General features: G+C 41.0%; 3 protein-coding genes and 2 long non-coding RNA genes across 15 annotated transcripts; 3 read left to right on the forward strand and 2 right to left on the reverse strand.

Moving 5' to 3' along the window:
• The first annotated feature begins 22,661 nt into the window (after nt 1-22,661).
• Nucleotides 22,662-66,580, forward strand: cdhr5-rs (cadherin-related family member 5, related sequence). Of its 4 annotated transcripts, XM_048554478.2 has the most exons (16): nt 22,662-22,845; nt 25,767-25,923; nt 31,992-32,200; nt 33,059-33,121; nt 35,821-35,913; nt 37,353-37,439; nt 39,374-39,484; nt 41,065-41,235; nt 42,087-42,177; nt 42,627-42,733; nt 44,108-44,308; nt 47,235-47,366; nt 48,079-48,157; nt 49,567-49,754; nt 55,776-55,796; nt 59,985-66,580. In XM_048554478.2, exons 2-16 carry the CDS (start codon nt 25,842-25,844, stop codon nt 61,515-61,517), a joined length of 3,168 nt encoding a protein of 1,055 aa, XP_048410435.1. In that variant the 5' UTR covers nt 22,662-22,845; nt 25,767-25,841; the 3' UTR covers nt 61,518-66,580. The 4 variants fall into 4 exon arrangements, with proteins under 4 accessions (XP_048410435.1, XP_048410436.1, XP_048410437.1 ...); XM_048554479.2 differs by lacking the exon at nt 55,776-55,796; XM_048554480.2 differs by lacking the exon at nt 39,374-39,484.
• Nucleotides 66,581-71,176: 4,596 nt separating this feature from the next.
• On the reverse strand, nt 71,177-158,400 carry LOC125463318 (uncharacterized). 3 transcript variants are annotated; one of them, XM_048554484.2, is made up of 11 exons: nt 158,285-158,400; nt 155,001-155,129; nt 139,891-139,980; nt 135,282-135,361; nt 129,285-129,388; nt 123,205-123,345; nt 113,263-113,412; nt 94,283-94,458; nt 87,348-87,469; nt 74,375-74,464; nt 71,177-73,283 (listed from the first exon to the last, which is right to left on the reverse strand). In XM_048554484.2, exons 2-11 carry the CDS (start codon nt 155,070-155,072, stop codon nt 72,911-72,913), a joined length of 1,398 nt encoding a protein of 465 aa, XP_048410441.1. In that variant the 5' UTR covers nt 155,073-155,129; nt 158,285-158,400; the 3' UTR covers nt 71,177-72,910. The 3 variants fall into 3 exon arrangements, with proteins under 3 accessions (XP_048410441.1, XP_048410442.1, XP_059510512.1); XM_048554485.2 differs by lacking the exon at nt 139,891-139,980 and having other exon boundaries at nt 71,178-73,283; XM_059654529.1 differs by lacking the exons at nt 155,001-155,129; nt 158,285-158,400 and adding an exon at nt 142,225-142,436 and having other exon boundaries at nt 71,178-73,283.
• Nucleotides 158,401-158,465: 65 nt separating this feature from the next.
• Nucleotides 158,466-171,106, forward strand: LOC125463158 (uncharacterized). 3 transcript variants are annotated; one of them, XR_009447211.1, is made up of 4 exons: nt 158,466-158,577; nt 159,719-161,674; nt 169,449-169,575; nt 170,715-171,106. It is a non-coding gene; the product is annotated as an uncharacterized LOC125463158 (long non-coding RNA). The 3 variants fall into 3 exon arrangements; XR_007249769.2 differs by having other exon boundaries at nt 159,719-160,034; XR_007249770.2 differs by lacking the exon at nt 169,449-169,575 and having other exon boundaries at nt 159,719-160,034.
• Nucleotides 169,392-181,010, reverse strand: LOC125463159 (uncharacterized). The gene is made up of 3 exons (XR_007249771.2): nt 180,661-181,010; nt 170,694-170,831; nt 169,392-170,017 (listed from the first exon to the last, which is right to left on the reverse strand). It is a non-coding gene; the product is annotated as an uncharacterized LOC125463159 (long non-coding RNA).
• Nucleotides 180,740-219,355, forward strand: LOC125463157 (interferon regulatory factor 6-like). 4 transcript variants are annotated; one of them, XM_048553991.2, is made up of 10 exons: nt 180,745-181,129; nt 204,188-204,340; nt 206,609-206,815; nt 209,116-209,320; nt 211,786-211,820; nt 212,732-212,771; nt 213,439-213,729; nt 215,218-215,610; nt 217,809-217,927; nt 219,127-219,355. In XM_048553991.2, exons 3-10 carry the CDS (start codon nt 206,639-206,641, stop codon nt 219,322-219,324), a joined length of 1,458 nt encoding a protein of 485 aa, XP_048409948.1. In that variant the 5' UTR covers nt 180,745-181,129; nt 204,188-204,340; nt 206,609-206,638; the 3' UTR covers nt 219,325-219,355. The 4 variants fall into 4 exon arrangements, with proteins under 4 accessions (XP_048409949.1, XP_048409950.1, XP_048409948.1 ...); XM_048553992.2 differs by lacking the exon at nt 204,188-204,340 and having other exon boundaries at nt 180,740-181,129; nt 217,809-217,874; nt 219,127-219,343; XM_048553990.2 differs by lacking the exon at nt 204,188-204,340 and having other exon boundaries at nt 180,746-181,129.
• The last annotated feature ends 3,464 nt before the right edge of the window (nt 219,356-222,819 follow it).

The following is a 222,819-nucleotide window of genomic DNA, read 5'->3' on the forward strand; positions in this document are numbered from 1 at the left end:
GAATTGCATCCTGCTGTGATGCAAGGGATGAAGCCCTGTCCCTGAGTTTAAAGTGGCCTGGGGGCAACATTACCATGAAAGGTACCACTGAGCTTCAAAGGGGAGCGAAGTGACTTGTGTTTCGGCTCTTCATCTGTTTCAAGGAGAGGATCTTGGCCCTGGCTGATGAAGACTGAGATTGATCCTGTGGCGATGTCAAAATATCAATGCCCTGGCAACTAAGTATCCAGTGCTGAACCACCCTCCCATTACCATCAACATGAATGTACTGTTAACATGTCTGAATTTCTACTCTTTGTTCCTGACACTTTCTCTCTTTTGCCTTCTTAAGGTACTAATGGCCTCAGACATGACCCGCATGGTCTTGCTATTGAAGAACCCAGCCCTGTAAGACATCTCTCCTTTCACCTCAGAACACACAAATCCTTCACAGAATGCATCACCAAGGCTACATCCTCAATATTACTTTAATGGAGAGAGACTTGCAGAGAGCTGCAGCACAGAGGCATCTGGGGTTATGTGCATAAACCAGAAAAAACAGGTAATAAAGAAGGCAATTGGAATGTAGGCCTTTATTTCAAAGGGAATGAAGTATAAAGGTAAGAAGCAAACACAGAATGTTGGAGAAACTTGACAGGTCTGGCAGAATCTTGAAGAGTCATGTTAGGCATGAATTTGTTAACTCTGTTTCTCTCCATGAATCCTACCAGATTTGCTGAGTTTATCCATATTGTCTGTGTTAGTTTCAGGTTCTCAGCATCTAGGCTATTTTGCTTCAATTAAAGTAGGAAAATCTTGCTGAAGTGCACAAGGCTGTAGTTAGATCACAAATGGAAAACTGTAAACAGTTTTGGTCCATTTATCTAATGCTTGCTATACAGGTATTGGTGGTAGTTCAGAGATGATTCATTAGGTTGATTCTGGGTATGGAGGGATTTTCCCATGAGGAGAGTTTGAGTAGTTTGGCCATACTCATTAGAGTTTAGAAGAAAAAGTGGAAACCTTACTGAAACATAAAATTCTTAGGGGTCTTGATGGAGCAGATAAGGAATGGTTGCTCCCGTTATGGGAGAATCTAGGACAAGAGAGTTTTGCCTCAGAGTAAGGATTATCCATTTAAGACATAGATGAGGAGAAATTTCTTTACCCAGAGGTACAAGTCTGTGGAATTCTTTACTGCTAGTTCAGGTCAGTTTATTGTCAATGGTAATTCCCAGGATTTCAATACTAGGGAATTCAATAATGGTAATGCTATTGAGTGACAATACCTGATGATTAAATTCCCTCATATTGGAGATGGTCATTGCCTGACTGATGTGTCACACAAATGTTACATGGTGTTGTTGAGGTCTTGCTGCTTTTGGACATGAACTGCCTCAGTATCTGAGGAGTGGTGAATGGTGCTATATATTGTGCAATCGTCTGTGAAGTTCCCCAATTCTGACCTTATAAGGAAGGTAGGTCTTTGGTGAAGCTGAGCTGTTCTCTGATGTCACAAATCAGCCAACCTGGCTCAAACAAATGTCAGCAGCAGGATAAGAGCAAGATTTCACAGTGCTCTTGTGAGATGGTGAGTGGGCCTGACTTTGGCTGAGAAATGTCACCATCTTTGACCAATTCATGAGTGTGTGACATGTCTGAGAATTGTAGAATGATTGTAGAAATGACAAGGAATGCGTCATTTTGATTGGCTTTGTTAAAGAGCTGTTACAGATGTGGAAGGACAATGGCCTTCATCTGTGCTTACAATCCTTTAATACTATGATTCTGTCCCTTCAACTTGTGATCGTAATTCAGCTATCCTATCCAATCCCAAATGTTAACATAGCTGTTGCGCCAACCAGTAAACTAGAAGAGAATTCCCCAACTCCCAATGTAAACAAGTTTCTGCTGTGCTCTGTTCTAATTCTCTTAATTTGGTCTTGTACTGATGAGCTGTCAACCATAATTTTTAACATTTCCCCAAGCCTGCTCAATGAGAGCACAGGAATAGCACATAAATTAAGGCTTACATCAAAGTGTTGGACTTCAACATGTTGGTCACAAAAATATCAGTGATCAGTGATATTCTCTGAATGACAACCCTCAAAATGCCAATCACTGATATTTCAGGCCCCGGTGTGCCCAAAATTAAAATAGTTGGTCTTAATGTGGTAAATACCAGACCAACCATGCTAATCACATAAGGATCAAGCCTTGGCACGATCAGGGTTCATGAAGTGGAGATCATGTCAATCTAACCTTGTGGATTTCTTGAAAAGTAAAAAGGAACTTGCAGATGGAAAAAACAACTCAGCAAATTCCCATTTTTTAAATCAAGGCCAAAACTGGAAGAAAATTATGGTTTAGGAAAACAACTTCTTAAAAAACATTTTAAGGCAAATTACTGCAGTTGTGACAGCTAGTGGCCAAGACTTCTTTGGCAGGATCTCCCAAATCTGAGTCTCACATGTTAAGACCTAGAAGAGCAAGGGCGGAATGTGCATAGGGACACCAATTGTCTCCACATTCCCTTGCAGTGATACCTGACTTGGACATAGGCCCTGACTTAGTATTAGAATTAGCGGCATATCACTAGGGATGCCTCGTAAAGGAGCTGTGTTGGGGCCTCAATTATTCAACAAATTTATCAACAGCTTAGATAATGAAATAAAAGAGACATCCAAACATACTGATGACGCAAAGGTAGACGGCATCGTAAAGCAAAGTGAAGGCAGCCATAAAATTGCAAAGAGATATCGATATAGATTAATTGCATGGATAATACTGCGACAAATGGGTTTCAATGTGGGAAATGTGCGGACATTGACTTTGGGCTTAAAAAGAATTGAATAGGTACTTTCAAAAGGAAACTTAGTTATAAAAGGTGAACAGCCAAAAACCCATGTTACATGGATCATTAAAGTGTCGTGAACAGGCATGGAAAATAATCAAAAACATAGAATGGAATGCTTACCTTTATCTCTGGAGGAATAGAATATGCTGGTAGAAATCAAACTTTATTTATACAAAGCCCCTGTTTAGATCACACCTGAAATATTCTGAGTAATTCTAGGCAGCAGACTTAAGGGAGAACATTTTTGCAGAGAACTTTCTTCCACCAATGGCAGTTAATAAAAGATCAATTGCAAATTTTAGCTGAATTTGATTGTTATGTATTTAGCAATATGATATCAGGGAAAGACAGGGATGTGGGGTTGGGTTGTAAATCAGCCATGGTCTCACTAAATGGTGGAACAGGCTCGAGGGGCTAAGTGGCCTCCTCCTATTCCTAAACCTTAAGTTTCGACATTTTTATTGCTTCAGTATCACCAGATCAAAATCCTTGAACTGCCAGCTTAACAGCATGCCAGAAGGGCCATAACCATATGGATTACAGTAACTCAAGAAGGAAGCTGATCATCACCTCCTCAAGGACCAACTACAGGATGGACAATAATAACCATCCATACCCTAAGAAAGAATTAAAAATCATTTGCCTGTAACAGGATATATTTTAAATTCTTTCTGCCGCTGATATTGAACTTTAAACACAGTCTCTGACCCCTTTACAGTAGGAACAGGTCATATACATATAGGTTTAGCATTTGACTAAAAGCCTCTGACGTCCAGTTGAAATCTGTGAACAAATGAAAAAAAACCATAGAAAGTGCACATTTGACTCCCTGAGATACATTAAAACAAAAACAAAATCTAACAGCTCATTTTAAAAAATAGATTGGTGAAAACATTACTGCATAGTGAATGTTCATGAACTATTTGACTTCAGGATCATAAATCAAGCTCAGTGCTTTCTCAGGTGACCTCCATTAATCTTCCATCTCTCTTAGGGGCAATAAACCGAGTTGGTCATTTTGCCCCTACCATTGTCAAGAGGGACTGTGGGCAATTTAGATCCGTTTCACCACTCCCTTGTGACTTACACCCTGGCTTTGAATTCCTAGTACAAAAATCTTGCAGTCACTGGATATTTAATAAAACAGATTTGAAATGAGGATTAAAACCTTGGTACATTTCCTAGTTAACTGAATTCTTAGAATTAAATATAAAGTAAGTAGTCTTCAGATGTTTTTATAGAGGGATTTTTTTGTGTGTGAGAACTCCTTCTCTGCTGTCTTGCCTTCCATTTATAACTTGCTGCTGCTGTCTCCCGTCTCCCACACCAGCACCACTTGTTTTTTCCATCTCTCTTGGCTTGCTGCCCTAGTGACAGGTTTGTCATTGGGGGATGTTCTACAATAACTGCTGCTGGCTTATTAAACAGCTCCTTGATGGTTTCATCTGCAGGTGACTGATTGCTGCTGAGTATGGCAGGGGATTAACTGTAACAAGCTTCTTATTGATTGAAGTGCTCTATGTTTGTAAAGAGACAGAGTTGGAATATTTGAAAGCAGTCTCATGTGCACACGCATGTAAGTGCACATGTGCCCCTTGTGTACATTCACTAACATCTGTCTATTTAAGCATTTATCAATTAATGTGTGAATCTCTTTATGGGTGTGCATGTATGTTAATGAGTTTATGAATTCTTCTGCGGTTATTGAATATGAACATCTGTATATATGGATTAAATGGTGTGTGTATATCAGGTATTGGTGCTGTGTGTTTGTGTGTGTGTGTGTGTGTGTGTGTGTGTGTGTGTGTGTGTGTGTGTGTGTGTGTGTGTGTGTGTGAGAGAGAGAGAGAGAGACAGAGAGACAGAGAGAGACAGAGAGAGTCAGTGTAGACGTTCAATGTCCTTATGGATATATCAGTGTGTCCAGGGGTGTGCTGATGTGGCATGAGTTTATTTACTGATGTATGATTGTGTGTGGAATAGTGTGTACAGATCTGTTGGTGTGTTGTGAGTGTATTATGGATGTCTGGTACGCAAATCTTTAAAGACAAATTGCCAACCTCTGTTTTCTTTTTCATATGGGTTTCTGTAGGTATATGCATTATTATGGTCCAGTGCATCTGGTGTAAGAAGATCTATAATGTTGTTAGGGAGGGAGTTTCGGGGTTTTGACCCAGTGACACTGAAGGAAAAGCAATGTATTTGCGAGTAAGGGCTGAGACTGTGTTGGAGAGGAACCTGCTGGTAGTGGTGTTCCTAAGTATCTGCTATCCCTGTTCTTTTAGACAGTAGTGCTTGTGGGTTTGGAAGATGTCTAAGGAGCCTTTCTGCACTGCATCATGTAGATGATACACACTGCTGCTGCTGCTGCTAAATGCCGGTGATGGAGGGAGAGGACATGGTGCCAGTCAAGGGCTGGAAAGGACAGAGGTGATGGGACTCAGAGCAGGGCAGGATGCAGGTTTGGGTCACAGGGCAGAAGAGGTACATAGGGTGGGACAAAGGGCTGGGAGGGGTATAAGATATTGGACATAGCTGAGAGCGATACAGGGGTCAGGACACAGAGCTGTGAGAGTATCATGGGGTGAGACATAGCATTGAGCAGGTCCAGGGGCTGGGAAGGTTACTTAGGCAGAAAGGTTCACAGATCAAATAGTTAAACAGATAAACAGGAAATCAAATGAGTCATTGGCAGGTGATAATGTAAACATGATGAAAAGGCAAGTCAGAACACATATCCTCACCAACAAAGCCTTCTTTCTGTCCTCAGGGACTGCTGCTGTTTTTATCAAAATTATTTTTAAGGGTCCATTTACAATATACACCAGGTTAAGAACTGACTAGTCAACATGCCAAAGAAAATATGCTAATTCCGTTTAGAGGAGCTAAAAGGACAGCTAAATGGGATTCCAGGCATCAGAGAATTGCACTTCAGTGAATTAAAGTGGACTTAATTTTCTTTGAAAGAGATAAACCTATATGATGACCTAATGGAAGATTTTGGAATTCTAAAGGGAACTAACAAAATGGGTCCCTGCAAAATTGCTCCCTCTGAAAAAGGGTTCAAATCCAAGGGGACAGAAGAAAAAAGGAAAAATGTGGAGCAAAAGGTGACCGTGGGGGAAGCTTTCTCAATCAAAATAGAATCATGTTATGGTATTAGATCCACCAGAAATTGAAGGAACTGCCAATGTTGGAAAATCTGTGATAACAAGGTATAGAGCTGGGTAAACACAGCAGGCCAAGCAGCATCAGAGGAGCAGGAAAGCTAACGTTTCAGACCCGAAACATCAGCTTTCCTGCTCCTCTGATGCTGCTTGGCCTGCTGTGTTCATCCAGTTCTACACCTTGTTATCTCAGATATTGAAGCAGACTGTGTGAATGGGAGCAGGAATCAATTAGATCATACCGAAAGAAGTGCTGAGAGAGGCTGAGGAGACGGAGTTGTAAATTGTGAGATGGGGTAATTGGGGTTAAGTGATGGGAAAGAGGGGCTAGATGAAATTGTGTGTTGAGGAGGAGGGGGTAAGTGGTTTTAGTGATGGGGAGGAAGGGTAGATGGGGTTGAGCAATGGGGAGGAGGTAGGTAAATGGGGCTGAGTGATGGGGCAGGCAGGGTAGACGGGGTTGAGTGATGGGGAGGAGGTGGGTAAATAGGATTTAGTAATGGGGAGGAGAGAGTAAATGGGATTGAATAATGGGGACAAGTGGATAGATGAGATTGAGTACTGGGGAGGGAGTGGATGGGGTTGAGCAATCGATACAGAGGAAAGGATAGATAGGGTTGAATGATGAGGAGGACGGTGTAGATTGGATTGACATTCATCAATAAGTTGGAGGCCAAATAGATAAAATAGTCTTTCCTTCTGTTCCAAACTATATTGGACCTTTACCGTATATGATATCAGTTTCCCTTGTTCTGAAACATTTTTTTCAACTATTTACCATTTCCGATTGAAAATGATCAAGGAATGACACCACTACCTCTTTAAGAAAATAGCAACATTCAAAGCTAGGGTTTACATTAAATCTGAACAAAGAAGAATGCATCAAAAACAGGCTATCCTGGAATCATACAGCATGAAAGAAAGCCAGTGTTTTTTGATTATGTTTGTGCTAGCTCTCTGAAGACACCAATCATAGATTTTCCATTCAGCAAGTTCTCACAGTTCCCCTAATCTCCTCTGCCTGATATTCACTGAATAGAAAAACCCAAAGAATGCTGTAAATCAGAAACAAGGGCAGAAGTTGCTGGAAAAGCTCGGCAGGTCTGGCAGCATCTGTGAAGGAAAATCAGACCCTTTCTCAGAACTGATGGTAGCTAGGAAAATGTCAGTTTATATGCAGAAGATAGGGTAGGGGGGAGGGGGGGGTAAGCAATAAATGATAGGTCAGGATAGATTACACAGAGAGAGAACAGTTAGACAAAGGAATGGATAACAATCTCATGAGGAGGGTAAATTGCTGTTAATGGAGACTGTTAGTGGCTGACAATAGTAGCGTGAGACTTTTGAGGAAGGGTCACAGGACCCGAAACGTTAACTCTGTTTTCTCCTTCACAGATGCTGCCAAACCTGCTGAGCTTATCCAGCAACTTTGTTTTTGTTTTTGACTTACAACATCTTTTGGTTTTTAATCGATTGTGTGTAATGGCAGACAATGCGATAAAAAGGCCTGGTGTGTGGGGTAAGGAACTAGGACATGGGAGAGTTAAGGCCTTAAAATTATTGAAGTCAGCTCTGAGTCCAGAGGGCTGCGGGGTTCCCAAGTGGAAAATGAGATGTTGTTCTTCCAGCTTGCTCTGAGCTTCGCTGAAACACTGCCACTTACAGTCTCCATTAACAGCTATTCACCTTGCTGGCCAAATCATTATCTACACCTATGTCTGTCTAACTGTTCTCTCTCTTTGGGGTCTATCTCCACCTATCGTTTACTCCTGACCACCTACCCCCACCCAATTATCTGCATATAAGCCAACATTTTCCTAGCTACCATCAGTTCTGAGGAAAGGTCACTGGACCCAAAACGTTAACTGATTTCCCTTCACAGATGCTACTAGACCTGCCGATTCCCTGAATGTCCCTGGGTTCTGGTCATTTCAAAGACCAGCCACCTGCTTGAAACATGCCAACACCCAGCGGGGCTTTGCATCTGGAAGGAGGAGAAGAAAGCCAAGCATTACCATTGAAATAAAAACCAAAATAACTGCAGATGCTGTAAATTAGAAACAAACATAGAAATTCCTGGAAAAACTCAGTAGGTCTTGCAACATCTGCAAAGAGAAATCAGAATTAACATTTTGGGTCTAGTGACCCTTTCTCAGAACTGACAGTGTTTGTTTCTGATTTACAGCATCTGCAATTCTTTTGGTTTTTATTTAGTATTTACATCATTGCTGCATCTCTTCTAGCATGCCCACCCTTGAAGACGTTCTTCCACTTCTGTCTCGGACAGGATTTCCGTTCCAGTATTTTTCCTTGCCTACTGACTTTAATTTCACCGTCACTCATGGTGTTTGTCTAGTAATTGCTAAAATCCAGCTCCACAGCCACATCACATTCCTCAGTGACGGCCTCCAGCTCAGACTCACCCCACATGGATTCCAACTGAAGTTTCATTCATTGTGATTTGAATCCTCCCAGGATCACAGGTGTCCTTGCGATGTTCAAGATTCCACAGACAGCTGCTGTTGCCGCATCCTGAGATCCACACTCAGTGCCATATGTTGTCATAAGCACACTCTTGACCTCTCTCTGCAACAGCATTGCATCACACTGGTTCAGGGCTGCATCACTGTGCAGTTCCAGTTCATCCTCTGGCTCATTGCCTTGCTAACAATCTTTTTCTTTTCCTTTCAGGCATCAAGGTCCACAAGAAGCAACAACTCAGAGACACCCATGGTCCTCTGGAAATTCCTCCCCTTCCCTTCCCTCTGACTTCATCCCCTCCCCCACCTCCACCTCCTGTTGGGCATTCACCATCCCTCTTAACCTTCCACTCTCCAGCTGTGAGGAAGGGTCACCGGACCCAAAATGTTAACTCTGACTTCTTTTCGCAAATGCTGCCAGACCTGCTGAGCTTCTCCGGCAATTTCTGTGTTTGTTTCAAGCATTACCATAGGCCTGGGAAATGTTCTGTCCAAATCCAGATCTCAGCATGTTCAGTGCAGAACCTGAATAAGGGAGAATGCTGTTTAAGTCATCCAATGAAATGGAATAACAAAGTGTGGAGTTGGATGAACACAGTAGGCCAAAGAGCATTGTGCTCCTAAGATGCTGCTTGGCCTGCTGTGTTCATCCAGCTCCACACTTTGTTATCTTGGATTCTCCAGCATCTGCAGTTCCCACTATCACTGATCACAAGGAGGAAATGAAATGGCTGGTTCAGCTAAAGGCCTGGAACCAACTATTTTCAGGTAAACCATGCAATCCTGAGACAGGTAGAAGGCAAAGCTCTTGCACCAACACTTCCACTTAATTTTCATAACATTTCTATGCTTATATCTATCTAGAAACTTGGCAACAGAAAGGGAGGGAGATTGGCATTAGTTATGTCCAAGCATTTATGCTTCTGCTTTGCACTTTGGAAAGAAGTCATGCATTTCTGGAATGATCACATGCAGACAGCTGAGGAATGGCTCTCACTTGACTGTGCATCATGAAAGTCAAACCCTCAAAATTCTGAGCATGTGTGTCTTTTCAATTATGATGATTATTCAAATTAATTAATGATAGTGGCAGGAGGCAAGACTAAAGTCCAAGAAGGTATTTTGACAAGGTTTATATTTAGCTCCAAACTTGCATGAAAATGTCAACTAGGGACAACACACAGTTATGGAACAAGATAGTCACCCAATATATTCAATACAGCAAACACTGCTAATTTGATTGATTGATTGTCACTTGTTTTGGTGATTTTATTGATTAACAATCAAAAGTGTTTGATTAATCTCCGATATATAAATCATTTTATTGTGTCAGTTATTCTATAAATTAACCTGTGAATCTTCTGAGTGCAGGATTCCACCCTGTAATTATTCTTTTCTACATTTGTTATTCTGGATACATAAAGCCTCTGTAGCCCTTGATTAGATTCTATCTTGTAACTCCCATACAAGTATTTGATATTCTATATATAAAATTCATGGAATCCTCAGATAAATTCGAGCCCATAACTCACTTCCAAATATCTGCTATTTCTATACATAAATATTGGAAGCCTGTATTAGGTTCTGTCTTGTAAGTCATTCCTAAACATCTGTCATTATGTATATAAACCACTGAAGCGGATTGTAACATTCTCCTGGATATCTGCTGTTCTCTAATTCTCTGTTGGTTTCCTTCTGCCTCTCACACCTGGATGTTAGTTATTCTATATATAAACTCCACTAAATCTCTCAATTAGATTCCAGTCTGTACCTTACTCATGGATATTTATTATTCTGTCTATAAACACACCCAACCCCTCAATTAGATTTGATTTAAAGCCTGAACATGGACAGCAAGATTTCAATTATTTAGCACTTTTCGGAATTGTTAATTTGATTGGTTTGTCAGTAATAGATGACAATGAAATATTGACATTACATTTCTCCCCTATAAATTGTTCACATAGTCCGTTGTAACATATTCACAGATGAGTTCCCATCCTAGAAAAACTCAGATGATCAAATCAGTATATTCAAGAAGTTTGCATTAATGCAGGACATTTAGTCGTGTACATAGCAAAGGATATTGCACTGGACAAAGTAAGGCATTCCACTTAGAGGGATTGAATAATTTTTCATTTCAAATACTCCTGCTGCTAGCCTCAAGTACTCCCAAAGTCAAGTTAAACAGAGAAAGTCCACTCGCACTGCCCAAAAATGAGTTTGAACTCCAACATCTAAAGTATACTCCTGTCTACATGACTTTGCCAGTCAATCAATGACAAAACTATTGGACGTCCAGTTAGGACTTTATTTTGAATGCTCACAATTAACTCACAAAGGAAACCCTGGGCCATCAACCAAAGACAAGGTAATAATGATAAGTATGTGTAAGTGGGCCTGTTTCAGAACGGCAGGATGTGACAAGTACAGTCCTGCAGAGGTCTGTGCTGTGGCCTCAACTTATTACACATTTGTAATTTATGTTGTACTTTGATGAAGGGAGTGAGGGCATGGTAACTAATTGCAGATGACACAAAGATAGGTAGAACAGTATATTCTGAAGAGGATATAATGAGAATCCAGGCCAATACAGATAGGTTGAGTGAGTGGGAAAAATCTAGCAGATGGAGTACAATGTGAGAAAATGTTCAATTATTCATTTTGACAGAAAGTGTACTGTTACCTAGACAGAGATTGACTGTAAAATTCTAAGATGAAGAGGGATCTAAGTGTTCTAGTGCATAAATTACAAAAGGTTAGAATACAGGCACAGAAAAGAAATAAGAAGGTTAATGGAATGCTATCTTTATTTTGAGAGGAATTGAACATAAAAATTAAAAGTTCTATGCTTCTGTTGTAAAGGGATTGGTGAGACCATGAATACTGTGCGTAGTTTCAGTCTCCTCATTGTGATGGAGGCATTCAGAGAAGGTTTTGTAGATTACTTCCTGGAATCAATGGTTCATTCTTTGGGGAAAAGTTAGACCAAGCTTGTTTGCATGGAGTTTGAAAGAGTGAGGTGCGAGTTTATTGAAGCATATAAATGAATGATCTTGACAAGATAAATGTGGAAATGAGGTTTCTTCTTTTGGGTGAGCCCAGACCTAAGAGGCACTGTAACAATATTAGGTGTCACTCTTGTAGAACAAAAACAAGGTGTTCTATTTTCACTCAGGGAGTTATGTCATGTTGGACCTCTATGCCTCAGAAGTGGTTGGGAAGGTCATGAGATAGTAGGAACTGCAGATGCCGGAGAATCTGAGATAACAAAGTGTAGAGCTAGATGAACACAGCAGGCCAAGCAGTGTCAGAGGAGCAGGAAGGCTGACGTTTCAGGCCTGGACCCTTCTTCAGAAATTTACCAGGTTGTTTTCTGAAGAAGGGTCTAGGCTCGAAACGTCACCTTGTTATCAGGGAAGGTTGTGGTATTTTTACATTATAGGGAAATAGATTTTTATTAAGGAAGGAAATCGAAGGTTTTCGAGAAAAGACGGAATGTGGAATTTGAAACACAAGGAGTTCAGCCACAAGTTTATTGAATAACAATGCAGGCTCAAGGCACCAACTGGCCTATTTCTGCTTCTAATTCATATGTTCTAAGACACACGGTCCATTCAGCCTATTGTCTGCCAAGTGAGCTAGTTTAAATGTCAGGTCCCAAACATAAAAGGATAACATCTAATCTCTTTTGCATTACTCACTTCAACTATGGGCCTTCATTTACATTTAGTCTTGTTGAGTTGTTTTACAAATGGAGCTCCATGGCTTTTAAAAATAACAGGTGGAAATATCTGCTGTTTTTGGGAACAGGAAACTAGGATGCCAGTGGAACTTACTTGTGCTAGAGACCAAAAATCAGTTTCACAACATCAGGATGAATGTTAGCAGTGAAGTTTTTGAATTGTTAAAGGCAGGGCAAGTTTCCTGATGGAAAACACGTGGAAGTCCTTTTGCATATATTTGCATGTCACGTTTGCACACTATAAGGTTAACACTTCAGAATCAAGTTTCTCAATTAAGCTGTCCACAAGAAAGCCATACATACCTTCAGATTCCCAGTTGCATGTAAGTGGTGTGCAGCAGGCAAGATACTGTACTTGGTGGAGTGGGAGTGAGTAGCTGCTGATTTCTTTGGAATCTGTTTGTCTATGCCACATCACAACTGAGATTGGGCGGTGGTAGTCTAAGTTGCATAGGGTACATGGGTGAGGGGAGCTTGGACTGTAATGGTCACAAGCTAAGGATGCAGGTCTGTCTGACTAAGATTGAAAGTCTTTCCAGGGAAGGGTGGAAAGTCCAGCTTTCACTTTGAGAGACCAAATGATGATCCTGCTTGTAGGTAATGAATGCTTGTCCACCTGACCTTTAAACATGGCAGTAAGACCTTTGACTCCCAAAAGGTGGAAGTGGTCCAAAGCACCAATGTCCTGCCTAGCCCATCACAAGATGCGCTGTGTTTCTCATGCAGACATATGTAGTTGTGTAAGAAAAGCTGACCTACCTCTGATCAGAGGAGACAGTCACTTGCATACCAACTTCCAAACCTGCACTCTGGAATTAAAGATTCTGCCTCATCTCTCAAACACAATCAGGAAAACATAAATTTAGAACTTCAATGAGTGACCTGATCACAGTGTTTAAAATATTCAAAGAATTTAATATGGTAGATGCAGAGGAAATATTTCCTTTTGTAGAGAAGAAGAATTGGGCATAATCTTAAAATTCAAGTTAGGCAGATCAGGAGCAAAATCAGGAAGCATTTTTTCATACACGGATAGTGGAAATCTGGATCTCTCCTCCTCCAAAGACTGGAATGCTGGGCTTAATTAAAGATTAAGATTAAGATCACGAGCTTTTTATTAGGTGAAAATATCAAAGGAAATAGAGCAAAAGCAGCAACAGGCAGTTTAGTTACAGATCAGCCAGGATCTAATGAAATGGAGGAACCAACGCAAGGAGTTATTAGGCTTTCTCCTGTTCCTATATTAAAAATACAACATAATGGAGAACAAGGAGACAGTAAAGAATGCAGATGCTGGAAGCCAGAGTCAATAGATGTAAAGCTGGAAAAGCACAGCAGGTCAGACAGCATCCATGGAGCAGTAATGTCAATGTTTTGGGCTGAAACCCTTCATCAGGACTGGGAAGGGGGTGGGAGCCCAGAAGTAAATAAAAGGACGGGTTTGGCACAGGGGCTGGGGTTGATGGGATGGTGAAAGGGGGTGCAGGCAGGGGGTTTATTGTGATTGAATAGTGGGAAAGGTGGAGCAAATAGGTGAGTAGGAAGACGGACAGGTTAGGTCAGGTCAGGGAGGAATCCCATGTCCAGTCATCCCCCTACTCCTCGCTTCCCTGACCTGACTTATCCTGTCCATCTTCCTACTCACCTATATGCTCCACCCTGTAACTGAAAACAAATCTACCTTAAAAAGTCAATGCTTTTTGTATTTGTTAGTTGGATGAACACAGCCAAGGCCAGCATTTATTTTCCACCCCTAATAAGGCAGCCGCTTATGAAATGTGACCACAGTCCTCAAAGGGTTAGTGTTCACAGATGCATCAAGAGCTTGAAGCTGCAGGGTGTGCTCTGTAACACATTTTCTATGTCTGTTCAGCTCTCCTGAGTTCTGCTGTGATTATAATTCTAATAATTTCACAGTGACTGTCCCAGTTATTACTGGAACGCTGGTTAATATTATCCTCTTAGAAAGATGCTCATAAGCTGTCAAGGCAGATGGTCTCACACGAGAGACTGCTACAACTCTCATTTACAAAATAATTATGAGTCTCTTATTTCTGTTCCTTAAAATTTCCTCTATTTCGACATACACTGGTACAAGCCTCTCAGGTGTTAACAGTTGTTTGACACACTTCTACCCCCAAGTGGTGAAAATTGTAAACTGCGATTCAAACAAACTCAATCTGCCTCGGATTGTGTCATTGTGAATGTGTTGCGTGTGTCAGCATGCATGTGTATTTGTGCACAAATCTTTAATCCCCATTTTTCCTATGCTGCATGAAATTACCGTTTGATCTTTTTTAAGCACTTACAGTAAATGATTTGAAAGCAAAATTAAAACATTATATATTCAATCATTAATACCTCTAATTTTTAGATATTTATTCTTATAGAGCCATAGACTCATAAAGAATGGAAACTGACCCTTTGGTCCAATTTGTCTGCTCCAACCAGACCGCTCATTACGACCTACTGTCATTTTCCAGCATTTAGCCAATATCCTTATTGACCCTTCCTATTCATATACCCAGCCAGATGCCTTTCAAATGTAAGATAACAAAGTGTGGAGCTGGATGAACACAGCAGGCCAAGCAGCATCTTAGGAGCACAAAAGCTGACGTTTCAAGGGTCTAGGCCTGAAACATCAGCCTTTGTGCTCCTGAGATGCTGCTTGGCCTGCTGTGTTCATCCAACTCCACACTTTGTTATCTCAGATTTTCTAGCCTTTCAAATGTAATTGGACTAACCTCCACCACTTCCTCTGGCACCTCATTCCATTCATGCACCACCCTCTGCATGAAAAAGTTGCCCCTTAGATCTTTTTAAAATTTTACCCCCCTCACCTTAAACCAATACTCTCTGGTTTTGGATTCCCCCACCCAGGGGAAAAGACCTTTTCTATTTACCCTATCCATGCCCCTCATGATATTATAAACCTCCAGAAGGTCACCCCTTATGTTCTGAAGCTCCAAGGAAATTAGCTCCAGTCTATTCAGCCTTTCCCTATTGCTCAAACCATTCAACCTGGCAACATGCTTGTAAATCTTATCTGAACCCTTTCAAAGTTTCGTAACATCTTTCCTATAGCAGAGAGACCAGAATTGCATGGAGTATTTGAATACTGGTCTAACCAATGCCTGGTACAGTTGCAACATGACTTCCCAACTCCTATATTCAATGCACTGAACAATAAAGGCAAGCATACCAGACACCTTCTTCACTATCCTATCTACCTGTGACTCCACTTTCAAAGAACTATGAATCTGCAACCCAAGGTCTCTGTTCAGCGGCACTCCCCAGAGCCTTACCATTATGTGTATAAGTTCTGCCCTGATTTGCTGTACCAAAATGCGGCACTTCACATTTATCTAAATTAAACTCCATCTGCCACACCTCAGCCCACCAGCCCTTCTGATCAAGATCCTATTGTACTCTGAGGTAACCTTCCCTTTCCAAATCTTTCCACTCTCACCTTCATACTTTCTCGTCCAGATCTTCTGGTGTTCATTTTGCAATTCTTTAGTGTAACTGCGCTTCCTTTCCCAGAAAGGGGGTCAGTTTCTCAACTAGCTGGGTGGCGCGTCATCAATATCAACAGCATGGGTTCAATTCCTGCACTGGCTGAGATTACCATGACGGAACCTCCTTCTCAACCCCTCCTTATCTCGGAGGCATGATGACCATCAAGTTAATCCATCACCAGTTCTCGACCTCTCTCTCTCTCTCTCACACACACACAGAAAATAAAGAATTGTAAGTGAAGTTTCAAAGTGCAGGAATATTCACCACTTGCCTAGACTGGTGCAATGCAAACAACTGCCAGAGGCTCCAAACAATTAGGGAAAGAGAAGCACACTTGAGCTCCAAGCTGCAGGACTCAATATTCACCCCCTCCACATTGCAGTTTGCATGATCTACTTAACGCATTTCAGCAACACATGAAGATCATTTCAATAGGACATCCCTCTCCTGTCCTCCAGGGACCATGACGTGACCACCGGACATAAAGGCATTGTTTCCAGCCTGTCACTGGCTTCACCTCCTTGGGAGATTTTCCCTTCACAGTTTCCCATTCCTTGTTCCAGCCTGACTTAGGAACCTCTTCCACAACTCATTTTCTGTTACATCAGTTACTACATTGGTACCACTTCTCATTCCCATTTCTATCCAGAACCAGAGAAAACAATATCAAACCTTCACTCACCTTCAATTCTTCTCTCCCCTTCTGGGAATTTTCTGCCTCCATTTCTGGGGATAGGCTGTTTAAAGTATTCATTACAAACCACTATCTCCCACAGCTACCTCAAATGCACTTCTACAGACTCTGTTTCCTTTGAGAACTCCATTCCAGTGTCTGTGTTTCTCACTTTTCATCAAAACCAGATGTTTCTTCCCTCAACTCCCCACTATATGGAACAGGGCCCTCAACCATGTGCAACATACTTCTCACACTTCTGCCATCACTAATTCTCCTCTGGTAATGTTTTGAGTCTGCTATGACTTTTCTTCTTAACTGGAAAAATACAAATAGCCCTGTGGAAAGGTCACATCAGATTCAAAACACTAATGTGGTTTCTCTTTCCATAGATGGTACCAGACCTGCTGAGTTTCTCCAGCACATTGTTCTTAACTTCAATTTCCAGCATTCGCAGTATTTGCTTTTAATTGAGTTCAACAACTTCAGACCATGAACTCTGCCCTCCATTTTGGTATTTTCTTCTCCCACAATGCCTGGATCTTGTTTGTATATTGAGGTTGTTGGCATGCTCGCCGAGCTGGCTTGTTTTTGTTCAGACATTTCGTCACCATGCTAGGTGACATCATCAGTGGAGACTCTGATGAAGCGATGTTATTCTACTCCACTTGGAGTTTATACTGTCCGGTCTGTTATGGTGAGTACGGTCATGTCCGGTTTTGATCTGTATGTGTTTGTACATGGGGTCCAATTCTAGATGTTTGTTGATTGCATTACAGGTGGAGAACGATGCCTCTAGGAATTCCCGTGTGTGTCAATGTTTGTCTTGGGCTGCTATGGTTACCTTGTTCCAGTTAAACCAATGGCCTTCAATATCTGAGTGTACTGATATTAAGGAGAGCCCATCGTGCCATTTTGCTGCTAGCTGAAGTTAGTGTTTTCAGATGGCTAGCTTTCTTTCTGTCTGTCCAGTATGTTTCTGGCAGTCATTGCATGGTATTTTGTAAACCACGTTCATTTTGCATGTAGTGGGAACAGGGTCTTTAATGCTTGTGAATGTTTGTCATAGAGTGGCCTTGGGCTTGTGGGTTATCATGATTCCTAGTGTCTTAGGAGTCTTGTTGTCATTCCTGATATGCTCCTGATGTAGGAAAGTGTGGTAAGTGTGCTAAGGTGTACTGTGTCCTCCTGTTGTTGTCTGTTTGTTCAGCATCTGTGGATGAAGTTGCAGGGATATCCCTTTATGGTGTGGATCTTGTACAAGTGTTTTTCTTCTTCCCAGCGTAATTCTGAAGTGCCGCAGTGTGTCCTGGCCCATTTAAATAGTGTCCTAATGCAGCTTTGTTTGTGGACGTTAGGGTGGTTGCTGTAGAAGTTGAGGATTTAATCTGTATGGGTTGTTTTTCTGTATACTGAGGTTTGGAACTCCCCATTTGTCAGTTGTTCTACTTTAACATCCAGAAACAGAAGTTAATTGTTGGTTTCTTCCTCCCTTGTGAATTTAATCCCTGTGAATACACTGTTGATGAGGCGGTGGGTCTCTTCTAATTTGTTGCATTTAATAATGACAAATGTGTTTGCTACATACCAGATCCACAGTTTAGGTTTAATTTGGGGAGGGTAGTGTGTTCTAGTCTTTGTATGACTGCTGCTGCAATGAGTCCTGAGCTGGGTGACCCCATTGATGTACTGTTGATGTGTTTGTATACTTGACCATGAAAGACAAAGTGTGCGGTGAGACACAGGTCTAGTAATTTAAGTATATTGTCCTTGCTGATGGAGTAGCTGGTCTGCGTTGCTGCATCGTCTAGTAATGTGGCCAATGTTTCTTTGGCTAGTGGGATGTCAATTGATGTGAATAAAGCTGTGATGTTAGAGGATACCATAATCTCATTGTTGCTGATTTTTAATGTTCTTGGGGATATATTTGTATGTTTTGTATATTTTTGCGTTCAGTCAGAGCTAATTTTTATACTGCTATTAACCTACTAAGGGCCATGGTTTTTTTTATCCCTAGGACAATCACTGCTCATTAGTCTTCTGTTTCATGATATCTTTGGACTCATCTCCTTTGCCATCTCAGCCTTGTCTGCTCTTCACCGCTATTCTACTAGCTTTTCTCCCTTTTTAAACTGAATAAGCTCATCACATCTCCGCCTCTCCTCAGATCGGAAGAGAAATAAACTGGACTGTCCTCACACACCACCCCACCAACCTCCGGATACAATGCATCATCCTCCGACACTTCCGCCATCTACAATCCGACCCCACCACCCAAGACATTTTTCCATCCCCACCCTTGTCTGCCTTCCGGAGAGACCACTCTCTCCACAACTCCCTTGTTCGCTCCACACTCCCCTCCAACCCCACCACACCCAGCACCTTCCCCTGGAACCACAGGAAGTGCTACACCTGCCCCTACACCTCCTCCCTCACCCCTATCCCAGGCCCCAAGATGACTTTCCATATTAAGCAGATGTTCACCTGCACACCTGCCAATGTGGTATACTGCATCCACTGTACCTGGTGTGGCTTCCTCTACATTGGGGAAACCAAGCAGAGGCTTGGGGACCCCTTTGCAGAACACCTCCACTCAGTTCGCAATAAATAACTACACCTTCCAGTCGCGAACCATTTTAACTCCCCCTCCCATTCCTTAGACGACATGTCCATCATGGGCCTCCTGCATTGCCACAATGATGCCACCTGAAGTTTGCAGGAACAGCAACTCATATTCCGCTTGGAAGCCCTGCAGCCCAATGGTATCAATGTGGACTTCACCAGCTTCAAAATCTCCCCTCCCCCTACTGCCTCCCAAAACCAGCCCACCTCGGCCCCGCCTCCCTAACCTGTTCTTCCTCACACCAATCCCCTCCTCCCACCTCAAGCCGCACCTCCATTTCCTACCTGCTAACCTCATCCTGCCTCCTTGACCAGTCCATCCTCCCCGGACTGACCTATCCCCTCCCCACTTCCCCACCTATACTCTCCTCTCCAGCTATCTTCTCCTCTATCCATCTTCGGTCCGCCTCCCCCTCTCTCCCTATTTATTCTAGATCCCTCTCCCCATCCCCTTCTCTGATGAAGGGTCTAGGCCCGAAATGTCAGCTTTTGTGCTCCTAAGATGCTGCTTGGCCTGCTGTGTTCATCCAGTCCCACACTTTGTTATCTCGGATTCTCCAGCATCTGCAGTTCCCATTATCTCTGGAAATGTTAATTCTGCAGATGCTGCAAGACCTGCTGAGTTTCACCAGCACTTCTAATTTTAATTTTATACCTCCAGAGTTTCCACAGTTTTTTGCCTGTAGCCTTCCCCTATAAACTTCACTGTTGAGAAAGACAAGACTGATTTCTCTTCACAGTCACATACCATCCTGATCTGAACATACATTAACATTCTTTCGTCTTCACTGGAACAACATCCTGCAGTTCAATGTGAGACCATCATCAGCGCCAGGCCTAATCAATCCTTTTGCCTTTAGCTATCCTGTGGGTCTGCCCCAAGGTCCCGGACCACTCCTGTTGGCCTAGGCCTAGCCTGTGGGCATTGACATATCCTGTGAACTTCAATCATTTATCATTTCTTTTAAATTATAAGTTAGAAATCTATTCAGAGTAGAGCACTTTTCGTATTAATCACAAGCTTTCACTAGATGGCCCAAAATTCACATAGCAGAGGCATTCAAATACTTTTCTGAGAGAATCTTGGTTAACAGGATGTGGATATTTGCATTCAAGCTGATTTCATGTCTCGTCCATGTTCTTCAACGCATTTCCCCCTGCCCCTCAAACTACCACCCCCTGCCCCTCAACTCACCTGTCCCCTACACCTCAACCCAATTGTCCCCATCCTCAATTCACCACCCCCTACCCCTCAACCCACCTGTCCCTCCTCAACCCACCCTCCCCCGCCATATCCCTCAACTCATCTCTCCCCATATTCTTCAACTGATCACCCATCTTTTTCCCTAACACACTTAAAATAGCCTCAGTGCCTTTCAATTAATAGAGAGAGAAAGTCAGTCTAGCTTTCCATAAATGGGCACTAGATCTTGTCACCAGCTGTAAAGAGGATGTCAGGTGAGGACAAGGCTGAGATTTGATGTTGTGTACAGTTAGGCAATGGGGATTTAAAGAGAAGATAGAGTGAGAGAAACTGGATCACAAGACAAGCATCATGAGAAATCAGGGAGGGTGGAAGTTCAAAGAAAGGAGATAAAAATGTTTTTTTGTTGGAGACAAGGAAAATGTGGACCACCTGATGCAGGTTGTTAAAGCGTTGGGAGATTGGATAACCTTGGTGACAGATATGGTTTATAGTCCTAGATTAATCCTTGTGCTAAATGAAAATGTAAAAATGAGCAGGATACATATCATGTTCGTAAGCTAAGGGTATAGCACAGATGGAGGTGAACACTGCATGGAACTTGACAACGTCTGTCACCAAGAAAGAGAATGGAAACAATGATGGGTCAGAGGGCAGACCTGCATGTGGGTGTGAGCAAAAATAACCCAGAATCTTTTTTCATGAACATTTAAGACTCATTTCTTTACGTTTTTAACTCCACTGCCAAAAGGTTGCATATGATATTATTTGTGGGAGCAACTCAGCCTTGACTGCAATTCCTCTGCCTCCAAGCTACTCAGATTTCAATTCACACTTGAGTTGAGTGCGAATACAGTGAATGGTATCACCGATTTGGAAATCTATTACAACGACGACAAAGATTAACATCTCCACCACCAAATCCTCTTATGGCCACGTCAGCTGAGGTTAAAATTAGTCATGTTATTGAAGCAGGGTCAGTCTCAAACTCTTTCCTAAAACACAATTACATTATAAAATATTGGGCTGAATTTTGCCAGTCTTCCCTTGGTGGGAAGGGAGGTAGGAGGAGCCGGTAAAACAGTGACAAGACATTTCAGGGCAGTCCCCGTGGACTCAATCACAGCAGTTCCCTATCAGGTGCATTACCTGCTTACAGTATGGAGGTGGGCAGCTGATTTGCATAATTAAGGCCCCAATTAAAAGCCATTTCAGCAAGCTGCTGATTTTCATCTAGTCGTGGAGTGGCCCCTTGTTGTTTGAGGAAGCATCAACCTCCTGAGGGTGGCAACTCAGAGGGGACAGCGCAGCTGCAGAATCCATGAGAGAGAGAGAGAGACCATCGCCACAGACCCAGTGATGCCGTCAATCACCAATTTGTGTGGCCTACAGCCTTACCCATCTGAAATTGATGTTATACCTATCTGTCTCACCTCAGCTCACTTCCCGAGGTCAGCAGCGCTCACCTTGCCTGATGACACTGCAGAAACTTTAGACTTGCTAACTTTCTGTTTGGGCTAGTGCCCACCATCATTATATGAACATTGGCCAGCACACAGTCAATGCCAGAGGCTACCTGAAGTAAAATATTTGAGTTAGGCACATTGCTGGCAAATGCAGACTTTGGGCCTGCTTTTCAACCAAAGCCCATGTAAAATTCAGCCCATTGGAGTTGACCTTGTAAATCAATCCCAATTCTAAACATCAATCATTACAATCCTGTACGTGGCTCCCAGTGACTCTATACAGTACACAGAGTCATGTATAGGATTATTCTATCAGTCATGATGGTCCTAGACATGATTCCCAGTGACCCTATGAATCACACACAACAGTCCTATACATCATTCACAGTAAACCTAGAGATCATACAGTCACCCTACACATCACACAGTAATCCAATACACCCCTCCCAGTGAACCCATGCCCTCTCACTCCTTATTACCATATATCATTGCCAGCAAGTGTATCCACTACCCTCGAAAGACCCTTTACAAATAATGACCCACTTCTGGGACACTGTTACAAGTCCCAGGTGACATTGTGAAGATACTGTAACAAAGTAGATCTATTATTGCAGGGGCAGTTGTAAAAACATTCAGAATCTGCGGAGAGGACATTCCAGCAGTATAAACGCGGCGTAATCAACACTGCTAAACTCAAATCCAACCCCAGGCAGACACATGAGAACACACTTCCCCCAACAAGACCTTCTTGTAGAATCAGAGGATCCCCAGCCCTTCTGAGAAATACTTTGTTTCCAAAGTCTGCAGGTTTTTGGAGCTGAGCCTGTTTAAATCTCTCTGTACAGGCACTGACTCAATCCCTGCAATTTTATCCTTCATTAAATTCTCTCTAAGCCCTTTCCTTGGGTAGGATTTCTCCTCCGAGCTTCAGACACGTGATGGTCTTAATGCCATTGGTCAGGGAAATAACCTTAATCATTAAATACTCGCAGAAAGAATCAGCGCGAGAAAAACCATATACACTTTTAAATATAAACATGTTCATTAATTATTAAAACCTAGGACCATCATTTACTTCCACTGAATCTAATTGAAAACAAACGGATCAGGAATCCCGAGGTCAGAATGTGAGGGTAAGAGAATGTTTATATGCATGGGTTTAACATCACTGTATGAAGTTATTCGTTATTTTTGTTTGAAGATTAATGTGAAACCTATGGATATTATTAATTTAGCTTCGATATGTTGGTCTCTGTATCTCAGAAATTTCAAAATTTCTCAACTTACAATGGTGGCTCTGTCCTGATTATTTCTTGTTTATACTTGCCGAAGAATCCCACAAATGTGTCAGTATTTACAGGGGATCTCCAATGTATTTATGGTTGTTGGTGGGGTAGAGTCTCAGGAGCATGTCAGTATTTTGGGGGGTGAGGGGGGTCACGAGTCTGTCAATATTTTCAGGTGGTACCAGGAGTACATCAATGTTTTCAAGGGGTCTCAGGAGTATGGCTTATTTACAGAGACCCCAGCTTATGGCAGTATCTGCAAGGGGTCTCAGATGTATATAAATATTTATAGGGGCTCTCAAGACTGTTAGTATTCACATGGAGGTCCCAGGAGTATGTCAATGTTTACAGGAAATCCCAGGAGTATGTCAGTATTTACAAGGAGTCTCAAGACTTTACAGGGTGTGTCAGGAGTATGTCAGTATTTACAAGGGGTGTCATGAGCATTACTGTATGTACAAGTGGCTCTTGGTGTATGCCCTAGGTATGAGTATTCAGAGGTGTTCCCAGGATCATGTGAGTATTCACAGGGAATCCTCGGTATGTGTGTGTGAACACAGACAGGGGGTCCCGGGATTGTGTGAGTACAGGCAGGGAGCCTGTTACCTGATTGTATAAATTGTGCAATGTGTTGCTCTGCCCAGCAGAAGAAGGCATAGGTTTAGGTAATGCTGCTCAAGAGACAGTTTTGCAAACCACACTGGGAGTCTGCACTGAAACCCCATTATTTGGATTTCCTTTCTGTCTCTAATACAGAATTAGTAGCTGCTTTCCACTGAGCAGTAGAGCAGTGATATTTTAAAGGAACAGATTTGTGGCATATGGAGAAAATCTTTAGTACTCACTCCAGGTATGTGTCACATTGAGGGCTAATGTATGAAGTATATTCTTTCATGTAGATCATACAATGACCCATGTAGAAATGCATAGACATTACACAGAAACAGGTCATTCAACTCCTCCAGTCCATGTTGGCATTCTCCTCCATGTCTTGAAAATCTATGATCCAGCAACAACTGAAACACAGTTGCCCACCACTGTGACCATTTTCCTTACCATCCAGCCTACCTGCTCAGCCTGGACAGCCCACACTCACCGTCCATCTGACCATCCACAGTAACTGCTCTCCCAACTGCCCACACTTACTGAATATCGACTAACACTGCCCATTCTGCCTGGCTGCCCAATTGCTCATGCAATGTGGAACCAACTACCTATGAAATTGGTAGTATGGAGTTTTTGGTGTGAGACTTGCTTGTGCCAATATAGGGTCAGTCATTTTTAAACTCAATTGTCAGATGTGGACGTTGCTAACTGATCAGCATTTATTGCCCTTCCCCAATTGCCCTTGCCCTTGGGAAGATGAGCTGCATCCTTGAACTGCTGCAGTCCACCTGCTGTGAGTTGACCCACAATGCCATTAGGGGGAAATTCCAGGATTTGGACCCGGCAACAGTGAAAGAACAGTGATATATTTTTAAGTCAGAAAGGTGAGTGGATTGGAGGGAAGCTTAAAGATAGTGGTGTTCCCATATAGCTGCTGCCCTTGTCCTTCCAGCTGGGGAGGTGATGGCCTAGTGGTACTATCGCTGGACTGTTAATCCAGAGACCCAGTTAACATTCTGGGGAGCTGGGTTCAAATCCCACCATAGCATGTGCTAGAATTTGAATTAAATAAATATCTGAAATTAGGAATCTAATGATGATCATGAATCAATTGTCAAAAAAACACATCTGGTTCACTAATGTCCTTTAGGGTAGGAAACTGCCATCCTTATCTGGCCTGACCTACATGTGATCCAGATCCACAGCAATGTGGCTGACTCTTACTGCCATATGGGCAATAAATGATGCCTAGCCAGCAATGCTCTCATCTTTTGAATGAATTTTTAAAAAGTGGTTGTGGGTTTGGAAGATGCTGTCTAGGGCCTTTGGTGAATTTCTGCAATGCATCTTATAGATAATGCACACTGCTGCTACTGATCATCAGTGATGAAGGTAATGGATGCTTTGTCCTGGATGGCGTCCAGCTTCTTGAGCATCATTGGGCAAATGGGGAGTATTCCATGACACTCCTGACTTGTGTCTTGTAGATGGTGGACAGGCCCTGGGAGTCAGGAGGCAAGTCATTTGCTACAGTATTCCTAGTCTCTGACTTGCTCTTGGAGCCACTGTGTTTATGTAGTGAGTCCACTTGAGTTTCTGGTCACTGATAACTCCCAGGATGTTGATAATGGGGAATTCAGTAATGATAACACCATTGGATTGTTAAAGGGTGGTAGTTAGATTGTCTCATATTGTTAATGTTAATTGTTAATAGTCTGGCATTTGTGTGGAGCAAATTGTTTCTTATTGTTGGGAGGGGTAGAGATAGCACTTCTAAATATAGATCAAAAATATATAGGCTACATGGATTGGCCATGAGAAATTGCCCTTCAGTGTCAAGGAATGTGTGGGCTGGGTGCATAAGCCATGGGAAATGCAGGGTTATAGGAATAAGATGGGGGTCTGTGTCTGGATGGGATGCTCTTCAGATGGTTGGTGCAGGCCTGATGGGCTGAATGGCCTCTTTCCACAGTGTAGAAATTCTATCATTCTATATAACCTGTACAAAAGGGTATGCAATGCCAAAAAAATGTACACTAGTAAAGCACAAACAAACTTGCTGTTTAAACAAGGGATCAGAGGCAACATTCTGTTTGCAGGCCTGATAGCCACAGCAAAACCTCAGAGTTAAAAACAAATCATTTTGAATTGTTTCTTAACAGGTTAAAGTGTTCACACCCAACTTTGGCAACAATTCTGAGAAGCAAGTGAGGAGGGGTCACCCTAGCCACTGCGACATGGACACTAACACTACACTAAAGGCTCACAGGCTGATTGTAAGCTTGTTGCTCATCAAGTTTATACCAGTCCTCATGGAAGGTAAACAGCTACATTTTCGTTTCTGCAAGATTTCCCTTCGTAAGACCAGAAAGAAAGAACTAAAGAACTCACATGTATGTAACTGCCTTTCATAAATTCAGGACATCCCAAAGCATCTTATAGACAGTTAATTCCATTTTGAAGTTATTCATTTAAAGTGTAGAATATGCAGTTTGCAACTTGTGCACAGTAAGATTCCACAAACAGCAATGGGATAATAAGTGATCAAATTATTTGTTTTAAGTGATACTCTATTTCAAGTAATAACACACAGTCTTTCCTGGCAAGGTAGATCCATCTTTAGCTTAACATCTCATTTGAAGATCAGGTCCTCTGCTGTTTCAGCCACTGTCTTTGAACTGCACTGTATGGATTGTGTTAACATCTCCAGAGTATCTGTCTGCTCTCTCATGTGAACATAAAAGATCCAAAGACAAATTGGAGGATGAGCGAAGAGGTTTATGAAATCTGTGTACAAATTGGTAACTAGATTCATACATAACAACACATATTTCATTGCAAGTAAGTATCACACTGACTGTAAAACATTGCTGCAGTTCAGACGCTGTGAAAGATACCACATTGAGCTAATTAGCCTGGAGTCACCTGTGCTTTTTATATGCTTCCAGTTTCCTTTCCTGGTCACCCATTATTATTTCCTTTGTCTCATTCTGTAAAAGGGTCTAAGTTCACTTTGTCCTCTCTTCTGTTTTATATACTTTTAAAAGTTCTTGCTATCTGTTTTAATATTACTTGCTAGTTAACCCTCAAAATTTATTTTCTGTTTTTTAATGTTATCTTTTGTTGTTTTTTAAAACTTCGCAAATCCTCTGGACTAATATTTGGCAGATTATATGATTTTTCCTTCAATTTGATTCTATGTTTAATTTCCTTGGTTAATCATGTTTGGTTTTATCCCCTTCCTAGAATCCTTCTTCTTGATTGGGATTTATTTTTGTTGTGTGCCATGAACTATTTTCTTTAAAAAGCCTGCCAATGATCCTCAGACTTGTTTCACTAAATTCCTTTCCCAATCTGTTTCAGATGCTCACTCTTTCCTAGAGGATCTATTGCTCTGAGATTGAAGATCAAACCTGTCTTATTATCCCAAAATGCCTGTTCCCTGTATGACAATTAGTCCTAGGAAACTCTGCCAAATACACTCATGGCTACCTCAGCCGATCTGAATTTTCCAATCTTATGTTTGGATTAAAAATCACTCATACAAAAAAACCCCAAAAAAATCAGAAAGATAAACAGAAATTGCTGGGAAAATGCAACATGTATGGCAGAATCCATGGGGAGAAAGCATTTTGGGCCCAGTTCTGAAGAAGTGTCATTTAGACCCTTCATTTTCATACATTTTTCCTTCTTTGACACTATTGCTGTTGTTTTTCTACATTTGTAGACGCTGTCCCTATATGACCCATTCTGGGTCCAATTACCGAAATAACTGCCCAGCAATGCTGCTTTATGCTTTTGCTTTGTAAGTCCGTGTTTCTTTTCTGTCAAACCTTCTCTAACCTTGTAATTAGTTTAAGGCCCCAGTTATTCAATTAACCTGAACAGTGGTCCCAGAATGGTTCAAACGAAGCCTATTCCACAGCAACAGCTGCTTTCTACCCTAATACTGATGCCAGCGCCCATGGCCCAAAACCCATTTTGCATACACCAATCTTTGAGGTATGCATTTAAACCATGTTTTTTCATCTAGTTTCTTCTTCAGCAGGACCTTTTCTCTAGTCCTATCAATGTCATTGGTAACAACATAAACGACAACAACTGGATCTCTCCCTTCCCATTCTAAGTTCCTTTTCAGACCTTAACCCTGGCACCAGGCTGACAACACAGCCATCGGGACTCATGCTCATGGCTGCACAGGACATTATCTCAGCTCCTAATTATACTGTCCTCTACAGCTGCTACTTTCTTATTTTCTCCCACAACTTGAATGGCTCCCTGTAACCCGATGCGTTGGTCAGTCTGCTTGTTCTCCCTGCAGTTCCCACTCATCTTCATGCAGCTTGTAAGAACCTCATAATTGGTGAACAATTGCAGGGACTCGGGCTCCTGAAATGACTCCCTCCCACCCCCCCATCAACCAAATGAGGTCCCTAGATCTGTCTCAACTCCAATCAAACAGCTATGTCCCCGAGCTAGATCAAATTTGAATTTGAATGATTTAATATGAGGGGCGTGGCTCACTACAAATGTGTTCACCCTGGATCAAATTCATGTTCAGCAGCTCCCCCATCCTGCAGCAGCAATGCATTTCCTATCTCACCATTACTAAACTATTTTACTTAATTCAATTCATTAACCTTTGTAGAATTCCTGCTCCTTACAGTTTACTATAATTAATTTTCTTTTGTAGAAACACCAGAACCAATCTTACACTGGAAAAACTATTTCTAGGAAAAGAGAAGTAAAATAATTATACAGCCACTACAAACTGAATATCTTAATTTGACTTTAATGATTTAAAATATTCATCAATTCTACTCAACAGTCAGCTGCTTTCCCTACACCTACAACATGTTGTGCTTTGCAATGTCAATCCACTGTTAGTTTCACTGCAGGTCAGCCTTTCAATCTGTGTTTTATATCAACTCCCGTTTACATCTCAATCTTTATTTCTTGCAGTAATTCTTACTTCAAGCACATCTTTCCTACTCTGCATTGAGTTCCCACCTTGAACCAAATGCCCAATATATTCAATAAGACAAAGTCTCCAGTCTCACTGACCATGCACCCTTAATGACCATGCAGTGTAAAACAAATTCCCTTTTATATGGAGCAGTTCTGAGTCACTTCATAGCTAAAATCATCAGACCCTCATTTACACAAAGGACTTCAGCTGTCTGAATGTAATCTGCTACAATCAACTCCAAAAGAAGGAAGCATATGTCACGAGCAGTGCATTGAAAACAAAGGAAGATCAAAAATGTGGAGAGTGAAGGGGGTGCTAAAATAAACAAATTAGGAGGACAAAGAAGGACCACAAAATATCTTTGGCAAATAGGATTAAGGAAAACCCCATGACACTTTATAAGTATGCTAAGAGGATTACCATGGAAAGAGTGGAGCCTATTAGAGACCAAAGAGGGAATTTGTACATGGATCCAGAGCATGTGGGTGAGGTCTTAAATGAAAAGTTCTCATTTGTATTCACTGCGGAGAAAGACATTGTAGCTGGAGAGTTTACTATGAAGCCATTTTGGATGGTGGGGTTTTGGAGCATGTTAAGATTAATAAAGAGGATATTCTGGTGGGCACAAAAATGCATAAACCCCCAGGGACTGATGAGATATATCACAGGCTGCTACGAGAGGCAAGGGTAGAGTTTGCTGGGGCCCTAGTAGAGATATTTAACACTTGACTGGCCACCAGTGAAGTATCAGATGACTGAAGGATAGCTAATGTGGTTCTTTTGTTTGAGAAGGACAACAGGGATGGACCAAGTAATTATAGACCAATTAGCCTGATGCCAGGACAATTGTTGGAAAACATTCTGAGAGACAGGATTAATTACTAGGAAAGGCGGGGATTGATCAGGGATAGTCAGCAAGGGTTTGTGAGGGTGAGATTCCACCTGACTAATTAAATTGAGCTTTTTGAAAATGTGACTACACATATTGATGAGAGTAGTGCAGTTGATACAGTTTACACAGACTTTGATATGACCTTTGACAAGGCCCCATAAGGAAGGCTATTCCAAAAGGTAAGAGCCCATGGGATCCCAGGCAATTTAGCAAACTGGATCCAGAATTGGCTTGCAAACAGGAGGTGATGGTAGATTAGATTCCCTACAGTGTGGAAACAGGCCATTCGGCCCAACAAGTCCACACCGTCTGTTGAAGCATCCCACCCAGACCCATTCACCTATAATCCACACACCCCTGAACACAATGAGCGGACATTTTTGTGATTGGAAACCTGTGACCGGCTATGTATCACGGGGATCGGTGCAGGAGCCCTTGCTGCCTGTTATGTACATTAATGTCATGGGTACAATTAGTAAATGTGCAGGTGACACAAAAATTCTTAATGCCGAGGAGGATGGTCTCAGTTTACAGTCTGAGGTGTACAAAATTATGAGAGTGAATTGTGAGAATTTTTCTCCACTGCAGACATATCTAAGACCAAAGGGTACAAGTTTAAGGTGAGGAGTAAGTGATTTAGAGAATGTCTAAGGAAAAATATTTTTCACCCAAAGGGTAAAAGAAATATGGAATGTACTGCCTGAGAGAATGCTAGAGGTGGGTCCTCTTGTAAGATTTAAGAAGCATCTGATTGAGCACTGAAAATGACAGGACAGTGAATGGAGCAAGTACAGATATATGAGATTAGTGTAGTTTGATGTTTATTGGTTGGCATAAATGTGATAGGCTGAGGGGTTGCTTCAATGTTACGCGAATCTATCACTCTATGACATTCTTGTCAATTTACAATGCACCCCTTCCCATGGTCAAAGTACGGTGTATGTGGTGTAGTGTGTATGAAACTCTCTTCTCATTGCTGCTAGTATAAATATTTAGTAAAATGGCTTCAGACCAAAGTCTATCTCCCTCTGGATCACAAAGAAACCTCTAAAAAAGTTGAAGTCTACAAACATAGAGCTATACTTAACCTTGACCTGCTTTCCCAGATATTTGTTATAGGAATAACTGAACTCCATTACCTCAGAGGATTGCAGCATGCAGTTTATTACATCTCACTGGAATAGCACATGGAAACCCAGCCCCACTATTTCTAGAATCACTAAAACAGTTGAAGATTTTATAAAGCATGCAAAGTTTCCCAATTTTTCTGATTTTCAGACCCAACTTGGTAGAAAGCATAGGCCAGGTTTCTGTACTGAACAAGATTGATCAATATTACAAGTAATTAGAGTCTAGCTACAGGTAAACAGTTATAAACTGTCAGCATATGACACTATTAATTAAACTCTAATGCTCCCATACACTCTTCTTTACACATCCATGGACAGAAAGAAAGGAATAGAAGGATGTGTCAGAGGGAAAAATATTGGAAAGACAGTTCAATAGTGTTTGTTCTTAAGTTCTGCTGCTGAGACGATCTTTGTGATTTTATTCCTGGCCAGCAATAGTCTTTCTCCAGGTGCCTCCCCCGACCAGTGAGAGGCTCAAGGTGGTTTATTAAAAGCCTCTGACTTATCAGTTAAAAGTTATAGCTTACAACAACTGTTGCAAGATAAAACTGTTCTTCTTCAGGTTTAAAGTTAGTTTAGACTGCAGAGAACAGTGAGACTGCTCCTGGAGCGGGGAAGAACTGAACACTTCTCTCTTTCCCATTGAAACTTGTTCAAAGTTCCAGGTGGTTCAGTTACCTGAGAAGCAATCACACAGTTGATGGCAGGTGAAAGGTCTCTGTCATGGATAATTGGTCTGGAGCACATAGACCCATCAACTGAGGAAGGGTCACCAGACCCGAAACGTTAACTGTTTTCTCCTTCACAGATGCTGCCAGACCTGCTGAGCTTTACCAGCAACTTTGTTTTTGAGACCAATCAACTTCTCACTATCATCCAGAGCTGTGTCTGTCCACCCACCTCCCCCCGACCTGGCTCCAAATTGTCTGCAACTCAAATGTCATTTGTTGATTGTTCAATCAGTTGTTCACATGATGCTTGTCATGGGTATTAAGTTACTTGCTTTCAGAACATACAGCCACCTTTTCAAACACTAGTTTAAAAACAGCCCTTTCTCATTTCGATTCAGAGTCTTTAAAAAAATAAAAATACTTTATTTTACAAGCTAGGTGGTCTTTACAAGCTAGTAATATGCCTAATAGGTTTGATCTGTATGCACGGCCACATGTACTAGACTGGGTCTTCTACAGTTACAAAGCCAGTAATTAGCTGGTTGTCACATTTCCCAAAATACTGGCCAGTCATTAGCCAGCAGTCTCTTCAGAATCACTGCACAGATTGTGAGGCCGATCATGGTCTTTATATGGCCTCAGGGTCTGCTAACCAAATGGCTGAATCCCATACTGTGAATTATAACTCATTTAGCTCTGCATTATTTCCTGTTCATCTGCACCAGGTAACCGGTGTTCAGGAGGGCATGACCTGTATGTTGATATTAAAGAGAACAGTCCGAATGGCACAGTCATCGCAAAGCTCACTGTAAATGGCAACCTTTCCAGCCATGAAATCAACTTGAATCTGACAGGAACGGATATGAAGTGGTTTCAACTGGACGAGGAAGTTGTCAAGCTGAATGTGTTACCTTCCAGACAGTTGGATCGAGAGGTACAGAGATAAAGGAAAGTCCTACGGTAATAGAGTTAGACTTTGAATAAAAGAATACTCCCTTATGAGATGCTGCATTACCTCCAGGCTCCTCACCAAGTTGCACAGCACCTTGACATGGAATTGTATTGCTATTTCTTCATGTTCAGGATGCGAGAATTCCTATTTAACAGCACAGCCTTCACTACACAGAATACAGTGGCTCAAGGATGTAGCTCATAAGGTCAAGGTAGGGTAAGGCACTACATGCTCGCATCACCAGCAATGCTCACATTCCGTGAATGAATAAAAGTTTTTTAATACACAAACAGTGTTAATGAGTTCCAAAGCCCAATTTCTAGTCAGCCTTAGGCATTTTTCTTTATTCATTCATGGAATGAGGGCATCGCTGACTCGGCAGCATTTATCTCCCATCCCTAATTGCCTAGAGGGCAGTTAAGAGTCATCATATTGCTGTGGGTCTGGAGTCACTTGTCGGCCAGACGAGGTAAGGATGGCAGTTTCTTTTCCTAAAGGACATTAGTGAACCAGATGGGTTTTCCTGACAATTGACAATGGATTCATGGTGATCATTAGACTCTTAATTCCAGATACTTTTAAAAATTGAATTCAAATTCTATAGGATGCGAACCTGGGTCCCAGGAATAATATCTGGGTCTCTGGATTAACAGGCAATAATACCACTAGGTTATTGCCTCCCATAATCCCAATTAGGGCCATTCGTTATGGACTGAAAATATCTATGAACAATTTGAAATGACCCCCAGCCTTTAGAAGCAGAGATGAAAGCATAGTAACTTTTATGTGTGAATACTGTTCTTACTGTGTAACATTGTGTCTGTTGCATTTTATCAACAGCTACTGTCCATGCCCCTTCTTTTTGCCACGATAACCTGTACAGATGTTACATCTTCAGATCAGGTATGGATATCGTTTAAAGTGTCAGAAATGGTCTGGGTAAAAGCAATTGCATCAAGTTACCTCAATCCTCCAGCATAGAAAGGTGCTCTAGTCTAGCAGATTTATTACAATGTTTACGCTCTTAACTTGAGTTTTCCTTCAACGTACTTTATCTGATCTTTTCAGTTAAACTTTCTTTATGCGCAATTATGTTGATCTGGTATTCGCTTTAATTCATCTATGCTAATCAGCTCAATATCTTTGTCCATATTATAATCATGTTTTAGGTAAAGAAATTTCTCTATAAATTCCCTGTTAAATTTATTTGTGAATATTTGTATTTTTGACCTCTACCTTTGGCCATCCACTCATCACCCCCTCAACAGAAATATTTTTTCCATTATGCATGTTCTGAAAGTAATGTATCTGCTTGTTATTTTCTGCACTTAGCGTACCTGTCTCAAACTTGCCCTTCCCCACCATGAACTTATCTATGCTATCCATGACTGGGTCCTAGGTCTTAACAGGCAATAGATGAAGTGTGTTTCTCCCTCTGACCTACCTGAACTCTCTCCAAGTCAGCGGTCCTCTCTCTCTGATCATGAACTCAGTCAAGTGAAGGTTTGCACTATCAATCCAACATTTAGCAACTAACTAACTACTGCCTGCAATGACACCAGTATAACATGGTATTTGATGGTAGGGACTGTGTTCCAGAGGAATGAAGGTCAGTTTGTTCAAGAACTCAAACATACTCTTGATTGGATAGGGCAGAGAGTAATTGGCAAAATAGCCAAGGCAAAGATGAGAAACTGACAAAAGCAAATTGTTCAGCTCTGGAATTCACTGCCTATAAGCATGCTGAATGCAAATTCAATAGTAACTTTCAGGATAAGTGGGATAAACACTTGGAATGGAAAAAAATGGCAGGGATCAGTGGGAAGAGCAAGAGAGTAATGCTAATGGACCATGTCTGCCAAAGAGCATTTGCAGGCTTGGTGAGTCAAATAGCCTCATTCTTTACTCTCTGATTCTGTGATATCATCACAGTCAGTATTTCTCTGAACATTTTCCTTTTGTCACTGCCAAGTTATAAATATGCCAGTTTACAATCTTCCATCTCCATTTTGTTAAACTCACTACTCTCATCTGTCAAACTCCCCAATAATATGGCCATCTTCTGTTCCTCTGATCCTCAGGCTTTTAAAATCTAGGCTAACTGTTGGCTTCTGCTCTATCTCATCTTCTCCCAAATTTTAATCAACTTTGGTGCAGTTTGCCTTGTGACTAATAGGCCTTGTGATAACTACAGGTATTTTAGTTAAAATATAAACTGAAAAATAGAAGTTTGAAGCTGCTTTATAGCAGAGAATGAACAAGTTTTTTTTATTACAACTCAAAGGAAAAGTGTAACAATATGGTCATTTACTTATTTTACAGGGCATTTTTTTTTAAAGAAGCTGGATCTCAATTTTATGACAGTTCCAAGTGTTTTAGTGTTGAAGATAAATAAACTGCTCAGAAATAGCATTTGGATTGGTTCTATGTAGCAGTTGGTCACTGAGAATTGAGAAGGGAGACACCAGTTGGACTAAGACCTCCAAAAAGTCTGCAAGCGAGATCTTTTCTCTCTCTCTCTTTCTCTCCCTCTGTGTGAAAAGAAATAATAATCATAAACCTTGCCAAGAAAAAAAACCATTAACTTGAATCTCGACCTATCAAACTGACCAGCTATTGAATCGAGGACCATGTTGATTGAAAGCAATGCAATATCATTGCCAAAACCTGAAAAAGTTCTCTCATTCCACTCTTTTCAATTTGGACCTTTGGTTCACAGACTTTGATCCCTTTTCCTATATCATCCTCCATTACATTTGAGTTCCCACTTCTGAGGAAGGGTCACTTGACCCGAAATGTTAACTCTGATTTTTCCTTCACACATTCTGCCTGACCTGCTGAGCTTTTCCAGCAACTTCTGTTTTTATTCCTGATTTACAGCATCCACAGTTCTTTTGGTTTTTATTTTGCCTGGCCTCTCTTGTCCATCCCATTTATGAATGAATGCGTGCATGTTTGGATTTAAAGACGGAGTAGTTTAACTGTGCACGTTAATAATTAAGAATTAATTCTTGCCAAATGTTAGAGGATAGGTTTGTTAGAAAATAAGGTTTGTTTTCCTATTCATTGATGGAACTCAGTTAAAGTTTCTTTCATCTTAGATAGTGATCAAAGTTAGGCATTAACCATCATAGTGAGTAAACTGGTCACATTTCACATTTATGAACACTTGTAGAATAAGGCATCTTGATTTACTGTGCACTCTTCCATCAAGGTTGGGACAGTCTTAATTCATAGAAGAGAAAGTTCCAGCACAGAAAGATGCTATTCAGCCCATCAAATCTGTGTTAACTCTCTGGAGTTACTCTGCTTAATCCCATGTCCCTCACTTTGTCTATAACACTGTTAGTATCATCATCCTCAATTAGCTGTCCAAGTCGCTCTAAAACTATCTACAAAATCAAGTTCCACCATGTTTTCAAAGAGAACGTTTAGATCCCAATAACTCATGATGGCAGTTCCATAGGAAAGAAGTGAAACATTGGAGAAAGGTGGATAGAAAGTTAGATGTAGATTTGATTGTGTTGTTGACTTTCACTCAAATGTTTATGTTTCTCCACCTATAACTTCAACAGTAAGTATATGTTTTTGTCCGTTTGCAGATCCAGTACAGGCTAGTGGTGCAGGTACTTAATGAAAATGACAATCCACCAATGTTCCTTAAAGAAAATGTTCAGCAAGTCAACATCAGTGAGGTGAGAGACTGACTGATGTCTCATATATTAAAGAAGAAGGTCTTGCATTTATCAAGCACCCTTTGCAACCTCAGGAAAGTCCTCAGCCATTTATAACCAGTGTAGTAATTCCTTGAAGTGTAGTTACTGCAATAGCCAATTTGTGGACTGAAAGATCCCACAGGAAACTTTTACATTCACCTTAGAGACTAGACTTGTCCATGCTCAGATTTGAGCAGATAATCCAGTTTGGCCCTTTGTAAAGAACATGTCTATTTAATTTTCTGTATTTTTAGTTGTGGTCTGAAATGGAAAAAGAATTGTTTTAAAACAAGGATTAGGTTAGAATCCCTACAGTGTGGAAACAGGGCCTTCAGCCTGTCCACACCGCCCCTTGAAGCACCCCACCCAGACCCATCCCCCGATAACCCACACACCCCTCAACACTATGGGCAATTTAGCATGGCTGATCGACCTAGCCTGCACATCTTTGGACTGTGGGAGGAAACCGGAGCACCCGGAGGAAACCCACGCAGACATGGGGAGAATGTGCAAACTCTGCACAGACCTGTGCACCTGGAATTGAATCCAGGTTCCTGGTGCTGTGAGGCTGCAGTGCTAACCACTGAGCCACCGTGCTTATGGAAGGATTATTGCAGTTTTTAGAAGCAAGGAACCTGATACTTGTCATAGCTACTTGTTCAAACAATAACTGCAACAAAGTTTGCAGATGAGTTGGAGCTGAGGGGTATGTACAACTGGAGGTATGGCCTAGCAATGTTGGATTTTCCCGAATAAGTTAGAGAATATTTAGAAGTATGAAGCGGTTGTCCTGTATCTCCTGTAAATCAGTGAAGGGATCCAGAGGCAAATTGGGGAATCCTGTATTTTATAACAAAGCTTTAACCGTTATGACTTCACCAGAATTGCGAAATTTGATTTCCAGTGCTTATTGTGGTGGGGAGTAATTCTGAGGGAGGGCTGAAACAGTGCTGCACCTTTCAGAGTGCTGACTTTCAACTGAGAGTGTAATGTCAAGGCTCCATCTGAGCTCTTAGGTGGATGCTGAAAATCCCATGGCATCATTTAGATGTAGGGCAAGGAAATTCTCCTGGCCAATATTTTTCCTCATTCACCATGATTAAACAAGATAGCATTATGATTTCCTTACCATTTGTGAGAAAATGCAGTGCTCAATTTAGCTACTATATTGCAACAGAGCATACATTTTAATCTGAACTAAATTGAGTGCAAAGTGTCTTTGGTCATGAAATATAAATTCATACTATTCATTATATATAAATTCAAGTTTGTTGTTTTAATCTTCTTCAAGATTCCATAAGAAAGATTCCCTTCTAACCAAATACCATTTACTCTCTGACATTTTTTTGATTTTAAACCACCCAACTTTCAGGAGCATTTTTAAACTGTTTTTATTGTTCCTTCCCCCACATTTACAGTTCACGCCAGTCGGCAATGTTGTCTTCACACTACAAGCACATGACAGGGACGGGGATGACCTCATCTACATGATTGATGGCGCATCGGTAGGTGGAAGCGAAAGAGTTGCAATTGAAACAACCGTCCTGTGGAGAAGAGAAATAATGGGAACTGCAGATGCCGGAGAATCCGAGATGACAAAGTGTGAGGCTGGATGAACACAGCAGGCCAAGCAGCATCTCAGGAGCACAAAAGCTGACGTTTCGGGCCTAGACCCTTCAACAGTCTAGGCCTGAAACGTCAGCTTTTGTGCTCCTAAGATGCTGCTTGGCCTGCTGTGTTCATCCAGCTCCACACTTTTGTCCTGTTGAGGAGTAGGTTGATTATCTTTTTCAAACAGGTGATGGCATAGAATCTTTACCCTAATGAACAAAGTCACCCAGGCCATTGTGCAGGTGTGATTCACCCCAATCTCCCTCCTAAAGGGGTGTGAGCATGGGTAAAATGATTTTGAGTTTTCTTTCAGTTTCCAGCGAAGAAATGCAATAACACATAGACCCTTTGCACCTTCTGTGGGTCTTTAAATTGGTGCCTGTTGTTTAATTCCACAAGGTATGGCCTAGCAATGTTGGAAGATTATTTTATGTTAATAAAAATGGCATAACTGGCATAAATTTGGGCATCAGAAAATACTACATCATAACCCCTTTATTTAAATATGCCTACCTACATGTAGTCAGGCTAGTGCGTATGGTTTAGTTAGTATATTACACATTACGTTGCAATCTGTGGCAATCTGTTCCCTAAATTGTGTTTGGTTCTCAGTCTAGTTCAGCCACAGCTAAAAGGAGGCAGAAAGCTCTAAGAAGTTGGATTAGAGGGTTGGCACTGAGAACGATGGTCTAGTTGACTCTGGAGCATCTACCAATGAAAATGGAAGAGATGTAAGGACTGGCTATACTCCCTGCATATCATTCTTGTGCTATTAAAGTAGGGGCAGGAAACAATGTAAGAGTAGGGGTTGGAACACATTGGTTAGGAGCATAAAATGTGGGCATAAGGGGCAATTTTCAAGATCAGTGTCCTATGCCCAAAAGAAAGCTAAAAGATATTTTACCAGTTATCAAAGTAAACCCATCTTTCAAGCACCCTGAATAAGCAATACATCTGCTCTGAGAAATTGGACTTCATGCAGCAGGAGCTAAACCAGCTTCCTTTCGCATTTGACAGCATATGTCAATTGGAGGGATATCTTCAAGAAATAACACGATTCCGTAGTAGTACTCCAAATTGTCCCAACACTTTTGTTGCTCCACACCCGACCCTTACCGCCTCCAACTCTTATCACTCCCCTCAATCCCAGTGTCCATTGTCAAGCTACTGCTGACAAGTTGCCTGAAATTCATTTTTTGAAGATGGCTGAGGTGCCTGTGGAACTGTCAGCTGTTCACCTAATTCATGTCTACTTTCACCTCCCCTATCTCCCAGACCTGAAATCTCTAGCTGGTTATCGAAGTCATCATGGGGATTCTAGTTTAAATCATAGCCAAAGGGTAGTGAAGCCAGAAGGGGGAGACAGGTAGAGCATTAATTAGAGGAATCAATAAAAATAGTAAGGTGATCCCACTCCTAATATGATAGTTAGTGTGAAAGAATAGACTGGAAGAGGGAATGACTCCACTCTTTAAGATCTAGGAGAGCCCTGAAGGAATAGGAGATAGCGTATGGAGTTTTTGCTTCAAAATAAAAGAGAGAAGAAAATATACATTGGTAAGGGGTTGTGTGGCTGGCAAATGTAAGCAAGAGTTTGTAACAGTTCAAGAAGAGAAAGAGCAGAGACTGAAAGGATCAATGGTTATAGCAAAATCAAAGATGCAGAGGCTAAAATGTTGCAATAGATAGAGAAAGCAAGATAGAGAGAAAATAGAGGTGGGGGGAGGAAACAGTTGTGTATCAGATGAGAAGCTTCTTACTGTCTCCTCACCTGCTGATGGATGAGTGAAGCCTATTGTTCTTTTCAAACTCCGTCCTTTTGTTGTAGAGTGATGCAGAATTCTTCATAATCAACTTACCAAGCAGTGGAAAGGTCCATTTGGCCCAGCAACTAGACTTTGAGGTGAAAAAGGAATTGGAGCTGATAGTTTATGCCATGGTATGGAAACTCATTTTTACATTGTGCTTTTTCTTTTGATGACACTTTGCCTGCAGTATCTTAACAGACAGAAACTACAATTAAGGAGCCTCGGATGGTAGGGCTGACATTCAAAGTGACACTCTGATTCTGGAGATAAATTCTATGCTGAGGCTGAGATAGTTGGGTTATAGCCATAATGATACTAAGACAATGATTGTGATAGTGCCATGATTTTGCAGCAATGGTGGTGATATCTGTAATGAGTTTGAATTAATGGATGATATTGAGTATGAGATACCATATTTGCTATCTGCTATAATATTGAGATATTGAGGCTGGTATGTGCAGGACGATTTCAATATTGTGGGTAATATCCTTGTTGTTACTGAAACAGCAGAAGTGACATTTGCAGTGACAGTGAGGTAACAGCAGTGATATTCATGGTGATACTGAGATTGAGAGAGGTGATAGCTCTGATGAAATGTGTACCTTAGAAACAATAGAAAACTGCAGAGAAATCTGGCCTCCCCAAGCCCAGAGATAGTAGGAACAGCCCATACTGGAGAATCTGAGATAACACGGTGTGAAGCTGGATGAACACAGCGGGCCAAGCAGCATCAGAGGGGCAGGAAAGTTTGATGTTTCGGGTTGAGACCCTTCTGAAATTTCTGAAGAAGGGTCTCGACCCGAAACGTCAAACTTTCCTGCCCCTCTGATGCTGCTTGGCCTACTGTGCTCATCCAGCTTCACACCATGTTATCCCCAAGCCCAGTGGTCTGTTTATTTTTAAGATTAATTTTGGATCCAATTCTAATTGATTTGAGACCTTTCCACCTCTGGATGGTTTATGAGGGATTAGCTGATTTGAAGCAGATTAAAAGCTAAGATTCTACGGAAACCCATCATCAATCTGAAAGATAGACCAAGACTATTCAAATACCAGCATGTTTTGTAAAGGTTAGGAGAGTAGATAAATCAAAAATCCTATTAATACAAGAAGGAATGAATGAAGGAAATCTATAGCAAGGGTAGGCTAAGAGTGCATTGCAATAGGAGTTGATACAGGGAATCGAAATTCTCACACAGTAAAGATCCGAGTGGATTGAATACTTTAACTTGGAAATAGCAGATGCAGAGAATTGATAGAATAAAGGGCAGCAGTACTGTTTTTCAAAAAAAGACAGTGACAAGAAGAAAAGAGTGTGAAGGAAAGAAAAATGTGCAAGGGATGAGTGAAGTGACAGAAAAAGGAGAGAAGAAAGAGAGAGAGAACAGAACAAAAAGAGAAAAACTGAAGAGGAAGAGATGGGAGAATTGGAACTGGGGAAAGATCATTCACATTATCATCAGGGTTTTTAATTTCATCATTAATTATAACTTGCCTGGAATATTCTTGGAATGGTTCCAGCTTCACAATCATAACTTTACGAGATATACAGTGAAGAAACAAGAATCATTGTGAGGAAATCTCAGGCTCCTTTTTACTGTCCAGATCACTTTGTTGTTATGATGCTACTATCACATCCTTCCCTGATCAGCTGTGTCAACGTCAGTAATTTAGCATTTCCTGCACTAATCTAACAGTGCCTATTACACAGGAAGTGAATACTAAAGAGAAATACAACACAACAGCGAAAATTACCATCAATGTATTAGATGGGGATGACCAATACCCAAGATTCCTTCCCTGCAATTTCCTGTCACATGGAGCATCCAGGATTTGTGTCAATCCAATCTACACAGGAAATGTCACAGAGGCAAGGCTACCGGTAAGAGGCATTTTTCCTGGAAAGTATTTGCTGAGGTGCCACATAAAACATTATTGCACAGGATAGGAGTTCATTGTGTTGGGAATAATGTATTCACATGGATTGAGGATCGGTTAACACACAAGAAGACAGACAGCCAGCATTAGTAGGTCTTTTTCAGATTGGAAAGTTGTAACTAATGGAATGCCCCATGGATCAGTGCTTAGAGCCACAATTATTGATTAACAATATTAATGACCTGAAGCAGGTAGCAGAATATTATGTATCCAAACTTTTAGATGATACAAAAATAGAAGGGAGGGCATGTTGTGATGATAATGTTAGAAATCTGCACATGGCCATAGATAGGTTGAGTGAGTGGACAAAAGCTTGGCAGATAGAATTTGATGTTGGAAAGTGTGATATCAGATACTGTGGTGAGGAGAATCAAAATGGAGGCTGGTATTCAAATAGACAGAGACTCCAAAAAGGTCAGTGCAAAGGAATCTGGGTGTTCTTATGTAAGAAACACAAAACTTTAGCAAGCAGGTACAACAAGTAATTAATAAAGTAAATTGAATTTTGGGCCTTATTGCTTGGGGTTGGATTTTTAAAATAGGGAAATCTTGCTACAACTGAACAGTGTTGGTCCTGGAATACTGCATACAATTCTGGTGCTTGTATTTAGGAAAGGATGGAGCAGTTTAATAGTGATTCACTTTGCTGATTCCTGGGATGAAGGGGTTGACTTTTCAAGAATGGCTAAACAGGTTAGGCCCTTATTCATTACAATTCGTAAGAATGAGGGGTGGCCTTATTAAAACATACAAGATTCTCAAATTTTACTTATTTCAGTTTTTTTTCTATTACAGTTTCATGCTCTCCAACTCTCCCCAGGCTCCATATTAGCAGAGGATGGAGACAAAGGACTTCAGACACCAGTTTTATACTCGATCCTTGAAGGTCCAAACTCTAAAAGATTAACAAATCAATTCAAATAGCTAATCTCTAGCTTGAAGTAAAGCAACAAATAAAAATCTCACCATATGATACCATTGACGGTGGGGTGGATAAGAGAGGGTATGAAAGCCTTATACTGAGTATAGACAATGTGATAGAAAATCTAGTAACCTGAGAAGGGAGCTATTAGTGTGAGAGCTAGATGGGTGTTCGGGGTGGGGGGGTGTGGGGCGGGTAGCGGCTCTCAGTGGAATTGGGAGGTTAAAGAGAAAAATGGGGCTGGGACATTAGCTGGGGATCTGGCATGGAATTGGTAGGAGAGCAAAACAGGGGTCTGTGGAAAAGCACCCGTGTGGATATCACTGGGGTGTTCTGGTGAGGATTAGCAGGAGAGTTGGGATTGAGGTCAGCAGGAGAATGCCACTGTTGTTTCACTGTTATCTCTCCTGCAGGTGACGATAATGGCAGATTTGAAATCAGCAATATTACTGGAGCGATAATGATGAGGTGGCCAGTCCGGAGCTATGAACAAAATCCATCATTCTCTCTGACAATCATGGTAAAGAAAGTAGAGTCAGCCATAGTACACATCAAAATAAAATATATCACTGTGACAATGAATTAACTAGCCATTCTGCCCAATCCCTCCCTTAGGAGGATAGGAGGAGGCCAACTTCATATACTGGACACTATCTGTTGCAGAATAGCCCAGAAATAGCCCTCCCTCCTTCAACTGTGCAGTCAGAAATGGATCAAAGCAGTGGAAAATGGCTCTGGATAAATTAATAACCTCTTTCCATTCCTCCTTTCTACACAGTCCTGCTTGTCCTGAAGGTCTTGTTAGGTTTGCTTCCATGGGCAATAAAGACCCTTTTGTACATGAATCAATCAACTGTTCTTCAAGTGTGAGCTTTGACAATGATCATTGACAGATAACTCCACACTGCAATCAAGGCTGCTCAAACCTAAAATCCACGATTGACACTTAGAAGTCACTGGGCAGAATCACAAAAGGAACGTTGCCTTTTGTTTGTACTGGGTGCCTGCCATTACTTATCTACGAGTTCATACTTTGAAAAGCAAAGAAACCATGTTAAATCCACACTGGATCTTCTATTGATCCTATTTAAAGTGCTGCACACAGTTCTTTTCTGTAAAATTAAAAAGTGGTTTACATGGTTCAGACCAGAATTGCCTGGATATAATTATCAGAACAGTATGACCAGGCTGCGATTGCCTTCTCTAGAAAAGAGAAGCCTAGTTACCTGATAGACATAACTACATTTACAAAGTGGTTTGATAGGGTAGACATAGGGAGACATAAATAAAGGTAGACATCAATATATTTTGAATGGAGGCAGGGGCACTCAAAATACGAGTGCTCAGTGCACCTGGGTGGCACGGTGGCTCAGTGGTTAGCAGTGCAGCCTCACAGCGCCAGGGACCCAGGTTTGATTCCAGCCTTGGGTAACTGTCTGTGCGGAGTTTGTACATTCTCCCCGTGTCTGCACAGGTTTCCTCCGGGTGCTCTGGTTTCCTCCCACAGTCCAAAGATGTGCAGGCTAGGTGGATTGGCCATGCTAAATTGCCTGTAGTGTTCAGGGGTGAGTAGATTAGGTGGGTTATAGTGGGATGGCTCTGGGTGGGATGCTCCGAGGGCTGGTATGGATTTGTTGGGCCAAAAGGCCTGTTTCCACACTCTAGGGATTCTGTAGGATTCTGTGATCTCTTTCCCTTATCCCAGTCAGATTATCCAGGATTCTCAAGGATAGGTATTTCAGTACATAATGCTGTTTGGCTATTCGCTACCATATTATCGCTTCTTCTGGGACTGACTTCTATTGCAGGAGTAAGCAGAAAATAATAAAAGGAACAGTGTCGTTATGGCACTGGGGTGAGCACAGCTGGGATACTCTGATGTTTTTTTCTCCAGGCCTCTCAAGTGGATGACCCTAGCAAATACACAGTGACTAAGGTGTTGATTCACGTCCTGATCCAGAATCGTCATCGGCCACGGTTTAACAAGATCGAGTATAAAGGATTTGTTCAGGAGCAACCTACCCCTTTCGCCCTGGTAGTCACTTATGGAAATAAACCCTTATTAGTGAAAGCAGTGGATCAAGATTTCAAAAATGTGAGTTAAAAATCATGTTTGTTTTTCATCTATCCTCCCTCATTCCCTCATCTTTCCATTGCTGAAGGTAATGAAGAGAAATTAAACTAAGGTGCTCTCTACTTACTGAGGTGGATGCAAATGATCTGACACACTATTTGAAGAGAGCAGAGGCATTGTCCCAGTGTCTTACCTGATATTCATCTCAAAAATGCTGAAATATCAAAAGTGAACAAGTGATAAAGTGTATGCTTCAGTTGTACAGAGACTTGATCAGGCCTCATCTCTTATGGAGTCTTAGGATAGGAGGAGGCCATTTGGCCCTTAATTCCCACAGTAGTCCTTTGAAAGAGCTGTCCACCTAGTCACGTTCTCCCTTCTCCATAACCATACAAGCTTTTTCCTTGTTATGAAATGCAGTGCTGTGTTTTTGCCTTCATACCTCAGGAAAAATCACATTTGAGGGGAAGGGATAGAGGTACAGAGCAGAAAGACCAGAATGGTACCAGAGTTTAAAGGGATAACTAGCAATATATTTAGTGTATGTTCTCTTGAATTCAGATGTTTGGGTTCTCTGATCCAGTTGTGTTTTAAACAATGAAAGGATGGGAGGTGGTCAGGCGGGAACATGAGGTTTTACTCTGTTGGTGAAACAGCTAGCATGTTGTTTAGAATAACACTAATTTTGTGGAGTTCGATTGCCATTACAGCTGAGGTAAATCTGGGCCTGCCTCCTCACCCTGTCCTCTACCAACATCACAGAGTAAGCCATGATTCAGTGATCCTCAAATAATCAAGGGTGCCTTTTGAAGGAGAGGAAGACAACAAATACAGATAGACCTCTGATTATTTGCAAGAAGGGTTTGAATTATAAGGAGAGGCTGGAACATTTTTCACTAGAGCATGGGAGGTTGAGTGATGGCCTTATGGAGGTTTATAAAATTATGAGGGGTATGGATAAGATGAATGGCAAGCATCTTTTCCCCAGGGTGGGGAATTTCAAGACTGGCGACATATTTTTAAGGTGGGAGAAGAAAGATTGTAAAAAGACATGAGGCGCAAGTGTTTTACACAATGGTTCGCATCCGGAATGAACTTTCGGAGGAAGTGGTGGGTGTGGGTACAGTAACAACATTTAAAAGACATTTGGATAAGTGCACAAATAAGAAATGTTGGAGATATATGGGCCAAGCACAGGCAGGTGGGACAGTTTAATTTGGGATTGTGGTTGGCATGGATTGGCTGGACCAAAGTGTCTGTTTCTACGCTGTATAACTCTTTGAGACCAAAGATGAGAGGGTTCAGATATGAAGGGATACTAGAGATTCTGAGGCTGTTTTCTTTAGATCCAAGAAGGTTAGGAGATCCAAAGTCTGGATAAATAAAAGAGGTTTCATAAAGGAAATCAGGAAAACTATTTTCCTTGGTAGGTGATAGGTAAATTTAACAAGATTCAAAAGAGTGAAGGTGGAGTTTAGAATTTTATTTTATGCCATGGGCTATCTGAGAAAACAGTGGAAAAAGAATCAGCTTTGAAAGGCAAAGTAGATAAATATTTTCCTTCACCATGGATCTATTACCCAGATTTTATTGATATGAGATCTCCTGGGAGACTTGACAGGATGGAGGCTGAAAGGACATTTTCCCTAACAGGAGGGAACACCATATAGATCTTAATGGGTATCCTATTTAAAATGGAGACGTGAATTTATTTCTCTCAAAGGTTCGTACTCCTTGAATTCTCTTTCCCAGCAACCAGCTGAGGAAATGGCATCGATTATTTTTAAGGTTGAGTTAGACAGATCCTTAATTCATGAGCAAGTCCAAAATTTTTAGGCAGGTAAGTAGAATTTGTAAGTAGAAGAAAAATTTGAGATGGCAATCAAATCAGTCATGATCTTGCCAGGAGGATGAACAAGATCAAGGAGCTGAATGTCCTGTCCCAGCTTCTAATTCATATGTGCTTAACATATGAATTAGTCAACATAATTCATCTCATCAAGATAATGATCAAAGAAGTTCGCCGGTCAGGGTGTATTCCCTCTTAGGCTAAATGAGCTTGATAGTTGTACAAGACATTAGTGAGACCTCACCTGGAGTATTCTGTACAATTTTTGTCCCTTTACACAAGGACGCATGCGAAATAACTTCACGAAGGTCGGTATCCTGTCAACATGTCACCCTTTATCTACATGTGCATAGTAGATGACTCTGACCCAGCTGGCTCATAGCCGGCTGTGAGGGTGAACAGAACCCCTGACGCTCCTGTTTCTATCCTTCAGCCAGGAATCTCTGATTGGACCAGGTTAATAGCCCCCATTCAGGAAACTCAGAACTCCTATTCTATGAGGTCTACCCAGCAGTAACTCATTCTAGTCACAACAGAATATAGTTGTATTTCAGTTCAGAGGAGGTTCACTAGATTGATTCCAGAGATGAGGGGTTTATTTTGAGATTGAGCAGATCAGGCCTATATTGTCTGGAGTTTAAAAGAATCAGAGGACATCTAATTAAGGTATCCTCATGTAGGACAATCTAGAACAAGAGGTTATAGTTTTAGGGTAAGCTGGAGCAAATGTAAAATAGAACTGGGGAGAAATAACTTTTGTCAGTGGGTCCTGAATCTATGAAATTCACTACCACAGAGTTGGTGGATGCTGGGTTATTGAATAAATTAAATGAGGCGATAGATTTTTAACCCTTAGGCTGAAGGGTTATGGAGAGCAGGCAGGCAAGTGGAGTTAAGGCCAGGATGAAATCACCTATGATTATATTAAATGGCAGAGCAGGCTCAAGAGTTGCCTACTCCTGCTGCTAGCCCTTATGTTCTTATGTTGTAAGAATGGAATATAACTGAAATGTGTACATAGGGAGCAGTGGAAAAGATCAAATGTACAAGATTGATATAAATGCCTCCACCTGATTTTGTGCCCTTGTGTTACCCTAGGGCAGAAACCCAAAACTTATCTACACCCTGAAAAATCAGTCCAATCACACACAGCTATACCAGATCACACAGGAAGGTCTCCTACTTGCTCGAACTAATCGACTGCATGCGCATGAAAAGTACATGCTGCAGGTAAGGGTGAAGTTTGGCAGAATATTCAGACATGGGGGTAGCAAGACTTCGGAAAAAGTAAAACTTTATTCATTCTGTAGCAGAAGAACTGGCTGTCTCTGATTGGCCATCTGTTCTCAGTAGGCCTTCAGCATCTTGATTCCAAGGGAAGGTTCACCTATGACCTCACCACTGCCTTATTGGTTGTGACAGGGTAGGCCTTCCTGAAAACAGGTAATGTGGGTCTCTCATTGGGTCTCTATAGAGACTCCCAATGCCTCAATAAGATTCTATCCCATGTAATTACTGGGATTTGTCATAAAAATCTAGATAGTTTCCTGATGCCCTTCAGAGAAGGTAACCTGCCATCTGTTTATTGCCTGGTCCATATGTGACTATGTTGGCTCTAAACTGCTTTCTGAAGTGGCCTAGCAATCCATTTCAAACCTTTACTGGTGATCCTTTCCATTCCTAGTTTAACATTTTCTTCGAAGTGTCTCTCTAATTACCATCATTACTCTGACTGACTTGGCACTATCATCAGCCCCTTTTGTGTGCCAACAGACCTTGATGTGGAAAATTCCTTCTTTGCTCCTTCTTTATGTCTCAAGTACTGTCCTGAATTATTACAGCACTGATTCACTGTCAGCAGAATGAATTTTCACAATGTTTTCTCAAATGCTTTTCATTTTTCATTCCAAAAGAGGTACTAAAATTTGACCTATGTGCACAGATTGTTGGATCCGATAATGATTCAGGGGACACGGTCAGCACCAAGGTCAATGTTGAAGTTCTTCACTCAAGTCAGCCAGGTAAGCCTATCAACAAAACTATCAATCTCTCCTCAATGATTACACTAAAGCAGCATTAGCTTAGTAATCATCCCAAATCATTAACTGTGGAGAGTGTACGAAGCCTGGGAGAAACAGGCAACTCTGGAACTACAGTGCTCAAACCTCTCAATTACTGAAGTATTCCTCATCTCATATTAATTCTGTTACAGATTGTTTGATATATAAGTTTATCTTTTATGATTAGTCAACAACTCCATTACTGTTGTCACATGTGATGAGTAGGATGGTAGAATGCAAACTAGATAGACCTTGGTCATTTCTTTTCCAGGTGGCATTGTTCCCATGCATGTGCTGCTCTTGTCCTTCTATGATGTGAAGATGCCAGTGTTGGGCTGGGGAGGACAAAGTCAGAAGTCACATGATACTGGGTTATAGTCCAATAGGTTTATTTAAAGTCACAAAGTTTCAGAGCGCTGCTCGTTCATCAGGTGAAGTGTCACCTGATTAAGGAGCAGCACTCCGAAAGCCTGTGATTTTAAATAAATTTGTCCTTCCAGGTGGTAGAGGTTTGGAAGGTGCTATCAAAAAAAACTTTATGATTTAATGCAGTGCACCTTGCAGATGACAGACTGGTAGATGTCAACTTTTAGGCCATGCTGATAACTTCAAAGAAATGCATGGATTTAAACTGACTTGCAGCAATTTATTTGGTAGGAATACATAGCCATTATGATCCAGACCTCATGATGCCCAAACTTTGGCATGCAGTTCACTTTGGGAAGGCCTGCAGTATGGTGTGTAGCAGGCCTGAGACCCCCCACCTTGGTAATGTAGGTCCAAAGGACACAAAAGACCAGATATTTAAATCCAATCAGAGAGTTCTATCACAACCCATAGCAAATCCTGCAGTGTATTACCTCAGTTGGTTGCATGGCTGGTTTGTGATGCACAGTGATACTAACAGGGCAGGTGAAATTCCTGCATTGCCTGAAGTTACCATGAAGGTCATGCCTTCTTAACCTCACCCCTCACCTGAGGTGTGGTGACAGTCAGGGTAAGTTCAACACCAGTTGTCTTTCTCTAATAAAAGAGCAACTTATTGGGACTATGATGACTTTATTTTCTTTGATACTTATATTTATAAACTAAATCTTCATTGGATGGCTGAGAACTGAAGACCAACAATTACTTATTTCTCATCCTCCAACTGTGGATCTGGCTGTTCCACAGTGTTGTGGCTGAGCTCAAAATTGGGCTGAGTGATAAACGTACTCCCATGACAGTGAGGACTTTATGAAAATTAACCAAATCTTGCATAGAAATGAAAAAAACACAGATGTTTCCCCATGTAAGGTCCTTTGCACCCAGACCACTAAATTTTATCAAATTATGTGATCCAATGACATGTTTCTCCTGTTATTTTGTAGTTCCAACTGGACTCCCCAAAGGAAGCAGGAAGCACAGCTCTAAGGAAATGGGATTGTTGGGAGGAATCATTGGCGTATTACTCCTCCTCCTTATTGTCGCATTTATCCTACTTGTGTATAACCTGAGGCATCGACACAGGCAACATAGACAAAGGGGCAGTGTTGCAGCAGAACTAAATACCAATGTGGTAAGAAACCGTGGCTTTAACCTGCCTGTGTATGTGAAAAATATATAGACAAGGGCATCTAGCTCTGTAATTTGTTATGTTCTTAAAATGAGAAAACCATGGCAAAGTTAGTATGTAAATGAAGAAGTATTATTACAAGCTTACTAAAAGTTCATCAAGCCTGTCCTGCAATGTAAGGGTCAGAAAATGACTAGAGTCTCTCCTTACCCTAACACCTGAGGCAAAAACAAAAGATAAACCAAGCTCCAGGCAGGAAATGATACTCCCTAAAATTATTTTTCAAGCCACCCCAGCAATCAGAACAAGTGCAGGAAATCCATACACAAGCTCTTATCTAAGGAATGATGTTGACCCTTTAAGGGCCTGTGGAGTGTAAAATGGAGGATGATCAAGGATTCTCCAATCAACTCAACATCCCAGCACTGGGGAAACCTCTCGTACCAGGAAGAATAAATTTTAGCGAACATTTGTTATTCTGTCTCTAATGTTGGTAGAACCCTTTCATAGGCAGGAGACCAAAACATACACAGCACTCCAGGTGTGGCCTCACCAATGCCATGCACAATAGCAGAAACTTTTGTTACTTCTACACTTAAAAACCACTTGCAATATAATTTATTACAGCACTTGCATGTAAAATTGCTTGCAGTATTTGCAGATTAATTTTTTTTAAGATTTGTGTCCAAGAGCAACCAAATCCCTATGAATCTCACCTTTTCCTTTCTTCCTATCATTATTTCAAAGTTTCACTTCTGCATTTTGCTCTACTTAGCATCTTCGCAGTTTATTCATCCAATTCACATCCCTCTGTACAGTCTTCGTTGCATACCTTCTTTGCAGCTTTGAATCATTTGCAAAGTGGATATGGTTTTGTTTTTGTGAAAGAGGCCAGAACTGGAGGCTAAAGTAAAATGAGTCATCAATAAATCTAGGATGGATTCAGGGAGAAACGTGTTTATCCAGAGAGTGGTTAGATATTGGAAGGAGTATCGGAGGTGAGTCATAAGAAACTTTTCCGACTCAGCTGGAATGTTGTGCCCAATTTTGGGCACTGTACCTTAGAAAAGTGAAGACTTTGGAGAGGGTACAGAAAATAGAAAAAAATTATGACAATGGTTCCAGCCATAAGAGACTGCAGTTAATTGCATTTAATGTAGATGCTAAGGTTGTTCTCTTCAGGTCAAAAATCACACAACACAAGTTGTAGTCCAACAGGTACAAAAACAGAAATTGCTGTAAAAGCTCAGCAGGTGCAGCAGCATCTGTGAAGAAAAAATCAGAGTTAAAATTTTGGGTCCAGTGGCCCTTCCTCAGAACTGGTTTTTATAGTCCAACAGGTTTGTTTGAAAACGCTAGCTTTCAAAGCTCTCTGCTCCGTCCTCAGGTATGGTGTGGAACAGGAAGTACACTGACTCAAAATTTATAAGCAGAAAGGTAACAACCCTAAAAATGTGGTGTGTGTGTGTGTGTGTGTGTGGGTGTGTGAATGAAAGAGGGTCTGTGTGAGTGTGCGAGTATGTGTGTGTAAGTGTGTTTGTGCGACAGCATGTGTATGTGTACATGTGGGTGAGTGTGTGTGTTTTGAGAAAGAATGAGTGAATGTGAGGGAATGTATGTGTGTGTGAGAAAGGGTCTGTGTGAGTGTAAGCTTGTTTGTGTGAGAGGGACAGTGTGTGTGTGTATATGTATGTGCGCGTCCATGTATGTTGTGTATGAGAGAGAGTATATAGTATGATGGGGTTACCTGCAGCAAGACATGAACCCAAGATCACAGTTGAGGCTGCCCTCATGGCTGCCAAACTTGGGTCTCAGCCTCTGTGTTGTTATGTATTTCAAAATCTGCCTTGGAGGACATTTACTTAAAGATCCGAGGTCGCATGTCCTTGCCCGCTGAAGTGCTCCCCAATGGGAAGGAACACCCCTGCCTGGTGATTGTTGCACATTGTCCATTCATCCGTTGTCATAGCATCTGCATAGTCTCGCCAATGTACCACGCCTCGGGGCATTCTTGTCTGCAGCGTATGAGATGGATAACATTGGCCGAGTCACATCTGTCGTGTACATAGTGGGTAGTGTTCCCATATGTGATGGTGGTATCATTGTTGATGATCTGACATATCTTGCAGAGATTGCCATGGCAGGGTTGTGGTCAATGTTGTCCTGGAGGTTGAGTAGTTTGCTGTGAACAAAGTTTTGCTTAAGGTTTGGCAGTTATTTGAAGGTGAGAAGTGGAGTAGGGAAGATTTTGGTGAGGTGCTCGTTGTCATCGATAATGGGTTGAAGGCTGCAACACACTGGATGACTTAGGGTATGCTATTGGTCGTATTCTATTGTAATTATGGTTTTTTGCTGTGGCTTGCCCGAACAGGCGATTGATGAGTTGAGCGTCATATCCCATTCTTATGCAGATGTCCTTCAATGCTGACACAGTGAAAAACCGTAACGACCTCCTCAGAAGACAAACATGGGATATGACCAGTAAGGTACCCTTCATCATCCAGAACTTCCTGGGAATGGAGAAACTATGCCATGTTCTTTGATGATGATGAGCACCCCACCACGATCTTCCCCATGCCAAACCTTAAATATACCATTGCTTGCAGTGAACTACCCAGACTTCAGCACAACATCAACCACAACCTTGTCACGGCAACATCTGCAAGACATATCAGATCTTCGACATGGATAATACCATCACACGTGGGAACATCACCCACCACATGCACAATAGATACTCATGTGACTCAGCCTATGTTGTCTATCCCATACACTGCAGGCAAGGATGCCCCAAGGCATGGTAAACTGGTGAAACCACGCAGACACTATGACAGCAGATGAATGGACACCGCGCAACAATAGTCAGACAGGAGTATTTCCTCCTAGTCGGGGAACACTTCAGAAGTCAAGGACATTCAGCCTTCGATCTTTGGGTAAACGTCCTCCAAGGTGCACTTTGAGATACGCAACAATGCAGAATCGCTGAGCAGAGGCTGATAGCCAAGTTTGGTTTTCATGAGTGTCGCCTCCATTGTGATCTTGGGTTCGTGTCATGCTACAGCTGATCCCATCACACTATAAACTCTCACACACTCACATACACACAAACGCACACACACATTCTGTCACACAAACACACTTGCATGTACATTCACACAGACCCTCTCTCTCTCACACACACACACATGTACTCCCTCACACTCTATCTCTCACACACACACACACACACACACACACACACACGCGTGCGCATATGAATCTATGAGGTGAATTATTCCATGTCTGTGTATTTGCAGATACATTCTATCTTGTTTAAAAAAACAACCTGGCTCCAAGTTAAAGCACAGACAGATTCTAACCAAGGCTTCACACCTAAAATGCATTGTCTGACCTGAGATGTCACCTGTTGTACACATTGATAAAACCTTTAATTAGCTCAGGGCAATGGCTGAAAGAAATCCCGGGATTTGCATTTTAATCAACAGAAACCTGCATTTCCTTTCCAACTAATTAAGGATTCAACTGGAGGCTGTCAGCGAGCCATTTGTTACCTTTCTGCTTTTAAATTCAGTGTCAATGTACTTCCTCTTCTAAACTACACCTGAAGGAGCAGAGTTTGGAAAGCTAGTGTTTTCAAATAAACCTGTTGGACTATAACCTGGTGTCGTGTGATTTTTGACCTTGTCCACTCCAGTCCAACACCGGCACCTCCATATCATATTATCTTAAAGGAGGAGAAGTTTGAGACATATGATAAAGGTGTTCAAACACACAAAGCATCTGGGCAGAGTAGCTAGAAAGAAACTGTTATTTTCAATGGATGGATCAAAAAGATGTCAATTTGAGGTTATTGGCAAGAGAAGCAAAGGTGATTTAACAAGCTTTTTGTTTTACAGAGTGAGAAATTAGAATTTGGAAAGTATTGCTTAAGTACAGTGGAACCATTCTGAGTTGTGGCATTCAAAAGGAAATTGGTTGAGCACCTGAAGAGAGAAGATTTTCAGGGTTATGGGGAAAGGGCAGAGGAGTGGGACTGTCTGAGTTATTCCTGGAGAGAGCCAGCTTAGACTTGATAAACTGAATGGTCTTCTGAGTGCTACCCATTTTAGGATTTTATCCTGTTAGTGGCATTTATACATATAAAGATAAGCTACATAAGTTCATGAATGGCAACCTAAATGTTGACAAATCTAATGTGTCAGTATAATTCATCACACACTCAGGAATATTGCTCTAGCTGCTGAATCACATCTAATTTTGAACAGTGTTGTACATTTTGCAAGCAGGCTGGATCAGTATATTGCTTATTCGAAAACATTGATGGGATATGTTGTTTCATGGCCAATTTAGGATCGTCAGTCAAACTCAACAGTGTGGCACACTTATATGTATGAGAAGCTATGAATAGGGTTTACACAGAAATGTTTGCAAACAGAAAGAACATGCACTCACACAGCAATTGTATTAACTTGGCAAAATAGGTGACAGTCATTGCCTAGCTCAGTTCTAAGGACAATGCCTTTACCAATCAATTTCAACCTTCCTGGTGTAGACTCTGGGGGGAACGGGCAGGCATAATTGACTGGCGCATTCTCCATGGCAACACCTCAACCAATCATATTTTTTTCAAAGCAACTGCCCTCCCCTTCATACAGTATAAATGTTGTTTTCCCTTTACTTAGATATTATCCTGAAGAATGCAAGACTAAAAGCTTTGACTGTGTCTTTTTTCATCAATATTCAAATTCTGTACTACTAAAGGACTATTTGAATGTCTTTTGATAAATAGACAATGGCTTTTCAGACATAAGCCTGACACTTTATACCTTTGCCAACATACATAATCAGAATCATAGAATCCCTACAGTGTGAAGCGGGCCATTCAGCCCATCAAGTCCATAATGACCGTCCAAAAAGCATCCTACCCTGCCCTGATTGTCATTTGGGATCTTTATGTGCCCAAAGAGTCATGGCCCCATTGAATTTCTAGGTCAAGTTTTTGAAAAAAATGTAATTCATGGGTTTTTCTAATTTTCCTTCAGTTACATTTCCAGGTCTATTAATGGCTTTATTTATTTAGAAATCCAATATGCAAGGGAACTTGCATGAATTTGACTTATTTGGAAACAACAATGAAAAAACACTTGCACATTTGTGTAAGAATGGATTAAAGCTTTGGGTGTCACTTCACTACATGGTAACAGAATATAATATTACTAATTCACAACAGGCCACTTGGTATTGAAGTGCAGATAAGTATCACTAATCCAGAAGAACATGGTGACTGAGTTAAAATGTGTATTCTTGATCCATAGCTTCCCCAGGAGCTGAAAATGCTTTCTCTTGCTTCTTTTGAAGGAACTAGTTCACCTCAAATCCATGTGTGATATTTTACTAACTCACTAGCACAGTAAAATTAAGGAGATTCTTAAAGTAGTGTCCAATAACTTGACACAAAACTTTCAAGTTAACCAAGACTAGGTGGAACAAAAACAAAGTTGCTGGAAAAGCAGCACCTGTGAAGGAAAAAAGAGTTAACGCTTCATGTTTGGTGACCCTTCTTCACAGATGCTGCCAGATCTGCTGAGCTTTCCAGCAACTTTGTTTTTGTTCCTGATTTATAGCATCTATAGTTCTTTTGGTTTTTATTAAGACTAGATGGGTATCACTAAGTCCACGTCATAAGAATGGACAAATACATCTGACTGAAAACCAATTTGCATTGGAAATTGTTGAATTATACTTCCACTGACACCAACTGTGTGCTGGCAATATGCAGCACAGAGCTTTGTAGAGTACAGTAACCTGAAGGGAGCCTAGAGGCCTGTAAAGGAGACAGGTCACTTATTCTAACTTGTTCCAGGCGTGTTGGGAAAACACATTTAATGTCTACATGTGACCATTAAGTCTTTGTCGAAAATGTATTTAAAGTGCTGAACTGTCTGTGACTGAGGGGAAAAAACTGACTCATTTTCTCTCTCTCCTTGCCTCATTTTTCTTTTATTCACCACTTGCTGTTCTCAGAAGTTAAAGTGGTTCCAGCTGGTGAGTGTGTGGGATCGTCCCGCATTCTTCTTTCTGTCTTTCCAGTGGGTTCAAATTTAGAACAGCTGGAGCAATTGAGGGGCTGTAACAAGTGAGGTGACTGTGTGCTTAACTCACTAAATCCAGTGGGGCTATGAATTTGAACCTGAAGCCTGCCCTGTAATTCAGGCTTCACTGTCTTTGTTGGATTTCAGCTGTTCATTTCTTGGTTGAGTCAACGGATAGACACAATAGTACACAACTTGGGATCCAATCCATTTATGTTGTAAAAGAATTTTGAATTGCTTTCTGTGAAAAAGTGAACCTAATTAAGAGAAAAAGACAACTTCACAAAGTGGTGAATGTTTGGAAAGGATTACAAATGGAAGTGCCTGAGTTCGATTATTGTCAATAATTTTAAGGGGAATTGCACAGGCATTTGATGAGAAATTCAATGGATAATTATGTACTGTTTATGGCACAAGGGTTAATCTGAAGGATCAGAATGATTTTTTTCTGGTTCTGTATGGTTTGAAATATGAAAAGTCCATTTGTTCTTTTGTTTTGCTCTGTCCATTTATTTGAATGTTAAACTGATACCACTTCTCAAGACTAGTTATCTAAAATTGCCTCATTTAAGGGTTAAAATAGTCCCTGTGGCCTCAACTATTTACAATCTATATCAACGACTTGGATGAAGGGATTGAATATATGTTTGCTGACAATACAAAGCAAGTTGTGAAGAGGACATAACCTATCTATCTCCCTTTGTGTAAATCAACAAAAAAAAATCAGACAATGAAGTAAAATGTGGGAAAATGTGAACTTGCCTATTTTGGCAGCCACATGTTATTTGAAATAGTCTGAGGCTGCAGAACTGTACAGAGGGATCAAGGTGTCCTAGTGCACACATTACAAATACTATGAAGGTACAGCAAGTGATTAAGACAAATACAATGTTGTTAATTGCAAGGGGAAATCAGTATAAAATAGTAGGTTTTGCTAGAATTATGTAAGCCTTTGGTGACTACACCTGAAGTGTTGTGCACAGGTTTAGTCCCTGTATTTAAGAAATGATATGAGTGTATTAGAAACAGTGCATAGAACATTCACTTAACTGATTTCTAGGATGAAGGACCATGTCATGGGGAAAAATAGACAGTTTTGGCCTGCATGTATTGAAATTTAGAAGATTGAGATGTGATCTTATTGACACATATATATTCCTGAGGTGAAAAATAGGTAGATGCCGAAGGGACGTTTCCTTTATAAAATGAGATTAGAACTGGTTTAATCATTAGGGGCCTGTCATTTGAGGTAGAAATGAGGAGATTATTTTTCTCTCAGAATGTTGTATTTAATGGAAGAATCTTAGCCCGAAAGTAGTGGAAGTAGGATGATTGAATATTTTTAAGCCTAAATTAGATAGACTCTTGATCAACAAGGAGGTCAGAGGGTAAGCAGGCTGACAGGAAAGTAGAGTTGAGACCAATGGTAGAGAAGACCGAAGGGACATACTCCTGCTTTTAATTCATATGTTTATAATTTCCTATTTTGATTGCTATTTGATTTCTGCCAAAGCAAACAATTTGCCTGGTACAATTTGGTAAATTAATAGATTTTTCCTTCAAGACCGCATGGATATTTCCAATAATGGGATGGAAAATCAAGCATTGCATAAATGATTGTTTGATGCATGGTCCTGACAAATAGGGCTCAATGCAATAAGATATTTTAAAAAAATAAAGAATTCTAAAAACTTTTGTGACACTGTAATGTCACTACCTCTGAGTCAAGAGGCCTGGGTTCACATTCCACCTGCTCTAGCAGTGTGCAACACTATCTTTGAGTCAGTGAATAGATTGATTAAAAATATTTAAAACATCAACGTATATTAATATTAGCACTTTTAATGTAATAAAACAACCCAGGGACTTCACCGGAGCATCGAGTCAGGATCTGATACCTAGCACATACAATAATGTTTCAGCTGTCACATCATGAATGTTCTCCGAGTGGTCCATGAATTACAAATTTGTGTGTTCAAATTTAAAAATAACCAACATCGCAACTTCTTGCATGAGATAAATGCTATTTATTACATAATTGCTTCAAATTACTAAGTAAAAAGTAATAAAGTTGTTATCTAGAATACAGATACAAAGATCTCAAGTGAGCAGGGATAAAAGTTACTTATAAAGATGGAAGTAAGATCAGTCTCTAAGATCATTACAGGCACATTACTTAGTTGAAGATTCTCTTTTTTTAAGTGAAGGATTGAAAACTTGGAGATCAGAATTCAGGAGCCGTGATGGCTTCTCTGGTTGAATAGTTGGAGCGGGTGGACTTTGCAGAAAGGGTGTGGGACCGAGTGAAAACTCCTTTGTTTTGCTTTTTTGTTAATCGGATGCAGACATTGCTGTGAAGACCATCATTTGCTGTCCATCTTCATTTGCCCTTCTATTGGATATCTTGTTTGAGCCATTTCAGGGGGCAGTTAAACAAGCCATGTTATTGTGGGTCTCGAATCCCATTTAGACAAGACGAGATAAAGACAGCAGATCTCCTTCCCCAAAGGGCATTCGACAATCAGTTGGATTTGTACAACAATCAACAATGCCTACATGGTTGCCATTAGACTGGCTTTTAAAGGCAGATTTTATTGAATTCAAATTTTGCCATTTTCTATGATTGAATTCTAACGCTTGACCTAAGAACATTAGCCTGGGTCACTGGATTACTAGTCCAGTGACATTACCATTCTGCCTACTGCCTCCCTCGAATGGCACAGCATGTTGTGGGCTTCGTTCAGTATAGCAGTCGTTTAGCGCAACAAAACAGAGATTTCTGGAAAACCTCAGCAGGTTTGGCAGCATCTGCAGAGAGAAATCAGAGTTAATGTTTCAGGTCCAGTGATCCTTCCTCAGAACTGGCCTCAAAATCAGCCTTTCAAGTGATTTTTATTTTTGTTTCTGATTACCAGCATCCACAGTTCTTTTGGTTTTTACTTAGCCCTTTAGCCAATTTGTCTTCCTCTGCCACCCAGCTAAGAAGCAATGAATGCCTCAAGGTCTATCAAACAAAAATGGTTGCTTTCAGCCTGTCTTACACAGTTCAAAATCTAAATAGACTGCTATCTCAAAAATTGCAAATTGTGCTTCCACATTAAGCATTGGCTTGCCTAAGTCTGGGCCAATCTATATCCACTCTATTTTAGTCAAAGTCATTATTCAATTACCTTAGCCATGAGCTTGGATGGTGCCATAGTCAGGTTGTGATGAGCAAGGAAGTGATATTTACAATTCAGGGAGCCATTGTCAAGTTGCTTCTGTTTACCCTTGAAAATATTCATTGCATTTTGAAAAACTGCATGATTTCTTCCTGAGATAAGTACAGCCTAGTCCCAGAACCAGCTGAAGTGTACAAAAGTAGTCATATGATTTCTGGGAGCTTGTAAGTTTGTGTACATCTATTTTATGGACAGATTGGCTTTCTTTACAAAATACATAAACTGTCATGACAGGGAGATAGCTAAAACCCTGGTAGAAGAGACTTTAAAGAGCATTTTGAAGGAAGAAAGAGGGATAAAGTTCTGGAGAGGTTGAGGAAAGGAATTCTAGAGATTAGGGCAGAGGTGGGTGAACACATGGTCAACAATGGTGAGACAAATTTAAATGGGAAATATCCAAGGTGCCAGAATAGACAATTGTAGATGTCATAAAGAGTGATGGACTGGAACAAGCACAGAGAATATCAAGGATCAAGTCCATGAAGATATTTCAAAACAAGTAAATATTAAAATGACGGTCTTGCTGAACTAGCTGTCGAGTTGATCGGAGAACAGCATATGAAAAAGTAGGGACGTAAGGAAGAGTGTTTGGAGATGTCAAGTTTCTTGTTTTGAAGGTAAAGGAATATTACAGTGAAATGTTGGAGCAGCAGTACTAGTCAGCTTGCCATTGCTATATCTACCCTGGGAGGTTTGGATGTGGGCAGCATACAGGAAGCTTTACTCTGTATCAAATCTGGTGGAGGAATCACGGGGGTGCAATTTGAATGAGTTGTTTTGGGAGCTTTATTCCAAGTAGAACTTGCATCTCAGTGAAATTAAAATAAATCCACAAGCACAAAAAAGCTGCAGAAAAATAAAACTTTCTCAGATGATTTACTTTACTAACATTTCTTCTTTGTTATCTCTATATAATTCAGGTTAACACCAGCAAGCCAGAACAACCCTGCAGGAATCTAGCCTATATAAATGAGGCCTTCAGTAATTGGAATGAAGAAGTGAACAATGGTGGTACCACGTACAATCAGGGGGAAATCTCAAATGAACTGCTTGATGCTGCACCAGTTCAAGAACAAGAGTGTCCCATCAAACCCATCTTGACGAATGGAAAATTTGCTTCCTGCGAGTCCATTTGTGTCAAAGCTGATGTAATGGGAGAGGAAATTAGTACTGACACTGGACACCAATATAAAGAATGTAACAATGAGGAGCACAGAGTAAATAGCAATTGCCCATTAGGAGTAAACTTGCAATTACCAGATAAGTCTGGCTTGGAGGAAAGGCCACTATGGGAAAATAAGAAGGAGCAAATTGAAGTTGTAAAGAAAACTGTACAAGAAGCAACAGGGCAAGCAAGAACTGTGCCAGAAGAAATGAAAAGCTCTGTTTTTACAGAAAGACAAGAGCTTACAGCAAATATGACAGACGGGCAAGAGTATTCAATATCTGCAGCAGGTCTTGCAGCCCTCATGACTGCTGCAGGGATAAAGCACTTGGTACCTGAAATAGAACAAGGACACCCAGTGAACATGTTAAGACAACAAGAGCACATAATATGTTCCAAGAAAACAGCAGGTGCAGTGGACACAATGGTAGGAGATGCAATGGAAGAAGGTACAGTGGGTACAAAAAGCCCAGTAGCCCCACAGCAGCCAGCAGCAACAAAAGAGCATCCATTAGTTGAAAAGCAACCTGTGATAGAAGTAATAATGGAGCATCCAATGGCAGTACTATATCCAACATTCACAGACCATCCAGTGAAAGTAGAAAATGCAGTGGCAACAGTATCTCCAGCATCAACAGAGTATGCAGTGGTAGTACAACATCAAGTGGAAGCCAAGAATCCAGTAGAAATGGAGGATCCAGGGGTTACAATGCAGCAAGCGACAATGAAAATGACAGCAGACTATCCAGCTGCCACAGAGAATTCAGTATCAGAAGACATGCTTATACACTGTCCAACCACAGGACTAACTACAGAGGTATTGGAAGGAGCAGAGGAAACTGAAGACACAGCAACAATAAAGCCATCTATAGAAACTTCAGTGGTGGTCACAAAGTGTCCAGTGGCAGAAGATGGTATAGAACGGCTAGTTACAGAAGGACTGGCCATTGAGGTTCAGTCAATCACACAGCTGGATGCGGAAGATTCATCAGCAGAAGAATCAACCATAAAGGAGCCAGAGGGAGAAACACCTACAGAGGGTCAAATGGAAGCCAAAAGAAGCCCATCAGTAGCAGGAGTGGATTTAGAGCTCTTAGGGGCAGTTAGGATTGACTCAGCAGCAGGAGAAATAAGCCTAGAATCTATAAGGCATCCAGCACCTGGTATGGTCAGAGAATGTTCAGTGGTTCCAGTGGGTTCACCAGATACAGATTACTCAGCAGCTCTTGAAAGAGGAGACAGTTCTGTAACTTTCAGGAAAAGCACCACAAATATGGTGATGCTTTAGGAAACATAAGATGAAAGAACTGTAACTATCCACACTTCCACCCAGCCCTGCTGCTCAACTTGCTGATATTTTGAGTAAAGTATGCAAAGTCCTAACCATTTGCGGTGTGAAGATCCCTTGCCTTCACCTCTGCAGATTAAATACCTATTTCAAGACCCTCTGTTATTCCTCTGACTTGTATTTTTACAGTTTTAGTGCTGTTAAAAGATCTGCTTTCTCCAACATTATGGAAAGATTTGGTTTTCTACAGGATAAAAAGTTAAAGAAAAATATTTAATAAAATGTCAGGATATGATTAGAACCCATATAACCTAAGTCAGCTTCTGAAACAGAATGTGTGTAATGTGTTTTCTGAAGAAGGGTCTAGGCCAGAAATGTCAGCCTTCCTGCTCCGATGATGCTGCTTGGCCTGCTGTGTTCATCCAGCTCTATACCTTGTTATCTCGGATTCTCCAGCATCTGCAGTTCCTATTATCTCTGTGTAATTCGCTCCTGGGTGATGGACACTGCTGGAAGGTCAGCATTTATTGCACATTCATGATAGCCACTTTCTCAAGGGCAATCATTCTGAATTCTAGTTTGTGGAGGGAAGTTACTCCTACAATGTCATCTTGCAATGAGTCCCACAATTAAAAGCCAATAACAAAGACAGTGATGTAACTTAGAAATAAGTCTGGGTTTGATGCTGTTGCCATGCATCTGCTGCCCTTATTCTTCCAAATGGCAGTAGGTTCTGCCAAAGAAGCCTTGCAGATGATGCATTGCATCCAGTAGATCCTCCAAACTATAGTCAGTGATGGAGTTCTGATAAAAAAAGGTTTGTTTTTTTCTGGGCTGTGGCAATCATCTTGGTTGCTGCAGTTGGATCAATATTTCCGATTTGACCTTATGATTCGTGCGGTGCAACTTAAACAGAGTTCCAGGAGTTGTGAGTTGAGAGTTAGGTGAAGAGTCAAAGGATGACGAGTGGTGTCCCGCAGGGTTCAGTGTTGGGGCCACAGCTGTTCACCTTATATATTAATGATCTGGATGAAGGGACTGGGGGCATTCTGGTGAAGTTTGCCGATGATACGAAGATAGGTGGACAGGCAGGTAGTACTGAGTATGGGGAAGCTGCAGAAAGATTTAGACAGTTTAGGAGAATGGTCCAGGAAATGGCTGATGAAATTCAATGTGGGTAAATATGAGGTTTTGCACTTTGGAAAAAAGAATACAGGCATGGACTATTTTCTAAACTGTGAGAAAATTCGCAAATCAGAAGTGCAAAGGGATCTGGGAGTGTTGGTCCAGGATTCTCTAAAGGTTAACTTGCAGGTAGAGTCTGTAATTAAGAAAGCGAATGTAATGTTGTCGTTTATCTCAAGAGGGTTGGAATATAAAAGCAGTGATGTGCTTCTGAGGCTTTTCAGGCTCTAGTTAGGCCCCATTTAGAATACTGTGTCCAATTTTGGGCCCCACACCTCAGGAAGGACATACTAGCCCTGGAGCGTGTCCAGCAGAGATTCACACGGATGATCCCTGGAACGGTAGGTTTAACGTATGATGAATGGCTAAGGATCCTGGGATTGTACTCATTAGAGTTTAGAAGGTTGACGGGAGATCTAAGAGAAACTTACAAGATAATGTATGGTTTAGAAGAGGTGGACGCTAGGAAGTTGTTTCCATTAGGTGGGGAGACTAGGACCCGTGGGCACAGCCTTAAAATTAGAGGGGGTAAATTTAAAACTGAAATGAGACGACATTTCTTCAGCCAGAGTGTGGTGGGCTTGTGGAATTCATTGCCACAGAGTGCAGTGGAGGCCAGGACGTTGGATGCCTTCAAAGCAGAGATCGACAAATTATTGATCTCAGAAGGAATCAAGGGCTATGGGGAGAGTGCAGGGAAGCGGTGTTGAAATGCCCATCAGCCATGATTTAAATGGCGGAGTGGACTTGATGGGCCGAATGGCCTTACTTCCAATCCTATGTCTTATGGTCTTATGGATGTGTTCCTTTGTATTTCTCACTTCATCCTGTTGGAATTAATTTTTACTCTTAGCTTTAAATTTCCAATTTATAGACACAGAAAAAGGAGGCGGATTGATTAGTGAGGTGAATAGTTATATTTTCTTCTCTCTAATCTCCAAACCAAAAGTAAACTCAAGGTTAAAAGCATCTTGGTCACACAGAATGTCAATCCTACGGTATGTTGGGATTCATTGATGGACATTTGCATGGAATTGAGATTACCACAGAGACTTGAGTTCCAGGTTTCAGAGCTCAAGCTGTGGCTGGAGTCACTCTCATGCATCAATAGAGCAGAGGACTATGTGGATAGTACATTTCAAGAGGATGTCACACCACAGGATAGTGGTATGCAGGCATTTTATAAATTAATTCAGGAATGTGCAATAAATACTGGCCTAGCCAGCAAAGCCCACATCCTCTATAATTGCCCAGGGGGCAGTCAAGAATCAATGGCATTCAATGGGTCTGAGTTACATGTAGGCCAAACCAGTTAAAGATAGCAAATTCCTTGTCTAAAGGACACTACTGAACCGGATGGGTTTTTACAAAAGTCAACAATGTTCCATGGTTGCTGTTAACTAATTAGGGAAGGGGAGACCACCAGACAATCCAAGACAACCAGGCAGGTAATGCTGGAGTCTGAGACAATTTTGTCTGCTATTTGGTTTTTCTGTTCTGGTAGCAATCAGAATTGAGAATAGTTAATGGGAGGAGTCAGAATAAAATGCAAATTAAAATATTCTCAATCAAGCTTCCAGTGCAAATATGTGAGTGCATGGAGTGTAGTAAATAGGGTAGTTGAGCTACAAGTACAGATAATCATTTGGAATCATGTTGTGGCTATTTCAGAGGGTTAGCTCAAGGAAGCACAGATGTTAAATATTCCTGAATACAAAGTGCTCAAGAAGAGTATGAAGAGAAGGGAAGGAGAAGAGATAATGATATTGGTTGAGGAGAGCACTGCAATACTGGAGAAAGAGAATGTCCGAGAGGGTTCATGGACAGTATGAGTTTGGCGAGAGTTGTGGTATAAAAAAGGTGCAACTACATTGCTTGGTGAAGTTTACAGGCCATCAACTAATGGAAAAGATGTACATATTATAGGGCAGTTATATTGGGGGAGGTTAATTATCTGAATGCAGACTGAGGTAATGTCAGAGGGTAAAAGGAAGCAAAGTTCAACAACAGTATGTGTTTAGTCCAACAATAAAGCAAGCAATGCTAGACCAGGTTCTTGGGAATGAGGTGGGCCAAGCAGATCAAGTGTCAATGGAAAAACACTTAGAAGACAGTGATCTTTGTATCATAAGGTTTAGGATGACAGTGGAAAAGAATAACAAACAATCCAGAACAAGAACAATTAACTAGAAGAGAGGTCACTTCGTTGGGGCAAGAACAGAGTTGAGCTGAATAGACTGGAGTCAGAGATTGGTAGGAAAACTGTACTTAATGGGCTGCCTCTAAAGAAGACATATTTAGGCACAGTCAATATTTATTATCCCATTAGGGAAAGGTACAGCAAATAAAGCCATAGCTCCCTAGATGAAAAATGAGATAGAAACTAAAATAAAGAAGAAAGTGTGTTTACGAAAATTGTCAGTTGCAAAAATACAATCGTGAAACAAGCTGAATACAAAAGATTCAAAAGAAGGTGAAAAATCAAATGAGAGAAGCAAAGAAGAATTATGCAAAGCGATCAACAGCTAACATAAAAAGAATTCCCTGTGTCTTCTTTAGGCACAAATAAATAGTAAAAGGGTCCAATTAGGGACCAAAAAGGGAGTTTACACAATAAAGCAGTGTTATGGCTTAGGTATGAAATTAATACTTTGCATCTGTCTTTCCCAAGGAAGCAAATATTGCTCAGGCCATGGTAACACAGGAGAAAATTCAGTCAGTAGCAGCGTTCAAAACTGATAAGCAGAAGAAACTGTTGGTATTGTTGACAAGCACTGAACCAGATGATTTGCATCCAAGGATAATAAAGGAAGTGTGCAGAATTTAGAGACAGCTCAAGGTTATGAGAGACACTATATAGTTTTTGTTTCTTAATAGCACGGACCTCAGGCCGCTAATTGTTCCTACAGAGTCCATTGTTCTCCGTCAGTGACTCAACTTTATGGGCTCCTTTGCAGAGTTGCCATTCTTCTGTACAGGAGCACCACTAACTGAAGGAAAAAAAAAATAAATTGGGTCCTATTTATGACACAAACTCTTTTCAGATCAAACTTTACAATCAGCAGAAAACTGCAAGAATCAAAATAAGATCCATTGTCTAGAAATTACAAGATGTTTACCCATAAAGGCACAGAATGAAATCATCAGATTTCCTCGTATTACAACTTGAGCTGTAATGCAAGATCCTGGATGAAATGTTCACCTATCTCTTCCTTTTGCATGTTAACCGATTTGGTCTGAATTTTGAAGCACCTTACATTTTTACGATTTCAATTTTTTTTTGATTTTAACATTAATGGGTTTCAGCTTGAGATGAAACCTAGTGACTGATTCACAAAAGATTTACTATTTTGAGTGTAGTAAGATAGAAATAAAGAACCATTTATGTTCAGTGGGTGAAATATAATGTTGAAAGAAATAAGCAAAGGCCATTTCACAATATAGGAGAAAGGTCTCTGTCCATAAAAGTATACAAATCATCAGCTTGTTTATAAAGAAATGTAGAGCCTTGTTTACTTAGGAATTTTCCCCCACAATGATTTAAAACTCTAAGTTGGTTTTGCTGATATTAACAAATACTTAATGTATATCATTGATAATATTGGTTGAACTTGTTCAGATGTTAATTTATCCTCTGATAACAAATACATCAATAACACATTTATCTCAAATATATAAGCAATATTGTAAGAACATATTGCGTGTTCTGTTACAAGTAACACTAACAGGAATGTCTTAGCTTTAGTATGAAGCCATTCCTGGTATTACGGTCATCTTGCACTCTCTGTGAAATCCTAAATTTATATGTAGATCGTGGATAGGTACAATGTTGACAAATCATGAATCCCTTTCAGTTAATTAAGTTTAATTAGTCCAATAATGACAATGTTATTTACAATTGAATTAAAAATGTTGAATAAATAATTGTTATAAAAATACATTACAGGACTGGTCTATTTTAATGTGATAAAACTCCACTGTAATAATGGGTCTCACTGTACAGTTATGTATTTGGTGAAGATAATGATGAACACAGTCCCTTAAATGCCATCACAAATTTATAATATTCAGACATCAAAATTCAGGTTCAAGACAATTTGCAGCGTGCTTTTAAAAGCTAGTATGGGGCATGGCTATTATCCTTTGTGAGAATGTGTTCCATGGCAGAGATGTATTTTCATGGGTCCATGTATTTTCCTATTCTAGATTAGTGCCCCACAAATAGAAGACTGTTCATTTAGCAACTCCAACAACTCGTTTGGGAAACCAATTCTCTAAGAAAAGTGCCTGCTGTTCTCCAATTGGGTATTCTGTACACTTTTGTAAGAGTTGAATGAGGCCACATCTGAAGAACTGTTTGCGGGATTAAGGGGTTATTGTGCGATGATGAGAAACTGAATATATTGCGAATATATTCTGTCAAGTTTAGAAGAACAGGAGATGCTGATGCCATTTAAGATGTTGAAAGGTCCTGACAAAACACTGAGGAGTTGTTTTTTCTGGTTGGGGAATTTAGAATATGGGAGCAATGCCTCAGACTAAGTGGCTGATCTTTCAAATTGATAGATTTTTGATATGTCAGGAGTCAAGGGTTATGGGCAGTAGGCAAGAAAATGGAATTGAGATAGAAAATTGCACAAACTTTTAAAAACATTTATTCATTAACAAGATGAGGACAACATTTATTGTCTATCCCTAAATTGCCAAAAAAGGGAATTAAGAGTCATCATTAGGCTCTTAATTCCAGATTTTTAAAAAAAAAGTGAATTCAAATTACACCATCTGCTGCAGCAGCATTTGAACCCAGGTCCTCAGAACATTAACTGAGTCTCTGGATTAACAGTCTAGTAATAATACCACTAGGGCATCACCTCCCATGTATTCATAACTTCATTGGAAGTTCAGTGCACCATTGATTTATGAATCAGTAGCCATGCCTTTGTTAATACCCTGAATGACAGACATGAGTTCTACTGACCCCTTGAATGTAAGAACAAATGAAATAGGATAAAGTGCAGATGATTTAGCTTTTTGGCTCCTCTCAGGTATTTAACATAATCATGACTGATTTTCTACCTCAATTCGATTTTCTTGTCTACTGCCCATAACCCTTGACTCCTGAAATATCAAAAATCTATCAATTTGAAAGAGCAGCCACTTAGTCTGAGGCATTACTCCCATATTCTAAATTCCCCAACCAGAAAAAAACAACTCCTCAGTGTTAATGTCAGGACCCTTCAGCATTTTAAATGGCATCAGCATCTTCCTGTTCTTCTAAACTTGACAGAATATATTCCCAATATATTCAGCTTCTCATCATCGCACAGTAATCCCCTCATCCCACAGACAGTTCTTCAGATGTGGCCTCATTCAACTCTCACATAAGGGTATCAAGACTTTCTTAGTTTTATACTTCAATTCCCTTTCTTTTGATGTACATCCACTTGTGGGACATGATGTTGCTTGTTGGCCAGCAATTTTTTGCCCATCCTTAGCTGTCCTTGAGAAGGTGGTGGTGATCTGCCTTCTTGAACTGCTACAGTCCATGTACTGTAAGTTGATCCACAATGCCCTTATGATGGGAATCCCAGGATTTTGACCTAGTGATAGTGAAAGAACAGCTGTACGTTTCCAAATCACAACGGTACATGTCTTATAGAGGAACTTGTAGGTGGTAGTGTTCCATGTATATGCTGCCTTTGTTCTTCTAGATAGCAGTGGTCATGGGTTTGGAAGATGTTGTCTAAGGATCTTTGGTAAATTTCTGCAGTGCTTCTAATGTGTGGTAGAAATTGCTTCTACTAAGCGGCGATGGTGGAAGAAGCAGATGTTTGTGGATGTGGTGCCAATGAAGGGGGCTGCTTTATTCTAGATGGTGTCAAGCTTCTTTGATGTTGGTAAAGCTGGGAGGTATTCCATCACACTCCTGACTTGTACCTTGTAGATAGTGAACAGAATTTGGAGAGTCAGGAGATAAGTTACTCATTGCAGTGTTCCTGGCCCTTGAATTGCTCTTGTAGCCACTGTGTTTATGCAGTGAGTTCAGTTGAGTTTCTGGTCAATGGTAACCCCAAGATGTTGGTAGTGAGGGATTTATTGATGGTAATACCATTAAATGTAAAGGGGAGGTGGTTAGATCATTTGTTATTGGCGCTGGTCATTGCCTGGCATTTGTGTGGTATACATGTTACTTGCCACTTGTCAGCCTAAGTTTAGATTTTGTCCAGATCTTGTTGCATCAGTATTTGTGGAGTCGCAAATGGTGCTGAACATTGTGCAATCACTGATAAACATCCTCACTTCTGACCTTGTGACAGAGGGAAGCAGCTTTGATGAAGCAGCTGAACATGTTGGATCTAGGACACTAACCGGAGGGACTTCTACAGAAATGTCCTGAAGCTGAGATGACTAACCTCCAGCAACCACAACCATCTTCCTAGGTGTTCAGCATGATTTCAAGCAGTGGAGATTTTGCTCTCTGAAACCCATTTATTCCAGTTTTGCTAGGCCTCTTTAATGCCACACTCAGTCAAATGTGGCCTCAATGTCAAGGACCGTCATTCTCACAAAGTCTAGAATTCAGTCTTTTGTTCACGTTTGAAGCAAGGCTGTAATGAGGTCAGGAGCTCAGTGGCACTGGTGGAACTCAAACTGGGTGTCAGTAAGCAGGTTATTGCTAAGCATGTGCTGCTTGATATCACTGTTGATTACACCTTCCATCACTTTACTGATGATTGAGAGTTGACTCAGAGGGTGGTAACTGGCCAGGTTGGATTTGTCCTGCTTTGTGTATACAGGAAGAGCTTGGTTGCAGAAGTGACAAGTTCTAGAGCACAAGCCTTTATTGCTATTGTCAGCAAGTTGTCTGTAGCCTTTACAGTATCCACTGCATCTAACTGCTTGATATCACATGCAGTGAATCAAATTGGCTGAAGATTGGTAAGGGTGATGCTAGGGACAACCAGAGAAGACTGAGATGGTTCATCCACATTTCTAGCAGAAGATTGATGCAAATGCTTCAGCCTCATCTTTCGTTCTGCTGAATCCTTCAATGGGAGACTACTGTTCCATTGCTGCATCTATTACTCCACCAGCACTCTACAATAATGCTAAAATACCAAATGCCTTCCTAATTACTTGCTGTAGCTCTGTAAAACTGAAATAAAATGCTAACTTTATTCCTTATACAAGTACATTCAAATCTCTTGGGATATTAATATTTAAAATTTTCACGTGAACAAATATTTTGTTATTCTCTTCTTACGACGAACTTTTTGAGTAACCTCATACATCCCATATTATGCTCCCTTTGCCAACTGTTTGTTCACATATTCATCCTGTCTGTATTGCTTTGTAATCGTATATGTCCTCCTCACTGCTTACATTGCACAACTTTACGTTACATTGTCAACAAACTTAAATTGCAAGACTGACAGTAATCCACACCATTAAGTATGGGTTGCAACAAGCTGACAGCCCAACATTGATCCAGGCCATACACCACTCATTAGCCTCTCAACTTGAAAATTGTTTTGTTTAACCCCACCATGTTTGTGATCCTTCAACTCCATGAATGAATATGTTGATCTGTTGTGCAGAACTTATCTAATACCTTCTGGAAATCCAAATCTACTCAATCCACTAATTCCCCCTTCTTTACTCTACTCAAAAAACTGACAAATTTTTCAAACCCTATGTCCCTTTCATAAAACAATACTGGCACTGTCTGATCATATTATGATTGTCTAAATGGATTCTTAAGTCATTCTTATATAAATCCAGCAAGGAACCTTATGCTCTACTCATTCACTGAATGGCAGTTCAGTGTTCTGTTGGAATTCTTAAACAGGAGGCTAATATTCCAATGCTGTATCTCTACTCCTCTGAATGGGAATCTACACTGGAACTACCAAGACCTAAATGGGAGGTCAATGCATTACGAGTGGAACTACAGGTCTTCTGAAAGGCAGTTCAATACTCTACTCCTGGAACTACTAATCCTCTGAATGGAGTCCAGCTGTTAAATGGGAAGTGCTCAATTTTTGTTTTCCACCGGATATTTAAGCACAATCATATTGACATAGAACAAATATTGAATATCACACACACCTTGCATCATCTCAGCCGATCTTGGAGTTATGGTTTACAGGTACCAAGTCTAAAAGGTTTGCTGTGATGTTCTCATTGAAACTCTGGAATCCCTTTAATCTGAAATAAAAACAGAAAATGCTGGAAGTACTCCAGAGGCAAAAACACATCTGTGGAGTTAATGTTTCAGGTTGATAACCTTTCATTAGTTCTACTCTGCTCTCCACTGATGCCGCTGAACCTGCTGAATACTTCAGCACTTTCTGCTTTTATTTCTAATTGATCATTCTTCTGGAGTGCAATCTTTCAGTATACAAGTAAAGGCTTATTTGCATTATTGCAGTGACTGCATATCCACATAATTAATAGGTGACATTGTCTGACATGTTATTAAAATAACAGTTTCCCACAATCTTTAGACAATGCAACATGAAAAGAGTTAGCACAGCTTCAATTTTAATGGCACAATACATACATTTTTCTTAAAAATCACAACAGTAAAATTAGCTATGAAGTTCCAGTACACCACTTACTTGATCATTCTTCATGTGCACTAAGACTCTCAGACCCAAGCATTTTTGTATGTTGGAGAGATTAGAAAGCTAAATTTTCAGTCATGGGAGAAGACACCAGGAATTTAGCGTAGGGCCCAGTAATGCCGGGATTCCACACCATTTCATGTTCATACTTTGAATTTTCGTGTATGAAACTGTCAGCAGTTCTCCTCATGAAAGAACCATGTCTAGAGAAGATTCTGGAACAGAATGGAGTTTCAGCCTTTCAGTTTACTTTGGACACAACATCACGTGTATCCATTGAGATTATGAGGCCAACTGTAGTCTGCAAAAAGGCCAAAAATCTTTGCCATAGAAAGATAACCAAAACAATCTCTGATTTTCCTTGAGAAGCTAGCTCCTTCACATGGAGCAGAAGACAGGAATATCAAGTACTGATTTATTACATTGCCAGACCTTCTTTTTGCCATTAAAGTGTTACTGCACCAATGTGACATTACAGCTGCCAATTTGGAAAAAAGATGCATCAGTGTCATACCTTCATCCTGAATATGTAAATAACCTCCTTTTCTTGGTGTGGGGAGGATTGGGGTTTTTAACTGTACTGCACCTGTGATAGTGGAGTAGACCACCAGAAATCTCAGGACCTTGGCCTTTGCACGGGCAAACGTCACTAACATGTAGCACATCCCAGCTAAACTCAATCCTGTCCTTGTTAACTTTACACAAATGAATACACACACACATTTTCCATTTGATGGCAATCAAGACTGGGAATCCAGGATAAATTGATGATTGTTATACCCATTTGCATTCTGGCCAAGATCAGCTAATTCAACATCAAGTAGAAATCAAACATTTAACTTAACTGTTCTTAATGGTTCAGTACCAATTTAGAGGGTGAATTTATTATATGAATCAGCAGGAAACCCCCGATCTTGATTCCAGAGCTTAGTGGAACTAATCACATCCTTGAGGAATAACAGTAACAGTTCTACAGACAAAACATCAGATCACTTTCACTTAATTGCACTTGTAGTGTTTCATTTAAAGGACAATGTAAGCCTAAACGCTGGTCAACCCTTGTATTGTAGGATGATCGGGCACAAGATTTCAGAACACAGCACGAGCATAAATACTTGATAAATTGTATATAAGACAGTGCGAATACAGACACTCAATGAGTTGTACTGAAGGCAGCACAAGTGCAAGAAATGATCAAGACTCATTAGCATAACACTCAAAAGGCCTTGTAAAAGAAATAGTGGAAGCACACAGTTAGTACCTTATAGAAGAGAAAATAAGTGCACAGTGACAAAGCTTGAACAATGGAGACGTGAGCGTAAGCACTATTTACGTTTTATGTAACAACGGGGCAGATGAAATATCACTCACTTCAAGTGTAAAACTCCTGTTCGATGGAATGCATAATTTGTACTACTGGCTCTCAACCAATAGCTACTAAAAACTACTTATGACCTGACCAGAGTGGTAAAAACAGTTCCAGTTGCTGGTAACAATCCAGCACACGGATTTACTTTCAGCCATCCTTCATTCACATCTTCAATGCTTTTCAGATTCATCATGGGAAGATGACTTGTTTGGCTACACATCCTGATACTGGGATGGAGTTCTATTCAAGTTCACTTCCACAAGTCTGAAGGCATGCAACACAGCAGCTATTTGCATTAACAGTCTCCTGAGGATATCAATTGAAGGGTTCAAGAGGTTTCTTATTCCAATGAAAACGTTCAGCAGAAATATCATGATGGGTTGCAGCAGACTGTTGAACAAAGCTGCCAGGAATGGCTTCAGTAGATGATCTCCAATTACTGTCAAGAGTCCAACCAATAGGACTTGAAAGACTGACCGACATAAAAAATTTAACAGCTCAATCAAAAACAAACTGAACAAGTTCACCAGTATCCTTACTACTGCAAACAGGTTTCTCCAACACTGCCGAATTGCATCATCAGACCTGTAAACAGTAATACAGCAAGTTGTAAGCAGCTTATATATGTCCAAATATAATGATTGCATTAATACATCAAAAAGAATGGGGGAGAAGATCTGTGGGATTCTACCAGTCTCTCACTGTGCTTTAGGAGTAACCTTTCAGAGATGGTGTAAAAGTATAATTTTAGCAGTTTATGTTATTTATATAAGGGTTATAGCAATTCTCCATTGGAGAATTCCCAAGAAAATTCCAGGAGTAAGTGCAGGCTTGATATTGCATTACAGATGCACATCACTTGCTCTCAGCTTCTATTCTGCAATTTGAAACTGATGAATAGATTCCAATCAAACCAGAAAACAATCTGCAATTGTGAAGATTTAGTGCAAAAGAAAATGCTGCAATTAGACTTTCAAGAGGAAGGGAGAATTTATACAGATTAGTGAGGTAAACTGAATAGTATTTCACATATCATTTGCTAATAAAACCACAATAATTCAGCTTTAAATACATGCAGGGACATCAATTATGATCCAGTAGGTAAAACAGGTTGGCAAAAACCAAGTCAAATTGTAAGCCTTTGGGAGGGATAGTTAAAATTCCAGTTAAAAGCTAAGTTTTAAATGATGAAAACCCGATATTTGGGTGGAGGGACTTGGGAAATCCCAGAGCTGAGGACCTTCATGGCTGAAGTCATATTTGACAATAAGTAGGCAAGTGGAATTAAAAAACCAGAGGCTAGGGGAACACAAAGTTCCCAGTGAGTTACTGAGGTAAAGGTATTTATAGGGGATGAAGAGTTCAAGCCATGAAGGAAATTTGATCAAATGTTGAAATTTTTCAATGGGACGTTTTGGCCAACCGGGAGCAAATGCTAAAATACAAGTGACAGGAGATTGGAGTAACTCTATCTGTAGTTGTGTGGCAGAGACTGGATGCAGTAGATGTTAAGACTGGAAGTAAGCAGTTGTTTTGATTGGAATCAGTGACTAAAGTATGGAGTTTGTGAATGAGTTGAAAAATGATGGCCTTCGCATCTCCACTATTAACTGGGAAACATGCCTCACTGTGCCAGGATGCTATTACACCTAATAAAAACAAACATGTTCTCTTACCAGTCTGCCAAGTTATTAATGCAATTTTCAGTGTGTTCCTTCCTGGTCTCATAGAAGTATTGATGTCCAAAGTCAAAGTGATATACTTGCCTGAGCAATCAAAAATAGAAGAGGAGAAAGTTACATAAAGGAAAGATATAAACTAGGTTTGCCTGAACACGAATCTACACTAATAACAACATATCGTGGGGAGTTATAACTTTGAGTATCAATGGGTTACCATGAAGGCCCCAGAATGCTGAACTTCTGTCCTAGAGCCATGCAGAAGCGGTGGGACGCTGTGGGAGACAGGAGATACATTGGAATGATGCCCCTTTGCATTCTCATCTCTTTGGTAATTTTCCAGGGTGGTCTGAGTTCCACAATGGAATCTTCTATTTCTACTTTTATGACTTACTTGGAAAAATGCACTAATGCTCAAGCCTCACTACTCACAAGGTGGCCACAAAAGTTAATGATTCAAACAAATCATGCAAAGCCCCAATTTACCTACCTGCTGGATCAAGTTAACAGAGAACACTGGCCAGGTTCCAGTATGTAGCAAGAACTACTACTACAAATAGGTAAATTCTAATCTAAAGTAAACAGCTGTGAACGTTCAACACATAGCTCTATGAATGGATCTTGTAGTGCAGTAGTAGTATCCCAACCTCTAATTCAGGAGATCTGGGTTCAAGTTCTACTTACTCCAGAAACATGTTATAACATCTCTGAACAAGTTGACTGAAAAAAAATAGTTAAAATTCTACCTGCCCCCTTTTAAAAAACCTACACCCAACAACACCAGTCTGTAGGATTCATTGCATGTTCCTTTGGCTTGCCAGGATTTTCTAACCTTCGATCTCTTTATCTAGATTCTTTAACTTCTTCACTGGAAGCAAAGGGTGATTATTGCACTAATTACAAATCTGTTCTTTTTTATTCGTTCACAGGATGTGGATGTCACTGGCTAGGCCAGTATTTATTGCTCATCTCTAACTGCCCAGAGTGCAGTTAAGAGTGAACCAAATTGCTGTGGATATGGAGCCAGACCAGGTAAGGACACCAGATTTCCTTCCCTAAAGAACATGAGTGAACGAGATTGTTTTTTATGATAACCGACATTGCTTGCACGGCTGCCATTGGGTAGCTTTTTATTCCAAACTATGTCACCAGAACATGTGCCTGGGGTTCTGGATTACTAGTTTAGTAACATTACCACCATGCCACTGTGTCCCCTTTTAGTTATTTGTTATTGTTGGAGCTTTCACGGCCGACAATACTATTTTGTAATTATTGCAAAGAATTCTTAATGGAAACAAGATAAAAGAGGCACTTCAACATTAATTGCTGCAATTTCTGAGACAGTATATTTGGGACACAATGAAAATAATGAAATTTCTGGGCTCTCATACAAAAGTAGAGCATCATTCTCATGACTCAGTATTGCTGAAGGGCTTTCCTGCATATGCAGAGTTTGCTGTTCCCTATAAACTTGTACAATCTCATTAGATTCATTCTGACTTTTGCCTGTTGAAAGATTCTTGCAGACACTCGACAATGCTGGAAGTACAACAAACTTCCTATCACTATACAACAGCCGCATGTACTGCTTCTTTATGAATGATGCCAGTCACATAATCTAGCATCATCATAAGAGAAGGTGAAGAATTCTGCTAACAGTGCTCTGGAAGTGAAACAGAGGGATCTTGACGAACTATATCACAGATTTGTAATGATAAGCAATAAATACTGCCCTAGCCAGCAATGCCTGCCTCCTCTGAGCAAATAAACAAAAAGTTGAGTACCACCTAGATCATCTTTCTGAACTGACGAAACAGTGCCCAAAAACATGTGTCTCTTAGTTATAAATCTCTAAAGAAACAGACTCATCCTTGCCCAGTATAAATGAACGTGAAAAAGAAGAAAGCTGATCAATCTCTTGGCATAGCTGAAATACAAAACTCACAATAAAATCCTCCAATCTTCTTGACATGTAGTCTAAAGGGCCCCTAATAGTAGCTAGTTGGTGGAACAGAGAATAAATCAGGGGAAAATGGGGGCATGTAACAAAAGCAGTACATTAATCATGGACGGTTGCATAGATTGAGATAGACTGGCAGAGAAAGAATTCATAATGTGTTTTAGGACAGTTATTGAGAACAATATGTTGTGAATCCAACCAGTGATCCAACTATTTTCGATCTAGTGTTTTGTAACAAGGCAGGTTTAATAAATTATCTCAAAGTAAAGGATCCTCTTGGAAGCAATTACTACAACATGGTAAATTTAGCATTCAGTTCGACTGGAAAGAACTTCGACTTGGAAATAACTCTATTAGAGTTAAATAAGGGCAATTACAAAGGAATAAGGATGGAGTGGTCAAGGAAAGGAGTTTAGTAGTGAAGAAGGTTGAAGAACAACGAGGGGGTGACACAGTGGCTCAGTGGTTAGCACTGCAGCCTCACAGCACCAGGTACCCAGGTTCGATTCCAGCCTCTGGTAACTGTTTGTGTGGAGTTTGCACATTCTCCCCGTGTCTGCATGGGTTTCCTCCGGGTGCTCCAGTTTCCTCCCACGGTCCAAAGATGTGCAGGCTAGGTGGATCAGCCATGCTAAATTGCCCGTAGTGTTCAGGGGTGTGTGGGTTAGAGGGGGATGAGTCTGGGTGGGATGCTCCAAGGGACGGTGTGGACTTGTTGGGCCAAAGAGCCTGTTTCCACACTGTAGTGAATCTAATAAAAAAATAGGGCAGACATTTTAGAAAACAGTTCATGACTCACCTCAAAGATATAGCAAGGAAGAAGAATTCTAGGAAGCAGATAAATCAAACATGATTAACCAGGGAAGTTAAGGATGGCATAAGGTAGAAAGAAAAAACATACAATGTGGCAAAGATTAGTGATAAACAGGAGGACTGGCAAAGTTTTCAAAGCTAACAGAAGATTGACAAAAAAGGCAGAAAATAATTTTGATGGTAAACTTGCAGGTAATATCAAGAAGAGCAGCAAGATCTTCTTTAAATATCTAAAAAGGAAGGGAGAAGCCAAAATGAACAGAGACCCTTTAAAGAATGAGATTGAGAAAATAATAACTGGGAAGGAGGAAATGGTAAAAGATTTGAATAAACACTTTGCATCAATCTTTACAGTAGAAAGTCAGAAGTTTATGACACCAGGTTATAGTCCAACAAGTTTATTTGAAATTACAAGCTTTTAAAGTGCTGCTCCTTTGTCAGATCTCTTGATGAAGCAGCAGCGCTCAAAAAGGTTGTGATTTCAAATAAACCTGTTGGACTTAAACCTGATGTCATGCAACTTCTGACTTTATCCACCCCAATTCAACACCAGCACCTCCACATGTTCACAGTAGAAGACACTAGTTCCATTCCAAAATTACTGAATATTCAAGGGGTAAAAGGAAGAGAGGAAATTAATACAATGACTAAAGTTAGAAAAAGTATTTGGGAAACTAATGGAGCTAAAGACTTATCATTCCTCTGGATCTGATGGGATGCATCTAGTATAATAAAGGAAGAAGCTACAAAAATAGTGAATAGCTTGACATCTTCCAGAAATCCTTGGATTCTGGGCAAGTCTCAAAGGATTGGAAAAGTACCAATATAACACCTTTATTTGAAAAGAGAAGGTGATAAAAACCAGGTAACTATAGGGAGTTAGCTTAGCATTTGTTATTGGAAAACTGTTAGAATCGATCATAAAGGATGTAATAGTGGAATATTTAGAAATGTGTAACATGGTCAAGCAGAGTCAGCACTGATTCATGAAGGATAAATCATGCCTGACAAATTTATCAAAATTTTTTGAGGAGGTAAAAAGCAAGTTAGGTAAAAGCAAGGTAAAATGTAATATATTTGGATTTTCAAAGGGCGCTTGATAAGATAATACACATTTGGCTTCTTACTAAGAGGCCATAGTGTTTTTAGTAGTATATTAGCATGGGCTGCCTAACTAATAGAAGACAGTGAGTAGAGATAAGGGTGGCTTTTTCAGGATGGTACCCTGTAACTGGTTGTCCATCACAGGGATCAGTGTTGGGGCTACAATTATTTACAATGTTTGTTAGTAACTTGGATGTGGAAAATTAATGCACTATAGCCAAGTTCGTAGATGACACAAAAATAGGTCCAAAGACAAGTGGTGAGGATGACACAAAGCGTCTGCATGAGGGACACAGACAGTTTAAGTGAGTGGGCAAAATCTTGGTAAATGGAATGGGAAAATGTATGGTTATGCACTTTGGCAGGAAGAATAGAGGAGCTGAATATTATTTAAATGGAGAAAGACCGCAGAAAGCTACACCACAGGGTAATTTGGGAGTCCTTGTCCGTGAATGACCAAAAACCAGCATCCAAATTCAACTAGTACTAGGGAAGGCAGATGGAACATTGGCTTTTATTTCAAAGAAAAGGAGTATAAAATTAGAGAGGTTTGTTAAAGCTAAACAAGGCATTAGTCAGAATACTAGTGAACAGGTTTGGGCCCCTTATCTAAGGAAAGATATGCTGGCAGTGGAGGCAGTCCAGAGAATGTTCAGTAGGCTGATATCAGGTACAAGGGACTGTCTCATGAGGAGACACTGGGTACATTGGGACTTTACTGTTTGTAATACAGAGAATGAAAGGAGACCTTTTTGAAAAAGAAATCAAGATTCTGAAAGTATCTGACAGGGTAGGTGAAGAAAGGTTGTTTTCCCTTGTGGGAAAGTACAGGACTAGGGGCATCATCTCAGAATAGGAGGTGACCCATTATGACAAAATTGAGGAGGAATTTATATTCTCAGAATGTTATAAATCTGTGAAATTCTTTACTGCAGAGGTCTATTGAGGCGAAGACATTCAAAGAATGGCAGAACAGACTCAATGGGCTGAATGGTCCACTTTTGCTCCTTTGAGTTACAGTCACAATTCCAACATTTCAAAATGGTGTAGCAGAATCTTACTGGATTCCAAGTGACATGGACTATGGTGAGATGATTGGCAGAATTGGAATGATAAGTACAGCCAACTTAATTCAAAATTGGAAGCAACTCGTACTATCTTTTATGCTTTTCAAAAGCAATGTGGCAAGATACTTTCTAAGCAGTGCCGAGTTGTCATTTAACTGTTATTATCATTGGTTAAATGCCTTATAAACAGACCAACACACCTCAGCAATATTTAGTCTCCCACCTTATCAGCCTCTCAGAACTGTCATGACACATCTCTGATCCAGTACAGGACACTTCAGCACTTCTGATCCTTGGGTACTGACATATCAACTAGTGGAAACACAATATCCTTCCTTCCCTGTTTGATTAGTTTAGTTCAGTTGGCTGGACATTGGTTTGTGAAGCGGTGTGATGCTGACAGTTTGGGTTCAATTCCTGCATTGGCTGAGGTTACCACAAAGGACTCTCCTCCTCAACCTGTCCCCTCGCCTGAAGTGTGTTGGCCCTCAGGTTAAATCACCACCAGTTGTTCGCCTCTCCCTAATAAGACAGCAACACTATAATCTGGCAAGACTATAGCAACTTGAATGATTGTTGAACACCTCAGTAAGGTCACCTCTTAATCTTCTCTGCTGCAAGGAAAATAAGCCCAATCTTTCTCATCTCTCCTAGTATCTAAAATTCTTCATGCCTAGAACGGAGCACAATATTCCAAATGTGATCTAACCAATGATTTGTAGAAGTGTAGCATCACTTCCTTGCCTTTACACTTTATGCCTCTATTTAAAAAAGCCAAGGATCCTGTAAGCCTTAACAACTGTTTCAACTTGCCTGGCCACCTTCAGAGAATCATGTACCTGAACCCCTCTGCTCCTGTGCTTCTCTCAAAGTTGTGCCTTTGAGTCAGTATCGTCTCCTCAAGTTTCTTCTACCAAAGTGTATTACCTGATATTTCTCTGCTTTGAAATTAATTGCCAGGTGTCTGCCTATTGACTGACTTGTCAATGTCCATCTGAAGTCACTCAGCATCATCCTCACAATTCACAATTCTGCCTGGCTTAACATCATCTGCAAATTTAAAGAATATCCATCTCCAAATCATTTATGTAGATCAGAAAAAGCAAGGGTCCCAACACCAATTGCTAGGGAACACCAGTTTCAACTCCTTTGCAGTCTGAAAAATGCCCATATATACTTACCCTCTGTGTACTATCTTTTAGCCAATTTCACATCATCCTGCCAAGGAACCATCAACCCCAACATTCCTAATTTGCTAACCAACCCGCCATATTAACCCAGGTGACAAACTCAGACCAGGCTGGCATGGCCGAGTGTCATGATCTCCACTGCGCTTCCTCTTGGAGGAAAACTTCTCATGTCAGCATCAACTGTACCTTCAAGACCCTGCGGAGGACATTTCAAGATAGCACCGCACAAGGAATACCAGTGAATTCTATGATATTTGCTGAGCAGCGAGTTGTTCTTGGAATGATGCGTGCTAAGTTGGAGCTGAGATCGAATAGAGGAATGGTATAGTGTTATGGCAGATAATTTACAAGGTGAATTTTGTAGGATACTGAAACAGAATTAGTTAGGTCTCAGCCTTGAAGTTGTGGTGAATAACATTTCAGTTATGTGCAATTTGCTCATCCTGTCTGGTACACAGAATTGTCTGTTCGAACATCAGCCTTGTGCAGAATACAATTTGGCATTCAAATAATCTCATCCCTCAAGGCTGTATCATTGCATGAATTGATCACACTAAATATTTCTTAATGGTCAGCTGGGATCCACAGCTAGTCCTGTTTTATCCAATCATGAGGGTCATGGAACTAAAATAACATCAAAATCTGCTAGAATGGACTGAAAATCTGCCAAGATTTCATTGTGATCTTGCCTGATTAGGATTTTCTCAGCAATGGGGTCTCCTCTGTATAAAAATCGTACTGACTGCGAGTTATTGCTGCATTGGTTGGAGATCTGAGGCTGTTCCATTGCACCTTCCACAGTATCATTTGAACCTCCTGCATCAGTCATTCAACAGTATCAAATGACTTAGGAAAGAGAAAGGATTGTTCAGCAGGCACAGACTCGCTACCACTTTGGAGGATGCCTCATTTTACCTCACTTTGGATAAGTCTTCAATTACTGTTTTCAGTCAATTTCTTTCTTCCTCAATCTTGCCACATAGTTGTTCAATCTTGTCTCTCTTCAGTTTCCTTCATAAAACTCAATCTAACCTAGACTGATAACTCAAGTGCTGCTACCTTAATATTGATTTTTCTGTTCTTCAGACAACATATGACAGAATTCTAGTCTAGTTTTAGATATTTTCCTAATCAACCAGCACAGACAGTTCCACCCGGGCTTTTCGGCTCAGCGGTAGAGACACGAACCAATGCGCCACAAGTGCCCTTAATAGATATTTTCTAATCAACCTACTCAGAGCTGTAACTCCACATTTCTGGAGCAGGAGTACCTTAAACCTGGATATCCTGGCCCAGAGGCAGGGACTCTGCTACCATACCACAACAACCACTCTAAATTACTATTAGATATTTTAATCAAACTGTTCAGAACACACCGGGGGTAAGAGGAACTCGAAACTGGGCCTCCTGGCTCGGAAGTATAGACATTACCATTGCAGTCCAAGAGCGCCGTCTAGGTTACATTTAAAGAGTGTTCATTAACAATATGCACATGATGGTAAGGTACCAGAGTACTAGCAAACGATTGTTGATATCAGCTTATCATAGAAACTTATCTACATATTCATTAAGCCTTATCTCGAGGGACTGAGAACAAAGTAACCAATTAGTGCAATAAGGCCACCTAAGGGTGATTTTGCAATGGCCAGTGCTTTAAAGTCATTGGACTATCCTTCCTCCACCATCACTCTCCAGAAGCTCACTGGAGACAGCCTCCGAGTGGCACTATAGGAGATATTTTGAGCCAAAGGCTCCATGCCCCAATGGCTGATGGAATTATGGGGATTAACTTTACAGATTCCAATATATAGGTATATTCTAAGTTACAAAATTAGCACAAACAAAAATCTACTTTGTTACCATTCATTGATCACTTCAACTTCGATCCAATCCATATTTAGATGATGAAGTCTAAATTATTAATCCGTTATCTGTTCTTGTTTCTAAGGACATTAAATGTTACATTATATTGGCTCAATTAAATGCACTACTGCTTTCTCATCATAACTTTCAGGTTTGAGACGTGTTTCAAAAGTTGAAACCTGAGAGCAATGCGTTAGTGAAATGGCCATCTTTCTGAAGAGATGCTATGGCCCCATCTACCAATTCATGTATCCTGCAGGTGTTCAAAAATGCCTTGGAGTTGTCCCATGAACCAACCAACATTCATCCCTTAACAAACAAACAGTGAAAAAGTCATATTTATTGGATATATAAATCATCTGCTTCACAAACATGACTGCTTTGTTTGCTTGTAGAATAGTCATGAAAAACAAATGATTGTTTGGCATTGTTCCGTTTGAAATGTCTTTAGGAAAACTCCACTATGCTCCATGAAAAAGAATTTTCCATTATATTTCAGAAGTAAATTTGAATTGTTTAAGCATCACAGACTAATATCCATACTCTGTCAAGATTTTCTGGGTAGCATTGGTAAACATAGAACATAGAACAATACAGCATAGAACAGGCCCTTCGGCCCTCGATGTTGCGCCGACCTGTGAACTAATCTAAGCCCCTCCCTCTATACTATCCCATCATTATCCATATGCCATAACCAGGTACAATCTCATGAAGCAGCTGTTTCAATAATCAAAACATTTAAATTAAGATAATCTAAAAATGGCTCTTCAAGATTTCTAGAGGTGGAGCTGTCACTATTTTCTTTGGCAGCTTTTTGCTGTGTAGGATTGTCCTTGGGAAGAAAACGTATTGATATACCGCCTTGGAAACAAATAGTCTTTGTAGTTTCTATAGATAATTGCTTTGTGTTTTGTCATTGCTGGTGAGAACCACATACTTGTTAATGGCAAAACCCACCACAACCTTCCATTTTTATGGTACATGATCAGTCAATTAATTCTTCCTATTTTGCTGTCACGATTCACATTCTAAATTTTCGATCAAGGTTTGACACTGATCTACTTTCCACACTGATACATGTAGCACATCTTATTTGTATTTCTTTCAATTAAGAATCCTACACACAATGGGACTAGATGAAACCGTGTTTGGTAAGCTATGGCTCTGACATTTTTGTTGCAATACCAGAAGTTGTCCACAGAAACCCAAGAACCCTGTCTGCTTCGGATGTTATCTGCTGAAAGTGACATCTCACTGAAAATTGTTTATAAGTTGAACCCCTAGTTTAAATGACCTAGAATATCTTCGAAAGCTTTGCAAACAATTACAATTACAGTGCTGTTCTGATTTTAGTTCAGTAGGAAATTTGTACTAACTGATTTACAACTGGTATACAATGAAAATATCAGTGCATGCTAAATTTCTTAATTGTTCACATAGATTCCAAGATATATTTGCAGAAACTCCTTGCTCACTTATATAAGAACACAACATTGCAAAAGAACAGCATGTACATTTTTTCCTTATTTATGCAAATACTGCATCTGTTTAAACCACTTACAAATATATGGGCAACAAGGCCAAGGGTTACCTAATATAATGAAAAATTACATATCGAAATTTCTTAATGATTTTCTTCTATTAAAAAAAATTTACCAAGACTTTATGGCAAAATGTCAGGAAGCCCAGTTGGACAACAGAGAGATCAAAATCAAATTTAACTGAAATTCACTCTTTCTTTTTCTTCATTCTGCAGCCTTTGCTGGTTCTAGCTAGATGTGGTACTGATCAAGGAACTGGAGTATCATGTACAGTTCTAGGCAACACAATGTGAAGAATCTGAACACTTCAAACATAACAAGTAAATGTTTATGAGAATGGTTCCAAGAATGAGAAACTTCAGTTATGGATTTAGATTGGAGTATTTGGGACTGTTGTTCTTTGTGAGGGGAAAGCTAAGGGGAGGTCTGACTAGGTTTTCCAAATCATGGGGGATCTGGATAGTTTAGATAGGGAGAAATCATTCACATTTGATCAACAAACAGGGGATAAAGATTAAAAGAAAAATTGCAAAAGAAGCAAATGCTAGATGGTTAAAAAAAGCTTTATTACATACCGGGTGGTTAGGGTCTGGAACTCAGTGCCTGCAAGTGTGGTGGAGACAGATTCGATGCAGCCATTCAAAAGGGAATGAGATGATTATTTAAATAGAAACAATGTGCTGGGTTATGGGGCAGAGGTAGGTAATTGATACTAAGCCAAAATTCCAAATGGCCTCATCCTATACCATAATTATTCATGATTTTGAATTGCGCTCTGAACACATATGTTTTCTGATTGATGATGTAAATATTTAAGTAATTTCTGTATAAGTGTGATTAAGGAAATTTGCTGTAACAAAAAATAAACTCATGAAACTGTGGAAAATAAAAGATCAAGAAAAAGGGAAGATACTAGTTCGAGGTGATGACAAAAGAAGCACAGTGACATGAGGAAGAACTTCTCTACACAGCAAATGGTGAGGATAATTAAGGCTTTCAACATAGGAATGGATGACTATCTGAAGAAAAAAAAAGAATGTATAGGACTAAAAGAAAAAGGTGTCAAGTGTAGGACTAGGTGTCCTGCTTTTGCAGGGAGATGATATGAACAACCCACTTATGTGCTGTCATCATTTCATGATTCTATGGTAAAAATGACCACATAACTGGCTGTGATAACAAAGTGTGGAGCTGGATGAACAGAGCAGGCCAAGCAGCATCTTAGGAGCACAAAAGCTGATGTTTCGGGCCTAGAGGGGGATGGGGAGAGGGTTCTGAAATAAATAGGGAGAGAGGGGGAGGCGGACCGAAGATGAATAGAGGACAAGATAGGTGGAGAGGAGAGTATGGGTGGGGAAGTAGGGAGGGGATAGGTCAGTCTGGGGAGGAAGGACAGGTCAAGGGGAGATGGGATGAGGTTAGCAGGTAGGAAATGGAGGTGCGACTTGAGGTGGGAGGAGGGGATAGGTGAGAGGAAGAACAGGTTAGGCAGGCGGGGACGAGCTGGGCTGGTTTTGGGATGCAGTAGGGGGAAGGGAGATTTTAAAGCTGGTGAAATTCACATTGATACCATTAGGCTGCAGGGTTCCCAAGCGGAATATGGGTTGCTGTTCCTGCAACCCACGGGTGGCATCACTATGGCACTGCAGGAGGCCCCAGATGGACATGTCGTCTAAGGAATGGGAGGCGGAGTTGAAATGGTTCGCAACTGGGAGGTGCAGTAGTTTATTCCGAACTGAACGTAAGTGTTCTGCAAAGCGGTCCCGAAGCCTCCGCTTGGTTTCCCCAATGTAGAGGTAGCCACACTGTGTACAGCAGATGCAATATACCACATTGGCGGATGTACAGGTGAACATCTGCTTGATGTGGAAAGTCATCTTGGGGCCTGGGATGGGGGTGAGGGAGGAGGTGTAGGGGCAGGTGTAGCACTTCCTGCAGTTGCAGAGGAAAGTGCCGGATATGGTGGCGTTGGAGGTGAGTGTGGAGCGGACAAGGGAGTCGCGGAGAGGGTTGTCTCTCCAGAAAGCAGACAAGGGCGGGGTTGGAAAAATGTCTTTAGTGGTGGGGTCGGACTGTAGATGGCAGAAGTGTCAGAGGATGATGTGTTGTATCCAGAGGTTGGCGTGGTGGTATGTGAGGACGAGGGGGATTCTGTTTTTGCGGTTATTGTGGGGGGCGGGGTGTGAGGGATGAGGTGCGGGAAATGCGGGAGATACGGTCAAGGGTGCCTCGACCACTGTGGGGGGGATGTTGCGGTCGTTGAAGAACGAGGACATCTGGGATGTACGGGAGTGGAATGCCTCACCCTGGGAGCAGATGCGGCGGAGGCGAAGGAATTGGGAATAGGGGATGGAATTTTTGTAGGAAGGTGGGTGGGAGGAGGTGTATTCCAGGTAGCTGTGGGAGTTGATGGGCTTGAAATGGACATCAGTTTGCAGGTGGTAGCCTGAGATGGAGACAGAAAGGTCCAAGAAGGTGAGGGATGTGTTGGAGATGGTCCAGGTGAACTTGAGGTTGGGGTGGAAGGTGTTGGTGAAGTGGATGAACTGTCTGAACTCCTCTTGGGAGCATGAGGTGGTGCCAGTACAGTCATCAATGTTACAGAGGAAGAGGTGGGGTTTGGGGCCTGTGTAGATGCGAAAGAGGGACTGTTCCACATAACCTAAAAAGAGGCAGGCATAGCTTGGGCCCACGTGGGTACCCATGGCCACCCCTTTTGTCTGTAGGAAGTGGGAGAAATTGAAAGAGAAGTTGAGGTTGAGGACTAGTTCAGCTAGGCGGATGAGGGTGTCGGTGGAGGGGGACTGGTCAGGTTTGCAGGACAGGAAGAAGCGGAGGGCCTTTAGGCCATCTGCATGGGGAATGCAGGTGTATAGGGGCTGGACATCCATGGTGAAAATGAGGTGTTGGGGACCAGGAAATTGGAAGTTCTGGAGGAGGTGGAGGGCGTGGGTGGTGTCACAGATGTAGGTAGGGAGTTCCTGGACCGGGGGGGGGAGAAATGGAGTCCAGATTGGAGGAGATGAATTTGGTGCGGCAGGAGCAGGAGGAGGCAATAGGTCGGCCAAAAAGGGAGTCCCTATTTATTACAGAATCCTGTCCCCACCCCCTTTTCTGATGAAGGGTCTAGGCCCGAAACGTCAGCTTTTGTGCTCCTAAGCTGCTGCTTGGCCTGCTGTGTTCATCCAGCTCCACACTTCGTTATCTCGGATTCTCCAGCATCTGCAGTACCCATTATCTCAAATAACTGGCTATGGTTCAGTTCTATGAAAATGTTGTTTTGCATTTAGGATAGCATCACTGTGGAATCTTCATCTTTTTATCTCAATCAGTTGAGCATTAATAGTTATTTGGCTAAGCATGAGGTAGTTTGTACAGTACCTAGTTCCTTTCCTCAACACAAATACACAAAGTACAACAGTATTTACGCACCTGCTGTCTTTATAACCAGCAACATCTTTCAAAATTCGAACAATTATATTTTCCTCTGAGGTTACTCCTACATTTGTGGGATTGTTGGATTCCTCAGTAAAACCAGGGCTTGTTTGTCCAAGCTGTGAAAGACAGAAGAATGTCTTAAAACAAGTCCACAAATTTACAATCGAGATTCAATATTATGGGAAGGCGATATGTGACACTGCAATTTTCAACCCTGGCTACAGCAGTAACTAGGGTAATAATGCAGCGTTAGCCATTAAGGCTTTTACTTCCCAGTTTCTTTCATGGTTGACTTGATTAAGTTTTCGCCTAAAGTGAAAGTAGCTCAAGCTGAACAGGACAGCCAAAGATACAATTGATGGTTTGTAACTCATCTTGATGAAATTAGTGATAACGGTGTAACAATTGGTGATGATGTCTCAGGCGAAGTGTGGGAAAAAAAAACTGCAAGTACTAACATAGTGAATTGCACTGTAAAGTGTGTGACAGAAGATGGCTGAATTTTCAAGAGAAAGAAGAAGAGATTTGTTGTCGCAGGAGTCATATAGTGTCACAGCAATACTTGAGCCACATACTGTTGTTTGTCCATGGTACTGACAAAAGTCTAACGTTGAAAGAAATGAAGACATTATTATAATTAAAAAAAGCACAATGTGCTTTTCTAGTGAGCACATTTTATTCTTGTACTGCTTTCAATTAATATCAAAATGTTGTACGTTCTAATTCAGAAAAGAGATGTGCAAGCAAGGGAATTGTGTACATGTTGATTAACAGTCTTCAGAGAATGAAATTTGTCAGCAGGATCATTTTACACAATAATACAAATTTAAAAGTCAAAGTTGTAGATAACCTAGTAAAACTTAGTGTTATCACCATACATATCAATTTTGCGTATTACTAATTCATCACCTCAAAATAACTTTTTATTTCCCTTTCCACAATTAGCAATCCTTCAGCTCTACATGTCAACAGAGACAAAAATGTATTATTGTACTGCTGAATTCTTCTCATAGTTGCACTTCTCATGGAACCTGCTTTAGAACATAGAACATAGAACAGTACAGCACAGAACAGGCCCTTCAGCCCACAATGTTGTGCCGACCATTGATCCTCATGTATGCACCCTCAAATTTCTGTGACCATATGCATGTCCAGCAGTCTCTTAAATGACCCCAATGACCTTGCTTCCACAACTGCTGCTGGCAACGCATTCCATGCTCTCACAACTCTCTGCGTAAAGAACCTGCCTCTGACATCCCCTCTATACTTTCCACCAACCAGCTTAAAACTATGACCCCTCGTGCTAGCCATTTCTGCCCTGGGAAATAGTCTCTGGCTATCAACTCTATCCATGCCTCTCATTATCTTGTATACCTCAATTAGGTCACCTCTCCTCCTCCTTTTCTCCAATGAAAAGAGACCGAGCTCAGTCAACCTCTCTTCATAAGATAAGCCCTCCAGTCCAGGCAGCATCCTGGTAAACCTCCTCTGAACCCTCTCCAAAGCATCCACATCTTTCCTATAATAGGGCGCCCAGAACTGGACGCAGTATTCCAAGTGCGGTCTAACCAAAGTTTTATAGAGCTGCAACAAGATCTCACGACTCTTAAACTCAATCCCCCTGTTAATGAAAGCCAAAACACCATATGCTTTCTTAACAACCCTGTCCACTTGGGTGGCCATTTTAAGGGATCTATGTATCTGCACACCAAGATCCCTCTGTTCCTCCACGCTGCCAAGAATCCTATCCTTAATCCTGTACTCAGCTTTCAAATTCGACCTTCCAAAATGCATCACCTTGCATTTATCCAGGTTGAACTCCATCTGCCACCTCTCAGCCCATCTCTGCATCCTGTCAATGTCCCGCTGCAGCCTACAACAGCCCTCTACACTGTCAACGACACCTCCGACCTTTGTGTCGTCTGCAAACTTGCTGACCCATCCTTCAATTCCCTCGTCCAAGTCATTAATAAAAATTACAAACAGTAGAGGCCCAAGGACAGAGCCCTGTGGAACTCCACTCACCACTGACTTCCAGGCAGAATATTTTCCTTCTACTACCACTCGCTGTCTTCTGTTGGCCAGCCAATTCTGTATCCAAGCAGCTAAGTTCCCCTGTATCCCATTCCTCCTGACCTTCTGAATGAGCCTTCCATGGGGAACCTTATCAAATGCCTTACTGAAGTCCATATACACCACATCCACAGCTCGACCCTCATCAACCTTTCTAGTCACATCCTCAAAAAACTTTATGTGCTTATGGGATCTGGGATTAGCTGGTTAGGCTAGTATTTATTACCGATCCCTCATTGTCTTGGAGAAAGTAGGGGTGAGCTGCCTTCTTGAACTGCTGTTGTTCTTTAGGAATATTTCCAAGTCAGAATGATGAGAGGCTTGGAGGGGAACTTGCAAGTCATGGTGTTCTCCCCTAGATGGTACAAGTTCTAGGTTTCAAATGAGTCAGAGAAGTCTTGGTGAGTAACTGCAGTACATCTTATGGGTGGTACACATTGCTGCCACTGTGCATCAGTGGTGAATGGAGTGAATGCTGCAAGTTGGTAGATTGGGTGCCAATCAAGCAGCCTGCTTTGCCCTGGATGGTGTCAAGCTTCTCAAGTGTTGTTAGTGCTGCACTTTTTCAAGCAAGTGGAGATTATTCTGTCACACTTGTGATTGTGTCTTGACGACTGTGTACAGGCATTGACAAGATAGATGGGTGAGTTACCTGCTGAAGAGTTCTTAGGTTTATGACCTCCTCTTCAAGCCATAGGGTTCATTAGGCTTGGCCAAATCAGTTTGTGGTCAATAATAGTCCTAAGGATGTTGATAGTGGGAAATTCAGAGTTTGTAACGCTACTGAATGCCCTCTGACTGAAGACAGTTGTAAATCAATATTATCTTTTGCATTAAAATAACAAGGTGTAGAGATGGATGAACACAGCAGGCCAAGTAGCATCAGAGGAGCAGGAAGGCTGATGTTTCGGGCCTGGATCCTTCTTCAGAAATCTGAAACGTCAGCCTTCCTGCTCCTCTGATGCTGCTTGGCCTGCTGTGTTCATTCAGCACTACACCTTGTTATCTCAGATTCTCTAGCATCTGCAGATCCTATGTCTCCTTATCTTTTGCACTAATGTGATGGATTTTCCCAAGTGAGGATAGGATGTTTGTGGAACCTTTTTCTCCTGTTAATTGCTTACTTGCCCAACTTGTTGCCTGTGAAATATTCTATTCAGACACTTCAACCAGTTTATTACTCAAACAACATTTACCCAGGTGCTTTTATTGTATGGGACAAAGGACTGTGGTTCAAAGTTAATTTTATTAAAAGACTTACAAGTTGAAGGAACAACTCTTACATAACAAATTAAGTTGACTCTTCCCCAAATGAGACTGACTGTCTGAAAAATACATGCACTGCCTATTATGGTGAACTTGATTGAGCTGTTGGATTCAATTCACTGAGCTCCATTAACAGATGCATTCGGGGCTTTCTTAGTATGAAGGTGGGCCTCATATGGATGTCTGCTGAGCGAAAGGCTGTCAGGTGTCCCTTTTAAACCCCTTTTCTGAGCCCTTCTGGAATGTCCTTTGTCTTCAGGTGAAAAGGCCAGAAGGCAAGGGTCATAAAATAGGTCAGACCATCTCCTTTCTAAGATATTATTGCTTCATGGTAGCCAGGAATCTGGTCAAAGCTGGAGAATATAGAATCATAATGTCTCTCCGTATTGTTCTAGCTGAGTACCTCTGAATGGGTTTTCGATCATAACAACTCTCTTAATGTTATGGTTGAGCATGCCTCTTCAATATGCAAAACAGGTCTGGGATGGTCCTTGTTGGCTTTTGACCTGTGGCAACCTTGGTCTTTTTGATTTCATCATGTCTTCTTGCAGAAACTGTTTAGCCAATTTTATTTGGGCCTAGTTGCTTAGGCTGTTGATCACTTGGTCACAACCTCCATCCATGACTGGATTTAGCAGAACTGCAGAACTAATCCATTAGTTGTGGGATAATTTAGCCTGCATTCTGCTTCTGCTGTTTTTTTGCCCAAGTGATCCTGCGCTGTAACTTCAGCAGGATGGCATCTCATTTTTATAAATGCCTGGTGCTGTTCTTGGCATGCCCTCCTGCACTGTTCACTGAACCTAGGTTGATCCTCCACCTTGTTGTAATGTCAGAGCGGAAGGCATGCCGGTCCAAGATGTAGCACAGCATGATTGAATACAATTCTGCTGCTGCTAGAGATGCACAGCATCTCATGAATGTCTAGTCTTGAGTTGTTAGATCTGTTCAAAATCTATCCCATTTTACAAGATGACAGTGCTATATGACATAATGGAGGGTATCCTCCATGTGAAGCTAGTACTTCATCTTGTGCAATTCTCACTACCACCAATACTGTCATTGACAGGTGCATTTGAGACAGGTAAATTGTTGAGAAGGAAGTCAAGTATGATATACCTAACTACCTGCTGCAAACTGAATCTCGCAGCCATGTCTAGCTCAGTCCATAGTGGTACTGCTGAACAATTTGACAGTGCACATTGAAGTCTTCCACACTTAGTACATTCTGTGCTCTTACTTCTTCCAAATTAGTGGTCAACAGGTACTGATTCATTGGCCAAAGGAAAGACACAGTGTGTGGGTATCAATAACAAATTTCCTAGTCCATGTTTAGCCTGATGCCATGAGAATTCAGCATAACTGGGAAATGTTAGAAATGTGACAAGTTTTAAGCAACTGAAGTGGGCCGCGTAGTCAAATAATGAAAGAGAAGGTCTGCAAATGGATGACAAAAAGGGTGGGGTGCGGGGGTGGGGGTGGAATTTAAATGATAAAATTCTAGCTCTAATACTGAAAGTCTGTCCTCCAGAACTAGCCATGCCCTGATCCAAGCTTTTTCAGTATAAATACAAAATTGGCATTTATTTAGCAATGCAGATGATTGGTTAGATATGTATCATCTTCAAAAAAGCAAGTTTAATCCAACTCGACCAATTAATGCCCTACCAGTCTACATTTCAATCTGCAATCTAATGGAAGGGGTCATCAATAGTGATGCCAAGAAGTACTTGAAAAGAATAACCTCCTCACTGAAGTTCAGTCAGGTTCTGCCAAGGCCATTTAGCTCCTAACTTCATTACAGCTTTGGACCAAACATGGACATAAGAGCTAAATTCAAGAAGTGAGATAAAAGTGACTATCCTTAACATCAATACTGCATTTAAAAGATTATGGCACCAAAAAGTGCTAACATAATTGGAATCAAGAGAATCAGGGGGAAAACTCTCCACTGGTTAAAGTCATTCCAGCACCCCGTCAATCATCTTCAACATTCACTCTCTTCACCACTGATGCACGGTATGTACCACCCACAAAATTCACTCTGGTAACTCACTAAGCTCCTTTGACAGAACCTTCCAAACCTGTGATTTCTATAACCTAGGATATTAGGGCAGCAGTTGCATGGAAACACCAGCACCTACAATTTCCCCATCAAGCCACACACCTTATTCTCTTGGAATTTTATCACCAGTCCTTTAATGCCACTGGGTCAAAATCCTGGTACTTCCTTCTTGGCACTGTGGGTACCCCTACATCTCAAATTCTACATCAGTTCAAGAAAGCAGTTAACCACCACCTTCTCCAAGGCAAATGTGCTTTTTAAATACGAGCATATCTTGTTATTTGATTCCAAAGCACATCTGCTAATTCTTTTCAGGATGAAACGTGAATAGCACCTTTTAGGATAGTCACTAATCTTTCAAATATCTCAAAAATCTTGAGATGAAGCGTCAAATTTATCAGGCCCTCTAAATCATGTTTGGAAGTACAGGCATGGAATAATTAGGGAAAATGACTTTAGAGAGGAACGTTGATCTGTTCTCATCTCCTCCCACCTTTCCCAGAGACATCACCTCTGCGAATAATAGCAATCTGCCTGGCAGTGATAGAAAAACCATTGAGCTTGTTAGTGAAGTAATCATCTGGTACTTTCTGAGGGATGTGGAATATTACTGATGGCACAGTGTCTACAGTTCATCAACTCACAGGGGGTAAGGTAAATTGGGAGATTGGTGCACCATGACAAAGATGGCTGTGGTCATCTACAGGCAGAAATTTACAATATCATGGTTATCAGCTGGACATAGGTGTTACTGAAAGTGATAGTGGTGAGGACACAGCTGCCATTTCTTCCAACATGTAGACACAATAAAAGCTGCTGGCTTGGTAATCATGCACTTTGAATCCTCCTCTTCTGTCCTCAACGATCCACCAAACCTATTCAGATAATGATCCCACACTCAAACCAATACCTCTGAGAAGATCAGCAGTCCTGCTGCTTTGGCGATGCAATTTGCAATTCAATAATAGCTCCACTATCCATAAAAGAAAAAAAAATCTAAAATGGGAATACTTATTTCTTGAATTAAAATCCAGACAGATTGATGGAGTGACTATTTCTGTGATCAACTTACGAGTTCCATTGTAAAATATATTTGGGGCCATTTTAACCCAGTACTAAATGGGTTTTACTCTACAAATAAACCTACATTTAGCACTAAATGCACAATTTGGATCAAAAAAAGCACATGACGGTTGCTGTCAGAAATGGTAAACAAAAAATAGGTGCAATCTCAATTTTGTTACTAATGCACTCAGCATAAGAAGTATTTTTTGTTTGGCTTCACTTAGTATCACTAGGCAATGGCTAAAAATTACCAACAGGGACTTCTGACAGTGGATTGAAACAAATGGTAGTTTAGAGCAGAGGAAGTTTACTCTGCAATTTAACATACTTTGCTTAAAGTAGGAGTTTCTGATATTGGATACAGAGTCCTGAAGTGAGAAAAGTACTTCATTTTTCAACACTAACATCTATTAACTTGACAAGCATGATAAACGAGTTTCCACAAATGGTAGTGTAGTACCTCTGTCACATACTCTTCTCTCTCAGACTGAGTCTTATCTTTCGCCTTTCTTTCTTTCTCCCATTCCTCAACAAGCAGTTGGTTAGACACAGAGTTTTGCTGGTCTTGCATGTGGCTGGAAGTTTGGCTTGATTGGTGATGGATACTGACGCTATGCAGATTCTTCTTTAAAGTTTCTAAACATTTTGTTTTAAAATGAGAAACTAAGTCAAGAATCAGGTATCACAAAACATTCTTTAGTTCAATTAAATTAACTTTTGGGTTGACAGACATAACTTTTTTTTTAAAAAAGCAGTATCTTATGGTGACTGATACTTTCTGACTTATCCATTATCGAAACCCTTTCCCCACCTCCCACAGGAATTACCTTCTAATCAGGAAAGCACAAAAAACTACACATGTTCCTTCAAAATATGTAAAATGATCAGTTCTCCAATAGCTTTGTAAATAAACATGATATCTAAAATATCACTGAGTTTCACACTCTTGACGGCCCAGATAGAATAAGTTAATCACAGCTGAGACAAATGCTCCATTTGACCTCAGTTTCTCTGGTTAATTAAAGTCAAAAACAAATTCAAGTCCAAGGGTTCCTGCTTGATTGCTACTCATCCAGTCTTACAGGAAACATTCTTATGTGGGACCATCTGATGAGAACAGTTGGAAGCTCTCCATGCTCCTGCAGCATAGTGACACCTACAGTTCACACTCACACATGAAGGCTTCTTAGGTAATGAACTGGGGGGACGGCAGATGTTCATAGATCATGCCATAGTACAAGTTTATAAGAGGAGAGACAGAAAATTGGAAGGGAAATGAAAACTATACTTGTGTTAACTTTATATATCAGATCAAAATTAAAACATCCCTCAGTCCACAAATACAGGTGTTAATAGTGTTCATACAGGTGACCTTTTTGACATTTGAGCTGGATCCTGAGCTTAGTTCTTTACCACAGGCTTTGAGATCCTAAGAACAGGGAGTTATAGGGGACCCTTACCTGTATTTGGCAGGAGGTCAAAAGCTTTGGCAGGTGCATCAGGAGACATGGGTACTACTGATGCAGCTCAGGGATTGACAGGATGTCTTAACAAGGAGGAGAAAAGCAATAAGATTAAAAATCAGAACTGTCAAGCAGGCAAGTGCAGCTGGATGGTTAACTGAGGTCACAGGTAGACCCTCCGTTGCCTCCTTCTTGGAACTTGGAGTCTCTAGATCCACTGCACCTGCAGATTGTCACAAGAAAGTCACCTATGTCAAACAGTGGGGGGGGAGAGCCAAAGTGAAGTATCACATCACCAAGTCACCCTTTAGTTACACATGGAGAGCCCTTAACACTGATCTGGTTCCCTCAAAGCTAGTCTTTAGAGTGACAGGATGCCTGATACTGCTTATTTGTTCTTATCTGCCAGCCACAGCTGCCTGATTGTAACAGATTAACGGCCCCAGTCAGGGAACTTGGATTCTAAGAAGTCCACCTGGCTGACCTCATTACAATCACTACAAATTTATAGTTACTAATTGTGTTCATGTCATTAAGGATGGTAGGAAAATTGGCAGGAGGAGATGGAAAGTCTGCAAAGGGATATATGCAAAAAATGTGCCAAATGCAGTATAATGTGGGAAAATGCAAACTTGTCCAATTTAGCAGGAAGAATACAAATAAAGTATTCTACTTAAATGAAAAGAACTTGCAAGGTGTGGTGGCACAGAGGCATCCAGGAGTCCTGCTATATGAAGTACAAAGTTAGTATACGCGTACAGCAATTGATTTGGAAGGCAAATAGAATGTTGTTTTTTTTATAAGGGGAACACAATATAAAAAAGAAATTTTACTGCAGCTGTACAGACAATGATGAAACTTCACCTGGAGTACTGAGTACAACTTTAGTTTCCTCATTTGAAAAACATAAGAGGGTGGAGCTTTGCCATTCTCAATTGAAATTTACGTTGCGTGAGATTCATAATGACTAGTCCACAGTGGCTCGGAGTGCAATCTTCCACTCTTTAATCATGTTATTAATTATGTAGTTGGACCTTAAGAAAAATTTAATCATGGGACATGGACATCACTGGCTGGACTAGAATTTATTGCCCATCCCTAGATGCTCTTGAGAAGATGGTGGTGAACTGCCTGCTTGAACTGTTGCAGTCATGTGCTGTCGGGAGACCCACTGCACCATTAGGAAGGCGGTTTCAGCATTTTGACTGAGAAATAGAGAAGGAATGATAGTAAAATTCCAAATCAGGGATGGTGAGTGCTTCGGAGAGGATCTTGCAGGTGATGGTGTTTCCATGTATCTGCTGCCCTTGTCTTTCTAGATGGAAAGGTCATGGGTTTCAGAGGTACTATCCAAGAATCCTTGGTGAATTTCTGCAGTGCATCTTGTAGTTGGTACAGACTGCAGCTGTTGAGCATTGCTGGTGAGAGAGTTGTGTGGTGTCAATCAAGCAGACAGCTTTGTATTGTTGTTGGAGCTGCACTCATCTGCAGGTGTGTTCCATCCCATTCTGCACTTGTAATCTGTAAATGGTGGACAGGCTTCGGGAGTCAGGAGTATACTTGCTGCAATATTCCTCGCTTCTGCGCTGCTCTTGTAGCCATTATATTTATATGGCCAATCCAGTACAGTTTTTGGTCAATGGTAGGTCCCAGGACGTTGATGGTGGCAGATTCAATGATGGTAAGATCATTGAATGTTAAGAGGAGATGGCTAGATTGTCTCTTATTGGAGGTGGTCACGCTCCAGCATTTGCGTGGCATGCTTTTGGGCACTTTATAAGAACTGCACAGCCAAAAACGTGGAAGTGCTTGTCACTGCTGGGACCTTCTGCTTTTCACATCTTCGGAGGCATAGTTGAAGGCCTACTGCAAACCACTTCAGATGCATGCAAGCTAGTAACTGGGCCTCATGCTTTGCTGTTTTTGGCCAATACATAGCCTACAGGAAAGGAAAGCTCGTTTCCTTCTTCACAAACAGGGACCTTGAGATGCAGGTGGAGTGGTGGTACAGAGAACACCAGTCTTTTTTCCAAGTGACTGCCATAGGAGGTCACAGCAAAGCTCGTTTCCTTCTTCACAAACAGGGACCTTGAGAAGCAGGTGGAGTGGTGGTACAGAGAACGCCAGTCTTTTTTCCAAGTGACTGCCATAGGAGGTCACAGCATCAGACTCACAAAACCTGGACAAAGTTCAAAGCCCAGGTCAGGGCCGTACACCAAGTGAAAAGAGAATCCCAGCATTATAAAAAGAGCAAAAACAGGAATTGCTGAAGAAACTCAGCAGCTCTGGCAGCATCTGTGGAGAGAAAGCAGAGTGAACATTTTGAGTCTGGCAACTCTTCTTCAGACGAACGGGGTCTCTCATTCCAGAGGTAGGGACCCTACTATTGCACCACAAAAATGCTGCATCACTGACATTAATCTATTTTTCTAATCAACTTGTTCGCAGATATATATAACATACCTCTGGAGCACGTGGGACTTGAACCTGGACCTCTCGGGTCCAGGGGCAAGGACATGATCACTGCACCAAAAGAGAACCCATGTCTAATGTTAAACATATGTATTTAAAGTGGGACCACCTGAAGACATCGAACATGTAAGCAAAAGGTAAGAAGACATTTATTCAACAACACAAAGGTTGAAGAGTTCAAAAATAATAGGATTCACATGTTCTTTGCAGAAAGCATGAACTTCTTGCCATATAGCTAAGAAAATATGAAACAATTAAAATAAGTTAAACCCAGCTCATTCACCCTGAATAATAGATAATAAAGTGTGAAGCTGGATGAACACAGCAGGCCAAGCAGCATCTCAGGAGCACAAAAGCTGACGTTTCGGGCCTAGACCCTTCATCAGAGAGGGGGATGGGGTGAGGGTTCTGGAATAAGTAGGGAGGCGGACCGAAGATGGAGAGAAAAGAAGATAGGTGGAGAGGAGAGTATAGGTGGGGAGGTAGGGAGGGGATAGGTCAGTCCAGGGAAGGCGGACAGTCCAAGGAGGTGGGATGAGGTTAGTAGGTAGGAAATGGAGGTGCGGCTTGGGGTGGGAGGAAGGGATGGGTGAGAGGAAGAACAGGTTAGGGAGGCAGAGACAGGCTGGGCTGGTTTTGGGATGGAGTGGGTGGAGGGGAAGAGCTGGGCTGGTTGTGTGGTGCAGTGGGGGGAGGGGACGAACTGGGCTGGTTTTGGGATGCGGTGGAGGAAGGGGAGATGAAAACAGCTTTTAATTAGGTTAACCCTGGCCCCTCAGTCTCTGCTATGCATGCTGCCTTGGATGACCTTTCCGATCAATGTCCTGAACCTCAGTCTCATTTTCACCCTCAAATAATTTCTGCTGACCCACAATTCATTTGCATCCAAAACATTGCCACACTGTTCTAGTTGTGAAGGGTACAGCATGTAGGTCACCCTTTGTGGGCTATACTGTAAGGCACTGTAGGAACAGTCAAAGCATCAAAGCTTCACCTTGAGGAGATGTTCCAGTCCAGCCCTGGCAAAGTGTGAGTAATGATGTATCTTTGTTCTGTGTCAGTCTGAGTTTTATAAAATGCCATGCTTGAAGGAAGCATCCCTCGTTTTCCATTAGCCATCCCTTTATGACCTAGGAATCATAGAAGAATTTTGATTCTCCTTATAACAGGCATGGGGAGGGACAGAAAGGGGGTTTTCTTTGGAGAAAATGGTATCAATAAAATCTTGGATGTATTAATGTTTTGAAGATTGGAAGGCATCAAATAGATCCCTACTTGTTCCTTGAAACAAATTGCCAACATGAAAATTATGGGCAGCTATGACCTTGACAGCCACCGGGATGGCACTGCCACTCAGTTCTTGAGCGCAAGTCTTCCTCCAGTAGATTACTTAGTTCACAAATTATAGGGCAGGAGATAGCCTTCTGACAGTCGACAAAAATGACAGTGAGGCATGTAGATTTGGGGTATGATCATTCTCCTGTATCTCCTTTATGGACCTTTGCCTACTGTTTCTCCCTCTGGAAGCTGTACTTTCTGGGCTTGATGATGAAATTGTAATCACTGTTTCCTTTTATGTTGTCTTTGGAATAGCATCAAATCCATAGACTCTAACATTGGCATTCCCTACATGAGATTTGTCAGTAGATAATCTGTGGGAAATGTCAAGAAGGTAACTCCATTCTATTGAAGGAACAACTTCACACTCACATCCATAACAATGAAGCCTCATATCATGTCCTCACAAAGTGTGGTATGGAGGCTTTTCAAAGTCATTGTCGCGACTCCATAAGGACCTCTGAGGTAACAGACCTTCCAATAGTACGTCACACAACTAAAATTTTCATCTTATGGATGAAGTCTGCCAGTTAGCCATCATGATAGTCTCCTCTCCACATCACAAGCCAAGCCTACATACGTTTACATGAGAGAAGCTGGCAGCTAAGAAGCAAATCTTCTAGTGCTTGCTTTAGAATGTGATTATGAAATGGGAACTTTAGGTCCATTTTTCAGTGCCCTGTTTTCATTACACGTGCTTAGCTATCGTGGCAATTAGTGAAGGCAATGTAACGCTCATGCTTGCACAATACTGAGATACAGGCTACTAAACTAGGTGGGATTGAGGTTCACAAGGAAGAGGTATTAGAAATCCTACAGAGGGTGAAGATAGATAAGTCCCCTGGGTCAGATGGGATTTATCCTAGGATCCTCTGGGAAGCCAGGGAGGAGATTGCCGAGCCTTTGGCATTGATCTTTAACTTGTCATTGTCTACAGGAATAGTGCCAGATGACTGGAGGATAGCAAATGTGGTTCCCTTGTTCAAGAAGGGGAGTAGAGACTACCCCGGTAATTATAGACCAGTGAGCCTTACCTCAATTGTTGGTAAAGTGTTGGAAAAGGTTATAAGGGATAGGATTTATAATCATCCAGAAAAGAATAAATTGATTAGGGATAGTCAGCACGGTTTTGTGAAGGGAAGGTCGTGCCTCACAAACCTTATTGAGTTCTTTGAGAAGGTGACCAAACAGGTAGATGAGAGTAAACCGGTTGTTGTGGTGTATATGGATTTCAGCAAGGCGTTCGATAAGTTTCCCCACAGTAGGCTATTGTACAAAATGCAGAGGAATGGAATTGTGGGAGATATAGCAGTATGGATCGGAAATTGGCTTGCTGAAAGAAGACAGAGGGTGGTAGTTGATGGGAGATGTTCATCCTGGAGACCAGTTACTAGTGGTGTACCGCAAGGGTCGGTTTTGGGTCCACTGCTGTTTGTCATTTTTATAAATGACCTGAATGAGGGCATAGAAGGATGGGTTAGCAAATTTGCAGACAACACTAAGATCGGTGGAGTTGTGGATAGTGACAAAGGATGCTGTACGTTGCAGAGAGACATAGATAAGCTACAAAGCTGGGCTGAGAGGTGGCAAATGGAGTTTAATGCAGACAAGTGTGAGGTGATGCGCTTTGGTAGGAGTAACCAAAAGGCAAAGTACTAGGCTAATGGTAAAATTCTTGGTAGTGTAGATGAGCAGAGAGATCTCGGTGTCCATGTACACAGATCCTTGAAAAGTTGCCACCCAGGTTGACAGGGCTGTTAAGAAGGCTTACAGTGTTTTAGCTTTTATTAATAGAGGGATCGAGTTCCGGAACCAAGGGGTTATGCTGCAGCTGTACAAAACTCTGGTGCGGCCGCACTTGGAGTATTGTGTACAGTTCTGGTCACCGCATTAAATGAAGAATGTGGAAGCTTTGGAAAGGATGCAGAGGAGATTTACTAGGATGTTGCCTGGTATGGAGGGAAGGTCTTACGAAGAAAGGCTGAGGGACTTGAGGCTGTTTTCATTAGAGAGAAGAAGGTTGAGAGGTGACTTAATTGAAACATATAAAATAATAGAGGGTTAGATTGGGTGGACAGGGAGAGCCTTTTCCTAGGATGGTGACGGCGAGCACGAGGGGGCATCGCTTTAAATTGAGGGGTGAAAGATATAGGACAGATGTCAGAGGTAGTTTCTTTACTCAGAGAGTAGTAAGGGAATGGAACGCTTTGCCTGCAACGGTAGTAGATTCGCCAACTTTAGGTACATTTAAGTCGTCATTGGATAAGCATATGGATGTATATGGAATATTGTAGGTTAGATGGGCTTCAGATAGGTATGACAGGTTGGCACAACATCGAGGGCCGAAGGGCCTGTACTGTGCTGTAATGTTCTATGTTGTTTGTTCTAAGGCCATATGTTTAAATATGCATTCTTGGACAAAGCTGATAAAGTGTAAACTGAAGTCAAATGGGTGACTTTATTGAAGCAGAGGACGCATGATTGCTGCAATTGCTCCTAGGTGGCCCTCTGATTGCCAAAAGTTGTATACTTTCCACAAAGGTGAAAAAAATTGTGACTTATTCACCCACTTTGCACCAAGTGGCAGCAATTTTGTGCAGTTATGGCTCAGATGATTTTTAATTGAAATAGCAATGTTAAAACTTTATTTCAGCATAAATCACTTGTAAGTTCCAACAGTGATAGACTATTCTGACCCATACTTCATGTTCCCTTTTGTGTACCTGCCCCTGTGGTCCCTAGAACCGCTCAGTTTCCCTATTCATTGAGTCCCTTTAAGTATTAATATCCAAATTTAACCTCAGAGCACTAACTTTGAAAATTTCTATACCATTGGTACAACTATGCCCTCCCAATGTTACCATTACTCTTTCTTTATTCACTCATGGGATGTGGGTGTCATTGGCAGGACCAGCATTTATTACTAATTGACCAGAGGATGTTGCTGTGAGTCTGGAGCCACAAAGCAGGTAAGGATGACGGTGTCCTTCTTTAGAGGACATCAGTGAACCAGGTTCGTTTTTATGGCAATTTACAATGGTTTCATGTTCATCATTAGACTCTGAATTTCAGATTTTTACTGAATTCAAATTCCATGATCTATCACGGTGGGATTCAATTCTGGGTCCCTGGATTAACTGGCTTGCAATAATATCACTAGGCTATTGTCTTTCCTGTTCGAACCACTTCTTCTGGTGCTCCCAGTCTTTTCCTATTCATTATGGAGGTTCCACCCATGATCTACAATTGCCACCTGATCACCAACCCCTCAACAACACAGTAAAATAAAGTCCATCCCTGGCTTGAGTTGCTCCCATTTCCCAAGACTCTTAAGAATGCTCCTTGACCATTACTGACTAAATTGTTTGGCCTATATCCTCGACTGACTTGGCAGAAGCAACCCTGTTTGTAGCCCAGGCTCTGGTCTTTTTTCTCAATAGTACCTGGAGTAGCCTACCCGTAGTCTGCTTACGCAAGATCTATCAGATTGACAGCATCTCAATCCACAGAATGAAAGACGCAGATCATAGGAGAGGGGCCTTACTGACCACGACCAATCCACTGGAATGGAATAGGTTAGGCTTCTTGATTGACAGTAGTATCCCTGTCTGACGCAAACCCGTTTACCAAGTGAGGACCAATCTGCTTCACCTCCATGCATGGCCATTTGCTTGAGGTATTGATTGATTAATTTATTGTCACGTGTACCAAAATAGAGAAAAAAGCTTTGTTTATGAGTGGTACAGGCAGATCACAGCAAGCAAATGATCTACAGATCAAGAAGACTTGGGGGCATACAGGTTACTTCGTGGGTTATATTATTTGAGGCTAGAGTCCATTTAACAATCTGATGGAAAGTAGCTGTGCCTGAAACTGCTCATGCGTGTGTTCAGGCTTCTGTATCTTTTGTCTGATGGAACAGAATATAGGTGGTCATTACTGGGCTGTGATAGGTCTTTGATGATATTGGCTGCCTTTCCGCTGCAGCAAGCTGTGTAGATGGAGTTCATGGATGGAAGGTTGGCTTCCGTGATGGTTTGGGCTGCGCACGCCACCTTCTGTAGTTTAGAACATAGAACAGTACAGCATAGTACAGATCCTTCGGCCCACAATGTTGTTCCCACCTATTATCCTACTCTAAGATCAAACTACCCTGCATACCCCTACATTTTACTATCATCCATGTGCCTATCCAAGAGTCGCTTAAATGTCCCTAATGTATCTGACACCAATACAACCGCTGGCAGCGCATTCCACACATCCAATACTCTGTGTAAAGAAGCTACCTCTGACATCTCCCCTATACCTTCCTCCAATCACCTTAAAATTATGCTCCCTCGTAATAGTCACATTTGCCCTGGGAAAACATCTTTGGCTATCCACTCTATCTATGCATCTCATCATTTGTACACCTCTATCAAGTTACCTCTTATCCTTCTTTGCTCCAATGAAAAAAGTCCTAGCTCCCTCAACCTCTCCTCATAAGACCTGCCCTCCAGTCCAGGCAGCATCCTGGTAAATCTCCTTTGCACCCTCTCTAAAGCTTCCAAATCTTTCCTATAATGGCCAAAACTGAACACAATATTCCAAGTGTTGTCTAACCAGAGTTTTATAGAGCTGCAGCATAACCTCACAGCTCTTAAACTCAATTCCACTGCCAATGAAAGCCAACACATAGGGTTGTAAAGAAGGCACACAATCAACTTGGGTAGCAACTTTGAGGGCCCTATGGACGCGGACCCCAAGATCCTTCTGTTTCTCCACAATGCCAAGGGTCCTTCCACTAACCCTGTATTCTGCATTCAAATTTAATGTTTCAAAATGAATCACTTTACAATGTTCTGGGTTGAATTCCATCTGCCACTTCTTTGTCCAGCTCTGCATACTGTCAATGTCCGGTTGCAAGCTACAACAGCCCTCCGCGTTGTCCACAACTCCATCAACCTTTGTGTCATCAGCAAACTTACTAACCCACCCTTCCATTTCCTCATCAAAATCATTTATAACGATCACAAAGAGCAGAGGTCCCAGAACAGATCCCTGTGGAACACCACTGGTCACTGAGCTTCAGGCTGAACACTTTCCATCTACTACCACTGTGTCTTCCATTGCACAGCCAATTCTGTATCTAGGCAGCCAAATTTCCCTGAATTCTATGCCTCCTTACTTTCTGAGTGAGCTTACCATGGGGAACCTTATCAGATGCCTTGCTAAAATCCATGTACACCACATCCACTGCTCTACCTTCATCAACGTGTTTTGTCCCATCCTTGAAGAATTCAGTAAGGCTTCTGAGGCATGATCTGCCCCTCACTAACCCATGCTGACTACTTCTGCTCAAACTGTGCTTTTCCAGATAATCATAAATACTGTCAGTCAGAATCGTCTCCAATAATTTGCCCACCACAGAAGTAAGGCTGACTGGCCTGTAAATTCTTAGGATTATCCCTATTCTCTTTCTTGAACAAGGGAATATTTTCCACCCTGCAATCATCTGATACTATTCCAGTAGACAGTGAGTACCCAAAGATCATTGCCAAAGGTGCAGCAATCTCTTCCCTTGCTTCCCATAGCAACCTTGGGTGTATCCCATCTGGCTCAGGGGACTTATCTAACCTGATGTTTTTCAAAATTACTAGCACATCCTCCTTCCTAACATCAACCTGTTTGAGCGTATCAGCCTGTTTCCCGCAGTCCTCACAAACGTCAAGGCCCCTCTCACTGGTGAATTCTGAAGCAAAGTATTCATTAAGGACCTCCTCTACATCCTCTGACTCCGCACACAAGTTTCTTCCACTATCCCTGATCGGCCGTACCCTCACTCTGGTCATCCTTTTGTTCCTCACATAAGCATAGAACGCCTTGGGGTTTTCCTTAGTCCTACCCACCAAGGCTTTGTCATACCCCCTTCTATCTCTCCTAAGTCTATTCTTCAATTCCTTCCTGGCTACCTTATGGCCCTCTAAAGTCTTGTCTGATCCTTGCTTCCTCAACCTTAAGCAAGCTTCCTTCTTCCTCTTGCCTAGATGTCCCAAAGGTCTTGACATCCAAGGTTCCTTCACCTTACCATCTGCTCCTTGCCTCAGTGGGATAAACCTATCCAGTACTCGCAGCAAGTGCTCTTTAAACAACATCCACATTTCTGTTGTGTATTTCCCTGGGAACATCTGTTCCCAATTTATGCTCTATAGTTCTTGCCTAATAGCAGTGTAATTCCCCCTCCCCAAATTAAATACTTTCACATACCATCTGCTCCTATTCCTCTCCATGACTATAGTAAAGGTCAAGGAGTTGTGATCACTATCAGTGAAATGCTCTCCCACCAAGAGATCTGACACCTGGCCTGGTTCGTTGCCAAGCACCAAATCCAATACATCCTCCCCTCTAGTTGGCCTATCTACATATTGAGTCAGAAATCCTTCCTGGATACACTTGATTAAATCTGCTTCATCTAAATTATTTGCACTTAGGAGGTTCCAGTCCATAGTAAGGAAGTTGAAGTCACCCATGACAGCAACTCTATTACTTCTGCACCTTTCCAAACTCTGCCTCCCAATCTGATCCTCAGTATCTGTTGCTATTGGGGAGGTCTACAGAAAAATCCCAATAAAGTGACTGCTCCTTTCTTGTTTCTGACTTCCACCCATACTGACTCAATAGACAAAACCCTCCCGACAACCTCTCTTTCTACGGCTGTAATACCATCCCCGATTAGCAATGCTATTCCCTCTCCTGTTTTACCTCTCTCCCTATTTCTTTTGAAATATCTAAACCCCAGAACATGAACAACCATTCCTGTCCCCGTGTTATCCAAGTTTCTTACAGTCCGGGACAGAGCAGTTGCCATACCTGGCCGTTATGCACCTGGACAGTGTGATTTCAATGGTATATCTGTAGAAATTGGCGAGGGACGTTATGTACGTGCCAAATTTCCTGAGCTGCCCAAGGAAGAAGCAGCATTGCTGTGCCTTCTTGTTTGTCGCATTTATGTGGGAAGTGCAGGACAGGTCATCGGTTATCAACAGTACATAAGGTACATGCAAAATATTTAACTGCTGGCGCGTGCTGCAAGTCTAACACTGGAGTGCCATGGTACCCACCCCCTAACTGACAGGCAGACTGACTGCTCAGTGCTCCCCACCAACATAAGCTGTCTGCCTCACCCTCAACACTAAAAAGCAATGCAAGCCAAAGATGCTGGCAGCCTGTAACTGAACACAAAAGATCCTGTGCATTAAGAAATCAATGCAAGCCACACAGAGGCTGGTAGTCTGAAACCTTGCAATAAAGATCTTGTGCACTAAGAAACCAATGTCACTTACATATAGGGTGGTAACTTGTAAATTAGTACTGAGGTCAGTGAGTCCTAAGAAAGCAATGTGAAGTAGAAGCTGGTAGCCTTCAAATAAGCAGTAAAGTGAGTGCTAAGAAGCAAACTGTGAGCCTTAGGATGGACACGTCCATGCGAGTACAACAGCAAGCTGGGTAGGTTCATGAGATATGTGTATTCCCACACATAACATGAACAGCATACAAGAGTATCCCTAAGCTCTAAAGTAAAGTGTTGATGGGCTGAAGTGGTGTCTGAGTTGGTCCAAAAGCAGGCTTGATGATGTGGTTGACAAAATGTGGAGCTGGATGAACACAGCAAGCCAAGCAGCATCTTAGGAGCACAAAAGCTGATGTTTTGGGCCTAGACCCTTCATCAGAAAAGGGGGATGGGGACAGGATTCCGGAATAAATAGGGAGAGAGGGAGGCGGACCGAAGATGGATAGAGGAGAAGATAGGTGGAGAGGAGAGTATGGGTGGGCAAGTAGGGAGAGGATAGGTCAGTCCGGGGAGGATGGACAGTTCAAGGGGGCGGGATGTGGTTAGCAAGTAGGAAATGGAGGTGCAGCTTGAGGTGGGAGGAGGGGATAAGTGAGAGGAAGAACAGGTTAGGGAGGCGGGGACGAGCTGGGCTGGTTTTGGGATGCAGTGGTGAGAGGGAAGATTTACTAACCTCGTCCCACCCCCTTGACCTGTTCGTCCTCCCCGGACTGACCTATCCCCTTCCTACCTGCCCACCCATACTCTCCTCTCTACCTATCTTCTACTCTATCCATCTTCGGTCTGCCTCCCCCTAACTCCCTATTTATTTCAGAATCCTCTCCCCATTCTCTCCCTTTGCGGTGGCACGGTGGCTCAGTGGTTAGCACTGCAGCCTCACAGCGCCAGGGACCTGGGTTCAATTCCAGTCTCAGGTTACTGTCTGTGCGTAGTTTGCGCATTCTCCCAGTGTCTGCATGGGTTTCTTCTGGGTGGTCCAGTTTCCTTCCACAGTCCAAAGATGTGCAGGTTAGGTGGATCGGCCATGTTAAATTGCCCGTAGTGTTCAGGAGTGTGTGGGTTAAAGGGGGATGGGTCTGGGTGGGTTGCTCCAAGGGGCGGTGTGGACTTGTTGGGCCAAAAGGGCCTGTTTCCACACTGTAGGGAATCTGATCTAATCTAACCCCCTTTTCTGATGAAGGGTCTAGGCCCAAAACATCAGCTTTTGTGGTCCTAAGATGCTGCTTGGTCTGCTGTGTTTATCCAGCTCCACACTTTGTTATATCAGATTCTCCAGCATCTGCAGTTCCCATTACCATTGATTATGTGGTTAGGTTGGTGATTTGTCAAAACTGACTTGCATGGATAAGAGTGGAGCAGAATAGTGATAACGAAGAATGGAGGGGAAATTAATCTGACAGACCAGTTGTATGATGGCTGGGACAGGCATCCAGTGAGCTGCAGCCATAAAGGTCCCTTCTCCACATTACGAGTCTGGAATTTGTGCTACCTACTTTCTCGGTGGAGGAGAGGAGAACTGGAAAAGATGTAAAAATAAGGCAAGTTAGAATATTAACCCGCTGCAAACATAAAGATAGTTGTTGCTCAATGGCAAGATTCTGGAATTGCTAATTAAAGGTCAAGGGAAATATGTGGAAATTTTCTCATTGCCAAGAATCAGATTTTTTTTCATTTGCCACCTTATTTTTCCCACCTTTCATGTTATTGCTTATTCAACACCAGAATGGGGACATCCTGAAATGGGAGGGAAAACAGACAGAAATTATTGTACACATTGGCAAAAATGACATAGGTGGGAAGAAGGAAGAGGTCTTGCGAGGGCAATTCAGGGAATTCAGAAGGGAGCTAAAAAGCAGGACTACTAAGGTAGTAATCTCAGGATTACTGCCTGTGCAATGGCCTAGTGAGGCTAGGAACACAGAGAGAGAGTGCAGTTGAACATGTGTCTACAGAGCTGATGTAGAAGGGGGTGCTTTAGATATATGGATCATTGGGATGTCTTCTGGGGAAGATGGGTCCTGTACAAGAAGGATTGGTTGCACCTGAACTACAGGGGGCACCAACATTCTGGGCAGGAGGTTTGCTACAGCTCTTCACGAAGGTTTATATCGGTGTGACATGGCGTGGGAACTGGAACAACAGTGCAGGGACTGGCGTTAAAAGAGAGACCGAGATATGCATAGCAGAGTAAAAACAGGCAGAAGGGAGTCACAGGGCTCAGGGGGACTGGAGGTCTGGACTGTATTTACTTCAGTGCAATAAGTACAGCAGGTAACACAGATGAACTAGGAGCATGGATTACTTCATGGAATTATGAAATTATTGCCATTGCGGAGACATGGTTAGAGGAGGGAAAGGATTGGCAGCTTAACATTCCAGGATATTATTGTTTTACATGGGACAGAAAGGGAAACTAAAGGGGTGGGGGAGTTGCATTGCTGACTATGGATCACATCGCAGTTATGTTGACCCATAGGAAGGATCTTTGAGTGGGAAATTATGGGTGGAGCTCAGGAATAGGAGGGGTGAAATCACCATGTTACGAGTTTTCTGTAGACCTCCCAACATCCCACAGGAGAGAGAGCAGCAGATATGCAATCAGGTCCTGGAAAGGTGTGAAAAAAGCAGGGTAATTGTGGTGGGTGACTTCAACTTTCCTCTTACTGACTGGGATTCCAATAGAGCCAGGGGGTCAGATGGAGAGCAATTTGTTAGATGTGTCCAGCTTTTGAAACAGTATGTTGACAATTCAACCAGAGAGAAGGCCATACCAGACTTGGTATTAGGAAATGAGCCAGGACAGGTGATCAATGTTTCAGTAGAAGAGCATTTTGGGCTTAGTGACCATAACTTCATAAGATTTCGAGTAGTCATAGACAAGGATAAGAGTGGCCCTCAGGTAAAAGTGCTCAATTAAGCAAGGACCAATTACATCCAAATTAAACAGGAGCTATGGAAGGTGGATTGACAGCAGTTATTTAAGGGTAAATATACGTCTGGCATGAAGGAAGCTTTTAAAGACTAATTGATTAAAGGACATGCATGTCCTACAAAAGGATGGGAATGGCAGAATTCAGGAATCATGATGACAAGGGAAATTATAAGCTTTGTCAAACAGAAAAAGGAAGCATACGATAGATCCAGGCAACTACAAACTAACGAAGCCCTTGAGGAGTATAGAGAAATTAGGAAGGAACTCAAACACAGAATTAGGAAGGATAAAAGGGGCCATGAAATGTCTTCAGCAAAATGGGTCAAGGAGAATCCCAAGGATTTTTACGTATATATTAGAAGAAACAGGGTAGCAAGGGAAAGAATAGGCCCACTCAAGGAGAAAAGAGGGAAGTTATGTGTGGGAAAGATCCTTAACGAGCACTTTGTATCCGTATTCACCAAGGAGAAGGGCATGACTTATGTTGAGATTAGGCATGAGTATGTGAATATTCTAGGGGAATGTCAATGTATTGAAGGAGGAAGTTTTGGGAATCCTTAATTGCATTAAGGTAGACAAGTCCCCTGGCTAGGGTGGATCTATTCCTATCTGTACTGTGAGAGGCAAGGCAAGAAATAGCTAGTGCATTAGCAGCGATCTTCACATCCTCTTTGACCACAGGCGAGGTTCCAGAGATTAATCAATTGTTATTCCCTTCCTTAAGTAAGAAAGCAGGATACGCATAAAATTAGGGGCCGGTCAGCCTGATATCTTTGGCAGGGGTGGGGGAGATGTTCTTGGAGAAAATACTGAGAGACAAGATATAAATGCACTTGGAAGAAAACAAACTAGTTAGCACGGTTTTGTACAAGGAAGGTCATGTTTCACCAACCTGATTGAATTCTTTGAGAAGGTAACAAAGATAATTGTTGAGGGAAGGGCTGTGGATATAGTTTATATGGACTTTATTAAGGCATTTGACAGAATCCCACATGGCAGATTGGTACAAAAACTAAAATCACATGGGATTTGGGGTCACCCAGCTAGATGGTTACAAAACTGGCATGGTCATAGAAGTTAGAGGGCAGGGGTAGAAGGGTGTTTTTCAGAATGGAGACTGGTAACTAGTAGTGTTCCACAGGGATCAGTCTTAGGTCCTCTGTTATTTGTAGTATATATAAGCAATCTGGACGAAAATGTGGTAGTCTGATTAGTAAGTTTGCAGAAGACATGAAGATTGGTGGAGTTGCTGATTGTGGCAATGATTGTAAAAGCACATAACAGAATATAGATAAGTTGAAAACTTAAGCACAGAAATGACAGATGAAGTTCAATCCAGACAAATGCAAGGTCATCCATTTTGGAAGATCAAATTCTGATGTGAATTATACTGTAAAGGCAGAACCTTTAAGAACATTAACATACAGATGGATCTGGGCATGCAGGTTCACAGTTCCTTCAAAGTGGCAACGCAGGTAGCCAAAGTGATTAAGAAGGCAATGGCATGCTTGCCTTCATTGGCTGGGACATGGACTATAAGAGTTGGTAAACCATGCTGCAGCTATGGAAAACCCTTGTCAGGCTCATTTGGAGTATTGTGTGCAGTTTTGGTCACCACACTGCCAGAAGGACAAGGAAGCTTTGGAGAGAGAACAGAGAAGGTTCACCAGGATGCTGCCCGGTCTCGAGGACATTGCCTATGAGGAAAGGTTAAAAAGACTGGGATTGTTCTCACTGGAAAGAAGGTGGCTGAAAGGGGACCTGATGGAGGTATACAAAGTTATGAAAGACATAGATAGAGTGGATAGTCATAGGGTTTTTACCAGGGTTGAAGTTTCAATTACAAGGGGGCAGAGGTTTAACGTAAGAGGGGGAAAGTTTAAGGGAGGTGTGCAAGGTAAGTTTTTCATGCAGAGAATAGTAGGAGCCTGGAATGCACTGCCAGAAGAGGTGGTGGAAGCAGGCATGTTGGTGACATTTAAGAGGCATCAGGATGGATACATGAACAGGGAGGGAATAGAGGGATACAGCCTGAATCAGGGCAGGTTTGTTTTTTAGTTAAGTTAGCGCATGATGATCGGCACAGGCTCGGAGGCTGTACTTCTTTTTTGCTCTTTTGTTCTTCTTCCTTGAGAAGCAGTTCAGAGAAAGTTCACTCACCAGGGATAAAGGGCTTAAGAAGAGATTGGCCTCCACAGGCTAGGCCTATACCTACTGGGGTTTAAAAATGAAAATTGATCTTATTGAAACATACAAGATCTTGAGGGGGCTGGATAATGTGGATACAGAAGGAAGTTTCCTCTTGTGGGGACACTAAAGCTAGGGAATAAAATCTAAGAATAAGTGGTCTCTTTTAAAATTGAGACAAGAAAATTTTATTTGTCTCATAGGGCCAAGAGAATGTGGAATTTTCTTTCCCAGCAGTTAGTAGGGGCTAGATCAATAAACATTCAAAGCTTAGCGAGATAAATTTTTGGTGAACAAAAGAGTCAAAACTTTTGGGGTGTAGACAAGAAAGTAGAGCTAAGGCTTCAACCAGATCAGTCATGATCCTATTGAATATTGCAGCAAACTCAAAGGGATAAATGGTATACTCTTGTTCTTAACTTCCAATGGTAGCTTCCTTTGAGTGCAATAGGGCCAGGGCTGCTCTGCTGTTGGTGGAATCACTGCAGAGGAAACTTAATTACTTACAGTGGCTGCCCAACTCCATTTAGCAAGAAACCAATGCACATCCTGTTCCACTGCTGAGAAAAATTCCCAACTGTGAGCATGTGTCAGGGAACTATCCCAACCTAGCTCTCCAGTATTTTTCTGGCCTTTTCATTGCAAATCATGCCCTATATGTCAGTGGATTCTCATGCAAGGTCACTGTCCTCAGTGACTGTAGTTGCATGTATACTTCCTGTGGAAGTCACCACGTAGTAACAGAAGGCAGGACATGTCCTTCCCTAAACCAACAGCGCTAATGTCAGTTCTACTCATCATATCTATAGACATCAACTAAGTGAGATTAGATCGGAATCCGAATTCTTAGAATCCCTACAGTGTGGAAACAGGCCCTTCGGCCCAACAAGTCCAGGCTGGTATGAACTAGCTATGCCCTCGTTTAGCCCATTTAGCTTGACAGAGTGCATTTATAACAAACTAGAATTAGAATTAGAATATCCTTTATTGTCAAAGTACTCAAGTACTGAAGTACGGGAGTATAGTGTAAAGTTTGCAATGTTATTCCATGTGGCACCATCTTAGATACAAAATACCTAGGTACAGAACTTTGATACAAAGGACTACTTTGAGCATGTACTAGTGGTACCTAATTCTGTGTTGGTTAAAGATTATTTACTATAGTTACCAGTTCGCTGAGAAAAAAAAGTCACAATCAGGAGATAAGTATCAAGCATGCAAGAGTAGCCAATTTGTGATTTAAAGCTTTCAGGAATTTTCCAGCACCAGCCACTGAATTTTATCCAGGGACAGGAATCCTGGCTGCTTCTTTCATCTTACACTAAATGAACTGAGATCAATTGAAATGTCCATACTTTGAGACTGTGGCATATGCCAAATAGTTGTAACATCAATAACAGAAAGGCAACAACCTAGATGTGCTCAGTTAGCAATATACGCTCATGATAATTAGTCATTTTCTCAGCATATCCATGTGAACAAAACAAGGTTTCGAAACTCTTGATCCATTAAGTAAAACAACTGAATGGTCTAATATCTATTTTCTATCCTAAATATGACTACTAAATAAATAATTACAGCAGCGTGAAACAACAGATATAATGTCATTCTGAAGAGGCTAAATAGGGGTGATGGCAGAGTGAAACAAACAAGATACATCAAAATTTATGCCTGAAGACCTGATCCAAAGTACCTTTATCTTTGCTATGATATCTTACCTTTACTCCGGCCTTTCTTCTTTTTCTGTTCCTCCCTGCTGTCTCTTCTGCCTTCATCATTCTTCTTCTGATTGTCATTATTATTAACTCCTTCATAAATGGAGAATATTGGCTGTGTCTCACTGGATGAATCACTCCATCCAGAATAGCCTACAATTAGAAAGGATTCATTTTTTTAATGGTTCTGTGCTAAGGAAAGGCAAACAACAATTTGTATTTACATAGGACATTTAAAGCATCCCAAAGTACTTCACAGATGCCATTTCTTTGCAGACAAGTCAACACTGCCTGCTCAAAGATAAAGAGACAAAGAGACATTCTTAAAAATTAAGAAATTTGGTTTGGAAGTTGCGCATTTTCCCAATCATATATAGGTTGATAACTGTTTTACAAAGCTCACTAATAATTTATTTAATCTCTCACAGATCTATGCTCCTCACAGAACTATATTACTGCATCAGACTATGGTTTACAAAACAGTTTAAGAAACCTACTAGCTATCCATTGTGCATTCTGTCTTAACAAACAGAGGGTTATATTTACCAGTCTAAAATAACTCATTTGAAATATGTGAATTAAGGTGTCAACATCCTCAAATCAGTTCAAATATATTTTTGCTAATGCACCATTTTGCTAATTTATCTCTTCCCATAGTACGACAATGAGTTAATTGATGCCTTTTAGGGAAGGCAACCAAGCCAGTCTATCCGACATGTGATTCTAATTTTGTGTCCTATACTCTACACATAATTCCTGACTCCATCTGGGCAGCTAGGTAAGGGGAATAAATATTGACAAAAATAATTTAATCCTTATTATATAATGTATTTTTTGCCAGAATTTAATGTCATAAAGCAATGGATTCAAATTGCACAAACAAAGAAGATGGCAAATAAGTTCAGAAAGGAGTAATACTTCCAATTGTTTGCTTTTCAGTGACCAGTTAGTGGAAGCATTTGGTACTGTTAGTTCTTAAATAACGCTGGTGAATTTCCCTTAAATGATTTCATGTTTAACATTAGATATTACCAGGAGCGATATTTGTCATTACGCAAATTTCAAAATTGCAGGGAACGATCTTAACAAACATACAAAAATGCCAACATAAGTAACATGTAACATTTACAATAACAAGGCTTCAATGTCATTTTTAAATGAAATTGGTTACAATCTAGGCCGTCCTCTCAATGTTTTAAAGTCAGAATTTTCATCCTTGGTTTCAAATCAGTTTATAGTGCATTTGCCCCATTAGTGATGAGGAACCCACTTTCTGCTCCATTATTCCATGCTTTCTTCATTCAACCATTATTAGTTATACTTGTTCAACCCCCTGCAAGTTTCTCACCAGCTTCTTTCCATTTGTCCACTGGATCTGTGCCATCTCTTCAAAGAGCAAAATTGTCAGTCCCACCCCATGGCTCTTCACCAGATTCCTGCAAAAGATTTTCTTTCATTTCATCCAATTCTCTTTTTAAGGCTAGCACTCTGTTTGTACCCACTATTGCGTGCATTCTGAATCCTAGCCACATTGTGGAAAAATAATTTTTTCTCTAATTACCTCTGGTGCTCTGACAATCAACACCCTTAAAATATGTGCACTGGTCATCCAGACTCCTGTCACCAGAAATAGTTTCTCTTAATTTACTTCACCTCAACCTTTCATGATTCTAAATGTCCATTAAATCTCCTCTCCATCTTCTCTGCTGTAAGTAGGGGGTAACCTTAGAAAATAGCCGCAGCTCCTCCAGTTTAGCCATGTAATCACTCCTCCCTGGAATAATTCTCCTACTGCCAGCATTTAGCTTGTGGAAAGAGAGCCACACCACGTGACCAGCCCAAAAGATTCTCTTGATGGGTTAGTGATGGACAAGGGGTTCCATCCTAATGGGTCCAAGGCCCTAGTCTTTCCCCACAATATTCAACCTCCCAGGTGCCCTCACTCCACAGTCTCTCAAATCCTAGACACCATCACCCCACATTCTTAATGACCATTACTCCGCTTCCTTGCTACCTTCAAACACCTATAAAGTTCCAATCCATTGCAGTTCACTCCTCATCATCTGAGTACAGTGCATTTGTAGCCACCAATTCATCAAGCACAATCAGTGCATCTAGAGTTGAAGGTCTCTGATCAGTTAGCAGTTCTTGGAGCGGAAGATCTTCCTGTTCCTAGGGAGCAGAAGTCCTACCTCCAACCAATTGTTGGTAAATGACTGCAGGGCAGCTGTTCTTCCCCTGGACAGGCTACTGCCAGCCTAGCTTTTTACATTAAAGTCAGTAAGGGGCCTCTGTGTTTGTATAAATTACCCCAGGATGTTAGTCTGTGCCAAGGTCTCCGTAAACCACAAGCATTGCCTACATCTATCCTGTTAAAAGAATAAATGGGAGTCAGAATATGCAAATTACTGAGCTACAAAATAGTCAGTATGAACAAATACTGCTTTCCATTTAGTAGCTTTCAATTTCTTTTTATATATTTGTTCTTGGGATGTGGCCATCACCGGCTGTGCAAGCATTTATTGCCGATCCCTAGTTGCCACTGAGAAGGTGATTGTAAGCTACCTTCTTGAGCCACTGCAGTCCATTTACTATAGGTGGATCCACAATTCCAATTTTGCCGGGGGAGGAGGAGAAGATATAGGGATGGGGAGGGAGTTCCAGGATTTTGACCAAGCAATGTTGAAGGAATGGCAATATATTTCCAAATTAGGATGGTGGACGGCTTGAAGGAAAACTTGAAAGTGGTGGTTTTCCCATCTTTCTGCTACCCTTGTCCTTCTAGAATGCAGTATTCAAGGGTTTGGAAGATGTTATCTCAGAAGCCTGAGTAAATTTCTGCATTACATCTTGCAGATGGTATACAATGGTGCTTCTGCGCATTAGTGGTACAGGGACTGAATGTGGGACACATACAAATCAAGCAGCTGCTTTATCGTGGATGGTGTCAACAGTAAAGGTTAGAGTCTCCATATTTGGAGATGGTCAGTTGCTGGCATTTGTGTGGCATAAATGCCACTTGTCACATGTCAGCCCAAACCTGGATACTGTCCAGGCCTTGCTACATTTGGCCATGCACTGATTCAGTATTTGAGGTGTTGCGAATGGTTCTGCACATTGCCTCACAATCAATGAACATCCCTGCCTCTATCCTTATGATGGAGGGAAAGTTATTGATGAAACAACTGAAGCTGGTTGGGCCTATGACACCATGGTAGGACACCAATTCCAACAAACAATGCGAAAAAAGTTTTCAAAAATATTGTTCTAATTTGGGATTAAATGGACTGAATTTGCTAGACCTGCAGAGATAAAACAGGGATCAAAATCAAAAGTACAAGTACCTGATCATCTACCTTATACATTCCATCCTTTGAACACTATTGCTGGAACAGGGTGATAATAGCAAACTGCCCACCCAGGAGCTGCAGGTAGTCAACTGGTTCCATTATTAGGAAAGACTTCAGCATCATTGAAATTTTCCTGTCAGCAGGCAAGTATCTTGCCAAGGCTAGGGCTCATCATTTAACTGGAGTCCATTCAGGCCTCCTTGCCATCAACTCCATAAAAAAAAACCAGAATGCTTTAGGTATAGCCACACAGGATATCCTCATTCACGCTCAGTATCTGAGGATGTGCATTGAGGGATTATTGAATTTTATGATGCTGCAGTGCATCCCCATTTGAGGTACCCTCGCAGTCTTCTGCATATCTTAACAGTTGCTATTTCTCTCAGTTGAGCTGCTAGCCAGACATCCTCCTTCCAGGTCTGCTAATTGAATACTGCTCCTGCAGGGCAGCTTCATAATTGGCTGTTTCTGGGTAAATTGCAACCAGCATCCTCCCACGGTCTCTTCCTGTTTTCTGTCTGGAAGTAACACGGTTAAGTATTAAAACCCTACTGGAAACATTCAGTTCAATGTGCTTGTGTGGAGCTTGATTTTGCTTGTAGAGAAAATATAGCTCAGGATAAACTGCCATGTAATGTTTTTTAAAATTTTAAGCACTTCTGCATTCATGCTACCCTGCGAGGCATCTATTAAAAGATACATGGAAAGGAGACACTGCAAATAGATAAGGCAATGATAACCCATTTGCAGTTTGCAAAGCACGATATATATTTTAACCTCAAGGCAAGGACGTTTGATAATTTTAGACTATGTGCATAACAACCTGTGGATTTAATATTCTCTCAGGTTTTAATCACATTGTTTGACTTAGCCTTAGACTCCCTACAGTATGGAAACAAGCCAATTTGGCCCAACAAGTCCACACCGACTTTCACAGCATCCCACTCAGACCCATCCGCTATAACGCAACTAATCTACACATCCCTGAACACTACTGGTAATTTAGCATGACCAATCCATCCAGCCTGCACATCTTTGGACAGTGAGAGGAAACCGGATCACCAGTAGGAAACCCACACAGACACAGGGAGAATGTGCTAACTCCACACAGACAGTTGCCCGAGTGAGGAATTCAACCCAGGCTCCTGGTGCTGTGAGGCAGCAGTGCTAACCATTCCCTATATTAAATAGAAACACATCAGTGAAATCGCCCTTAGTTCATTGTTCCACATGGCCTCTTCTATAACTGTTCCAGACAACTTCATTTTCATTTTTTCTGACATTTTAAGATGAAGAAGTGTGCTGCTTAATCCAAGTAGCTGTACCAGAAATTAACAACACTTGAACTGGTGAAAAGGCAAATGCTCAGAATTTATTTAAATTGTATGAGATAGAGTCATACAACATGGAAACAGACCCCTCAGTCCGACCAGTTCATGCTGACCATATTCCCAAACTAAACTAGTCCCACCTGCCTGCACTTGGCCCATATCCCTCCAAACCTTTCCTATTCATGAACTCAATCAAATGGCTTTTAAATGTTATAACTGTACCTGCCACCACCATTTTCTCTGGCAGTTCATTCCACACATCTGTAAAAATGTTGTACTCAATGTGCTTTTTAAACCTTTATCATCTCACCTTAAAATATGCCCACTAGTTTTGAACTCCCCCACGCTAGGGAGAAAACTCTTGTTATTCACCTTATCTATGCCTCTCATGATTTTATAAACCACAATAAGGTCAGCCCTCAACCTGCTATGTTGCAGTGAAAGAAGTCCCAGTCTTTCCAGTTTATTTTCATAGCTCAAGCCTCCATTCTTGGCAACATCCTAATAAACCTTTTCTGAACCCTCTCAAGTTTGATAATATTCTTCCTATGACAGAGTAACCAGAACTGCACACAGTACTCCAGAAGAGGCCTAACCAATATCCTGTACGACACCAATACAACATCCCAACTTCTGTACTCAAAGGTCTCAGCAATGAAGGCAAGCATGCTAAACGACCTCTTAACCACCTGTCTCCGTGTGACGCAGATTTCAAAGAATTATGTACCTGAACCCCTAGGCCTCTCTGTTCTACAACACTGCCTAGAGACCTACCATTAATTGTATAAGTTCTGTCGTTGTTTGTATTACCAAAATGCAATGCCTCACATTTATCCAAATTAAACTCCATCTTCAATTCCTCAGCCCATTGATTGAATTGGTCAAGATTTCTTGGGATAGCCTTCTTCACTGTTCATTGTAGCACCAATTTTGGTGTCATCTGCAAACTCATTAACCATGCCTCCTATATTCTATCCTATATTCCACACTTCAGTCCTCTGATACTTCACCTATGTTTATGGATGATACAAATATTTCTGCTAGTGGCCTCGCAATTTCCTTCCTAACTTTCCACAATGTCCTAGAATACTATTGATTGGGTCATGGAGGTTTAGCTGGCTTCATGTTTTCTAAGACCTCCAGCACTTTCTCTTCAGTAATATGAGCTTTTTCAAAACATCAACATTTATTTCCCTGAGTTGTTTAGTCTCCATTTCTGTCTCAATAGTCAAAATGATGAGAAATATTCATTTAATATCTCTCCCATTTCTCTAGTTGCTCTTGTGCTCTTAATGTATTTGTAGAATCTTTTTGGATTATCTTTAACCTTATCTGTCAAGGCCATTTCATATACCCTCTTTGCCTTCCTGATCTCCTTCTTAACAATACCCCTACACACTTTATACTTTTCAAGAAATTCAGTTGATCCCAGTTGTCTATGTCTAATACGTAATTCTTTGATATTTTTGACTAGAACTTCAATTTCTTTATTCATTCATTGTTCCCTAATCATACCAGCCTTGCATTTCACTCTAACAGGAACACAATGCACTGAACTCTCGTTATCTTTTGAAGACCTCCCATTTGTTAGTTGTTCCTTTATCTGCACACAGTCCATTGCAATCAACTTTTGAAAGTTCTTGTTTCATGCTCTTAAAATTTGCCTTACTCCAATTAAGAACTTTTATGGAAGGTCTATCCTGTTCCATAATTATGTTAAAACTAATAGAATTATGTTCACTCGTCCCAAAGTCTGTCACTTGTCCTGCCTTATTTCCCAAAAGAAGATCAAGTTTTGATCCTTCTCTAGTAGGAGATATATATGTATTGATAAAGAAAATTTTCTTCAACACATTTAACAAATTCTTCACCATCCAAACACTATGGCAGTCCCAATCAATGTTTGGAAAATTAAAATCTCTTACCATTACAACCTTATTAATCTTACAAAAATTTGAGATCTCTGAACATATTTGCTTCTCAATTTCCCTCTGACTATTGGGCTTGGGGTGCTATAGTACAATACCATCAAGGTGATCATCCCTTACTTATGTCTAATTTCAAATCATATATTTTCACTAAATGATACCTCAGAAATATCTTCTCTCATTACAGTAGTAATATTTTCCTTAAACAAAAATGCCACTCCTACTCCTGTTCTGCCTCTCCTTCTAACCTTACTATAAAACCTAAAACCCAGAACATTGAGCTGCCAGTACTATCCTTCCCTCAGCTAACATAAAGATATCTCATTAAGGTTTTGGTTATTGTGATATTATTCCTGTACCTTTTTCTTTTACAGTCAAGTTCCAAGTGTATACTAATAACTTTAACTTCAACCTTACCATGATTGCCCAACCTGTCCACTACCTCTGTGTAGTCACACTGCTTGAGGGACATCCATTCCTGAAGCAGTTTAAACTTACTGAACTAAACATTAGGAAGACAAAGTCACTGTCTTCAGCATTTTACACAAAATCCACACTCTCCCTGACGATTCTCCTAGAGTGAACCAGATCATTCCCAATCTGTATTTCCTATCAACACCAATCTGAGCTCGGAGGCAAAATGTTCAGTATAGTGATGAGCTCAAAAAAAAAATCACAACACAAATTAAGCGTCAAGAAGAAGAAAGAAAGTGAGCCAAATGTCATTTCACAAATCATTGCCCTTTATATAGAAAAAGAACTTTACCAGGAAAAGCAGGAAGTAAATGATGTAACAAATCTCAAAGCAAACCACAGATTTTCACAGAAGGATAGAGAAGAGGTGAAGGAGTAATGAGAAGATTTGAGATGAATCAAAATCCAGATTTTTGAGATTTTCCAATGCTTAGTCTTTTGGGGATTGTTAACTCAGTTGGTTAGATGACTAGAGTGTACCGCAGAACAATGATGTGAAGGTGAAGGTGTTGGACCGGGGTGGGCAAGCTCAGTAATCACACAACACCAGGTTATAGTCCAACAGGTTTATTTGAAAAAAACACAAGTTTTTGGAGATAATAAAATGTGAGGCTGGATGAACACAGCAGGCCAAGCAGCATCTCAGGAGCACAAAAGCTGACGTTTCGGGCCTAGACCCTTCATCAGAGAGGGGGATGGGGGGAGGGAACTGGAATACGATCCGACCCCACCACCCAAGACATTTTTCCATCCCCTCCCCCGTCTGCTTTCCGGAGAGACCACTCTCTCCGTGACTCCCTTGTTCGCTCCACACTGCCCTCCAACCCCACCACACCCGGCACCTTCCCCTGCAACCGCAGGAAATGCTACACTTGTCCCCACACCTCCTCCCTCACCCCCATCCCAGGCCCCAAGATGACATTCCACATCAAGCAGAGGTTCACCTGCACATCTGCCAATGTGGTATACTGCATCCACTGTACCCGGTGCGGCTTCCTCTACATTGGGGAAACCAAGCGGAGGCTTGGGGACCGCTTTGCAGAACACCTCCGCTCAGTTCGCAAAAAACAACTGCACCTCCCAGTCGCAAACCATTTCCACTCCCCCTCCCATTCTCTAGATGACATGTCCATCATGGGCCTCCTGCACTGCCAGAATGATGCCACCCGAAGGTTGCAGGAACAGCAACTCATATTCCGCCTGGGAACCCTGCAGCCATATGGTATCAATGTGGACTTCACCAGTTTCAAAATCTCCCCTTCCCCCACTGCATCCCTCAACCAGCCCAGTTCGTCCCCTCCCTCCACTGCACCACACAACCAGCCCAGCTCTTCCCCCTCACCCACTGCATCCCAAAACCAGTCCAACCTGTCTCTGCCTCCCTAACCGGTTCTTCCTCTCACCCATCCCTTCCTCCCACCCCAAGCCGCACCCCCATCTACCTACTAACCTCATCCCACCTCCTTGACCTGTCCGTCTTCCCTGGACTGACCTATCCCCTCCCTACCTCCCCACCTACACTCTCTCCACCTATCTTCTTTACTCTCCATCTTCGGTCCGCCTCCCCCTCTCTCCCTATTCATTCCAGTTCCCTCCCCCCATCCCCCTCTCTGATGAAGGGTCTAGGCCCGAAACGTCAGCTTTTGTGCTCCTGAGATGCTGCTTGGCCTGCTGTGTTCATCCAGCCTCACATTTTATTATCTTGGAATCTCCAGCATCTGCAGTTCCCATTATCTCTGATACAAGTTTTTGGAGCCTTAGTCCTTTTTAAGGTGTTAGGAGAGAGATAGAATCAGACACAGAATTTATAAATAAAAGAGCAAAGGGTCACACAGACACACACAAATCTATGGGGTAAATTTGTTTTATATTTGCAGATACATTCTAGTTTGTTCAAAAAGCACACAATTTATAGATAGTCAGTCAATGTGGTGTTTCATAAATTCCTACTTTATAAATAAAACGAGTCTGACCCCAAAACAAAACATAAACAGACAGAAAGGCTTCATACCTAACATGCACTGTCTGACCTCAAGTGTCATCTCTTCTTTACACAATTAAAACATTTAGTTCTCTCTGGACGGTGACTTAAGGAAGTTGGGGATTTACATTTTCAAATTAATAAATTAAAACTGGCTAACTGATTCAAGATTTAACAGCATCTCACGTTTGTTTAATACATCCTAATCAGTGCTGTGGCCCTTTATCTTTTACTTATGAATTCTGTGTATGATATTATCTCTCTCACTAACACCTGAAGAAGGAGTGAGGTTCCAAAAGCTTGTGTTTTCAAATAAACCTGTTGGACTATAACCTGGTGTTGTGTGATTTATGACCTTGTGTAGAACAATGCCAAAAGTGCGGATTCATCACTGTAGCAGCTCCAGTAGATCTTGGGGGCTTTTCCACTTGCTTTATCCCTGTTTGATGCAGGAATGATGTCCCTCAAGCTATATAATCAATTATCTCTTTCCAATTAAGATCCCATGGTCATTTGTGAACTATGCCAACTTAGCAACTTATCCAAACAGTCTTGAGGTCAGTTAACACAGTTTGTGAGATCGCTAATGGGTAATTCAATGAAATGACAACAAATTGGATTTTCCTTTCAAACTGACGTAGACTTGGGATTTGCCTCCTTCCAGTGCTCTAAGAGTGGAAGGCAACGGCAAGCCAGCACTGACAAAAACTCCAAGAAAAAGACTCAAGATGAAGCATCAGCAGACTGCGACCAAAGGACCTGCCTTTGGACACAGCACGGACATCATAGTATGTACATACAAACAGTTACATGTTCCCTTTGACTAAGCAGCACCTACAGGAAGAGTTTGAAGCTGCCTGACTTTGCCACATTGTACTTACTTGGGTGAGTCACTTGATTCAATAGTGCAGTCTTTTTGTTGGAGGTTGAAAATTGATAAGGAACCTGCAAACTTACATCATAACGATTCTTCACCTTAGATTTACTGGCTAATGACAGATGTTTGTCTGGGGGTTCTGCATCTGGACAAGTGAAAATAATTAATCAGTTTACAATTATGAATAAACACAATAGTGCATACATTTTTTTTTCTAATGAGCAAACTTGAATTAACATAATGTAGAGCTGGATGAACACAGCAGGCCAAGCAGCATCAGAGGAGCAGGAAAGCTGACGTTTTGGGTCGAGACCCTTCTTCAGAAATGGGGGAGCAAAAGAGGATTCTGAAATAAATAGGAAGAGACGGGGAGATGGAGAGAAGATGGATAGAGGAAAAGATAGGTGGAGAGGAGACAGACAGGTCAGAGAGGCGGGGTTGGAGCCAGTAAAGGTGAATGTAGGTTGGGAATTAGGAAAGGGATAGGTCAGTTCAGGGAGGACGGACAGGTCAAGGAGGCGGGATGAGGTTAGTCGGTAGGAGATGGGGGTGGGCTTGAGGTGGGAGGAATGTTTAGGGAGATGGGGACGAGTTGGGCTGATTTTGGGATGTGGTCGGGTGAGGGGAGATTTTGAAACTTATGAAGTTCTGCATGGGCCCAAGCTATGCCTGCCTCTTCGTAGGATATGTGGAACGATCCCTCTTCCAAAGCTACACTGGCCCTATCCCCCACCTCTTCCTGCATTACATCGATGACTGTATCGGCGGCGCCTATGCTCCTAATAGGAGCTCGAACAGTTCATCCCTTCACTAACACCTGCCACCCCACCCTTAAGTTCACCTGGGCCATCTCGGATACCTCTTTCTCCTTCCTGGACCTCTCTGTCTCCATCTTTGGCATCCACCTGGAAACCAATATCCATTTCAAGCCTATCGACTCCCACAACTATCTAGAATACACCTCCTCTCACCCACCTTCCTGCAAAAAGGCCATCCCCTATTCCCAACTCCTTCGCCTCCATGTCATCTGCTCCTAAGATGAGGCATTCCACTCCTGGACATCCCAGATGTCCTTGTTTTTCAAGGACCACAACTTCCTTTCCACAGTGGTCGAAAATGCCCTCGACCGTGTCACTCGCAACTCATACCTCACACCCACTCCCCACAGTAACAACCAAAACAGAATACTCCTTGTCCTCATGTGCCGCCCCTCCAACCTCCGAATCCTCTGACACGTCCGCCATCTGCAATCTGACCCCACTACCAAAGACATTTTTCCATCCCCACACTTATCTGCTTTCCAGAGGGACCACTCTCTCCATGACTCCCTTGTCTGCTCCACTCCCCTCCAGCCCCATCACTCCCAGCACTTTTCCTTGCAACCGGAGCAAGTGTTACACCTGATCTGACACCTCCCTACTCACACCCATCCGAGGCCCTAGGAAGACTTTCCATATTAAACACACGATCACCTGCACATCTGCTAATGTGGTATACTGTATCCGCTGTTCCCGTGTGGCCTCTTCTACATCGGGGAAACCAAGCAGAGGCTTGGGTACCACTTTGCGGAACACCGATGCTCAGATCGCAACAAACAGCTACACCTCTCAGTCGTGAACCATTTCAACACCCCCTCCCACCCCTTGGATGACATGTCCATCCTGGGCCACCTGCATTGTCACAATGATGCCACCCGAATGCTGCAGGAACAGCATCTCATATTTCGCTTGGGAACCCTGCAGCCCAAGGGTATCATTGTGGACTTCACAAGCTTCAAAATCTCCCCTCCCCCAACCATACCCAAAACCAGGCCAGCTACTCCCTGACCCCCTAACCATTCCTCTCACCTCAAGCCCCATCTCCATCTCCTACCCACTAACCTCATCGCGCCTCCTTGACCTCTCCATCTTCCTTGTACCGACATATGCCCTCCCTAATTCCCCACCTACATTGACCTTGACTGGCTCCAACTCCACCTCTTTGACCTGTCTGTCTTCTCTCCACCTATCTTCTCCTTAATCCATCTTCTATCCGCCTCCCCCTCTCCCCCTATTTATTTCAGAATCCCCTTTCCCTCCCCCTTTCTGAAGAAAGGTCTCAACCTGAAACGTCAGCTTTCCTGCTCCTCTAATGCTGCTTGGCCTGCTGTGTTCAACCAGCTCTACACCGTGTTATCTTAGATTCTTCAGCATCGGCAGTTCTTACTATTTCTTGAATTAACATAACATTTTTTTTTCTGATGAACAAACTTGAATTTATGTAACATCTTTTACGGGACATTCCAATCATTTCACAACAATGAAATGCTGTTTTTCCTAACTGTTGTAGCATAAAGAGACTTGACAATCCATTAAGCACAGCTAGGTCCCACAGAAAGTAACAATATTAATGGTTAAATCATTGTTCTTTGGTTAGTAGGGATAAAAATTGGTGAAAACTTCAGCTCTTCTGCAAAATAGTGCTTTTGAATCTCTAATTTAGTGTACTATCCGAAAGGTGGTACTTCTCTTAACGCACCTCAGAGATCAGTTTTATGTTTCATTTGAAAGACGGCATTTCTGACAGCTCAGCACTTTCTCAGAACATTTAAAAAAATCCATTGAATGTGTATTCCTGGCTAGGCCAGCATCAACTACCCATCCATAGTTGCGTTTGTTAGGGTGGTGTTGATGAGGTGTCATCTTGAACTGCTGCACTGCATTGGGGTAGGTACACTCACAACATAGTCAGTAAATCCAAACCCTAACTACTCATTGTGTGAAAAAGTTTCTTGACTGGTGACTTTGAAGGCTGATATTAAATCCCTTCATAATCTTCTTTTCTCCAGGGAAAAAACTCCCAACTTCACCAAACTTCATCAATGAAGTTTCTCATTGCTGTAACTATTCTTTTAAACCTCTTCAGCACTCTCTCCAATGCATTCATATCTTTTCCTCAGGCCCAGAGCTGTATCTAATACTCCAGTTGATGTCTAGTCTCTCATACAAGTTCAACATAACCTTCTTGGTCTTGTACTCCATATTCCTATTTAACAATGCCTAAGATACTGTATGCTTTATCAACTGCTGTACATGTCCTGCCATGTTTTATGATGTATGCACATAGGACCCTCTGGTCCTGCAAATCCTTTAGACTTGTATCATCATCATGAAGGAGGAACAAATGGACATCTACAGGGTTGTGACCCACATAAAAATTAGGTAAGGCACTGACATCTGTGAAGGGTACGGTGATGCAGAATGAGTCAACACATTGTGGTGCTGGAGGAACACAGCAGGTCAGGCAGCATCAGAGGAGCAGGAAGGTTGACATTTCAGGTAGGGATCCTTCATCAGTTCTGATGTCGACTTTCCTGATCCTCTGATGCTGCCTGACGTGCTGCGTTCCTCCAGCTCCACACTGTGTTAACAGTACTGAAGATGTGTCCTCCAGAATTTACTGTTCCCCTAGCTAAACTGTTCCAGGTTAGTTTCGATGCTAGCATCTATCCGACAATGTGGAAATTGCCCTGGTATGTCCTATATAAAAAAAACACAGACCAACGTCAACCTGGCCAATTACCAGCCATTCAGTCTACTCTCAGTCAGCACTAAAGTGATAGAAGGAGTCACCATTAATGCTATCAAGCAGAATCTACTCAGCAATAACCTTCTCAGGGCCACACAGTTCCTGACCTCATTATAGCTTTGGTTTAAACATGGACAAAAAAACTGAATTCCAGAGGTGAGATGAGTGCCAGCCCTTGAAATCTGGGCCAAATTCAACAGAGTGTGGCATCAAGGAGCCCTAGTAAAACTGAAATCAACAAGTGTCGGGGGCAAACTCTCCACTGGTTGCAGTCATATCAGAGACACAGGAAGATGAGGTTGTAAACTTGCTCATCGAGCCAGTGTGCTTGATTGCAAATGTTTCTAAACTCTGATAGGTAACATCGTCAGTGCACGTCTGGTGATGCATTGGTATTCTGTCACATTTGTTATTTATATGTCTCAGTTTGCTGGGGAGGTTGGCGTCACTTCTGGTTCTGTTTTCAGTGGTTTGTATATCAGGGCCAGTTCTATGTGTTTGTTCATAGAGTTCTGTTTGGAATGCCAGGCCACCAGGCATTCCCTGGTATGTTTCTGTTTGGCTTGTCCTATTATCAATGTGTTGTCCCTGCCGAATTTGTTTCCTTCTTTGTCCATGTGTATTGAGGCACGTCTCTTGGTGGCTAATTGGTGTTTGTGTAACCTTATTGTCAGGTTTTTTCCAGCTTGGCCCAAATAACGTTTCTCACAGTCCTTGCATGGTATTTAGGACATTACATTAGTTTTATTGGTTGTCGGTATGGAATCCTGTACCTTCGTCAGTAGCTGTTACAGGGTGGTTGTTGATTTGTGGGCTATCCTGATACCTAGGAGTTTGAGCAGTCTTGTATTCATCTCTGTTATGTCTCTGATGTGTGGTAGGGTGACAAGTGTGTCTGGCTGTGTTGTGTTTTCTTGTTGCGCTCTGTCACCGAGATAACGGCAGATTGTGCTTTTTGGATATCCATTTCTTTTAAAAACTCTGTAAAAGTGCTTCTGTTCTGCTCCGCGCAATTCTGGGCTGCTGTTCTGATGCAGCTCTGTTTATGGGTGTTAGGGTGGTCACTGGTGTAATTAAATATCTGGTCCATATGTGTGGTCTTCCTGTTTACGTTGATCTGGAGCTCCCCATTGTTCTTACATTCCACTATTACGTCCACAAAGGGTAGTCGGTTATTGTTCTCTTCTTCTTTTGTGAATTTTATTCTCAAAAAATTTTGAACACAGAAAGATGTTTGGAGTTGCTTGAGGTCAGTCATCTCAGCTACAGGCCATCTCTGGGGGAGTTCCATAGGATAGTAGCTAAGGCCTAAACATCTTCATCTGCTTCAAGGGGAGACAGTTAGGTTCCTTCTTTTTTTGGAGATGGTTGTTCCCTGGCACTTACGGCACAAATGTTATTGTACAAGACCTTGCTGTTAATGAATTCCTACTGGGTGCCTTGATAGTGACCTGGATACACATTATTATGCACTGAATCTGGGATGTCAGTAAGGAAACAAAGTCCACTGTTTCCATCTCTGACAAATAGCATATCAGTGACCTGCAAGATGTAGTGATGTGTCCTGGCATCCTTGGAAGGAGCCAGAAGTAAAGATATTCAGGGACAAAGTGACTTTGGAGGGCTGCAGAGAGGGGATAGGGCAGAGATCGTAGTGCTCATCTCCTGGCCAATCACGATCTCCCTTAGCAGTGGATATCACTCTTGTTAAGGTTGATCCGTGTTCAGGAGTAGATTCTATGCTGATAATACGGACTTCATGTCGTCCTACCCCTTAGCACTCCCTTCTGCCTTTCTCATATCAGGGCGATGCCAGAACAATCCCCTGTACTACAAAGAACTTATCACCCTTTCTCCGTGCTCCAGTGCTCAGCTGTTGATACCTCTATGCCAATAGCTGAGTTCCCCTCATCCTCATTCAGCCTTTCATGGGGCCCGCTTAATTCCTTGGAATGTCCATGGCTAGCTCCTCATTCTTTGTTCACTTCCATTCACCTGACCTACCCCAGACAATGTATGCAGTCTATGTACCACCATCAAAATCAAAGTATGTTCCTCAAGAAGAACTAAAAAAGTTTTTTAACAGTGTTATTTGGCACCATGAATGGATCAATTGGAATCCTAAGCCCACCCTCCACTCACCCAGTGAAGCTGACCAGTGTTGGGTACGGTTTTGGGAAACCTGCATACTGACTGGCAGCAACATTTTCATTCTGGCCAGACTTAAAATTCAATCCATGACAGCAACATAATGTTAATTTATTTGAGGAAGCAGTGAAGACAAAAAGCCTGCAGTAAATCATAATAAAAGCCTCAAGACTATGTAATTGATGAATAGAGCATACTTGGATAAATAAGTAAATTACATATTTGTTTTCACATTTAACCAGTGTGTTAAATCTGAATGATAATTACTTTTGTCTTTGAGACTGTTTCATTTGCTGTAGTTTTTTCAAAGTTTTATATTTACTTCACCTTTCCAACATTCACAATTTATAAAAACAAAATCTCTCTTGCCTTTCAAAGTCTCTTTCAAATCTTTGTATGGAGGGACTGAATCTTTGGACAAAGGCTGCGACTTCAGTATCTGATGGCTCGATAAATTCACTGAGCAACATGGCCTAAGAGCAAGAGTAGTAAAGCAGAGAAGCAGTGAGCATTTTTTCTTATACTCAATGAATATTTATTTGCTGCAAGATGGAGAAGGATAGGAAATGAATAGTGATTTGGTAAATATAAATGAAGATAAGCAATATCTTTGACCCCAAAGGCAGAATGGAAAATCTGAGAGTGAGATTAATTATGAATGCAATACTGTCCCAAAACTCAAGTATTCTTACTATTAAATCTTGGTGAATATAACAACTGAATATGATAAAAAGGTTAATTTTTTTAGTGCCACGATGCATCAGTAGGTAAACAAACAATGTAACTGAGTTATACAGAGTCCTCACTCAATTTCTGGTCAATGTTAAATTAACTATCTCAGCAGGGTGGAAACTATTGTCCTCAAAAGTAGCCTCAGAACATGCAGTGATGATTTTACATTGATTGTCAGGGTTGGTGGGGGGGTGGTGCATGTTGGGGATTCAGCAAGATTCCTGGTCCTCTCAGTGACCCACGTTCACACATGAAAAGTTAGCATTCTGACAAAATAAAGAACAGCTGTCAGTTACTACAATCAACCCAGGGAGGCGACCAGCTTCTTCACAAATTGAAGAGGTAAAATACAGAACTTAAAAATTAACTGTCTTAACATTCCTGGATGCTCCAGTTCAATTTAGTGATATTATGGTACTAACTTCTGCAAGTTAGGGCATTTTTCTTGCAAGAAACCTATACTGATAATTAGTTGCCTCTGCCACAATTTTCCTTTATACTATAGTATTGCATTTTGGAAAAAAATGTTAGTTTTTAACTCTTTAGCTCTTCAAAATCCATCTACCAGCAGAATTAAAATTGGGTTCAATGTTACACACACTACCCCATAAGAGCAATTTAAGAACACTTTACCAGTGTTCTATATCATTACAATCTCAAACTTCTTTGAGGATTTGATATTTGATAAGAAACAGGGTCACCATGCGAATGGAGAGTTACCTTCAGCTTATAGCTGGAATGATCTAGGCAGGGATTAAATACAAATTAAAACCCACTGCACTGCAGTATCAATCAGTTTCAGGCCATGATTAGATGCAAAATATCACCTCTTCCACACTGCCTCAAAATACACACACGTAAGGGCACAGGAACAGGAATAGTTCAATCTCTCAAGCCTCTTCTGCCATTTAACTGGTTTGTGGCTGATCTGTATATTAATTCCATTAAGTTGCCTGGGTTGTAGCATGCGTTGGAAGCGGGGTAGAGCTGTAGTACCCATGAAGCCGGATCAGGAACAGAATAGATCAGACGAGAATAACATTTCTACTTGATTGACATGAGCCTTAATCTTAACCTCAGAAGAACACCTATTTGTTGCTTAAACATTTTTCACAACTGACATCAGATCTATTTCAGTTAAGACAGAAAAACAGAACATCCTATGAACCTGAACTGGATTCAAAAGTCCCCAAGGCTAAAGGACTGTAATGCAACCTATAGTCATCCAACTTGCAGCTTAAACTATTGAAGCCTTTACCAAGAAATCCATCCTTGAAGTTTGAGCAATGCAATGGGACATTCAGTTTGGTTTATGTGTTTGTTTGAACTGTTCTGTTGTGCTAGTTGTTTGGAAAGGGCCACAAATCTTGAATCAGCAGTCAGCATCAGCAACTAAAGCTATATGTATATTAGTGGGAACATGGATTTAGATTTGATTTATTCAATATCAAGGTTCCATGGTTTACTCCTGTAGCCCTCAAGGTGAAATGTTGGGCAACTTGTTCTAAGAAATTCCACCATTCCATTTTACTTGCACCACTGCCAATAGATACCACTTTATCCAAATGCTACGATGTGTCGCGTTATATAAATACAGTAATCACTAATCCAACCATACCATCAACAAAAACTATGTTTGTCCAGTTTCATAAGATGTGATGCATCAGGATAAAACAGAATATCATTTGCATTAAACTGTAATCTTCCATTACCATTACTACTTTCTCCTGTGTGATCCTTGCATTGTTTCACAAACATAGGTCCCAGAGTCAATGTTAATCCACAATGCAGAGTGAAAGTTTACTCGTTGCCCTAACAATGCTGGGATTTGCCTAATACTTTTCAGCTGTTGGGCTCAATAATTATTCAAATATGTTCAATGTGGTACACCACGCAGTCTGTGGTAAAGTTCCAGGTTCAAACCCACCATTTGTGGAGTTTGTGGTATTCGGCAGCAAACCGTGCAATATTATTTGCATCAGTCCTCCTGAGATGGATAAGAAATAATTTTGATTTCTGATCACTGTTCAGTGAATTCTGATGTAAATTTTGCGTTAAGGACAGGATTAAGTCCAGCTGTGATGCTCACTCATCACTGAATAAATTACTTGAGATACTAAGAACAGAATGAAATAGGGATAGGCCATACCCAACACTGAGCTTTCTCTATCATTCAATACAATCATGGTAAACTAGTGTCAATTCAATTCATCATCCCATTTTCTATATCCTTTGATTCATTGAGTGCTCAACACTCAGTCACCAATAAGGAATGGTTATTTAACCTACATATCTATTCTGTACTTAAAGGACAATATTTTGTGTACATTATTTTTTTATTGAAGAGTTTGAAGGAAGGCCAGCTGCAAGCTGTGCACCTCATGGTAAAGGTCATACAACTAACAGCAGATCAGAAGAACATTAGTCCTTGATTACAATTTAATCAAAATATTCCCCTCCTCACAGAAAAAAAAGAATTGTATGCGCTATTTGTAACTATAGGTTAGCCAAGTTACAAACTACATAGACAGTTCTCATGCGTTAACAACTATTTGTTATTCTGGGTAGTATAAATTTAATTCATTTGTTTAGTAGAATTAGCTTTAAAATGTTCAAGTCTGGCGATGATGCTCTTGAGGATTTGCTTCTTTTCCAACATTTGCTGGTTAGAATGTTGTGCTCCCTAGCTCAATTTTGAAATCTCCTCAGCCGAATCTGCTTACTTACTCTGTTGCTTGAGACACAACTTTCTTGTAGTATGTTTGTGTTTGACAATGCAACCTTTTCAATTATCAGAGTAAATTTCCTTTATGGTCCTGCAGTCAGACACTCCGTATCTCATACTATTTGTCTGCTTCAGTCAATGTGACCAGCAGAACACTGATTTTTTTCTGAAATATTTAAGATTATTAATCCAAGCTTTTGATTTGTCTATGCTAAATTCAGTGTCTTTAGCCTCACATTTAGTTGTGAAATTCAAAATTTAGACCTTTGGGAAGGTGTCTCAAAAATCTGAAACACTGTCATATGCTACTAACGTATCAGAAACCCACAAGTGCTAAGACCGAGCCAAAAAGGGATTTTGCCTGGATCACAAATGAAGCATGTGATTTATGAATTTCAATGCGGATGTGATGCTTGGTATGCAGGGCATATGTCCCTACGATTAGCAGACCCTATCAAATGACATATCCTATGGATCATTGAGCGCAATCAGCATACTATCTGTTGTCAATCAGACTGTGCTTGCAAGTCTCAAAAAAGTATATCCAACTTAGATATGCACCTGCCTTGGTAAATTATTAATTAAATAATCCAGACCGTACTATTAGTTATGCCTGAAATCCAATTTAAGATTATCAGTCCAGCTCACTGCGTATTGCATTTGTATGTTTTATAAACTACATTTATAAATACACAGGTCACTATTTCACATAGGCAAAAGTAAATTGTACATAAATAGAGGTAACAAGGTGTAGAGCTGGATGAACACAGCAGGCCAAACAGCATCAGTGGACCTGCTTGGCCTGCTGTGCTCATCCAGCTCTACACGTTATTATCTCAGATTCTCCAGCATCTGCAGTTACTACTATTTCTTGTACATAAATAAATAGCACTTCTTTCAATAAGACTAGGCTGTGGAATCAGCCAACTGCTGCTGCATTCCCATGGCAACATCGCTAGCCAATCAAAATTGACCTGCCCGGTCTGAGAATCAACCGATAACTGTTCTTGCTGTTTCGGCAAGCCAATGATGGCCTAACCAATCAGCATCTTCTTCTCATGCTGTATAAAATAGTGTGCCTTTTCTCAGGTCTTCTTGTGTCCCAGTTCTAACGACAGCAAGATGAAATTGGCATCTTATCTCACTTCAGTAACGTTTAAATATCTGAAATTCCAGATCTTCAGTTCTGCCATAGCACTGAGTAAGCATCGTTCTGTTACAGAGCCTTAAACTAGCTTCAAGGGTTTAACTTTTGGATTACCATCTGATATAATTTTGCATAGATCTACAAAGCTTGTAATGTCATCAGAACCTTTCTATTTTGCACTTCATATTAATTTGAGGCTCTCACTCTGTTGTCTTCATCGGAATAGGTATAAACCATTTTCTCCTTTAAACTTGATGTTATTAAGCTGGCCTAGGATGCAAAGTGAATCATTCAATTCGTTGTCTGATATCTCTCCAGTACCCAAGCTTGATTTGTCCGAATCATGGTCGATAATTCTGTAGCAATTGCTTCTATTGACTTCATAGGTCTGTTAAACATCCCAAGTGCAATTAAAACATTGTTTTCCTCATGCTGGAGAAACTTTATTTTGTTTTACATAATGATCTATAATATGTACAACTTGTCCTCCAGCTTTCATCTTTCTGCTTGTGTCCTTCTGTGGACACAAGCTGTTTATCTCTGCAATGGCATGCTTAACAAAATAGGGGACAGGCTTTGACTGCCTCTCCGTGTTCTGGAAAAACGTGTCTGTTCTTCAACTGATGTGTTGCAGCTCTTGATTTACAAACTCATAGCTCCCGCACTTGTTTACATTTTCTTTGAGATCAGATTATTTTCTATTAGTAATTGTACTCTCACAACAGGATTTCTTTCCCTAAGGTGGTGTCTTAAAGATAGTGGAATCAAGGGTTATGGGGATAAGGGCAGGAACAGGATACTGATTGTGGATGATCAGCCATGATCACAATGAATGGTGGTGTTGGCTCGAAGGGCCCAATGGCCTACTCCTGCACCTGCTGTCTATTGTGGTTCTATCTTTGAGATCATCTTTCACGATTCTGATTTCAAAGGTTTCTGCAAGCTACGTTAATGGAGTTACATATTTATTAATGGGCTATTTTTCACCTTGAAGTCTTTTATTGAACATATGCTGTTCACAAATCATGTTCACTTGGGGTCCAAAGCAGGTCTTCAAGGCTTTCAAAATTTTTGCAGGTTTTTTTTCCTCTTCTTCAAAAATTTAGGATAGATTTAGATTCTCCCAAATAGTGATAAAAATGTAGCTATTTTTAGCTACTCTGGCATTTTAATTAAGTACGTTGCAATCCTGAAATGTTGCCATTACCTGTGGCAAAAGTGCCAGTTCTGTTTCAATATCATCTTTCTTTCAACTGGTATGCAGGTCTGGAGAGGTAAAGTTGGAACGAATGTATGTTAGCAAACATTTGGCTTACACCTTTGTCGTTTTCCAGTATCTGTGATTTTTTTACAGCTTTCACATCCCTGAACATTCCTATGTTCCTCTTTCAGAAGCTACATTTCTACACAGATCTTCAACAACTAATCTCAGGTTCCACTCCTAAAACGACTGTTTGTGCTCATAGGACCACTGAGACTTCATTAAAGTGCTTAAAATAACTGCCTGTAGTGTGTGCACCTTACGGTATAGATCATACGACAAAGGCAGGCAGGAAGGACATTTGTACATGATCACATTCAGAACCAAACAGTACCAAGAATAGCAATATCAACAGAATCAACCCCAAGGGATGTCAACAGGAATGTGAAGTAGGCAACCAACGTTGCCTACTAGGAAAAACCATTTAACCAGTGTTCCCTACATAGCACTGCACTGACTTATGTCTTACCAATCCACCTAAATGTTTCATAACATGCTTACCTCTTCTCCTCATTAATGTCCTTATCTTTAGATAGCCCTTCTTCTTCACTATCCCAGGGGCTTGAATCAACAGTATTTTCCTAAAAGCAATCAATGATAAGAATGCTATGAATAATCCCATCACAATCGCCTGAGTCTTTTAGAGTATAAACCCATAAGCCAGTCAATTTACCAAAAGAAGTCAACATTGTCCATCAATTACAATTCCTGTCATTACATATATCATTTTCAAAATAAGATTCTTAATCATCATAGAGATTTGGCTATACATTAAGTCTAGCAGGAAAAACAAAACAAAAAACTTGCCCTTAACAAAAAGAATGACATGGTTCCTCGCAAACCCAGGCCTGTCTGTTGGGTTATCAACCTGAAACATCACCTCTTGTTTCTCTCCACAGATGCTGCCTCACCTGCTAAATATTTCCAGCATTTTCTGATTAGTATACATCTGTTAATAATCTGTTAAATCTATTAAACAATTTTGGTTCAGATATCTGTTATTTAGTCATAGATATTATAATTGTTAATTAATAAATTTAAGACCCCACTGTTTCTTTTCAGATTAACCTTGGCATTAAAAAATTCCTACAATTTTAGCCATCGAATGCCAATAGCCCAGATCAGATATAGAATACCTGTAATAAGTAAGGTTGCCTCAAATTTACCCAACAAGAAAATTATTTTAGTATTTTACATTTCATTATATATCATACAACCACTTTACTACAAAATAACATATAGTAACTTTCCAGTAATGTGGTGAAGCCTGATACTCAGAGGTGTACCTATATGGCAATTTTCCAAAGTGTAATACAACAAAATGCCTGACTGAGGCTGTGGACAGGAGTTGGGTGCCAATTTGAAGCTGGGAACGGAAGAGCAGTTGTCAAATTTCCTGACACCAGCTGATATGCTGGTTCATCATCGAGGTTCTGACTTTCAGTTATTTCCCTGGAGGCCAGATTAAGCGCAAAATGGCTATTTGTCTGGACACTTGTTAAATTTATTAAAGAGCAAAATCAAGGCCCCTGATCAAATGCTGACCGGAGACTGCAAACATGTCTACAGATGACCTCCTCGCAGCAAAAAGGAGGTACTCAAGGATCACTGAGGGCCATCAGCTGGATGGCGAGCATGCCCTCCAGCTACTAATGAGCTGATCCTCTTAAATCCCATAACTATTGCAGACAAAGAGCAGGGTCAGATATATGCGTGATCCAGATATGAATCAGACCCAATATAGAACGTCCTGCCTGCAAGTTTGGAACCAAATTATAGTAGTGATGAGCTGTCAGTTAATTTGCCTGTGTAACAGATTCAAATTAAATTCAGCACAAACCACAACCTCACAGCCCAGCATACCCCTCTCCCAACCATTACCATCAAGCCAGAGGATCAACCCTGGTTCAATGGAGACAGCAGGAAGGCATGCCAGAAGAAGCAGCAGCAGGCATTCCTGAAAAGGAGATGTCAACCTGGTGAAGCTACCAAACAGGACTACTTGCATGCCAAACAGCATAAACAGGTGATAGGGACAGCTAATTGATCCCACAACCAATGGATCAGATCTAAACTCTGCAGTCCTGCCACATCCAGTCATGAATGGTGGTGGACAATTAAACAACTCACTGGAGGAGGAGTCTCCACAAATATCCCAACCACAATGATGGAAGAGCCTAGCACATTAGCTCAAAAGATAAGGCTGAAGCCTTCACAGCCATCTTCAGCAGGAATACAAAGTGGATGATTCATCTCAACCTGCTCCAATGGTTCCCAGTTTTAGAAACAACAATCTTCAGTAAATTTAATTGATTCCACATGATATAAAGTAATGGTTGCAAACACTGAATGCGACAAAGGCTATGGGTCCTGACAACATTTCAGCAAGTAACATTCACACCACACAAATCCCAGGCTATGACTATTGTCATTAAGAGGTAATCTAACCAGTGCCCTTTGACATTCAATGGTGTTACCATCATTGAATCCCTGCACTATCAACATTCTTGTGGTTACCATTGACTAGAAACTAAACTGGACTTGCCACATAAATATAGTGGCCTCAAAACCAGATCAGATGCTATGAACACACTGCAGCAAGTAACTCATCTCCTGATTCCCAAAAGCCTGTTCATCATCTACCAGACACAAGTCAGAAAAGTCCTGATATACTCCCCACATGCCTGGATGAGTGAAACTTCAACAATACTCAAGAAGCAAGACACTATCCAGGGCAAAGCAGGTTAAAGGTATAACACATGTTCCATTAATGCAAGATAATAAAATGTGAGACTGGATGAACACAGCAGGCCCAGCAGCATCTCAGGAGCACAAAAGCTGACGTTTCGGGCCTAGACCCTTCTTCAGAGAGGGGGATGGGGTGAGGGTTCTGGAATAAATAGGGAGAGAGGGGGAGGCGGACCGAAGGCTGAGAGAAAAGAAGATAGGTGGAGAGGAGAGTATAGGTGGGGAGGTAGGGAGGGGATAGGTCAGTCCAGGGAAGACAGACAGGTCAAGGAGGTGGGATGAGATTAGTAGGTAGGAGATGGAGGTGCGGCTTGGGGTGGGAGGAAGGGATGGGTGAGAGGAAGAACAGGTTAGGGAGGCAGAGACAGGTTGGACTGGTTTTGGGATGCAGTGGGTGGAGGGGAAGAGCTGGGCTGGTTGTGTGGTGCAGTGGGGGGAGGGGACGAACTGGGCTGGTTTTGGGATGCGGTGGGGGAAGGGGAGATTTTGAAGCTGGTGAAGTCCACATTGATACCATTGGGCTGCAGGGTTCCCAAGTGGAATATGAGTTGCTGTTCCTGCAACCTTCGGGTGGCATCATTGTGGCATTGCAGGAGGCCCATGATGGACATGTCATCTAAAGAATGGGAGGGGGAGTGGAAATGGTTTGCGACTGGGAGGTGCAGTTGTTTATTGCGAACCGAGCGGAGGTGTTCTGCAAAGCAGTCCCCAAGCGTCCGCTTGGTTTCCCCAACGTAGAGGTAGCCACACCGGGTACAATGGATGCAGTATACCACATTGGCGGATGTGCAGGTGAACATCTGCTTAATATGGAAAGTCATCTTGGGGCCTGAGATATGAGGTGAGGGAGGAGGTGTGGGGGCAAGTGTAGCATTTCCTGCGGTTGCAGGGGAAGGTGCCGGGTGTGGGGGGGGGGTTGGAGGGCAGTGTGGAGTGAACAAGGGAGTCATCCATTAATGCAAATTGGCTGTAACGCGACTAATGAATAGTGGACACTGTTTGGATAACGTAAACTCACTGCAGTACAAGTATAGTGATTTTCTACAGCAAATTCCCTGTAATGCGATTTTCTACGGCAGTTATCTATAGTGCAATTTTCTACAGCATGAGGTCTCACAAGAATGCAAATATCACGTTACAGGCAAACTACATGTACTTAATTGGCACAACATCCGCAAGCATCAGAAGCAGCAGTGTGTACTATCTACAAGGTGCACTGCAGCAAATTCACCAAAGGTCCTGACTGCACCTTCCAAACCCATGACCACATTCATCTAGAAGGACAAGGGCTGCAGATACTTCGGAACACCACCAGCTTCAAGTTCTGGATTAGATTAGATACCCTACCATGTGGAATCAGGTCCTTTCAACAAGTCCACACCGCCCCTTGAAGCATCCCACCCAGACCCATCCCCCTATAACCCACACACCCCTGAACACTACAGGCAATTTAAAATGACCTATCCACCTAGCCTGCACATCTTTGGACTGTGGGAGAAAACCGGAACACCTGGAGGAAACCCACGCAGACACGGGGAGAATGTGCAAACTCCACACAGACAGTCGCCCAAGGCTGGAATCGAACCTGAGTCCCTGGCACTGTGAGGCTGCAGTGCTAACCACTGAGCCCCCATGCTGCCCACTCTTAGCCACTCACCATCCTGACTTGGAAAAATATCTTCATTCCTTCACTGGTGCTGGGCCAAAATCCTGAGATTCCCTCCCTAATGGCATTGTGGGTCAACCCTCAGCAGGTGGATCATAGCAGTGCAAGAAGACAGCTCACCACCACCTTCTCAAGGGCAACTAGGGATGGGCATATAAATGCTGCCCAGCCAGTGACACATACATCCCACAAATAAATAATGAATGCTCAAGTTTATTTTGCAGAAAATTCTTAGACCTAGATAAAATGTTACAATTGAATTAAACTTTAGTTCTAAGAAATAAACTCAAAATCATATTAGAACCATATTACACTACAAATTAGCACTCAGTATCTCCCACTGATAGCAAAGCAAAGCGTCAGTGCCATTTCTTTGAATTAGTAAATGTTTTAGCTCTACTCCAGACGAATAAACCAGTCAATATTTCATATAGCACAGAGGAGTGTTCTATTATTGATGATGTGGCCTTTCAGATGGGATATTAAACTGAGGCCTTGACTGTATCATGATGAGCACATATAATCCCATAGCACAAGTTAACAATGTTTCCCTAGCTGATATTCATTCTACGATTAACACAACCAAAACAGATTAACAGGTTTGTCTCATTTCTGCTTATGAAGCTTCGATCTATATGCAACGGCAGATACTTTAAACAAAAAACAAAAAGTCATCATCATTTGAATTTTCCATACCTGGAATTCAGAGTTTTTATCACTTATCGTCACTGTGTTTTGCATGCTGGACACGTGACTATCCAATGAACTACTTTCAATTTCACTTTCCTTGTTTAGAAGCAAAAAACAGTTTTAGAATTATCCAAAATTGACAAACATCAGATTCAGCACAGCCATCTCATGTAGACATAGTGCAGTGATGGGGATCCACTAAATCACAATAATTTGAAATATACAAAAGTATTTTTATTTTTAGTATGTTTATCAGAGTCCAACATAGGAAAAGCTATAGAATATTCCTCACTGCATCCCTCATGCAAGCAGGAAAAGTTCTACAAAACCAGTGCAACTCATAAAACTACAGAAGTTTACAGCATGGGCGTCATCCAGTCCATTATTTATGTGTAGTCTCTTTATGAAACTAATTCTATTGTTCTATTCTGTCTCCCACAGACTTGTCTTTTCCTCTGCCTCTTCTAAAAGAGAAACTGAATAAATATTTAAAAACCTACATTAATCTATTCTTCCACTGGTAAAGCATTCCAAAATCATTCATTTCAGGAATTTTCTTCTAATATTTTGTTTACATTCTCAGTTACAACTTTAATTGATGATTGCTCATGACTGTCACTCTAATTACAGGCATTAGTGTTTATCTATTCACGCTATCAAAACCCTTTAATACATTCATTCTTAATCTCTTCTGGTTCAGTGTAATTAGACCTTGCACCTCAAATGTGACATATTCTTATGTGCCATTATCTACAACTTGATCAAACACATTAGCACCCAGTTTATGAATGTTTGACTTACGAATGTAATCCCATAAAGCACAGTGATTGCAAGCACATTTCCTGTGCTTACAAACTACTGATTTATAATATCTAGTATTGTGTTGCAACTTACATACAAATCGACTTGCGAACAGACTCCAGATGGAACTCATTGCAACCTGGGACTGCCTGTAACTCAATCAAGTTAGTGGGGCAAAATCTTGATTTAATAATTCATTGTAGGATTTCCTAAAAACCATCAAAATATCTGGGAGCATAAATCATATTCTTCACAATGGGCTTTCCACATCTTTTCTTTAAAAAGGGTGAAAGATTGTGAACAGAGGCACTCTTAAACTGTACCAAAACACAGGAACATCACAGCAGCCAATTAATGATTAGCAAGCGCTGAATCCACTTTCACTTCTGGTTTTATTTGTGTGGCCCTTTTGTAAGTTAGAGATTGGTCAGAAGTTGCCAGAATTATCCATCCACCAATTTAAACTTTTGGGACTAATGGCAAATTGAGAAGACTTTTCACAGTTAAGAAAGGTGATCTTACAAGTGAACACTACATATTTATTATGAAAGCTACTAGAATGTGCAAATGCATTGCATGGCGAGGTCCTCTGATTATCTTGAATTGGATCCCAGATTCTAAGCACACTCCAAATTATGTAATAAATTATTTCCAATGGCAGAATTACATCTAATGGCAGATATACTTTTCTGGCTGATTGAGCACAACGTGCATCTTGCCCCCCTCAAATGGTCAATGGTACATGTTGTTTGGTACAGGTTTCCTCTCCATTCCTGCAATTTCTGCCAAATGTTGTGAGCCACAGTAACCCAAGTCATGGTCACTTTATTCAGATATCCTTCCTTTAACAGCAAAGATGAGTCCTTTCCACTCTGCTGATTGTCTAGGGAACCAGGAGCAAGAAACAATGCTGTGATGCAATGAAAGAGCCTCAGTAGATACCATTATTTCACCACGAGTCCTCGACCTGCATGGTCCTGTCACTCTGGCAGGGACGACATACAATTCAGTCCATTGAATACAATATAATTGGAAGCATGAAGTACAATTTCTATCAGCAGTTCTAATCTTTTAACTTTGGATGGCTATTCATTTCACTTAATTCCACACTCTCAACTCAACAGTTGAGACATTGCATCCCTGCTCATTTAAATTCTCTTCCAAATCCACCTTAGTTTCCCATCTCACTGCAATTTCAAAAATGTCTAAAATGATCTCTTTCACAACTCTAGAGCATCCAAAATGCCTTCAGCTACTTATACAGATCCTCTCATTAGTAAAATGCTCTGAGGCATTATTTTAAACATAGATTTCTCTGTAAAATTAAAGAAGAAAAAATCAGAGTTAACGTTTCGGTTTCGGTTACCCTTTGTCAGAGCTTCCTTAGAAGTTCTGAGGAAGGGTCACCGGACCCAAAATGTTAACTGATTTTTTCCTCACAGATGCTGCCAGACCTGCTGAACTTTCCCGCAACTTTGTTTTTATCCCTAATTTACAGCATCTGTAGTTGTTCTGGTTTTTATTTAGTATTTAACTCACCTTGAAGAAGTTCCGCTCCCCTCTCAGATGGGATTTCTGTTCCAATCTTTCTTCTTGCCCACCGACATTAATTTCACTGTCACTCCTGGTGTTTGACCAAGCACTTACTAAAACTCATTTCCACAGCCATGTCACATTCCTCAGGTTCTATGGGAGGGTCAGCGGACCCAAACGTTAACTCTGATTTTTTCTTCACAGACACTGCCAGATCTGCTGAGCTTTTCCAGCAACTTTGTTTTTGTTATTACATACTATGCCAGGTAATAAGGGCTAGTGCTCACATTAAGAATCTTGAAATAATACAAATTCTCACACATAGTTACTGAGATCACAGAAACACTCAAATTGTATTGCAATGTCCAGTGGATCTAGAGGATTGTTATTTTATTCACTCATGGGAGTTGGGACATTGCTGGCTGAGCCAGCATTTATTGCTCATTCCTGGAGAAGCTGGCAGTGAGCTGCCTTCTCGAACTGCTGCAATCCATGTGCTTTAGGTGGATCCACAATGTTGTTAGGGAAGGAGTTCCAGGATTTTAACCCAACCGCAATGAAAGAATGGCGATATTATTCCAATTCAAGATGGTGAGTGGCTTGAAAGGAACTGGCAGGTGGTAGTATTCTCAAGTGTCTGCTGTCCTTGTCATTTGAGATGGAAATGGTCACGGGTTTAAAAGGTACTGTCTAAGGAGCTTTGGTGAGTTTCTGCAGTGCATTCTGTAAATGCTGCAACATTGCTGAAACTGAGTGTTGATGGTGGAGGGCGTGGATGTTTGTGGAGGCAGTGCCAATCAAGTGTCCTACTTTGTCCTGGATGGTGTCAAGCTTCTTGAGTGTTGTTGAAGCTGCATTCATCCCGGCATGTGGGGAGTATTCCATCACACATGCTTATCTCTCGGATGTTGATAGTGTTGCATCAATGATGGTAATACCATTAAATGTCAAGGGAAAATGGTTAGATTTGTCTTGTTGGAGACAGTCATTGTCTGGTATTTATGTCGTGCGAATCTTTGCCAATTCTCAGCCCAAGCCTGCATATTATTCAGATCTTGCTGCATTGGACACAGACTGCTTCAGTATCTGAGGAGTTGCAAATGGTGCTGAATGTTATGCAATCATCAGCAAATGTACTCATTTCAGATCTTATGGTCGAAGGAAGGTCATTGATGAAGCAGCTGAAGATGATCGGGCCTGGAAGCCACACTGAAGAATTCCCACAGAGATGTCCTGGAAACAGACAATAGTGACTCTAGACATGTAATTCTGCATTCAAATGTCTGGAAGGAAACATCTCAGACAATACTCACAATGCAAAAAAAAAAATCATTTTTCTTACCCCTGTACAGTGCAGTGGCTCAGTGGTTAGCATTGCTGCCTCACAGTGTTAGGCACCCAGGTTTGATTCTGCCCTCAGGTGACTGTTTGTGTGGAGTTTGCACGTACTTCCCTGGTGTGCATGGGTTTCCTCTGTGTGCTCTAGTTTCCTCCCACAGTCCAAAGATGTGCGGGTTAGGTGGATTAGCCATGGGAAAGGCAGGGTTACAGGCATAGAGTAGGCGGGTTGGTTTAGGTGGGAAGCTCTTTGGCCTGTTTCAACACCGTAGGGATTCTATGATTCCTTTGCTAGGGAACGGAAAAGCACGGAAATGCTGAGCTACAATTCAAGGTGGGTAGATAAGCAATCCTGTATGCCTATGCGCTACCTCCTTGTATTTTTCCAAAGCTATGCAGTCTGCTTAGTTCCAAACTGGAGTTCCCGACATTTGCATTCTTCTGAGAAACTTTAGTGACCAATGATTAATACGAACAAGGGAAAAACTGGATTTATCCAATGCCTTTCACAATATCAGAGTTCTTTCCACACTACAAGTATTTTGAAATGTAGTAATTGTTTTAATAGAATCATAGCATCTCAGAATGTTACAACAAAGGAGTCTATCTGACCCATCAAATGCGTTTGTTCTGGTTCCCGAAACAGCTACCCAACTCGTCCCATTCTCCAGCCCTATCTCTGTAGCCCTCTAAATTCATCACTAGATCACTATACCTTAACTCTCAATCCAGCTATGTCTTCAAACCTCCTATGGAATCCACCTCCACCATTCTCCTACGCAGCACACTCCAAGACCTATTCATTCTCTGAGTAAAGGATTATTTCATCTCATGCCTAGATCTCTTCCTGATGATCATAAAATTGTGACCCCTAGTTACTGACATTCCAAGTAGCAGAAACAGAAAATCATTCCTTAACCTGTCAAAATTGTTCATAATTTTGAACATCTCAATAAGGTCACCTCTTGATCTTCTTCCAAGAAGAATAAGCCCAATTTTTCTCATATTTTTCTAGTATTTAAAATCCTACATTCCTGCTAACATTCTAATAAATTTCCTTTACATTCCCTTCAAGGCTTTAATATCTTTCCTTAAATAAGGTACCCAGAACTGAACACAACACTCTAAATGTGGTCTAACCAATGATTTTTAGAGGTGTAGCATCACTTGCTTGCTTTTATATTCTGTGCCTCTATTTTTAAAGCCAAAGATCCTATAAGTCTTCCTAACAACTGTTTCAACTTGCCTGGCTGGCTTCAGAGAATTATGCATTTGAACCTTAACATTCTTTTGCTTCTGTACTCCCCACAAAGTTGTATCATCGAGCCACGCTCTCCATTTTTCTTCTACCAAATGTATTACTTCACATTTCTCTGCATTGAAATTCATCTGCTCAGCATCTGTCTATTTGGCCAACTTGTTAATGTATGTTTGAATTCACTCAATAACATCCTCACAATTTGTTATTCTCCATAGCTTAGTATCATCTGCAAAAGTAGAGATTGTACTCTCAACTACTATCTCCAAACCATTTATATAAATCAGAAAATGCAAGGGTGCCAACACTGATCCCTGGGGAACACCATTTTCAACTTGTTTCCAGTCAGAGAAATGACCATCTATACCAACACTCTGTTTCCTATCTTTTACCCAGTTTGTAATCTATGCTGCTAAAAAGGCATCAATCCCAAGCATTTCTAATTTGCTAATCAACCTACCATACGACACCATATCAAATGCTTTCTGAAAGTCTAAATAGACAACATCTGCAGCACTATCCTCCTCCACTGCCTGTGCCACCTCAAAGAACACAATTAAATTTGTTAGGCGTGACCTGCCCTTGACAAAGCCATGTTGACTGTCTAGAATTAACTCATTAATTGTAAGTGCATATTTATCTTCCTGCATTATGGCCTCCATCGGTTTTCTCACTATTGATATCCAGCTGACAGGTCTGTTGTTTCCTGGGTTATCCTTTGTCCTTTTTTTAAACAACGCGTCACATTTGCAATCCTCCAGCCCCCAGGACTAATTCTGTATTCAGAGAGGCCTAGAAAATTTCTGTCAACAGGTCCACAATGCAGGAAAAACAACAACCAATTAAGGCACAACAAGATCCCACATTTTGCAATGTGATAATGATCAGAATACCTCTTTTAATAACATTTGGTGAGGGATAAATATTGATCAGAAATAACACAAACAACTTCTTTGCTCCTCTTCAAGACAGTGCAATAGAATCTCTTACACTTGTGTAAGAGTACCGATATGGTTTAACATCTCCATCTTAAAAACACCTCTGGCAGCACCGAATAATACTTTAAAAACACACGATTAAACAAAAGTATGAGAGACTTCCTGGAAAGTAATGGGATCTTGTTTTCACTGGGCAAGTTACACAAGCAAACAGATGTGCATGAGAGAGATGGACTCAGAAGTTTTTTTTAATATGGCTTAAGAAAAATACAGTTAACTGATAATCTCTTTTTTTGGTTTGCTGACATCTTAGCTGAAATTGGATGTATAAGACAGTTGTTCCTGAAAAAGTAGATTCCTTAGAACTGTTAACAAGTTGCTTACCTCAACATAAGGAGTTATTTTGAAAGCTCCAGATCAGAAGAGTTTGGTTAAAATCATGAAAAGATTATTTGAAGCTGAGAAAATCTGAGTTCAGCTGTATGAAAAACTTAGGTAGGGGCTATCATATTCTCAAATTTGGGGAATTGAAGCCAGAGTTAAATTAAGCCCCATAGTTCTGACAGAAAAAGGAATTTTCTGTGGTGCGAGTACTGTAAAGGGTCAGTTGAGATTAATGGGATTATATTTTACCTCGTGTTTTGAAATCTTTAAACTTGTGTTGTATGTGAATACTTTGGCTTATTCTGTTTTGTTTTTATTTATTTTGCAGAATAAACTTTTGCTTTATTGTTAAAACTAAACCAGTAGCTTTGTGGGAGTGATAATGGGAACTGCAGATGCTGGAGAATCCAAGATAACAAAATGTGAGACTGGATGAATACAGCAGGCCCAGCAGCACAAAAGCTGACGTTTTGGGCCTAGACCCTTCATCAGAGAGGGGGATGGGGTGAGGGTTCTGGAATAAATAGGGAGAGAGGGGGAGGCGGACCGAAGGCTGAGAGAAAAGAAGATAGGTGGAGAGGAGAGTATAGGTGGGGAGGTAGGGAGGGGATAGGTCAGTCCAGGGAAGACGGACAGGTCAAGGAGGTGGGATGAGGTTAGTAGGTAGGAGATGGAAGTGCGGTTTGGGGTGGGAGGAAGGGACGGGTGAGAGGAAGAACAGGTTAGGGAAGCAGAGACAGGTTGGACTGGTTTTGCAGTGGGTGGAGGGGAAGAGCTGGGCTGGTTGTGTAGTGCAGTAGGGGGAGGGGACGAACTGGGCTAGTTTTGGGATGCGTTTGAAGCTGGTGAAGTCCACATTGATACCATTGGGCTGCAGGGTTCCCCAGCGGAATATGAGTTGCTGTTCCTGCAACCTTCGGGTGGCATCATTGTGGCACTGCAGGAGGCCCATGATCGACATGTCATCTAAAGAATAGGAGGGGGATTGGAAATGGTTTGCGACTGGTAGGTGCAGTTGTTTATTGCGAATCGAGCAGAGGTGTTCTGCAAAGCAGTCCCCAAGCCTCCACTTGGTTTCCCCAATTTAGAGGAAGCCACACCGGGTACAATGGATGCAGTATACCACATTGGCCGATGTGCAGGTGAACCTCTGCTTAATATGGAAAGTCATCTTGGGGCCTGGGATAGGGGTGAGGGAGGAGGTGTGGGGGCAAGTGTAGCATTTCCTGCGGTTGCAGGGGAAGGTGCCGGGTGTGGTGGGGTTGGAGGGCAGTGTGGAACGAACAAGGGAGTCACGGTAGCTTTGTGTGCTTGTGTTTTAATACAAGATTATCTTTTTTAAAGCAACTAAAAACCAGATATAAAAAAAGTTGCTGGAAAAGCCCAGCAGATCTGGCAGCATCAGTGAAGGAAAAAACAGAGTTAACGTTTCGGGTCCGGTGACCCTTCCTCAGAGCTTAGAACTAAACACCAGATATGATCTATGAAGCCATGTGGTGGTTCTGGATAGAGAATGGCTGTGTTGTAGTGAAGTTTACAGCACTGAATTTGTCAATGGATTTGAATGCTGCTAACAGTTTTCTGGAGCGGAAGATATAACAGAAGATTATTTTAAATCTTTGTCGAGAGGTGGACAGAGAGAGTTAACAGATAAATTCAAGGTAGAAGTAAAAATCAGGATCTTGCAAGGATGAGATACTTCAAGTAATTATTCAACACAGAACTGGAAGAAAGGAAACCTAAATTGGGGAGTCAAAGCTGGAATTAGCTAAGATACAGTTAGAAATGAAAAGACTTAAGTTAGAAGAAAAACAAAGGCTAGTAGAGAGTGTGGATAAAGAAAAAGAAAGTAATGGAGAGGGACACAGAGCTAAGAAACTTAAATGAGAAAGGAGGAAAACCTGGTTAAGATGAAAAGTGATGAAAAAATGGAAATGAATTAAAAATAAACTTGAACTCCAAACAGCTAGAGAACATGAGTTGTCCATAAAAAAAATTACAGTAAAGACGAAAGGAGGAGATAGTTAGCTTACAGGTCGACTCTGATTCCAATAAAGGATGTGATTGAATGAAGAATTTACAATTAGTGTCTAAGTTTACTGAGGGAGGAGGAGTCAAAAAGTATATTACTTTATGGAGGTTATTGGACAGATCAAGTCACCAAAAGAGATTTGAACATCAACGTTACCAAGCGTTTGACAGGAACAGCTAAGACAGTGAGTGCCAGTTTATCAGGAAAACATGCAGAATATGGAACTGCCGAAGGTGCAATACTTAATGCTTATGACCCTGTCCCTGAAATCTATCAACTAAAATTTAAGATCACAAGAAAGAAGTCTAGTCAGGTATTTTTCAAATTTGCAAGGGGAGAAATGCACTGGGACCAGTGGTTTGGATCACTCAAGCTAGAGAAAGATTTTGAAAATGTAAGGGAAATTATGATCATTGAAGAATTCATAAATAGCAATCCTGCAAATGCACAACCTTATTTAGATGGGTGCCAAGTATTCAGTCTCAAAAAAGCATTAGTACTGGCATATGCCAGTAATATCTCAGAACATTACAGGTAAGGAGATGATCATGTGGAAATCCACAGCTTAAATAGAAGATCAACTGTCATAATAGGAATGCCCAAGGAATCTTCAAATGAAAGGGGCATTGGGTAAAGATATAGATATTAAAACCGCAGAAGTAACACCAAGAGAACATATTCCCTTAAAATGCACTAAGAGGGGAGTGGTGGCTCAGGGCAGTCTTGAAAATTCTTTTCCAAATACTGGCAAGTAGAATCAGATCACTGACGTTTGTGAGTATTTTATTGCAAAAGAAGAGTTATTTCCTTATGCTTCAAGTCTAGGACATAATTCAATAAAGATACTGGGAGACGTTGGAGCAAATCATTCATTGATACTGGCTGATGAAACTTAATTGTCCTCTGAGGGGTTAATGAAGGTTAATGAATATGGATTAATAAATATTAATTGGAGGTAAAGATAGTGGTTACAAACCAGTCTCATTATAAAGAATTGGGCTAAGAGTGACTTGGTAATTGGAGCAGTTGTAGCTAGAGTCGTGATACAATTCCACATAGAACGAATATATCTTATGTTGGCAAATGACCTCACAGGTTCAAGAACATTGATCCTACCAAGGACGGTGGAACAATCAGAAGAGGTTGAAGAACTTAAATGTTACCTGAGAAACATCCTGGAATGTTTCTTGTCTGTGTTGTGAATCAATTTCGGGCGCAAAGAATCAGACAGGAAGAAAATAAGTGTATGATACAGGGAGATGATTTGGAAATTCAGTTGTCACATACAATTGTCAAAAATATAACTGAAAGTATTAAGTTAAATAGTTTGATACATTCAACACATCTTTAAGATAAATGCAACAAATGGATTTGGAATTGGAAGACTTACAGCAAATGACCTACTCAGAAATTGAATGAGAAATAATCCCTGTGTATTTTTACTTAAAAAGACAAAACATAAATGAGGAATTGGAGATCACCTCAAATATCAGTAAATGAGTGTGCAGTGGTCCATCAAAAGGTAGCTCCATCTGAGTTTCATAATAAAGTTTTATGAGAGGCTCTTGGCATTCCAAAAGCATGTCACTTAGGTTTAAGGAAAACATAAAATAAAACATTGAAACTTTTTATTGGTCAAGATTACATAAAGATGTAGTCAGATTTTGTGAGGCATGCCATACATATCAGGAAGTATGTATCAATCCTCACCTAAACATGTACATTTAATTCCAATACCAGCTTTGAAGACTTGTTTAGCTTGGTGTTCCTAAATTGTCCAAGATCCCTACCTAAAACTAGGAATGGGAACAATTCTGGAATGTTCCACAAGATTTCCTGAAGCAGTGCCTTTAGGAAAAAAATCTGCAAAATGGTAATGGAAAAGTTAGTAAATTGTTTAGAAGATATGATTTATGAAAAAAAACACAACAATATCCAGGCTCAAATTTTATGTCACAAATATTTAAAGATATGATGACTTATCTGAGAATAAAACAATCTTCTGCCATCACTCACAATATCAAAGGGTGTCGTAAATACAGCATCACATTTTAAACACCATGACCCAAACTTAGTGTCAAGCATATTCTAATTATTGGAAAAAGGAATTTTTTGTTACCATTTGCCATTAGGGATGTTCCCACTGAGTCCACAGTATTTAGTCTTTTTGTACAAATAAATGGACATGAGTTGAGAGGACCACAAACTAATTAAAGAGAAATTGATATACCAAAGCTCAGAAACTACCTTTCAAATCTATGTTTCAAATTTCTTTGTAAAACTAACCAATATGTCAGCAGGTTAAAAAGTATTTGAACAGTGCTCAACAAACTGTGAAAACTAGACCCAATAAAAAAAAACTGAAGTTCAAAACTTTGTTGCAGGAAACAAGGTGTTCATGTTGTTACACATCTTTGGGGAAACCATTAAAAGCAAGGTTCACTGACTTCATCATGTCAAAAAGAAATTAAATTATGTGAATTATGTAGTGAGTACTCCAAACTGAAGAACAATTCAGTGAGTACGACATATTAGAATGTTGAGAAAATATGATGAAAGGAAAAATAGTAAGGGAACAAGAGTGATGTCAAAATATCAAAACAAGTTAGAAACTAATCAAAGATTGAAAATTCATAAGACGACATCGCAAAAATCAGATTGAAAAACAAGGAAGTGCTTAAAATGTTGGACAGCTTTATTTTTATCTTCCGGAAAACAGTCAAACAAAGTGACTTAAAAAGACTTTTGCAGGATTACATATCAATCTGTTGAACTAGGCCTAGAAAAATGGTTTTGGTTGTTTATGAAGTCAATTTCTGTTTGCTATAAAATAACACCCTTACAGATACAATCTGAGATTCGCTAAAGTGGGTGAAGTGATTAAATTCATGATGGACAATGACATTTTTGAACGAAGTCATCCTAACTGGAGCTCACCAACTATGATGGTACTATGGACTCATATCCAAATCCAGTACTGCTTGACTTCATTGTACAAATTGGACAGGCATAATATCATTAAAACTGACTTATTAAAAAGGGTATTGGTAAATTTCATTAACTGATACAGCCAAAGAAACATCAGCTTTCATAACACAAGATAGACATTATCAACACAGAATTATAAAAATTTCAATGTGATGGCAAGAAACAGTTGGAGGCACTGGATACTTCAAAGGCTATGGGCTCTGACAACATTCTGCAATAGTACTGAAATCTTGTGCTGCTGAACTTGTCACACCATTAGTTAAGCCGTTCTCATACAGCTACAACATTGGCATTTACTCAATAATGTGGAAAAATATCATGCGTACAAAAGGAGGACTAATCAAACCCCGTCAATTATAACCCCAAGTCTATTCTTGTTCATCAGAAAGGTAATGCAAAGTATCATCAACAGCACTATCAGGCAGCATTTGCTCATCAATAACCTCCTCACTGATACCTAGTTTAGGTTCCTCTCCACCTCCAACACTCAGTTGCTGCAGTGTGTATCATTTACAAGATGCACTGCAGAAATTCACCAAAGATCCTTAGTCAGCACCTTCTAAACCCACAACCACTTCCGTCTAGAAGGATAAGGGCAGCAGACACATGGGAATACTACTATCTGCAAATCCCGTCCAACCTGCTCACTATCCTGACTTGGAAATATATTGTCATTGCTCCAATGTTGCTGGGTTAAAATCTTGGAATTCCCTTCTTACTGCCATTGCAGGTCTAACAATAGCACATAGATTGCAGTATTTCAAGGAGACAGCTCCTCACCACCTTCTCAAGGCTGCTTGTTTCAAATCTAACCAAATGTGAGCTTGCCAAAGCAAAACTGATGTATTTGGGCTACACTGTGAGACAAGCCCAAAGAGCACCTAAAGAAGTGAAAATATGACTTACTTTGATTTTCCCAGGCCAAAGACAACATGTGAAATTTTGCATCATGTGTCAAAACTGATCTTATTGCATGTTTGTTCTGCGCTTTTGTTGTATCTTAAAACATTTGTTAAAGTTAGGCAGAAAATTCACATAGACATAACAGTATCAAAGTGCCTTCAAAGCTATGTTAACAACCAAAATACTTATGAGAAATCATCAAAGTGGATGTTTTTGTGGGGCTGTTTAATGCAAGATGATGAGATGGGGATTGATTAACTGTCAGTTATTTTTCAAGGAAACTGACTGCATGTCAGTGAAAATATCCCACTATGAAGGAAGAGACATTGGGGTTCTCATTTTGTGACTTATATCACCAATAATGTAGAAGACACTTAATTATATGACCACAATTCTCTAATTTTTTGGAAATATTTCAAAATAACTTAGAATAGTCTCAGAAGAGCTTAATATTCGTCCATATAATTTGAAATTTGACAAAGGAAATGCAATTTCTGTGGTTTGAAACTCGAGATTCATCTCATAAATTGACCAGGTTTTTGACTTTTTGAATTAGCTTATGGACAAAATGCAAGATGTCTTCTAAAAGATATCTTCTGAAGCAAATCAAAGAAATTGTTTTAGGACAGAGGGGAAAACCTCCATTTTAGACTATGCATGTGTTCCCGGAACAGTTCATAGGTCAGGTAACTCAAGTACACATGAGAACAATGCAAATCATTCCATGAAGAAATGGACTGAAAAGCATGCAAAAATCACAAATATTTCAACCAGGGGATAGATGTCAGTATCATCGCCTTAACAAGGCAAACCATTGAAAACATAGTTCAGTGATTCATAAATGCAATCCAAAGTATCGGTACAGTAAATTGAGATTACAAGGTGTAGAGCTGGATAAACGCAGCAGGCGAAGCAGCATCAGAGGAGCAGGAAAGCTAATGTTTTGGGCCTAGACCCTTCCATTTCTGAAAGGTCTGCTGTTCATCCAGCTCTACACTTTGTTATCTCAGATTATCCAGCATCTGCCGTTCCTACTATCTCTGGTACAGTAAATAATTTGATTGACACCCTGTATCACTCAAAATGTAAGTGGCTGTGTCATTTCAATATATTGAAGCAATACCATCATTGCAAGGAGGATCAGAAAGTGCAGGTATGTCAATTAGTAAGGATAGTGGTGGATGGATGCGATAGTGAGAATTGGCAAAAACAAGGACTAGACAATTCCCGAACTGAACTACCTAACATCCAATGAACCAACACTAAAGCGTTAGAGAGATTAGACTATGCTTTCATATTTAAAGCCAGAATAATAAGGAAATTTAACAAGTTAAAGGAGTCTGTAGAGATTAAACAGGCATACAAATTTGACTATAAATTTTAGAGAATCCTCTCCTCCAACACAACAGCCTTATTGTTAAGGTCCAGCGAAATTGGTACAAATGAAAGCAGAAATCCAGCATATGTTTAAAAACTATCTAATTGAACATTCAAAATTGATGAAGTTCTCCAGTCAGTGCTGATGCCAGATGGTTCAACTAGATTCTGCACAGAGTATGGAAAGGTTAATTAATCAACACAAGCAGATTCCTATCCAATTCCTTGCTTAGAGAATTGTATTGATAGAGTTGACAGTACCAGATCTCCTACTGAAATAGATTTGTTTAAGGAATACTTGCAGGTTCTTTAACTGCTCTGAGCTAAAGAAATACCCGCCTTTGAAACATCAGATGGTCTTTTCCAATACTGAGTGATTTTAGCCATTCAGGCTTAAAATAATGACCTGGCCACTTTCCAAAGACTGATTAATCAAGCCGTACCCAGTGTTCCTAATTCCCAGTTTACCTTGCTATGAACTGAATTACAGTGGCACTTGAAGGGGCCACTTGAAACAATTAGAACTTCTGCTTAGAATATTAAAATCAGCTGCTTTAGTGAAAAGACTTACCAAAGTGAGCTTGCAAAAACACAGGTAACCTGCTTAAGATGTATACGAGGGCAAGGTCAAGTGCTGCCAGTAACAACAACAATGTAAGCATGAATGGAAATCCCTGTCCTTAAAACTACACCAGAAATTGAGGCTTTTTGGGGATATGTGGTTTCTACTGCAAATTTGTAGCAAACCTTTGCACTACAGCTGCACCACAGACAACTTTGTTCCAAAGAAAAGTACAGGAGAATTCCAGGTATCTTTTGAAAAGCTGAAAACAACCTTAGTCAATGAATCAGTGTTGGATGTCCCTGATTTCACCAATCCCTGTAAAGTAGTAATTGATAGGAGTGACTTGAGGACAGGGATATTCCTGTTATAGGAAGATGGGTTGGGCATAGAGAAGCTAGTGGAATACTTTTTCATAAAGCTAAATCAACATACAGATATACTCAGCAGTGGAGATGAAACCATGGAATTGCTACTGGCTTAAACATGTATTTGGAAATGTATACCAAGGCTTCAGGGAAATACTGACATATTGCTATTTCAGAAGCATTTGTCAGGAAAAAACAAAAATCGGGTTTGATAATGTCCTTTAGGAAAGGAAGCTGCCATCTTTACCTGGTCTGGTCTATACGTGATTCCAGACCCACAGCATTGTGGTTGACTACTCTTGGGCAATTAGGAATGGGCAATAAATGTTGCCTGGTCAGTGATGCCCCCTTCCCATGAATGAATAAAAAACAAATTTTAAATATTTTGGTGCAATGTCAAGGAAAACAGCTATGGCATACTATTCAGCCTAACAATCAAGACTCAATGTTAGATTCATACAAGAAGAATGCCCGCATTAACAAAATATTGCATGCCTGCAGTATGCATGAAATCATATTTCATTAACAATTCACCATCGCGACAGGAGTAAAGAAACTGGAGAGAGAAAATATATCTCTTGGGAACCACTTGCTGTATTTTTGGGAGTTATAAAGTGGTCTATTAAACACTCACCAGGTTAGAGGGTTTAGAGAGAGTGGAAAACCTCTTGACTACGTTGCTCTTGTCTGTTTCTCTGTGCATCATCTTGTCTGAAAAAGTGGTGAGGAAGGACTCAGTACTGAGATGCCCATATGGCTTTGCCTGTAATAGTCCAAATTAAGTGTCTTATTTTAGGGCTTACTTTAACGTCATTTCTACTGTAAGAATAATGCGGAAAATGAAACATTCCAATCAGCATGACATTGAGACATTAATGAAGGGAGATAAAGACTGACATACGCTGGAATTGCACGTTTTATGTTCTAGCATGTCCCAAAATCGCTTTACAGCTATTCCCCATGCAGATGGCTGAAAGGCCCTCTGCTTCTTCCTGTCCCACAGGCCTGACCAGTCCCCCTGCAATGACACCCTCATCTGCCTAGCTGAACTTGTCCTCATCCTTAACAACTTCTCTTTCAATTCCTCCCACTTCCTACAGACAAAGAGGGTGGCCATGGGTACCCGCATGGGCCCAAGCCAAGCCTGCCTCTTTGTAGGATACATGGAACAATCCCTCTTCCGTAGCTACACTGTCCCTATCCCCCACCTCTTCCTCCGTTACAGCAAAGACTGTATCGGCACCACCTCATGCTCCCACAAGGAACTCGAACAGTCCATTCACTTCACTAACACCTTCTACCCCAACATTAAATTCACCTGGACCATCTCTGATACCTTTCTCCCATTCCTGGACCTCTGTGTTTCCATTTCTGGCAGTCACCTGGAAACCGATATCTATTTCAAGCCTATCGACTCCCACAGCTACACAGAATACACCTCCTCTCACCTACCTTCCTGAAAAAGTGCCATCCGCTATTCCCAATTCCTTCGCTTCCGCTCCCAAGATGAGGCATTCCACTCCTGAACATCCCAGATGTCCTCGTTTTTCAAGAACCGCAACTTCCCCTCCACAGTGGTCGAAAACGCCCTCGACCGTGTCACTCGCAATTCCCACAACTCATCCCTCACACCCCCTCCCCACGATAACAACCAAAACAGACAACCCAATGATTGGTCAAAACATTATCCTGAGAAATGAAACAATGAATGCCTGTCACCTGTTTTGTTCAATTGAATTTGGTGCAGTGTGGTGTGCACGTTCTTTCTGACTGCAAGGAACATGGCCTGATGCATTAATATATGGAGCTTTGAGTATGCAGGGTCGTACAATATTGCAAACCCGGCTGACAATCATAAATTGGTTTTCAGTAGAATTTTTGATACATTCAGGATTATCCAGCAAATATTCTCCAAATGCAAAACATTTGACACTGTGTTGTACAAGCATGCAAGGGTGGCCTGGTTGGGTATAGTTAGTACTTGCTTTTCGTGAACAGCTGCAAAACCTCCACAATATGCGTCCATTCGAAAAAAAAACTCAACTTCAATACTAACAAACAATTAAATCTCTGGATCACTACCTGAGCTACATGTAAAATTGGCACAGGGCAGGGCAAAGACTAGAGAGAGATTGCACAAGTTCGGGAAAACCAAGATACAGAAATGGTTCTGTTAAAAATGAAAAAGCTAAAGACTAGAAGTCACTTGTGGGAGTTATGGACATACTCCTGCAAATAAAGTACTGAAACAGAGTTAAAGGGTAATGTAATAATGTCCAATTCACATCTCTCATGCACGCGAATGCGCTTCAGTCATTTCTGATCCATTGAGACTGACTACAGTTGGAATCTGGCTGGTTGAATTAGGTTAACTGCTTGCCCACATGCAGACCTGGATGTCACTGGAGAGGATAATCGTGTCATCCACCGGTTTGCTGGAGGCTTTCCATGACTAACAAATACCAGAGGGACTGAAGTTCATCATCACTGCTGGGAATGTAAATTAATCACTGGGAATGTAATTTTAATTTGATTTGTTAAGTTTCCTTTAAAAGTTTAATTTTCATTTTGTTGAAGCTTACTAGCTTGTGCCCCTTGAATAAGGGTGCATTCAATATTCTTTCAAAAACTGATGAACATAAAATATGTAGATTCTGATGGAAAGACTCCTGCATCAGTCCAGTTTATGGAAGGCCAGAAAATGAAGTGCTAGTCAGGTCAAACTTGAAGATAATAAAGTGTATGGGAGAAAGTGGGAACAGGGTAGAGTTAGATGATCAGCCATGATCATACTGAAGGTCTTAACAGGCTTGAATGGCCAAATAGCCTACTCATACCTCTATTTTCGAATATCCTAGCCAACTTAATTTCCTCATCTAAATCAACCAAACTACGAAGATTAACCCTATCATCATGTTCAGGGTTCATATATATATATATATATATATATATATATATAACAGAATCATTTCAGTGGAGAAGATGCTATTTATTTAGCCCATCATGCATGCACCTGAGTGTTCAAGCAGTTTACCAAGTTCCTGTCTTTTCTCCATTACCATGTATACTGCTTTTATTTAAATAATCTTGAATGCCACATTGAACTATCGCCACCATACTTCAAGGCAGTGCAGTACAAACCCAAATCATTTGCTGTGTTCTTCTAACTTCAGAACTGCTTCTTCTGCAAGGCACTTTAAAACCGTGCTCTTTGCTTCTCGATCCTTTCACAAGTAGGAAGTTTCTCTCTAACTGAGCAGTCAACGTAATTCAATGCACGAGTGCTTCGGGGTACTCGGAGGGGTTTCCCATATTGAAATAGCAAATGCATTTCAAAAGTATCTCATTGTTTGTAAAGGGCTTTTGGATGCACTGGGGTCAGGAAAAACGCTACATAACATGCTTTTTCTTCGTTGGTACGTACAGGTTTGACTCTTTTCATTCAAACACGCTGACGATATCTGTATTCTTCAATAAGATGTACAATCAACAATCAGTTCAAACACCAATTATTCTAACTCTAAAATTAGTGGAACTATTTTCACTGTACTAAAGTCAATATATTTTCTAATTCAAGAAATGTTAGGGCATCCCTCAAAATGGCAATATTTCTTAGAGGATTCACATAAATTCTGTGAAGGAGTCTAGCGATAAAACGCACCAACAGCAGCAGCAAACTGAACAAGACAGTCTAGGAATATAACACGCAAAAAACGGAAATTTCTGGAGAAACTCAGCAGGTCCGACAGTATCTGCGGAGAGAAAACAGGAATAAACCCCATCTACTCAGAAGAAATGGAAAAAGAAATAGATCGCGAGTAAAATTCATTAATTGCTTTCTTGTTTTCACTCAAACCCCCAGTCAAAAAAGTTACTTAGATGATAAAATACGACATGTTTCTGACATGGGTTACTTACATCAGTAATATTTATAAGATTGAGAAAGTTTACATCAATTTTTTTCGAGCTATATTTCTTCCGTTATCCCGTTGCCCAGGGAAACGCTCGCGCTTCCCCAACCCGCAATTTGCGGCCTTGCATCAACGCGACCATCATGACCCAGTTGACCAATGGGTTTCATAATCTGAGATCACGTGGGACCAAGATGGCTTATCGGTTCTCCTGGAAGCCTCGAAGAGAAAAGAATTGTCGATTAAGCTTAACGGTAACTGTGTGACATTTTCCGACCAGTTTCGTTGACTAAAATGCAGGTACCTTCCACTTTCTACACGCAGCTCAACTTTTCATTCATTCGTTAGCGATCGATTCGCAAAGTGAACGTTGAGGCAAGATGTTGGGGGAGACAAAGTGTCTGTTTAAAAAAAAACTATGGGTTCGCCATTAGCCCTCTTAAGCCACGTGCCATTTTCTGAGACAATATTCAGGCAACCAGCTCAAAATCAACACCCAACATCGATTATATTGGAGAGAACATTGGCAAGGGTGATGACTCCCATTTAATACTACACCCAATAGAAATTTAAACAATACAATATACTTGAGCTCGCTTTCCTCACTCTACCGGTTGAAGATTTATCTACCCAATACAGCGATAACGGAAGTAACAACTGTTTAGTCCAGGTGGGGATGAAGTCCACCGTTGCATTTTCCATGGTTTTGCATGGCACTAGTTATGCGCTAAATGGTGTAGATTCAGAGCAGCCTTGCAGCTAATGAGGCATTGTGTGCCATTACTACAGTCTCTAATGCCGAGGACTGGTATATTTTCGTGACAGTGAAGTCAGGGGATAAACCTGGTTTGGAAGAAATACGTGGGGCAGTTCCTTGTGTATTTAAAAATGGGATGTTAACCTGATGAATCTGCAACACAGGACTCTTGCAAACTAAACAGAAGCAGATAGACGAAGGCAATCCCACAACCAACAAATTGCAGTCTTGCCATATCTACTTGTGAATGATGGCAAACAATTAACTACCAGTGTTAGGTTTGTTTTTCAAGACCTTCACGGACTTGATGCAAGATCAATACACTGACCTGGTTACAAAAATACAGTCCTTTATTATTAAGCAAGGACAAGCTGTGGAGGATCGCTGTATGCAACCAGCACAGAGTGCTGAGTATCGTGAGCAATTGTCCCGGAACAGGGGACAGTCCCCGCTTTTATACCCTCGGAATTGGCACATACATAAAACAATTACTACATCTAAGAACAGGATACAGCTTTTATTGTCACAAAGTGTATGATAATGACAGGATGCGATTTCAAGTGGTGACATCTGCCTGGCTTGATCAAAGGTCATTGACCTGGCCATTTCAGCAGAAACAGGGGTAGGCGGCAGTGTGTGTAGAGCCATAAAGATTACAGAGCTTAATGCTTTTTGTGTTTACAGATGTTTCACACCCCTACATAGGTTTCACACCCAATCCTATTTGGGCAGGAAGTTGAGACAGTGTTCACATACGCCTGTATGAGGAGAGAAGGAGCATAAAAATTCATGGGATGTTAACCCATCAACATCACACCAGGAGGAGCAGCTTCGTGAACATCTCATTCTCAGTGATGACCAAGCCCGGAAAAAGTCAAAGCTAAAACACTTGCAACCCTCTTCAACCAGAAATGTGAAGTGGATGATGCATCTTGGCCTTATCAAGTCCTCACCATCATAGAAGACAGCCTTCACCGAGCACAAGTTGGACACAACAAAGGTTATGAGGCAGGCACCATTTCACTGTAGCACAATAATAAGATTATAATGTTTTGGTATGATTGTTAATGTTTGGTAATGTAATGGTATTTTTAAATTTGGGGTAAAATCAAGAGGTTCATGTGACCTTTTGGAATTTGCCTAACAGCGTGTTTGGGTGGTATGAGAATTAGAAATCAAAGGAAGGCTTAGATTGTTTTACTGCAAAGAAGGTACATTGTATTTATGCTTGGACACCATAGCAACAACCAAAGTCAGTTATTAATTTTGCATATCATTTTCACACAGTGGGATAGAGTTTCTGCTTTGGGACTTCAAACTGGGCACTACTTTGCTCAAAATTATACCTGTGTTAAAAAGTGTACTTTTCATGAGATACTTCTCAAAGGCATTTACAAAACAGTTAATGCAAATTTTGCAATGAACTACTGCAGTCAAGCAACTAGCTAGAATCTTTAATTTTAACCTGTACCAAGTGCTTTGAAGCATTTGATTTGGAATATTCCCTCCAACTAATGGCACATTCCCAGAAACACCCTTGTAACTAAAGTGTGCCTTTTGACCTGTACTTTAATTTTGAACAAAGAACAGTACAGCACTGGGACAGGCCTTACAATTCACCAAGCCTGTTCCAACACTTGACCCCTTTCTCAGCTTTTGCCTCTACATGGACCGTATTCCTCCATTCCCTGCCTATTCATGTATCTGTCAAGATGCCTGTTACATCTTGCTGTTGTGTCTGCTTCTACCTCCTCCTTTGGCAGCACATTCCAAGTATTTTCCACCACGTGTAAAAAAAAACTTGACTCTCACATCTCTTTAAACTTTTCCCCTTTTATCTTAAACCTATTTCCCATATTTCTACCCTGGAAAAAAGACTGAATATCCACACCTCTCATAATTGTCCCCAGTCTCCAACGTTCAAGTGAAAATAAACCAAGTTTATCCAACAACAAAAACAAAGTTCCTGGAAAAGTTCAGCAGGTCTGGCGGCATCTGTGAAGGAATAAACACAGTTAATGTTTCTAGTCCGGTGACCCTCAGAACTGATGGTGGCTGGGAAAACATCAGTTTATATGCAGAAAAAAAGAGGAGGGGAATGGGGTTGGGAGTAAACGATACAATAGAGCTTAAAGAGAGAGTAGAGCAGTTGGACAGACAAAGAGTTGATAACTTTCAGGCTGGGAGGGGGAATAGTTGATAATGGGGACTATTCGTAACTAATAACAGGTTGTATGTAATGGCAAGCTATGTGGTAACAAGGCCTGGTCTGTGGGGAACGGGACTGGGATATGGTAAAGTTTAGGCCCTAAAATTATTGAACTTGATATTGAGTCCAGAGGGCTGCAGGGTCACTAAGCAGAAAATGAGGTATTGTCCTTCTAGCTTGCATTGAACATCACTAGAAAACTGCATGCAAGCCAGAGACAGACATGTTAGTCAGGGACAGGGTGGTGCGTTAAAGTGGCAGGCAATGGGTAGTTCAGGGTCTTTTTTATGTGAGCAGACCGTAGATGTTCTGTGAAGCAGTCACCTTGTCTATGCTTTGTTTCCCCAATGTAAAGGAGACCACATTGCAAGCAGCGAATGCAGTAGACTAGATTCTGGGAAGTGCGGGTGAAGTGCTGCTTCACCTAGAAGGTATGTTTGGGCCCTTGGATACTGGGGAGAAAGGAGGTAAATGGACAGGTGTTGCATCTTTGCCAGTTACAGGGGAAGGTGCCTTGGGCTGTGGGGGTTGTAGGAAGTGTGGGCCAAGGTGTGCTGGAAGGAATGGTCCTGCAGAAGGTGGACAAGGTTATCCAATCTCTCCTCCAAAGTTAATATGCTATACACCAGGCAATATCCTGGTAAACATTTTCTCTATCCTCTCCAAACCTCTGTATCCTGTGGTAGTTTGGTAAGTAGAACTGTATGCAATATTCCAAATGTAGTCAGACCAAAACTCTATATAGATGCAACTTGACTTGCCACTTTTTATATTCTATGCCAGATCAATGAAGGCAAGTAGGCCAAACACCTTCTTAACCACCTTATCCCTTGTGCCTCCACTTCAAGGGAACTATGGACCCATATACCCATGTCCCTTTTTATGTTAATGCTTCCTAAGGATATTTAGGTCTGTAGAATCCACACTAACCCTCCAAAGAGCATTCTACCCAAAACCCATCCCCCCAACCCTATCCCCATAACTCTGCATTTGGCATGGTTAATCCATTTAGCCTGCAAATCCCTGGAAACTATGGGCAATTCAGCATGGCCAATCCACCTAACTCCACTTGGACTGTGAGAGGAAACTAAAGTACCAGAGGAAACCCATGCAGACACAGGGCGAATGTGCAAACTCCGCATAGACGTCAACCATGACTTGAATTGAACTCATGTCTCACCACTGAGCCACTATGCTGTCCTTATGTGCCTTTTTGTGAAATTTTATTTGATTACATGCATGTGAAGTGCTTGATATTTTATGACATTACAGATGCTATGTAAGTAAGTTATTCATTTATCCTCACATCTATCATACCAACTGAATTTTTTTGAGGGGTATAATTAGTTATGCCAATCATACCTCTCCGAAAGATGAAGAATCAATGCCAGCCTAGGGAAAATGTCCGGCAGCAACAGTGTTAACCTCTAATTGACCTCAGCGGGTGTTAACTTCAATAATTTTTTCAGGTGAAGTCATCTTAAAGTTTGAGATTTCAAATAAACCTGTTAGACTGTAACATATATCATATGAATTCAGACTTTGTCCACCCAGTCCAACACAGGCACCTTCGCATCATGGACAATTTTGGATGGAGTATGTGATCAGTGACCTTAAAGAAACAAATGTGTTTAGCAGAGATAATGGGAACTGCAGATGCTGGAGAATTCCAAGATAATAAAATGTGAGGCTGGATGAACACAGCAGGCCAAGCAGCATCTCAGGAGCACAAAAGCTGACGTTTCGGGCCTAGATCAGAGATGAAGAGTCTAGGCCCGAAACGTCAGCTTTTGTGCTCCTGAGATGCTGCTTGGCCTGCTGTGTTCATCCAGCCTCACATTTTATTAAATGTGTTTAGCACATCTGATTTCAGCTGTGCTCTAAGTTCTCATGAGCAATGTCACAAAGACCATCTAAAAAGCTTTTTTTTTGTAATAAGGGAGTATGTAAGAGAAAAGCTGAGTACTGTGAGAGAGTAAGAGAAAGACTGAATGTGGATATGCATTAATAAGTACTGTATGCAAGAGAAGGATCGTGAATGCATGAAAGAATATGTCAGAAGACTAAGGGTAAGTGTGTGAAAGTATGAGGACTGTGGATGTGGCAAATTGTTTAAGAGAATGATTAAGTTGAAGACAAGGATTGCAAGTGTTTGAGTGTAAATATTGTCTGACATTGATCAAATTAAAGTGTTTAAGGGAATGATGTCAGCTTTTGTGTTTCAGTGAACATGTATGATTTAAACTAATTATAGTTTCTCCCCCTTGCCCCTGCAAATTACTTAGGTCACAGTATTTTACATGCATACTTTTAAATTCTTTGTAACCTCTGCAAGATAATAATCCACTCTTATTGCACAACAACTCTTGAAGGAATTCTAAGCCTCTTAAATTAGCCTCGGATCAAGATGCAGGAAAATTGGCCAATATTACAGCTCCTGGCTATTACCCAATGAGCAACACGTGCCCACTTGATTGTGTTTTTTGAGGTACCCACAACACTTGCTGTTGATAAAATAGCCTTCTAATGCTCGGGCATGAACTTCTGCTCTTGGCTGAACAGGGAAAATCAAATTCAAAGGATGAGCCAAACTACCAACACAATGTCAAAGTAACTGGATATGGACAGTAAATGTTTCCAGTCAACATCAGATAAAGCCTGTGAACAAATTTGAAGCAAGTGCTCCTCAAAGCATCTAGACAGTTTGAAGATCAAGATCTGGAGGGTGATAGATATGTTGATCACAATTACTGATGCTGCAAGTTCTTAGATTTCACCAATGCGTGGTAGAAGTAAGAAGAGGGGACAGAAATATTTCAGTGGAAAAGGAGACCCCAAATGTTCTCTCAAAACTATTATTGCACAGCAAATACCACACATGTTGAAGAGTTTATCTTTGTCTCCATTGAGCCTTGCATTATGATGTACATAAACATGTAAAACCAGATGGAGCATTCCTGGAATCATAGAATTCCTTCAGTGCACATAGAGGACATTTAGTCCATCACTTCTGCATTGACACCCCCCTCCCCCCAAACAGCATCCCAACTGGACCCACCCTATCCCCTTAACTCTGTATCTTCCGGTGCTAATCCACCTACTCAACACAGACCTACACAGTACAGGGCAACTGAACATGGCCAATCCACCTAACCCGGGCTGTGGAAAGAAACTGCAGTGCCTAGTGAAACTCGTGGAGATGGGGGAGAACATGCAACCAGACAGTGACCTAAGACAGGAATTGAATCCTGGTCCTTGGCACTATGAGGCAGAAGTGTCATAGAGTTGTATAGCACAGAATTAGATCATTTGATCCAACAGGTCCATGCTAACCAGATATCCTAAATTAATGTAGTCCTATTTGGCCCATATTCTTCTAAAGGCATCTTATTCATCTACCCATCCAGATGACTTTCAAATGTTGTAATTATACTGGTCTCTACCACTTCCTCTGGCAGCTCATTCCAAACCAGCCTCTGCATGAAAATGTTGCCCTTTACCTACATTTTGTGTCTTTTCCCTCTCATTTTAAACCTATGCCCTCCACTTTTGAACTCCCCTACCCTAGGAAACAGACCTTGGCTATTCACCCTCATGATTTTATAAACTGCTGCTATAAGGTCACCCTTCTGCCTCTGATGTTCCAAGGAGAAAAATTCAGCCCCTTCCTGTAGCACAAACCCTCTAATCCCGGCAACATCCTTGTAAATCTTTTCTGCACCCTTTCAAGTTTAACAACATCTTTCCTATAGCAGGGAGATCAGATTGAACACGTTATTCCAAAAGTGGTCTAACCGATGTCCAGTACTAAGGCAACATGATGAATCAAATCCTACTCTCAGTGCACTGACCAGTAAAGCCAGTGTACCAAATGCCTTCTTCACCGTACAATAATTGTTCCCAAGCAAAAATCTGTGCCATTGAGGAAGAAAGAACATATGAAAGAAAATATTATAAATTGATGATCAGTTATAGTGGGTTTTTACTGCTTGGACTGAGAGCATGCTGGCTGACATTCAATCAAGTTAGAAATTTTGTTTGAACAAGATGACAATATGAAGGCCGTGGTCCCACCAATAGTCAACTGACAGCTAACCAAGCATTTGCACTGACACAAAACCTCAAAACACACATCGACCAGTTTGAAATCCTGTAACCCCTACTGGAACACACTCCACTGCCTACAAACTGATGACAGCCCCACTTCTCAATGGAGCACCTTTTTGGTGACTGCAATCATTACCAGCTGCAACCTGATGATTAAACCATTTAGTGATGTACCAGGTTACAACGTTCAGTTGCAAGTCTGAATGCCCCTCACTTGACAACAAACTGGATAAACTGTTGATATTTTGTCCACAAGTAGAAAATGAAGAACGACTTAAATTGAACAGTTCTCAGAAAGGGTCACTGGACCCAAAATGTTCATGCGTTTTTCTGCACAGATACTGCCAGACCTGTTGAGCTTTTCCAGCAACTTTGTTTTGTTTCTGATTTACAGCATTCACAGTTCTTTTGGTTTTTAGTTTACTTCCAACTTTCCTAGTGGCCACAAACTAAAACAATAATGGATGTTGTTGATGAATCATTCCTATCAATAAATCAATAAGTGGTGTTGAATGACACCAAATTTGAGAAATAATTGAATTTGGGGAAAAAATGAGCTGTGGTTGCAGAGTTTTGTGAGAAAATGATGAAGTACATGACTCCTTTTAAGGATTATAACGTCATTTTGTGCATCAAGTATACATTTTCAGATCAATTACCTATTTTGCACAGCACTGTTATTAAGCTAATTGCAATTAATGTTAAATTGTGACATTATCCAGAAACACAGCATTAATTTTCACATGTATGCTGATGACATCCAGTTTAGCACCACCCCTTCAAACTACCAATGTCTCTAAATTCTCAGACTATGTGACATCCAGTACTGAATGAATAGAGGTTTCTTCCAGTAAAAAGATTGGAAAGAGCTGAAGCCAGTCACAAAATTTATTTCTTTGCCAACAACTTCATCTTTTTCCTTTGGAACTATATGAGATTAATCCAGACTTCATAACATTGTGTTTTATTTAACTTTGAGATGAACCTTTCTCCATGTGTCAGCACCATAACTAAAACTGCCTATTTATAAATCTATAACATCATCTAACTACATGCCTCACCCCCAATGACCTCCATCTCAGATCGTCAACTGCTGAAGCCTTATCAATGCTTTTATTATAGCAAACATAAATGCATTTTGATTGGTCTCCTATATTCCGTGCTTAATAAACCTTAGCTCATCAAAACTGTGCTGTTCTTATTCTAACTCTCATTAATTCTGTTCACTCACCACACTACACTGATTGATATCCGTTGGCTCTCAGTTAAGCAAATTTTTCTAAAATTCTCATGCTTGTTTTCAAAACAGTCCAGGGTCTCATCTATCTTCAGAATGTTTTGCAGTCCCACAATGCTGTTAGACATGCTAACTTAGCTAATTCTAGACTCTTTACATACCTTGTTTTAATTGCCGGAATATTGGTGGACATGCCTTCAGCATGCGTCTTCTTAAATAGCCCTCAAGATTTCGGATGACTTGCATCCACTCCAATTCATATGATTAGCTGATATGTCAAGTTTGTGAAGTGAGACATATGCCAAATGTGAACCAGTTTGTGCTAAGAGGGTCAGGTACACAAGTTGCTGGGAAGTGTGTATACTTTCCCCAATGCCTTGACTTCAGCACTATCCAATGAAGTTTCTCAATGTATCCAGTAGGTCCCAGAATATTTTGTTCTCTATTTTGTTTGATCACAGGCAAGAAATTCTCCTGAGTCATTGGGAATGTTTGACCTCAATAAGGATGTTTTTCCTTTGCCTCCCTGAGAACCTCCTGGTACAATTAGGTTCCAAGTAGAGCAGTTGATTTGGAAAGTTTTTTTTTTAATCAGACATACAAATGACAGATCTACTCAGCTGAACAGATTTTGTGTGATTACTAACTCAATACTGGATATCAGAGATAATGGGAACTGCAGATGCTGGAGATTCCAAGATAATAAAATGTGAGGCTGGATGAACACAGCAGGCCAAGCAGCATCTCAGGAGCACAAAAGCTGACGTTTCGGGCCTAGACCCTCTCTAATGAAGGGTCTAGGCCCGAAACGTCAGCTTTTGTGCTCCTGAGATGCTGCTTGGCCTGCTGTGTTCATCCAGCCTCACATTTTATTATCAATACTGGATAATGTTAACTTGGGAAATGATGCACATGTTGGACTACCATTCCTGCCTTCAGATCTAGAGATTCTTGAAATGGTACCACTGGTGGTATGTCTCCAATACTTTGACTTATCTGCTCTAACTTGTCCAAATGTCCAAAGTCATTAGGAGTGAAGGGGGCACTACAGCCCACTAAACAATAACCTTAGTTTCAGGGTAGAGAGGCCAGTTTTCAAATATGGTTTTCCTAGATCGGATAAAGGCTGAATTGGTATGTTGGGGATGATATTGAATTTAATCATTTTTGCATTCATTGAGGGGATGCTCCTAATAAATGGACAATGGAACACATATTGCTTTGATCTGAATAAAGTACTGTGCTGTGAGAAGTGGTTGAAGAAGACCTTAGTTTTCTGGATATAAGGCTTATTTTCTACATCCTTTGAAGAAAGAATTGATAATGATCTGCAGCAGAGTAACTGAATGCATGTATAAGTTACATCTGTATACTGAAGCTCAGTGACTGGAGTTTGAGAAAGAGTGCTATCAACGAGCTACAATTAACATGACTAATTCTTTTATCTTCCATTCCAACAATGCATACCAACCTCCAGAGAACTAACCAGTCAGTACTAACCAAAATGTTCTTGCTTCCCATAACCTTTCTCTGTAGCCTGTTTCAATGACACTTCTGTTACCTCTTCCTCTGAAAGCAGTTTATGTTGAAAGTTTTGCAGTGAATAGTCACACTGTGTTACTAATGAAAGTGAATTCTGTGAAAATCAATTCATTTCATGGAGTATTTTGCACCGATTTCTGCATTGTTGACTCAGATATCAACTGTAACGGACAAGGGCAGGAACAATGTGTTTCTGCTATCACCATTACTGAACCAGCTAAAAACGTGCGTGAGAGGAGGTTTTATTGTGTATTTGGATAGCACCTGGCTCTAAAATTTTCCATAGAGACCATAGTAGAGGTCATAGATGGCTGTGTTAAGGGGTCGCCAACCCTTCAGGAATTGAAGGTCAATTTCTAGGACACTCCTTTTTAGAACTTGGAAGAAGAGTTACAGCAGCTTTAAAGAAAATGTGTTAATTCAATTTCTTTGTACTTTGTTCATTCATTACAAAAATAGATAGGGAAATTTTGCTATTTAATTAAGTGTCCAGATTATTTTGGATATTCATTTAAAAGTCTAAAATTTGTGTTTTAAGTACGTAAACAACTTTTGTAAAGATGATCCTCTTCAGTTCCAGGTACAGATATGTCCATCCATTTACTGTATCCCTATACAGCAACATCACTATGTTAAAACCAAGGCATGTCACACCATCACATTGTTCTGGTAATAATAATAAATAATACTTGGCTAAATTTTATCAAAACTTGGCTAAAGGTCAATTTTGGAGAGTTTCTCTCCCTGGGCACACTCAAATCTCCAATGCTCACCTCATTATACATAAACCATGTCTCTATGGCACCACTCACGCTATCGTGCATTTACCAGCAGCAGATGTACTCACCACTGCTGAGCCCTTCCAGGATTTCCATCCCAGGAGTCATTTTCAAAGCCCAGGCCAATCACTGCCAGCCATGAGTAACCCTTCACAGTACTAATTGTGAAAAGGAAGGAAAAATAACATCTGAGTGCACACAGATGGCACTTCATTGGAAATTAAAGGTCAGATTTGTAAATATAATGCTACTTTAAATCATCACCTTTCAATTGACAGTCATTGTAACAGTAGTTACAAGAATCCAGCTACACAGGCTTCCCATCTCGACTGCCAAACCACGTTGAATCACCGTCCAAGGGAGTATTACTCTTTCCCTAATGGCCAGTGTACTATGACACCTTGTCATTGTTCAATGTGGGAACAAAATCCCTTAGCAAGTTGAAAGTTTTCAAAGTTGCAAATGTTAACTTTTATTGCACGACAGAAAAAGCAAGAAAAAGAAACTAAAATTCACTGCATTCTCTTCTTGGTAAAACAGGGGCTGCTTGTTTCAGCAACAACAAAATTACTGTTGACGAGTGATCACTTTACCAAGTGATCTAAGTGTCCATTAAGTCCTATCTGGCTTGTTGTGCTTGATGCTGCAAAGTTCTATCATGCTGAAGGTAATGTTCCTCTTCTAAATGTTCTTATCTCGCTCCTTGGAAAACTGCTGCCTTCACCCAGCTTTTCAATGTTTATCACATTCCCCTTTTTGCCTGTTTCGCTTGTGCAGAGCACAGGATGCAAGGCTTACAATTAATGCTTACTGGAAGACGAGCGGTACCATCTGCAACCATGGCCGTTGACTCCATTACACAACCCTCTGATTGAGGTTCAGCTCAGATGCAAAGAAGCATATAATTTCAAAAAGGCAATCATGAAGCAGATGATAGACTTGCTGAAGATGATGTTCCGGTGCTTGGATTGGTCTGATGACAAGCCTTAAACTACAGTACAGAGAGTGTGCACAGCATTATCCTTGCATCCTGTGACTTATGAATGACTTAAAATCATGAGAGGTCTGGACAGAGTGAAGTATGGAAAAATGATTCCCCTTCATAAAGGCTGAGAATAAGAGGGCAAAGTCATTAGTAAAAGAATCAAAGATGTTATGAGGAAAACATTTTCACAGCACATTACATTTTAGAATATAGTGGATGGAGATTCAGTCAACATATTCAGAATATTCAGAAGAGAATTAGATGGTTATTTATAAAGGATCTATGGGCACGTTTACTGGGAGAAGGCAGGAGAATGGCACTAAGTGAGATGCTCATTTGGACATCAAACACGATGAGCAGAATGGCCTTTCTCTACCCTGTAGCAATTTTGTTTAAATCCTGTGATATTATGTTACCCATCTCCAATAGCTTAATAGACAAGAGTGATCACTAGTGTGTACCTGAACTGTACTGCCCAGAAAGGTTTTAGGTTCAAGTCCATGGTCTATTCTCAGCTTGCTGGTGACTTATGGTAAATATGGTGGAGATAGTAAGATTGGTGTACTTGCCCTGGTGCTAAAGAAGGGAAAATAAACTAGTGACGTCTACTGGAGAGAATACTCATATGAAGTGACATGACTAAACGTAATTGCTGTATAGCCTGCTGCTCACTGTCTATGCTAACAAATAGCCACTAGCATGAAGTCATGAAGAATACAAAGAAAGCATGAAAGGGTAAAGGGCTAGAGAAAGGTTTGGAAGAAAATAAATTAGTGCTGCTCAATTTTAATTCTTCTTACCTCTTTGTACCTCATTTGCAGGTTTCATTTCTTCTCGAGGACCCATTTGAGGTAATACTTGGTTCACATTCATCGATCTGAAGGATGCTAACACTGAAGAATGGAACAATGCCAGTACAAAACTCGCCAGACTTTCTCCTAAACAGTTGGATTGAGAATGAGATACCAAGTACTGTATCCCAAACACATGCTGCAGGATCCATTGGTGCACACAAGTGATATTTTTCTAATTCTCTAACAGGCTATCCTTGAGTCACTATAATCAAAATGTTTAGTTTGCTGCTATGGACCTACATAGATCTTATCTCAAGTTATCTGCTCATACCCAAGGCTTGAACCAAGTGGTTTGTTTCTGTGTTGTAAAATTCTATACTGACTAATTTGACTATTAAAAGAGCCCACAACAAGGACAACAGTGAGTTTTCTCATTGCCCATGTATATGAATGTAAAGTGCCTTAAACATATAGTCATGTAAATTTGGTGGGAAATCAGCTTAGGATCCTGAATGAATAAGACCTGCCATCTGAGTCTTCTATGTCTCAAATAATTTCTTTCATATCATTCAGTTGCCAACATACATTTATTGCATCTTATTTTAGAAAGAAGGTATTTTGTTATGCAACTACCAACTTGTTTTCTTTTGCTACATAAGCCCAGCGGGCTCAACAAACCTGATTGTAAAAGATGTTCATGGTGAGCAACAGTATATAAAGCTTCATACAACGTTAGTGGTGTGTGGCAAAGTAAAGGTTCAATTTTGCCGCATCAGACCACATACTGGCAGTTTTGGAGATTGCTTCGGATGCAAATATCAGCAGGGAGAGCTGAACATTCAAAATTTGTGGCACGTTTCAATAAGGCAGAATCTGCAGTCAATGGTTTCAGATCTGGTAAGTGACAGCAAGAAAATGCTCAGAACTTCTTAGAACTGAGTATTCGTCACTCCTAGGCAGGAACAAATTGTGTCAGGGTACAGTGATCTGTAGGAACAGCTCCAAGTTGGGTTTGAGTCAGAAAGCAAACAGAATTGGATGCGCCATGAGTTAAGTTAAAATTAAGTGGACAAGCAGATACTTCGAAAACAGAACACAGAATTACTGGCTGGGGAAGCAAGATGGAAGAAAACATACCTACAGTTATACTAAGTAACACAACTATAATGAGCAGGCACCATGAGACATGGCTACAGTGAGTGAAAAATGGAGGGCTACAGTAGCAATCAAACCAAGGTTCTAAATACAAGAATGTGAGAAGCCAGAATGAAACCAATATTTTTAGTGGAATATTCAAGGCCTAAACGGACAAGAAACTTTATTAAGGCTGCAGAAAACATGAGAATGTTCGATTTTACTCCAGTTGTAGCACAGAGCACCAGCACTGCTATCACAGGAAAATTATCATTTTCCTAAATCAGTAAGTTAAATAAACGCATTGGAAAGACAAGCATCAAAAGGAAGATTACCAGGAATTTTAATTCCAGATATGAGGATACCCTTCCTTTCATTGTATGTTTCACCATTTAGAATGATAAGGATAGCAGATATATGGGAAAACTGCCCCTGCAATTTTCCAGGCTGAGATGACAGATTTTTAACCAATGAGGAAGTCAAGGCTTATAGGACAAAGGCAGGAAAATAGAGTTAAGGACCATGAAATCAATCATGGTCTCATTGAATGGCAGAACAGACTCAATGGCTTGACTAGCCTACCTCTGTTCTAATGTCTCATTAAAGCGCTCAGCATTACTGTTCCTTCACCCTCGCTGAATCAAAATTCTGGAACACCTTCCTTAACAGCATTGTGGGTCTACCTTCACTAAATTGATTGCTGTAGATCTCAAGGGCAACTATAGATGACCAATAAATGCTGGTCCATCCAGCAAAGTCCATGTTGCCTGAATTAATTTAAAAATGTGCCATACAGAATACAGACATGCACATTTTAGGGAAAACGATTCTTAAGATAGAGAATAGTTTCTAAATTTGATAGTAAATTAGAAGGCAAACAATTTAATTAACTTCTGCATACAACTGGAATTATAGCTGATGATGTTATAGCTTGCCAAAATGTAAAAGAAGCAGCGGGTAGTTTTTTTTTAAGAAATCCTGAAATCTTTTGACAGTCACTTTAACTACAGAATAAAATAAACAAGGTTTAGTAGGACAATTCAGCATCTAGGGAAATTTACAGGTAATTTCATTAATGCTGTGCAGACAAGTGAAGAAATGTGACGATAATTATTTAAGGTTAGAGTTCATAATAGAATTGTTGTTGGAATTGCCGATATGTCTTTAAAGAAAACCTATAGATGGAGAATGTAATGAAGTTTGAAAGCAGCATAGATCAATCCTCAGTGGAGAAAATCAACCTTATCACAGGAGAGTATCAGAATCCACTCAGTGTTTAAGGTACAAAACCATAAATGAACATGTGATAAACTACTAAGTAAGACAGACACCAGCTACTCAAGGTCCTTGTCAGCACCTTGTCAGCAAAGACACCTCACAGTACTCAACAGGAGTGATGGCATCCAACTGAGCACAGTAGTGAGAAGTGCCTGAGGAGGATTCTGGGGGAAGTTGGCTTGCTCACCACAACTGAGAAGGAATTTGCAGAGGATCCGATGTTGAAGAATGATGAAGCCCCAAACATTACATTACTGTTGTGTTTCTCTCCCTTCATTCCTCTCTCTCTCTCTGTCTCTCTCCCTCTCTGTCTCTCTTTCCCTCTCTCCAGTATGGTGATCTTAAAATCTTAACATGGGTTTGCAAGACATACAAAACTGCACACGTTGAATAAATTCCATTGTGCAATGTGTCTCCACGTTGACTTCCCTGGCCAACATCAACATGGACCACATGTTTCTGCAGGAGTGCAGGATACTTCATCTCAGCACCTGTAAGAAATGGTAAAGCTTATGGGGCCATGGCCATTGATTTGGTCAGGGATGAAGATTGTTATTCCTCTGTCTGGATATTCTGCTGCAAGGAGGCAACTTCACATCTCCAAAGTTAACAAGGTGGTGGGCATTTACCTACCTGTAGCAGACGTTATGAACGGAAATTCTCCCCTGTGATGCATTCATGTGTACACACAAGTAGTAAAAAGCACCCACTGCTGCTGGTGACGTCCAGGCCAGTAACTCTGGCTGGTAAATTCAACTACATCATCAGTGTGGTTGGATGATCTGGAGGGGTTGACAGCAACCTGGACACCATGTCCAGTTTTAGAACATAGAACATAGAACATAGAACAGTACAGCACAGAACAGGCCCTTCAGCCCACAATGTTGTGCCGACCATTGATCCTCATGTATGCACCCTCACATTTCTGTGACCATATACATGTCCAGCAGTCTCTTAAATGACCCCAATGACCTTGCTTCCACAACTGCTGCTGGTAACGCATTCCATGCTCTCACAACTCTCTGCGTAAAGAACCTGCCTCTGACACCCCCTCTATACTTTCCACCAACCAGCTTAAAACTATGACCCCTCGTGCTAGCCATTTCTGCCCTGGGAAATAGTCTCTGGCTATCAACTCTATCTATGCCTCTCAGTATCTTGTATACCTCAATTAGGTCCCCTCTCCTCCTCCTTTTCTCCAATGAAAAGAGACCGAGCTCAGTCAACCTCTCTTCATAAGATAAGCCCTCCAGTCCAGGCAGCATCCTGGTAAACCTCCTCTGAACCCTCTCCAAAGCATCCACATCTTTCCTATAATAGGGCGCCCAGAACTGGACGCAGTATTCCAAGTGCGGTCTAACCAAAGTTTTATAGAGCTGCAACAAGATCTCACGACTCTTAAACTCAATCCCCCTGTTAATGAAAGCCAAAACACCATATGCTTTCTTAACAACCCTGTCCACTTGGGTGGCCATTTTAAGGGATCTATGTATCTGCACACCAAGATCCCTCTGTTCCTCCACGCTGCCAAGAATCCTATCCTTAATCCTGTACTCAGCTTTCAAATTCGACCTTCCAAAATGCATCACCTCGCATTTATCCAGGTTGAACTCCATCTGCCACCTCTCAGCCCATCTCTGCATCCTGTCAATGTCCCGCTGCAGCCTACAACAGCCCTCTACACTGTCAACGACACCTCCGACCTTTGTGTCGTCTGCAAACTTGCTGACCCATCCTTCAATTCCCTCGTCCAAGTCATTAATAAAAATTACAAACAGTAGAGGCCCAAGGACAGAGCCCTGTGGAACTCCACTCACCACTGACTTCCAGGCAGAATATTTTCCTTCTACTACCACTCGCTGTCTTCTGTTGGCCAGCCAATTCTGTATCCAAGCAGCTAAGTTCCCCTGTATCCCATTCCTCCTGACCTTCTGAATGAGCCTACCATGGGGAACCTTATCAAATGCCTTACTGAAGTCCATATACACCACATCCACAGCTTGACCCTCATCAACTTTTCTAGTCACATCCTCAAAAAACTCGATAAGGTTTGTAAGGCATGACCTACCCCTCACAAAGCCGTGTTGACTGTATTTGATCAAGCCATGCTCTTCCAGATGGTCATAAATCTTATCCCTCAGAATCCTTTCTAACACCTTGCAGACGACAGACGTGAGACTTACCGGTCTATAATTGCCGGGGATTTCCCTATTTCCTTTCTTGAAGAGAGGAATTACATTTGCCTCTCTCCAGTCCTCAGGTACGACTCCAGTGGAGAGCGAGGATGCAAAGATCTTCGCAAGTGGCGAAGCAATTGCATTTCTCGCTTCCCAAAGCAGCCGAGGACAAATCTGATCCGGGCCTGGCGACTTGTCAATCTTAATGTTTGACAAAATTTTCAGCACATCGGCTTCGTCTATCTCTATCCATTCCAGCATGCACACCTGCTCTTCAAAGGTTTCATTCACTACAAAGTTCGTTTCTTTCGTAAAGACAGAAGCAAAAAACTCATTTAGGGCTTCCCCTACCTCCTCAGGCTCCACACACAAGTTCCCTATGCTATCCCTGATCGGCCCTACTCTTTCTTTGACCATTCTCTTATTCCTCACGTAAGTGTAAAATGCCTTTGTGTTTTCCCGGATTCCTTCTGCCAAGCCTTTCTCGTGCCCCCTCCTGGCTCTCCTCAGACCATTTTTGAGCTCCTTCCTTGCCTGCATGTAATCCTCTCTAGCTGAACTTGACCCTAGCTTCCTCCACCTTATGTAAGCTACCTTCTTCCTTTTCACTAGAAGCTCCACCGCTCTCGTCATCCGAGGTTCCTTAATCTTACCCCTTCTTGCCTGTCTCAGGAGGGACATATTTACTCATCACTCCCAACAACTGTTCCTTAAACCGTCTCCACATGTCTATAGTTCCCTTACCATGGAACAACTGCTCCCAGTCCATGCTTCCTAACTCCTGTCTAATCGCATCATAGTTTCCTCTTCCCCAATTAAATATCCTCCCATTCTGCCTAATCCTCTCCTTCTCCATAGCTATGTAGAATGTGAGGCAGTTATGGTCACTATCACCAAAATGCTCTCCCACCACAAGATCTGATACCTGCCCCGGCTCGTTTCCGAGCACCAAGTCGAGAATGGCCTCTCCCCTCGTCGGCCTGTCAACGTACTGCGTTAGGAAACCCTCCTGAACACACCTTACAAAAACAGCTCCATTCAAATCTTCTGCTCGAAGGAGGTTCCAATCAATATTAGGAAAGTTAAAGTCACCCATTACAACAACCCTACTGCGTGCACACTTTTCCAAAATCTGTCGACCTATGCTTTCTTCAATCTCCCTGCTGCTATTGGGGGGCCTGTAGTAAACCCCTAACGAAGTGACTACTCCCTTGCTGTTCCTAATTTCCACCCATACTGACTCAGTAGGCAGATCGTCCTCGACAAAGGAAGCTTCTGTAGCTGTGATACCCTCTCTGATTAGTAGCGCTACACCCCCTCCTCTTTTTCCCCCCTCCCTATTCTTTTTAAATGTTCTAAACCCTGGAACATCCAGCAACCATTCCTGCCCATGAGAAACCCATGTCTCTGTTATGGCCACAACATCATAGCACCAGGTACTGATCCATGCTCTAAGTTCATCACTTTTATTCCTGATACTCCTTGCATTAAAGCAAACACACTTTAACCGATCCCTTGGTTCCTTCCCAGGAAAATCCTTCCCACTAGCTGGTCTACCTCTTGCTACTGCCTCACCTGCATCAACGCTCACCTCTGGTATACAGCTCAGGTTCCCACCCCCCTGCCATACTAGTTTAAACCCTCTCGAACTACTTGAGCAAACCTTCCACCCAGGACATTGGTCCCCTTCCAGTTCAGATGCAACCCGTCCTTCTTGTACAGGTCCCACCTTCCCCAGAAGGTATCCCAATTATCAACATATCTGAAGCCCTCCCTCCTACACCAGCTGCGTAGCCACATGTTCAGCTGCGCCCGCTCCCTGTTCCTCACCTCGCTATCTCGTGGCACCGGTAGTAAACCAGAGAACACTACTCTGTTCGTCCTGCTCTGCAGCTTCCATCCTAACTCCCTGAAATCACTTTTTATATCCTCAATCCTATTTCTGGCTCTATCATTTGTGCCAATACGTAACACGATTTCTGGCTGTTCGCCCTCCCCTTTTATTTTCTGATGGAAATGGTAAGAGATGCCAAGCTGTACGATGTCTTCAGCACTCCTGCAGATGGAGAGCAGTGTTAATGCACCTGATTATGGCCAGATGGGGCTATTCATTCAAGGATAAATGTCCTGCTTGCATCCCAAGCATTCTCAGATCCATTACTGTCAAGCTGGTATTCTTCTCTGACCATTGCTTCCTGTGAGCCAACTGCCACCTACAGGAAAGCTAATAACCTGACAAGGGAATGTGAAGTCTGATCCTGAAACTGTTGAACCTGAACACATTGACAAACTCAAAAGGCAGTACACAGGTTGGGAGCAGTGAAGCAGTTCTTTGACTCTCCTGTGACTGATGGAAAACAAACAAGGGGAACATGGAGAGGTTCTTTATCCTCAAACATGTTCAGAAGGTGAGAGAGAGAGAGAAATGGGGTAAGCTGTCCAAATTCCAGAAGAACATGCAGAACCTACACCTGCAGATAATGGGAATCAATGTCAAGGAGGATTCCAGGAGGTGAACAGCCAACAAACCTATTCCTTGCCTCAAGTTTATCTTCTGAGATATCTCTGCTCCATAGGCCAGAATGAGAAGTACTCTTATTTCTTTTTCCAGAAGGTTGCACAGGGAGAGGTCTATGATTAGCAGCCTGAAAGAAGAAGGTGGTCTGACATTTTGAGAATGAGCAAATACTTTAAACCAGACTGTTTGACATGAAATCTATGGACAGAACACCTCACAATCATTTCCGTTCTCTGTCACAAAGGTCTTAGACAGCGCAGGAGAGGCTGGACCAGCTGTTATCTCTGGAAGACCTGACTTGAGTCCTTTCAGAATAGTTAAATTCCCGAAGTGATGGCTCACTGGCTGAGTTATATTCAGCTCTTTGGGATTTCATTGGCCAGGACTATATTGTACTATCTGATGGTGAGCCATGATTAAAAACATGATTCTGCAGTTAGAACAGTGCAGTTGTATCATCCAGTAGGTATATCACTTAACATTAAAGTCATGCTACAAACAACACTCCAACACAGTGATAATGGGAACTGCAGATGCTGGAGAATCCAAGATAATAAAGTGTGAAGCTGGATGAACACAGCAGGCCAAGCAGCATCTCAGGCTGATGAAGGGTCTAGGCCTGAAACGTCAGCTTTTGTGCTTCTGAGATGCTGCTTGGCCTGCTGTGTTCATTCAGCTTCACACTTTATTATCTTGGAACCTCCAACACAGAGCATCGGTTACTGTAAAACTTATACATTCTTGACAATCAAATCACATGACTGTGCATCTTGGCCTCATTCTTCTTCAAATAACAGAAGGAGTCAAGCTAGCTACAGTCAATAAACAACTGGTCCAGGGCACATCCAGGTCAAGGAACATTCTGTTAAGGAACACAAGTCATGGAACAACTGATCAAAGGATGATTGGTTGAAGATTACATTGGGCTCCCTAGAATAATTGTGGATGACAAACAGAAGACAGAGTCAACTGAGATTAGGTATGTTAGTATAAGAAATTTATTTCATACTGTAAGCAGGATGAGAATCTACAACTATACTGAATTGGCAGAAATATTTTCCACTATTCCTGACTTTGCAAAGAATTCAGCCTGCAAGTATCAGCAAGCTTTGTGAGCAAACACTAGCAACTGGATATCAATGAGGGGTTGAGCTTATTGATGTCTTCAACTAAGGTAACTCAAGGTTCAACACAGCTGGGTGAACAAACAGTCATGACAAGTCGAAGATGCTGAGTGAAATCCATATTCATCAGGAAATGGTGTTAAGGAAATTGACGGGATTAAAACCCAATAAGTCCCCAGGGCCTGATGTTCAGTATTCCAGAGTACTTAAAGAAGTGGCCCTTGAAATAGGGGATGCATTAATGATCATTTTCCAGCATTCTGTAGACTCTGGGACAGTTCCAATGAATTGGAGGGTAGCTAGTGTAACTCCACTCTTTTAAAAAAAGGTGGGAAAAAGGAAATTGTAGGCCAGTTAGCCTGACTTCAGTGGTGGGGAAAATGCTGGAGTCAATCATTAAGGATGTAATAACTGAGCATTTGGAAAGTGGTGACAGAATCGCTCTAGTCAGCATGGATTCACGAAAGGGAAACCACGCTTGACAAATCTTCTGGAATTTTTTGAGAATGTGACCAGTGGATGGACAAGGATGAATCAGTAGATGTGTATCTGGACTTTCAAAAGACTTTTGACAAGGTTCCAGATGAGAAGTTAATAAGGAAAATTAAAGCCCGTGGTATCGGAGGTAATATATTGATGTGGATAGAGAATTGGTTGGCAGGCAGGAAGCAGCGAGTTGGAAAATATAGGTCCTTTTCAGAGTGGCAGGCGGTGATAAGCTATGTGCCACATGGCTCAGTGCCGAGATCTCAGCTGTTCACAATATATTAATTTGTATGAAGGAATTGAATGCAATATTTCCAAATTTGCAGATGAGACTAAGCTGGGTGGCAGTGTATACTGTAAGGCGGATGCTAACAGGTTGCAGGGTGACTTGGGCAGACTGGCCGAGTGGGCAAATACTTGGCAAACAGGAGCAAGATTAGATTTTACAGCCCTTTGGTAAGATCAAGACTGCAGTTCTTCACCAATCCCATTTTCCTGTTCTGTAGCAATATCCTTTTGTTTTATTAGTATTTAGGCATCCATTGATGAATCAAAAAGTTCTGGGTTCAAGTCCCACCACAGGATGCCGACACAAAAGTTAAGGCTGGTAGTTCATTTGATACTTTTTATCATGGTGCATTATGAGAGGTACTATCTTTTAAATGAGATACTAAATTGCTTGCCCTCTCAGCTTGAAGTAAAAGATCCAGAGGCAGGATTTACAAGAAGAGTAGGAGAGTTCTTCTTAGTGATTTCGACAATATTTAGCCCGAAACCTACATCATAAGAACAGATTATCTGGTCATAATCTCACTGCTGGGATCTTTCTGTCTGCACTTTGGCTGCATGTTTTACCAATAGTTGAGACTTCAAAAGTAGCTCATTGACTTGGAATGATCTGCTGGCTGTGAAAAGCGTGCATGACCTTGTTGGTTAGAAAACTGCAGATTCACAACCCTCGTAAGAAATTCCCACCATCCCATTCCTAAATGACTGACCCCTTAGGCGTGGATGCTACTGTCACGCTACTGCACATTTACTCTGCCAAACCGTCCCAGAAGGATCGACATCCGCTTTTAAAATCCAAAGTGTGATTTTGGAACTTTTACTGCAAAGGAATGCGTTTGGGGTTTCTATACAGAAACAAAATTTCAAACTAATGACAGAGTTGTAAACATGTTATGGGCGAGGTGGTGATTTTGTATTTGGGCACTACCGAAGTCGTTCTCGCTACCACTTCCCTGCATTAGACATACCCTTTCAGTTTGCAAAGTATCTTTTCAGTCGAAGATCGATTTCACCTCCCTGTAGATGGACTACCTCTGGGGGAAGAAAAGGTGTCTGGCTCAGGAACCCGGAAGGGTGGGGACAGTGCAAGGAACAGCTGTAAGTTCGGCGTCATTTTACAGTTAAATTATTATAGCTCAGTTTGAAATTCAGGAAGTGACATTGGATTTCTCACATCCTCTATCTGAGAACTGAAGGAGGAATAAAATGTACTTTCGGTCTGACTGTCATTGGTAGGATCGAACAACTGCTAGTGCACAGTGAATGGGAAGAGGCGAATCGTCTTTGCAATATACATACATATATATAAACGGGGCAAAAATCCAGGTGTAAAGGGAGAAATTCCTGGTCCTAATGAAAACTTGATGCTGGAACTGGCGTAGGAATCGATCAAAGATGTCCTTGTGACCAGCTTCCGGTCTTTAATCAGCATTCCTGGTAAGAGAACATAATTCCAAATTTTTGAAGAAAATTAGGACTTTGACTCCAGATATTATTTGTTGTTCGCTTCGTGCTTAAAATCAGTGGCTCCCCTGTTTATTAATATGATCAAACGAATCTTCCAGTTGAATCATGGTTTTACCTGTCACATGCAGAGAAAGACGGTAGTAAATGTTGGCAATTGTCACTTTCTTGGGAGCTTTTAACATGTTTTGACTATGTTCTGTCATTTTTGGAGTGTACTGCAGTTTGCATATCACGCCCACCGAGGTAATTTGATGCGAGGACAAAATTCCTAATTCTGAACTGCTTTGGGTTTATTTAGCTCCAGTTCAGTTGACTGCGGGACTTATTGAGGATTATTTAATTCATTTGTTTTCAAAATATGTCAGGAGGGAGGACCACAATATGAGATACCATGAGACGCTGGATTTGTAATTGACGATATATTGTCCGTACAAAACAAAGTTGCTGGAAAAGCTCAGCAGGTCTGGCAGCATCTGTGAAGAAGGAAACAGAATTAACCTTTCGGACCAGTCCTGAGGAAGAGTCACCGGACCCGAAACGTTAACTGTTTTTTCCTTCACAGATGCTGCCAGGCCTGCTGAGCTTTTCCAGCAGCTTTGTTTTGTTCCTGATTTACAGTATCTGCAGTTGTTTCGGTTTTTATATATTGCCTGTGTTGGACCTTACATTATAAAAACAGAAAGTGCTGGGAAAACTCAGCAGGTCTGGTTACACCTGTGGAGAGACAAACTGAATTAACACTTTGAATCCAGTATGACACCTCTCTCTGCTGGATTGGATTGGATTGTTAGCGTTTTTTCATAATCTTGGCTGTAGATTTGGAGATATAAGAGCCATAAATAACAAACGTAGAAACCAGTCTGCAGTAAATATTTACTGAGAATCATCAGATGGTAGTAAGTATGTGAGAGAAAATGGACTAAGACAAGATGCAATTGAAGTGAAAGTTAAGTTTGTGTTTTTAGGGCCTTTTATTTATAGAGATTGAGAAGGACTAAACATTTTGAGCTCCAGAGAGAGAAAAGCACAGGGAAAATAAAAGTTTAATATGAGATTAAGGAAATGGGTAGGAAGATAGGACGATTCAAGAAGCTGAATGTAAGAATAAGGGATAAATGTGTATGGGAGGGGAGAGAGTGGTGGTACAATCACTCAAAGGTACTAAATAATACTTGGACATTAAAAGGTGGTAGCTGGTGTTACATCCTTGAACGCCATATCCTCCTACCCATAACAAGAGGATCCCTGCTGGCAGAAATTGAGAAACAACGGTTTTCCAAACCTGTAATCCTTCGTTAATGCTGTGCATTTCCATGTCTTTTTTCAGGGATATAGAAATGATAGGAAGAAAAATCCATCAAGCCTGCCCCTCAGATCAAACTGTATGTTTTAATTACTAGAACTTTTAGTATGTCTCTTCCTTAGCCAGAAGTAATTGGGTAATTTATAAATTGGATTATTCTTTGCTGCCCTTCTCAGCAACTGTAGTGCCAACTAGGGAATATAAACCAGAAGATCATAGGCTCAATGTCAATTTGTGTTGAAATATATAAGATCTATATATAAGACTTCCGCAACAATGGCTTAGTGGCACCAAGGCAACAGTTCTGTGATTCTGAACCCCCCCAGTTCAGCTGGAACTTTCATACACTGCTGCCATGCCCTGGAATATGTGGAGGTGAATACTAATGCAGATTTAGAGTTATTTGTGGTGGAATTACCTACCAGCTGTCATAAAGACTGATCACTTGTAGGAAGTACCATATGGCTGAGGGTGAAGGAATGTGTCATTCTGACTTGATAGCATCAGTGGTTCAGTATTGTTTGTTGCCATTCCTCTGAAGTGTAATGATTAGTGTGATCACTTGGCAGTAGTACATTTATGGATTTTAACTTTGCAAACTTAATTTTTTGTCTGGAAGCCAGATCAAATGTAGTGAGGACCAAGTGTAGTTTGTCAAAGTTTGCAGATGACACAAAATATGAGTTGTAGAGCAAAGTATGCCGAAGACATTGAATGTCTGCAGAGGGATATAGATAGGCTACGTCAGTGGGCAAGGGTCTGGCAGATGGAGTACGATGTTGGTAAATGTGAGGTCATCCATTTGGTAGGAATAACAGTAAAATAGACTATTATTTAAATGGTGAATAATTGCAGCATGCTGCTGTGCAGAGGGACCTGGGTGTCCTTGTACCTGAATTACAAAAAATTAGTTTGCAGGTGGAGCAGGTAATTAAGAAGGGAAATGGAATATTGTCCTTCTGCTGGAGGGGTGGAGTTTAAAAGTTAGGGAGGTTATTCTGCAGTTGTTTAGGGTGCTGGTGAGGCCACACCTGGGGTACTGTGCACACTTTTGGCCTCCTTACTTGAGATAGGATGCACTGGCACTGGAAGGTGTGCAGAGGAGATTCACTTGGTTGATTCCGGAACTGTGTTGGTTGCTTTTTGAGGAGAGATTGAGTAAACTGGGATTATACTCATTGGAATTTAGAAGAATTAGGGAAGATCATATAGAAAAATATAAAATTATGAAACGAATAGATAAGATAGAAGCAGAGAAGTTGTTTCCATTGGGGGGTGAAACTAGAATTCAAGGACATTGCCTCAAAATAAGGGGGAGCAAATTTAGGACTGAGTTGAGAAGGAACTTCTTCACCCGAAGGTTTGTGAATCTATGGAATTCCCTGCTTAGTGAAGCAGTTAAGGCTACCTCATTGAATATTTTTATGGCAAAGTTAGATAGTTAGATTTTCGAACAGTAAAGGAATTAAGGGTTATGGTGACTGGTCTGGTAAATGGAGCTAAGTCCACGAAAAGATCAGCCACGATGTTATTGAATGGCAGAACAGGCTCGAGGGGCCTGATGGCCTACTCCTGCTCCTATTTCCAATGAATTTATGAAAGTAAATAATTGAGTTGTATGGCTCTCGGCTGTTGATTGTGCCCATAGAGTATTGGTACCAAACTGAGGTTGATAATTTTTTTTTTAAAATGTTACGACAGATTTTGGAAATGTGAAACTAAAAACAGGAAATGTTGGAAATGCTCACCAAATCAAATAACCTCTGCGGCAAAAGAAACAGAAGCAACATTTCAAATCTACATCCAATCGTCAAAATTCGAAAATGTTGGAAATGGAACATTTTAAACAAGTACAGAGGCAGGAGAGGGAAAGGGAAGGAAAAAATTATAAAATTTATGATATAGAAGGAAACTATTCAGCCCATTATGTCTGTTGGTTAAAAATATCTACTTTTCCTAACCTCAGTTTCCTGCACTTTGTCTACTGCCTTGTAGGTTACAAAACTTCAAGCGCATATCCAAGTACTTTTTAATACAACCAAGAACTCTTCACTATACCTTTTACACAGATTCTATACCACTTGCTGTTGGGATACTCCCAAATGGCATTGTGGGCCTACCTACAGCACATGGATTGCAGCTGTTCAAGAAGCTGCTCGTGACCTCGTTTACATGGGCAACTTGGAATAGGCAATCAATGCTGGCTTGGTCTTTGATGCCTACTTCCGACAAGTGAATAAACAAAATTGAAATCTCGCAGTATTCCTGCCCTACAGTTTTTTTTTCCATTTGTCAGAAATTTATCAATGTATTAATTCTTCTACATTCAATTATTTGAGTCTGTAATACACTTCCAGCTCATTTGCCAGTTTAATCTATATAGTCTCATCTGATGGTCTTTCTTGCTTTTCAATCCTCCTAGCTGTTGTGTCTATCTGTGCTTTCAGCTCATTCACTAGACGGTTTACATTGAACTATACACCTTTTAAGTACTGCCAACCTCTTTTGTCAATTTTCCAGGATCTGTTTCCTGTAAACTTTGTGCTTATTTACTGATCTTTTGTCATACATTTTCAGCTTTGCCTGTCTCCCTTCTGGATCTATGTTCAGCTTCCAATTAACCTGCTTAATCACTTGAAACGTTCCCCAACAGCTCTAGCAAACCTCCCTACAATGACATTGGTCCAGGCCCTGTCTATACGTAACGTTGAACTTGTATAAGTCTTACTTTCAGCCAGAATCAGTCCCAAAAACTCAGGAGTCCAAAGCCCTCCTTCTGCACCATGCTTTCAGCTCCACATTCATTCACTATATCATTTGATTTCCGTATTCACCAGCGTGTGATACTAGAATGGTCAAGTAATTATTTGACAGTACAGAATTTGAGTATTGCTGAAAAAAATAAACATTTTGTTGAAGTGTCTTTTCATCAGGACATTTGCAAGAATACCATTGTGATTCCACAATTGGACAATATTTGCTAAATTATTATGTGCATGCTAAAAATTACTCTGACAACTAATTAAGATTGTCCGTTGGGCCTGCAGTGAGACACACTTGTATATACTGGAACTGTATATATTAATCCACAGGCCCTATTCTTTGCAGAACACATTGCACCTGTTTCAACTTAAGTAGGTTCTCTGATTAATTTCTTAGGGCAATGTCTTGACCAATCAGAGCCTACCAAGTTTAAATTTAAACGAAGTTTGGCAGTTTACTGCAGTCCTCATCTAACTGATGCATTCTTTATGGTAAGACCTCTTTAAATCAGATTTCATTAGCCAACCAATCAACTGTTCTCATTCAATGTAAAATGTTGTTCACTTTTACATTACTGGTCTAGTGAGTGTCCTGATGAATTGAAGATTAATATCTTCACCAAAATGTGTCTATTCTGCAGTATGCAAGAGCAGTTCAGATTATTACCTTTGAAGTTCTACTGTTTTATTTATTTCTTTATTCCATAAAATTTTCCTGCAGGAATGTATCCTTGTTTCTATCTGTGTCATTGATACTAATTTTGACCATGAGCTTTGGCTGTTGTCCTTCCCCATATACTGGAGTCATACAGTGACATCCTGGGACCAACGAGGCAACATACCTTCCTGGAATCATGCCTGTAGTTACAAAAATATCTCTGTCCCGTAACTGTTGAACTTCCTGTTTTTCTGACCTACGTCTCACCCTTTCATGTCTAAGCCATCCACAGTGCTATGGATATGCCTCTGGCTGTACTCTCCACAGGAACCATCACTGTCTCGAGTTTGTAGTATGAAATATTGACTAGAGAGCACAATACATTTATGGCTTCTGTATTAATTGCCAGACTCCCTTTGTCTGTTTTGAGGTCACCCTTTCTGCCTGCACATATAAACAACCAGGTGAAACATCAGCCAGCGGTGGCAGCTGCTGTCAAACTACAAAACCTGGAGTTAGATCTCTCTGGCTTGATGACACTTCCTGCACCAGAGTGCCTGAGACATAAAAAGTATCTTGGAGTTCCCGCCTAGCACAGATGCACATTAATAGGGCTAAAAGGAAAGGTTTGTGATAGGGTGGCAAGCAGACATGTAAACAAACAGCATGTGAAAGGCAAGAATATTAATTGTTACAGTATCAAAGCAAGAATTAAGCTAAACATCAACTTGGATGTAATTGAATAGTAGAGCAGAGCTCAATCATATTTTCTTGTTCCTATGTTTCCAAATTTTCTAAGTAAGACATAGTTGCTGCAATTCATTTTACTGCAATAAAAAATACATATATTCATCTAACATATTCAATGTAATAAAATATTCCAAGACTCTTCACAGGATTTTATAAAACAAAATGAGATGCTTGGTCAGTTGAACAAAACAGTAGCTGACAAGTTTTTCAATAGTATCTTAATGAAGTATAGGACCAGGTGAGAATAATTTGACCTTAGATGGAGCTTAACTACAGTGGAGAGCTATTGAAGCAGGATGGTGTGATCATGTTAAAGGCAGCAGGCAGCTCAAGAGGTATGAGACAAAAATGTTATCTTTGTCATAGTCACTTGTGATTTTGGAAAGAGCCATTTTAGTAGCTTGGCAGTGGTGTAATCTGAATCAAAGAATTCAAATTTGAAATTCCAAGAAAGGTCGGAATAAATTTTGAAGGTGGCAAATCGTTCAAGGAATTTGGTAAGAAAAAGAATGTTGGAGATGGGATGGTGATTTGCAGAGATAGCATGGTCTATGATCCCCCTCGTTCTCACACACCACCCCACCAATCTCCGGATACAACGCATCATCCTCCGACACTTCCGCCATCTACAATCCGACCCCACCACCCAAGACATTTTTCCATCCCCACCCCTGTCTGCTTTCCGGAGAGACCACTCTCTCCGTGACTCCCTTGTTCGCTCCACACTGCCCTCCAACCCCACCACACCCGGCACCTTCCCCTGCAACCGCAGAAAATGCTACACTTGCCCCCACACCTCCTTCCTCACCCCTATCCCAGGCCCCAACATGACTTTCCACATTAAGCAGAGGTTCACCTGCACATCTGCCAATGTGGTATACTGCATCCATTGTACCCGATGTGGCTTCCTCTACATTGGGGAAACCAAGCGGAGGCTTGGGGACCACTTTGCAGAACACCTCCGCTCGGTTCGCAATAAACAACTGCACCTCCCAGTTGCAAACCATTTCCACTCCCCCTCCCATTCTTTAGATGACATGTCTATCATGGGCCTCCTGCAGTGCCACAATGATGCCACCCAAAGGTTGCAGGAACAGGAACTCATATTCCGCTTGGGAACCCTGCAGCCCAATGGTATCAATGTGGACTTCACCAGCTTCAAAATCTCCCTTTCCCCCACCGCATCCCAAAACCAGCCCAGTTCGTCCCCTCCCCCCACTGCACCACACAACCAGCCCAGCTCTTGCCCTCCACCCACTGCATCCCAAACCAGTCCAACCTGTCTCTGCCTCCCTAACCTGTTCTTCCTCTCACCTATCCCTTCCTCCCACCCCAAGCCTCACCTTCATCTCCTACCTACTAACCTCATCCCACCTCCTTGACCTGTCCATCTTCCCTGGACTGGCCTATCCCCTCCCTACCTCCCCACCTATACTCTCCTCTCCACCTATCTTCTTTTCTCTCCATCTTCGGTCCGCCTTCCCCTCTCTCCCTATTTATTCCAGAACCCTCACCCCATCCCCCTCTCTGATGAAGGGTCTAGGCCCGAAACGTCAGCTTTTGTGCTCCTGAGATGCTGCTGGGCCTGCTGTGTTCATCCAGCCTCACATTTTATTATCATGGTCTATTTTTGGATTTTTAAGGAGCATATTGATGACAGCAGATTTAAAGGAAAAGAAAATGAAGAGAAAGAGCCATTCATAATGTTGTTACATACAGAAGATGAAGTTGGGTGATTGGCACCTGAGTGGGAATAGGATTAAGGAATCAGAATATGGACATATGGGCAAAATGAGCTAACAGGGTGTGTAGCAACATAGAATCATAGAAAATAGGAGCATGGATAGGTGAATTGGCTTATCTGCTATGCAACATGGTTATGGATAATTCTCTAATTCAATGCCATACATCTACGGTCTCCCCATACACCTTAAGCCTAGAAATCTATCTTTTTCTTAAATAGCCTCCATCACCTTCCATGATGACGATTTCCACAGGTTCACCACCCTCCAAATGAAGACATTGCCCCTCATCACAGTTCCAAATGGTCTAACCTGGTGTCCGAGCCTGTTACTTTTTGTTCTAGACCCTCCAGCCAGGGAGAATATTATTCCTGCATTCACTCTGTCCAACTTTACCAGAAGATTCTGCATTTCATTGAGATTCCCTTTTATTCATCTAAACTCCAGTGAATGCAGTCCTGGTCAGTTGGTATCTCTTTACATGACAAATGTGACACCCAGGAATCAGCCTGGTGAACATTTTCTGACCTCCTTAAATGCCAAATATATTTTTTCTTAGGTAAAGAGGCCAAACTGTGCACAATACTCCAGGTGTGGTCTCACCAAGGCCATGCATAGGGGCAGCAAGACATCTTGTCCCTCTGCTGAAATACACTTGCAATAAAGAACAATATGCTGTTATCTAACTGCTTGCTGCATCTGCAAACTTGCTTTCAGTGATTGCTAAACGAGGACACTCCGGTACCTTTGCACATCAATATTTACCAGTCTATCACTGTTTAAGTAGTACACTGCTAGTCAATTTTTCCTATCAAAGTAGATAACTTCACATTTTATCCATGTTATACTGTATCTGCCATATATTTGTCCAGTCACTCAACTTGCTTAAATTGCCTTGAAGCCTCTTTATTTCCTCCTTGCAATTCCTCCTTGTTTTGTACAATCGACACACTTGGAAAATTACACATTAGTCCCTCATCTACATCATTGATATATTGTGTATAGCTGGGTCTAAGCTCTGATCCCTGTGATCCCTGCTAGTCACTGCCTTCCATTCTGAAAAAATACTTATTTCAACTCATTGTTTCATGTCTGCTATATAACCCTTGCCAGTGCATTACCCCAAATTCCATTTGCTTTGATCTTGCATGTTGATGTAGCCTCGTATGCAGGGTTTTATCAAAGGTTATCTGACAATCTGATACACCCATGAAGCATTACTGGAGGTAGAAGAGAAACCAGAGGAAGATGTTAGTTCAGAGCTAGGGCAACAGGGAACTTTAGAGAAAGCTTAGCCATCCTACATAACAGACATTGCCTGCAACCAGCGATAAATGTGCATTTTTTAAAAAACATTTCTTTCGGGATGTGAACATGAATGGCAAGCCAAAATTTATTACCATCCCTAATTACTCTAAATAGTGGTGGTAAGCCACCTATAACTGAATGGATTATATATTAAAAGGTAGTTAAAGTCAATATTTAGGTCAGACAGATAAGGACAGCAGATTTTCTTCCCTGAAGAGCATTAATGAGTTAGATGGACTTATATAGCAATTTGGTACTTTTGTCATTATTATTAATAATACCAGGATTTTACTCCAAATTAGTAATTAAATGAATTTAAATTCACCAAACTCCCATAATGGAAATTCAGACTCGTATGTCCAGAGCTTTGGTTTGAGCCTGTGGGTTCCTAGGCCATTAACATTTAACACTATGCTATTGGTCTCTGTATACTCCTCTCCAAATAAAAAAAAGGAGGTAGAGGCAATGACAAAAGTGCCCAAAAATAAACTCCAGGGTGATACCAGAATTAAGAGGATGTACTCATGTTGCAGTTCTTTGAAAAGAGAAGCATGAGTGTGACTGTGTGTGTGCGTTTTCATTGATATTTGTTGAGGAGGGACTTTCTGCTGATTTTTTGGAAGTGTTGAGAAGTCTTTCAGCAGGTAGATGAAATTGTTTAAAATTGTAACTGAAGGATAAACCTCTCCAATAAATCAGTACAGCACAGGAATCACTGACACTATTTATTAGGCCTTAAGGAACTCTTTTAAGGTGATGATATGTACATCGTATAATTATCTCACTCAATATTATTCTTCTCACATGGAGTCAATAGTATGTTGGTATGTCAGTGGACTGATAAGCCAGACATCCAGGTAATGTTCTGGACATCCAGGTTTCAAGTTCAGTCGTGGCAGATGTTGTTAATCAGATGTAAGTTCTGCAGTCCTACCTCATCCAGTCATGAATGTTATGGACAATTAAACAACTCACTGAAGGAGGAGGCTGTGCAAATATCCTGTTCCTCAATGATGGGAAAGCCCAGCACATCAGTGCAAAAAAAAGGCTAAAGCATTTGTGACAGTCCTCGGTCAGAATAAGCAATGGCCTACTCATTGATGTTCAGTTTGGGTTCCACCAGAGGCACTCAGCTCCTGACCTAATGACAGCATTGGTTCAAACATTGATAAAATAGTTGAATTCCAGAGGCAGGGTGAGAGTAAACATCATTGACATGAAAGTAACATTTGACTGACTTATTGTTGATTGCTTGTTGCCCTGAATAATGTTGTAGTGAGCTGCCTTCCTGAACTGCCATAGCCCATTTGATGTAGGTAGACCCACAATGATGTTAGGGAGAGTGTTCTAGGAAGGAATGGCAGAATATTTCTGAGTCAGTGTGGAAAGTGGTTTAGAGAGGAACTTGCAGATTATGGTATTCCCATGTATCTGCTGCCATTGTCCTCTTAGATGGTAGTAGTCATAGATTCGGAAGGTGCTGTCAAATGACACTAGGTCAATTTCTGCAGCGCACCTTGTAGATGGTACACCATGCTGCTACTGACCACTAGTGATGAAGGGAGTGACTGTTGGTGGATGTGGTGCCAATCATATAGCAACTTTATTCTGAAAGTTGTCAAGCTTTCACCTCCAACTTCTCCTCCAAGCCACTCACCATCCTGACTTGGAAATATATCACTATTCCTTCACTGTTGCTGGGTCAAAATTCTGGAATTTCCTCCATAATGGCATTGTGGGTCAACCCACAGCAGGTGGATCTCAGCAGTTCAGGAAGGCATCTCACCACCTTCTGAAGAACAGCTAGAGACGGGCAATAAATGCTGGCCAGCCGGTGACACCCACATCCCACAGAATAAATTTTAAAAAGTGTTTTGATGTTAACCTCTCATCCATTTTCAGTCATTTATTTAAACCTAACCAAGATCAGTATTAACTTTCATGGCTACCTTAACACGTTTAAGACTGTTATTGGTCAAGTATGTCTATAACTATGGATTTCCTTGGATTCTGTTATAGTATCAGGGAATGGTTACAATGTGGAAGATATCATTTGACTTGTCATGTTCCTGTTAGTTCTCTACAAATATAACTCAGCTCGTCTCACACACCTACCCTTCCCCCACAACCTTGTAAATTTTTTCTCTTCAGGTTCTTAACCAGCTTCCTTTCAGAAGCAATGATTAAATCTGCCTCCACCTCACTCTTAGTCATTATATTTTGGATACTTAACTAATCACTGTACACTCTTCAAGACACTCTTGGTTCTGTTGTCGCTGATATTAAATCAGTGTCATCTAGTTCTTGATCCACCACCAATGGGAACAACTTTCCTACCTTTCTTTCCAGATCATAATTTTCAACACCTCTATGAAATTTTCTCTTAGGGAAACATTCCCAGCTTCACTAATCAATCCATGTAATTGAAGTCCCTCTTCCTTGAGATCATTCTTGTAAATTTTCCAGATATATGGTGATCAGAATAGCATGCAATATTCCAATTGAATTCAAAGCAGTTTTTATAACAGGTTACTGTAACTTTTTTGCCTTTATACTCTCATATGATTCCTAAACCACTTCCTCAACCTGTCCCACAACATTCATTTATTTGTGCAATATACTCCCAGGTTCCTGTAGCCCTTTTAGAATTGTGTCCTTAATTTTATGTTGCCTTTTCTCATCCTTCCTATTCATATGTATTACATCACAATTTTTGCATTAAAGTTTAATTTTCTGTTTGTCATCCCATTCCATCAACTTGTTAATATTCTGTTGAAGTGCATCATTATGATCACATAGTTCGCCAGAATAACGAGTTTTGCCATCTAAAAATTTCAAAATTGTGCCCAATGAATTCAAAATTTTGTAACTTCCTCTAACAGCACAGTGAGAGTATCTCACCACAAGTACTATAGTATCTCAAGAAAGTGGTCACCTTCCTTGAGGCCGATTAGAATTAGTCAATAGATGGTGGCCTAATCAATGATGTTCACATTCCTAGAATGGATAATGTATATGTAATTAACATACATCAAGAAAAGTACTGACCCTAGTACCAACTTCTGGAAAAGCCCACTGATTACCTTTTATTCAGCTAAAAACCAACCATTCGACAGTGCTTCCCATTTCTGGGCACTCACCTAACATATTCACAGTTCCTTTTGCCTGTCAGTTTCAATCGGTTGGGTTGCTTTAAATGTACCATTAAGACACCTTTTCTAAATCTATATTTTGTACTTTAAGCAAATAAAGTGGCTTATAGTGGATTGTTATAGTGTATGTAGCTCAAAATTTCTTGCTGTTTAAATCTCTCTCATTGAAGCACATGCTTGTGCTGTGGATCCCTGCCCACTGTATATGACAAGGTTAGTCCTGAAAATTTGATCTGTGAAGTTTGAATCATACCTTCATACTATTTTCACTGATGCATGTTGAATTGTTTTAATCTAGCTTTGCTCACATCCTTCTCAGGAGTAATGTGTATACATGCAATAAACTTAGGCATCTTTGCTTGCTTTTTAGTAGAAAAAGACGCCACAAGGCTATCCTCATCTTGGTTCCATGATGAGATAACAAGTTGTAGAGCCGTATAAACACAGCAGGCCAAGCAGTATCAGAGGAGCAGAAAGGCTGACATTTCGGGCCTAGACTCTTCTTCAGAAATTTCTGAATTTCTGCATTTCTGAAGAAGGGTCTAGGCCCGAAACAACAGCCTTCCTGCTCCTCTGATACTGCTTGGCCTGCTGTGTTCATCCAGCTCTGCACCTTGTTAACTCAGATTCTCCTGCATCTGCAGTTCCTACTATCTCTTGGTTCCGTGATGGTTACTTTCATTAGGATGTGGGACAGAATGCTGTTTTGGTAGTTGGAAGATGTTAGTGCAGCTTAAAAGGAACAATGTACAATTTGAGCTCAGACAAGATGCATGGACAGTTTGAGGGATGTTTAGCACCATGAATAACAGTTTTATAACTACCCCAGGAATCCTGGTTGGCTGTCGAAAATGGAAAGTGTTCCATCCCCATTCCCTAGTACAGACACAGAACATCACAGTCAGCACATATTTCACACAAATATGTACACAGTGCAACAACATATTCCTACATAGCACTACGTACTTGGAGCTATAAGAGGGGTATTTCCACACATGGCTGAGTTCATATTCCAGGCACCCCACTCCACCCACACAATAATACAGAGGACTTTCCTGTTATGGCAGGTGTGCACATTTCCAACAATTACATGAATAGCAGTGAGTCATTGGGTGGAATCTGATCAAGGGATCAAGTCATTTATATGTAGGATAATGGATACCCATGAGTGAATTGGAGGTTGGAATTTAATCAAGAGGTTTAAGTAGTTTATAAATAGAACAACAGGTGGACCTGGTATTATAGTTTGGAATCTAATCAAAATGTTTGAGTAAGTTTATATGTCGAATGATAGCAGTCGAGGAATGAGGTTTTAAGAGATTTGATGGATTTATATGCAAAATAACAGAAGCCCTAGAGTGGGTTATAGGCTGTAACCTAATCATGGAGTTTGGATGATGTAGGAGCAGATTTTAACTTCGCTATCTGTGATGCTCTGTGATACCTCATGGTCTTGGGGTCCACGGCATACCTAGCTAGCGATATGATCTGGATAACTATGGGAAGGGTCGTGGCAGAGTATTTTCAAAGTCCAAGGGACAGAAGTGGGGGAAATTGGAGGTCTGTAACATACTAGTAATTGTATAACAGGCCGCAAAAAACACTTAGATACTATTTGTCAGTTTACCCACTCATGGTGTTTTCTTCACAAGATCTGATGAAACAGAGAGTGAAAAGGGAAACTTTACTTAAATAAACCACGAGATTGCTATCCCTGCAGAACACGTACTCCTGAATAAAGTGCTCCATTTGAAATACAACCTCTTTCTCTGTACATGTGTTAACATGTATATTTGTAGCATTTCCTGTTTTTATTTCAGATTCACAATATTTCATTTTTACTTGTTTCTGTGGCTGGTGATATACATTTAAAATTAGGTGAATTAGAGTAGATTTATATTTATCTAACATTTTCATATTTTCTGGATGTCTCAGCATTTTTGAATCGTGGTCACTGTATATTGTAGGAAATGCGGCAGCTAATTTGTGTATTGCAAGCTCTTACAAACAGCAATGTGGTTATGATCAGATAGTTAGTTTGTTTTTGTGAGGTTGGTTGAGGGAATAGATGTTGCCCAGGACATCACAGATGTAACTCCCTTGCTGGGGTATATGAGAGAACATATGGGTCTCAGATAAGCATCTTATCCTAAAGATAGTCTCTCCAACACTAAAGATAACATCTCTAACAGCACTAACTCTGTTCTGTACTGAAGTTTCCACACTGGTTAATGTGCTTACCCCGCAACTTTCGAACTGTGAGGTAAATGTGCTGTCATCTGGAACATGCGTTTTTTTCAGTTTTGGATCATTCGTGAATTCAAGTCAATGGGTAAGGTGAATTAATCACATGAGGAGAGGCTTTGCAATTATGTAGCTTGTCATACTCTTCCAATGATTCGTGGGCAAGCATCGGGACCAACTTGTATGGTCAACTCTCTGTGTAGAAGATGCAATGGAAATTTGCTGTGAAGCCTCACCATTGAATAGATTGCTGATCCAAAGCCATGACCGGGCCTTGAATAATGGCCTCATGGATGAGCTGCTGACATAAATGTCACTATATCATAACAAAGAGCACAATAGCACAAATTGTAAGGTGATCAGTTCATTATGTTGACAGTAGTCACAGAGGCTGTTCAGCTCAACATGAGTCATACCTGATGAATGAATTGTTGACTCTTCTAACTTCTCAACATCTAAAAATACATCAGGCATGAAAAAGTTTGGTTGGTCTTGGTTTCCTGGATCTCTCTTTAAAATACCATTATGCTACTCAGAGTGATTGTTGTCAACTAGGAATAAAATGTTTTACTTGAAAAGGCCTGTGGGACACAGAGTGCTATAAACTCTCAGCAGAGTTGGGAGAAGCTAATGACTGTGTCCTGACTAATATTAAACCAATATTGCCAGAGTTGTAATTCCTTTCGGCTGCTGAACCTCAATGACCATCACAGTGAAACCTGACCCTGTCTTCAATAAACATGTATGCACAAGCTGTTTCCTGGCATGGCCACTGTACAGGGTGCAGAAACTGAGTGATTATCCTTCCTTAGCATGAGCCAATCCTCCTATCACTCAGTCTAATGTCTGCTACCCAGGCATAAATTGGGAATTCATTTCACTCAGTTACATACGACCGTTGCTAGTGGAAGCCCAAAGCAAGTTACTAATTATAGCATGGGAAAAGATATTTGCACACTTGAAATATGTTCTTAGCTTACTGAGACTCATAACGTGAGTGTGATGGACCTGGTGGGGACAGCCTGTTATTGGTGAAGGATTTGTTTCTGTTCATAGGATATCTGTGACACTGGAAAAGCCACATTGTTTTTATTACTTCATGGCATTTAGGCCTTGCTCAAAAGGTCAATATTTATGGCCCATTAATAATTTGCCCTTATGAAAATGGTGTTGAACTGCCTTCCTGAATCACTGCAGTCCATGGAGTATATGTATGCTTGTATTACTGTTAAGGAAAAAGCCATCGTATTTTTACATAGCAATAATGAAGGAATCATGATATAGTTCCAAATCAGAATGGTGTGTGGTTTGGAAAGGAACTTCCAAGTGTCCATGTATTTGCTGCTCTTGCCCTTCAGTGAGGCAGAGGTTGCAGGTTTTAAAGATGGTGTCTAAGGAGCCATGGTTGTTGCAGAGCATCTTGTAGATGATACATATTTCTGTTACTATGCATTGATGATGGAGGATGTGAATATGAAGTTGTTAGATGAAGTGCAGGTCAGGTCGGTTGCTTTTGTCCTGGATGATATCAAGTTTCTTAAATGTTGTTGGAGTTGTACTCATCCAGGCAAGTGGGGGAAATTTTGTCACTCTCCTGCCTTGCGCCTTCTAAATGGTTGACAGGTTTTAAAGAATCGAGAGATGAGAAACCTAGCCTCTGACCTGCTCTCGTACCAACAATATTTATATGGCTGGCCCAATTCAGTTTCTGGTCACTACTTCTGACCTTACTATAGGGGGAAAGACACTGATGAAGCAGCAGAAGATGGTTGGGCATGCATGTCCCCATTGGTTGTAGAAAGTCCATTAGTGTTAAAAGTTGTTTTTCCACTGTAAGGAATGGATGATAGATGTACATAAAGAGCAAATTAATTAAATGCCTGAAAATGAGACTGGTGGCCACGAATGGCCGTTAGGTTGATAAACTGAAAACAAAAATACCGGAAATTACAGCAAGTCCGGCAACGTCTGTGGGGAAAGAGTAAACTAAGATTTTGAGTCTAGGTGATTCCTCATCAGCTCTCACTTACTGTGATTTCCAGCATGTTTTGTTTTCAGTACAGATTCTAGCATCTGCAGTAATTTGCTCCAGTGTTAGGTTGATAAAGTTTCTATCTGAAACAGTGGGCCGCTTAATGTATAATCATCAATACTTCTGTAATTGATTACAATAGATTTGGGAAACAGTTTATAAATATCATTTAAATCATGGAAATTGTATTTCTGTGGCATCTACCATTACCTTAGGATGCTGTAAAGCACTTTACAGTAAGTTAATCACTTTTGAAATTTATGCAGATGTTACTATGATGTAGGGGAACACATCAACCATTTAAAGCAGATTGTCAGGGCTCTTGTGACTTAGTAATAACTATCTTTGGGCCAGAATGTCCAGGTTCAAGCCCCACCTGCCCCAGACCTGGGTTGTAATATGCCTTGGGCAAGGTTCATAAAAATATCTGTAAAGCAGGCTGAGAAGTATGTAATGCAGTCCGAGAATATGATGGCAGGTTCCCATCACATCAGTGACGCACTCTCTAACAAGGTATCAACTTGAGTTTGAACTCTCAATTTACAGATTTCTCGTTTAGAACCATTATTATATTAATATAAAATTGTACAGATCAAATTGGTGTGGCATGGTGGCTCAGTGGTTAGCACTGTTGCTTCCCAGCTCAAGGAACCTGGGTTTGATTACACCCTCGGGCGATGTCTACGTGGAGTTTGCGCATTTTCCCCATGTCTGCATGAGTTTTTTCCAGGTGCTTCGGTTTCCTCCCATATTCCAAAGATGTGCAGGTTAGGTGGATTGGCCGTGCTAAATTGTCCATGGTATCCAGGGATGTGCAGGCTAGGTGGGTTAGCCATGGGAGATGCAGGATTACAGGGACAGGGATGCGGTGAGGTTGGTGTAAACTGGATAGCCTGCTTCCACGCTGTAGGGATTCTCTGATTCTATTCTATGAAATGGAGACCATTCAGCCTATCATACTCATGGCACCTTGCTTCATTAATGCTATCCAATTAATCACACTCTGCTGCACCTTCCAATAGTCCTGTAAATGTCTACTTCAAGTATGTGTCTAATTCCCTTTTGAAAGTTACTGTTGGATCAACTTGCCCTGGTGGGATCCAGATCACAATTCATTAAAAAAGAAGCTTCTTCAGGCCATCAATAGTTCTTCTGCCATCACCTTGAATTTGTATCCTCTGATTGCTGCCATTTCTATGATATCAGAACCATTGAGTCTCTACAGAGTGGAAGCAGGCCATTTGGCCCATTGAGTCCGCGCTGAACCTCCGAAGAACATGTCATCCAGACCCAACCTCCTACCCTATCTTTGTAACCCTGCATTTCCCATGGCTAATCCACCTAACCAGCACATCTTTGGACTTTGGGAGGAAACCGGAGCACCCAGGGGAAACCCACACAGACATGGGGAGAATGTGCAAACTTCCCAGAGACAGTTATCTGAGGGTGGAATAGAATCAGAATCCCTGGTGCTGTGAGGCTGCAATGCTAACCACAGAGCCACCATACCATCCTCAATATGTCAAAAACATTCATGATTTTGAACTCAATCAAATCTCCTGTTGTGCTTTGTCAGAATAAAACAATCATATTTCTCTAGGCTGTTCTCATGACTTCATCCCCTCAGCCATGCTACCATTCTGGTAAATCTTCTCTGCATCTTCTTTAAGCGCTGACTCCCTAAACTATGGTGCTGAGAACCGAACATAATACTCTAGCTGAGGTGCAATCAATGTTTTATGACAGATTCATGTAACTTCCTTACATTTGTGCTCTTTCTTTCCAAACTTTGACTATGGGACCTCTGTGCTGGTCCATTGTTATGCTTAGCAAGGTATTGCACTGGTTTGTGGCTATCTTCTGCATATTGGTGATCAGGAGTCTCTTTCCTTCATATCATCTGCAGTTATGCTTGAAGGGTTTACAAGTTGATACTAAACCTGTTTGGCTGCATTATTAATGTACATTCCTTGATTACAAGTCCTAGATTAGGACTTGAACCTGGAACTTCTGGCTCAGAGGCAGGGACAGTACCTAATATGGCAAAGGTCCACCTCATTTGTACTCTCTTTCTTCATTTCTAAAGCCAAAGAACCCATACACATTTTTTTAACAGCCTCCTGTAGTTGTTTTGCCACCTTCTTGGATTTGTGTACATGTGCCACCTACTGGCTCTGGTTTTTCACCACCTTCTGAAATGTACCATAGGATTTTTTCCTACTAAAGTGTATCATTTCACAGTTCATTGTGTTAAGTTTTGTCTACCATGAGGCTGTACACTTCACCAGTATCTATTTACTTTCCTGAATTCTGCTCCCATGTTATTAACTGTCTTTAAGTTAGCAAATAATCATTGTCAGCCGTTGGAGACACCCCAATGACCCACACCGATTTTCTACTAAACTAGGTCTTTCTCACCACCACTATTTACCCTTTCTGTCTTTAGTTTACCTCCCTCTCTTATATCAATCAGCCTGGTGGGCTTAGTGTTTCCAACTGTATCAGAACATTATGCATTCAAGTTGTACTCCTAGGATTACTCAATTGAATGGAGCCAAGTACCCACTATGCTGAAGTTTTTTAGACGCAGTGGGTTGAGATGGATTCAGTGGCAGTATGTTAGGATGAGCAGGGAGTTCTGTGAAGACTTGGCCAAATTTTCCCTTAGACAATACCATAATGAATAGATTAATGTGTGATTTACCTTATTGCTACCTGAGATCTTAAACTGTGAGGTAAATACTACGGCTTTCTGAATAATTGTGGCCACTGTACAATTCTTGCAAAAGAGGCGGATTTTGGACAGGGAATAAATCCTAAATCGATTAAATGCAAGATAAGAGATAATGTATAAATAAAAAGTGTACAGGCAGTCCCCGGCTTGCGAATAGACTCTGTTCTGGCGTCTGGCAAATCAATTTGTTCAGAGGTCTGAACACAATGCAGGACAATATGAAGGAACTATTTGTAGGTATGTGAAATGTTTGTATGTTGGATCTTTTAAATTACACCCCTGTTTGAGATTTCATTTTAAAGGTGGACATCCCAAAATCAGAAACCCCCATTCCCCATATTAGACAAGTTAGTGAAGCTAAAGGGAAACACATTGCCAGCACCCGATGGGAAACATTCAAATATCCTGACTGAAAGGGAGGAAGAAACAGTACAAGACCAAGACATTATAGACAAAATTTTACAATCCCCACCTGGATTTGAAAGCACAGAAGGAGTCTTTTTGTTCATTTATGGCATAAGCCTGTCACTGGCTCGGCCAGTGTTTAATGCCCTTCCCTAGTTACCCAGAGGATGGTTAAGAGTCAACCATGTTGCTGTGTGTCTGGAGTCACATGTTGGCCAGACTAGGTAAGGATGACAGTTTCATTCCCAAAGGACATTAGTGAACCAGGTGGATTTTTCCAACAATTGACAATGGTTTCATGATCGTCATTAGATTCCTGACTTTTTATTGAAAGATTTTTATTGAATTCAAATTCTGCACTAGTGGGATTCGAATCCTGATCCCCAGAACATGACCTGGGTCTCAGGTAACAGCCCAGAGATAATACCATGAGGCTGCCACCTCCATAAAATGCATTAAAAAAATGCAAAAATCTCTCATAAAATGCAGCACATATTTTGCATGCTGCCTAGCCACCTGCCTTGACCCATCTGCCAATTTATAGAGGGGCTGATGGGGAGATGTCAGGCTACTTGCTCTTGGGCTTGCTGAGGCCATTAAGTGACGGGGTGTATGGTCCATCTCTCCTTCATAAAGTTATACATCCCTTTAATCCTCCACCCCCAGCCCCTCACACCTGATGTCTGCAGTCTGTTAGCTAGCTACTGCTGATATGCCAAATTAACTTGAAGCCCAGTGTCCATAACTTCCTTTTCTTTGGTGACTGGTGTTCCAGAAATGGACGTCATTGAATCAGATTGTTGCAGCAGTCTTGACCCTGTTTAATTAATGTCCTGGCAAGCCTTAAATGGCTGTGGGGCAGTTGGCATCATTGAAAATACCTTCCTCATCAACTCTTTGGGTGCAGGTATGGAGAAGTCTACCATCAAAATAATTCTGCTCAGTATTGCAGGGTTCTCCTGAGAGTGGGCAATTACCAGAGAAATGGAAAATAGTTGAACTGAGATTCTTTTTCAAAAGGGGAGCTTGTGCTAATCCTGGTAAATATGATATAAACAAGCTTGAAAACCGCGGTGGCAAAAATTATAGAAACTTTTAAACATTTTTGATGATAAAAATAGAACCACCTTCATAAAGAAAGATTGTACTTGGCCAATTGATCAAGTTTTTCAACCTGAGGTAAAACAAAACTGCAGATGCTGAAAATCTGAATCGAAAACAGAAATTAAAATAAACTCAGCAAATCTGGTATCCTGTATGGACAAAAAAAGAGTTAACATTTTGAGTCCAGTGGCCTGTCTTCAGAACATTCTGAAGTTTCTCTCGCAATTTCTGTCTTCACTGCGAGGAGTTAGTGGTTATGGATAATGTAGTGTACAAACTTCATGGAAGTCTATGGAAAAATGCCACATTAGAGATTGTTTTTAGAAGTTTAAGGGTAGAAAAATAAAACTGGTTAAAAGGGAGAAAACCAAGAGTGTTATGTGCAGTTTCTCAGTAAGGAATGAGGTGCAGTGTTTCAAGGGTTCTATTTTGGAATCTTTTCCCTTCATAGCACGTATTATTGATTTGGATTTAGGAGTGGAAGGTGTTTAAATTTGCAGAAGATAGTAAAATAGGCAACACAAGTAATTCTGAGGAAGAAAGGAAGCTGCAGAATAACATACAGACAGGATGGTGGAATGGACAAATGTGGAGATGGATTTCAATGTCAGCAAATGTGAGATGGTACATTTTATATACAAGTATTATTACACTGTAGTGTAGGGGGAGGTTTGGTGATGTCAAAGAGCAGAGGAAATTGGGATTTTAGGATTAGAGTAAATTTATAGGAGTGCTTGGGTAGATAAAGCAATTTTTTAAAAAAATCATTATTGGCTTTATAGCATGAGGTGTAGAATATAAAAGGCCATGCACGTGTACTTATAAAACTTCAGTATACTATAATTGGAGAACTGGAGTACAGTTTTGGACTTGTACGAGAAAGATGGAGAAAAAAATGTGTATTTACATACCAAGATAACAAAGTGTGGAGGTGGATGAACACAGCAGGCCAAGCTGTATCTTAGGAGCACAAAAGCTGACGTTTCAGGCCTAGGCCCTTCATCAGAGAGGGGGATAGGGAGAGGGTTCTGAAATAAATAGGGAGAGAGGGGGAGGCGGACTGAAGATGGATAGAGGAGAATATAGGTGGAGAGGAGAGTATAGGTGGGGAGGTGTATTTACATACCACCTTCTATGAAGTCAAGACGTCCCAAAATCTTTTCAGAAAACAAAGTACTTTTTGAAATGTAGCCAGTATTGTGTTTATGAAAGTTGCCATGATGTGGAGGTGCCAGTGTTGGACTGAGGTGGTCAAGGCCAGAAGTCACACAACACCAGGCTAGAGTACAACAGGTTTATTTGAAATTACAAGCTTTTGTAGCGCTGCTCCTTCGTCAGTTGAAGTGAAGAAAAACACACAGGCACAGAATTTATAGGCAGAGAGATCAATGGGCAGAAAGATCAAATGATCATACAAATTGTGTGAGTGGAGTGTCAAATAATAAGTCTCTGTAGGTGATCACGTGTCAGACGTTGCGAGTAAAAAGGGCGGCACGGTGGGTCAGTGGTTAGCACTGTAGCCTCACAGTGCCAGGGACCCGGGTTCAATTCCCACCTTGGACGACTGTCTGTGTAGAGTTTGCACATTCTCCGGGTGCTCCGGTTTCCTCCCACAGTCCAAAGATATGCAGGCTATGTGGATCGGCCATGTTAAATTGCTGTAGTGTTCAGGGGTGTGTGGGTTATAGGGGGATGGGTCTGGGCAGAATGCTTCAAGCAGTGGTGTGGACTTGTTGGGCTGAAGAGCCTATTTCCACACTGTAGGGAATCTAATCTAAATTGTCAACAGCTGGATAGTAAGTGAAGGGGATGATCTATGACCCAATTACACGAGGCAGAGAGATAATTACAAAAAATAAAAAAAGGTGGTGGGCTGGGGACAAACCGAATGACTGGAATAACGTGATAGGTATAAGAGTCACATGCTGCGGGTCTAACCAAAGTAACATGTAATCCAAAACTGTACAGACTAATTAAGGTAGAGAGGTTACAACAAGTTATAAAGGCGATGGTGTTAAAACAGGACAGTGAGGAAGCTTTTACAAATACAGAACAGTATGGTGGGGTGACATGCAGTGTGATATGAGCGCGGGATCATGGTTGAGGCCTCTTCATGGGTACAGAATTTGACTATCAGTTTCTGCTTAGCGATTCTGTGTTGTTGTGTACCTCGAAGGCCACCTTGGACAATGCATACCTGAAAATCACAGGCTGAATGTCCTTCATTGCTGAAGTGTTCCCTAATTGAGAGGGAACGTTGCTGTCTGGTGACTGTTGTGCAGTGTTCATTCATTTGTCGCCATAGCGAGTGCATGGGTTTGCCAATATACCATGTCTCAGGGCATCCTTACCTGTAGCATCTGAGGTAAACAATATTGGCTGAATTGCATGAGTATTTGCCTTGTATGTGGTGGTGTTCCCACGTGAGATGGTAGTATCCATTTCAATGATCTGTTATATCTTGCAGAGGTTGCTGTGGCAGGGTAGTGGGCCCTTCATCATCCAGTACTTCCCTAGAGCAGAGAAACTACGCCATGTTCTTTGCAGCCTTCAACATATCATCAATGCTGACAAACATCTCACCGAGATCACCCCAAACCTCCACTTGTTGCCTTCAACCACCAAACCTTAAACAGAGCATCATTTGCAGCAGACTACCCAGCCTTCAGGACAAGATTGACCACAACACCACACAATCCTGTCCCCAGCAACTTCTGCAAGACATGTCTGATCATCGACATGGATACCACCATCACACATAGGAACACCCCCCACTACATACACAGCAGATACTCATGTGACTCGGCCAATGTTGTCTATCTCATACACTGCAGGCAAGGAAGCCCAGAAGCATGGTATATTGGTGAGACCATATTAGATGCTACGGCAAGGATGAATGGACATTGCACAACAGTAACCAAAGGGGATGAGCCCTCCCAGTCGAGGAACACTTCAACGGTCAAGGACATTCAGCCTGTGATCTTCGGGTAAGTGGCCTACAAGGCAGCCTTTGAGATACACAACAACCATGAATCACTGAGCAGAGACTGATAGCCAAGTTCCATACCCATGAAGATGGCTTCAACTGTGATCTTGGCTCATATTGCGCTACATGTAACCCCACCATACCGTTCTGTATTTGTAAGATCTTCCTTACTGTCCTGCTTTAACACCATCACCTTGATAACTAGTTATGACCTCTCCACCTTAATTAGTTTGTACAGTTTTGGATTACTTGTTGCTTTAGCCCCTAGGTTAGCCCCTCGGCATGCGACTCTTATTGTTATTCCAGTCTTTTGGTTGGTCCCCAGCACACCACCTTATTTTTTATTTTTTGTAATTATCTCTGCCTCAAAGAATTGGGTTATAGATCATCCCCTTCACTTACTGTTCAGCTGTTGATGCTTTACCCACACAGTCTGACATTTTTGCTCACCTGCAGAGACTTAGTATTTGACACTCCACTCACACCATCTGAATGATCTTTTGATCTCTCTGCTCATAAATTCTGTGCCTGCATAGTTTTCTTCACTTCACCCGATGAAGGAGCAGCACTCCAAAAGCTTGTGATTTCAAATAAACTTGGTGTCATGTGACCTCTGACTGATTTACAAAAGCTGGCAACTAATTTGCGCACAGCCCACAAAAGCAATGGGATAGTGATACTTTTAAAATGTTTATTTAGGGATAAATTGGGTCAAGACATCACAAATATCTCCCCTGCTTTTCAAAATAGACCTACGGGACTTTCTATATTTACCTGACAATGAGATGGGGTTTCATTTTTGTGTCTTGTGCAATAATAGCACATTTGACATGCAGCTCTCCCTCAGTGGTGCACTGGAATTCCAACCTTGGCTGTTATGCTAAAGTCCTGGAGTGAGACTTGAACTCACAATCTTTGATTCAAAGATACATCCAACTGTGGCATAGCTCATATCTACATAAGTGACAATTATACCAAAATAAAATACTGCAGATGCTGGAAATTTTAAAATAAAAACACAACATACTGAAAATACTCCGGGTTCTTCCTCATAGATACTGTCAGATCTACTGAATATTTGTGGAATTCTGTGATTTGTGCCATGAGCTTGCTGCCTACAATACGTACAATTATACAATCACTAAAGACAGATCTCAAGAATTAGGTTGGTTCTGTTTGACTAAAAAAAAGGCGTTTAAAGTTATGAACAGTTGTATGACAGGAGAGGTAGAAACTCACAGGTTTCCACTGATTGGGGAATCTTGAACAAGGAGATATACATATTAAGAATAAATCTTGGAGCTGCAGCAGACAAGATAGGGAGAGACTTCTTACAAATAAAAGTCAATGATTGGAACAGAGACCATATTAATATTTAAGAACAGAGTGAGATATGTTTTTGAATGAAAGGGGATTAAAGGTCAGGCACATGAGATTGTGAGCTCAAGAAGACAGGATTTAGACACAGGAGTAGGTCAGTGCTTTCGCTCAGATAAACGCCAACTAATTTATTTGTATTAGTTGCATTTGAAGCACTTTTAGGGATTTAAATTGTAAATACCAGTTTCATTTTTTAAGAAAAGAGAAGTGTGATTTAATTCTATTCGAGTGGAGTAAAAATGGAAATTTGAGATGAAAAGATTATTCAAGATGAGTGCTTGTAGATGGGTTTTGTTATTATCAACTTAACTTTGGAAGCCCCTCAAATTTCAACTGTTTTGTCATGAGGAAGTTCCTTCTGGGTAAATAAGATTTTCATTTTTAGTCTAACCGAATTATTCCATAGGAAGTTGTTACTTCCTTTTATATATTTGTTCTGTATTCAAAAAGTAGAAGGGTTTCAAGCAGCAAATCTCTGGTTTCCAATCCTTCAATCATCCAATATTGCTGATTTCCTGTAATTCTGTCCTCTTTTACATTCCAAATTCCCTTTGATTCACACAGCAGCCTCAGCCGTAAGCTCCGGAAATTTTCCCTAAATAATTTAAAATTAAAACCTACCACTTTGACAGGGTTTTTATTATGTGCCCTAACATCTCCTTATGCGATTCAGTGTCACAATTTCTTTGGTAATTGGCCTGAGAATCACTTGGGGATGTTCCACTGTGTTAAAAGTGTTATCAATTCTGCAAGTGTGCACCCACACAAGTAATAAATAGGCTGCACACATGCAAAAGTCTTGGGGAAAATGATGATTAAAGGCATGCTATAAATGTAAGTGGTTGTTGTTGGAGATATTTGAGTAATATTGTGTCATTGTCCTCATTAGTTTAAAGTCAGACATTCCAAGGAGTTTACAATGATGGCCATGCAACCACGGAGGATTCGCTTGAAACCGTGGCTTTTGGCACAGGTGGACAGTGGGCAATATCCTGGGCTTCAGTGGCTGGATGACCAAAGGAAGCATTTTCAGATCCCATGGCGGCATGCTACCAGACATATCCCCACCCAGGATGATGAAAACACAATTTTCAAGGTGAAATGGATGATTCTAATGGCTTCTTGTTTGCTTTGTGCCAAAAAAATTTGCTGTAAATTGTTCTCCTTCTTCCACCTATTTAATGAAAATACTCAGGGGAAGACTGATTTGGAGATTACTCACTGGGCATGAAATCACTGGATAGTATGTTATGTTTATTTTACACTCATTGCCCTGGAGAAAGTAGTGGAGAACTGCCTTGAACCTCTGCAGTCAATGGCATGTAGGTTAAAAAAAAACATTAAATATGTCTGTTTGGACATGTTATGACACAGCTCAATGGCCATTCCATCCTCGCACTTGAAGCTGCTCCTTCTGACCCATAGATAGCGAAACTATCACTGTACCACAACATGCTTTCATGTTTCCTGCGGGTATATGCACTGTTGTTAAGGATTTTCAGTAACATCTTTAAAATAGACAATAAAATCTTTGCATATAACCAAAAGAACAAAATCAGAACTAAAACCTTTTGCTTTCAATCTGGAACAGCTTCAGTGAATTCCTCTTTGGAAATAATCCACTCCCTCTTTACAATTCTTGTTGGTATTCTCAATTCTGCTGATACCATACACAGCTTGTGAAACATGTTGGAGCTGTTTTGCTACATTTGCAGTATTTTTTATATGTGCAAAGGAAATAATAAAGAAATTCCATTTCACAATCTTAATGCCCCAAAGTGCTTTACAGTCAAGGACCGGTTTTAAAGTATTGTCATTTTTGCACATTAGGAAAAGTAGTAGCCAAATGGCACATAATAAGCTCCCACAAACAGCAGTGTGAGTAACTACGTCAGCAGTTTAGGTAGTATTATTAGAGGATGAATAAATATTGATCAGAACAACAGGGATCACTAATGGTGTTGTGGGCTTTCTTACACTTTCCTGAGAAAGCAGGCGGGGTGTGTAACAAGATAATAAAATGTGAGGCTGGATGAACACAGCAGGCCAAGCAGCATCTCAGGAGCACAAAAGCTGACGTTTCGGGCCTAGACCCTTCATCAGAGAGAGGTGTGTAACATCTCATCTGAAAGATGTTTTTTGTCTGGAGAACCAACATTAGTAGCCTGTGGTTAAAGTAGAATGCCACAAATCCACCATTCTACTCTTTTAAAATGAACAATAGAAGTTTGGACAGCTTTTGGTGGGACTGTAACAAAAGGTTGAAAGATCAACAGAAACTTATAACAGAAGTTTATCAAAATTCAATGAAAATACCACTACCAGTCTGATGATGTATCCAACCCCTGTGGGGTGTTCCTTTCTAATGATTTTAATTCAACCTGACCAGACAGGTTAAAGCACAGCTCCAGGACTAGTAGGACTCGAGCCCAGACTCCTGACCCAGATGTAGGGACTCTACCACTGCACTACAAAATCTCTTCAGGTGCTGCTTTCTACTGTTTTAAAATTAAGTGACGGTTGCCCTTTCTATCTTTTGAACAATTGAAATCAGGTTAAAAAGTCCTGGATTGGGCACTGTAACAAAAATATAAATGAACAAATAGCAGAACCTTATAGAAGAGAATGGAATGGTCCTTTTTCTTCTCTTTTTTAACCAATATGTTAACTTAATTGGGTTAAACAGCCCCTGATAGGGCACTTTAACAGAAATACCATTGAACAGTTAATGGAAACTTATTAAAGGGAATGGAACAGTCTTCCATTCTAGATTGACTTCAAAGGTCTGTTTGATTAACAGTGGTAGAGGATGAACACCTGTGAATCTTAATAAGAAGATGTAATTGTTTTAACAACAAGATGTAGTTTATTGCATGATAGCAATAGACACAGTTTACATAGTCTTCATAACATATCTACCTGACAATCAAGGGAAGACACATCTAGGACCATTGGGATCTGGAGTTGGACTCCTTAATTCTGCACCCAAGATTGTATAACACCATCAGATTTGGTGGAGTGTAATATATCTCCAATATTAATTATTTCAGAATCATTAATTTATACAGCAGAGATGTTTCTGATAATACAGCACTCCCTCAGCACTATACTTAAGAATCAGCATCAAGTAGGTGCCAAAGTGTCTGGAGTGGCACTTGAACACGTAACCTTCTGACTCCAAGCAACAACTTGGGTTTATATAGTCCCTTTAAGTGGGATAGCCTAATGGAGAAGAAGGTTAAAGAAGGAGATTTTAACGGTGTGGGCTAAAAGCTTGATTAAAGAGAAGTTTTCTGGAGAAGTTTGGAGACAAGAGTTTTAACACACAACCTGCTGTCAGCTGTGGCTCTATTTGTTTTATGCTCCACTTTGTCATAATGTTCTTTCTATAACTAGGCTTGGGCAGTGGAGACAGGCAAATACCATCAAGGAGTTGATGGGCCAGATCCAGCAAAATGGAAAGCAAACCTCCGCTGTGCCCTCAACAAGAGCCGGGAGTTTAAACTGATTTATGATGGTACTAAGGAGACCCCCATGCAGCCATATAAGATCTACCAAGTGTGTGACCTTCAACAGTCCAATGGAGGAAATGTCACTCCAGGTACAAGCTGCAGAAAATGCTTCAATCCTTCTCAGGTCTTCCTTCCCTCTTCTTTCCTTTTTTGCTTTATTCTGCCCTGAAACCTAAAACAGATGTCAAACTCATTTGCACCATGTATTGATCTTTCTTCATTCCCCTCCCCAACAATAGTGCAAAGATTTATAACAGTGATGTGTAATTATTGATACTGGATCAGAAACCTAGAGAGGATGGTCTCAAGATTCTACCATGCCAAACGGTAATGGTAATGGTGAATTCAGTAAATGTTGTTAGTAGTAAGCTTCAGGCAGAAAATAAGTGGAAGCTGCCAAATATTGCAAAACCCAGCTGCTTCCTATTCCTGCCAGTAACATCCAATCCAGCCTCTATATGGCTCCAGTTCTGCACTTTGAATTTGACTCTCAGTTGTACTAGCACTGTGAGGTAATAAATTTCTACCTCATCAGTGCCTTTCTTATCCAGAAAGAAAATTGAGTTGGATGTATTTCCACCTTTGCAGCAGATTGTTTGCCTTGTGTCAAACTCACCTAGTTCTCATTCCATTCAAAATTCAATACAATAAAGATCAGCCCATCTCCAGTCCAGTATAGGGGAGGTGACAGCCTGGTAGTGTTATCACTGGACATTAATCCAGAGACCCAGCTAATGTTCTACAGACCTGAGTTTGAATCCAAGGAGATGGTGGAATTTGAATTCAGTAAAAAATCTGGAATTAATTGAAATTAAATTAATCTGAATTCTTGTCAGGAAAAACCCATCTGGCTCACTGATGCCCTTCAAGGAAGGAAACTGCTAGCCTAAATGTAACTCCTGACCACAATGTGGTTTCCTCTTAACTGCCCTCTTGGCAATTGGGGATGGGCTATAAATTATCCTTCATCCTGTGCAAAATTACAAGTCAAAATTGAAAGAGAGAAATTCAGGACTGCTATTCAGAAGCACAGGGTATAATTCATGACTGAGTGAGAGGTGTGGGTATAGAAAGCCAATCTACCATCCCCTGAGAAAAAGAACAGGAAATGACATCACCAACCCAAGGAAACCTAACCAGATAAATACAAAGCGAGACATAACACCAGCGCTTCGTCGGAGGCTCACTGATGAAGTTACCTAGAATGGTGATGAAATGTCTGAAAACTAACCTTCCAGCTCAGCGAGCAAACTCACATCCAGAACCTCAACCTGAGCTACAAATCTTCTCAAAACTCGATAGAAAGAGAATCCTGCAATTATCAGGGCATTTGGACATTGCCCTGGGAGACTGTTGGTTTTAAATAGAAGAATTGTCTCCATCATTCTATATATCTACATAACATGGCCAGTCTCTACAAGGTAGTGACTGATACAGCAACCTGAAAATTTAACTTCAAAGACACTAAGCTGTCCTCAGTGGCTAAAAAAATCTGCTGTGAATACTCAGATGCCTTTTCCCTGTCTCTGGGGCTCTCAACCAGATGGGTGATACTCTCCATCACTGTGGGATTTTCACACTGTCTCTTTCTTCCCTCTACCCTAATTACCACCCATCGCCATCTCTCTAGTCCGTTTTGTGCTGTCAACAAATCATAAATTTCAGTATCCCAATTGTCGAATGACCTGATGCACAATACCGATGCTCTGCTATTTTTGGAAGCCTTGTTGGTGTTCCCTGTTGAAAATTTTTCATTGAATCACATAACACAGTTCAAGAGATGGCTATTCATCGCATCAAGTTTGTATCAATTTTTGAAAGATCTATCTAGTCAGTCCCACTTACATGCTTTTTCCTCATTGACCTGTAAATTCTTTCTTTACAAGTAAAAATTAAGTTTCTTTTAAAAGATAATATTAAAATGTGTTTCCACCACCCTTACAAACAATACATAATTACAACTTATGAAAATTTATTTTACACCTCCAGGTCTCCTGTAGATTAGAAACCTGCATCATTTCCCTGTAGGAGAGTTGATGGCCTAGTGGTATTATCACTGGACTGTTAATCCAGAGACCCATATAACATTCTGCCCTTTAGCCAAGGAAACTTGCCATCCTTACCAGGTCTGGCCGACATGTGAGTCCAGACCCACAGCAATGTGGTTGACTCTCAACTGCTGTATGAGCAATTAGGGATGGGTAATAAATGCTGCCTAGCCAGTGATGCCCTAATCCCATAAATGAATAAAGGAATAAAAAAATGTAATGCTTGCATTGAGTTATGGGCAAGTGTTATAGTGTGAGCCTATGGAGATGAAGGTTGTACCATATCCGTCTTCCTGGAATTGAAAAACTAATATAGAAAAAAGTGAACTTTTTTGAGTGGAGTAGAAAGGAAAGGCAAACTATAAATGTTGGAAGTACAAGAAAGACTGCTAATCATTTTGAATTTGACCATTTATCAGAATTCGGATCCTTTCCAGGGATCTGGAAAGAATCAAATGCATTGTTCTTTTAATTATTATCTGGCGTGTCTTTTTTCTTTCCTTCAGAGACTATTGACTATGAAGTGGATGATGTGGAGGAGGTAAATGAATCAGTAATTTTAACTAGTTTCTTAAAGCGCCAGCTCAAGTATGAAGGCCAAAGAGTCTCCTTTTGCACTGTAACATTTTGTTATTGCATGCTCAGCTGTCTGGAACTAATATTCCAGCCTTGCAATTTGCAACATTGACTTTCCTACATCTGAGACCTCTGGACGTGAAGTTCTTTCTAAGTTTGACAGGATCCAGCTATGCAACTGAAAATAAACCCATTACAGAAATGGCTTCAAATTTGGAGCTAAAAGGATTAAATAATTCGGCCAGGACTCCAAATGTTGTCTTGTATTCCCTGGAGTTAAAAGGTCAAGAGGTGTTTAAAATGATTGATGGATCAAATAGTCTAAATACAGAGTAGTGATTTGCTCTGACCGGAGACATGAGGCGAATGCGACCCAACTTGAAGAGTATAGCCATTGAGAGATGAAATTGGGAAACCTTTCACCAAAAGGTGGAAGTCTAGAACTCTATCCTAAAACTTTGATTGCTAGGAGTCAATTGGGGCTTTCAAGATATGATTGATAAGTTACTGTTTGATAAGGATATAAGGGACATGGAGCAAAGGCAGGTGAATGTAGACGAATTACACATCAGTCATGATCTAATAGAATGTTGGAACAGGCTTGAGGGATAAATGACTTCCTCCTGTTCCTAGGTTAAAAACAGAGGCCAATGGTATACCCTACCCAAAACCAGTCTTACACATCAGGAATAGAAGCTGGGACCTTGTTGACAGGCATTACTCAGATCACCTCAGGCTGCACCTGCCAATGAGCCAGGGATACTGCTAAATATTAACTTGATGCAATTTGCAATGTCTTTTTTTTGACAAGTAATGTTTCATAACGTCTTAACAAACCTCTACTCAGTGACTGATTTGTTTCTTTTATTTTTGCAGCAACAGCTCCAAGCTTTGTTTCCATCAATGACCTTGGAAGGTGAGAATGGGCTTCACAATTATTTTGTGGTTTTTTTGGCGGGGGATTTGGGACAGTGAGTTATTTAGGATGAAATAAAGTTACTTCTTCTTAGGCATTTCCTCTGAATCAGGAACTCATGTTCAATGGGCTTTCAGATAGCCAATAATTGCAATTCATGATCTGCCACAAGTGGGGGCTGACAGGTGTTTGCAGTATGGGTGGTTGAGTTGCTGGGTGGTTTGTGCACTCCCCAAATGGTTCATCATTGGCTAGGAACTCTTATGAGTTGGTGGGGGAGGCGTTGTTTGACCCCTTCAGCAATACTTTGAGGACATTGCTAAAGTGTTTCTGTGATTCTTTGCAGAGTCTCCTGCAAATGCAACAGTTGCTTCAGGAGTCTGGGGTGTCAGAACTTGGCTTGGTTCTTGAATATAGTCACTATCACAGGGTCTCTGATTTTCCCCAATGCACTCCATTTTCACGGATGAGGGAAATGATGTTATGCAGTTATGCCAGGAATCTATCTCTGTCATGGTGTAGTTTTCAGCAGGGATTCCATCAGATCCAGAAACCCTTCCTGACAAACACTAAAACCAGTGCCTGACCCAGTGTTTTACTGTGCTTTATTTTGTCTTTAATGACAATATTTTCATTTTATTTTTCTTCTCTTTTTGATTTGTGCCAGATAATGCCAGCCTACCACCATATCCAACGCAGACTTGGTCAAAACAGGAAATTACAGTGCCTGATTCCTGTATGAATGGAAGACTTGCTAATCCGACACTCCCACATGGGGACCTTTCCCGTGCAAATCTAGATCACAGTGAACTCTCTCAGCCCAACCTTACTCATGGAGGCCTCATTCAACCGAATGTCCCTCCAGTCACTCAAGAAACTTTTAATCCACTCCCACCACAGCAAGTGGACCAGTTTCCCTCAATGACCACATCTGAAATGTTTATCAACTCCCTGCCGTGTAAGTTACTGTTTCTTCTTCTTGGCTTCCTCCTGCATGATGTGAGAAATGTTGGCAGTTTGCTTTCGGGAGATGTGTTGACTTCATAAAGGATCAAAAATTGGTTATTTAAAACATTTAGAATAGAATTTTGACTTGTGCATTAGTACTAGATAGTTATTGTGCAATATACACTCCATTTGTGATTCCGTTCTGTTGAAGGAATTAGATTAAATATCCAGAAGGTAGAAGAACTAGTGGTTCACACAATCCATTCCGTGTGGGGATGGGAATAAAACATTATGCTAATAGGATGGAAAAAGGTCTGTGTGTAGCACAAATATTGCCATAGGCCAGTTGAACCAAATAGCCTGTTTCTGCACCATATATTTGATCTCATTGTATTAGGCCTGGAATGAATTTGTTAAGCTGTGTGGGGATGGAGTTTGTTTGCTTCACAGCTGAGTTCCATTCGGTCTTTGCTGACGAACTATACAAGTGATTTGCCAGGAGCAATTAAAATCTTGCGATATTTAAACTCTCCTCCATTTTAAAATGAAATGACATAGTTTGTTTTATCATTGCATCCCAAAACACTGCCAAAGCAGCTTTTATACAGTGAAGTCACTGATGTAATGTAGGAAATGCAGTAACCAACTTGCACACAGTAGGTTCCCAGAAATTACATCAAGATAAATGACCAGATAATCTGTTTCTTTGGTGATTTTGGTTGATAGACAAATTCTGACCTTTGTACTGTTCTTTGAAATAGTGTCACAAAATCTCTAAATATCTTATCTGAAAGTCAGCACCTCTAATTGTGCAGCTTTCCCCATAGCTGGCGTCAGACTTGAATATACTCAAACTCGGAGAACAAGAGCCGACAAAACCGTAGCTAACTCTGCATAATGTTTGCTTGCTGTAATGCCTGTAGCATGAGCCTCATAAGCACCATCTGTGTCATCCTTTTCACATACAGCAGTATTTACAGTACAAATACAGGTCTTCTGTCGCAACTGCCTCCGATTATGTTCCACACAAGACTCCTCCTGCTCCTTTTTACCATCTCTACCTTCTCTACCATTTTCTTTCCTGTTGTTATCTAGTTTTACTTGAAATATATCTGTGTTATTTGTGTTAATTACTCTTTATGGTAGTGTGTTCGACAGTTTCTTTTTATGACCATGAGCAAAGATTGTTCTCCTGAATTCTCCATTAGATTTAATAGTGATCACATGATATTTATGACCACTGAAGTGTTCTGCTCTCTATGTGGAAACATTTCCACAGCTACTTTATCAAACTGTCCCATAAACTTAAAACTTCCATCAGTTAACCCAACAGCCTTCTCTCAAGAACCAATTTTTCCCAGGTAGATGTAACCTCTCAGTTCTGGTGACATTAATGTTCTTTACACCTTCTCCAGTGTTTCTATAATTTTGAGACCAGAACTATTTACAATACACCAAATGCGGTCTAACCAAGGCTCTGTCTCTTCCTATGGGGCAGTGACTGACCTGGATGTGAAGTTCCAATACCGGGGCAAACAGATGGGATCGTTGATCACTGTCAGCAACCCTCATGGCTGCCGTCTGTACTATGGGGACCTAGGCCCTATCCCAGACCAGGTGGAGCTCTTTGGACCCATTACCTTGGAACAGGTCCGCTTCCCCAGCACGGACCAGGTCTCTCATGAGAAGCAGCGATATTACACCAATCACTTGCTGGATGTCATGGACCGGGGTCTCATCCTGGAGATCCATGGACAGGATATTTATGCTATCCGCCTGTGCCAGTGTAAGGTGTACTGGTCTGGGCCCTGTGCTATTGGAGCACCAGGACCCAACCCCCTTGAGAGGGAGAAGAAGATCAAACTCTTCAGTTTGGAAAACTTCCTCAGTGGTGAGTCGGTTGATTTTTAAAAAAATTTGTTTATTTTGTTTTGTCTGTTTGAAACAAGGTCAGGAATATTTCCCATTTTGGTTGCTTAGTGTCTACATAAAGCTTTCCCAGCTCGGGTATAATGTGATTAAATACAATGTAAAGCTCACTGTCATTCATTCAAATAACTTGCTTTAGCCCCAATCTCAAAAGAATGTTCTCAAACAGAACAAGGAATATAGGGCCTCCTGATAACATCAGGATAACACAGACAGCTTTACAGCCACTGAAGTTGTTACTTTAAAATATAGTCACTATCATTATAAAGAAAACACTACAACCAAATTGATCATAGCAAGGTCACACAAACAGCAATATGACATTAACAAGATTTTAGTGACTGTGGTGGTTGAGAGATAAACATTGGCCAGATACTGGAGATTAGTGCCATGGGATGTACTTGTTATTTTCACCTTGACAGACCAGATTTAATACTTTTTTGAAAAGGTGGCAATAATGTGCATTTATATAGTACCTTTAAAATAAAAAAAGTCCCACAGTATGCCATAGATGAGAATTCTAGACCTAAAGGTAAGGCAGCCGAACGCATATCCACTAACGGTGGAGCAAAGGAAACTGGTGAAGAGTAGAAATCTGAGGATTTTAGGGCTGGAGGAATTTACACAGAGATAGGATGTAGCAATGTCATGGAAAGATTTGAAAACTGGGATGGAAGTTTCAAATCTAGGTTGCTGCTTCATATATGCATGGGAGTGCCTGCACAGATTTCGCGATCAATATTTTAGGTAAGGACTTAAACCTTCTGACAATGAAATATATGGTCCCCAAGGATCTGGCCATTGTGCTGCAACAACTTTTTATCAATGTTGTTTATCATAAATGACATTGTACATGATTATGCTAAGTATAAACTAAACTATGTTTCCTCTTCCTCCTTCTCCACCTCTTGAACTGTCTTATGAGCTACCTGCAGCCTTCAGCATGGTTGGTAATGTCATCTTCTTCCAAATCTCTCATCCAGATCCATTCTTATTTTCCTAATCATAGCCAGAGTGTCATTTGCAATGGTTTCTCATCTTGTACCTACATCTTTACCTCTGGCATCTCCCTAGGATCTATCTTGCAATCAGTCCAGCAACACCTCTGCACCTGCTGACCTACATTAGATTTGATTCCCTACGGTGTGGAAACAGGCCCTTCAGCCCAACAAGTCCACACCACCCCTTGAAGCATCCCACCCAGACCCATCTCCTATAACCCACACACCCCTGAAAACTATGGGCAATTTAGCATGGCTGATCGACCTAGCCTGCACATCTTTGGACTATGGGAGGAAACTGGAGCACCCGGAGGAAACCCACGCAGACACGGGGAGAAAGTGCAAACTCCACACAGACATTCGCCCGAGGCTGGAATCGAACCTGGGTCCCTGGCACCATGAGGCTACAGTGCTAACCACTGTGCCGACCTTCTGTTTAAGCAGCATCTGGATTTTAACATTTTCAACTTTTTTTTTTAAGTGGCTCCTTCCAGGCCCTCCAGGATAGCTACATCAATTTCTTCAGCATCCTCTATTTTAATTGCTACATGATTGCCATTGCAAGTTCAACTTCCTAGGTCCTCGTGCCAGAATTCCCTCCCTAAACCTCTCTTACCACCTTTAAGACAATCTCTTTAACCATGTTTGTATCTCTCTATTCCATTATCGCCTTACAGGGTTCAATGTCAAATTCTGTTTTATAGCAGTCCTATGAAATATCTTCAAATGGATTATTCAGTTAAAGGTATTATGTAAATCTAAGTTGTTCTCTTTCTCCCTCTTCTTCTCTCCCACCCAACCCAAACTACAAAACAAATATTGACTCACTCCTGGCATCTTATGTAAAGGACACATGACAATAAGCTTGATTGAAGAGGCAATATTTACACACTGCCTTGTGGAGGATATTAGGGAGAAGATTCCAGAGCTTAAGGCCCTGACAGCTAAAGGCACAGACACCAATTTTGGTACGATTAAAATAGGGGATGCACAAGGAAAGAGAATTGGAGGAGCACAGCAATCTCAGAAGAATGCTGGGTAGAGGTCACAGAGATGGGGGAGGGAAGTGAAGTCATGGGGCTATTTGAAAATAAGATGAGAATTTTAAAGGAAGGATGCACTTTTTTTTCTACATTCATTATATTCCTTTCCTTCACAGAATTGATAATGTACCAGAAGGGACAGACTAGTGTTGCCCCACTTTATGAGATCCAGCTCTGCTTTGGTGAGGAATGGCCAGATGGTAAACCCAAGGAAAAAAAGTTAATCATGGTGCAGGTAACAGTTTGGGATAATGCAGCCAGGGTGAGGAGTTGGCTTCTCTCATGTGATGACTCTAATTCTTTGGGGTTTGCTCACATCTCTAGGCTCATACATACAGGGGCAGAGTACTGGGTTGCTGCTGTCACCTTAGAATGGACACCCACCCTGGGGAAGATCACACAATCTGAACACTTTCTATATGGGGAATACAACTGTCTGGACACCCTTTCCTAATGTCTAGATACACATCCACTCCTGTGATGGTTTCTCTTCCTTTTGAGAGAAAAGGATCTTGTGCCAAATATTTGCTGTTTATAAAAGTGCCTGTGTTGGTAAGTCAGCCACTTCGGGTGTTGCCAAGAATCTGGTACCTACTACAAAGGAGATCCTGATCAGAAGCTGCCTTTTGGTAAATTCCATAAGATGATAAAATATAGGAGCATAAGTAGGTCATTCAGCCCCTCAAGTCCATTCTATCATTCAGTGAGATTATGGCTGATCTGATAATTCTCACCTGCACTTGCCCATCCTATTACGATAACCTCTGGTTCCCTTAACAATTCAAAATCTGTCTCAGCCTTGAAGGTATTTGATGGCATAGCCTTAACAACCGTTAGTGTTATAGAATTCCATAGATTCACAACACTCAGAAAAGAAAAATACTCCTCGCCTCGGTCTTAAATAAGTCATTCCTTACTCATTCAGTTATACCCTCTGGTCCAATACTCTCCAACAAGGGAAATAACTCCCTCATGAGAGTTCTGCCCTAATGGTGTTATGGATCAATCTGCACACATTGACTGCAGTGGTTTGAGAAGGCAGCTCACCACCACCTTTTTAAGGGATACAAGGGACAGGCAATAACTGATGGCCCAGCCTGCAATGCCTACAATCCATGAGTGATTTTAAAAAAAACTGTCCTCATCTACCTTCAAGCCTTCAATCTTGTATGTTTCAATAAGGAACTCCAGTAAGTGCACACCCAATCCACACTCTTGATAAGAAAACTCTTCTCTCTGGACTACCTCCAAAGCCAATACATCTTTCATTACACAAGCTGTTGTCTGGCTAGTGCCTTTTACAGTTTTAGCAAGACCTCCCTATTTTTTTAATACCCTATTCCCATTGAAATAAAGACCAACCATTTCAACTTGAATTACAAAGTGAAATATGGTAATTTGACACTTAGCCTTTTCCTTTTCATGATGTTTCAGGTGATTCCCGTTGTGGCAAGGATGATGTTCGAGATGTTTTCAGGAGAGTTATCATTCGACAGTGGGAGTATCTGTCTGCAAATCTCGAATCCAGACCTTAAGGACAATGTGGTGTTTCAATTTAAAGAACTTCATCGATTACTTCAGTCCCAGCAGGGCCAGGGACAGTGGCCAGTACAGCCTACCAACCTACAATGAGGTTACAAAGTGCCCAAGAGGAGAATATAAACATCCCGGGCTGTAATTCTAGATTTGCTGCTGACAGGTTTTAAATGAAAACCAGGAGTTGGAGCCTAAAGAGGCAGTAAGACAAACCCTTACTTTATGCTGTTTAATGCTGGAACTCTGAGTGGGAACATATAAGACAAACAAGCTCCCTTTATTCCTTTAGTACGGATTTATGCATTTCCTTTATTATTACCTTCTCTTTAAAGGATCGAGGGCCGCTTCATCCTGCTTCTATCAGATTGCAACATAATGTATGGCATAGCAACTACTGAGGCAGCTCATGCTTAATCCTAATTTTAATAAAAAAAGCACCTGTCAATGATTTAAGACCTCAGATCTGGGTGTCTAAGGATGACCAGTTTCCGTTCTATTTAGAAGTCATAGCTGACTATGTTTACCTATCGTGATCTTTTGAGGAGATTCACTGCATATCACTTGTATAAGTTATAGCAGTTGCTATTGTGATGATCATTGGTTTGGATTGGAAAAACCTGCAACATTTGTAATGGTAGAATCAGGAACCATCCATTTCCAGGTGTGTGTCCCAGTGTACTTAACCTTCAATACTTGCTAGTTTTTGATTTACATGTTTCTGCAAAATAAATATTTTGGGCTTTTTTTAAAAAGTGTTTTTATAGACTTCCTTTTTGGATTGACTGTTGGGAAATCTGGCACTTTAGGATTATTTATGTCTTGTCTTCAAGTGAATAAATGTTAAATTGAGGCTGAAGAATACAACTCACTAGCATTCAGTCTGAGTTCACCCTGGCCCCTTCTTCTGTGGAGCAAGTGCTGAGTTAATGGATATTGTCAGTGGCATGACCTGACTAGTGAAACTCATTCTCAATTTCAGAACAGTCATGGTGCTTCCAATCATGAAATGTGTCTGAAGAGACCACTTTGAGTTGTATAACACCAGGGCACAGTACTAGTGAGTAAAGGTCAGTCACTGAGTAACATTGGATCAGTACTGACCAGTATAAATCCAAATTTGTATAACGAGTAAAGAGTTGTTAAGTACAGGACTTTCACTCCATAGCACTGAACTCGCTAATACTGGACTGCAGTGTTATCATTGGTAAAATGTGGACATAGATCTCTCACAGTTTATGATACTGACGTGCGGTACAAATAGCTACAGCTTCCTAATTGACGTTTCATTCTACAACTCTCTTCTGTACCATTTAAAGGCTTTGACATTTTGATGAAGTTTGGTGCTCATATTGGAATACAGTACTCAAGCTGAACAACCAGTGATTTATACAAGTTTTGCATAATTTCTATGCTTTTATTTATAAAGTCCAGGAATAACATATGCTTTAATAGAATCCTAGAATACATTGTGTGGAAGGCTGCAATTTGGCCCACCAAGTCCATACCAACTCTCCGAACAGCATCCCATCCATACCCACCCCATTACCTTACATTTCCCATGGCTAATCCACCTAGCTTCCACACCTTGGAAACAATGGACAATTTAGCATGGCCAATTCATCTAAACCGCACATCTTTGGACTGTGGGGGAAACCCATGCACACACAGGGAGAATGTGCAAATTTGGGACACTGGCACTATGAGGCTGCAGTGCTAACCACCGAGCCACCATGCAACCTCAATAACATTAGTGAACCAGGCAGATATTTACAACAATGGTTATATGGTAGACATTAAAATAGCTTTCAATTCCATATTTAATTTAATTTTCATTAGCTGACATGGTAGGATTTGAACTCATGTACCCAGAACAGTAGCCCGAGACTGTAGATTGCTTATCCAGTGACATTAACACCATGCCACTGTCTCACCTTACAAAGACGTATAGTTGTGCTACCATAAATTATTTACTTATTTCTTATTCCCTTGACGCCCAAATTTTAGGGTTTAATCTATACCTGAACTCTGATCTTCCTTCTGGCTTCCCATTGCTTACTTCCATAGACAGAACTCTTGCAACTGAATCAAGACTATACCACTCAATTAATCTCAAACAAAAGAATAACTCCTTCCATTCTGACAGAACAGGGCTGGAACTAACCTTACAGTTTTCTATTCTGTAGTCAGATGATTGGAATAGTTAACTGTGCTGATGCCACCTCACTTGATAGACTATATGAACCTTTTGTATCATGATACAAGGCTTGGAAGATTGTCCCAATGAATCCCATACGACAGTACCCCATCTACCCTTAGATTTCTGTTTACACTGGCAGCTCCCTCTTCAGAATAGCAGAAAGTTATTCTGCCCCTCCAGCTTGTTGCGTTATTTAATTAGATCATGGCTGAGACAATTTATTTGTACATTCTCCAAATTTTGTGTAATGAAATCTAAACTGTTCAGTTTCTAAACCTGGGTCATGCCTCTAGGTACATTGTTCCAGACTGCCAACATATCTCCAGTTCTCCTTGTTACAATAAATAGATAGTTAACTGATTTATGGTGCAGTGTTGATTCAGAAGATTTGTTTTTCAATTAGGGGAATTCTTAACTTCCTCTTTTTCTAAAATCACTGTTCTGCAACGTCAGGGTCCTTTTCCCTTCCTCTTTTCAGAGACGAGAGTCGTGCAATTACTGTAAAACTTTTCTTAGAGAGAAAATAAATTGTTTTGTTCTGATCTGTATTGCTCTTCTGTTTTGAAGATTCTGGAGCAAAAATTGTAATTCAGGGTGAAATTATGCAGTGATAAATTGTGTACGCAGTCTATCTTAGTATCTAAAGCCGCTGAAGAGTAACTGTGCAGACTGTGTTACAGTGTGACCCATCATACCAAGGGTTGAGCATTGAGCACAAACACATTCTCAACACTTCCGCAGCTGACGTGTATTTGAACCTTTGATGTCAAATGTTAGTGTGAAGTGTTCAATACTTTTGCAACATGTGGAAACAGTTTTAACTTAACCTTCCCAGTAAGGAGTTTAAACTACAGGATGAGCAGACTTGTTCTCCATTGGTTACAACAGTTGGGTTGACAGTCTCTACCTGAGTAGAATGTTACTAAAGATCATCCTCTTACAGTTTCAATAATGAACTTCCAAGCTGTGCAATAAATATTGTCTGAACTTGATAAAATATTTAACCAGCCAGGGAGCTGGGCTTCAGTATTGCCTTAGGCATTAAATTAGACTTGTTTCCATAGCAACAGACACCTCCCGTATTTCAGGTTTGATCAGTGTTTAAGGTTTTTGACAATGATCTTACAGAAAAGACAGGAATGGAGCAGTCTAGTTGCTAACCAACTACTTTTACCCCATTTATATTAAAATATTGACCTACAAAAACAAGTACTGTATTAACATTTCCGGAGGACTATACATAATTATTGTAGTGCTTTGAGGAAGTCCATCACCCCTTATTAATCCACAAGTTAAACAATCTCAAGATGAGTTGTTGGCAGATGCAGATTGAGTTTGATGCATAATTGCTGATTACGATTCCCAATCACTTGCTGTCTGAAGCATTGTAAAAA

The sequence above is a fragment of the Stegostoma tigrinum genome, chromosome 25 (assembly GCF_030684315.1).
Source record: "Stegostoma tigrinum isolate sSteTig4 chromosome 25, sSteTig4.hap1, whole genome shotgun sequence".
In the NCBI taxonomy this organism is placed as follows: Eukaryota; Metazoa; Chordata; class Chondrichthyes; order Orectolobiformes; family Stegostomatidae; genus Stegostoma; species Stegostoma tigrinum.

Excerpts from the sequence above, each read along its gene's own strand:
- cdhr5-rs (XM_048554478.2), top strand. The coding sequence starts at position 25,842 with ATGGACACTAACACTACACTAAAGGCTCACAGGCTGATTGTAAGCTTG. Across the intron at positions 37,440-39,373 it reads ACATGATTGATGGCGCATCG|AGTGATGCAGAATTCTTCAT; the intron begins GTAGGTGGAAGC and ends CTTTTGTTGTAG. Across the intron at positions 44,309-47,234 it reads TGGATCAAGATTTCAAAAAT|GGCAGAAACCCAAAACTTAT; the intron begins GTGAGTTAAAAA and ends GTGTTACCCTAG.
- LOC125463318 (XM_048554484.2), bottom strand. The coding sequence starts at position 155,072 with ATGATGCACAGAGAAACAGACAAGAGCAACGTAGTCAAGAGGTTTTCC. Across the intron at positions 94,459-113,262 it reads GAAGAAAGGCCGGAGTAAAG|AAACTTTAAAGAAGAATCTG; the intron begins GTAAGATATCAT and ends CAAAATGTTTAG. Across the intron at positions 73,284-74,374 it reads ATTAATAACTTGGCAGACTG|GTCTGATGATGCAATTCGGC; the intron begins GTAAGAGAACAT and ends TACTGTTTACAG.
- LOC125463157 (XM_048553991.2), top strand. The coding sequence starts at position 206,639 with ATGATGGCCATGCAACCACGGAGGATTCGCTTGAAACCGTGGCTTTTG. Across the intron at positions 209,321-211,785 it reads TGGAGGAAATGTCACTCCAG|AGACTATTGACTATGAAGTG; the intron begins GTACAAGCTGCA and ends TCTTTCCTTCAG. Across the intron at positions 211,821-212,731 it reads AAGTGGATGATGTGGAGGAG|CAACAGCTCCAAGCTTTGTT; the intron begins GTAAATGAATCA and ends TTATTTTTGCAG.